At 38.6% G+C, this 288,358-nt stretch overlaps 2 protein-coding genes across 6 annotated transcripts; both read right to left on the bottom strand.

The window, feature by feature from the left end:
- Window positions 1–20,389: 20,389 nt before the first annotated feature.
- Window positions 20,390–31,790, bottom strand: SERTAD4 (SERTA domain containing 4). 3 transcript variants are annotated; one of them, XM_064594123.1, is made up of 6 exons: window positions 31,652–31,790; window positions 28,111–28,286; window positions 27,235–27,425; window positions 26,534–26,725; window positions 25,221–25,336; window positions 20,390–22,907 (listed from the first exon to the last, which is right to left on the bottom strand). In XM_064594123.1, the coding sequence occupies exons 4-6, from the start codon at window positions 26,706–26,708 to the stop codon at window positions 22,146–22,148; spliced, it is 1,053 nt and encodes a 350-aa protein (XP_064450193.1). In that variant the 5' UTR covers window positions 26,709–26,725; window positions 27,235–27,425; window positions 28,111–28,286; window positions 31,652–31,790; the 3' UTR covers window positions 20,390–22,145. The 3 variants fall into 3 exon arrangements, with proteins under 3 accessions (XP_064450193.1, XP_064450192.1, XP_045733117.1); XM_064594122.1 differs by having other exon boundaries at window positions 28,111–28,414; window positions 31,652–31,788; XM_045877161.3 differs by lacking the exons at window positions 27,235–27,425; window positions 28,111–28,286 and having other exon boundaries at window positions 31,652–31,786.
- A 61,712-nt stretch (window positions 31,791–93,502) lies between these two features.
- SYT14 (synaptotagmin 14) lies at window positions 93,503–226,221 on the bottom strand. Of its 3 annotated transcripts, XM_045876144.2 has the most exons (7): window positions 226,095–226,221; window positions 218,369–218,584; window positions 157,730–158,001; window positions 152,703–153,152; window positions 97,908–98,097; window positions 95,278–95,334; window positions 93,503–94,023 (listed from the first exon to the last, which is right to left on the bottom strand). In XM_045876144.2, the coding sequence occupies exons 1-7, from the start codon at window positions 226,204–226,206 to the stop codon at window positions 93,710–93,712; spliced, it is 1,611 nt and encodes a 536-aa protein (XP_045732100.1). In that variant the 5' UTR covers window positions 226,207–226,221; the 3' UTR covers window positions 93,503–93,709. The 3 variants fall into 3 exon arrangements, with proteins under 3 accessions (XP_045732100.1, XP_045732099.1, XP_045732098.1); XM_045876143.2 differs by lacking the exon at window positions 95,278–95,334; XM_045876142.2 differs by lacking the exons at window positions 95,278–95,334; window positions 226,095–226,221 and adding an exon at window positions 222,264–223,197.
- Between the last annotated feature and the right edge of the window lie 62,137 nt (window positions 226,222–288,358).

Genomic DNA, 288,358 nt, shown 5'->3' with positions numbered 1-288,358 from the left:
TGTTTTCTTTCTCAGTAAATGGCTCCACCTTCCTACCATTTTTACAATCCAGAATCATACAACCCATCCTTAACACTTTCATATCTCTCCTGATCCACAACAAATCCATCAACAAATTCTGTCTGTTTTATCGCTTCAGTGTCTCTCTAACCACCTGTCTTCATCCTCACTAGCATCCTGGTCCAAACTGCCATGACTTCTCACCTGCCTTCACCCCTGCAATGGTTCCCTGTCTTCCCAAATCTCACTTGATTCTCTAATTTGTTCTTCACACTGCAATCAATGTGTCCTTATGTAGAGCATTGGAATGACTTTTCCTTGCTCTGAAGATCAAGATAAAAATCCTTAGTATGAACTACAGGGCCCTAGGAGATCTAGCCCTTGCCTAACCTCTCAATATGCCACCTCCCCTAGACCTCTGCTTTGCACAATACTGACCTTTGTATTTCCTGGGTTGAGCCACGTTCCTCCCAACAGAGGCATGTGCATAGGTCATCCCCCTCCCAGAAAATCTCTGCCCTCATCCTTCATCTAGTTAATTTTTTTTCCATTCCTCAGATCTTAGCTCCACCAAGGACACCTCTCCTGACCCTCTTTCACTCCCCATGTCAGGTCCCCTGTTATATGCTGTCATAGCTCCAAGTACTTTTTAATCACGACATATTTCTGTCTATAACTGCATATCATCTGTGAGATTACTTGATTACTGTGTCCCCTACAAGACCACAAGCTCCAGGCCAACAGCCCCCATGGTTGTTTCGTCCCTAGCACAGTGAGAAGGCATTCTGTAACTGTGTACTGTTTGTGGAATAAATGATCGGGGGGCAGGATGCAAAGTGGATGACTGAGCTGTAAGCTCTAGCCTGGAGGGCCAGGAGCTCATTTCTTATGGACCTAGTAAGTCGGGGAGATTTTGACATGAACTACACAGCACCTTTCCCCTCTCCAGAAGACACATTTTCTTTTTAACAAAATATAAATTTTCTTCAGGTTTCGGACCCCAGCACGAGAATGGGGGTGGAGGTGAAGGGTTTTGATTAGCTTAAACCAATCAAGGTAATCCTCTTGCCCAGGACTGACTTAAGAGTAGGTATGAGACACGAGGCCAGTGAGAGGGAAAAGGAAGTTGAGTTCCAACCAGTGACAGGAGGATGCTCTTGAATGAAGATGTGATTCTTGGAGCCATTTTGTGTCTTGTGACCCTGACAGAACACAGGCCCCATAAATGGCAGAGGTAAGGCCTTCTGCTGGAGAGAACCCAGCGCTTCAATGAGTGGACAAAATAACTGCTTCGAAACTGTTTATGATATGGGACAATAAAATGTTCCAAATTGGCTTAAGCCAGGGTTGCTCAACAACATCACTGCTGACGTTGTGGGTGGCCTACTTCTTTGCTGTGGGTGCTGTTCTGTGCATTGTAGGACACTGAGCAGCCTCCCTGGCCTCTACCCTCTAGATATGAGTGGCACCCCAAAGCCCAGTTTTGACAACTAAAATTGTCTCCCCTTATTGCCAAATGTCCACTGGGGGATAAAGTCATCTCCACTTGAGAACCACTAGTATAAGCCAGCTGAACTAAACTTTCTATTACTTATAGCCAAAAGCATCTTAACTGATACAGTACCCCAGTGACCCTTGTTAACCACAGAGATTAGTCTCTCTGTACCTTGTCATACCCACACTGGCCTCTAACCCCAGACCTACTTGCACACCCATTCACACAATTATATCTGCACACCAGCTCTGTTCAGTCCTAGGCTTCCTAACCTCTGCTCTGCCGGAGCTCTCAATACTCACTCCCTGCCCCAGCCACATCCCCAACCACCTCTGCCTTCACCACCTTCTGCCACTTGCTGTGGGGGCTGACAACTGTGTTTTCAGTTACATGCTCTTGCTCTGATGTGTGTCTCTGCTACTCCTCCCACTCATCAGGGTGAGGCCAATAGAAATTTCCTTTAACTACCCCTACCAAGGTTCATTCCCCATCTGTCTACTCCTGTGTCACTCACATCATCAGTCTATCTCTCCATCCTTCCTTGCATCCATCTACTATTCAACTAGGTCGTGCACACTTACTATGTGCCAGGAATTACAACAGGCACTGGATAGCAAATCGATTAAGAGATGGAATGTGTCCTTAAAGAGCACACAGTCTGGCTAAGAACACAGTTTGTTAAGCCAATGAGAAGAGTTACTAATGTTGAAGATATCTGACCTATTAAGGAAAAATGTGTTTTCACACCCTGAATAGCCCTCACATTTAATTAGCTATTCAAAATGATGCTAATAACAATCTCCTTCTACACAAGAAGCAGGCCTGGCAGGACCATATCTGCAAATATGGTTAGTCCAGTTCCAGTGACTGGATGAACTTGGGAGAAAGAAGAAGGCCCAAGTTGAAGCCTATTCTGTTAAGTCAGACTTTTTTCCCTTCTGGACTTTTCTCCAACTGGTCTGAATTAGTGAGGTCCAACTGTTTCTATTTAAAGAAAAAGGCAACAAAATTTTCAGGGTGTGCCTCCAAAAATCATGCCAGAAGACACACACACATACACACACACATACACACACACCACCACCACCACCACCAACAACAACCCCATCATCCACACGCTCTGCCCTAGGGACAGGGACGCACAGACACACACTGTCAAGCAGTGAAGGGAAAAACAGAAATTGGGCATCAGTTCAAAGGGCTTGAAGCTAAGGAGGTGGAGGGACGGCGGCAGGGGGGCTGGGACAAGAGGGGAGCTGGTGAAGAAACGGTTCCAAGCACAACAGAAAAGCTCTCGGCCCGAAGATTCTGGATTTCCTCTTTGGTTCTTTCAAAGAATCAGTCTCTGGCTCTATTTGGCGAGGGTACCAGCACTTGTGGGGTGTGGCCTTGGGTTCGCTTCCCTTCACAGTAACTCTATTGTTCAGAAACTGCGGCCAATTTATGGAAAGAGGTGGAATGTTTATGTAACTGACTCTGCTTTAGACAAGACGTTTGAAAGGGGGGGAAAAAATGACAGATGGAAGGAGGCCAGTCCAAACAGGGTTTTTCTTCCTTTCTGGACACAGATGTTGGAAAAAGGAGGAGAGGGAAGGTGGGAGGGAGAGAAGAAAGTCAGGGACTGAGAAAGAATGCCAAAGTCCGAGCTGGTCAGAGACAGCCAGAGTCTGTCTTTGTGGCCAGGGGCAGAGCCTTGGAGCAGAGTCTCCATTTTTGGAAGCTGCTGTTTTAATTAAATAGGTCAAGCCAGTCAGAGCAGCTCGGGTGTGAGGTCTGGATCTCATTAGGCTAAAATGGGTGGGGTAGGGCTGGCCGAGGGGGGAGTGGATCCCCTGGTGTGTACGTGGGGGGTGGGAGCCGGGGATGAGGGAACTTCTTTACTGCTCTCCCCAAAGCCAGGCCCCAGGCAGCTGGAGCTGCCAGGAGGGCCAGACCACAGATGGAGAATGCGCTTCATTAAGCACAGAGTCTGCTCTGCAGCCTGGAGGCCCCGGCAGACTGGAAAAATCAGAACGGCTTTGGGGCGGGCGGGGTGGGGGTGGGGCGGTTTGCAGGGACAAATCTCATCGCTCCACCAGCCCAAGTGAGTGAGGAATTAGGAGAAAAAGTCTCATACCTATACCTTCCCTTGAGCCTTGGGAGCTGACTTTGGGCATAGAAGACAAAGGTGGGAGCAAAGAGGAGATGAAATCTTTGTCTTCCTGATTATAGGATTCCTGCTCTTGGGAGCCCCTATCCAGTAGGGGAGATGGTTCCCTGCCCTTAGGGCGCCCAGTTTGATGCAGGAGACTCAATCCTTGCTCTTGGGAATCCTGAGTAGATAGCCCTGACCCTGAGGTCTCTAGTCTGATGGGGGAGGCAGGACTGTAGTAAGGAAATGGATATCAAGCTCATACAAAATTAGCATGAAAACAGGCTCCAGCGAATTTCATGCCAAGTGAGGACAAGGTGTAGGAAAGGACTTGTATTTACAGTGGGAAGAGGTTAGGGATGGTTCCTGGAGGAGGGCAGTTCTGGGCAGCAGGACGGCCATGGCTTGGTGGGAACAATAGGACAACAACGTGCCTGTGAGAGCTGTATTACACGTTCTTCATTCGCAGGGAGCAGAACTTAGAAGCCCACATCTCCAGAGGTCTCAGTTTGACTGGTTGGAGTAGTGAGGCAGGGCCTGGATGTCCAACACCTGCTAGTAGAATAAAGACCAGTCAACTGACGGCCAAGCTTTCCCCAAGAGGTTCAAACCCGGCCACAGGGTTTGTTGGGTCAGGCAGCGGCGACTTCGCTGTCAGCGCATACTAGAGGCCAGACACCTGTCAGGTCAGGTGTCCCCCAAGAATAAGATGACCATATAACTTATCATCTAAATGGGGACACTTTGGAGGGGGATAGGAATGTTACTAATACTTATGCTGGGCCCACAGCCATAAACCAGGACATTTCACTAAAATCTTCCTAAAATCTTTAGGGGTCTAGGTATGTGTACAGCTGAGGTTTTGAGAAAAGTGAAGGATTATTTTCAAATATCCTCCTCTAGTGCCTCAGTTGTACTCCAAGATTTTTAAAGAAATATAACCATGCTAAATAAAACATGCATATTTGTAGCACGTGTGTACTTAGGAGTAATATGCATGTGCGTGTAGACGTACAGATCTGTCTATATACATAGCTAAGTAGAGAAATAGACACATATAAAATAGAAGTCTCATGAATTTTCAAAAATTATTTAAATTAAAATGAGAGGGGCGCCTGGGTGGCTCAATTGGTTGGGCCACTGCTTTCGGCTCAGGTCATGATCCTGGAGTCCCGGGATCGAGTCCCGCATCGGGCTCCCTGCTCGGCGGGGAGTCTGCTTCTCCCTCTGATCCTCCCGATCTCATGTGCTCTTTCTCTCAAATAAATAAATAAAATCTTAAAAAAAAAAATAAACTAAAATGAGAGACCTTGAAAATCTTAGTTCTTACAACAAACCTCTTGGGACTATGTCCCCAGCCTCCCAAGGGATGCTATCATAGATAGATGTTATTCCTGATTGCCCAAATCTTTTACACACTGTCTCGATATTTTAATAGTTCTTCAAGGTATACATACCACCTTCCCAAGGAAAAGTAAGACAAAATGAAATGGCCCACGTTTTCCAGTTTCCATCACTGTGAGGGGGATAGGTAAGTGATTTAAGGCAGATGCACTCTGGACTCAGAACGGAATTTCCTGGGGACAGGGACATGGTAGGGGTCGCCCTCTTTGCTGGCATCAGATCACCGAAGGCTCAGTGACAGGGAGCAGCTCCCGGGGCAGCCAGATCTGCAGTGTGGCTCTGGGAGCTGTCCTAGAAACTCAGCCAGGAGTCTCATTTTTCAGTCCTTCCAATATCCTTAATAAGTCACTTTATGCTTTAACCAGATGTAGAAGGTTCTAGCTTTTTGGTTGTGTTTTGTTTTATTTTTTTTAAGATTTTATTTATTTATTAGAGAGAGAGCACAAACAGGGGGAGTGGCAGGCAGAGGAAGAGGGAGAAGCAGGCTCCCCACAAAGCAGGGGAAGCCTGATGCAGGACTCGATCTCAGGACCCCGGGACCATGACCTGAGCTGAAGGCCGTTGCCCAACCAACTGAGCCACCAAGGCACCCTGTTGTGTTTTGTTTTATAAAGAAAGACTCTGATCAATTTAGATGATTCAGGGGCAAAGTTTGAGGAGTTTTTCGTTACACACTGTGTGAGGGAAGGGGCTCAACCCAGGGGAAAGTTAGCCACAGGGGGTGAAATGAGACTATCAAACAAACCATCTCATTTAGCCAGTGCCCAGCCCCTCTTTCAACCTGGGTCTCCATCCACTTGCTTCCCTCTGCCCTCCCCTCCTTCCCTGCCCCTGTCTCTGGAGCTCCATCCCATTTCCTGCCCATGTATCCTCACACTGTCCCTTAGAAGTAGGGAGTGAGGGAACATGTCTCTCTATCCTTCAGGAGGGTAAAATGGAGTCCAGAGAGGCGGGGTCTTAGCCATGGTTATGCAGCTGGCTAAGGGTAGATCTGGGATGACACCTTTGCTCTTAGCCTTCATCTCTATATTCAGGAGCCCAGTGCTTCCTAAGCCAGGAACCCTTGGAGTCATGAGGCCCTCAGGCATCTATCTGCGTTAGCTTGGTAAACCCTGAAAAGAGTGGTCTGACTCAGATTTGGAGTCCTACCTCTGACCTGGGGCAGAGCAATCCTGGATAAGTCTCCACCCTCTTTCGGCTTCAGTTCCCTGACCCGTTAAATGAAGGACTTGGAACAGCTTGCTAATTCTTCACCTTTTGGATGTCATAGATTCTGTTAAAAATCTGATCCTCTTTCTCCTGTCCCTCCCCTAACCCCCTTGAAAATGCACACAAGATATTTTCTGTAAAATTTCGAGGGGATTGTGCTCTCTGGCATAATACCTGCCTGGACAATCATATGGGATTGTTAAGAAAATCAGACCAAAATGGAGCTAACAGGGTTTTATAAGCTACAAAGTAGTTTATAATTTTGAAAGAGATCAATTAGCCAGCCGGCTTTTCCCCTTTCCTAAGCCCTGGGGGATGGTGGTGACATTAAGCCAGAGTTCCCAGATCCTGTCATGAGAACTCGCCCCCACCGGGGTCCTCTTAACAACAGGTGGCCCTCTTCCCACTGGTGGGGCCCCACTGAGGCTGCACTCTTCCACAGGTCAGGGCCCCGAACATCACTTCCCTCCAAGCTTTCTGCTCCTTGCAGCCGACCCCCTCCACTCAACACATGGACGGTGGCATCTCTCAGACCCTGTCCCTCTGAGGACAATCACGTAGTCATTCATCTGCTCCTATCCTACAAGATGGCACAGAGCAGTCAGGGAGTGTGGATGGACTTGGCAAGCACGGTGCCATCTGTCCCAGGCTTGTGGTCCTCTCTGTCACTCCTATTTCTCAGACCTCATGTCTAAATTTGGGGCTCAGAACATATGAACCCGGGACTCATTTCTCCTTGGGATACTCCCAGATGGGAGGGATAGAGAGACAGGCATGTGCAGCCTGATTAGAGACTAGGGCACATGCACGCATGCGTACACGCACACAGTCACACTCCCCTGGAGAGGGCCGTGCCTGTCACAGGCCTGACCTGTCCTGCATGGTACCAAGGTGGTACATCAAAGGAGAGGAGTGGTGGAGTTGGTGGTTACTCCGGCATGTGGCTCACCTTCCTGCCAGTATTTTCCCTGACAAGACTTTACTTGCCACCCACATCCTCCCTCTCTGGTGGCAGAGAGGATTAACAAGCACTCTGCTCCTCACAAAGGCCCCTGCCACCCTGGGAACGCTGCTGTCGGCCCCCTCCCACCACCTGCCCACCCAGTCCTGCTTCTAGTCCCTCTGGGATGGCCCCACATATCCTCTCCCAGGCAGCAGGGATGATGCGAGGAGGGAATGGCCCAGAGCCAGGGCGCCCCAGTATATTGACCCTTCAATGCCTGGACAATCGCTGGGTGTAGCAGCAGTGTCCAATGCCCTTCTGTGGTCCTTGAACTGGAGGGCTAGGCCTGAGGGTTCCTGAGAAGCAAGATCATGGTGCCCAGGCAGCAGGGAGGAGAAGGGATGTTGTTGTGAAGCTCACCATGAGCTTCAGCTGGGATCAGGAGCTTCTGAAGAGCTTGTCTGAGAATAAGCCAGAACTGGACCTAGAAACCAGAACTCCTGATGCCCATTCCCATGCTTGAATCCCTCAAGACAAGCCTCACTCATTCCCTCATTCTCAGGGCTGGGCTGTTGAACTAGCGGTTTGTGGCAGAGGCTAGGGAGAGGGTGCCCCCAGGACTCTGGGGCATCTGCCTAGTGGCCCTTCCCTACAGGCCCCACTGAAGTTTCAGAGACTGGGGGGGTGGTGGTGGTGGCCGTGGTACCGTTTTCTTCCTGCCAGGAGGCTTGTTACAGCCTCCAAGCTCAGGAAAGCAAGATACCCCTGCCATCGCTGGGCATGTTCTATTATTTATTGACCCCGAGGAGGGCTGCCCACGCCGGCCTTCCAGCTGGTTAATTGGATTTCATGACAACTTTTTTAAAGGGAATTTTCTGAGGAGCAGTGTTGTGTCCTGCCCCAGGGGTCCTGTGAGCTTCCCTCCATCTCCTTGAAAACACAGCTACTGCTGTCTACTGTGGAGCTTTAATCATACATGTCAGGTAGCCCCAGCCCCACCGGAAGCTGTGGTGGGCCTAACGATCCGCTGATGCTCACAGATGGGAAATAAGCCCCTTTCTTGGCAGAGATGAAGAAAAGCCACCCTGTATCTGATATGCGGGGGACTGCTGGTTAATTTGGGTGCCATTTCTGCTTCGATTACAGCCCCTGGTAGGTGAAAGTTTGCTGCTTATCAGAATCAGAACGTCGGAGGTTTGCGTTTCCTTCTGGTGGGGAGACTCATAAACATAAGGCCCGTGATAATAGTTATTATCAAGGCAGAAGCCTCTACTTAAACAATTACTTTGAGAATAGGCAGCTAAACGCTAGTACATCATGGATCTGCTTGTTGTCCTTTCTGGGCGGTCAGCTCTGCCAGGGGTAAGGCCTCATCCCGAGGACGCTCAGGGGTGGACAGCAGGAGAGTCCCCAGCCAATTCACGGCCATTCACTGTCCCATGGCCGGAGCAACAGATAAGGAGAGACAAAAACCCTGCTGTGCAAAATCTCTCTGTTTTTGCATAGAGATGCAAAACTCTATTTTTTTTAGAAATAATAGAGTTTTATTATTCTGCGCCTTCAAGGACAGGCTAGAATCCGCGGTGTTACGGTAGGATTTACTGGAGAGCTCCTTTAAACTGTTCCATTCCTGCCAGAATGAGTTCATGTATTGGGAGGGTCGCTGAGGATGGCGGCTGACAAGCGTAAAGCCAGAAGGCGAGGAGCTGAGCCCAGTGTCTTTGTTGTGCTGAGTTCCGATGCTGGACACTGAACGCAAGTATGTGCCCATAAACCAGTGTCCCGTGGATGGCCACAAAGAGTCCATCCTAGGGTTAGAAGGGATCCCCCCCAGAGAAGGAATGCAGGACAGGCACTCAGACTTGTAGACACTGAGCATGGCAGGAGTAGAGCCAGCAACCAGGGAAGCCCTCTGACTGTGGGCTCTCTTCCTCATGGACCTGCTCCCTGAACTGTGCCCGCAGCAACAAGGACGATGATCACAGAACTATTGGGATTATATGCCTATATTGTGTAAAGTGACTTCCATCCATTATCTAGTTACGTATCCCAATAACCTAGTGGGGTAGCTGTTATCACTGGCCTCACTCTTCTCATGAGGAAACCAGAGCTTAGGGAAGTCATTGGCTAGACAGAAGACATTTATAGAAAGTATGTGCCCATAAACCATTGTCCTGTGGTCACAAATTTACATGAAGCCAGGCCTGTAACAAAGGTCTCTGATTGTAAAACCCATGGTTATTTCCTACTTTTAATGCCTTTCAAAAAAACAGAACAAAACCCCCGAATCTAAGATTCTCATTGAAAACTCATTATAGAGAGGGAGGAATCTTACATCTTATACATCATGGAACAGCCTATAATAGCCTAGGAAGGCGTCATACAAAAAGTGGACCTTGAATTGGCCTTGAGGGGAAGTTACTCTTTATGGGACAGGGAGCAGTCATCCCAGGCTAAGGGAAAAACAGGGGTGAGGGCTGAGAGATGAGAAGGAGCAGGTGATCAGGAGAGGACATTGAAGAACCAGCGTGGCTGGAGCAGAAGGTGGGGTTGGGCAAAGTTTGGAGTGTATTAAAAGTCAGGCCTGAAAGGTTAATAATACCTGTTAGGCTGGTGACAATCAGCCACAGAATGGATGGGAGTGAAGGAGTGAGGTCTAGGATAGGTCAAGGCTTCAATGGTAGTACATTTTCAAGTTAGAGATAACTAGAGGGAGGGAAGTGACCAACTGGGGGAGCAGAGGGGAGAGAAGTTCTGGTGACTGAGAGTTCAAGGGTGTGAACAGAGGATGGCTCCCTGTAGCCGAGTGTGCCCCTCCCCCCCTCCCCCCCACCCCCTGCAGGCCTGGCTTGGGGGGAAGCTTTCCCTTCCCAGCTCCTCCCTGCCCCCTCTGGAGAAAGCCTGAGACATTCCTCATTTCTCCAGCTTCTTGTTTCTCTAATTTTATGATTGTATGAAAATAAGGTTCCCAAATTGCCTTTAATTAGCTTTAATAAGACAGCCTTTTTGCTAATTAAAATGATTATTAAAAAACCATTTATTGAGCATGAACACAGTTGTTAGAACCTAGGAGAATTCTGAACTCTTAATAATAATAACAGGAGCCATCGCCAGCCCTGCAGGTCACCAGTTCACCTGCCCCACTCCTGAATTCCAATGGGGTGGCCCTCTGGCCGGGGACCCAGGATTTCAGCCCTCTCCAGGTGCCGCCAGGACCGAATGCTGCCTGCGTTGCTAGGACTGCTATTTCCCCAGCACTGGGGTTCTCGCTGCAGAATATGGGCCGGGGAAATACGGGCTCTGCCTGTCAGAGCTCCCGGGGCCGCCTGAGCAAAGCTGGGCAGGCAGTCAGAGGCCTGTGAAACTTCAAGACTCACTTCATCTCCCTGGGCCTTGGCCTCCCAGCCTGTGAGAAGGGCGGGTGGAGGGCCCGGGTGGCCTCAGAGGTCCCTAGCCCTCTTGGAGCGTGGTGATGCTAAGTCACCTGATGGAGCCTGCACTCTTGGCAACCACACCTCTGGGTAACGCGGGAGCGTGGGACTGGCGGAGCCACGCAGCTCGGTGCAGTTCTCCTCCCCTCCCTCTGCGGGAGGGCAGTGCAGGCAGCCGAGGCAAGGGACCCCTGTCGCGAAACGCATCAGGAGCCTCGGAGACAACGCGGCTCCCGCAAGGAAGAAGCGGGGCGCGGGGGTAGCGAGGCGAGACCCAGGCGCTGGGCCCGAGGCGTGTAGGTGTAGCTCCCCGGCTCCCCCGATCTCCGGCTCCCTGGGTCCCCGGCCGAGGCCCGCTCCCCGGGCCCTCCCCCCACCCCCCACCCCCCACCCCGCGGCGGCACAGCTGCCGCCAGCTCCTGGGGGACGGCGAACGGCTCGTGCTGTCTTCTTCTCCTGTAGACAGCCCGGGAGCCAGAGTCTGGAGGGGCTGGACAGCGACCGACAGCAATACCCGGGGCGGGGGAGGGGAGGGGGGACAACTCGGATCGAAGGTGGTGCAGAAATCCGGGCGGGAGGAGAGGCCCCGGGCATTTTCTGCATTTTCTGGGGACGTCGTCTGGGCTGGGCTGTGTCTGCCTTCTCGGGGCCGTGGGTCCAGCTGTGTGCTGTTCCCTCCCCCCCCCCGCACCCTCCCCGCCCCCCCGCTTCCCCAATGTCTTCCCAGGGTCCTTCCAGGGACCCGGTCGGCAGCGTATTAAATAAATATGACAGTGGAAAGAACGTGGGCTTTGAGTCCCACAGACCTGGGCTCCAGTTGGGTCGGCTGTGTTACTAGCTTTGCGACCTTCTGTGACTCTTTCCTGAGCCTCAGTTTCTTTCCACCGAGCGAGGGTAAGGACTGTACGCAACAAGGGCGGTGAGGTGGCCCCGTCGGAAACTTGGGACAGAAGCGCTAGGGTCGGAGGGCTGGGCGCTCCCCAGTGCAGGCGAAGGGGAAGCTTCAGGGCCCTAACCCCAGGCTCGGCCGGCCCGCGCCTGCACCCGCGGCTCTCGCGCAGCCAGGTCAGCGCGCGAAGGCGCAACCGAGGCCTCAGCCGGGGCCAATTACCCGCGAGGCTCTGCGGTGGAGCCGGGGCCTGGGCGCTGCGTCAAAGCTCCCCAGGGCTTGCTCGGTGCAGCCAGAGTCGAGAACCCGTTTCACTGAAGGAATAAACAAAGAGGCCTTGCGGGGGGGGGGGGGGGGAGCAGGTGGGTCCCCTCCCGTCTGCAGGTGGCCCCTTCGCACCACACTCACATGCCCGCGGACACAGCCCCATGCACGCCCATGCACACACGCACGCTCACTCAGAGGGACCCACGCTCTCACACACACACACACGCCCATTCACGCCGTCACGGACACTCACACCCACACCGCCTGTCTTCTCCGGGCGAGCCCCGCGGCCGGGACCCCGGCAGGCCCCCGGCTGGCGTGGGCATCCGCGGTGGGGCCCGGCCCTGGCGCTCCGAGGGTCTCCGGCCCGGCGGCCCCGGGGGCTCTGCTGCGGGTGACGGCGCGGTTCCTCCGAGCCCGGGGCGCTCCGCAGAGCCCCCACCGGGCCGCGCCGCGCTCGCTCCGGCTCTTTGTTATGCTAATTCCCCTCCCCAGCTGGTGCCAGCTGCCTGCACAATGAGCGCCGGGAGCCCTCGCCAGCCCTCGCCAGCCAGGGAGTGGGGGCGGGGTGGGGGTGGGGGGCTCCGCGCCCTGCACCCGGGATCCTGGCTTGGCCCAGCCTGGCGAGGTGCTGAGCGGCCGAATAAGCATCCTTCCCTGCGTCCTCCCCTCCCCCACGCTTGCAGGGCCGCGCCCCTCTGGGCCTGTAGGGCATCCACTGATTCATTCCAGTCGCCCCGGCTGCCCGCCCTCCAGGTGCCAGGGCTTGATGAAAAGTAAAAGGCTCCTCCGCGGCTCGAGAGCAGTGCGGATGAAAGAGAAGCAGCCGCCTCCCAGACCACACAGCTAATCCTCCCATAAACCTCGAGCAAATAAGGGGAGAGGAAGAACAGGCCGGCTACAGATGTGGAGTGCAGCCTCCGGGGATCCCCAAATTAAAACTCGTGCACGGGAAGCACTTGGACCACCACCAAATGACACTAATTGGGTTATGGGACCGTAATCTTGGCTCGTATGAAAAAAAACCAACAACAGTTATAGTCACAGCTGCAAGGACTGTCTTCATAAAAAGAAGGGGGGAAAGTCCGCTATTTTATTACTCATAAACATGAGAAAGAAGAGGGTTCGCGGATCTCCTGCCTGCGTAGGGCAGGCAGGCTGGTTGCTTGAAGGAGAAGATAACTGTGCCAGGAGGAGCAGGGCTGGGGCTGGCTGGCTCGGGATGTGTGGAGCTAATGGGCTAATGGGGGTGGGGGGAGAGCACTGGGAGGGGGAGGTAGTGGGGGCTGTACTGAGACACCGCGGGGGAGCATGGCCTATCTGGAGGAATGTATTTCAGACAATGGGTTAGCAGCCATATGCAGAAAATCATTCTGGACAGGAAAACTAAGAGATTTATTCTTTTAAGAAACATCCAGAAGCAGTTTCTCAGTTTCACTGGGGGCAGGGGTGAGTGGGAGTGATGGGGAGGCATCCTGGGAGAGGAAATGATGGGGTGACAAGTGTAGAAAATGCAGGTGAATATCTTCTGAAAGATCCATTGGTTGTTAGAATCACAAATGTTAGGTCTGGAAGAGACCAATCTTAGATGCTGAGTCCAACCTCATCATTTGACAGATGGGATATTAAGACCCAGAGATGTTAAGGGGCTTGTCATGGTGAGACAGCTAGTGAGTGGTGGAGCTAGAGGGCGGTAGGAATGGGCAAGAACCTGTCTCCTAACTCCTACTCTAGTGCTCGAAACATTAACTCGGTAATAATTTTGTTGTTAAGAAACAGCCGTTGTTTTATCAGAAATCAATACAATAGACTGCAGGGAAATAAAAAGTTAGAAAATTTTATTTTATTTTATGTATTTTTTTAAAGATTTTATTTATTTGACAGAGAGAGAGATAGCGAGAGCAGGAACACAAGCAGGGGGAGTGGGAGAGGGAGAAGCAGGCTTCCCGTGGAGCAGGGAGCCCGATGCGGGGCTCGATCCCAGGACCCTGGGATCATGGCCTGAGCCAAAGGCAGTCGCTTAACAACTGAGCCACCCAGGTGACCCAAAAGTTAGAAAATTTTAGAATGATTGAGTTATTATAAACCGTTTTTGATCTGTAATGAGAGTTGGAAATCAATTAATTCTTACAGATTCCATCCCAGGGTTCTTCCTAGCATGTGTCTATTTATTCATCCATTACAACACCCAGGAGGACTGATGGCCCCAGGATTTCTTTACTGGTCCTTTCGGTGCAGGGGCCAATACTGTTTCCAGACAGAGAGAGGCCTCCACCCACCCTCCCCTCACTGCCCTTCTACACTAAGTCATCTTGGCTAAAACCACCTGGGTTAAGGCTGGACTGGTTGAGAATTTGAATCAATCATGTTTCCTGGTTGGTATTCTACCCACAGGAAAATAAAAGTGTCTACTCTAGCTGCTGAGTGTCCAAACACAGAGAGGACAAGGATCGGGAGATGGCCAGCCGAGATCTCTCTGGGCAGATTGAGGTGTCCTGGCTTCCCGGTGCCTCTGTCAGCTGAAATGGTCAATAGTGGTGCCACTCATGAGATCCTAGAGCCGGTTGGGGTAGGAAGAGAACCTGTTGCAGAGAAGTCTTGGAAGGGTCATGGCACAACACTGCATTTTCTTTCATTTTATTTAGGTGCCTGTTTCTCATTCTGGTTCAGTTTGGTTCTCATGTCAGACCTACCAGTCAGCAAGCATCACTACAAGTGTACCTCCCCCTATGGAAAAATATAAGCTCTTGAAAAGTTAGGAGGATGGAAATGTCATTTGTTAAAGGGAATCTTATTTTGAAGCCGTCAGTTGGTCTGAGTTTAAAGGCAACAAAAAAAGGATGAAATCTTGAAGTAGGAATAACCCTTCCCTAGCTGATCTGTTTTTTATTTTTTTTAATTTTTATTTATTATTATTTTTTAAAGATTTTATTTATTTATTTGACGGAGAGAGACACAGCAAGAGAGGGAACACAAGCAGGGGGAGTGGGAGAGGGAGAAGCAGGCTCCCTGCTGAGCAGGGAGCCTGATGTGGGGCTCAATCCCAGGACCCGGGGATCATGACCTGAGTCAAAGGCAGACGCTTAATCGACTGAGCCACCCAGGTGCCCCCTGAGTGAGGTTTTGAACTGGTGATGAGAGGTGAATTTTTAGCCTCCCATTTTGTTTTTTTAAAAATATTTATTTATTTATTTATTTGAGAGCAAAGAGTGCACAAGCAGGGGGAGGGGCAGAGGGAGAGGGAGAAGCAGGCTTCCCGCCAAGCAGGGAGCCCGATGGGGGGCTCGATCCCAGGACCCTGGGATCGTGTCCTGAGCTGAAGGCAGACGCTTAACGACTGAGCCACCCAGGCGACCCTTTTTAAATTTTTTAAAGATTTTATTTATTTGTTAGAGAGAGATCACAAGTAGGCAGAGGGATAAACAGGCTCCCCACTGAGCAGAGAGCTCTATCCAGGGCTCAGGGCTCCATCCCAGGACCCAGGGATCATGACCTGAGCCAAAGACAGATGCCTAAATGACTGAGCCACCCAGGAGCCCCAGCTAATCTGCTTTTTAAACTTAGATCTTATAGGTGAAAACTGTGTCCTAGTTATTTTATGATAGGCCATGTCCTCAAAGTTATGATTATCCAGAAAATAATTCTTTGATCTCCATTACCAGATGTAGGAACACTGGAAATCATTAAGCTTGAACTTCAACAAATCCTAGGGATGAGTCAGAGGTTAATGGTTTTTCACCTTTTCATTTATAAGAGATACCTCTATGTTCTGAGAGATCCTATCTATGAAACCACTTGTATTTACTAACGATAATACCTTCATTTTCCCAGAGTTTCTTCTTGATTTGTGCTGTGTTAACTCAGAGCTGGTTCAATTCCAAGCAACAGTAAAGAAATCTGCCATGGGTTAGCCTATGCAACTATTCTCAGGAAATTTTATAATTGCTAGTAAACCTTTTTTTTTTTTTAAGATTTTATTTATTTATTTGAGAGAGAGAATGAGAGAGAGCGAGCACATGAGAGGGGGGAGGGTCAGAGGGAGAAGTAGGCTCCCTGCCGAGCAGGGAGCCTGATGCGGGATTCGATCCCGGGACTCCAGGATCATGATCTGAGCCAAAGGCGGTCGCCTAACCAACTGAGCCACCCAGGCGCCCTCTAGTAAACCTTTTGAAATGTTAAAAATATCTCAAGAACACCAATGACTATTTTCATAGCTGTCTGAGGGTCCTAGATCCCCAGGTTTGACATCATCTCCATATTTGTTTCAGGCTTGTACAGAACCCAAAAGGCTGAATGCTTTCCACAAAAAGGAGAATCTGGTACTGTCAAGGTCCCACCCTCAGGGCATCCAGGGACATTAGTGGAGATGTTATGGAGGTTCACGGTTACTGCATACCCATCACGTGCCTCCGGGCAAGGGCCAGTCACTCCCTGATATTAAAGTCTTTAATCCTGGCAACCTTGCCAGGTGCGTACATTATGCCACCCATTTTACAGACAAGGAAATCAAGGTACCAGGAAGTCAAGAGGCTGTGGGCCAAGGTCAAGACTGCACAGCTACAGTGGCAGAGCTGGGATTTGCATGTAGGCAGTGATTCCAAATCCTACTCTTAACCCTCTGCTATATTCCAGTCTCACAAGAAACCTACAGCTGCTATGCAGTTGAACGGAACAGGAGAGAGGTACCTTGGGCTAATAACTATACCCTTGTCACAAAGATTGTTTGGTGGATTAATTGAAAAGCACAGCATCTAAGGGCTTGGAAAACAAGGAGAAACACTCCCAGCTCCCAGAAAGGGCAATTAAGCCATTTCTCTCTTCTTGCAAAAGCATAAAGGAAATCCATTAGTCCCTGAAATGGTTTTCCTGTCTTCCTAAAGAAGTTGGCCAAAAAAAGAGTCTTCTTTCCTTTTTCATCTTTAGACTTTTCCTTAAAGAAAGTGCGTTCACTCTGCGATGCATGCGGGGCACAGTCTATCACAGACTTCCTGTACTCCACTCCGTCAGAGAGCAACTCCCAATCCTTTGCTGAAATCCCATGCCTGATAGCCTGTCATTCTCCATCTTTTCCCTCTCATGCACACAGGTGTTTTGTGACTTTTGGGGAAACTGTAGATGCCTGAGTGCTGGGCCAGGTGCACTGAGAAAGCTCCGCTTCTTGATTGCCAGGATACAGTTATGTCACAACGGATTGTAGCTCATTGCACTCGCCTCAGAAAACATCCGCAGTAGGAGTACTCAGGCTAGTATCAGTGGGGGCAAGGAGCATCACATGCCTGATGCTTGGACCCAGCTGCTGCCATGGAATGACCTGGATGAGGGCAATGCCTGTTGAAAGCCAAGCCAGTCTGGGCAGTATAGGCCTTGGGGCAGATTGGGTCTCTCCCAAATTTCGCTATTTGTCCATTGTCTTGGGATCTGGGCAGGAAGCAAGAACACAACTTACATCCCTGCAAGTTTTCTATGTGTGTTCTATCCCCAAGATATGGCATTTTATAAGATTTTATAATTTTAAATCAAGGGAACCGTTATAAAAATGGGGTTGAAAAAAACGTGGGTACTTTCATGAGCAATGACTAATTCATCTCCATACGTTCTATCAGTTTCACTGCGGTCAAAAGCAGGTGTTTCCAGGCTATGAATAAGTAGTTTGCATTTTCAAAATTAACAAATTGGACCAACACCAAGGAAAAAAACAACCACCATAGACAGCCCACCAGAGAATTGTTTACAAAAGAAGATGAAGCTCACAGCAATGGTTTGCAAACACCACCAGACGAGGTTGTGTAAATGCCCTTCGTGTAGTCATGGTTCTTCAGCCTGTCACAGCTACTAAAGAGAAACGCAGAAACAGGAAATTACAGACTATTTTAAACAGCGTGTTTTATGAAACTCACTTGCTGATGCACTTTATGGCAGGATGCGAGATTCAAGTGTTCATAACTTCCATCTTTTCAAGTGCCTTTCCTAAGTGAATTCTCCCAGTTGAAATACGGCATGTACACAGGGCTGGAAACAATCCCTCAAGTAGTTAACTGTTTCACCCTTGGTCATGTAGCTCTCACATCCAATGGAGTAGTGTCAGCCATGTGCAGATAATCTACCTCGCTTGCACACTAACTGTAGGGAAGCAATGGAGGCCTTGAGGAGTAACTTAAAAGATCCTAAATGCATTTTACGTTAAACCACAATCAAAACACAGCGATCTTAAAATGAATGACTAGAAACCGCATGTTGTCTCCCATCACTGAAATACTGATGCCATTCCTCTCTTCACGGACGGCTCTGCATCTCATTTAAACCATCATTGTGCAGGGCCTGCTGCACCGTCTTTCTTGAAACGGTCTGGCAGAACTGGCAGGGATAACCTTAACTACGGATGAAATGGCTTCAAATGTAAGGGGCTGTCATAAAAATGGATTTGAACAACTAATTATTCTCAAAAACGTTTTCTGGGGCGCCTGGGTGGCTCCGATGGTTAAGCGTCTGCCTTCGGCTCAGGTCATGATCCCGGGGTCCTGGGATCAAGTCCCGCATCGGGCTCCCTGCTCCTTGGGAGCCTGTTTCTCTCTCTCTCTCTCTCTCTGTCTCTCATGAATAAATAAATAAAATCTTTAAAAAAAAAAAAAAAAAACGTTTTCTGCTCACAACTTGTTTGAGGAATATAAAAGCCTAGCTGCGCCGCACGGGAATCCTTATATCCTTGTCTGATGTTTATTGTGAAGTTGACATCTCTTAACGCCCATGTCTGTTGCAAGTTGTTTTCAGCTCTCCTCTAGATACACCGAAAGGAAGTCATTAAGTGGAGCTGTAGAATACAAGTTCATGATCGGAGGAGTGGGTAACCCTGCTTTGATGGCGTTAACTATGATCTCTGAAAATAAAGGTTCATTCGCTTGCTTCTGCCCTTATTAAACAGAATGTTCTGAATCTCTTTTGTCTTAAAAGATCATGCCGAAGATGCTTTATCCTAGTGACTGGTCATCAGATAGTCACTTCCATCAGTTTTGAGTTGTTGTTGTTTTTTGTTTTTTTTAAAGATTTTATTTATTTGAGAGAGAGAATGAGAGACAGCACAAGAGGGAAGAGGGTCAGAGGGAGAAGCAGACCCCGCGCTGAGCAGGGAGCCCGATGCGGGACTCCAGGATCATGACCTGAGCCGAAGGCAGTCGCTTAACCAACTGAGCCACCCAGGCGCCCAGTTTTGAGGTTTTCTACCTTCCACCCAAGTCCTGGCTGCTGTAGTCCTGTCCTTGGGACCCCTTCAAGGTGAAGGACAGAATAATAGGATTTTAAGAGTTGGAAGCGTACGACGGTATCTGTGCTCTTTTAAAGTGCCTCTGCCAAACAATCTTCTACAATCACCACTTTCAGAGAGGAAGGGCCAGAGGCAAAGGTTAATGATTTGGTTAACGAGGTGCACCTAGATGCCTCAGGGAGTAGCAATTAAAGGCATTCTTGGGGGAGCTGGGCCATTTTCTTAAATGAAGATTTCCCCTCATTTAACTTTTAAAAGTCTGGAATCTGCCCTATCAGGTTCTCCTTAAAGCAAAGCACAGCAATGAGAAAAGGTGCCACTTCCAGGAGTGTGGGGTGGAGTGTCTTGGCTTTACCAGTCTCTGAGACAGAACTATAGAACCCAGTTAGTAGATTATTATCTGTGCCTTGGCCACCTGGAAAAATCAAACTGAGTATCTTCTGAATAGAAATAGTGATACACGCCCCTAAAGGGGCCCTAATGCTCATACCAACAAAAGGAACATTCTTATTTGGATGGGTGTTTAGGGGTTTTTCAGGGAAGGGGGGGCATGTCTTTTGGTATGCTTAGAAATGTCTTAGAGACAAAAACTTGATGACTAAAACTAACAAATTTTAATGCTGCTGAATTCAAAGGCCCCTAATCATCCAGCAGAGAAGCTCCAGTGGGTTCTGTTGAGCAGATGCCTGAGCCTGCAGCTCAGGTGAGTGCTATGGAAAATCATCAACTCTGTCATTTTACAGCTTTGGCCATCAAGAGGAACATTGTCTGATAATGCTGGGGGCTTCTAAAAAGCAAAAGGATGTCATTTCTTTCATATTTAAATCTCTAGGATGTATTACATTCATAATAAGGATGTTACATTTGACAATTAAGCTTCCAACTAGCTTTCTCCCTTTATCAAATAAAATATTAGCCTCTAGGAAGAACCTTAATACAGAGTTGTATGGAATACCAACAGCAATAATCTACAGCTATTTCGACTGCTGACATATGGGTCATCTTTTTGACAATGTGACATTTCATAAGGCAATCAGCAGGATTCATTCAGTATTTATGGTATGCTATTTTTTTGTCAGAAACTTTGCAAAAATAAAAATCTTTAGATTCTTTAAGGTAAAACCTTCTTGATAACCAACCACATCACTTATTAACATTGGTCTCTTAATCCACAGAAATCTAAATTCACAACGTAGGATTCTTCTAAAACACCAGTCAGGCTGACCTCTTAAAGTAGTCTTTCATTTTGAAAACTCCCGTGTGGCCACTACCTACACTAAGATATTTTGAGTTTTTTTAAAGGAGAAACAGCAACAGAAAAGAGAAACATTGCCGATGATCATTAAAATAAGAAAATCTGAATGAATTTTGATCATTTTAATAAATATATATCAAGAAAACCTCACTTTATTACAACACATTCATATACAAGCATCTATCATCTAAGTTTTCAACATCAAATGTTTATCAAATATTGAAAATAAAGGACAAAACATTACTAGACTATTTAGCCATAACACAAGAACATGTTTTAAAAATTGGTCCTTGTGGACATTGTCCAAATGATGATCCTACTCATACACTGTATGAATGAGACCTATATTTAATATTAATAGCATAATAAAAAAGCTTTATCTTGGAGAAACTGGGAAGACTTACTTCCTCTGTGTGGCATTTGGTTCCTGTGAAGTATTGTTTAAGGAGGCCCAAGTTCAATTAGCAACCTTGGAAACTGGAATACAGTTTAGCAGGAGGAGTTGGCTGGAGTAGGACAATGGACGGTCAGAGGGGCACTCTGAACACTCTTGCAAATGTACAAATTAAAGAAATCATGGAGAAAACTGTTGACCAAATACATGGTAGCTATTGCCAACTGGGTCCCATTTCTCCAAAATAACTTTCCAAAAACTAAAGTCTTTACATTCTTTAAGATAAAACCTTATTGATCACCACATCATTTATTAACATTGTGCTTCTTAATCAACAGCAAAAGTCATATATAAAAAACCACATGCTTTTATAATCTAAACGAGTGAAATGATGCAAAACAGATTAAAGTATAACGCATGCCACTGGTTCATGAACTTCATTGGACAAGAAAACAAAACAAAACAAAACAACCCAAAACCCAAAAAACCCAAACCCCAGCAACAGACCCGTTGCCATAGAAAAGCTCAAGCAGCTTAGTGCTGGTTTCTAACAGCTCTATTGTTTCCCCCATCCCTTTCTAAAAATGCCAAATCCAAAAGCAATTGGGCATCAAAAACAAAGGAAGAATAGAGATGTTGAATCAAAAGTTGAACACAATAGTTTCGAAGTTAACGGTTTCCAAACAATATTGATCCACCCTGTGTATTTTTTTTTTCCTGTTTGTTAAATCCCTGCTGTAACTCTGATTTATCCTTAATTTTCACATTGGCAAAAATTAAGATAAAGTAAGGCACCAAAAATCGCCCTGTATAACACCTCTCTAACTGCCTAATCACGCATCGCAGGCAAGCCAGGAACTCGCAGGGATTACCCTTCTACACATATTGTTGATTGCCGCACCTAGACAGGTGTTTCATTATGTTACATCCCATTTTCATCTGTCATGCAAGACTGTTAAAGACAAGTCCTTAACGGCATGGTGAAGCCACTTCATCTAGCTCCCTGTCTTCAGTCTTTTACTCAGAAAAAAAATACTGTATCATATAGAAGAAGCAGACATCCTTTGCTGGTTACGTTGGTTTGCTGACCAAATAACTACCTAATTAAATTGGCAAACACGCTGCCGTTTCTTAGCTAGTGACAGGCTCCTTGGGGGCACTGAAAAGATCACAAGGGCACATTGTCCCCCAGTCTAATCTACTGACCTTTTCGGTGAGAAAACTAAGGTATACTTTGAAGCATTTAAGTCAACTGTTTTCTCGGTAACATCACCACATTTCTAAGTAGCTTGCTGAGATCTACTATACAGATGTTTTATGCAATCTGCTCTCCAGGCATTAAAACGACACGGCGTGTTCATGGCATAATTTCATCAGTTGTACAAAACTATAAAATCCATTCAAAATAAAATTTATGAGAGCTAATTGATCATGCTGTGCATGCTTCAGAGGCTCGATGAAGAGATGGCTCATAGTTTACTCCCTTTGCCACAGCACGCTTTGTTACTTGGTGAAGGCTCCTTTTTCCTTAGGGACTTTTTCCAAGACTCACTCACATTGCTTTTGTCATTATATCCAGTCTCAAAATAATCATAAAACTGGCCTTTGCCCTCAAAAGCAAGGTCATTTCCCACAGGTTCATGGCTCGGGGGGCCACCATCCCTGTTGGTGTCATTATTTGCCTTCTCATCACTTAATGTGGCCTTTTCCTGAACACCTAGTGACCTGACATGAGTGACAAAGATTTCACTGGCAGGTCCCTGGCCATCACCCTTGTAAACAGGTGCACTGCCTACATCGAAATCCGCCTGGTGGGAACAGCTCGGTAAAGGCAGAGGGGGAGAGGAAGAGGAAGACGAGGGGGAGGGGGGGACAGTGCTGGAGGCACTTCCAACACTAGCATGGACAGAAAGGGGCAGATTTAGGTAGTGACCACCACATTCTTGGTAAAAGCAGCAGGCATGAAACTTTTCACACTCCTCTTTGGCCATCCGCGGTCGCTTCCGATAAGGACAGTCTTGAGCCATAAACCACTCTTGGGCAGAGGTGCCATTGAAAGAGCAGGCAGGAAAGCACCAGTTATTCTGCATGATAATCTCACCATGGAGCCGTTTCATCAAATTGTTGATAAGGACAGATCTTCGGAGGTACACTTCAGGATCATCGATAAACTTGAGCTTTTCTAATGACATATACAGGATGTGGGCTCGTTCCTCAAAAATCGAGATGGTCTAAAAGTCAAAAAAGGAAGAGAAAACTTAGAGGACATGGGCGGTGTAAACATGCCATTCCCAGTATATTGCTTTCGGGGCAGTCTCTGGAGCTGGGCCTGCTGGGGTCCTGTTTCTCCCAGGTTCATTTAGGGATGCTGGCCCCCATGTTGCTCACGTCCTCCCCCGACCTTCCCGCCTCGATGGTGTGGTCAAGCATCTGGGAATCCCATCCCAGTGCAGACCTCAGCAGCGACAAGTCAGGTTGTTTGAGATTTCAATGGCCCAGGGAGGGAGATGCCGAAACACACAACACTCATCTACCCTGCTAGAATTCAGGGGAGCAGCTTCTCCGGAGGGCAGCGAGGTAGTAACAACGGGCACAAGGAGGGGTTCTCAGTGGCTGTTTATATTGTTTCTCGATCTGGATGCTAGTTACATGGATATGTTCACTCTGTGAAATCCATCACGCTGTACTCTTAGGATACTTGTGCTTTTATGTATGTGTATAGAAGCCCATGCACGCACGCACACAGACACACACACACACACTCATGTATTATACGTCAGTTAAGTGTCCTTTGAAAGATGTCAAAATGCAGGTCATAATAAGTCTACTTCAAACCCTGGCCAGAAGCATGACACCTATGTTCAGTACTGTCCCTCTGGCTTTCACACTCGCAATTATCCTTACTTGATCGAGGGACAACAATAATTGAGGCTCAGCCCCTGAAAGGATCAGTCCATGGAAGGGCCCAGGCAGGAGGAGAGATGCAGGGAGGAAATGAGAAGACTCACTTCTGAGCAGTGTAATACTATCACTGGGTGATGACTGGTACAAATCCAGTAGCCACTGGGAACCAGCTACAACCATAACACAGAAATGAAAGAGGAAATAAACTGCTGTGTCCTGGTGGCCAGCTTTTCCAGGTCATAAAAAAAAAAAGCCACCTGGTAGCATGACCTGAGGAACTGCGAACGAAGCCAGCCCAGGTTAACCAAAGGCAGGAACCATACGTTCAGAGAAAAGCCCAGCACCTGCCAACCCATGCTGACGTCTTTATGAGCAAGGTCAAGGCAACACTGAAGGACAAGCATGTGGGGTGGTGAGGAGAGGGGTAAGAGGAGACACAGAGGAAGATCAATCGAAAAATTAAAAACCCTCTCCGCATCTCAGACAACTATGGTCTGGGTTATACCCTCCCTGATTAAATCCGTAGATAGTTTTTAAAGGAAGAGAACCGTAAGGAAAAATAAGTGGTATTTGAAAAGCTTAGGTGGTCAGTTTCTTATTTCTAGGCACTTCCTGGATCCCAGTATTTTTTTTTTCTTCTTATGTTAATCCCCATACATTACATTATTAGTTTTAGATGAAGTGTTCCATGATTCATTGTTTGTGCATAACACCCAGTGCTCCATGCAGAATGTGCCCTCCTCAATACCCACCACCAGGCTAACCCATCCTCCCATCCCCTTCCCCTCTAGAACCCTCAGTTTGTTTTTCAGAGTCCATCGTCTCTCATGGTTCATCTACCCCTCCGATTTCCCCCGCTTCATTCTTCCCCTCCCGCTACCTTCTTCTTCTTCTTTTTTTTTTTTCCTTAACATATATTGCATTATTTGTTTCAGAGGTACAGATCTGAGATTCAACAGTCTTGCACAATTCACAGCGCTTACCAGAGCACATACCCTCCCCAGTGTCTATCACCCAGTCACCCCATCCCTCCCACCCCACCCCCCTCCAGTATTTTCTTCTTAGGCATGCAAAAGAGTTAGCTGTGGCCTTTTCTAGGGAATGAATTACATATTTTAACAAACTAAACCTATGTCATGAGTGTGCAATGAAGTGCGTGTTTCTACTTGCACGCACACATTCAAGGGATAGTGAGTCCACCTCTAAGAGGTCAAGAGAAGCCCCGGGGAACTGTTCCCAGGTGGGCACACACAGAAGGGGCTTTGGCCATGGGACCTAGAGTGTGGGCAGTGGGGAGATGTCAGGAAAGAACAGTGCGTTTCTGCACACACGTGAAAACATGGGCTGCTCACAACCACGAACGCAACCTGGGAACAGTCAAGGCATTTGTAAAAAAGATGTTCCTTGGATTATATAATTTTGTTATTTCTGGGTAGAGGAGCTCCTGCTGGCTCTTTCTTCGACTGCTTGTGAAAATAACAGAGGACCCAAAAAAGTGACAACGATTAATATGGCTCTACTGAGAAGTGGCTCCTTTTCATTGCTTGGGTGGAACAATTTAATTTCTGGAAATGGATCAAGCAACTGTTACTAAGTATCTTAAACTCTTAATAAGAATAATGACTATTAAAAAAACATACTTTATGGCTACAGCTGCTGAGCGGTGGGTGAAAATCCTCTTCTTCCACATACTTTCTCTTAAAGTATGTGATCTTGGATGTTGTTAAAGGATTTGAAATTCCCCTGTAATGTGATCCTGTGGTAATAAATCAGACACGACAAATGACATGTGGTTTGCCAGAGGTTCTCCAAACAAAATACTTTCCTTTAATTTCCTTATAGAAGATAACTTGGCTATATATTTGTCTGTACATGTGGTGATTAAAAATAAACATTTGTCTTAATATTTGCTATCATACAGAATTCTGTGACCCAAGCTAGGTAAGGATTTCTAGGTAATTATAAAGGAAAATTACCTACGTCAGCATTTACAAAATACTCAGAATCTTAATTTTATGTACAAACAGCAAAATTCATAAAGGGGAGGATAGTATTTATTCAAATTGTTTAATTAACTCCATGATAATAGGACACCACTGCTCAAATGTATACATCTTTAACCGTAAGCATGAATAACCAAATAACTTCAAAATGTTATTGGCTGTAGATAAGGAAGCAAATGACTATCTGCACACTGGAGTTATAATATTCTTTCTTTCAAAATATGAAATTCAAAAAAATTTTAACTTAAAATTTGGGCTAACCAAAGTCTTTTTTTCTCCTCAAAAATGTAACACGTCAACCATGAATCAAAGTAGGGTCCAATTTTGAAAGAACAGAGCTTTTAATCCCAAATGAACTTCAAGGGAGTACTTAGTTTATAGTTTAGGGTTTTTTTTTTTTTCTTTTTGAAGTAGTAGCACACAAAAATCCAAGGAACTTACCTTAGAATGTAAGAATAAAAAATCAGGAAGAACATACTTCTGTATTTAAAAAAATTTCCCCCTGAACACGAAAGCCAATTGTGTGCTTAATAAAAAAAGGAGACACATAGCTTCTGGCCCAAAGTGCAGATTCCTTTATGTCTCAGGGGATAAAGATTTCATTGTCAAAAGCTCACCAGGGCTTGTGTAGCTCTGAGAGAACTGTGTAGTTCCACAGGGTGAAAAACCAAAACCCAAACTCAGGGTTTCAAAATCTGGTTTGGTTCTTTTAAAAATATAGGGGGCACAACTTACACATGAAGTAGCAGCACGTGTAGACTCAGGTTTGAACGCAATTTAAGTATCACCTGTGATCCTCTCCCTGGAGCCCTGGGCTCACTTAGGAGAGAGGCACAGACAGCCTGGGAAGTCCCTGGAACAGCTCTCTCAGCTCAGAAGGGCGCCCCAGACACCACCGCCACCCACGAGTCTGGCTGCCGAGGGCAGCGGGGGAAGGTCAAGGGCAGTACCTGCCAGTGGGGGACCGGCTCCCCGGTCTCCCTGCAGAGGGGCCTGTGCTGGCCCAGGGGGGCTCGGGCCTCCGTAGCTGTCAGCCTCCCATAGTGTCTGGTACCCAGCAATTTCAGCAGCTCCTTCCGAGACAATGGGCTCGCAGAATCTATTCATGGACAGAACCAGAGTCATCTCTGACAGCCTCAGATCTAAAAAAAAAAAAAAGAAAGAAAAGAAAAGAAAGAAAGAAAGAAAACAGCCCTAATCAAGAGTAAGCCAAGGGATGGCCTTGGCATTTTCATTCCTTTGCTTTGGGAAACTTTTACTTCTCGGTCCTCCCCTTCACCCTGAAACATTTGATTATTTTTTCAAAGAAAACCTCAGCAAACTCTCTTGCTGCTATTAGCTCAGCCTCTGTGTTCAGCAATCTGCATTTCATGGGCGGATCTTTAAAATCCCATTTCTTATTGTTCTCAGATTCCCCTCAGCCCTCTTTGAGACAGCTGCTTTGCCTCCTCAACACATTTTCCCCCTGACCTTCCTGCGGAAAATGGACTGCTAAGAGGCAAGTCCAAAACCCTTGCGCTTCCTTTCTATTAATAAGGCAAAAATCAATTTTCTAGTCAATCCCCCCCCCCCCCAGAGTCTCCTTTGATGAAATCCGCTAATCAATCAAAAGGAAAGGGTGGGGAGGCCGAAATCTCCCCGTAATCCCTACTGATGCTCTCCGTCGGGTTCGGGCTGGGCAGCTGCCCCCTCCTTCTCTCCTTTCCGCAGGGCCAGTTCCTCTACAACATTCTGGGGCTCCCTCCACTTTCTTCTCCCAAAACGAAGCAGACAGAGACACACTTGGTAGTTGTTTCCACCAGCCCTGATCGGCCTGAACTGGATCTGCCTCCAGTCAAAACACTGTAAGATGAAGACAGAAAATTGGCTCCGGTTTCAAGCCGGGAGTTGCAGCCCCACAGGAGCCAAGCACAACATCAACGGAGCAGGCAGAATATTAAACAGGAGCCAGGGCTTCAGGGCCAGAGGCAGCCGACAACTTTCCTCGGCAAGGCCCAGACACAAGGCAGGAACTTTCCAAGAGGCACCGCGCTGCGGCCCTCCTCTTCAGCCCCCACCGCTGCCTGGGGCCTGTGGGGAGACTGGGAGCCTCTCTGCTCCATGATGCCCGCTGGGCTCCTGCACGGCTCACGTGGTGTGGGCCATTCCCCCCCCGCCGCCCTGGGCGCAGGGGCTTCACTTGGTCCCAACTAAGGCTCAAGGCAGGGTCAAGGGTGAGTTCAAGGGGGAAGAGAGTTTTGATACTCGGGCAAAAAGACTGATGGGCCAGAGATCAGTGGTGACAGCACAGAAGCTTTGGCGCCTTATTAATGGCCAGTTCCTTTTACAAGACCCGAACCTCCACTATCCCACTTTGCCATTTAAAGAACTGTCACAAAGAGTGATGTCAGGCCTGCTTTCTGAAGATTGATTGTCTTTCAAATATACACTAAGGGTCTAGTTCATGCTTTCTTCTCCAAATTACACAGCTCCTAAGGTTTTGGGGAAAGGGCGAATTTACCGCTGTCCAGCAGGAGAGTATAATTACCTAGGTGTTCTAACAAGGGTCCACTTCCAGGTACAAGAAGGAAAACCACCAGGGGAAGGGGAGATAGCTTCACTGAAGTGATGAAGTCCTTATGGCTAACAGAGCAGCTCTTCCAGGAATGACTCCATCCTTTATCCAGGCTTCTTCTTGAGATCCTAAATTCTGTCCCAACCTCACTGAAGGATGAACAGGGTAAGTGTCCGTGTCAGTGGCCAGAATGAGGACCCAGCTGATCTGGGCTGCCAAACCACCTACCCCTTTTCTTTTTAAAATGCAGCAGCCGAAGACTTACTGCGAGTAAAACCTTATTACAAAAAAAAAAAAAAAAAAGAGCGGTTCGATTATTCTCTAAAAGCAAACGGTGGGACATGCCATTTATTTTGCTCTTGACTCATCAAAAAATTTACACTACACTGATTTGATAAACTAAGCTATTCTATCACCCCTCAAACTCAGCATCCAAACAAGATATCAAGCCTCATGATAATTTATTCCCTGGGAGACTCTCATAAATGGTCTAATTTCTTAACCTATTATAAAAGACAGTTGTATCAGCGAGTGCTATTGCCAGGAGCACATGAATTATAGCTTTCTCTCAGTAGCCCTCTCTCACTGACTGCAACACTATTTTCCAGCTTGAAATTCATACTCACTTTTGTGCGGGATTCTGGGAATAAGACCCAAGCTTTTTGTCTATGTTGAACTTTTATGACATAAAACTAGAGAAGGTTGACAAATTCACGCCCCTTAAGAAAGTGAAGCATTTGTAGGCCCCCTAGAAGCAATTACCTTTGTTTAATAGGATATTATATGGGCCTGTGCTATTTTATGTTCCTAAGAGTTTGTTTCCATTTTAATGGCTTATTGTTGTAGCTGTTTTGGTGGTTAAGGATTTCAGTGTTTCTATTTGTTAGTATTGATTCCAGCATATGAAATCCTATCAGAATGCATCTGAACTGGAAACACAGCATAGTCCTTTTATCTTGGCTCTTTCTTTCCATTATGACACCTGATTTCTCTAAGGTTTTCTTTTTTGAACTGGAAACTTTTACACACAAAATCCTAAACCGGAGAAGCTCAGTGCCACAAACGATATTTCTAAGTCTGAATAAAATATGAATGACTTCAGATTATTTGGGAGCGGGGAGGAGATTTTGCAGTTGAGTCTTCCTGGCCTATTTAGAATTTATGCCGGGATGTTAACAAATTAAGAAGGCAAGTTCCACACGCATGAAGCATCGGGAGTGTGTGGTGCTATGCACCAATGCTTCACATGACTCTTTATTTGTATTACATGTGCAGATCCAAACTGTCATTATTCTCTGTATGATGAGATTTACATTATAATTCTATTACCGAGTTCAGAAGTTTAAATCCACAAATTCATGCGCTGTTAATATCAGATAGAACCACGAAGATGTACAATTACGGTAAAATTTGTTTTTTTAACATCAGAGGTGAGTGGATTCAAAAGAAGGCTGTTAAAAGTGTGTTTGGTCCATACATGGGTTTAAAAAGTAAAAAATAAGAAGGTCCTTAACCTCTTATCTCCAGGCTCCTGCATGTCTGTTCTGTCACCCAACTGATGTAGTGGCATGACTCCTCAAGCATTCCCAGAAGGCTGAGGGCTAAAATGTCATGCTTTTCCAGCAAATGTTCATCGTAAAGTTACCAGGCGTTGCTCTACAATTTGGTTTTTCCAGATGGGTTAGGCTTGTTCTTTCCTGAGAGCCATTCTAATGCTAATAGGAGTGGCTGGCCCACAGAACAGGCTAGCTAGATTCAGTGGCCCCTTGAATCTAACGGGGGCTCCAGATCATTCTTTGCCCAGCCCTGCCCCCATCTCTCATTGGAAATTAGAGAACATTAAGAGCATTCTAGCAGTTAGAGATCGGATTCCCACACTGAAAAGCCGAGAAGTAAAGGGCTGATATTGTCAAGGCACCTCTGGGGCTGCCCAGGTGGAATCAAGCCCCTGACCTCGACGTTGTGCTTAGCAAGATCCCAACAGCTCGTCCAGCTGCTGCTGCTGCTGGTGGTGGTGGTGATGGAAGGGGCTGAATGGGTGGAAGAAAATCCTTCGACCCTTCTAAATAGATGTCGTTTTTCTGCCAGTCCCTGCAATACACCTGTCTACCCTGGGAAATGCATTTCTCAGCTGTAGCTTCGAGAGGCCAGGAACTTTAGGTCAGGTCCTGGGGCTAAGAACGCGGGTGCTGGGCCTGAAGGAGAAGATGGGGTGTCCAGGTGTCCGAGCCCTGGCGCCAGGTCTCCCCATCCCAGGCCCAAGACTGGGGTGGTGAGGTTTGGAGAACCGACCCCCTGCAGGCACCGCGTCCGGGCTCCCGCATAGACACACCCCCAGGGGTCGGTGCCGCGGCCCCGGAGCCCCTTCCCGGGTAGCGAGCCGAGCCCTGCCGGCCGCAGGAGAAAGTAAACAACACCCCAAGTGTCTGGGAACAAAGGCAAGTTGTCTTTCCACGGTGCCGGAGCCGTGCGCCTCTCCTGAAGAATAAGAGCTATTATTACTCTTTCTTTTCTTCTTCTTCTTTTTTTTTTTTTTTTTTTTAAAAAACAAGTTTCCTTCTAAGGGAAATAAACACCAAAGGTAGGATTCCAAGGAAATGACTCACGGCGGCTGGCAGGGCTCTGGCGAGGCTGGCCCGGGCCCCGCGCTCCAGCCCGCAGCAGATGCCTGCCCGGCCCTCCCTCCCTCGCCGGCCAAGCCCACTCGGAGCCCGCGGCTGCGGGAGCGCCGTGCGCGGCCGTGGGACCCGGGCGGAGGGGGACAGCGCCCGCACCGTCCGCGCCTCCTGGGGCCGGGGGGCCGCCTGCCCCCCGCCTCCGCGGCCCCAGCCGGGCACTCCGGAAAGTTGCTAGGGCCCAGGAGGCGGGAGGGGAGGAAGGGAGGAGAGAGGCGGAGGCGTGGACCAGGCGGGCAGCAGCCGAGCCCGCCGGGGAGGTGAGCTGAGGATAGAGGAGCCGCCGCCGCCCGCAGCGCGCCTCGGCTGCCGGGGAGGAGAGTGCGGGGGCGGAGGTGGCGGAGGACAGAAGGTGTCAGCTCCTGCAGCTATTCCTTTTTCTCGCAGACGCGCGCTCCTGACATCCACAATCCCTCCCTCTCCACCTGCCCAGCGCCGCGGCGCCCAGACCCCGGGGGCATCCCTCCTACTGACCCCCCCGTCCCCTAGGGGAAGGGAGGGAGCGGCCGCCGAGGACCCTGGGGGGGCTCACCCGGGCTGCCATCCCCACCCGCCCCCGGAGTCGGCTCGGTGCGCGCAGGCGGCAGCGGTTCCCGCCCCGGTAAAGGCCCCGCGGCGCACGCCAGCCCCGGGAAAAGCCCGCGCCGCTCCGGCGCCCGGGTGGTTGTCCTGGCCCCCGCGCCGGCCGGGTCCCGCGCCGGCCGGTGCGCGTCCACTCGGCAGCCCCGGCGCGCGCGAGGCCGCGGGGGTGCCAGTGGGCGCGCGCAAACGCCCGCGGGGACCGGCCCTCGCCCTCCACCCGCCCTGGCCTCGCCGCCCGCGCCCGGCCCGACTCTTACCGCGGGGTCAGCCGGGAGGCGGCGGCCGGAGCGCTCGCGCTGCCGCTGGTCCGCTCTGGGCTCGGCGCCAGCCCGGCCGCCGGTGCACAGTGGCGCGGGGCCCGGCCCGGCGGCCCGGTCGGCGGTGGACGCTGGTGCGCGGCGGGCGAGGGTCCCGGCAGGTCCCGCCGCCGCGACTGGGGCGCCGCGCCGCCGTCGCTGCAGACGGTTATGGTAATGAGCGGCTCTGTCTAGCGAGGAGCGTGTGAAACCCGTCAATCCTGTTTGCCATTTCCCCGTGGATTTCCGAGGAGAGGTTCTGCAGGATGCCCCCAGGGTGAGAGAGGGAACATGACAAGCGCGCCCGCTCTCCCGCCCTCCCTCTGCTCCCGCCGCCGCCGCCGCTCCTCAGGCAGCACACGGGGCGCCTTCCCCTCACCCCCACCCCAGCCCGCCCCCTGCCTCCTTCCCTCCTTCCCGCCCTCCCTCCTCCCTCTCCTCCCCGCTCTCCCCTCCCCTCCGCTCCCGGTGCCCGGGGACACGCGGGCCCAGCTCCAGCCCGCAGCCCAGACCCCACGCGCTCCCCGGCTCCCGCCCCAGCCCTGGGGGCTCGGCTCCAGCCGGATAACGTATTCACTCTGCAACCTTCTGAGATGTCTTCTTCTTTATTATTTGGTTTAGTTCTGTTGTTGTTGTGTGTGTGCGTGTGATTAAAAAAAAAAAAAAATCTGTGCCTTTCCCACCCTTTGCAAAAGACTTTCTTCTCCTTTGCCACAGCAAACGGAGATGAGAAACAGATGTCTTTGCAGGACCAAGCAGTTATTCTCCCCTCGCCGCCCGCCCCCGCCCGTTCCCCTCCGGAGCTGCATATGTATAAAAAAGCAACATTGGTCCTCCTGCAACTTGAATTGGCAACTCTTTCTGGGTGGGGAGCCTCCAGGGAAAACCTCCAGGAAATAAAAAAGTAATAAAGGAGGTTGTCCTTGGTCAAGGGAATGTAATTTAAGCCCCGGAATCACATTATTTTGCAAATAATAATTTTCCCCTATTTTAGGCTCAATTGGAGTTTGTTTTTTCAAACATTAATTCATAACTTCTGTCTAGGGACTCCTCCATAGTCGAGATGGGTCATTTCAGGTGTAATGAACACAGAGGCTTGGAAGGCATAGACCTAATAAAATCGGGGGGGGGGGGGGAAGGCACCTGCACAAAAGTGTTACAAAGACTATAATGTTTGTTTACTGATACTATGCCAGATGTGCTAAATATAACACTTGTTTAAAACAGTGATCCTCCGACTGTGAAAAACCAAACCTCTTGCTGCCTGGCTCCCTAGGAATCAAGGAGAGGCACAGACTGAAAATCAGGGAGGAAGGGAATAAGATCAAGGATGAGGATTAGCATGTGCAAATTGAACTCTATCTAATTTGCATGTTTATTTCTTAGAATTGTAATTAAATTTGTGTAATAAATGTTTTCCATTTCATTTGTACACTTAAAATTTGGGTGACTGACGTGCAGTTAAGTGAATTTCTTTTCTTTTTTAAACAAATGTAGTTTATTCAATAAAGCAGCAAACAAATATTAGACATAATTAGAACTAATCTACTTTGAAGGTATTTTTGTTGAACTTTGTACATTTAAAGACTCTCAGAGGTTTTAAGGGTATTAGGAAGCTGAGAGAAGGCAATTATGCTGAAAACAGACTAACTCAACAGACTTCCAGGAGCATTATTTCATTTTTTCCAAAAAGACATTTCAGAGTTGCATGCCTAAAATTGGGAATTGGGCATCCATCTTGACTTTATTCTGAACCATATTAAAACCATATTAAATTGCATTGGCTCCTGTACGACATAGGCCATTATGATAATAACTTAAGAACTGTAAAGATGCCATTTTGTGCAATCAATGGGTGTTGCATGCCTGGCTTATGGGCAGAACATCATTTTCATTTGGGTGGGGGGAAGAGGCTAAGGAATCGCACAAGGGCATTTAAAGCGGTGCAAGTGCTTGAAAGTCTAAATCAGTACCTAAAACTGGTTAGTGTCTAACTCAAATGAAGAACTAAATGTGAGGGCTTGGAGGCATGGCTTGTTATTGTTTTTATCTCCCTATATTAAAGTTTTATGGCATTTAAAGGACTATGGGGAAATCCCCACATACACTTGGCTGTGTCAAAATACATAAAACCAAAAGGAGCAAATTAAGCATAAAATTGAGAAATAACATGAGACTAAGTATCAGCCTGGGTTGCTTTGGCATCTTTTGAAGCTTTGGCTCTGAGAAACGAGCCTTCTGGGAAATTGGCATTGCCCTTGAGTGGGGAGGACTCTTGGCTTTAATGTTAGAACAAAATGACATCACAAGTATGAAATCATTGTACTTCACAGCACCCTTGTGGTTTTGAGTGTGAACTTGACCCTGTCCTGTTCAGATATGTTAGGTTAGTCTGTTGTCCTAACAGCTTTCTCTGCCCTACTTTTAAATCTCAAGCTCAGTGTTTTCTGAGATTCAGTGCCCAACTGTTGACAACATGAACTAATGTTGACAAGTAGAAAAGTCAGTCAAACCTCCATGGAAGAAGAAATATCATTTAAAAGTTTAAAGTGAGTTTCCGGTTGAAGATGGCAAATATGGGAAGATCCTGATCTCACCACCTCCCACAGACACAAGGGATCTACAGCTCCATGTGGAACAATTTCCTCTGAAAAGAAATCTAAAAACTGGGGGAGCAATCCCTTCACATGGGGCAAAGAAGAGGGAAACCCCATCGAAATGAGTAGGAAGGGCTGAGATCCAGTCTCACCATAAACCTCACCCCAGTATAGTGACCCCCAATCAGGAGGGAACTCAACCCTGAGCTTCTCCCGGAGGATTGAAGGGTTTGTACCATACATCAGGCATCCCAACTTTTAAGACTGGCCTCTGAGAGATGAGCCCCAAAACATCTGGCTTTGAACACCAATGGGGCTCATCTTCATCAGACCTGCAGGTCAGGTCCATGGTGAACTGAGAAACAGCTCTTAAAGGGCCCTTGCACAGACTCACTCACCCTAGGGCCCAATGCAGAAGCAGCCCTTGGAAAAGTGTCCAGACTTTATGTGAATGGGACACATTTCCTAATTTTATTTTATTTTTTAAGATTTATTTATTTATTGGAGAGAGAATATGGGGGGGACAGAGAGACGGGGTGAAAGAGAGAGAAGCAGACTCCCAGCTGAGCGCGGAGTCCAACGCGGGGCTCAATCTGACGATCCTGAGATCATGACCTAAGCTGAAATCAAGAGTCAGAGGCTTAACCCGCTGAGCCATCCAGGCGCCCTCACATTTCCTAGTTTTAAAGCATTGGTGGTGGGGGAAGGAGCCTGCTGAGATATTCTCCAGGGTTGGAAGCTGGTGGGTGCCACCTTCTTGCTCTCCCTCTGCCTTGCTAAAGCCAGCAGCCGCTGTTTGTTTCTCCCTTTCCCACAGGGCCATCTTTATGCCCCAGCCAGTGGGTGCCATTTTGCATGATCACTTGGTAAAGCTGGCGAGCACCATCATTTTTCCCCCTTTCTTTCCTTTTTTAAATTTTTCTTTTTTTTTTTCCTTTCATTTTTTGCCTTTTTTCTTTTCTTTTTCTCTAGCAGGTGCCATCTCTGCCCTCCCTGTATGCTTCACTCCAGCCAGTGGGCACCATCTTCACACTCTCCCTCTGCTGCACTACAGGGAGCCAGTATCTCCCAGAGGGGAGCTTCTAAGCACATCTGGTGCTCCAGTTTTATACTTGGTAGCTCAGTTTTTGTGTCTACCACCCAGAGGACGGCCCTTGATCACCTGGCCCTGGAGACCCCCCAGGGGCTTGCATTCTTGGGTCCCACGGGGCTGGAACAATTGGAGAGATAGCGCGGGCCGACTACCATTCCCAGCACACTGCACAGATCGCGGACCGGAGTGCTCTCCCAGTCCTTCTGAGCCAGATGTCTGTTTGTCCAAGAGCTGTGGCCTGAGGGGCAGGCTTCTGGTTTGCATACTTGCTGGAACTGATGGAGGTGCCCTCAGGGAACAGAGGCCAGGGGATGCAAACCTTGCCCTCTCCCTCTGCCTCATTCCAGCCTGCTGGTATCATCCAGAAAGGAGTTTATACCCTTGTCCAGTGCCCTGATTTTTGTGGCTGCTGCCAGGGGATACCTCTACAGTGCCTGGCTCTAGTGACCAGTGGAGCTTATACTTGCTTCAGGTCCTGCAGGACTGTCAACTACCAAGAGTTCTCAAACAGCCACCACCCCCACAGCAGAGCAAGAGGCAACAGACCCAGGAGTTACATCTTTCTGTAAAAGAGGCTGATTCGCTTATCATAGCTGCAGCATGAGGGGCAGGCTTCAAATTAAACACCTCTAAGGGCTGACTATAAACCTTTCCAGAGACTCAGAGATGTGAGCACCAGCTTTGCCCTCTCCCTCTGCTGTGCTCCAGAGCACTAGCATCTCTTGGAGGGGAGTTTTACATGTGTCTGGTAACCCAGTTTTTATTACTAGTGCCCTGGTTCTTGGGACTACTGCTCAGGGGATACCCCTTGTTTGCCTAGCTCTGGTGGGCAGGGGATTTGCATTCCTGGGTCCCCGGGGAGTGTAACAACCAGAGAGACAGTTCTTGGCAGACTCCCACCTCCGGGACACTGCACAGACAGCAGACCGAACCATACACCCTGGCTTTCTGTCAAAGAAGACGAGTTGCTAGTCCTGGAGCTTTGGCCTTCGGGGCAGACTGCAGGTTTGGCACACATCTAGAGGCTTTGGAGGTGTTCTCAGGGCACACAGGCCATGGGATGTCATCTTAGTAATTCCCTACTCCCTCACCTCAGCTCACTGGTATCTCTCAGAAAGGGGCTTGTACACTTGTTTAGAGCCCTGATTTTTGCAACTGCTGACCAGGGGACACCTTCAGACTGCCTGGTTCTGGGGGCCAGTGGGGCTTATGGTTGGGGTTCCACAGGTCTGCATATATTAACATTCTTTAGAAGCTGCTGCCTGAGGAGAGTCTAGCTTCCAATCAGCCTGAATCTAGGTGCTCACAAAGAGGCTCCACTTTGGGATACTGTCTAGTCTTGGCACCCCCTCAACTATAGGGAGCTATTAAAAATAAAATAGGCTGCTGGGAAAATCACAAAGGTTTGAGAGACAACCAAGAGTTAGGGTAGGGTTGAACAATGTTTCATCTTCTATACAAGGTGGATCCTTCAAGACCAGGAGAAGTGACTATTTCATATAGTGCATAGAAACCAACACAGTCAAACAAAATGAAAAAACAGGAAAAGATGTTCCAAAAGAAAGAACAAGATAAAACCTCAGAAACCAACCTTAATGATAAGGAGAGAAGTAATTTACCTGATAAGAAGTTCAAAGTCAAGGTTGTAAAGATGTTCACTGAACACAAGAGAAGAATATAGGAACACAGTGAGAACTTCAACAAAGAGATTGAAAATATATGAAAGTTCGAAACAGAAGTCACAGAACTGAAAATATAATAACTGAACTAAAAAATACACTTGAGGGATTCAACAGCAGGCTAGATGAAGCAGAAGAAAGGATCAGTGAACTCAAAGATGGCAGAAAAACAAATAGTGCAACAAAAACAAAAAGTGAAAAATAGTGAAGAAAGCTTAAGGACCTATGGGACAACATTAAGGGGACTAATATTCACATTATACGGGTCCCAGAAGAAGAGAGAGAAAACTTACTGAAGAACTAATGGCTAGGGGCACCTGGGTGGCTCAGTTAAGCGTCTGACTTCGGCTCAGGTCATGGTCCCAGGGTCCTGGGATCGAGCCACGAATCGGGCTCCCTGCTCCACAGGAAGCCTGCTTCTTCCTCTCCCACTCCCCCTGCTTGTATTCCCTCTCTCACTGTGTCTCTCTCTGTCAAATAAATAAAATATTTAAAAAAAAAAAAAAAAGAACTAATGGCTGAAAATTTTTCTAACCTGGATAAGGAAACAGATATCAAGATCCCAGGAAGCCTGTGGAGTTCAAAAAAAGATGAAACCAAAAAGACCTGCACCAAGACCCATTATACTTAAAATGTCAAAATTAAAGACAAGGGAGATTCTTAAAAGCAGCAAGAGAAAAACATCTTGTTACACACAAGGAAACCCCCAAGGGACTATCAGCAGGTTTTTTAGCTATAGCTTTATAGGCCAAAAGGGAGTGAGTGGCACTATATATTTAAAGTGCTGAAAGAAAAATGTTTCCAACGAAAAATACATTACCCAGAAAAGTTATTATTTAGAATTGAAGGAGGGATAAAGAGTTTTCCAGACAAATAAAAGCTAAGGGAGTTCATCACCACTAAATCGGACAAGAAATGTTACGGGACTTCTTTAACCTGAAGTAGAGGGGGCTGCTATTTAGTAACAAGAAAACATATGAAAGTATGAATATCATTGGTAAAGGTGAATACATAGGAAAGGTAGTGGATTAAATGCTTATAAACCTAGTTAAAGGTTAAAATAAAAGACAAAAGTAGCAATAACCATAGCTACAATAATTAAGGATATACAAGATAAAAAGATGTAAGATATGGGTAATAAAAATGTAGAGCTTTAGGATGCATCTGGGCTAGTGATACACAATAGGATCTTCTCTCATGATGCTGGACAGCAAGCTGCAGCTCCCAATCAGCCACATGATCACGAGGGTAAACAACTGATATACTTACAACCATCTGTACCCACACAACCATGCTACTTTTTTGCTTTCAGTTCAGTGTTCAATCAATTACATGAGATATTTAACATAAAATCGCCTTTGTGTTAGATGATTTTGCCTAACTGTAGGCTAATGGAAGTGTTCTGAACATGTTTATGGTAGGCTCAGCTAAGCTATGGTATTTGGTAGGTTAGGTGTATGAAATGCATTTTCAATTAATGATATTTTCAACTGAATATTGAGATGTTAACCACCAAGCCTATAGTAGATACACAAAAGACAATGAGAAAGGAATCTAAGCATAACACTAAAGAAAATCATCAAACCACAAAGGAAGAGAACAAGAGAAGAAGAAAGGAATAGAGAAACCCCAAAACAACCAGAAAACAACAAAATGGCAATAAGTACCTACCTTTCAAAAAGTACTTTAAATGTAAGTGGACTAAATTCTCCCATCAAAAGACATGGAGTGGCTGAACGGATAAAAAACAAAACTCATCTGTATGATGCCTATAAGGGACTCACTTCAGATCTAAGGACACACACAGACTGAAAATGAATGGATAGAAAATTATATTCCATACAATGAAAACCAAAAGAAAGCTGGGGTAGCCATACTTTTATCAAACAAAATAGACTTTAAAACAAAGACAACAAGAGATAAATAAGTACATTACATAATGATAAAGGGATCAATCCAACAAAAAGATGTAATGATTTTAAATACCTATGCACCCAACATAGGAGCACCTAAATATATAAAACAAATCTTAACAGACCTAAAGGGAGAAGTAGACAGCAATACAATAATAGTAGGAGAATTTACTATCCCACTTACATCAATGGATAGATCATCCACACAGAAAATCAATATGGTAACATTGGCTTTAAAAGACAGATTAAACCAGATGTGCTTAACAGATATATACAGAATATTCTATCCAAAAGTAACAAAATACACAATCTTCTCAAGGACACATGGAACATTGTCCATGACAGATCATATGTTAGGCCCAAAACAAGTCTGACAAATTTAGGAAGATTAAAATCATATCAAGTATCTTTCCTGACCACAACGGTTTGAAACTAGGAAATCAGTTATAAGAAGTAAACCAGAAAATTCACAAATGTGCAAAGATTAAACAACATGCTACTGAAAAACCAGTGCATCAATAAAGAAATCAAAAGCAAAATAAAAAAAAATTCCTCGAGGCTAATGAAAATGGAAATATAACATCCTAAAATGTATAGGATGAAACAAAAGCAGTTCTGAGAGGCAATTTCACAGTGATAAATGTCTACTCAAAAAATAAGAAAAATATCAAACAACCTAACTTTACACCTCATGGAACTAGAAAAAGAAGAATAAATAAAGCCCAAAGAGGGTAGAAGAAAAGAAATAACAAAGATCAGAGCAAAAATAAATAGAGAAAAAGAAAATTAAAAAGATCAATGAAGCCAAGAGCTGGTTCTTTGAAAAGATAAGCAAAAATGACAAACCTTTAGCTAGACTCACCAGGAAAAAAAAGAGAGAGGGCCCAAATAAATAAAATCAGAAATGAAAAAGGAGATGTTACAATAGATACCACAGAAATACCAAGGATCATGAGACTACTATGAAAATGTATGCCAACAAATTGGACAACCTAGAAGAAATGAATGAATTCCTAAAAACGTACAATCTTCCAAGACTAAACCATGAAGAATTAGAAAATATGGACATACCAATTACTAGTAAGGAGTTTGAATCAGTAATTTTAAAACTCCCTACAAACAAAAAAGTCCTGGACCAGATGGTTTCACTAGTGAATTGTACCAAACTTTCAAAGAATTAACATGAATCTTTCTCCAACTGTACTGAAAAATAAGAGGAGGGAACACTTACAAACTCATTTTACAAGGCCAACATTACCCTGAAACCAAAACCAGACAAGGACACCACAAGAAAGAAAAATTACAAGTCACTATTCCTGATGAACATAGATGAAAAAAATCCTCAACAAAATATTAGCAAACCAAATTCAACAATACATTAAGAGGATCATACATCATGATCAAATGGGATTTATTCCACCAATGCAAGGATGGTTCAACATCCACACATCAATCAACATGATATACCACATTAACAAAATTAAGGATGAAATCATATGATCATCTCAATAGATGCAGAAAAGCATTTGACAAAATTCAATATCCATTTATGACAAAAACTCTTAACAAAGTGGGTATAGAGTGAATGTAGCTCAATAAGATGAAGACCATATATGAGAAACCCATAGCTAACATCATCCTCTAAGATCAGGAACAAGACAAGAATGCTTACTCTCACCAATTTTATTCAACACAGAATTGGAGATCCTACCCACAGCACTTAGGTAAGTAAAAGAAATAAAAGGCATCCAAATTGGAAAGGAAGAGGTAAACTATTTGCCAATGACATAACATTATATATAGAAAACCCTAAAGATGCCATCAAAAATTGTTGGAATTAATAAATGAATTCAGTAAAGTTGCAGGATAAAAAAATCAATATTCAGAAATTGGTTGCATTTCTATACACCAATAACAAACTATCAGAAACAGAAATTAAGAAAATAATCTGATTTATAATTGCATCAAAAAGAATAAAATACCTAGGAATAAATTTAATCAAAGAGGTGAAAGACCACTGAAAACTATAAGACACTGATAAACTGAAGAAGATACAAATAATTGGAAAGATATTTTGTGCTCATGTATTGAAAGAATTAACATTGTTAAAATGTCCATAGTACCCAAAGGAATCTACAGATTCAATGCAATCTTTATGAAAATTTAGTGACATTTTTTTTACTAGAACTGAAACAAACAATTCTAAAACTTGTATGGAACCACAAAAGAACTCAAATAGCCAAAGCAATCTTGACAAAGAACAAAGCTGGAGGCACCATGCTCCTTGATTTCAAACTATATTACAAAGCTATAGTAATCAAAACTGTATGGTAGTGGCATAAAAACAGACACATGGGTCTATGGAACAGAATAGAAGGCCTTGAAATAAATCCATGCATATATAGTCAATTAATTTACAACAAAAGAGCCAAGAATAGAGGATGTAGAAAGGACAGTCTCTTCAATAAATGATATTGGGGAAACAGGACAGCAACATGCAAAAGAATGAAACTGGATCACTATCTTACACCGTACACAAAAATTAATTAAAAATGGATTAAAGACTTGAATGTAAGACCTGAAACCATAAAATTCCCAGAAGAAAACATAGGTGGTAATTTCCTTGACATTGGTCTTGGCAATGATTTTTTTGGATTTGACACCAAAAACAAAGGCAACAAAAGCAAAACTCAACAAGTGGCTCTACATCAAACTAAAAAGCTTCTGCAAAGCATAAAAAATCCTCAACAAAATGAAAAGGCAACCTACTGAACGGAAGACATTCTTTGCAAATCCTATACCTGATAAGGGATTAATATCCAAAATATATAAAGAACTCATACAACTCAACAGCAAAAAACCCCCACAAAAACACAAAAAACAAAACAATTTGATTAAAATATGGGCAGAGAGTCTGAATAGACATTTTTCCAAAGAAAACATACAAATGGCCAAGAGGTACATGAAACACTGCTCATCATTACTAATCATCAGGGAAATGCAAATCAAAACCACAGTGAGATATCACCTCACACTTGTTAGAATGGCTATTATCAAAAAGATAAGAAATAAGTGTTGGCAAGAATGTGAAGAAAATGGAACCCTTGTGCTCTGTTGGTGTGAATGTAAATTGGTGTAGTCACTGTGGAAAATAGTATGTGATTCCTAAAAAAAAAAAAGTAGGACTACCATATGATCCAGCAATTCTACTTCTGGGCATTTATCCAAAGAGAATGGAAACACTAACTAGAAAAGTTATATTCGCACCCATGTTCATTGCAGAATTATTTACAATAGCCAAGATGTGGAAACAACTTAAGTGCACATGAATGGATAAATGGATCAAAAAAATTGTGATGTAGGGGTGCCTAGCTGGATCAGGGGGTAGAGCATATGACTCTTGATCTTAGGGACATGAGTTCAAGACTCATGTTGCATGTAGAGATTACTTAAAATAAATAAATAAATCTGCTATAAATCTCTACATCTATCTAGAAAAAAAACTGTGATACACAAACACAATGGAATATTATTCAGCCATAAAAATGAAATCTTGCCATTTGCAACAATATGGATGGATCTTGATGATTTTATGCTAAGTGAAAGAAATCAGAGCAAGAAAGACAAATACTGTGTGATCTCATTTATATGTGGAATAAGGAAAAAAAAACCCAACAAGCTCATAGAACTGACTGGTGGTTGCCAGAGGTGGGGGTTGGGTGTGGGTGAAATGGGTAAAGGGAGTCCAAGTGTGCAAATTTCCAGTTATGAAATAAAAAGTCACGGGGAAGAAATGTACAGCATGGCAACAATAGTTAATGATAATGTATTGCATATTTGAAAGTTGCTAAGAGTAAATCTTATAAGTTCTCATCTACAAGAAAAAATTTCTGTAATTATGTATGGTGACAGATATTAACTAGATTTATTGTGGTGATCATTTCCCAATATATACAAATATCAGACCATTATGTTGTATACCTGAAAGTAATGTAATGTTGTATGTCAATAATACCTCAATAAAGATAAAAATGAAAATTTTAAGTGAGTAAGTGGTGGCTATGACACAAGAAAAGAACTAACTATAAATCAATAATGAAATATTTGGAATGAGTGAGTGTAATTTATGAGTTGCAATATACAACCCCAAAACTATGATGTCATAATTTTTAGATATGTGTGTAGAAGTTCCAAGACAGAAATTTGACTATAAAGCTTAAGATATCTTGAGTTGCAAATTCACTGAAGACAGTGATGTTTCCCTCAGTCAACCAAGTGCCAGACTTAAAACTACTGAAACCCATTTCACTAAAACTTTTTGTCATTTGAAAGGGGCGGCTTTTCAAGTAAAAATGGATTCATTCAGGTTGCTGTTGACATTGCCCATTTGGAATAAAAAGTCAAAATAACTGGCTTTTAAAAACAAGTGTAACCTTTTTACAACAAAAAAGAGGTCTATATTCAATGTCTCCAATTCCCCTCCTCCTATTGTCAAACCTCTAATTATGCTTTTTCATCCCATCACTCCATGGAAACTGTTATTGTCAATGTCACTAATGACTTCCATGTTGCTAAATCCAAAACTCTTTTCTTGGCTCTCATTTTCCTTGACCTGTGTGCAGCATTTGACCAAGTCGATCCTTCTCTCTTCCTTGAAACACCTTCTGTCCTGCTTTGGGGAGGATTCTGCGTATCCTCATACGCACCTGGTTTGCCTCTCACCTTACTGGTTCCTCCCTTTCTCTATGACCTCTGAATGTTAGAGTAACTCAAGCTCAGTCCATGGAAACTTGTCGCTTCCTTTTAGCCACTCTCTTCTGGATCTCAGTCAGTCTCATGGCTTCGATACCAGCTCCAAATACTGTCTGTATTCTGATGACTCCCAAATTTAGATCTCCAGTCCTAACCTCTCTCTTGATCTCCAGACTCCACTTAGATGTTTAATGGACATTATAGGATTTACAGATCCAAAACAGAACCCCTGATTGTCTCTGCTCCTTCAACTCTGCCACCCTGAATATTTTCCATTCCAGTTAATAAACCACACTATTTTGTTAGTTGCTCATGCAAAAAAATGTTGGAGCCATTCTTGACTCTTTTTTTTCCCTTTATACCCTATGTCTAATACATCAAAAAAATCCTTAAAGCTCTATCTTTATTTTTTTATTATTTTTATTTTTTTATGGAGCAGCAGTTTGAGCTCTTTGAAGATTTATTTATTTTTTTAAAGTTTTTATTTAGATTCCAGTTAGTTAACATACAGTGTAATATTAGTTTCAGGTGTACAATATAGTGATTCAACACTTCATACAACACCTGGTGCTCATCACAGCAAGTGCACTCCTTAATCCCCATTACCAATTTTACATATCCCCCACCCACCTCCCCTCTGGTAACCTTAACGTTTTTCTAGAATATGATAATTTTTTATCATCTCTACTGCCACCACCCCGGGCTGATCCACCATTATCATCTCTTACCTGGGTTATTGCAATAGCCTCCTAATTTGTCTTGGTCTTCCTGCCTCAGTCTTTGGCTCTTTCTACAGTTCAGTCTTAGTTCAACAGGCCAAGATGTCAATTTTGCTAAGATTTTTCCTAAGACCTTCCATTACACTCAATGTAAAAGCCAAATCCTTACAATGGCCTCCATAGGCTGGAAGTCTCCCTTTACTTTTCTAACCTCACTCTGTCTCCAGCTACTCTGGAGTGTGTCAGGCCTGTGCTTACCACAGGATATTTGCACTGGCTCTTCCCTCTGCCTGGAATGCTCTTTCTCCAGATAGTTGCACAAATTAGTATTCCACCTTTTCCAAGTCTTTGCTCAAATATCACCTTCTTAAGAAAGCCTTAAAATTTTTGTTTAAAATTCTAACACTTCATCTCCATATCTTATTTTATTTTTGTCCAGAAGATTTATCACCTTCTAATAGGCTCTATATTTTATACATTTATTCTATTTATCACTATCCCCTCCAGTAGAAATTAAGGCCCACATAGGTAGGGGTTTTGTCTTTTTTTTTTTTTTAAAGATTTGATTTATTTATTTGAGAGAGAGAGAATGAGAGAGAGAGAGAGAGCACATGAAAGGGGGGAGGGTGAGAGGGAGAAGCAGACTCCCTGCCAAGCAGGGAGTCTGATGCGGGACTCGATCCAGGGACTCCAGGATCATGACCTGAGCCGAAGGCAGTCGCCTAACCAACTGAGCCACCCAGGCGCCCCCGGGTTTTGTCATTTTTATTCAGCCCTATGTCTCCAGCACAAAGCCTGGCACACTGAAAGCATTCAATAATTATGTGTTGATTGACGGAGCAATTATTGACTGACAAGTTAGTTTCACATATGTATAGAAACTCAAACAAGGCTAAAATAGAGCTATTCTAGTCTACAATATATAGAATGGTGAAGCAAGTTTGTTTTATCACCAACTCATTTGTGTCTTCTGGAATTCTCTGGTCCAGTGCTCTTATCTACCCTGCAGCACTCCAGGACCTGCAGATATTCCAAGATCTTCAAGCACCCAAATGATTTTGCATTGACTTGCCTGCCTGACGGTCCCCAATACCATATCTCATCCAAACGGATGCTGGTGCTCTGGACCAGCCCTCCTTTCCCCCCAATGCGGATTTTCATTCATTGCCAAGATGCTTGTTCTAAGCTATAGTCTTAAAATTACAAATTGTGTAAATAATTGCTCTCCAGGATTCTGTAATGTCACCTCTTGGCAAAGCCACCCTTTCAGAAGCCAGGAACTCCTCCACTGTCTTTCTAATCCTACTTTATTTATTTATTTTTTTAAGATTTTATGTATTTATTTGACAGAGAGAGACACAGCGAGAGAGGGAACACAAGCAGGGGGAGTGGGAGAGGGAGAAGCAGGCTTCCCGCGGAGCAGGGAGCCCAATGCGGGGCTTGATCCCAGGACCCTGGGATCATGGCCTGAGCCAAAGGCAGACGCTTAACGACTGAGCCACGCAGGTGCCCCTCTAATCCTACTTTAAAACTCGCGCAGAAACACTTCAATAATTATATGCATTTTATATACAAGCATTGAGCTAGGCACTGCAGGAGAAGTAGAAATGAATAAGACACTGTTCCTAAACTTATAAAGTCGTCAATATAGTGAGTAGCAAAAGACAAGCAGAGAGGGCGCCTGGGTGGCTCAGTTGGTTAAGCGACTGCCTTCGGCTCAGGTCATGATCCTGGAGTCCTGGGATCGAGTCCCGCATCGGGCTCCCTGCTCGGCAGGGAGTCTGCTTCTCCCTCTGACCCTCCTCCCTCTCATGCTCTCTGTCTCTCATTCTCTCTGTCTCAAATAATAAATAAAATCTTTAAAAAAAAAAAAAAAAGACAAGCAGAGAAATTATGGTACTATTTAGTAATTCAGGAAATGGTAGAATGGGAGTTCAGTGGTGGGACAAACCACATCCAGCTTAGGAGAGCCAAAAGACTTATTTAAGAAATTAAAATCTGAAGTTGACCTTTAAGGATAAGTAGGCTCTCAATGGGTGGACATGGGGAATAGATGAAAAGTATTTCAAGTAGAGGAAACCATTTGAGACACATAGGTTGAAAAGAAAAGGGCATCTTTAGCCAATGGTAAGTTTTCCAGTTTTACTAGAGTGATAAAGTATGTGAAAGTTGAAGGTAGATGAAGCCGTATGATAAAAAAATGTTGAAAAACAAGATGAGTTTGATTTTAATTTAATAAGCAATGGGGAGCATTTTAGGTTTTTGAGCTGGAGAATGACAAGATCAAAGCCAAGCTTTAGGAAGTGTAATTCACAGTGGAGAGCAGTGTTGGGAAGCTCTTCCAAGCAGGCTAGGTGAGGGAAAATGCCCGTTTGTGTTAGAGTAGTGACCCCTGATGGAAAGGAGTCAGGTGAGAGTTATTACAGAGTTGGAATCTTTAGGATAAAATCATTGATTGGTTGTGGGAAGGGAAGAGTGAAATTTCAGTCTGGGGTTCCTCCTTGAGTCACCCTGTGGCTAAGTGAACCCATAACAAATGAGAAGAGGCAAGTTCGAAGGGAATATAATATGGTGGTTCTGGGTATGCTGAGAATGAGATGTTCATGGAATAGACAGATGGAGGTGTCTGGTAGCCAGCTGAATGTTCTGGTCGAAATGAAGACAGAATTTAAGAGCAAATTATAAAAATTTAGGATTATTTCAATAACTACTGAAGTTGAAGTCTTAGAACTTAATGAAATAATTGAAGACTTTACAGAGCATTAAGAGTGAGGGACTTAGGTCAGCACCTTGAAGAATATGATAGATGCATTATTCAGAGTTGAAAATAATATTTTGGCTTAGTGTGTGGGATATTTGTATTAATGATGTCAAATATCCTTTTGGCTTAAATTTGAAAGAAGAAATTTGGGATGGAATAGTAGATTTGCGGTAACAAGCAGTCTCTCCTAAGTTTCCTGACATCACAATATGGTCATGGCTGTGTGCTGTGCTTCCTGGTATGGCTGAATCTACGGATTCACCATCACAGGTGGAAAGGGATTTGATAATTTATCAGAAAAATCCTGAAATAACTCCTGAAAATATGTAACTCATTGATAATGAGCTTGGAGTCTTATATCTCTCAGGAATATTTGTATTTTAATAGGAGTCTCCTAAATGCCACACAAACTTTAATCAAAGTAATCAATAATTAATGACATGATTTCAGATATAATACAAGCCAATAAACATTATTTCTGAATGGAAATCACACAACATATATGGTCCCTTACTTGGGGTACTATTTTGGGGGAACCTATATTAGTGAATAGTTGGAACAGGTTACAGTATACATACCGATTATTTGTAAAGATATATTTTTCTAGCATACTTGGTAAATTTTGCAATTAAAAAAATTTCTATTGAGGGCGCCTGGGTGGCTCAGTTGGTTAAGCAACTGCCTTCGGCTCAGGTCATGATCCTGGAGTCCCGGGATCGAGTCCCACATCGGTCTCCCTGCTCGGCAGGGAGTCTGCTTCTCCCTCTGACCTTCCTCCCTCTCATGCTCTCTGTCTCTCATTCTCTCTCTCTCAAATAAATAAATAAAATCTTAAAAAAAAAATTATAAAAAAAAAATTTCTATTGAAATACATTTAACACTATTAATATTGTCTTAGCTAAAAGAATGTGGTACTTGGGTGTATATCAACCCCAACATTCACCGCAAGTCTTCAGAGAAAAGATGGTCCATAAGTTCGGTATAAAAGTTGGGTGGGAGGGGCACCTGGGTAGCTCACTCGTTAAGCGTCTGCCTTCGGCTCAGGTCATGATCCCAGGGTCCTGGGATCGAGCCCTGCGTCGGGCTCCCTGCTCAGCAGGAAGCCTGCTCCTCCCTCTCCCGCTCCCCCTGCTTGTGTTCCCTCTCTCGCTGTCTCTCTCTCTGTCAAATAAATAAACAAAATCTTTAAAAAAATGTTGGGTGGGACTTTGACCATCTCTTGCTCAGATGGAGGGCTCCCCCCCTCCTCCTCTCTGGTTATCCAAGTGTGTGTGTGTGTTGGGGTGAGGGTTTAAACTTTTTACAAAACAAACTGAGATAATAAAGAAAGAAGAAAAATGATGATGTGAATATTTTCTAGGGATAATATCACCTGTTTTTGTTGTATTTTCCTTTTCTTCCAAAGAGATTTTCCCACCCATTTCTTTTCTTTGGGAAAAAGGGCCTGTCCAGTTTTTCTTGACCCCTAATCTAAACACATAGGTCCACACGGTGCCAGAGCACTAGATCAGAAGTATGACTTACTGCATAAGGAGATGTAGGGTTTCACGTAAAACCTGAAGACAGATTTTGGTGAAGCCACAGAGAAGCTATGCAGGGCTGTGTAAGAGATTGCAGACCCAGACAGCAGAGTGTATCCCAGCTAATCTTAAGCGTATTTGGTTTTGTTTTATTTTTTAAAAGTGTTTTTAAGTAATCTCTATGCCCAACGTGGGGCTTGAACTCATGACCCCCAAATCAAGAGTCACATGCTCTACCAACTGAGCCTATTTAAAACTGAGCCTATCGCACTGTATAACAAGGGTAGGCTCCAAAGTTCATAATTTTGTCATCCTGTTAAAAGACATAAGCCAAGGAGAATGAGACCCCAAAGAGGGGAAGTTTGTGAAGAAACTATAACTACTTGTAATTTGATTTCAAAGTCTCTTTCCTTCCCTATTTGTCTTACTTGTACATTGTTATAAAACAGGTAAGCTGAACATTTTATTAGATTTAATGTTAGGATAGCAGGATATATTTATGATACTATGTCATCATCCCAAGAAGCATTTATTGAGTGACTAATAGTTGCATTGACACATGGACAATTAATCTAACATGGTTGTTTCAGGAGCTGGAAGATTTGTAGGTATTGGTAGTATTTTCTTGGGTTCATCCTTTGCCTTATATATGTGTAATTTCAAGAATTCTTTTCATCTTGGTGTATAAACATTCTTTTTGCTTTTTTTTTTGCATTTTTAAAAGATTAAAGCCTCAAAGAAGAGTTTTGATAGCTGACAAAGGCAAGAATATAATCTAAGTAAGTAAAAACTTAAGGTATATAAAATTATAGAGATTTAAGTGTGATCCTAATTATATTTATTAAATACTGTTCAATTTAAGTAGTATGTTGTCTCTTTACCATCTGTAAATCAATACTGGGTTTAAGTAAAATATGTGTACTTTTCATAAGCATGTTTGATTTTCATAGGTCAAACATTTTATAAATCGAGAGCTAGGATAAGTAAGTCAGTGTTATGGAGACATAAAGCTCTAATTAGGAGGAAGATATGAGGGAAACATAGCATGTGGTGATCAACCTTCCCATCTGTAGGCATTAGCCTTGATTTGATCTAGAGCTATTTCATATCATGTCCATGTAGACAATGCTAATAGAATAAACAGACTGTATCAGTAACCTGTCTCAGGAAAGGGGAATAAGGAATCATGTTCTGGCAGGGGAATACTGGAAGACAAATGCATCTTTGAGCATTCCAGTTTGTATTTCTATCTTCTGAGTGGTATAAAATGTGTAGGTATATCAAAGTTCATAACAAAAATTGCTTAGGCCATTAGGAAGACGTATGTATTTTCAACAATGTAAGGGGAAAAGCATACAACTGGGGTGGGGAGAGAGGGAGACAGAGAGAGAGAGACAGAGAGAGAGACCTGCTGCAGACATCACCTGAGTGGGAAATTACTCATCCTGCACACACACGCACGCTCTGCACACACATGCACAGAATTCATCTCTGACAATTTAATTGTTTAATGGTAGGACTAACAAGGAATCCTTTCTAAAGTAATGGCATATAAAGGCTTCCTAGTGAAGTTAATATTCCTGCTGCATTTGATGGGTGCTTCCCATTTGTGCAGTTCTGCCCTAACAGACTCCTGGTGTTTGATGAGGGGAGGCAGGAGGGGCGGTGGTGTCTGTGTTCAATAGCAGAATCTGGTGGGTGCCTTAGCCTGGGACCTGAGCCATTAGTCATGCATCCGAGGCGACAATAGGCACCAGAGCAATTGCTCACATTGGTTGTAATGTCTTGGCTTGCAGGCCAAGGATCTGGTCTTCTTGGACCGGTGGCTGGGTGTTTTGAGCACAGAGCCCTTGCTTGCACAGTTGTCTGGTTTCTCTTAGTTCACCAGAACCAGGGTTTGGCCGCTGTTTGTGCTGAGGTTTTAGGACTTTAGTTTGACCAGTCTTCTAGATAATGAGTGATACCTCAGATGCTAGGATTCGAATTTTCATCTGGAGCCACAGCCTCTTCTCATATTTCCTTATGGTTCAGCCTTTGCTCATTTCTGTGCCTTAACTGGATCCCTGGGTGGCCTGTCTGTGACAGCCACGTACATAACAATGGATGTTCTGTGGAAGAATAACTGTGTCTCAAGAAATATAAAATTCCCAAAGCAGACCCTCATCTGGTAGTTTCCATTCTTTTTTTTTTTTTAAAGATTTTATTTATTTATTTGACAGACAGAGACACAGCGAGAGAGGGAACACAAGCCGGGGGAGTGGGAGAGGGAGAAGCAGGCTCCCCGCGGAGCAGGGAGCCTGATGCGGGGCTCGATCCCAGGACCATGACCCGAGACGAAGGCAGATGCTTAATGACTGAGCCGCCCAGGCGCCCCAGTAGTTTCCATTCTTAAATCAATACATTTTACATTCATTACTCTGGTTACTTGGCTTTGAAAAAAAAGTTTTGTTGCCTGTATCAGAGAATCCCAGTGGTGGTGGTGGAGATAGAGTTTGGCCACAACAGAGAAGGCGGTTTGCTCTGGAGCGTGGTTTCCCGTTGGTTGTGGAACAGCTCCCAGGCTGTCTGCGCCTCTCGCTGGAGCTCTCTCTGTGTCTTTCAGTCTAGGAAAAGGCTTAGTAGGCAGAACTGAAAATGACAGACTATTTTTAACACAAGCTTTATATCCCACAGTTCTGGTTCTTACTTCTATTATCATTACTTATTCATAGACTTTTATTCCCAAATATCATTACCCTTTACAGTAATAGGATCAGCAAAGCAACCACTTAAAACAAAACAAACAAATGCAGGAATCCAAGTCCCAATCACAGAAACGTTTCCCCCCCTCTTGCCAGTTCTCTGTCTCTCTGACTACCTGGGGGAAAAGGAGTACTTATCAGTCACTAAGAAGCTCTGCTACTTCAAAAATACCAGCAGAACAGAGGGGCTTGGCAGTGGGTAATGATATGAAGGCACCGACAGTCTAAGGAAACAGAAAGGAGGTAATGAAATCTAGAAAAAAAACAAAAAAAACAAAAAAACCAAGGGAAGGAAAAAGGAGTGGAGGAAGGTGGGAAGTGGAAAGAAAACTAAGAATACACTGTGAGTGTTGCTTAAATTCAGTTTCAGCAGAGGCAAACCCCCATCTAAAGCAGATCTTATTTAATTTACAGTGACTCTGAAGCAGGATTGTGTAATTATTCCCTATCTAGCAACAATAGCCACATGTCCTGAGGGCCTACTATATGCCAGAGGCTTTCTGCAGGTTATTTGATTTACACAACTTGTAATAGTGGGCATGACTATCTCCATTTTACAGTTAAGGGGACTGAGGCTTAGAAAGGCTAACTGGCTTGTCTAAAGTTGTATGCCTCGGGGTGCCTGGGTGCCCCAGTCTTTGGCCTTCGGCTCAGGTCACTATCTCGGGGTCCTGGGATCGAGCCCCTCATGGGGCTCCCTGCTCCACGGGAAGCCTGCTTCTCCCTCTCCCACTCCCCCTGCTTGTGTTCCCTCTCTCGCTGTGTCTCTCTGTCAAATAAATAAATAAAATCTTAAAAAAAAAGTAAAGTTGTATGCCTCATTTGGGGAGACCTGGAACATCAACTCAGATCGTTTGAATTCAAATCCTATGCTCATAATCACTATAATTTTTTCAGACTGACTTCCACAGTGTCATATGCTTTGCATTTTATTTGGTCATTTGTCTCTCCACTCATATATTTATTTATTTATGTATACACCACATTGTTCCAGAAATGATTTAAGATGGTGTAAATGGCTTGGAGCTATGCACATATCTAAGCAGCTTGCACATGGTTAGGACATCCTATGTATTTGTTGATTGAGCCACAGAACTTCAATTGTCAAGAGTTTAGAATGCTTTCACTGTGGAGTCCTCTTCCTTTTTTATCTTTAAAAGTAGGCCAGCCAGAAACCCATCTGTGCAGGAAGGCTTGGATACAGGAACCAGAGTCTGGACTAACTAATCTTCCCAAACCTCTTCTAGACCTTTGCTTCTCTCTTGCCATGCTTTATGGAATTATTTCTCTTCAGTAATTAATTACAGAAATGTGAAAAGTGAATTGGCAGGAGAAAGAAAGGATAACTTTACCATGGAGTAACCTGGCAAACACTACTTCAGTCAGCTGTTCAAGGTCAACATCAATAGTAATAAGTCATGCTGACAGCATGTACTCTTTTTTTTTTTAAAGATTTATTTACTTATTTGACAGAGAGAGACACAGCAAGAGAGGGACACAAGCAGGGGGAGTGGGAGAGGGAGAAGCAGGCTTCCTGCTGAGCGGGGAGCCCAATGCGGGGCTCGATCCCAGGACGCGGAGATCATGACCTGAGCCGAAGGCAGATGCTTAAAGACTGAGCCACCCAGGTGGCCTGATAGCATGTACTCTTGATCCAATGTTATTCAAAAAAATATTTACACACACACACACACACACACACACACACACACACGAATTGACCAATATTTGAGAGAACCAATGGCATGACTAGAAGTAGAATGTATGTCCCTGTCTTGAAAACCTAGCCTAACAATTGAGATGGATAGCTTTTCCTTGAATTAATGCAATTTTGCTTCCTGTCGCTCTCTGGATTTTTATTCCCAGCTTTTGAATATCTGAAGATAGGATGAAGCTGCTGAGGAAGAGTCTACTGAGTTTCTGATGACATTGAGTAAACAAATGTCACTGCAGCATATACTTATGGAGCTTTTTTGGCTCTAGGATGCACATAATTCAACTCGTGTTCCAGACCTTTCAATGATGTCATCCTGTACCCAGTTCACTATCGAGCTATTCCAAGGCCTTAGTTTAGTTCTTTTTTTTTTCCTTTTTTAAATTTTTTATTGTGATGTTAATCACCATACATTACATCATTAGTTTTTGATGTAGTGTTCCATGATTCATTGTTTGTGCATAACACCCAGTGCTCCATGCAGAACGTGCCCTCCTCAATACCCACCACCAGGCTAACCCATCCTCCCACCCCCCTCCCCTCTAGAACCCTCAGTTTGTTTTTCAGAGTCCATCGTCTCTCATGGCTCGTCTCCCCCTCCGATTCCCCCCCTTCATTCTTCCCCTCCTGCTATCTTCTTTTTTTTTTTCTTAACATATATTGCACTATTTGTTCCAGAGGTACAGATCTGTGTCCACAGTCTTGCACAATTCACAGCACTCACCATAGCACATGCCCTCCCCAGTGTCTATCACCCATTCACCCCATCCCTCCCACCCCACCCCCCACTCCAGCAACCCTCAGTTTGTTTCCTGAGATTAAGAATTCCTCATATCAGTGAGGTAATATGATACATGTCTTTCTCTGATTGACTTTTTTCGCTCAGCATAACACCCTCCAGTTCCATCCACGTCGTTGCAAATGGCAAGATCTCATTCCTTCTGATGGCTGCATAATATTCCATTGTCCTTAGTTTAGTTCTTCAGAACCCAGCAAGAGTTTCTGAATCACGCCAAAAATTGATCAAATAATTATTTCAATTCAAAACTCTAACACCACGTCCTGTTTGGCTTACTGTTTATGGAAACTCCCAATGTCTTATGTGTAGCTTTTACCAATGATGACAATATCACCAATAGAAATCACAGATATTTGCATATCACATTACAGTTGCTGTAGATATCACAAAATGTCATTTACACTCATCACTACTTTGAAATTATGGTAGTTATTAGATTTGCTACTGTATCTTGATATTTATTGCATTAATAAAGAAGTACATGTGTTACTATAGCAAACATTTAAAATATTTTGATAATTGTATTTTAACATAACTGGTTTCCTCTGTAATCCAATGGAGCTTTTAAAATACAATTGAAAACATTTTTTTCTGAGAAGGGGTCCAAAAGCTTCCGCAGATTCCCAAAGAGGTTCATGGCATAAAAAAGATTAAGAATCTTTGATGTAGTGGAAAGAACACTGAACTGGGACTCATGAATCCTGAATTGTGTAATCTCCATAGAATCCCTTGACCTCTAGTTCCTCATTTTTCTCACCATTGTGCACCTTAAAAAAAAAAAAAGTCTGAGCAGATCAAATCAGATAATGCGTAGGGGAATGCCTGCAAATTGCAAAACCATGTAACTGTAAGGAATCACTGTTATTGTTATGTTTGGCCATTAGATAAAAATGACTTTTTACCAAGGTTTTAAATGTAGTTAATTGCTAGGAATATTTCTCACTCATTGATTTAGACCATGCTTACATGAGCAAAATGAAATGGAAAATTGAGTCAATTCTCTGGATGATAATTCATGTTAATAGGTTCCTACATTTGCTTGCAACATCCAGATAATCAAAGAAAACGTGTTTTAACTTGAATTATCAGCATAGCTATATCACAGTTCTCAACGTTACTTTGAATGTATGGATTCAAATGTCAAAATTGAAGTTCTTAATACTAAGAGGAGTAGAATTACTTTCAGACCCCTATTCTAGTGATATTACTCCAAATGTGCACACTGAAATAACTCATGTGTTCTAGGACATGGATCGTTGTTTGTACATCAGGACACGTGCATATCACTGATTAGAGATTTCTTCTGTGCTAGGTAAACATTTTCAATTCCATTTGTATTTACAGACCCTAAACCACTTGGACTTCTATATAATACATAAGTCTTGGGACAGTGTTGTCTAGTTAGACCCTCAGCAGTTTGCAAGTGGGGAATATTTTCAATGAAAAGGCAGGCTTACCCTTGTTTTATGGTGTCTAGATCCTAAGCAATCTATACATAACTATATGCAGTCATGCTTTAAGGAACTTACAACTTACAAACCAAACTGTAAACTGAAAGGACTCGAATTAGTTAGAAGATCAAATAAGGAATTCAACCGGAAAATCTTAGTGAGTCTGTTCATTTCCACCCTCTGATATAAAAGTAAGTTCCTTCATTCAGTCTAACGAAATCAGTAATTGTATTTTCTTTCTCTGCTATCTCTTCCCACAACTTTTCATACCAGTACAAATATATGGGTTTAATTTGATTGATGATGCAATTATGTTGAGAAGATCGACTATAACTATATTGACTCGCTGGAAAATACTTTCAACGAAAAGACAATCATCTGGGCAATATACCATTACTTAATAGAGAAAGCACATTACACACTTTGATAGTTTGCCAGGGCTGCCATAATGAAGTTCCACCAACTGGGGGGCTTAAACAACAGAAATTAATTTTTTCGCAGTTCTGGAGGCCAGAAGTCTGAGATCAAGGTGTTGGCAGGCTTTGTTTCTTCTGAGGGCCGGGACAGAGAATCTGCTCCATACCAAGCCTTTAGCTTCTGGTGGTTGGCTAGTAATCATTAGCCTTTCTTGGCTTGATTTTCACAAAACATTCTGCCTGTGTGGGTGTCTCTATGTCCATATTTCCCCTTTTTGTAAGGACATTCGTTATACTGAATTACAGCCCACCCTAGTGATTTCATCTTAACTAATTATATCTGTAACGACACTATTTCCAAATTAGGTCACATTCTGAGATACTGGGGTTAGCGATTTAACATATGAATTGGTGGGGGGGACACGATTCAACTCATAACACCCGCACTAAGTATTCAATATATATTTGACACCCTGAATGGAAAGGTTATATATTTGTGAAGAGCTAGAAGGGCATGTGAGGAGACACAGGCAAAGCTCTAATGACAGTGTAACCATGTATATAACTCAGCAGCTAAATTAATACAGACCTCTATCCATCCCTAAAGTAACTTCTGGCAGCAATTTTTAATTTTTATTCTGAAGTCTCTCCAACAGTCTCCTGGGGTTTTATCTAGGAAAGAAGCTTTACGTGAGTTATCCTGGGCTAAAATTGACTTTCTACTGTAAAGATGGGTCATGCTTATAGTATAGTTTCTCGTTCCCTCTGGAACACATTGGTTTTGTTTATCACACAGTTTGAAGAAGGTGTCCCTACTGCCTAAGGACTTAATGTTTCTGAGAGTATGTCCAAAGCAGGGAGATCGACATTGGGACCAGTCTTTAACTGAAATAAATTGAGGGAGTATGTTTAAACCAAGACCGAGGGTCCAAATCAAACTTAAGAAAGAACTTTCCCTTTACTAACTTACTTTCCTGAGATCAAGACCTGAGCTGAGATCAAGAGTCAGATGCTTAACGGACTGAGCAACTCGGTGCCCCTTCCTCCACGTTTTATTGAAGATACCAATATACATAGTTTAAAATGTCACCGTTCTGTAAGACTCATAACTAAAATCAATGATTTCCATTCCCTTTCTACCCATCTCCAATTATGACTACCTAGAAACAACCACTTGTGACACTTTTAGGTCTTTTTTTTTTTTTTTTTTGGTACTTACCTTCATATTTCTAAATAACATTTTTTAATGTTCCTTCCTTATATTTTTCATTTTAGTTCTATCTGTTCTTGACTTCCTACCATGTAAGGTGAGGCTTTGGTTCTCTCACAGCTCTTCTTATTCTTCCCTCTTCTCACCTCATCTTCTTAATATATTGTGATTTTTAGCTAGTTGAATATTCATTCAGATTCTTAAGTGTGTATATACTTTGCACATGGGCACCATGTAGTGAACTATAATTGCATTTCCTTTTTTGTAAAGCTTTTTTTTTTCCTGTCTTGGATTAATAATTGCCTTTTATTTTTTCTTCTTACTTTTCTATGTATCTATCATTTTTTTTTTTAAAGATTTTATTTATTTGACAGAGAGAGACACAGCGAGAGAGGGAACACAAGCAGGGGGAGTGGGAGAGGGAGGAGCAGGCCTTCCGCAGAGCAGGGAGCCCGATGCGGGGCTCGATCCCAGGACCCTGGGATCATGACCTGAGCCGAAGGCAGACGCTTAACGACTGAGCCACCCAGGCGCCCCTCTATGTATCTATCATTAATGCACTTGCAAACTCACCACCTGCGTATACATCTCCTTTCACTATTTCTTCCTTCTCCTCCTCACGCCCCCTGCCCCCACCTCCCACTTAAGCTCTCTCGCACACTTTCTCTCTCCAGGCATCCTTCCTGGAGCCCGTCATTTTTCTGATCCAATCAGAGACCCTGGTTGTTCCCTAGGCCTGCTGCTTCCAGCTGTCATCCTAGATCTCCCATTATCATCATCTTGGAGTTCCCTTTGCCTCATTCCTGTGATCAATCCCTTACCCCTTGTTTCTTAGATCCCATATATTCTTCTTTCAAACTTCCTTTTGGTGGATTACATTTTTAAGTAGCTTCCCAAGAAAAGGCACATAGGAGGGACATTTTCTGAGACGCTGTGCACCATTTATCAATTATGGCCTGTCAGCTCAATTGTCCCTCTTTGAGGGTACTGGAGCTGGGCACTGCAAACACTTCTCCTTTGCCAGCTGGAGCAGGGTTAGTTTTCATCAATAGAGGGTTCTGGAAAGACATTGCAAGGTATGGCAGAGTAAAGGGCTTCTCTTCCTAGCTCCCATGGGTAGCTGCCAACAAGTGTGCAGGGAACTCAGGGGCCCTCGCCCTTCAGCAAGTTTCTCCTCTCACTTCCAGCACGTATCTCCAGTTCTCCTGCCCGTGACTTTTACTAAGCCAGTTCCACCTCACTCCCGTGGGTGGCCTCCTACACACTGGTTTCAGTGTGCTGTACCCCAGTGGGCAGTTTCGACGGGCCAGCTTTGGCCCACGGTACCCCAGTAAACCTCTCCACCATCCCACGGGCTGTGGGATGCCCTCTCTGAGGTGCCCCCTATGAGGTGCGCTCTCTGAGGTGTGCTCTATGAGGTGGTCTGGACTTCAGCCTTTGGGAGAGGAGACTCTTCCAAGTTTATTCCTCCCTTGTTTTGGGGTACTCTGCTTCAGAAGCAACTGCTCACTACACTTAGTATTCCTGTATCCTTTAGGGTTCTCGTTTACCACGTTAATCATCTTCTACTAATTAATAATTCTTTATATTAAATTTTCCCTGCATCTGACTGATACACTCTACACATCTGAAAATGTATTTATCCTTTTATTTGATTGAACTTGGTTAGGCAGAGAATTCTGGGTTGAAAATAATTTCCTTCAGAATTTTGACGCTGTTGGATTTATTTCTAGTTTCCATTGTCTTATTGAGAAGTTTGATGCGGTGCTGGTTCCCGTTCTGTTGTATATGACATTTAAACAAAATTGGAAGCTTTCAGGATCTTCTCTTTATTACCAGGGTTCTGAAATTTCATGATGTGTCTCAGAATAGGTGAGGTGTTGGGAATATTCTGGAAACTCATGTCACTGAGTTCTAGGATGTTCTTGGATTTATTTCTATAATGGCACCCTCCTCTTCATTTTCTCTACTTATTCCTTCTGTAATTCCTATTGCATGGATATTGGACATTCTACACTGGTCTTCTAGTTTTCTACATTTTCACTCCTATTTTCCAACTTTTTTTTTTTTTGAAGATTAAGTCAACTCTATCTCGCAGTCTTTCTCTGCTATTGTGTATTTAAGAGCGAGGCTTAAGAAACTGTATGGAAGCCTTGGTGTGAGTGGTCGGGTGGGGATGGTGCTTCTGGAATGGTGGCTTTCATTACAGGATGACAGAGCTGGACAGTGTCATAAGTGCCCTAGCAGTCAGTAGCTGTGAGGCTCTTGGGAGGGTCAGTTTTCCTAGAGAAGAATTGTTCAGTCTTCTGTTTGGGGTTATCAGCCCAGATACCAGGATTCTAGGGAGCCAAATTAAAGAAGAGCAACGAAATTCTCACCTTTTGTATGTAGAATTTGATCATCAGGCCATATCCCTGCCCTTGGCTTCCTGATGTTCTACGTCCTGAGCCATTTGATGGAGCTTTTTCCCAGAGCAAACCAGTCTTCCCCTGGGATGGGAAAAGGTGGTTACTAGGGAGGGTGGAGGAGGGGATCTGAGAATCCTAACTGCTTCCTATACAGACTTACCCTACCCTTCCATTTTAAGCCCCACCTGACCAACTCTTTGAGGCATATAATACCTCTAATTTCTAGGCCATCCTGGGGTTCTGTACAGTTCATGGTCTTGCTTCTGGGTTACCCTACTTTGCCCTGTGCTGATTTAAAAGTTTCTGCTTCTCTTAGCTAATAAGTAATTTACACTCATCTTTTTGCTTTCTAAATTCTAACAGGTTACACTGCCCTCTCTTTTCTCCTCCTTGCGTTTACTGATTTCTGTCTTTCAGGAACTCTATTTCATGTTGTGAGGCCCTGGAAGGAAGTAGAGGTAAACATATGTGTTCACTGTGTCGTGTTTGATCAGAAACCTCTTTTGCTTCTTACAGTTTCATTCTAAGAGATATGGGATAGGAAATCATTTCTCCCATTAGGCTTATAGGGTTGAACTGGATGGAAGTGCTACATTTTCCAAAAGCAAAGCTTACTACTGAGAGAATAGAAGACTTGAATCAAAATATGAATATAGAATATATATGAATGAATATAGAATATAGAAACTTAAGACCTCAAGCAAAACATTCATGGCAAATTAGAAATTCACTGAATTAGTAGATGAAAAATACAATCAAAATGTTCAAAATTAAAAGGAATTTATATATTTCACAATAACATGCTTCTTGATATGGATGGACAAGCTAATCTCTCCCAAATCTTGGAAGATAATAGTTGGAAACAGAAAGTTACACCCTTGATGTATCTAAATAAGTTAGTAATCTAAATTATTTATAAAAGAGGAAATTGGCTCATTAATTTCTTTCTTTCTCAATATTTCCCATGTTTAGAGATTTCTATTTATTGTCACTTCTCTCACATTTCAGAGAGAAGGCGGTCAGACAGAGATGAGCAGAGGGGAACAGGTTACACACAGTAGCAGGTGTCCACTTGGACCCTGAGTCACTCACCAGTAAATGTAGAGTCATGAGCAACATGTGAAAACAGTGTATAGAAAGGTCTGCTTCTCCTCACTCTCACAAATAATCTGAAATAATTTTAAATTCCTTAATTCTTTTTTATTTAAAATGGCTTTTTCTTTGTGCATTTGTAACAGATAAAACAATTTTGAAAAATTTAAACCAACGGACTTTTAAATTTCTCTTAAAAATGTGAAGCTTATTGAGTGATATCTTTATTCTCTGAGTCAATATTTCATTGCTTTTGAGAAAAAGCAGATACCAGCTAGAAAAACAAACTTATTGCTCAGGGCTGACTGTTAGGCTGACTGTGACCCCAACCAGGCACTTACAAATTTTTTAACTTCATTAAGATATAATCTACATATTGTAAAATTCACCCATTTTAAGTGTCCAGTTCAATTTTCATAAGTTTCCTGAGCTGTGCAACCATACCTGTAATCCAGTTTTAGAACATTTTCATCACCCCTAAAATTCTCTCATATCTATCTATAGACACCCTCAACCCTAGACAACCAGTAATCTATTGTCTGTCTCTATAGATTTGCCTTTTCATGATATTTCATAGAAATGGAAGCATACATGATGTGATCTTCTGTGTCTAGCTTTTTTTCGCTTAGCATAACACTTTTGAGATGTATCAATTTATTCTTTTTTATTGCTGAATAGTATTTCATTGTGTAGATATACTCCATTTTGTTTGTCCACTCACTGGTTGGTGCACATTGGAATTGTGTCACTTTTTGGCTCTTGTGATTAATGCTGTTGTGAACATTCACATGCTCATCATCATGTGGACGTAGCTTTCATTTCTCTTGAGTAGGTCTCTGGGAGTGGAATTACTGGCTCATACAGTAAGTTTATGTTTAACTTATTAAGAAACAGCAACTTGTATTTTATTTGCATCTCTGAATGAATTTAAAGACTTTTCCCTCAATTAAAGGCATTTCAATCATCAGTAAGCGACAGAGAGATTTAGAAAGTTGGAGAGATCGTAGGTTCTCACTGTAGGGAACTCTGATTTCATTCTTTAGGGATGTTTGTAGAGTGCGTGAGGCCCTCACTGAAAGTGGGCCATGTGCTCTCCATGCCACACATTTCCTTTCTGTTTTGGATAAGTGGGCATATGATGCTGAGATCAAGTCTTGCTTGCTGTGAAGGCTGAAGTGCTCCACGAGACACCCACTAGCAAGTCTTCTCCCTCTAGAAACACGGGCAGTCTACAGATCAAATTCAGCCTGCAGGCATGGATTAGTGGCCTACACAAAGTTTTAAAATTTAAATTTGAATGTTTATAGATTGCTCATGTGTTCCCCATTGTACTCATACTTCTCATTACTCTCTATTGCCTAACATAAGAACAACGTTGGCGGACTCATGTTACTTGATTGCAAAACTTACTATGAAGTTATAGTGAGGCAGATTAAGGAGGGCACTTGTGACGAACACCGGGTGATGTATGGAAGTGTTGAATCACTCAATTCTACACCTGAAATTAATATTACACTGTATGTTAACCAACTGGAATTTAAATAAAATTTTGAAAAAGGAAAAGTTTATAGCAACTGAGACCGTGTGTTACTTGTTGAAAGAAAGGACATATAGATCAATGGAACCGAACAGAGTCCAAAAGTACACCTGCTCTTACGTGGTCAATTGATATTTGACGAAGGTGGAAAGGCAATTCAGTGGAGAAAAGAGAGTCTTTTTAAGAAATGGTGTTAGAACAGTTGGACACCCAGATGCAAGAAACCCACAAAACCCAAACCAAACAAACACTGAATACCTCTTCTCTTCAAAAAACAAAGCCAGGGACTAGAAGAAAATATTTACAAAACACATTTCTCCTAAAGGACTGGTGACCACATGATGTATATAAAGAACTAAAAAACCCAAAAAACAAACAAACAAAAAAACCCCAAAAAACCAACCCTCAGTAATAAAGAAACAAATAACCTAAAAAGAAAATGGGCAAAAAATTTGAACAGACATCAAGCTATTACACCAAAAAAGATATGCAGATGGCAAATAAACATATTAAAAGATGCTCAACATTATTAGTCCCTAGGGAAATGCAAATTAGAATCACAATACATTACCACCATGTACCTATTAGAATGGCTAGCATTAACAAACAAAACAAAAACATCTTTTTCCTTTTTCAGTGAGTGGGGAAGGGCAGAGGGAGAGGGAGAGAGATAATTTTAAGCAGGCTCCACACCCAGCATTGAGCCCAAAGTGGGGCCCAATTTCAGGACCCTGTGATCATGACCTGAGCCAAAATCAAGAGTCACTTAACTGAGTGAGCCACCAAGGCGTCCCCAAAACACCTTTGGATATCAAGTGCTGGCAAGAACACAAAGCAACTTGACCACCCTGGTGAGAAAGCAAAATATGACAGACCCTTTGAAAAACATTTTGGCAGTTTCTAATAAAGTTAAACATATACTTATCATAAATGATCTAGAAATCCCACTCTGAGTTATTTACCCAGAAGAAGGAAAAACTGGGGTGCCTGGGTGGCTCAGTTTGTTAAGTGTCTGCCTTTGGCTCAGGTCATGATCCTGGGGTCCTGGGATCAAGCCCCACACTGGGCTCCCTGCTCGGCGGGAAGCCTGCTTCTCCCTCTCCCACTCTCCCTGCTTGTGTTCCCTCTCTCACTGTCTTTCTCTCTGTCAAATAAATAAATAAAATCTTAAAAAAAAAAAAAGAAGGAAAAACTAATGTTCACATACAAGAAATTATAAATGCTTACAGTTATCTTATTTACAATTAATCAAAACCTGCGGGGGGATGTCCATCAACTGGTCAGTGGATACAAAACCTGGTACACACACACTATGGAATACTACCCAGCAATAAAAAGGAACAGACTACTGGTAGACACAACAGTATGGATGAATCTCAAATGCGTTACACTAAACCAAAGAAACCAGACTCAGAAGGTTATATACTGTACAATTCCGCTTATATGACAGTCTGGAAAAGGCAAAACCACAGAAAACAGATTGATGGCACACGGGGGTTTGAAAGTGGGGGAGAGAGGGCGCCTGGGTGGTTCAGTCATTGGGCGTCTGGCTTCGGCTCAGGTCATGAACCCAGGGAGCTGGGATCGAGCCCCGAGTTGGGCTCCCTGCTCTGCGGGAAGCCTGCTTCTCCCTCTCCCACTCCCCCTGCTTGTGTTCCTGCTCTCGCTATCTCTCTCTCTGTCAAATAAATAAATAAAAATCTTTAAAAAAAAAAAAAAAGGAAGTGGGGGAGAGATTGAATATAAAGAAACATGAGGGCACTTTTGGGGAGAAGGAGATGGTCTGTGTCTTGATTATAGTGGTGCTTATGTGACTGGTCATAACTCATAGGACTCTTCACTGTACACTAAAAATGACGAATTCCATTGTATATATTCTTAAATTATTCTTTAATGAACCTGGAAGAAAAGCCCCTAGGACTACTTTCAAGTCTAACATTTAGAAGAGAGTAACCTACCAGTTCCAGGTAACCATGCAATATGGAGACAGTATCTCTTTTTTCACTGTTATTAAGTACTCCTCATGAGACAAGGAAGGTTACCAAACTGAGCCTGTAAAGAAGACGTTTGCAATTGCTGAGTATTTCCTTAGCATAAATCTCAATCAAGCTTTCCTGGTCATATTTATAGGCATGCTCACATTTTTACCTCCCTAATACAGCTGTTAAGAATACGAAATCTCACCAGTTTCCACTTCAACAGCGAGCATTTTTCATTCAAGTTTTCCGGTGTGCATGCAGTGCACTCTCTTGTGTCACTTAAATCATGTTTAATTTTGTTTGCCCGGAACATAACAATGAAATACTAATCTATATACAATATATATATATATATGGACATATATTCTATTCACACTTCACACTCTTACAGTAACAGAAGAGACTTAATGCACTTCTGTCCTCTGAGGAAGCTTGTGGTAAAACAAGAGAAACATTATGAATAATTAAAAATATGATATTTACTCCAGGAGAAAGATAAATCTTTGAGAAATCTCTGCCAGCAGAAAGCTTCACAATCAGGTTCCATATCCTTATAAATAAATTGCTAGTCTTTTCAGGTGTCAAGGGATTTTACAGTCAGCTATTAATGACATAAAGATGCTCAGCGTGGTCATTAAGGGGGAGGAGAATGAGGATTGAGTTACTTCTTGTTAATTCTTATCATGCTTCAGTGTCAGCTAACAAGTAGGTTCCGGATGCTTGGTTTTGGGCCCAAGCTAGAGTTATAAAAAGATAAGGAGGACCTTAGGCTGAAGAATTAATTCTGAGAGATTCCATTTCAAAATATTCAGACCTTAGGAAATTAGTTTTTCTTAATCATAGAGATCTGATCTCTTTTATGTGTTTGGCCATTTGGCCTATCATTCTTTTACATATTATTACAGAAAAGTCTCTTCTCCAGCTAAGGAATTATGGTCAGTTGAAGAAATAAGTAGACAATCTGGCCAATCAATGGATATAGTAATGGCTGGGGTTCAGTAGATTTGGGATCCAGCTAGCTGGCATTAACTGGCTGTGCAGCCTTGGACAAGTGACTTCACCTACCTGAGCCCTCAGCTTTCTCATGTGTATAATGATGCAGTTGAATTTGGTAATCTCTAAAATCAACTATAGTTCTAAAATCGTTGCTGATTCTGCATGCAACATCAATTTTTTTATTTTTATTTTTTTTAATTTACTTAGTTGAGAGAGACAGAGTTAGCAAGAGAGAGCAGGAGCAGGGAGGAAAGGGAGAAGTAGGCCCCTGTCGAGCTGGGAGCCTGATGTGGGACTCGATCCCAGGGCCCTGGGATCATGACCTGAGCAGAAGGCAGATGCTTAATCGACTGAGCCACCCAGGCGCCTGCAACATCAATTTTCAAATTATTTGAACATGATGTATAAACCTATATTAAATATAATTAAGTCCCTGATAATTCAGAATGCATTTCAAAACCAAGCATACCTTAGAGTCATCGCTATTAATGCCTAGCAAAGTTCTGGTTAAACAGAAGTTTCAGATTAATGGAATCCTCATTAGACTAGCTTTCACAAGTGTCTTACACAAATATAAAATTTTGATTGTAATAAAAAAATTTACCCTCATTTTTATAAAACAAAATCTAATTCTGCAATTAACCATGAGAGAAGGGGATGTAAATCCCTTATTCATGGATTGAGGAAATTCACATATAACATTCTGACAATTGCCAACCAGTTCAGACCCTTTTACTAGTGTGAACTGCAGATTATCAGCTGGTGTTCATAAAAAATTTAGACAAGAGAGAATATTCTGATGGGCTCTAGAATGCAATACATTCCATGTAGATTTTCTGTAACTGACTGATTTAGGAGCCAGCAAATTAATAATAAAAAAGAATACAGTTAACTTCTTTTAATGGGGTTAAGCTAATTGAAATTTGTGATACTTGGATAAGGACCAAGCTGAAATTTCCATGTCCTTCCCTCATTTTTTCCTTCATTCTAGTCTTCCTTCACCAAACACTTATTAAGTGGTTACTATCCCAGACTCTAATTTCAAGATAACTCAAAAACACAAAAAAACAAAATCCCTGACCTTAAGGAGAGTCTCAAACTATCAAGCAAAGCATATAATTTGATAATTACAAAATGATGTGGCAATTTATACATAAACTATGAGGGCAGAATTCACTTACCTTGGTATTGTCACACACACACATACACACACGTTTATTTGTAATGACCATTTCATATCACACTTGATTTTAGTCAAAAGGCCAAGAAGTGATGACCATTTCATACCAAATTTTAAAGAGTAATTCTGAGCCACTGGAGCTTTTCTGAAGCACTAGGGTCACCTATAAATAACATCATTCTCATTGTTTTTGAAAGCAGATACAAGAATCTTTACTTTTGGGGTGCCTGGGTGGCTCAGTCAGTAGGAGTCTGCCTTTGGCTCAGGTCATGGTCCTGGGGTCCTGGGATCGAGCCCTGCATTGGGCTCCCTGCTCTGCGGGAGGCCTGCTTCTCCTTCTCCCACTCCCGCTGCTTGTGTTCGTTCTCTCGCTGTGTCTCTCTGTCAAATAAGTAAATAAAATCTTAAAAAAAAAAAGAATCCTTACTTTTTTGAAAATCTATATGCTTTTGTAGTTGGTATTAGTAGGAGAAATTGAAAGTAATAAAAACATATTTAAAACCTATTTTAGATGAAATGGTCATCTGTTTTTGGTGAAAATAGAGAGACGCAGGCATTTTTCATATATTTCTGGCTAAGAGTAAAAATTGGTACATTTCTGAAGGGCGATATAACATGATTTATCAGAAGGTTTAAAAATGTACATACTGTGATCTAGCAAGTTCCTTCTAATAACTGAGGATGAATGGAAAGATTCAGCTATTAGTGCATATACATTTAGGACTGTTACATCTTTTTGTTGAATTGGCCCTTTTATCAGTAGGTAATTGTCCTGCTTTATTCCTAAGCATTCTGGGTGGGGTAAGATTACATCAGTCAATGGAGGGATACTCACAAACTCCTGTTATAAAAAATGGAAATCTAGAAGAATATATTCTTTAACTTACTCTTGGAAACAGTGGCTCGGATTCTGCTTGAGCCTGAGCAGGTACGTGTTGGCAATAACATATATTTGTAGAAATAGCTTTCTATTATTAATAGGCTGAGATACATGACTTCTCATTAGGCACAAGACAAACAACAGTAAACTTTACACATTGTTTATAATAATATTAGGGATTTACTACCACATAAATTGTTTCTGTAAAATATATATGATTATGCTATCCTATTGGATAAATTTTATTGCTTTCCTGTGGTTCTGTGCTTTATCTTAATATTATTTTTGAGCACCCCATTGAGTTTATATTACAGCATTTGAAAATCATCGGTACTAAATAACTAAGCAGAATGCCTAACACAAAATAGAGGAACTAAGCTACGTTGCTATCTTTAGACCAAATTTTCCCTCCCCAATTGTCTGGATATTTTGATGAGAATTAATTGAGCTCAAGGCTGTGCTGACACCTTGTGTCTAAATATATTTGAGGGAAGTTTTGCAAAGTTAAAAGAAATCCAAATATGAAATAGCCACATCTGCTGCACCCACATCTGCTTCACCAATCCTATGGTTTGAGTTTCTTCTTAATTATTTTCAATCACCTATTTCACTTTCCCTTTGCGCCCACACTATGTCCTGTTGTTTGGTGTTGCAAGATAGAAACATGTTCATGTTCCAAGTAACAAAACCATATTGTAAAAGTAGATCTTTTTAAAAAAAAGGTGGTTGCAAAGTCTTGCTCTGCCTGCTGTTGAGAGATGGAGTCTAATTTCAGTCCCCTTGAATCTGGGCTGGCCATAGTGACTTACCCGGTAATACTTTTTAGGCCTCCAAAGACCACACATTGGTTCAAAGCCTGAAGATGCTTGAGAGTAGATTCTGCACCTGAAGTTTTTATGGGTTAGGTCAGGATTTAGCCCCTGGTACTGGCTACTTCAGAAGAAACATCTAACGTGTTTTCAGAGGAGAACCAGAAAGGGTGATTCTACCAAGTTGAGAGGGACTGATGCATGGATCCCATCAAGAGTTACTCAGTTGGCCCTAGAGATAAATCTAATTCATCTTTGGCGGTCCTCAGAATGCATTCATGAGGATGAGGCCTGAAAATCTGTATTTTTAACACTCTTCCTTCCCCAGGTGATTCTTAAGCATGTGAACATTTGAGAACCATTGGTATTAGAATTGAAAAGCCTGGTCTTTTCCCTGTCTCTCCTTCTTCTACTTAACTTCCCAAACGCCCATCAAGACATTTCACTCTGCTGCTGTCGAAGAGAGACCCATTGAGAACAGAATCAAAATGAAGGAGAGAATTAGAAATAATTTTATTGGGAGCAAAGTGATTGTGTTTGTAGAGGCCGTGAGAAGGCAAGGACAACCATCCACTAATGATTTTCAAGAAATAAAGACTAAAAAATCTTGAGTAATATGAATAACCAAATTCATTTTAGCCTTTTAAGATTTCCTATTGCCAACTGACCATCTGTACAGTGTTAAAGAAGGCTTATTATTTAGAAATGTTCTCAATAACAAAGGAGGGTGAAATGAAGAATCAATAAAAAGAGAAGACCATATGACTGAAAAAAGAGGTTAATGATTAAAGCTCAGGGAGAAAGCTGAGGAGCTGTAGCAATCCTCCTAATGATGGCTCACACGATGCAAACAGGAGCAGAATCTTCTGTCCATTTTTCTCTAAAATCATACTTAAACTCTTTTCTGAAACAATAAACCCATGAAATTTCGGTGATTATTTTGCAAGTCTGATACTCAAAAGGTCATGTGTTTCCTTCCTTTGGCAGTGAAGGTAGAACAACAGTAAGTGGCAGGGAGGTCTTAGAAATAGTTATATGGTTCCAACTGAATGGATACAGTCCCATTCTAGGCATGCTTATCTAACATGAAAATATGAAACTTTCTCTTAAAATATGTCTTAAAGTTGAACTTAGAACTATTACCAACATGACTTAAAATCCCTATATAGCAAGTACATGCAGAAAAACACTTGGGTAGAACCTCCTAATTTTTCACGAATATGTAACTTATCTTTTATTAATCAACTTTGAGTTGTCACTCTTTTAGCAAGTGATATTATTCTTCTCCAACTAATAAGACTAAACAATCACAACTGATATTTCCATATGTTCATTTGTTCTTGGCTTTCTCCCTTATATAAATGGCAGAAGGGTGACAAGAATGTATATACTCAGAATTGATGGGTCATTTATAGTTAGAAGTTTCCAAGAGAGGAGGCATCTTCCCTAGACCTATAGACTATTGTCCATGCAGTTGGGTGTCTCAAGTATAGCAGAAAGTTTTATATATAAAATACTTCCTGGGGATTTCCTTAAAAGTCTGTGTCAGTATATCCTCCTTTGGATACAGAGTTTAACAAAAGAGATCCTACAACCAACTTTTAAAAGGCTACCTCTTGGGGCGCCTGGGTGGCTCAGTTGGTTAAGCGACTGCCTTCGGCTCAGGTCATGATCCTGGACTCCCTGGATCGAGTCCCGCATTGGGCTCCCTACTTGGCAGGGAGTCTGCTTCTCCCTCTGACCCTCCCCCCACTCATGAGCTTGCTCTCTCTCATTCTCTCTCTCTCAAATAAATAAATAAAATCTTAAAAAAAAAAAAAGGCTACCTCTTAGAAGAATTAAGCATATAATGAGATTGTTATATGCTCAGGTTATATTCACAGAAAGTATACAGTAGTTGATATTTTTTCACAGAAATGTGCTAGTGGGAAAGAAAAGTCAAGCATGCTAATAATTAAGAATACTGAAGTTATCATAAAGTATTGGCTGATGTTTGGACATTCGTCTGAAATTAGCAGAAATTCTTCTGCCCCTTGCTAGCAAACTTTAATTTTCTCCTTGATAGTGACAATCTAACCTCTGTAACTGATAGTCAACATAGACAATGCATTCAATTACACATATAAACAATGTATTTTAAAAGGTTGTGTTAGAATTACATATAGGTCCAAACAGTCTTTCCAATATGATGCTTTTGTTCAAAATATTTAAAAAATTTTTGGATTTTGAGGGGCGCCTGGGTGGCTCAGTCATTAAGCATCTGCCTTCGGCTCAGGTCATGATCCCAGGGTCCTGGGATCGAGCCCTGCATCGGGCTCCCTGCTCGGCGGGAAGCCTGCTTCTCCCTCTCCCACTCCCCCTGCTGCGTTCCATCTCTCACTGTCTCTCTCTCTGTCAAATAAATAAATGAAATCTTAAAAAAAACCAAAACTTTTGGATTTTGAAAGCCTTCACTGCATTCTTCAAAATATGCCAATTATAATTCCTTGAAAATGGTCTCGATCTTAGGGAAATCCCTGAAGATATCATTTGGTATCTAGAATTGTGAAGAAGATACAAGCTCCAAAGTAGGTTAAAGCTAAGTCCTGTCCTCCAACAGTAGGGAGCAGATTTTATTTCCTAGAGATGGCTGCCACCTTTTATCACAGCTGCCACATTCCATTTATACCTGGGTAGACCTTTATCACTGTGTCAACCAATAGGGAATGGGGGAAATGACACTCTGTGACTTCCAAGGTTAGGTCATACAAAGGCCACACACTTCCGCCTTGTTCTTTTGGGACACTCGTTCTTGGAACCCAGCCACCATGCCGCTGAAAACCAACGTGGAGAGTTCATGCATAGCTGACAGCCCAGTATTCACCACCAGGCATGTGAATGAGCCTTCGGATGATTTCAGCCCCCACCCATTGAACCATTTCCAGCTGGTGAGTTATCCCAGCTGACATTGTGTGGAGCAGAGATGAGGTGTCTCCGCTAAGCTGTGCCCAAATAGCATATTCATGAGCAAAATAAATGATTGTTGTTCTTTTAAGCCACTAAGTGTGGGGTGGTTTGTTACTCAGCAAGAGATCTGGAGCAGATTTTGGCACCTGGGGGCAGAGAGCTGCTGAAACAAAACCTAAAATGTGTGGCACTGGTTTGGGGACTGGGAAGCGAGCAGAACCCGGAAGAGCCTCGAGGAGGGGATTTGCAGGGACTTAAGGACCCTGAGGCTGTCAGCAAGACCTAAAAAGAAATCAAGGAACATGCTCTTGGAAGCGGGGGCGGGCGTGGGGAGAGAAAGACCTTTATTTTACAGTGGTGAAGTCAGTCACCTGCCGTAAGATGGAAATTGGGAAATGTACCTAATGCGGTCAATAACCTAGTTAAGGAGATTTGCAGGCCAAGTACTGGCAGTCAGATGACTTCTCACTGGCTACGCATTAGAAAAGAAATGAGAAAGAACAGTAAATCTATAAGGGAACTAGGAATTGCTGGGTACGAAAATTAAACCGTTTCTCATTTTCAGCCTCTCCAGATGGTGAATGATGCTCAAATTAAGAAATAGCTTCTGGGCAAATTAATGGTGCTGCAAAAAAATGTGGTCTAAATATGAGGCCAAGGGCATGACATATTGGCAATCTTTGTTAAGACCTCAGGCATACTGGGCGCCTGGGTGGTTCAGTCGGTTAAACGTCTGTCTCATGATTTCGGCTCAGGTCATGATCTCCAGGGTGGTGAGACTGAGCCTCGTGTTGGGCTCTGTGCTCAGCGGGGAGTCTGCTTGAGAGTCTCTCCCTGCCCCATCCCCTTCACATTTTCCGTCTCTCTTAAATAAATAAATAAATAAAATCTTAAAGAAAAACGCCTCAGACATACTTAAGATGGCGTTTTATTAATCATTAAAAAAAATATTTTATTTATTTATTTGTCAGAGAGAGAGAGAGTGAGCACAAGCAGGGGGAGTGGCAGGCAGAGGGAGAAGCAGGCTCCCCGCCGAGCTGGGAGACCGACGTGCGGCTCGATCCCAGGACCCTGGGATCATGACCTGAGCCTAAGGCAGACACTTAACTGATTGACCCACCCAGGTGCCCCTATAAATCTTTTCAAATAGATAAAAGCCTTCTCACGATCCTTGGGTGTTGTCTCCCCACAGAGATTCCTAAATAGAGAAGGGCTTTTCTTTTTTTTTTTTTTTTAAAGATTTTATTTACCTATTCATGAGAGACAAAGAGAGAGAGAGAGAGGCAGAGGGAGAAGCAGGCTCCTAAGGAGCAGGGAGCCCGATGCGGGACTCGATCCCAGGACGCTGGGATCATGACCTGAGCCGAAGGCAGATGCTCAACCATCTGAGCCACCCAGGCGCCCGAGAAGGGCTTTTCTTAAAGAGACTTGTGGTGTGGTTTTTATCTAATGGAGTGGATTGGAAATTAATACATAAAGAGCCCACAAAGTTTAAAAAAAATGACACTGTCTGGACTGAAAGGAAGAAAGATGGTACAAAATCAAAAGAGGCCATTGGACCCATGACCTTGGATGGGCAGCAAGTAGTCTGATAAGACCCCTCAGCTGCAAGCCTGGGCTACATCTAAAGAACAAAAAGAAACCTAAATAGAACTCTAGGACCGATGGCCAAGAGTAGGAAAAAAAGTGATGCTCCGTGACTGCTGAGGCCAGCTCATGAAAATGCCATACGCCTCTGCCTTGTTCTCTTGCAATGCTCGTTTCGGGGCCCACAGCTGCCAGGCTGCATGGAAGCCCAGGTCCCAGCTGACCGTCAGCACCAACCACCAGCCACGGGGATGAGCCTTCGGATGATTCTGGCCCCTAGCCATCAAGTGACCGCCAGCCTTTGAGTCACCCCACTTGATGCCGTGTAGAACAGGAAGCAGCTGTCCCTTCTATGCCACCCACAAAATGCAGATTCGTGAGCGAATTCAGGCAGCTTTGAAGCCATTTAGTTTCTAGTGCTTGGTTATACAGCAGTAGGAAACCGGAACGAGGAGAATGGATACGCAAATTGTGGTATATCCACATTATGGGATATTATCCAGCCATAAAAAGGAATAAAGCACTGAGACATGCAACCACTCAGAGGAATCTCAGAGATCTCATGCCGAGCAAAAGAAGCTGGACATGCAGAGTATGTACTGGATGATTCCATTTATTTGAAATTCTAGAAAAGGAAAACTTAATGTAAGGTGAATACATTGAGCAGTGGTTGCTTTGGGGTGCAACTCAGAAGTGATACGGGACAATATTCTCAGGGGGTGGAAATGGTCTACGTTGTGATAGAGGTGCAAGTTATAAGGCCGCATCCATTCGTCAAAATCATACAGCTAATGTTTATGGATTTCAATGTATGTAAAACTTACCTTAAAAACTGAAAAATAGGGGTGGCTGGGTGGCTCAGTCAAACATCTGCCTTTGGCTCAGGTCATGATCCCAGGGTTCTGAGATTGAGTCCTGCATCAGACTCCCTGCTGAGTAGGGAGCCTGCTTCTCCCTCTCCCTCTGCTTGCCTCCCCCCCTGCTGTGCACTCTCTCTCTCTGTCAAATAAATAAATAAAAATCTTTAAAAATATATTTAAAAAAACTAAAAAATAATACAAATTAAGTGGGAGTGGGGAACATGTGAAGATATAGATGATGTAAGAATGATAAAATATTGTTAACTCTTTTTTTTTTTTTTGGCAGAGAGAGACACAGCAAGAGAGGGAACACAAGCAGGGGGAGTGGGAGAGGGAGAAGCAGGCTTCCCGCTGAGCAGGGAGCCCGATGTGGGGCTCGATCCCAGGACTCTGGGATCATGACCTGAGCTGAAGGCAGACGCTTGATGACTGAGCCACCCAGGCGCCCCTAAAATATTGTTAACTCTTAAATCTGGTTGAGCAGTACATAGAATTCTTTTTCTTTTTCTTTTTTTAAAAGATTTTATTTATTTATTTGACCGAGAGAGACACAGCAAGAGAGGGAACACAAGCAGGGGGAGTGGGAGAGGGAGAAGCAGGCTTCCCGCCGAGCAGGGAGCCCGATGTGGGACTCGATCCCAGGACCCCGGGATCATGACCTGAGCTGCAGGCAGACGCTCAATGACTGAGCCACCCAGGTGCCCCCAAAACTTTATTTTTCTATTCTGTTTATTTTTTGTATGTTTTAAATTTGCTGCTAGTGTTCAATTGGCTACCTCTACATCCCAATTCCCTAGAAAATGTGTACTTCCTTTTCTAGATTGCATTCATGTATAGATCCTTGTTGAATCCCTTCTGATGTGCCCTCATCCCAAACAAGAACCAACCGCCACAGCATTTGTGAGTCCTTGGCACCATTTATCGACTTCTATCATTGCATCTTTAACAACTATTTACCTTATTTTGTTTTCAGGTCTGTTTCTCTCTATCAGACCACACGCTTCATTTGGGAAAGAACCACATATTATTTGTATGTATGTGTATATATATATATATATATTTATTTATTTATCTTATAGATTTTATTTATTCATGAGAGAAAGAGAGCATCCGAGCAAGTGGGGGGAGGGGCAGAAGGAGAAGGAGAGAATCTCAAGCATACTCTGTGCTGAGTATGGAGCCCAAAATAGGGCTTGATCCCAGGACTCTGAGATCATGACCTGAGCTGAAATCAAGAGTTAGATGCTCAACTTACTGAGCCACCCAGGCGCCCCTTTATTTATATTTATACCCCTGAAATGAATACAGTTTTAAACTCATGGAAGGTTTTCAACAATTATTTGTTGGGGCATCTGAGAGGCACAGTAGGTTAAGCCTCTGACTCTTGTTTTTGGCTCAGGTCATGAGATCTGGCCTATGTGGGACCCCGCATCAGGCTCCGTGGTCAGTCTGGAGTCTGCTTGAGATTCTCTCTCCCTTTCCCTGCCCCTCCTGCTTGTGTTCTCTCTCTAGAATAAACAAATAAATCTTTTGAAAAATAAGTATTTGTTAAATGAATCAAAGCCCAAGTAAAAATAGTTGTGATATTTTACTTTTATCAAATAATAAGAAAAAACTGGGGCACCTGGGTGGCTCAGTGGGCTAAGTGTCTGCCTTCGGCTCAGGTCATGATCCCAGGATTCTGGGATCGAGTCCCACATCGGGATCCCTGCTTAGCCTGCTTCTCCCTCTTCTCCCTGCTTGTGGTCTCTCTCGCTATCTCTGTTGGTATCTCTCTCTGCCTCAAAGAAATAAAATCTTTTTTTTTTTAAAGATTTTATTTATTTATTTGACAGAGAGAGACACAGCGAGAGAGGGAACACAAGCAGGGGGAGTGGGAGAGGGAGAAGCAGGCTCCCCGCAGAGCAGGGAGCCCGATGCGGGACTCGATCCCAGGACCCTGGGATCATGACCTGAGCCGAAGGCAGTCGCTTAACCAACTGAGCCACCCAGGCGCCCCTCAGATTTCCTTTCATTAAGCATTAAAAGATGGATAAAGAAATAAAACAACATAAACATTAAGTAAGTTCTAGATAATTCGAGTCATATCACTTAAAACCTGTAACTGTGCTGAGTAAGTCGTATCTCCAAGGTGAGAAAATAAGTGCAGGTGATTAAAAATCTTTCTGAGGACTTCTGCTTCCAGTCTGACATGCAGTGCTTGGACACTGTTACTCATATTCTTAAAAAAAAAAAAAAGCTGAACAAACTGAAAATTAATTACTTTTCTTGCTTGGAAATTAAACATGCTGCTAAATAACACCTGGGTGAAAGAAATGTCTCGAGAGAAAAAAGATTTTAAAACTAAGTGAAAATGAAAAATACAACTTATAAAAATTTGTGGGATACATAAAAGCAGTACTTAAAGGGAAACTTACAGATTTAAATGCATATACTAGAAAATAAGGAAGATCTAAAACCAGTCATTTAAGTTTCCACCTTTGCATACTAGAGAAAGAAGACCAATGTAAACCTAAAGCAAGCAGAATAGAAGAAATAATAAAAATTGAACTGAAACCAATGGACTTGAAAATAGGAAATGAATACAGAGAATCAAAAAGCTAACAGATGGTCTCAGAAAGTCTCAGTAAAATTGACAGACTTCTAGTTAGGCTAGCATAGGAACCAAAGAGGGAGAGAGAGAGAAAGAAAAAGGAGAAAGGGAGAGAGGGAGCGAGAGGCAGGAGGGAGAGAGGGAGGGAGAGAAGGGGGAGGGAAGGAGGGAGGAAGAGAAAAGAAGGGAAGGAAGGAGGTAGGGGCAGGGAGACATAAATCACTAACAAAGGTATATCACTACAGTTCCCACACACATGAAACAGATAATAATGGAATATTATTAACAGCTCTGAGCCCACAAATTGGATAACTTAGATGAAATGGACAAATTCTTTGAAAGACACACTACCAAAACTCACATATAAAGAAATAGATCATCTAAATAGGCCTTAGTTTATTAAAAAATGGAATCAGTAATTAATAACCTTCAAAAAGAGAAAGTGCCAGGCCCAGATAGTTTCACAGATAAATTTTACCAAACATTTATGAGACCAGCATTACCCCCATCCAAAACCTGATAAAGATATTATAAAGAAGGAAACTACGAACCAGTATTTCTCACAACAGATTAAAAATCCCCAACAAAATATTAGCAAATTGAATATAACAATATATTACAAGAATTATACACAGTGACCAATTGAAATTTGTTCCAGGTATGCAAGGCTGGATCAACATTAGAAAATCAATCAATGTAATCTACTATTTCAACAGGCTAAAGAAGAAAAACCATATGATCATATCAATTAATGCAGAAAAAACATTTGACAAAATTCAACACCTATTCATGATAAAGACTCTTGGCAAACTAAGAACAAAGGAAAATTTCCTCAACTTGATAAAGAACATCAACAAAAACCGACAGCTAACACAATGGTGAGAGCCATTAGATACCGTCCCCCTAAGATTAGGACGAGGCAATGATTTTCTCCATCACCATTCCTATTCAGTGTTGTACTGGTAGTTCTAGCTCGTCCAATAAGTAAAGGAAATAAAATATACACATTGGGAAGGAAGAAATAAAACAGATGTTTTGTTTGCAGATGATGTAATTGTCTATGTAGAAAATTCCAAAGAAGTAACAACAACAAAAAACTCTCGAAATTAATAAGTGAGTACAGCTAGGTCATAGGACACAAGATTAAAATACAAGTAAATTGCTTTCCGACAAACCAGTAATGAACAACTAAAATTTGAAATTTAAAAAAGTACTATTACCATTTATAATAGCACTAAGAGAAAAGAAATATTAGGTATAAACCTAGCAAAGTATGTATAGGATCTATATATAGAAAGCTACAAAACTCAGATGAAGAAATCATCTAGAAGTCTAAATAAATGAAGAGATATTTTGTTTCCTGGGTTGAAGACTCAATATTATTAAGACATCAATTCTTTCCCAGTTGATCCCAGCCAAAATTGCAACAAACAAAGGGCACCTGGGTGGCTCAGTCAGTTAAGCTCCTACTCTTGATTTTGGCTCAGGTTGTAATCTCAGGGTTGTGAGATTGAGCCCTGCATAGAGAGTGGAGCCTGTGTAAGATACTCCCTCCCTCTCTCCCTCTCCCTCTGCCCCTCGCACTCTCTCTCTCTCAAAAAAATAAAATAAAATAAAAAATAGGCCCATATACTATAGTCATCTTTGACAAAGGGGCAAAGGCAATTCAATGGACCAAGGATAGTCTTTTCAACAAATGGTGGTGGAATAATTGGACACCCACATGCAAAAATTAAGCCTTGACACAGACCTTATCTTTCCATTTTTCCTCTCAAAATGGATTATAGACATAAATATAAAATGCAAAACTATAAAACTTCTAGAAGAAAGAAAAGAAAAGCAAATAATCCACCCACAATGATGGAGATATGTTAAAAAGACACAGGAGCCAAAGGAAAGGGTTCCTAATTTCCAGAGCTCGAACAATTTGAACAATGAAATAAATATAGTAGTATATACCCACAGCATAAAATATCTGTGAAGGGCACCTGGGTGGCTCAGTCAGTTAAACGGCCGACTCTTGATTTTGGTTCAGTTCAGGATCTCAGGGTTGTGAGATCAAGCCTGGGGCTTCATGCTCAATTGGGGAGTCTGCTTCTCTCTCTCCCTGTGCCTCTCCCCCTGCTTCTGTTCGCACTCTAAAATCAATCAATCAATCTTTAAAAAAATCTGTGATATCAGATTTTTTAATCAATAGTCCCTATTAATATTAAATAATTGAATAAATAGGGGCGCCTGGGTGGGTCAGTCGGTTAAGCGGCTGCCTTCGGCTCAGGTCATGATCCCAGGGTCCTGGGATCGAGTCCCACGTCGGGCTCCCTGCTCGGTAGGGAGCCTGCTTCTCCCTCTCCCTCTGCCTGCCTCTCTGCCTACTTGTACTCTCTCTCTCTAATAAATAAATAAAAATCTTTAAAAAAAAATAAAATAATTGAATAAATAAATGGGAGAGGAGACAAATCTTCTGTGCAGAATTCCAAATAATATATCCATAGGGATGCCTGGGTGGCTCAGTCGGTTGAGCGTCTGCCAGAGTACTGGGGTTGAGTCCTGCATCAGGCTCCTTGCTCAGCGGGGAGCCGGCTTCTCCCTCTCCCTCTGCCGCTCCCCCCATGCTTGTGCTCTCTCTCTCTGACAAATAAATAACGTCTTAAAAACAAAAAAAGAAAGTAGAGCATAACTCCTTAAGTGTGGGCACACAGAGACTTCCTTCAGAAGAGTACAGAATACAAAAGGGAAAAGGAATAAATATGCGGTGGAGAAAGCTGACAAATACTGCCTCAGCCAGGTGATCAAAGGTCAACATCAACAGTGATAGCTGATGCTGGAAGCATATGCTTGATATGACAATTTCTCTCTGTGATCTTCCACACTAAAACCCATAACCTCAGTCCGATCATGAGACAAACATCAGACAGATTCCAATGGAGGGACATTCTACAAAATACCTCACCAAATACTCACCAAAATACTCCTCAAAACTGTCGAGGCCATCAGAAACAAGGAAAAGTGAGAAACTGTCAGTCAAGAGGAGTCGAAGGAGATAGGCTAAGTGTAATGTGATGTCCTGAAACAGAAAAAAAAGGACATGAAGTAAAAACTAAGGAAATCTGATTAAACAATGGATTTAGTTAATAACATATCAGTATTGGTTTGTTAATTTTAACAAATGTGCCCGACTAATGTAAGATGTTAGTAATGGAGGAAACTGGGTGCAGGGTGGATGGGAACGCTGAGATTATCATCTCATTTTTTCCTGTAAATCTAAACTTGTTCTAAAATAAAGTTTATTTAAAATTAATAAGTGTAGGGGTACCTGGCTGGCTTAGTTGGTACAGCATGCAACTCTTGATCTCAGAGTTGTGAGTTCAAGCCTCACACTGGGATGGAGCCTACTTAAAAAAAAGATAGGATAAAATAAATTTAGTATTAGTTTAATATTGTTTTCCTATTAAAAATTATAACTATGTCAGAAATGGAGTTTTTATCAATGAATGAACCAGAAGTTACAGATGCTATGGAGTTTCATGTCACATTTCATGATTAAACAAGAAATCTTTTCATTTCAGGTGTTACGAAAATGTTTCAAAAATGTATGTTTTTCTTGCCTTGGTAAATAATGCACATTACACATAAGCTTTCTTGGACAATTCTATGCAATTAAAATAAATGACTACAAAAAAAAAAGACAAAGAGCAAAACACCAAAAATCCCCCCTTGCCCAAACTTCCCAAGGTCTCAGACTCAATTGGAAACAGACTCATTACTGTCTGTTATGGCCTAAATACTGTGCCATGCAGGTGTGAATAACACAGGTCAATACACTGTACCGTCAGAGAACTCACACATAGTCCAGTGAGAGGTGGTGTCAGCTGTCAGGTCCTGCGACAGTCATTCTGGTGCTTTGTGTGAAACCCCAAACCCATTCTAGTCTTTACCTCTCTCCTAAATTCCAACCTTTTGTTTCCAAATCATGGACATTTTCTGCAAAATGTCTTTTGAGTTTTGTTAACAACCCTGCTCCTCAAAACCACTCTATTTCATTCCACCCTCTCACATGAACCATGCCCCACCCCCCGCCAGGGTTCAATCAATCATCACATCCCAAAAAATCTTCCTTTACAGTGTCACAAATCTCACTTTTTAAGATTTTAGTTTTCTTAAGTAATCTCTACACACAACGTGGGGCTCGAACTCCCAACCCTAAGATCAAGAGTAACACGACTGAACCAGCCAGGTACCCCTCACAAGTCTCACTTTTAAAAAAATTCTCTGCCCATCTAATGTAAAGCTGCTGGTATTATACTTCATATCTAGTTACTTAACACTTTTAAAACACATGGATTTAAAGAAAATAGTTTCCCAATAGACCCATTAGACTACCCTTCTTAAACTCACTCATTTATGGGGTTAAGTCCAAAAGTCTCTGGACTGGATTCAAGGTTATTTATTTTAAAACAATCTGGCTGTCACCCTGCTCCTCATAAAGTTCCTGGTGTCCTTGCCTTAATTCTGCTGAGTGATTTGCTTGCTGCTTGATTTCCTCCTCCCCTTGCTCTGGATTTTTCTAATGTTCTTGCTGCTTCACTTCTCTCTCTAGGTTTGATGCCTAGGTTTTGGTCGCTTCTCTGGCTTTCAACCCATCACCTTATCTCTTGGCTCACACTTAACTCACTTCTCTTAGTTTGGTCAAGTTGGGGAGACAAGTATTTTGAATGACTCTAATGGCCTTAGAGCCGCTCCTAAAAATAACTTCAGGAAGTGGTGGCAGACCATGTTCCTGGGACCTACCCCATTCTTTGGTTTTGGTTCCTCCCAGAATCAGGTGTCAGACCTTGTCCTTCCTCATACTGTGTGGCAGTTTTGTCCTTTTGGCTGTAACGCCACCATGTTTGTCTCAGATGTGAGCTTGGAGCCATGAACTTACCTCTCGGTGTTAAGGTTGGTGCTGCAAGCACAAAATAGACCCGAAATCTGTAATAGCTCAAGTACAGTTTGTGGACATTCCATGTAACAATTCTTCTGCAGAAGAAACTATTGGCTGGTGGGAAGGTGATGTCCAAGCACTGACTCCAGGACGTTGGTTCCTTTTGTCTTGTGGCTCCACCGTCCCCTTGGACACGGTCATCATCTGTAACCAGCTAATTAATGGATGGGGAAAGAGACCCTGAAGGAGGCATTTGGCCTAGAAATGAAGAGTATCCCTTCCACTCACGTTCCAGTTGGTCACATAGCTACAGATACCTGCAGGAAAGGCTGGGAAATGTGGTCTAGCGTGTGTCCAGGAAGAGGAGAACAGAGATTTTGTTAAATAGCTTACATTCTCCCTAAAGAAGACAACTTCAAGTCCCATCCAGTTATTGCAATGTTTTCCAAGTCCCATTTCTCTGGTGATGCTCCCTCCTTTTCATCATGTTCAGTGACCTGGGAATGTAAAGACAAGTTAGCTGCTCCCCAACCTCCACCAAATATACAATGTAGAGCAGGAAGTGGTTAACTGCAATTAAAGTTCTCATTTGAAAAGGGGAAGAATGAAAAACGTAACAGCAGTCAGGGATTCATAGCAGGGAAAACCCTTACTTCCCTCTTAGCAGAAAGATGGAGGAGGGGCAGAGGGAGAGAGAGAGAATCCCAAGCAGGCTCCACACCCAGCGCAGAGCCCAACACGGGGCTTGATCTTACAACCCTGAGATCATGACCTTAGCTGAAATGGAGAGTCAGTCACTTAACCGACTGAGCCACCCAGGAACCCAGCAGAGTTCGGGTTTACTCTGGATCTATTCTCTGAGAGAAGCTCCCGCATCCGTTATTCTCTGTGTCCTTCTGCTCTGACTTCCGGGAAGGGTTACCTGTGATGGTTTCATCTGAAGCAGGCATTGAGAACGGTTTCCTTCCTGAGGGTTATACAACTTTCATAGATGCTTCATAAGCATGCAGGTTTCCCTGAGGTTGCTCTGAAATAAGAGATGACACTTTATTTTTAAAGATTTTATTTTGGAGAGAGAGGGTGAGTGGGAGAGGGAGAGAGAAGTTGAAGTAGACTCCGCATGAGTGCAGAGACTGACGCTCGATCCCACGACCCCAAGACCATGACCTGAGCCGACACCAAGAGTCGGCCACTTAACCCACTGCTCTACCCAGGCGTCCCAAGAGGCAACACTTTAAATATAAATTCTGATCTTTGCCATATGGTGAGTCCCTTTGTTTAGCTGAGCAGTCTTGATAGGCCTTTCTTACTGAAGACCCCTTTTAATATGTGGGGTTCAGAAGCAGGAGACTTATCAAGCCCCTACGGCACGTAACCTCTGGGCTCTCTCCATTCCCTTCAATCTCTGCAGGAAAGCCATTTATTTCCTGCCCGAGTTTACTTGTATACTTGTAGTTATTTTTCAGCAGGAAAAATATTGAATACACTGTTGCTCTGGCTCTTTCCATTCATTTCCCCTGAACTATAGGTTCGTAGTCTTACCGACCACCTTCCACGTACAACAGGCAACTGTTTTATCAAATGTTTTGCCCCTGCGTGATATGGGTTATAGTTTTCAGCCTGCTCTTAGCTATTCCCCCACTGCTGGGTGCTTGGCTGCTAAGCCAATGTCACATACTTGTAAACATTCATTCTCGAAGAACCCCCTGCAAGGTCCCAATATTTGTTTTGGTTTCGATTGTTTGTAGTTAACAAGTGGGCTCTAAAATGTGTAAAGGCTCAAGTACAATAGAAGTTTTTCTTCTCATTTATGTTAACATCCCAAGGCAAAAACATCTGGTTGTCTCTTTCCTGTGAAGTGACTCAGTGACCCAGAATCTTTCCAACTGGTGGCTCTGCCATGTCCTTGGCTTTCATTTTCCTCTGTATCCAGCCAGTGGTAAGTGAAAGGAGGCATGGAAACAGCACATTTATTCCTTAAAAAGCCTCTTCGAAATTGGTGTGCATCATGTCTGTTCATATTCCACTGGCTAGAACTCAGTCGTATGGCCATTCCTAATTTCAAGGGAGGCCAAGAAATGTAGTCTTATGACACCAGAAAGGAAAACATGGATTTTGGTAAAGAGTGGGTAGTTTCTATCACATGTTAAAAGGATTGCTTGGAAAGTTTTCCCTTAGATATGTTTTCCTTATGTCAACTTAGTATATGCCTTCAGTTTTCCCCTCTAGCTAATACAAGTTTCTGAGATTCTTATATAATTTGTCCCCATTTATTTGGCATTTAATTACATAGAAGCATTAAGTGTATTATTTTAATTGATTGAAAAGCACTAATTAAACAAAATTTTTCACATATTTACTGAGACCTTTTATTTTTAAATTGAGAATTACTTTATTTTCAAATGGGAAACATCATGGAATATTTTGATAATCTACGGAAAGAAAAAGTTGACTTAAGTATTTTGCATACTGGAGATCAAAAGAGTTACAATCAATTTGCAATTAAAACATAATCTTGAGTATTTATTATATATATAGAGAGAGAGAGAGAGAGAGAGAGAATATGGTATGATGAATAACTACCTAAATCCCTCTGCAACAATAAAAACATGGTAATTTAATGATTTTCTAGTTATAGTGCAGATGTGCCTATTTTCTGCTGGAAATTTCACTTTATATCAATTGTAATTCTGTGGAAGACAATAAGCCATGACCCAAATAAATACCACTTTTTGGGGGGTAAGCGCATAAGCAAGTCTATTATTTTTGCTTCTTTAACCTTAAATGTCTTAATAGTGAAAACCCAGCCTGTTTTTTGTTTTTGGGGGTAGGGGGATGAATTCAGCAACGAGTACTGGGAAGGGGTATAATTTCCTTAAACTTAGCTGGAGATTAAATTATGAACCCATTTATTTTAAGCAGAAGTGTTTCACATTTTGTGTTTCAGTAGACGCAACTCTATTGAAATTTAATTTTAATTAAAAAAAAAATTAAACCAGAGAAATCGAGCATCGGTGTTCTAGTCTTAAAAAAAGTTAACTGAAAAAGACTTCTGGTTAATTTATGGAACCAAAGATTCAAAGACAGAGATTAGAGAGTATTGTAGCAACTTTAATTTCTGTCAGTTTTAGAGCACCAAAAGTTTAAATTCTTTTCAATATGGAAAACAGTACTTGCACAGTCTGTTCTTATAAATCTTTGTTGCTGGACATGGGAATAAAATATGAAAAAATATATCTAAACTCAAGGTCTTTGGGAAATAATACAATAAATGCCTAATAAAAAAGGACTGGGAATCAACAAACTGCTATTGCCAAATACAAAATGATTTTCTTAAATAGAATGATGATACCAATGAATTATGACACGTTCACAGTAAGCTAGGTAACAGTGTACGTGTATACCTATTCCAGCTGAAGATGCTGAGATCACTTTGAAGCTAGTTTCATTCTTGACTTATTTGTGAACTTCAAAGGAGATGATTTTAAAATGTTTAAATTTGCTGTAGTCTGTTTTCTTTGGAGGTCACATTTGACTTAGAATTAAAATAAAATGACCCAAACATTGTGACAGCAATATTTTATAGCATGTTGAAATGAGATTCCTTTCAAAATCGACATCTTAATAACATTTACATGTCTCCATCCGATATTTGCTTATGCAATTGACATTATTCTGGGCAATCATCATATTGACGCTTGTCAATGATAAGAATTTGGGCTGGTTTTTGTGTATGCTCATCCGAGAAGACGACTGCTTACCCATTCCAAGTGAATGCTAACACGTGAAGAGATTTCTGACAGAAAGGTGAAGAAGAAAAGGTAACTTTTAACCCACACAAAAATTTATTCTCTGGAAAATCAAACTGCCATTAAAATTTCCTTGGATTAATAATTTTAACAGTTCTTATATTGTTTACAGAGAGGTCAGCGATTTTTTTTTACGTAATACAATTATACAAAAGGAAAAAGGCACCGAGACAATCGGTGTATAGATAGTAGAAAAGTAGACAGGAGAATAAAATACCACATATAGCACATTTTCAATTACATGAAAGTGATTAGATATATGCTCATTCTATAAAATGGGTTGTTTCACACACACATCTGTTTATATTTTCGACCCCAAATGCAAATGAATATGTGACGATAGTACAACACTGTTGATAACCATAAAGACACTTATATATATTAACAAGATCCATTAATGGTGTAGAGTCACTAGAAAATATGGAGACAATTGAAGACCAAGGGAAATGTTAATCAGCAGTGCATTTCTTCAGATTGTTTAATAGTTTTGCTCACAGAGCATTTAAACTTCACCACACTGTTATATCCATTTTTAGAAAAATAAGTAAGAAAGCTCTGTAGAAACTATACTATTAAGGAAGTCTCTTTGCCTCCAAAAAAAAAAAAAAAAAAAAAACAAGGAAAGAAAGAAACAAAAAGAAAGGAAAAAAGAAGCAAAGTAAGGGGATATTCAATGTAACATTCCACTAATGGAGTTTTCCGTAAAAATTATGTTCCTTTGAGAAATAAAACACAATGCAAGAATACTGAGCAGTTGTGAACATCGTGAGTTTTAGAAAAAGAATAGATCCTAACGTTTATCGAGAACCTTAAAGCTCATATAATAATTGGTTCTTCATAAAGACTAACTGAGCTGAAAAGGAACATTGATAACACTTTATTTCAAAATTCTAATAAAAATCCAGCCAAAGTTTGGCTGTCCTCTCTAGGACAGTTTTAAAGATTCCTCAAAATTGTTGCCACTGTATTTTCACCACAAAAACAGAAATCATCTAATTAAAATTAGGCAGAAACATTATAAATTAATTTTGTAGTGCAAGCTACTACTGGAAACTTTCTCTGACGTAAATTTAAAGTGATATTTATAACTGCAAGATACTGTTAGAAGTGTCACCATTATTTTCTAGCTGTGATTCAAGTAATTGTTTAGATATATTTAAGTACTAAGCCAGCCGATTTATATGCAAAAGCTACCCTGGTTTCCCCTCGCAAAACAAACGTGACATAATCACAGAATGTTGTAAATGTTCTCAGTATTTGTCCAGAAGCACTGCCCCAAGCAAAAACAAACGCCCCCTCCCTCCCAACACAAGCCTTCCTATGACTCTATGGTCTTTACTTCAGTTTCCCTTTTTTGAAATTCTGCCCAGTGAAGTCAACACTTGACATTTTTAAAACCATGGCTTTTTGAGGCTTTCTCACAAAATTAAAAAAAAAAAAAAAAAAAAAAAGAATGTACGAGCGAGAGGGAGAAGATAGAAGACCGAAAGGAGGGAATTTAGGCTAGGACGTAATGCCCTAAAGTCTCACTTCTGAGAAGTGGGCTTCTATTCTGTTATGACTAGAATCAAGTGTAGGTATTCAGGTTACCATCCTGTGCTGGGGGCTCTAAGATATTGTTCCTTTATGCTTTTGGGGTCCTTTTTGCCTATTGGTGCTCATGTGGTACTTCCATCCACATTAGTGAGGTTAGGAACAGGAATCACTGCGGAGGACCTACCCCCGGGGTAGAAAAGGTTTGTTACTGGAAACAATACCACGCGGAGGAGGTGAGCACATTCAGAAACTGACAGATGAAGGGCTGGTAAGAGGCTCACAACCATCCCCCTTCGACCAGATGTGAGGCAAGACAAGCAATAAATCTCAGAGAAATGGGAAAATTCCTACTTTCTCATTAAGCAAAATAGTCACATTTAATATTAACTGCACTGGATGTTAAATAGCTAGAATTTAAATAAAAATTTGAAGAAAAAATATTAACTGCTTAGATTTATGGAAATAAGCATTCCAGCGATATCTGAATATATAAATGAATACCAGAAAATTATTTTTTTCGGTGCATAATGGAGTACTATATTTCATCTATTGGGTATTCATTTTAAAAACAATGTGTCAGGTGAGAGATCACATGTTAAAGGAATGAACAGAAAAGTAGTAAGGGTGTTCTTTTTAAAGTAGTCTTGAATATTTAAAAAGACAAGCTCAAACATCAAATACTGATCAGAATAATAAAGGGTGAAGAAGGAAAGTAAACTAATAGGACAATGGAAGATACAGACTGTCAAACTGACATGGAAATCACATCAAAAATCTTGCACGACGACTGCCATAGCAGTGACTTTGCAGTTATTTAGAGATTTTTATGTGCTAAGGGTTGAGATTCTGTAATAAAATATGCCAAACTTCTGTTGGATTAATGCTCAAGTTTCCTTCTCCGCTCCTGACCCGGACAATGTTTTAGGGTACTTCCCACTAGTGGAGGGGAGTACAATCATCTCCAGAGCAAACCTAACCTCCAGTGAGTAACAGGAAACGTGCTTTGCTCCCTCACGTCATCAGGAAAACCCAACTGGTCCTCCCACTGTCAGGTCCATGTGATTAACAAAAAAAAGGCTATGAACTCCGGTATTTGGTGTGAATGTATGTGAATGCAAATGGGCAAAAAGGCAGGGAGGAAGAAAGAAGGACTGTAAAGAGAAACATACCTGTCTAAACAGGGAGAGAAAAGAGCAAGACTCATTTTTGATAATGGGCTAATTCCCGTCTATCACACACTTTCACATTAAATTTGCATTAACCGGGTCTCAGGTTATTTATAACCAGACCAAACACAATGATACAGCAGCAGTTACAAAACAGCCCAATTCCCTACCAGATCATCTGAAACATTCAAATAACAGCATTTTTCAGTGCGTTAATCACAGATCTTTCTTGGGGGGAAAACATTTCCAAATGTAAATTTTATTCATGTGAAATACTACACGAGAGAAGAAGGTATGTCTACATTTTGAATGAGGGAAGAGAGAAACTCAGATGAACTGCATGCACAGTATTTATTTTTACAGAAAGGGGAAGGCAGATCCTAAGAAAGAGCAGAAAGAAGCAAGGAAATAGAGATTGGAGAAGAGGTGATAGAAACATTGGTGTTGCTAGTGAAGAATCCAGAAATGAGGTTCATGTGATGAGTGTGAGGACAGGGAAGCCACTGATGAGAATGCTAAAAGTTAATGAAGCTGACTACCCACAGGAATAAAAAATGCCACCATTTACAGCTGTTACCATAAACTTACCTACAGGTCAGCCTAATTTCGTTGAGAATACTGACAGAGAGATACTCGGCAAATAGCTCCTCAGACTCTCTCTTTGCCTTATATTTATCACTGTAAAGACTGCTTACAGGGGAGTATGTGAACCATAAATTAAGTAATTTTCAGGAATCATAAAACATAATAGAATTTATTATACCAAGGAACACTTTGAAAAAGTTATGTTGAATGTGAATGTACAGGAACTCATAATTAAACATCACTTTTAATGTTTTTGTTAAATATTTTTCTTTTTAAGGAAGCACAAATAAAAGATCAATAATAGCACTAGCCCCAGTCATAATCTCACTCTTAATTATCACTATTATAAATTTAATCTATGGACACTGAAACACTGCTATCAGTAATTCTGTATCATGAGCTCAATATTCTAAATCAAGGTATCTCACACAGAATTTCCTGGAAAGCTTAATAAAATGTAGATTTGTGGGCTCCACTCCAGACCAAATGAAACAAACATCTCTGGAGGTGGGGCTTTGGAATACAAATTAAGCTCTCGAAATAGTTCTTAAACACCATTGTTTGGGGACATACTACAGTTGTTTCAGATTTTGCCCTTGGAGAGAATATATTCCTTGTGTTTGTTCTTTAAGATCCACCTCAGGGGTAAACTTCCCCAGGAAGATTGTTCTGATCCCACATTGTACTCTACTAAATGCATATCATTCTTTGGCTATCTTCCTACCTTAGAATGCAAGCTCCATGAGAGCAAAAAGACTTTGTCTCTCTAATATACGATCTCTGCATCTGTAGTACTTAGAACAATACATGACACATAGTAGGTCCCCTTACAAATATATATATAAAATAAAAGAATAAATAAATCCATGCATTACATAAGATTCATAAAACTGAGACCTATATAACAGTATTATTGATTTCTTTATAGGAAATTTAGTTCGATTCAGTATTTATTATATGCCTACTATGAGCAAGGGGCACATTAAAGATAGTAAGACAAGGCATTTACTACTATTAAGGAAGAAAGAAAGACATGTAATAAAATTAGCTGTAATGCAGTTATACCTTAATAAAGGGTATGTAAGAAACAAATAAATTACAATGACAGCACAGAGGAAGAAAGGGTCATTTCTCTCAGCACTGATATGGGCAAGATACCTGCTAAAGGATACAGGATATCTACTTCATAGAAAGGCGATCATATACAATTAAAACATCTTGGATTCCCAAAAGTAGATAAGGAGCAGAACCAATTGATTAACATATTTTCAGAATATAAGTATAGGTTAAATTTGTAGAGTAAATTAGTTTCCAAGTCTCTGGAAATCAAAAGTCATCTACACAATATTACACAGAAGTACCATTTGTATCCTGAGGGAAAAAAAATCTCTGATCTTCTTTGTCTTGTGTTTCTCTTTCCCAAGCTCTCATTTTTCCTTCTTTTTTTCTAGTTCTGCCATTCCATTAGGTGGATGGGATTACTGATGAATACAATGTTGTCCTAACTGTTTTTCTTGCAACTGGTAAAGAGGGAATGCAATTGCAGTGAGTGTAGTATAAGTCTTAGAGTAATTTACACCTGGGTTCTAATCTCATTTCTACTACTTACTTACTGGATGACCTTGGGCTTAAAAGTCTGCTTAACCCCTATGCTGTAGTTTCTTCATCTATAAAATCTGAAAATATTCTTTACTTCATAGCATTGTTGTGAGAATCAAAAGAAATAATAAATTATAATGCTAGACCTTAATAAATTATAGCAGTTACCATCATCATCATTATACATTTTGGTGGGCACAGATGATGTGTTAAAAGTTAATTAAAAAAATGTTTCATCGCATATTTAGCTTTCTGCTCAATATTGAGTTTGGTTGGTGGGGATGATGATGGCTACCTCCAGTGCAGGCCATGGGTGAGCTGGGGGGGGGGGGGGTGAATGGAAGAAGACAAGAAATAAAAACTGATGGATGAGAACTATCAGTGTGAAATAATGTAATGACCATCGATGAGAAAAATCTCTATGAATTGTCCATCTAGTCCATCTAGGCGAATGGCAATTTTAGGCCAGTGGATTTGTGTCATTTCTATTCATATCAGGATAAAATTTGTTGGTGACTACTGTTCTTATTTCATCTGAGATTTATACCTTCAAATAGCCTCTCAGTTCACTTGAAAAGCTGTGATCTCATTTGGTCTCCATCTTCATCTTAACACCCTCAATTCTATGACCTCTTACCCTATGGATGCTGTCTTACCTTGCGATCAGTGATTATACTTCTGACTCACCTGAGAAGTAAATGAAAATAATGAGGGTATCAAGAAAATGATTTAACATGTAGCCCTGGGCATCTATCTGCACTAGGCTGGATGAAACCACCCTACCAGGCCCTACACTTAAACTTATGTGTATACTAATCAAGGTAGCTTCGATACTTTCTTACTGGCTTTTCTTTAAATTTAAAATTGTGGTCCAATTTATTATTTCTGACACTAAATACATTATGGAGAATTCACTGAATGCATAGTAAGAAGACAAACAAATAAATGGATTTCACACAAAATGTGGACAGTACAGAAGACACGAGAGTATAGAAGAACGCTTCTGAAAGGTAAGAGGATATTCTACTAAACAAATTCTTTACTGATTTGAAATACCCTCTGTTTCCTGGGCAGTAATAAGCAACTACATTTTGCAGCTCATTTGGGAGACAGATAAAGCCCGTAATTCCAGGCTCAGGAGCTCTCATGAATGCCAGTCAATTGCCATATTTGGACTATCTCATTTTTTATAAAACTTAGGGGACTTTAAGAGAATAATAAGAAAGTGCGTTGTCTTGCTCAAGTTTCTGAGACAGCACCTGCTGCCCACCGGTGGGCCCCTATTTGCTGCAAACTGCTGAGATATAAGATTTTGCCTTTACGCTTTCATGCAAATTTAAGCACACAAAAGAGCAATAGCACTGTCTTGTACATTAGATTCAGTAGAGTGAAGTGGGTCTCTCGAGACCTATTTAATCTTTTTCTAAAAGAATAGATAAATTTGGGGGAGTAATTACGCTAAGTTGTGTCAACCCACAAGATAAAAATATACATATTTTGCTGTGTGTGGAGGAGAATGGTAGCAAATAGCACCCAAAACCAAATATAATTTCTAGTAAATAGACAGAGGAGAAAAATAATCCATAAACTTGATAAACGTTTCTCTAATTAGTTATTGGAAAAAGCCAGGGCACCTTCACCTTTACAAGTGTGTGTGTGTGTGTGTGTGTGTACGTATAGGCATGTGTGTGTATACAGATACACATACACATAAATTCATAATCTTTGAGGACTTGGCAGCTGGGGTGGAGGTAGGGTCCTTCTTGAAAAACCTTTAATATTGTTGATTAATTTTTAAGCCATATTGGATTTGATATCTATACCAGATAACCCCGTAATGACAGACCAAAGCGCACACACAGTTCTGGGCAGAGTCTGAAGAAAGCCAGATTTAGCAAATAACAGCTAGTTAGGTCTTTTCATCACTGAAGGAGAAAGCACCACACTGGTCTCATAATGTGTTCAATTACTGATTAGGCTTTGTTACAGCTATGACTAAGACTAACTCTTTCCATTAGGAAGATCCCAGTTCTTAGCAATGCAGTCAGTTGTTTCAAAGCCAGAAAAGATCCTCGTTGTGTGAAATGCTTAAATCCAATTTCTCACTAAGGTCTACAACCCCCCTTCAAATCTCTTCCCATACTGTTGCTGAAAATATGTACATGAGATATTTCACCATTTGATACAGATTCTAACTTTGTAACTTAACTCATTTATTAAAAAAACCCTGGAAAAAGCTCGTTAGTGTAACAATAGAAGAATGGGTTTTCTCTTTAATGCAACTCTGTAACATACATTCTTAAACCTCAGGTCACCCAATGTAACATCTGTATTTTATCTTATAATTCGTGTATATGGGTGCATAGAGCTGCCATTTTTTAAACTAAAAAATATTAGGAGTTCACTGTCTTTTTGGATTTCTTTTAAGGCCTTTCAGTAGAGCCAAGCTGAAATAATAATGTCTATGCACGGTTTTGTTATTGTGGTAATAACAAGTCCTCGTGTAATAACAAGCACTAATATATAGTGCTTAGTTGGGACTAGGAACAATGGTATGCTGCTTTTTAGTAACTGGTAAATAGTATGTTTTTGTCTAGTTTAATTAGAAATTAGAAAGAGAAGAAAGTATTTTTCATATATACAAAACATATTCTATTTTAATAAAGTATATGCATAAATTATATACTGGGCAAGAAGCAAAATTAAAAAGAAAACAGCTTATGATATTCCTGATTAATAAGAGTTCCTAAATATAAAAACAACAAATGAAAATGCCTTGCCATTTAAAAAAATTAGCACATTATACAACTTTTACATACTTCAGAGGAAATAAAGATCTTGTGACACTGTTCTGAGGAATCTTTACATTTATAAAAATTGAAGGCCTAATTTTGCAAATACAACTTTCAAGCTGTATGAGCAAATGTAACTTACATGAAAGGCACAGAATGACGTCACGTTGAAGAACGTATCTGTAAGTTCCATAAAATCTAGTCACAGGTCACTAGAAATTTCATAAGGAATCTCAGAACTGTTTTTAACATGATGTTCTGATTCAAACTGAGAACTGGAGAGTCTTTAGATCACAAGTACAAATCGAAGTAAGACTGAAGAAGATTTAGAGAGAGAACAGTTTCTTATTGGAACTATCCCTGCTTTATGCAGTGTTGGTCATTCCATTCTCAGAGCAGACAATTAACATTTTCTTTAACTTGAACGGTTTTCAATTTTCAACAGCTTATCTACTCTATTTTTTTTTTAGTTTGTAAAAAAAAACGTATCTTCACATTACTACAATTTTAAAGAGTCAATTGTTGAAAGGATTTGAAAGGAAAGTCCTGCTCTATTAGCTTCCTACATTGGAATACAAGAATACAGGAAGTGCTTTCAACAGAAAGTTACGTAGTTCTACAGTACAACCTGTCTAAGAGACTCTTGCAAAGGACCAGCCCAGGGACTGGGTCTCTTTGGATCAGGCAAAAGCAGAGGCAAATGAAGAAATGAGTTGTTGGGCTTTTCTAAATAACATACAGAAAAATTCCTTTATGAAAATGAATACTTGCTTGCACTTGAGATTGAGTGCTATTGAGAAGAACTGAGGCACAATGAAACTAAGTGCACAAAGGGAAAATTTCTGAAATAAGACAATTTTCTATGTAATTGAAATCCTTCACCATTAGATATGCCTCATGATAGAGCTGGAGACCTACTTTTTCAGCTTAAAGAACATTGCCAACACCAGGGATGGGCCAGTCAAAATACGTGTTTCCTGGTTAACATGTAGGGTGATCCTAAAACAGTGTTGCAACTAAAAATTCTGATTTAAAAAAATCACTTATAGTTTTGATTTTTTTTTTCATGAAATTACTGGCTCTTTTGCCAAAGTAAACTTAACTTCAAACCAAAAGTATGTTCTTAAAGCTCTGGAGGACTGTTAACAATGATGATGCAAGTGTCTCATTTCCCAAACAAGCTCTACCAGAGACACATCTTTTCTTCATTTGTGTCAGTATTAGACGCTCTTTCCGCAGACCTTAACGCATTCTGGTAGAATGTTGAGGATGATGCTTCGAAGAACAGCTCTTCTAATGGTGACTAGGTAAAAACAGTGATGCTGCAATCAGAGATAATGCTGCCTTGGATTGTAATTGCTTGGTGACCCTATTCATCATGACTCTAGTAACGCATGCCATCTGCACACTTGCTGTCCTTTCGACTCTTTCATTTCAGTCCAGTGATTGAGCTCCTCTTCTCCAGAGCTGTTCAGACCTAAAGAAATCCAGCCTATCATCTCTTTTCTTTTCATGCTGCGTTTGTTATACACAGACAGTATGAGTGTCACATCAGAAAGTTGAAATAGGGCCACTTGAAAAACAAAAGTTTCCTTGTATACTGGATTAGGCTGCCCTCTGCGGATGGATGTCTTGCATTTGGACATCTCTTGACCCATGGAATTCAGGAGAGTTAATTTAACATACGTATCTACAGAAAAAAAAAAACAAAACATACCACAAATATCATTTGAAACAAACTCAAAACACCTTTCTTGTGATGTTTGCTGAGAACGTGAAGTCTTTATACTTTATAAGGATATGGTGTATACCATGTTTAATGGAAATTCAACGAATTCCATTTTGATGCTGATGCTTATAGAATGTGACAAGTACAGAGAATGCAAATCTTTTGTGGGTCATAATATCTCAACCTCACTACTTCTACGTCATAGTTAGAATTTAAAGGTATACCTCATAATCCTTCCTCCACCCTCCCACCCCCAATCCTTGACCTCCCACTACCACCCCTACCCAACCCCATCCCCATTTAGCTTCACTAAGCAGGACATCATAGCATTAATAAACACTTAGCAAGCTCAATTAGCCACAACACTGTAAAGCATTCCACTGTGTTTTCAGAGAATAAGAATAAACAAACAAATAGAAATGAAGGCAAATGGTAAAGAGAAAAAGAAGACAAGAATGCAAAGATGACATCAAAACAGCTTAGGATGAAATGTCAAAAAAATCTCTGCATGGATGTGGTTTTTAAATATATTTTAAAAACATTTAAAAGGGCCAAAATGAAGCCAAATGCATTAAGGGCTCAAAGTTTAGCAAATCAAGGAAAACTTTCTCCTGGTTTCATGCAAGAGTACATTTAATGTGCTTTTTGGATAGTTAAAATAAATACTACAGGATTCTTTTTTTTTTTTGGCAGAATTTAATGTAAAATTTAAAGTATGGTATTCTTAATTGTTTTCATGAATTACAAAAAAAATGGATGTGATGTTTAGTGTACAAAGTGAAACATAACAGTTCATTGCCTGATTATTTGGGAGATAAACCCTCTCTTCAAACAACTGTGTTTTCAGGTTCTTTAGACTCATGCAAATGATCTTCAGCATGGTGATCCATCATGTGTACTTCATATCAAAATTTCAATTAATTTTAATGAAAATTGCAATATTTCTCATGAGATATCTATTGTATGAATCAAAATACAATACATGAAAAATAAAACCTTTAATTTAAAAAGTTTTGCTTATTTTATACATACTCTGAATACCATCATCCATAATCAGAGATAAATTCTAAGTTAGTTTTATTTAAAGTACCACAGATAATAAATGTGCATTTTTTTGGAAACCAACATGGTGGACAGCTTCCCTGCTGGCAAGTTTTAGGGTATTTTGTTTTTGCATGAAAAGACAACATCCAATTAGCCTCTACAGGAACTCACCTCGGATTATATAAACCTGTCCACCTATCAAGTGTTTTAGACAACAGAACAGTCCATCTGACAACAGGGGGTGGAAAGCAGTAAAAGAAATAATGACCAGATGTCAATTGTTGGGTGAAAGAGGGTCAAAGGTTAGAATTAAAGAGGAAACACTGTTCACTGGAGTTGGAAGAACACAAAACTTTAGCATTTTAATTCAGGTAGAGGGGTTGAACAAAAGGGTTGTTGGGTAAATTTCATGGAATGAGAATTTTTAAGGTCCTTGTGTAATCTTAAACAAAAAGTACACTGTTTTAAAGGGGGAACATCTTTATAATGATATCCTCTTGGTCTAAAGCACATTGAACATAGAATCATGCAAATTATCAGACTATATAAAAGACTGAATAAAAGTCATTGTAAGACTACTATTATGCTAAGTTTTGAAGTCTATCCATGCAATAGTAAATATTTCAAATACTTCTATTACTTTCAATGTAATACAAAAAAATTAAGTTTAAACAAAATAAAATAGGACTATTAAAAGTTTTGCTCTTGAATGTTCCGATTGTTTCTCTGGATTATTCAGTTGATAACACAGTTCAAGGCCTAGAACTAGGTATATACGAAGAGTCACAATCTTCTATAACATAGACAGTATAAGACAGACCGATAAAACTGTATTATATTTTACTTTATAAATACTCCGTACAATTTTTTTAAAGATTTTATTTACATACAATTAATTTTAATGTTGACTTATATTTACCTACTAGCTGCCTCCCAGCTAACACCCTTAACCACCCTGATATTGAAGATCTAATTCTAAAATAATGGAAATTGCTCTAACTTACTCTTTAACCTGAAAACACCTACTCTAAGTTGTGGATGCTAATCTCTCAACCTGTTTATTATCCACCCTGCCTCCATTCCCCCTCCTCTTCATTTTAGTTCTGGTTTCTCTGTTTCTATCAGAGTGGGTACAAGCAAGGACAGAAAGGCAAGCATATCATTCCATTCTGCTAGCTTCTAGCATCTCAAGATAAATATACGTCAAAAAATCAAACTGTTAGCTAAAGCAGGAATGGCAAGCTGAGAGCTGCTGGCTGGATGTAACCCCACATAATATTTTGTTTATCTGTTACAGTGTTCAGAAGTTTTGACTCTGAATGTCTCGAGGCAGGGTATGCATGCTTGCATTTGTCACTGCCTCCCAATGCTCCTTATCTTTCACCTGCCAAGTTTGTTCATTTAAGTTACTTCCCAGACCATTTGAGTTTGCATTTTAAGTATGTATCAAAAAAGAGAACCCAGGTCACACTTCCAAAGCTGTTTATTCTAGTAATTGCTTCTTTCCTCCCTCTGAACTCTTCCTTCTGAAAGGAGAAAGGGGACAATAATAATTCCATCCTTCTTTTATGCACCTTTATCTGATTTGAGTCTCACAGTTACCCTGTGACAGACACAACCTCAATTTTACATATGAGGAAACAGACTTAGGGGAGTTAGGTTACTCATCCAAGGGTAGAAGAATACACATAATTTTGGCCTTCTGACTTTTAATTCAGGAATAGATACATTCCATGATATCTGTAAGAAGCAAGGTTTCCAATATTACTTAGGGAAAACCAAATATATTTTTGTGACTTTTCACTTGAATTAAAAAGACAATGTTGAAGACATCTGGAGGTAAATGAATTAATTTAATTCAAGGGAGGAAAAAGTTTCCCCTCCAATAATTATTTGAGACTCTGAGTAAAAGATGGCTTTAAGCAAGTCTGTGAGAAATCTTTAAGTAAATTTAAGGTGGCCATTACTATTCAAGATTTCCTTTCAACTTTTTTAGCTTAGGAGACTAACAGCTTTGATTTCAGAGAAGTATAAAGAAGCTGTTACGTTCTCAACTCATTCCTACAGATATCGACAAACGGTTTTGGAGGTCTAGTGAGCGACGATCTCTCTGCACTCCCATAATCTGCCTCCACCCCCATGAGCAGGAAGAGAGATAAGGAGGGAGGTGTGACAGGCATATAGAGCAGGGCACAGTACCCCATCTTGCTTTCCTCTCCTCGCATCTAGGGGAAATATCAAACTATTCCTTATTCTACTTGTCCTGGGAAAGGCAAAGCCAAGCCATTTAAGAAAAGACTCGCTGGCAGTACTAATTTATAATATTAAAGGAGGAAAAATGTGAGGAAACAGTTTCTTCTTAAATAATCTTAACAGAGAAAAGAGAAAAAATACAGAATTATTAACATTAGTTCATAGTACTGCATGCAGACAGAAAACACCACATCATTCTTCCGTTGACACCAACAGCCATATATATTCTTGACCATATCTGTGGAATATTACTAACTTTAAAAAACTCTGTAACTTTTTCTAGCATTGGAAGATAATGGCTATAATAGGGATAATTTATTCGGCAGACACTATGAAAAATTAAAAGTCTTGTCACCTTACAATATTTTGAATTTCAAATTTTTCTACTTCCCAAATGACTGGAAATAGAAAACATGAAACAGATTGGCTGATGATTATACCATTTCATTTTGATCGGTTAAGACTAAATGATAGGATTGAGGCCCCTAACACTGAGAGTCCCGTAAGCGCAGAAAACATAAGCATTAAAAAAATTTTTTTTCACTCACTGGGTGGTCTGTTTGCTGCCAAGTTTTTGAAGTGGCTGCCTTTTATCACTTCTGCTGATAGTCTTCCAGTTGTGGCATTATAAAGCAGGCCAATGAGAATTTCTGGAACCGAGCCATGTTCAAGAGACTGACATGAGGATGTACTTTCACTACAGGACATTTCTGACACACTCATTTGGGAGTCACAGCCCTGTAATCAAGAATGAAATCTTTATAGTATTTTGTGAAAAAGATATATTAAGAGATACATCGTTAATGTTGTGTTATTGGAATTAGGTAAATCACAATAAAGACAAGAGCTGCCGGCAAAATTCCCAAAACACTAAATCAGAAACGTTGTTCTTAGTGTATTTTAGTCCCTGGATCTCTTTTCATTACATAGCAGTCAAAGAAATAATAGGACATGAGAAGGTTTCATAAATCCCTACACATTTATATACAAATCAGAGAGGATAAATTTCTTACACTCACAGGTGTTAATGAACTATTTTCGGAACGTGAAAAATTGTTGTTTAAAGACTAACACAGACTCAGACTCAATTACAGTAAGTGTAAATGTCTTCACTGTGTCTTTAATGACAAAGATTGGTAAACTCTGATTAAATAAATAAAACTATCTGCTATTTATAAGTCAATAATGTAAAACACTGAGAAACAGAAAGTTGAAAAGGATGGGAAATTATTTATCGTGCAAATAATAACTAAAAGAAAATTGTAGCTACATTAATATCAGTCAAGGTTAGCCATTAATAGTAATAACCATTACTAGAGATGAAGAGATAAACTCAGTTTGAACTTTCAATTTACCAGGAAGACAAAATAGGTCCAAATTTGCATGTATTTAGTAACATGGGCTCAGAATATAGAAAGCAGAAATTGCCAGAACTAGAAAGAGAAATAGGCGAATCTACAACCAGTGGGGATGACTTTAGCATACTTTCTTTTAGTAACAGACCAAACAGACAAACACAGTAAATATGTAGAAGATTTGAATATCACAATAAGCAAAACTGACCTAATGGTAATATGCAGAACAGCATACCCCACAACTATGAAATACACATCTTCTTAAGCACGTAGTGGTATTTTTACAAAACTATTTATAAAAATGAAGCAAATAGCAAAGATTTTCAAATGGCAGAAATCATTCAGAATAGGTCTTTTAATCAGCTAGAAATCAAAACTATCTCCTAGTAAAGAAAACAATACCTATATGCTTGGAAATAACCCATGGTAACTAAATGATAATGAAAACAAATTATCTGAAAAGAGTACTAAAAATAGGTAAATGTTAGAGAGTCCAATTTAAGAAGAAAGAGAAGGCATGACTAGCAAATATCAGGAATCAGGAATGAAAAAGGAGACATCACCACATATGCTATAGACCACAAAAACATAAAAGGATAGTAAAAACAACTTTTTTCCCAATAAATTTGAAATTCTGATGAAATGGACAGATTCCTAGAAAACCACAGCTAACGAAGATGCACACAAGAAGAAATAGAATATCTGAACAGTGTTACTGAAGAGATTGAATTTATAATTAAAAACCTTTCCAAAACAAGCAAAAAACAAAACTAAAAACCTTTAGCTAGAAGGCTTCACTGGTGAATTCTTTTTTTTTTTTTTTTTCAAAGATTTTATTTATTTATTTGACAGAGAGAGATAGCGAGAGCAGGAACACAAGCAGGGGGAGTGGGAGAGGGAGAAGCAGGCTTCTTGCCGAGCAGGGAGCCCGATGTGGGACTCGATCCCAGGACCCTGGGATCATGACCTGAGCCGAAGGCAGACGCTTAACGACTGAGCCACCCAGGTGCCCTCACTGGTGAATTCTAATGAATACTGCTAGTCTTAGGAAAACCCTTCCAGATAGGAGGGAAAGAGGAAACTCTCCAGTTGACTTTCAGAATCTAGCAAAACCTTAAAGTGAAAGCCTGACCAGGACATTATGAGAAAAATTACAGAATTTTCTCTTTCATGAACTTAGATTTAAAAATCTAAATTAAATGATTAGCAAACCAAATCTAGCAATGTGTAACATCATACTTAAGAGAAAAGTTTTTGAATGTTTCCCCTTTGAAACTGGGGATGTGACAATGGTACCAACTATTACCACTTCTAGTCAACACTGTAGTGGAGATTCCAGCCAGTGTAAGTCCTAGCCTTACTAAACGCAACGCAACGCAACGCACGCAATGCCAACGCAACGCAATAAAAGGTATAATGATTTGGGAGGGGAGGAGATAAAACCGTCCTCAGGTGCAGATTATGTAATTAGGTACAAAAGAAATCTAAAGTCCACAGATGAATTACAATTGTATACAAAGGTAAAAATTTTAAGTCCATACATTGCTATACACCAGCGACAAATCTAAAAATAAAATTTATTCAAAAATAGCATTTAGGGGCGCCTGGCTGTCTTAGTTGATAGAGTGAGCGACTCCTTGGTCTCAGGGTCATGAGTTCAAGCCCCACATTGGGTGTGGAGCCCACTTAAAATAAAAATTGAAAAGAAAATTTTTAATTAGCATTTATATTAGAGCATAAGATATCAAGTATCTACGAATAAACGTACAAGTGATACATGAGGCCTCTACACAGAAAACTATGAATAGAAGCAAACTGAGAAGCGCTACACAGATATACTATTGTAATGTATCAGAAAGCCCAATTTTGTAATATTATCTCTAAACTGATCTACAGATGAAATGCAGTAACAGTTGAAATCTCAACAGGTTTCTTTATGGAGCCTGACAAGCTAATCCCGAAGTGCTCACGGTCTATACATACAACGCAGTATTATTCAGCCTTATAAAAGAAGGAAATGTGACAACATGGATGAACCTGGGGACCTGATGCTGAGTGAAATAAGCCAGACACAGACAAATACTGCATGATTCCACTTATATGAAATATGTAAAATAGTCACAACCACAGAAGCAGAGAGCAGAACGTCGGTAGCCAAAGGGTGGGGGTAGGGAAAATGGGGAGTTGCTGTTCAACGAGTATATAGTTACAGTTATCCAAGATAAATAAGTTCTAGAAATCTGCTGTACAATGTAGTGCCTATAATTAACAATATTGTATTGTACGCTTAGACATTTGTTAAAGGGTAGACATCATGTTAAATGTTCTTACCACAATAAAATAAAATAATAAAAAATTAACACAGTAGAATGCCCTGTTCTACGAGTATCAGAATTTATCATAAAGCTACATTATTTAAGATAATGTGACAAAAACAACGTAAAATACACTAAGAGAATAGAAAGCCCACAAATTAACCTAGGCATAACAGACAATTTACAACAAGGGTGGAACTACAAAGCAGTGGGGAAAGGATCATCTTTTTAATGAATAGTGCTAAGACAATTGATTATCCATCCAGAAATAAATGAAAATTAACCCCTACCTCAAAACATACCAAAAAGTCCATTCTGAATTTAAATATGAAAAGCAAAATGATAAATCCATATGTTAACATATGGGATTATATTCATGATCTCAGGGTAGGGAAAGACTTCCTAAAGAGGACAGAATCATAAAGGAAATCTTGGGTGAATCTGAAAATGTTAAAATTAAGCATTTCTGAGCTTCAGCAGAATCTTTCAGGATGGTGAAAAGGCAAACAACCGGGTGTGAGAGAGGTCTAGAACACATACACTGCACGATCAGCTCAAATCCAGAATACGTAAAGAACACTTATAAATCAACACAGTATAAAAAGAGCCAGACACTTGAACAGCAACTTTACAGAATAGCCAATAAATATATGAAATGTTGTTCAACTTTATTAGTAATGAGGGAAATGGAAATGAAAACCATGTGGTATCCCTATACAGAGAGGCTGAAATAATAGTGTGGCTAGGACACAGAGCAATGGGAGCTTGCAAGAGCCCTCTGGTGGTAAAGAAATATGGCTTTTAAAAATGTTAAAAACACATATACCTTATGACCTGCCAATATACACCCATCAGAGGTAGACGAACCATGAGAGACGATGGACTCTGAAAAACAAACAGGGTTCTAGAGGGGAGGGGGGTGGGAGGATGGGTTAGCCTGGTGGTGGGTATTGAGGAGGGCACATTCTGCATGGAGCACTGGGTGTTACGCACAAACAATGAATCATGGAACACTTCATCTAAAATTAATGATGTAATGTATGGGGATTAACATAAGAATAAAAAAAAACAAAAAAAGAAAAACAAAACAAACAAACAAAAAAAATATACACCCATCAGAAATATGTGATATGTCGTATCAAAAGACATATGAAAGAATGTCCATAGCAGCATTGTTCCCAAGGGCCCCAAACAGCAGAATGGATAAATAACTTGTGGTGAGTTCATATCATACAGCAACGATACCGTACACGCTCCACAGCAATGAAAACTAATTATAACTACATTTACAAACATGACTTCCAGTGAAAAATGTTGAACCTAAAAAGATACTTGGCTGTATTAACTCCATTTATGTAAATTTCAAAGACAGCAACCACCACCACAACAAAAAAAAACAAAACCAAAAACCAAAGACCAGATAAAACTAAACCATAGTATTTCAAATGCATGAATAGGAGCAAGTAAGAAAGTGATCAATGTAAAAGTTAAAATTGTGGTTAACTCTAGGGGTGAGGAGAGAAGGTACAGTGATTGGGAAGGGCATGATGGGGGTATCTGGGGGTACTGGTAACGTTTACTTCTTGACCTGGATTGCAGTTTACATGGGTTGTACATTTTTGTTTTTCATACTTTAAAAAAAAAAAATACTTTATTGATTTATTTGAGAGAGAGCGCACGTACAAGCAGGGGAAATGGCAAAGGGAGAGGGAGAAGCAGACTCCCTGCTAAGCAGGGAGCTTGATCCCAGGACCCTGAGATCATGACCTGAGCTGAAGGCAGATCCTTAACCGACTGAGCCACCCAGGCGCCCCTGTTTTTCATATTTTTCTAATGTGTGTTAGATTTCAAAAGATAAAAGGCTTAATGAAAGAATTACATAATACAAGGACACAATATATACACAAATTAATGTATGGTGATAAAAATAAATATTTAGAACTTTCTCTTAAGATTCCTAAGGGAATTAACTGCACAAGTTCAAAAAAAGATAACACTATTTTCTATAATGGGTTTTTAGATTTAAAACATTTTAGATGTAGATTTTTCAAATTTAAAAAAAATCTAAAAATGTTTTATACAAATCTTCGAGTCTACAGTTGGCTTTATATGTGGTTAAGGATAATTAATGCATACCTGGGAACCGAAATAACTCACTGGGCTAGTATTCGGAGGGATAAAATCTCATATTTTCAAATCTAACTCTAAATCACAGAGGAGAAAGCCAAAAGGAATATATATCTTATATTCCTAAATCATGGGTACACAAAACACATAGTTTGGTATGTTTTCATGACAGTTGGAGGAGAAAACATAATTTTAGTAAGTTTCAATTAGGATATATCATCACTTATGAAAACAGTGTCAAAAACATGCTCAAGCACATTTGGTGCATTTGCTACATTAGGCTATTATACTAGCAGCATCTGTTAGAATATTGTGAAATACATTTTTTCATAATACAGTATTTTTCACATTAACCTACTGTCAGGTAATAACATGTGAATCTAATATTTTCTTATTAACGCAGAGGTCATATTGCCAATTTTGAGCAACAAAGTGATGTACCAAGAAAGTCCTGGGAAAGGCCTTTCTTGGGCTTCTGAGGAAAACAGCCAACTCCTGTCCTCACTTTACTGCCGCAAAAAATGTCCTTGTCTCCAAGCTCGACAAAAAAGCAAGAGTGATAAGATCCTTGGTGATCACATTCTATTTCAGGAAGCCCTGCTGAAATATAGTAGTGTTAAAGAGAAAAACAAAACACAAAAAACACAAAACACAAAAACACTATCGTCTAAAGGAATCCATTCTGAATTTATTTGGCCCCTTAGAAAAATGCCCATCTCATGGCCTTCCCACCACCATCGGTGTAAGGCCCCTCCGAGGCTGGCATGGGCGTGGCAGTCCAAGGAGATCGTGGAACACAACAGAAACAGTGTGGAATAACTATATAAATAGACCAACAGCAGGAAAGGCAAATTAAATACAGATCCTTTATACTCCAGTGGCATCTTTCCTCCATTCCTCAGGGCATGCTGCTCCATTCGATGTATACTCAGGAATTTCTCCTCTCTCTGCAGACCCCTTCATTAATTTATAACTGGGGCTTGCCTAGGTTGCAGTAACTGCAGGTGATTAACCCGAAGTCAAACAAATCCCAATCATAATTAGGTTACTTAAAGGAATAGTCCCACAGGCTCCCCAAAGTAAAAGTGTATCTTCTTTCCATCTAACATAGTTTTTTTTTTCTTTTTAATACTTCCTCTCCTCCCCCCTGAGTCCTCTGCCCTAGGGTGGAGGATTATAAGCAATTCTGTGCAAGTAGGAAGAAGTCTATTGAATTTTTCAGAGAAATGAGTAAACTCTATATAATGTTTACAAGCAGAATTAGTGGTTATGACACCCACTACATGTCCTTAATGGAGTTAATAGGTTAAAATTAGGTGGGAACTTGCAAATACAGAGGAAAAAACCCGTAAGATTAAAAATACAACATAATTCCTATTAAGGAAATGTACTGGGCTTTTTATTAATACTAAATTGATTCTACCTTACTTGTAACCACTTAGACTCAGTATTTTTAAGGTAAAACTGCTGAGCTGTGCAATGGTAATTACTATAACTTTGAATAGTTTGTTGAATTTATTTTCACTGTGGCTGGAAGATATTCTCTGGTTTTTAATGTAATTTACACATGAAACGCTTCCATTACACTTTTCTGGAAATGGGCGACGAGGATGCGGAGGGTGCTGCAGTGTGACAAGAGGGAAGTCACCTGCTGCAGCACCTTCCCTCTTCAGGGCCCCTTCCCAAACCCAAGGTGCTCAACTTCTCTCAGGCTAGGGAAGGAGGCGATAACAGAGGCAATTTCAGGGAAGAGAAAGCAAGAACAGCGTAACGGCTCCGGATCTTGCCGCACTCCCTCCCCAATCCAGTGTGAAGGAGAAGCATTCTGTATTTGAGTCGGGGCAGAGCTGCCGAGCAACCCCAGAGGATAATGTACGAGTGAGCTAGGGATGGGTGGAGAGCTTAAATTTCAGAGTAGTGTTGGACTCAGGATCCTTTCAGTTGCCAGGGCCAGGATCTCCAGCTTTAACTAGCTGAAGCAGCCCAAGGGAATGTATTGGCTTCTGTAATCCAACAGTTAATAAGGAGGCAGCCTCAGGTACTCACCGATCCACACTTAACCCAGGTCAGGAGGAACGAGTTGTCCTTGTCCATTTTTGTGGGTGTGTTCCCCAAGTTTGGCTTTATTCTCAGGGAGACTCTTCCCTCCTAGTTGCCAGATCGTTTCCAGCAGTTCTGAGTGTTGTAGGAAAGAGGGAGACAGCACCCTGACTGCTGCAAGCCAAACCCCGGAACTTATGAGTTAGGGCCCACGAGATTGGATTCCGGGGCTTTGGGATAAAGTCACTTCAGCAGAAGCACAGGGGCAACCTGGTCTCCCAAGCAAAATCTGGGACTGTGGCTACAAGGGGAAGGTGTGGGTGCTAGGTCGTTTGCCCTCTGTGCGGACCATCACCCACATTACGGAGGAGCTGCTCCTGCGCTGTGACTACTTCCCTCATGCTCTTTGCTGGGTTGGCTCTGCAGTCGTCAGCCTTGCAAGAGCCACGGAGGAGGAAAAAATGGCTCAGCGGAAGGGACGGTTACTCTACTCTTGGCGCACAGCTCTGACATTCACGTTGGGTAACGGAGAGTGAAAGAAGACGTAGTAAACTCTCGCTTTCTCTTTCACAAAGTTTTTCTCATATTAACACTGAAAACTTAATGCACTGATAAGTTTAAGATATAAGGAAAATTGTAAAACAAACAGAAACAAAATATTTTATATTATCAATACTTGACTACAGTACCATGTAGAAATGGTCATGCAAAATTCCTGCTTTGATTAAGATGTATATGTAAGTATATACGTGTATGCACACAAGTGCACGTTATTTTTCTTGCTGTGTTCAATAGGAACATATTTAATTTGACACTCCTGTATATATGCTTGTAAGATTGGTTTATAAAGTTCATAGATTTTTCTCCTATGCCATATAAACTATATCAGAGGATGCAAAGGAAAAGTACCCAGCTTCTCTTTTGAGACTTGTTATAATTTTGACACCGACAAGAACAACATAAGAAAATTATAAGCCAATCTCATTTATAAACATATATGCAGAAATCCCAAATGAGACACTGTTAAGTTGAATTGTGCAAAATATATATACACTTATGCACATATACATATGTAATCATATACATATATACATACACATATATGTTTTTCATCAAAGAGGCATTATCCTGGGAGAGTTATTTGTTCCCTGAAGTTGGGTAAAACTTGCCTCTGAAGTTCAACCATCTTCTTTTTTCTTTCTTTTATGAGAATCTTTCTACTGATTGAATTTCTTAATGGTAATAAGTCTTTTCATATTTTCTATGATCCCTAAATCACTTTTTAGAAATTTGTATTTTTCAAGAAAATTGCTCATTGCAAAAAGTTTTCAAGTTTGTTTTCCTAGAGTTATTCTCCTTATGGTCTTAAAATTTCCACTGAGGGGCACCTGGGTGGCTCAGTCAGTTAAGCACCCGACTCTTGATTTTGGCTCAGGCCGTGATCTCAGGGTCGTGGGATCGAGCCCCACATGGGGCTCTGGGCTCAGCACAGAGTCTGCTTGAGATTCTCTCCCTGCCCCTCTGCCCCTCCCCCCACTTATGTGTGTGCTTTCTCTCTCTCTCAAATAAAGTCTTCTAAAAAAAATAATAAAATTTCCACTGAATTAATGATTATGTCCTCCTTTTCATTTAACATACTGTTTCTTTTTCCTTCCTGATAAACATTTCCAGGGGTTTATCTATTATACTATTAATTTCAAAAAAACTTTTTTGTTAAACCTCTTTACTATTCTTCTTACGATAATTTTTTATTTCAAACTTCTTTAGGTGGAAGAATTTGCACTCTTTCTTATCTTCTTACAAATACATTCAAGGCTATACATTTCCCTCTACTACTGTTATAGCTGCACCATACAAATTTAATAGTGTTTTCATTTGTTTGATTCTAACTATTTCTAATTTCCATTATGTTTTTTCTTCTGACTCAGAGTTAATTTAGAAAGTTTTTTTGTTTGTTCACTTGAGTATCCAAATATACAGATTTAGGGGATGGGAGTGGTAGGAGATTGCCCTTTTACCTCACCTTCTAATATGGTACTCCTTAATCATGAAGTTCTAGCTGAAGAGGCCTCCTTGCTATTCCTTTTAACAACACACATACTCTGAGCTCTCAGAATTGGCTGTTCCATCTGTTTGCAATGTTCCTTCCCCAGATATGCACATGGCTAACTACTCCTTGCTTCCAAGTCTTTTGCTCACATGTTACACTCCCAGTGAGCTTTATCCTACCTCTTATTTAAAATTATACCTCCTTGAAACCAAAAGTGACAGTATAAAGGCAGGAGACACAAAAGCAGTAAAAATGAGTATTTCTGTAAAAATCAGTCGAGGAACTCACACACAAAAAAGCATATAAAATATAATAACATACACCTAAAACATGGGGGGAAGAGGAGGAAAAATGGGTTCAAACTTGAATGACCATCAACTTAATATAGACTGCTATTTGCAGGAGAGGTTATATCCAAACCTAAAGGTAACCATTTATCAAAAACCACTAATAAATATGTAAAGAATAAAGAAAAAGAAATCCAAATATATCACTAAAGAAAATCAACAAAACATGAAAGATAAGAAAGGATCAGAGAAAATCTCCAGAAACGACAAAACAGATAATAAAATTTCAATAAATATGTGTATCTATCGATGATTACTCTGAATGTAGATGGACTAAATGCTCCGATCGAAAGACAAAGGGTGTCAGAATGGATAAAAAATCAAGATCCATCTATATGCTGCCTACAAGAGACTCATTTTAGACCTAAAGACACCTACAGATTGAAAGTGAGGGGATGGAGAAACATCTACCATGCAAATGGATGTCAAAAGAAAGCCACAGCAGAAATACTCATATTGGACAAACCAGACTTTAAAACAAAGACTGTAAGAAGAGACAAAGATACCATTTTATAAAGGGGACAATCCAACAAGAAAATATGACAATTGTAAATCTTTATGTACCCAATGCATGGGAGCACCCAAATATATAAAACAATTAATAACAAACATAAAGGAACTAATTGATAATAATGCAGTAACAGTAGGGGACTTTAATACCCCACTTACATCAATGAACAGATCAATCAAATAGAAAATTAACAAGAAAACAATGGACACACTGGACCAGATGGACTTAAAAAGATACATTCAGAACATTTCATCTTAAAACTGCAGAATACACATTTTTTTCAAGTGCAAATGGAACATTCTCCAGAATACATCATATATTAGGTCACAGAACAGGCCTCTGCAAATACAAAAAGTCTGAAGTCACACCATGCACCTTTTCTGACCACAACGTTATGAAACTAGAAGGCAACCACAAAAATAATCTGGAAAGACCACAAATACATGGAGGTTAAACATGCTACTAAGCAATGAATGGGTCAACCGGGAAATCAAAGAAGAAATTTAAAAAGTACATGGAAACAAATGAAAATGAAAACACAATGGTCCAAAACTTCTGGAATGCAGCAAAAGCGGTCTTAAGAGGGAAGTATATAGCAATAGAGGGCTACCTCAAGAAGAAAAATCTCAAATAAACAACCTTACCTTATACCTAAAGGAGCCAGAAAAAGAACAACAAACAAAGCCTAAAGCCAGCTGAAGGAGGGAAATAATAAAGATTAAAGCAGAAATAAATGATATAGAAACTAAAAATAGAACAGATCTTTGAGGGGCGCCTGGGTGGCTCAGTCGTTTAGCGTCTGCCTTCAGCTCGGGTCATGATCCCAGGGTGCTGGGATCGAGCCCCACATTGGGCTCCTTGCTCAGCAGGGAGCCTGCCTCTCCCTCTGCCTGCCACTCCCCCTGCCTGTGTTCCCTCTCTCGCTGTCTGTCAAAAAATAAATAAAAATCTTAAAAAAAAAAAAAAAGAACAGATCTTTGAAACCAAGAGCTGGTTCTTTGAAAAAATGAATAAAATTGATAAACCTTTAGCCAGACTTATCAAGAAGAAAAGAGAAAGAACCCAAATAAATAAAATCACAAACAGCAGAGGAGAAATAACAGCCAACATCATGGAAACACAATTATGAGAATATTGTGAAAAACTATATGCCAACAAATTGGACAGCCTAGAAGAAATGGATAAGTTCTTAGAAACAAAAACTGAAACAGGAAGAAATAGAAAACTTGAAGAGACTGATAACGAGCAAAGGGATGAATCAGTAATCAAAAAACTCCCAACAAACAAAAGCCCAGGACCAGATGGCCTCACAGGCAAATTCTACCAAACATTTAAAGAAGAGTTAATACCTATTCTTCTCAAACTATTCCAAAAAAAAAAAAAAAACAGAAAAGGAAGGAAAACTTCCAAATTCATTCTCTGAGGCCAGCATTATCCTGATACCAAAAGCAGATAAAGACACTACTAAAAAAGAGCACTACAGGCCAAAGTCCCTGATGAAGAGAGGAGCAAAAATTCTCAAGAAAATATTAGCAAACTGAATGCAACAATACATTAAAAAATTTATTCACCACAATCAAGTGAGATTTCTGGGTTGCAAGAGTGGTTCAATATTTACAAATCAATCAACATGATACATCAAATTAATAAAAGAAAGGGTAAGAACCATATGATCATTTCAATATGTTCAGAAAAAGCACTTGACAAAGTACAACATCCATTCATGATAAAAACCCTCAACAAAGGAGCTTTACAGGGACCATACTTCAACATAATAAAATCCATCTATGAAAAACCCACAGCTAATATCACCCTCAATGGGGAAAAACTGAGAGCTTCTCCTCTATGGTCAGAAACAGGATAGGATGTCCATTCTCACCACTTTTATTCAACACAGTACTGGAAGTCCTACCCAGGGCAATCAGACAACAAAAAGAAATAAAAGGCATCCAAATCAGTAAGGAAGAAATAAAACTTTCACTACCTGCAGATGACTTGATACTATATATAGAAAACCTGAAAGACTCTACAAAAAAACTGCTAGAACTGATACACGAATTCAGTAAAGTTGCAGGATACAAAATCAATGTACAGAAATTTGTTGCATTTCTATACATCAATAATGAAGCAGCAGAAAGAGAAATTAAGATATCAATCCCATTTATGATTACAACAAGAACAGTAAGATACCTAGGAATAAACCTAACCAAAGCTGTACTCTGTACTCTGAAAACTATAAAACACTGATGAAAGAAATTGAAGATGACACAAAGAAATGGAAAGACATTCCTTGCTCATGGATCGGAGAAACAAATATTGTTAAAATGTCTATACTACCAAAGGAAATGAACATACTTAACTCAATTCCTATCAAAATACCAACAGCATTTTCCACAGAGCTAGAACCAACTATCCTAAAATTTGTATGGACCCACAAAGGACCCCGAATAGCCAAAGCAATCTTGAAAAAGAAAAAATAAAGCTGGAGGCATCACAATTCTAGACTTCAAGTTATATTACAAAGTTGTAGTAATCAAAACACTATGGTACTGGCACAAAAATAGACACATCGATCAACAGAATAGAAAACCCAGAAATGAACCCACAATTATATATGGTCAATTAATCTATGATAAAACAGAAAAGAATACCCAATGGGGAAAAGAATGTCTCTTCAACAAATGGTGTTGGGAACCTGGAAGCAACATGCAAAAGAATGAAACTGGACCACTTTCTTACACCATACATAAAAATCAGTTCAAAATGGATGAAAGACCTAAATGTGAAGCCATCAAAATCCTAGAAGAGAACACAGGCAGCAACTTCTTTCTAGACAGGTCTCCTGAGGCAAGGGAAACAAAATACAAAATAAATTATTGGGACTACGTTAAAATAAAAGCTTCTGCACAGCAAAGGAAACAACAAAACTAAAAAGGCAACCTATGGAATGGGAGAAGATATTTGCAAATGACATATCTGATAAAGGGTTAGTATCCAAAACATATAAAGAACTTAAACAAATCAACATCAAAAATCCCAAATAACTCAATTAAAAGTAGGCAGAAGACATGAACAGACATTTTTCCAGAGAGGACATACAGATGGCCAACAGACACATGAAAAGATGCTCATCGTCACTTACCATCAGGGAAATGCAAATCAAAACTACAATGAGATATCACTTCACACCTGTCAGAATGGTTAAAACCAACAATACAAGAAACAACAGGTGTTGGCAAGGATGTGGAGAAAGGGGAACCCTCTTGCACTGTTGGTGGGAATGCAAGCTGGTGCAGCCACTCTGGATAACAGTATGGAGGTGCCCCAAAAAAGTTAAAAATAGAACTAACCTATGATCCAGCAATTGCACTACTATGTATTTAACAAATAAATACAAGAATTCTAATTCAAAGGGATACAGGTATCCCTATGTTTGTAACAGCATTATCTACAATAGCCAAATTATGGAAAGAGCCCAAGTGTCCATTGATTGATGAATGGATAAAGAAGATGTGGTGTGTATGTACGTGTGTGTGTGTGTACGTTATATATAATATATATGTATAATGGAATATTACTCAGCCATAAAAAAGAATGAAATGTTACCATTTGCAAGGACATGGATGGAGATAGAGAATTATGCTAAGCAAAATAAGTCAGTCAGAGAAAGACAAATATATGACTTCACTCATGTGTGGAATGTGAGAGACAAAACAAATGAGTAAAAGGGAAAAAGAGAGAGAGAGGCAAATAAAGAAACAGACCCTTAACTATAGAGAACTGATGGGTTACCGGAAGGGAGATGGGTTGGGGGATGGGCAGGTGATGGGAATTCAGGGGGGCACTTGTGATGAGCACCAGATGTTGTATGTAATATTACCTGAAAGTAGTATTACACTGTATGTTAACTAACTGGAATCTAAAGAAAAACTTAAAATATATATATAAAATCACACCTATCCTTTCCCACTAGCATTCTTGATTCTGCTCATCCTGTTTCTTTTTCCCCCCCATAATACTCATAACCTTGTATGCTGTACACTTATTATATTTATTTATTATGTTTATTGTCTCTCTCCCCCCACACACAATTAATTAAGTTCCACGCAGGTCAAAATTTATTCCTGTTTTTCATTAATGTACACCAAATAACTAGAACAATGTCTGGCAAAGTATGTGTGCAATAGATATATGTTGAATGAATTTCTAATTTCATTGCAATGTGGTCAAAGAAGTTTATTTATATGATATTGATTCTTTTGATATTTGTGGAGACTTCCTTTGTGGCTTAGCATATGGTTGACATTTGTAACTGTTCTACATATGCTTACATTTATTAAGTAGAGGTCTCATATATAAATCAGACTTGTTAAGTGTTACTCAAATCTGCCATATCCTTACTTGTATTTTTCTGCTTGATCTCTCTCTGCTTATTTCAATTCTCTAAGTGTTTAACATTCTCTTGGCTCACCATCAGTTCTTCCATCTTACTTTTTCCTTTGAATTCAACGTTTTTTAAAAATTTTTTTATTAAAAAATTTTTTTTATGTTAATCACCATACATCATTAGTTTTTAATGTAGTGTTCCATGATTCATTGTTTGCGTATAACACCCAGTGCTCCATGCAGAACGTGTCCTCTTTAATACCTATCACCAGGCTAACCCATCCCCCCAGCCCTCTCACCTCTAGAACCCTCAGTTTGTTTCTCAGAGTCCATAGTCTCTCATGGTTCATCTCCCCCTCTGATTTCCCCCCCTTCATTCTTCCCCTCTGCTATCTTTTTTCATTTTTTAAAAATATATAATGTATTACTTGTTTCAGAGGTACAGGTCTGTGATTCAACAGTCTAACCTCAATGAGATACCACCTCACACCAGTCAGAATGGCTAAAATTAACAAGTCAGGAAACGACAGATGTTGGCAGGGATGCGGAGAAAGGGGAACCCTCCTACACTGTTGGTGGGAATGCAAGCTGGTGCAGCCACTCTGGAAAACAGTATGGAGGTTCCTCAAAAAGTTGAAAATAGAGCTACCATACAATCCAGCAATTGCACTACTGGGCATTTGCCCAAAAGATACAAATGTAGGAATCTGAAGGGGTACATGCACCCCAATGTTTACAGCAGTAATGTCCACAATAGTCAACGTTCTTAAAAAAGTATATGCTTTAGTGATTATTCCAGCAACAATCTATGAGTGGTAAACTCTCTTGGTCTTTGCCTGAAAATATCTGGAGTTTGCCCTCTCCCCTAAGTGATAATTTAGGTGGTGATAATATTCTAAGTTGGTAGTTCATTTACCTTGGCACCTTAAAGATACTATACCACTGCCTTCTGGCCTTTAGCACTGTTGAGAAGCCTTCTGTTAGATAAATTGTTGTTCCCTTATATTTTCTCTGTGGTTACATCCATCATTTGGTCTTTGGGATTTTGTCCTCTCACTGTAACTCTTATAGGTGTGCATTCATTTTGATAATCCAGCATAGGACATGTGTTTTCTCAATCTGATGATCTAAGTATTTCAAACATTGCCTCTCATTTTCTGTAGTCTTTCATTCTGCAGTTCTTTTAAGAAAATATATTTAACGTTTTCATTCCACCCTCCATTTTCCTTACCCTCTTATTCATATTTTTCATTGACTCTATTTTTAATGACTCTATTTTTCATTCTGGAAGTTCCATATGGTCATTATTTAAATCTACCTCCTTTTCCATATTGTCTTGTTCTTTCCTCATGATTTCTATTACTTCTTTTAGCTCTTTACTCATTTAAGGCATATTTATTTTATAATCTCCTTCACCGTGTTCTATCAGTTTATGTCCTAGAGATGACAATATACCTACCTCTGGGGTCTACTGACTATCATTCATGGTGGATCATTTCTTTCTGCTTACATTTTTAAAAATGTGAGTTAATCTTCAGGGGGGGATTATTTTTTTCTGTAGGAATTCTGTATGGCCTGGGTTTGGCTACCTGAACAAAACAGGATGTCATTTAAGGAAAGAAGTAAGAAGTAATAGGGATAGCATATTGGCAGAAAACCAACAGTGTCCATAACTTTTAATGTTTAATGTTTAATGATTTTTAGAATCACTCATATTCATCTCACAACCCTGATTTGTGACCAGACTTCAGGCTAGTTGCAAAAAGTAATTATATACAGTGTATATTGTTTCTGTCTTCCTAAAGGAAACAGAACAGAGGCAAAAGAGGTATTTGGGAACCCAGCAGTATAAATGTTTATTGACTGCTTGTTCTGTTCAAGGTACTGTACTAGGAAAGAGATTAATTAATTTCAAGGCAGACTATAAAAAAATGCCTTGAGAGGCTTTATGGGAGAATATAGGTGGATATGATTAACTTGGGGAAATCAGAAACTGTATTCCTGAGAAGATATATTTGAAGTTGGCCCTGAAGGGATTTCAATAGGCATGGGGAATGGCATTTCAGACAGAGTTTGAGCTAAGGCCCAAATGTAGATAGCATGTTTGGTAAATGTCAGCTGATCTGGTATGGCTGGTATATGTGGGGAAAGGAGTAAAAATGTAGCTAGAAAGGAGGGCTGAAGCCAATTTTACTCACTGAGCACTGTTTCTATCAGAGACTTGTCATACTGCACTGTAACCTTTGCTTTGTCTGTCTTTCCTACCAGACCGTAAGTCCCTTGAGGGCAGAACCTTCGTTTTATTTATCTTTGTATGTCCCCAAATATCACTCAGCAGGCATTTAATAAATACTTTTGAATGAAAAGAACTGTGAAAGATATGAAACGTGGTGGCAAGAAAAACCGGACCTGCCTCTAAGCAGTGGGAAGCAGGAGAGGCATTTGAAGTGGGGAGTTAACAGGCTCAGACCTGTGTCTTAGAAAAATAACCTAAGGCCAAACACGTGGCAGGACTGAGAGCCTGGGCAGAGGGCACAATTTACTTTGTTGTGCTAGTGATAGCCAAGTCTCTCCTTGAGACAGGACTCATGGTCTGTGTACATTTTACATCTTCAGCAAAAAACTGCAATTTTTCACCTTGTAGCAAAACATGAGACTTTAAAAAATCTGATTTATAATAACTGATCTTAGAGATCTAGAAACATGTCATAGTGGCAGTAATCACTTAAGATTTTTGTACCCTAACAGATTCAGCACATATTAAGAACTATGACTTTTATTTCAAAATTAATGTAGCCAACTTCCCTGTCTTCTTAGGGTCTATCACTTTCTGAAAATTGTAAAAGCTTTTCTATTTTTTTTTAAGATTTTATTATTTATTTCAGAGAGAGAGCGAGCGTACATGCACGCAAGTCGGGGGGAGGGACAGGAGGAGAGGGGGAGGGGGAGAAGGAGAGAGAATCAGACTCTCCGCTGAGCACAGAGCCCAAAGCAGGGCTCAATCTCACGACCCTGAGGTCCTGACCTGAGCCGAAATCAAGAGTTGGACGCTTATCTGACTGGGGCACCTAGGCGCTCCATGCAAAAGCTTTCTTTCTCTGAGATGTTTGAGTCACTGGCAACAAATATTGGGTTGTAAGTTAGTAAAGACTGTACCCCAGAAACGCCCTCACGTATACATCTGGGGGAGGTGTGAGCTCTTTAAAACTGGTCACTAAGCTTAAAGAGCGCTAGAATCACAGTTACTCCTGTGCAAAATTAGTGTATCCCACATGTGTTAAATGTTCCCTTTAATTACTGTTTGAAATGAGATGATTCAAATCTATGTTTTTAATAGAAATATATATATTTTTGAACTACTGGAAAACGAAATAGAATGACAATTAGAAAATAACAACCCCAAATTATTTCTAAATGTCTTCTAAGTTTGGAATTATATTCTATTATCCATAGGCTCCTAGTTTTCCAACTGTGGTTAGTGCAAACTCTTGAATTTCACTTTTAAAATATAGTTTTATCTATTTAAAGAAGAAAACAACAGGGGCGCCTGGGTGGCTCAGTCGGTTGAGGTCCGACTCTGGATTTCAGCTCAGGTCATGATCTCAGGATCCTGAGATCGAGCCCTGAGGCGGGCTCTCCGCTGGGAGTGGAGCCTGCTTAAGATTTTCTCTCTCTCCCTCTGCCCCTCCCCACCCCAAGAAAAGAAATAATAGCAGTATATGCACATAAATGAGTATTAACATAAGGAGGCAGCACAATGTGCTGGTGAGGAAAGGAAACTAAGAGTCAAGCAGGGTCAGTAAGTTATGGGAATGTGACTTTCGGATGCAGTCTTTAGCATCTCCGAGCTTTAGTTCATTTATCTAAAAGACATGGAGTAACTGCTTCCTTAGTAGCTCTCCCACTTGTTAACATGGAGGGGAACGGTGTTTGTATCTATACCGCAGGTTTCACTCAACATTGCTTGTGTTTGGGACTGAACATGTCTGTTTAATTGAGAATTATTTGGAGATTGCGGAGTAAGCTGTTTAGAGAGATACCATTTCCAACTTCTTATCTGTGTGAATCACTCTTCTCTATATGGTGTAATTTGAAAAGAGAACTGAATTGGACTTAGAGCCGAAGTAAGACTAAGACGTATCATCAGCAATTGTATAATTGTAGGTATGGGTGCTCTGGAATAAGACAGTTGGGCTTCTCTCTGACATTTTGCCATCTGTGTGACTTTGGGCATGTTTTAAAATTTGCTTGAGACCCAATTTCTTCATCTGTAAAAGGAAAACAAAACTAGTGCTACCTTAAAAATTTTAGTCTAAATTTTTTGCTTATTAAAACAGCTCCATGATTTTTAGCATTTGATGTTGTAAGTAAATAGTACAAAATAAGACTTCTGTTAGTAAAGTATCACTATTATCTGCTTTATATATTTGGGTTACAAATAATATTTCATTTGAAATAAAGGGTGTGAGTGCTTAAAAAACCTGAAAACCATGTACCACACTATCTTTACATCTTTCTGTTCATGAATGGTCCATTCAGATGACCAAATTTTAAACACTGTAAGATGGTGCTGCCCCCTGCTGACTTCGTTTCTCCAACGTATTTTGAGTCTGAGGAAGTCAAAACTTAAGTGTAATAGTTAAGTAACCCTAAGGTAGGCTAAAAGACTATAATAATGCAGATGGTAAAATATTAAATGTAGGTTTAAATAATATATGAAGTTTGTCAAGATACTGAAGTACAAACAATCTCATGGTGGGAACAAATAAATACATTAAATACTCCTAACTGTAATCTTTAACAAATTTAGATATCCCATTCCAAATAACCATTACAATTGCTATTGTTTTAAGTGCTGCTGACACCTTGTGGAAAATGAGCAAAATATATACATTTTGGCCTAATTTAAATCTTCAATAATTATTTTCCTGATTCTTTCACTGAATTAACAGCAACTTGATCTTTATTTCCTCCTATTAGAATAGCATTTGTCTTTTGACTAGTTCCAACGTACTAAATTTATACTTTCTGTGCTAGAAATCTTGGGCATCTTCTTTCTTTCTTTCTTTTTTTTTTTTTTAAAGATTATTTATTTATTTATTTGAGAGAGAGAATGAGATAGAGAGAGAGAGCATGAGAGGGGTGAGGGTCAGAGGGAGAAGCAGACTCCCTGCTGAGCAGGGAGCCCGATGCGGGACTCGATCCCGGGACTCCAGGATCATGACCTGAGCTGAAGGCAGTCGCTTAACCAACTGACCCACCCAGGCGCCCCATCTTCTTTCTTTTAATCTCACATATCCAACCAGACATATCCTGGTGATTTTTCCTGCAGAAATCATCTCAAAATTGGCTCATCCTTACTAGTAACAAAAACTCCTCTAACAGAGGCTTATCACCTAGTAGTGCAAAGAGTACTTGACAAGAAATCAAAAGAGCTAAGAGTAATGCTACCTGTTGTTAGCCCTAAGATGTTTGGTAACTTACTTATTGAGATTTTCATTTTTCCTCATTATAAAATAGACTCTTTTTCATATCCTGTCCAGTAATAAGATTACATGAGCTAACATATAGTAAGTGCTATGAAAACAGATCACTATGACAACTTTATTTCTATAATGCAATAGCATCTAAGTTAGCTTTTCCCCATTTTAATGTTTTCTATACACCATGATCTATGTACTCTGCCATGGATGTATGGAGTGTGAAGTGGGGGATGGGAAGGATGGGGAGAAAGTAGGCAGAGAAGAAATTTTCTACATTCAGTTAGATCAACCACCTTGTCCACTCAATCTGTTACTTATACTTTTGATTCTTTGAACTTTGGCCTTATAACTCTCCTCTGTAATGTTCTTAGGTCTTAATTGGATGACCATTTTGAGTCAGCTTACCACACTCTGTGTCACCAATCTCCATATGCCAGAGGAAAAGACATCAGACACTAGTAAACCAGACTTCCATAAAATTGGCTTTGATGGTGATGCACCTCTTCTCAAATACAGTCAAAGGCAGAATGATGAAGTAAGGACCTCTGACAATCTGCTCCTTTATAAAAGCGAAAAGAATACTGGCAAAAATGGTCAAAATCAACTTTTTCAGGACTCCTAGTTACCCAAAGGCTTGCAATAATCCAAGGACTGTTTGTGCAAGAGAAATGGCTGAATACCAGTAAGAACAATAAGCTTTGTGGCATTTTAAATTTACCCTATTCCCATCTTCCACTCCCCAGTTCCATGGTGGCCTTGAAAACCGAATCTCACAACCCTATGGTAGCTGTGAAAAACAGCAGCTGAGCAGACCGTGGAGGGATAAGAAAAGGTTTGGAACTTCCCCAAAGCCTGATTCCCAGAGAACTATTATTATTTTTTTTAAATATTTTATTTATTTATTTATTCATGACAGAGAGAGAGAGAGAGAGAGAGAGAGGGGCAGAGGGAGAAGCAGGCTCCCAAGGAGCAGGGAGCCTGATGCAGGACTCGATCCCAGGACCCTGAGATCATGACCTGAGCCGAAGGCAGACGCTTAACCATCTGAGCCACCCAGGCGCCCTCCCAGAGAACTATTATTACTTGACTTGTCTGATAGGTCCCTGATAAGCTCCATTCTCAAGCTTTGTTTTGATTTCACCTTACCCAGAGCTTGATATATGTGTACAGCATGACTGTATCCTAAGGAAATTTGTGGAAACAATTAGTGGCAACTGCTTAAAATCACAGTCACCTGCGAAAGCAGTACTAGTTGGGGCTAACAAGAGATTGATGAAGAAACTGAAACAATCTTGGGAATGAGAAGTTCACAGGGGGCTTTGATAAGCTCCAAAACATTCCTAGGACTCAAAACTCCATGCACATATGTAAGGCTATGCACACACCCAGGAAAGACCTGGGAAGGTCCTAAACTCACCTCTAGCAGAACTTGAGGCTCAATGCATGCATGAAGTAAAAGATAAGGCGCAGTTGTAAACTTGCTGCCGGAGCACTGAAGGCATGCCAAACACACAAATGCTAGGAGATATTATAAGGCATTTAAGAAAATCTTGACAATGGCTGGGAGATTTATACAACATATTTAAGGAAATCTTGGTCCAGTCATTAGCTGACAACTAATCTTTTCTTAATTTTTTATCGTTATGTTAATCACCATACATTACATCATTAGTTTTAGATGTAGTGTTCCATGATTCATTGTTTGTGCATAACACCCAGTGCTCCATGCAGAATGTGCCCTCTTTAATACCCATCACCAGGCTAACCCATCCTCCCATCCCCCTCCCCTCTAGAACCCTTAGTTTGTTTTTCAGAGTCCATCGTCTCTCATGGTTCGTCTCCCCCTCCGATTTCCCCCCCTTCATTCTTCCCCTCCTACTATCTTCTTTTTTTTTTTTCCCTTCACATATATTGCATTATTTGTTTCGGAGGTACAGATCTGAGATTCAACAGTCTTGCACAATTCACAGCGCTTACCAGAGCACATACCCTCCCCAGTGTCTATCACCCAGTCACCCCATCCCTCCCACCCTACCCCCCACTCCAGCAACCCTCAGTTTGTTTCCTGAGATTAAGAATTCCTCATATCAGTGAGGTCATATGATACATGTCTTTCTCTGTTTGACTTATTTCGCTCAGCATAATACCCTCTAGTTCCATCCACGTCATAGCAAATGGCAAGATCTCATTCCTTTTGATGGCTGCATAATATTCCATTGTGTATATACACCACTTCTTTTTTATCCATTCATCTGTCGACGGACATCTTGGCTCTTTCCACAGTTTGGCTATTGTGGGCATTGCTGTTATAAACATCGGGGTGCACGTACCCCTTCAGATCCCTACATTTGTATCTTTGGGGTAAATACCCAGTAGTACAATTGCTGGATCGTAGGGTAGCTCTATTTTCAACTTTTTGAGGAACCTCCACACTGTTTTGCAGAGTGGCTGCACCAGCTTGCATTCCCACCAACAATGTAGGAGGGTTCCCCTTTCTCCGCATCCCCGCCAACATCTGTCGTTTCCTGACTTGCTAATTTTAGCCATTCTGACTGGTGTGAGGTGGTATCTCATTGAGGTTTTGATTTGGATTTCCCTGATGCCGAGCGATGTTGAGCACTTTTTCATGTGGCTGACAACTAATCTAACTGAATAAACTCCAGTGGCCCTCCCTCTTTCTTTATCCTTCCCCCACCCCCTACATGTACGCATGCACACACTCTCTAAAAAACAGTAACTCAAACCACACAAAGAAACAAAGAGAATTAGTAAAGGTAACCACATAGGTAAATAGAGAAGACAGTATAAATGTATTTTAGTTTGTAAAGTTGTGGTAGGGTGAATAATGCCCCCAACAAAGAGGTCCATATCCTAATCTCCAGAACCTATGAACATTTTACCTTATACGACAAAGGAGACTTTAGATTCTGGATTATCTGAATAGGCCCAGTGTAATCACAAGGTCCTTAGAGGGAGGCAGGAGAGGAAGAGACCAAGAGAGAGGGAGGAATGTGAAGACACTAGGCTGCTGGCTTTGAAAATGGAGGAAGAAACCCATGAATAAATGCAGATGGCCTCTAAAAGCTAGAAAAATGAATGAATGGGGCGCCTGGGTGGCTCAGTTGGTTAAGCGACTGCCTTCGGCTCAGGTCATGATCCTGGAGTCCCTGGATCGAGTCCCGCATCGGGCTCCCTGCTCGGCAGGGAGTCTGCTTCGCCCTCTGACCCTCCCCCCTCTCATGTGCTCTCTCTCATTCTCTCTCAAATAAATAAATAAAATCTTAAAAAAAAAAATGAGGGAGCCTGGGTGGCTCAGTTGGTTAAGCGACTGCCTTCGGCTCAGGTCATGATCCTGGAGTCCCGGGATCGAGTCCTGCATCGGGCTCCCTGCTCGGCAGGGAGTCTACTTCTCCCTCTGACCCTCCCCCCTCTCATGTGCTCTCTCTCTCATTCTCTCTGTCTCAAATAAATAAATAAAATCTTTAAAAAAAAAATGAATGAATGAATGAAGGAATGAAGAAAGAAAGAAAAATACTTCTTTGGTACTTCCAGAAAAAACAGCCCTTCTGATATATTTTGGACTTCTGACCTCTGGAACTGTAGGATAATAAATTTTTGTTGTTTTTAAGTTTGTGGCAATTTGTTACAGCAGCAATAGTAATATAATACATAACTCTTTTCTTCACTATCTTATTTAAAAGACATGAAATAAAGAATAAGTATAATCTAGTTCAGATTAATACCAACTTAATTTCAATAGTATATAAAAACTTTAATAGTTCCATTCCCTTCCTCCCTTATGCTATTACTGTCATATAAATTATATCTTTGTACATTATAAATTCATCAACAAATTTTATACTTATTTTAAAATAGGATGTTAATTTTTATCCCCAGGCAAACCACTAAGAACTTAAAAAATAGAGTCAAAGAAACAAAGCAATTAAAATGGTATATTTGAAAATAACTATTTAACATGAAAGAAGGCAATAATGGAGAAATAGAAAAACAAAAAAAGGCATAAGACACAGAAAATAAATAGTACAATGGCTGTTTTATTAATCAGCAATTATACTGAGACTAAACAGTCCAATGAAAAGGGAGGGGTTGGCAGAATGGTTTAAAAAAACATGACCCAATTATACGCTGTCTACAAGAGTCACATGTTAGATTCAAAGATCCAAACAGACTGAAAATAAAATGACTAAAAAAGACCTACCATGCAAACAGAAACCAAAAGGGAGCTGGCGTGGCTATACCAATGTTAGACAGACTGTAAGACAAAAATTAATACTAGAGACAAAAAGCATTTTATAGTAATAAAAGAGTCAATCTATCAAGAAGATATAAATCATATATGCACCCAATAACAAAACCCCAAAATACATGAAGCAAAACCGGATAGGATTAAGAAGAAAAATAGACAATTCAACGATAGTAGTTGGAGACTTCAATACCTTGTTTTCAATACTGGATAGAACAACTAGACAGAAAATCAAAAATGAAATATAAGAGGGGCGCCTGAGTGGCTCAGTCGTTAAGTGTCTGCCTTCCGCTCAGGTCATGATCCCAGGGTCCTGGGATCGAGCCCCGCATCAGGCTCCCTGCTCCACGGGAAGCCTGCTTCTCCCTCTCCCACTCCCCCTGCTTGTGTTCCCTCTCTCGCTGTGTCTCTCTCTGTCAAATAAATAAATAAAATCTTTAAAAAAAAAAAAAAAGAAATATAAGACTTGAACAATTTTAAAGCAACAACATCCGAAAGATATCTGTGGGATACTCTAACCAAAAGGAACAGAATGAACATTTTTTTCAAGTGCACATGGAACAATTCTTTATGGAAAGAACAGATGTTAGACTAAAAACAAGTCTCAATAAATTTTAAAAAAGCCCTAAAATCATATAAATTATATTCTTGAACCACAAAGGAATTAAATTAGAATTCATTAACATAAACAAAAGTTGCAAATTCACAAATATGTGTGATTTAAACAACACAATCCTAATAACCAATAGGCCAAAGATGCAATCACAAGGGAAATTAGAAAAAAATTTGCATAAAAACAAAAACACACCATTTCAAATCATATGGGATGAAGTGAAAGCTAGCGTAGAGGGCAATTTATATCAGTAAATGTCTATACTTAAAAAGGAGAAATAACTGAAATCAATAACCTAACTTTCTACCTTAAGAAACTAGAAAAGAGTGAACTAAACTCAAAGCAAGGAAAAGGAAGGGAATTATAAAGATGGCATTTTAGAAAGACTAGAAAAAATAATAGAGAAAATCAACAAAATCAAAAAGTTATTCTTCGAAAAGATCAACAAAATTGACAAGCCCCTACCTGGCCCCTACCTAGGAAAAAGAGACAGCACTCAGATTACTAAAAAAAAAGGCATAAAAGAGGGGTCATCACTACTGAATTTCCAGAAGTAAAAAAGATTTTAAGAGAGTATTACCTACAATTAAACAAGTTAGATAATCTAAATGAAATGGAAAAATTCCTAGACAGACATAAACTACTAACATGGACTCAAGAGGAAATAGAAAATATGAATACACCTATAACAAGTAAAGACTTCTTAAAGTAAAGTAACTTCCTACAAAGGAAAGCCCAGGCCTAGATGCCTTCACTGGTACGTTCTATCTGCTGCCGATTGAATGTGCCCCCTACAGATATGGGCAAACCTTAACGCCTGTTACTTACAAATGTAAAGTTATCTGGAAACAGGGTCTCTGAAGACTTACTAAGATGTAAGTTAAGATGAGGTCATACTGCTGTAAGGTGGATCCCTAATCCAATATGACTGGTGTCCTTATAAGAAGAGAAACAGACACAAAGACACACCGGGAGAACACCGTGTCAAGATGGAGGTGGAGACTGGATTGAAGCAATTATTTCAGGGCCAGGGATGCTAAGGACAGCAGCCATCACCAGAAGCCAGGAGAGAAGCATGGCACAAATTATCCCTCAGAGCCTTCAGAAGGAACCGATCTGCCAACATCTTGGACTTGAACTTCTGGCCTCCAGAACGATGAGAGAATAAAGTTCTGTTGTTTCATGGCTCCATGTTTGTGGTACTTTGGGATAGCAGCCTTAGTAAACTATATTGCCAAATGTTTAAAAATACTGTCAAATAACAGAAGAAGAGGTAACACTCTCCAGTTCATTCCTTGAGACCAGTAATACCAGAGCCAGGAATAGGTATCACAAGAAAACTACAGATCTGTGTCTCCTACGATATCACAAGAGTCCTCAATAAAATACTAGCAAACCAAATCTAGCAACATATAAAAAGGATTATACATTATAATTAAGTGAGATTTATTCTAGGAATGTAAAGTTGGCTTAACATAGGAAAATCAGCCAATGTAAAATGTCATAATATAAAGGACAAAAACCCCATGATCATCTCAATAAATGCAGAACAAGCATGTGAAAAACCCAATACCCTTTCATGATAAAAACACTCAACAAACTAGGAATACAGGGAACTTTCTCATTTGATAAAGGGCATATATGAAAAACCTATAGCTGACTCACATCATACCTAGTGGTCAAAGATTGAATGCTTTCCCCAAGATAAAAATCTCTGTTCTTACCACTTCAATTCAGTAATGTACTGGAGTATCTAGTCAGGACAATTAGTAAGAAAAAGAAACAAAATGCTATTAAAAATTATTCTGACACTTGTTAATACAGCAAGGAAGTCTTTACAAGTACACCTTGGAGATATTATGGGTTAGGTTCCAGATTACTGCAATAAAGCTAAGATCACAATAAAGCAAGTCAAACGAATGTTTTGGCTTCCCAATGCATGTAGAAGTTATTTTTACCCTATACTGTAGCCCATTAAGTGTGCTATAGAGCATTATTTCTAAGAAAACAATGTACATACCTTAACTAAAAAAATACTTTATTGCTAAAATATACTAACCATCATCTGAGCTTTCAAAGAGTGATAATCTTTTTGCTGGTGGAGGGTCTTGCCTTAATGTTGATGGCTGCTGAGTGACCGGATGGTGGTTGCCAAAGGCTGGGGTGGCTCTGGCAATTTCTTAAAATAAGACAATGAAGTTTGCAGCATAACTGACTCTTCCTTTCGCAACCGCTTTCTCGGTAGCATGTGATGCTGTTTGACAGCATTTTACCCATAGTAGAACTGCTTTCAAAATTGGATGGCAATCCTCGGAAACTCGGTTGCTGTTTTATCAACTACATTTATGTGATATTCTCAACCCTTGGTTGTCATTTCAACAATCTTCACAGCATCTTCACCAGGAGTAGATTCCAAGAAACCACTTTCTTTGCTCCTCCATAAGAAGCAGCTCCTCATCCATTCAAGTTTTACTGTGAGATCGCAGCCATTCACTAACAGCTTCTGGCTCTACTCCTAACTCTAGTTTTCTTGCTATTTCCAACTGTAGTTACTTCCTCCACTGAGGTCTTGAACCCCTCATAGTCATCCATAGGGTTGGAATCAACTTTTTCCAAACTCCCCTTAATGCTGATATTGTGACCTATTCCCATGAATCACAAGTGTTCTTAATGGCGTCCAGAATGATGACTGCTTTTCCAGGTTTTCAATTTACTTCGCCCAGGTCTATCAGAGGACTCACTCTCTATGACAGCCGTAGTCTGATGAACTGTATTTCTGAAATAATAAGGCCTGAAGTTAAAATTGCTCCTTGATCCATGGCTGCAGAATGGATGCTGTGTTTGCAGGCACGAAAACAACATTAATCTCACTGGACATCTCCATCAGAGCTCTCGAGTAACCTGGTGCACTATGAACAAACAGTAATATTTTGAAAGGAATCTTTTTTCCTGAGCAGTAGGTCTCAACAGTGGGCTTAAAATATTCAGTAAACCGTAGCAAACAGATGTGCTGTCATCCAGGCTTTGTTGTTCCAGTCATACGGCACAGGCAGAGTAGATTTAGCATCACTCTGAAGGGCCCTAGGGTTTCCAGAATGGTGAATGAGCAATGGTTTCAGCTGCATTAGCTCTTAACAGGAGAGTCAGCCTGTCGTTTGAAGCTTTGAAGTCAGGCACTGACTTCTCCTTTCTAGCTATAAAAGTCCAAACGACATCTTCTGGTACAAGGCTGTTTCATCTACATTAAAAATCTGTTGTCTAGTGTGGCTAACGTCATTAATCATCTTAGCTAGATCTGGACAACTTGCTGCAGCTTCTAGATCAGCACTTGCTCCTTCACCTTGCACCTTTGTTATGGAGGCAACTTCTTTCCTTAAACCTCATGCATCAATCTCTTCTTCTGCAGCTTCCTTACCTCTCTCGGCCTCCACAGAATTAAAGAGAGTTAGGGTGTAGCTGTGGATTAGGCTTTGGCTTATGTTGTGGCTGATTTGATCTATCCGGGCCACTAAAACTTTCTCCCTAACAGCAATGAGGCTGTTTGCCTTTCTTACTATTCATGTGTTCACTGGAGCAGAGCTTTTAATTTCAAAAACCTTTCCTTTGAATTCACAACTTGGCTGTTTAGTGCAAGAGGACTAGCTCTCAGCCTCTGACATGCCTTCCTCACTGAGTTTGCTCATTTCTAGCTTTTGATTTAAAATGAGAGACAAGGAACCAATATTGCACTCTATGTTAACCACATAAAACTTAAATTAAAAAAACGAGAGATGTGCAACTCTTCCTTTCACTTGAACACTGAGAGGCCACTGCAGGGTCATTAACTGGCCTAATTTCAATACTGTTGTGTCTCAGGGAATAGGAAGGTTGAGGACAGGGAGAGATGGGGGAACAGCCGGGTGATGATGCAGTCAGAACACACACAAAATTTATCAGTTAGGTTTGCGGCCTTCTATGGGTCTGGCTGGTAGCACTCCAAAATAATTACAGTAGTAACATCAAAGGTCGATCGTCACAGATCACCGTAACAAATACAATAATAATGAAAAAGTTTGAAATACTGTGAAAATTATCAAAATTTGACGCAGAGCCATAAAGTGAGCAAACAGCTGTTGAAAAAATGGTGCCAACAGACTTGCTTAATGCAGGGTTGCCACAAGTCTTCGATTTGTAAGAAATGCAGTATCTGCAAACCACAATTAAGTGCAGGGCAATAAAATGAAGTATACCTATATTCGAGTCTACCACAATAGGTGTCAAGACTATGGCAACCGGGGAGAAAGTTCAGGCTCAACTCCAAATACAGCAGAGACAAGTGGAGATTTATAGCCAATGAATACAGCGAGGGGGTCAGTGAATGAAAATTTCCAGAGACTGCAAGGATGGGAAAATTCTTGCTGATCTGACTTAACAGCATTTCTACTGAAGGCAGGTCAAGGACTATTACACCAAGGTGGGGATGAGAAATTTGATCTATGAAAGGTGGGGGGATTCACACTAAACTGACTAAGCAGCATTCTCTGCTAAGACTGGGCTGTGCTGGGCTGGTCAAAGACAGGACCACCGTCAAGTTGAGGGCTAGTCAAAAAGAGGGCTCAGGGAAGCCTGATTAAAATTGGTTCAAGGAGAGAGTCTTTGCCAAGGCATTCATATTGGGGAAAAAAAAAAGTAGAATTATCTCTATTCATAGATGACATGGTCTTGAATATAGTAAATCCTAACATACACCAAAAAACAAGCAACAAACCCTATTAGAACTAATGAATGCATTAAGCAAGGTTGCAGATATGTGATCAATATACAAAAATCAATTGTATTTTTATACACTAGCAATGAACAATCTGAAAACAAAATTAAGTAAAACAATTCCATTCACAACAGCGTCAGCAAGAATAAAATTCTTAGGAATAAATTTAACAAAAGAAGTGTAAGACTTATACACTGAAAGCGACAAAACATTTTTTGAAAGAAATTAAAGACAACCTAAATAAATGAAAAGTCTTTTCCTATTAATGTACTGGAAGGTTTATTTTTGTATTATTATTTTTTAAATTATGAATTCCACCATTCATTCTTAAAGTATACATCCAGCACGGGACTTGAACTCACAACTCCAAGAACAAGAATCACATGCTTTACTGACTGAGCCACCCAGGCACCCCCTAGAAGGTTTGTTTGTTTGTTTATTTATTTATTTATTTATTTATTAAAAGATTTTATCCATTTATTTGAGAGAGAGAATGAGAGACAGATAGCAAGAGAGGGAAGAGGGTCAGAGGGAAAAGCAGACCCCCCACTGAGCAGGGAGCCCGATGTGGGACTCGATCCCAGGACTCCAGGATCATGACCCGAGCCGAAGGCAGTCGCCCAACCAACTGAGCCACCCAGGCGCCCCCCCCAGAAGGTTTATTAACATTACAAGATGGTAATACTTCCCAGAGCAATCAACAGATTCAGTGCAATCCCTATCAAAATTCCAATGGTATTTTTTGCATAAATGGAGATGCCAATTCTAAAACTCATGTGTAGCAAGGGACTCATAGCTACAACAACCTTGAAAAAGAAGAGCAAAGTTGGAAGGACTCACATTTCCAATTTTAAACTTAGTACAAAGCTACAGCAATCAGGACAGTGTGGTACTGGCACAGTATAGACATATAGATCAGTGGAATATAAATGAGAATTCAGAAATAAAAATTTAAATTTGGGGTAAATTTTTTTTTTTTTAAGAGTGCCAACACAATTAAATGGAAAAACGGTAATCTTTGCAACAAATGGTACTGGGACAACTGGATATCTCACAGGCAAAAGAATTAATTAGAACTCCTACCTTACACCATATAAAATAATGAACTAAAAATGGATCATAGACCAAAATTTAAAAGCTAAAAGTATAAAATCCTTAAAAGAAAACATAGGAGTAAATCTTTGTGACCTTGGATTATGCAAGGGTTTCACAGATATGACACTAAAAGCACATATAACAAACGGACAAATAAATTGAACTTTTTGAAAATTAAAAACTTTATGCTTCACAGGACATCATCAACAAAGTAAAAGGACAGCACACAGAATGGGAGAAAATATTTTCAAATAATTTTTCTGATAAACGGCTTGTTTCTCAGGATATATAAAGAATGCTTTCATCTCAATAATAAAGAGACAAATAAGCTAATTTAAAAATGGACAAAGGATTTTAATAAAATTTCTCCAAAGAAGATATACGAGTGGCCAGTAAGCACATGAAAAGATGCTCAACACCATCAGTTACTAGGGACATAAATACCCAAACCACAATGAGATACTGCTTTACACTCACTAGGATGGCTGTATATATATTATTGTATAAACACACACACACACACACAAAGAAGTGTTGGAGAGGATGTGGAGAAATGGGAACTCTTATACATTATTGGTGGGATAGTATATGTGCTGCCGAAGCGAGCACATTATTGGTGGGATAGTAAAAGAGTGCAGCCACTTTGGAAAACTGGCCGTTTCTAAAAATGTTAAGCATAGAATTGCCAGCAATTCCAGAACTAGGTTGTCTACTCAAGAAAAATGAAAACGTATGTTCACACAACTTGTACACAATTGTTCACAGCACTATTATTCATAATAGTCAAGAATGCAAACAATCCAAATGTCTATCGACTGATGAATGGATAAACAAAATGCTGTATATTCATAAAATGCAATAATATTATTAATCCTAAAAAAGCAAGGAAGTGTGGATAGATGCTGAAACATGAATGGACTTTGAAAACATCACATTAAGTGGAAGAAGCCAGACACAAAAGACCATATATTATATGATTCCATTCATATAAAATGTCCAGAAGAGGCAAAACATCATAAAGACAGAAAGCAGATTAGAGGTTGCCAAGGGCTGTGATTGTTAATGGGTATAGGGTTTTCTTTCTAGCTGATAAAAATGGTTTGGAATTAGATGGTGGTGATGTTGCACATCTCCATGAATATTCTAAACACATGATTTGTATACTTTAAAAGGGGGAATTTCATGGTAAATGAATTATATTTCAATATAGTTATGAAAAATTATTTAAGGGCTCCATATATCAGCATGAAATAATTTTAGAAAGAACCTCAAAGAAATTGAATCCAGTGGTTTTCAAAAATCTTACTAACAGTACCCTTTGAAAAAAATAAAATCTTACTCCAAGTTCAAACACATGAAACAGACAGGTGTAGCGGTTTGTTGGAATGCACTTATTATCGAGTTCTAATTTACAACAGGCCATTTGGATAAAAAAATTTGACAGTAATGTTGTGGACAACAGTGCAGTCATGGATTAGGTTGGCATCCAGTGTTTGTGTTTCATTTTATGTACAATATTAATAAAGGCCTGATAAATTGTGAATTACTGTGCCTTGCAATGTCAGAATATTAATCCATCTAACTGACCGAGAAAATGGAAAGATAAAGTTATGGGAAATTAAAGAAACTTCTGAAGTTTCGTCACTAATGGTATCTAACAATTACTTACATCTTAAAGAATGTATTACCCTAAATTCAGACAAATCACTAAAACTACCTGACTACTAGGTCATAGCAAAAACACTGACTAGTATTGACTGTAATACACCAACTTAGTAAAATTGTATGGGCAGACATGGATTGGAGCAAATTAAAGAATATATCAATACCAAGCTATAATATTCCTAAGCAAGGACATAATTACAAGAATTTCAAATACAGAGAAATACGGCAGCTTTATTAGTAAATCTATAGGGAAGAAAAAGTACATAGTGTGGGTTAACATGTTAATAGCTTCCACTGGATTAAAACTGAGTACAAATCAGTATATGTACTGATTTTTACAATCTTATATTCTCATTTTAAAAAGAAATTTGTTTTTAAAAGATTTATTTATTTTAGAGAGAGAGCGAGCATGTGTGCGCACATGAACAGGGGGAGGGAGGGGAGAGGGAGAGGATCTCAAGCAGACACCCCACTGAACACAGAGCCTGACTGGAGGCTCGATTTCAGGACTCTGAGATCATGACCTGAGTCAAAACCGAAAGTTGGATGCTCAACCGACTGAGCCATCCAGGTGGCCCCACTTTCAAAAAGAAATCTGAAGCAAATATTTCCAGGATCCAGAAAGTATTTCTGTAGAACATGGTTCAAATCCACCTATTTACCTAATTATGCTTATCTTAAAGATTGGAAAAGTCAGGCTAAATATTTAATTCCCCAAAGTTTTATATCCAGTTATCCTACAGAAAATGAACTAAGGTTCAGGATTCTCAACTCAGGATTCTTAGTACCATAGTCACCTCTTACTACCAAGTTGAAATTCCTCATTTTCAAGGGTCTCTCTATCTGGCTTCATTCTAATACTTCTTTCCTCCACAATTCGTAAGAGCAGTGAAGTCCCAACAATTCTACTGGAGAAGATGGGGAGCAATTGTTGGACAAGCACTGGTGAGATGGGGATGGAGATGTTGGTAGGGGGAGTACCAACAGCTCAACAAGAAAGCAAATACAGGGGCTGGAGGCTGTGTCTTGTCCGTTCCCCTCTCAAACGTGGGGCCCGCAGCCTCGTCCTGAGAGTTCCTGTTATTATTTGAGAGGCTTTCAGTGGGGGCTGGTAAAAATTAAGGAATAGGATAAAGTCCCCTCAAGCCTGCTCATAACACTGACACAAATTTATTTTATTTATTTTTAAAGATTTATTTTAGAGAAAGAGGGAACATGATTGAGCTGGGGGCAGGGGGAGAGGCTGAGGGGGAGAGAGAATCCCAAGTGGACTCCCTGCTGAGCACTGATGTAGGGCTCGATCCCAGGACCGAGATCACCACCTGAGCCAAAACCAAGAGTTGGACACTCAACCAACTGAGCCCCCCAGGCACCTTGACACAAATTTATTTTTATACCATTTTGAAGTAGTTCTAGAATCCCTGAGCCACTTCTGTACAACATGTTTCAGTCTGAAGCTCCTGCCATCTGACTGCACCATCCTTCCTCCTCAGCAGTGTTTTCAACTGGCACATTGACTGAAGATTTTCACCTGGCTCACAGACTGCCCTTTTACCCAACCTCCGACTTCAGGGGCATTCAGTTTCTACATGAATAACCCCTGGGCACTAAGTTATTTGATTTTTTTTCATTCCTACTGATTTCTTCCTTCCAGTCTCATTACTTCTTAGATCTCAGCATCATCAGAGGCTGCTGGTAGGTCCTCACCAAAATCAGGAAGTAAAAATTCCAGGTGCTTAATTAAGCACAAGCTCTTATCCATGTGATCTGATCATTCAGTTCTCTCACAACATCACTGACTGGACCTCCAGTCTCTTGACACCGTATTTTTTATTCATTGGCTCCTTTCTGTCCTCACTTCCTCCTCCATCAACTTATAGCCCAACATTCATCATTTCAATCATTCTCTTGCCTTAAACTTCCTTGCTTCTCTGTCTATTCAACATACCTAACTGGCTAGCAAAATGCTAACCTTGGATGAACTTGACAACTCCTTCACTGTACTGGGGGGATGATCACACAATGGAGTGGACTGTAACCTTGTCTGGGCCACCATCTGGTTATATATATAATTTTGTTATACTTCTCTAATAAATTTATTTTTCCAGTTTCTCAATGATTATAAACCTTCAGTTCTAAAATCACCTGACCCCATTTCTTTTCTCCTTCCTTATTTTTGCCTCCTTCTATACACACATACATCTGTGTAATCTTCCTCAGTTTTCCTCCAAAGTATCTACAAACTTTCTTACATCTAAATCCTCTGCTTCTTTCTTGCCATTGTTGTAAGAGAAAGTATCTCTATTTCAGACCAATTTCTCCATGTCTGGATTCTATGTCCTCAAACTTTCTTAAAAAGATATTGCGTGTCTCTATTTCTCTCATATCCTAAATCTCTCTCTTCACTGGATTCTTCTCATCCATATTTAAACATGCCTAAGTCTCACTCATATTTTTAAAAAACTTTTTTTAGATCCCAAACCTTGTTCCAGATACTCTATTCTCTTTCCCCTTTCTCTTCTATCTTTTCCCCATTCAGTGTCAGACTTGGTTAAAGAGTTTTGACTATATTAGCATCATATACTCAGTTCCCACTCATTCCTGAGCTCATTATGCTCCCACTGCTCCACCAATACGACTCTTATTAAGATCAACTGGTGAGACCTTCATATTCAATCTAATCGGTGTTGAGTGTCATCTTAGTTAACCATGTAGTAACATTCAATACAGTCAATCACTTTCTGTTTGAGACCCAATCCTTGGCTTTGGTGATACCACCCTTTTTTTTTTCTTTCTTCTTCTTCTTCTTCTTCTTCTTCTTCTTTTTTTTTGCTATTCCTCTGCTAACTGTCCACAAAAATCTATTTTCCACTTCCTTCTGGGCTCAAGGCTTCCATATTTTCCAGCTTCTTTTGGGGTCAGGTATGGACATGTGACTGAACGTGTAATGTAAGCAGAAAAGACACAGGCCTGAACCTTCAGTCACTGGGTAAGCCCCCTCTCTATCCTCCTTCCCCCTTTCTTATCACCTGGAATCCAGAAGCAATGGAGATCCAGCTTTGAACAGTCGCATGACCATGCCCTAGAGTAAGAGCCGGTAAAGTACAGCTTGTGGGCCAAATCTGGTCTGTGGCCTGTTTTTCTATGGCTTGGAAGCTAAGGATAGACTTCACATTTTTTAAAGTTGTAAAAAAAAAAAAAAAGAAGATGATGAAGAATATGATAGAGATCCTACGTCACTGGCTAAGCCTAAAATACTTACTTTTTAGCCCTTTACAGAAAAAAATCATGGACCACTGTGCTAGGGGACAGGTGGCAGAGCAACACCAGGAGACAAAAATGGACTCCCGGATGTGTGTGCGGAACAGAGGTTCCCCTTATCTTACCCCACGGGCGAGCGACCATCTGGGCCCATCTGCACGGCCAGGTGCGACCGGGGCACAGGGGAACTGATGTAGACCTCCTGATGCTAACGCTGCTGCTACGTCAAGGCTAATTCAATCCTTACTGCCAGCAGGTGTTACGTTGCGGCAGGCGGATCCGTCAGCTAGAAGTAGGTCAAATTCTCTGCCCCTTCACAGTTAACAGTCAACTTCGGTGTTAACTATCTTTCTTTGAAATAACATACAGTTTTTAAGGGGCACTTGGGTGGCTCTGTTGGTTGAGCACCGCCTTCGGCTCAGGTCATGATCTCAGGGTCCTGGGATCGAGTCCTGCACTGGGCTCCTTGCTCTGTGGGGAGCCTGCTTCTCCCTCTGCCCCTCCCCTTGCTCATGCTTTCTCTCTCAAATAAATAAAATCTTTTAAAAAAATTTAAAAAAGAAATAACATATAGTTTTAAAAACTGAGAATTTTTAGAGCATTTAGTCCATTTACATGTAATGTTATTACGGAGACATAGTCTTTTGTGCTTTTTTCTTTCTTTTTTTTTTTTAGAGAGAGAGAGAGAGAATCTTAAGCAGGCTCCATGCCCAGTGCAGAGCCCAATGCAGGTCTCGATCTCACAACTCTGAGATCATGACCTGAGCCAAAATCAAGAGTTGGATGCTTACGAATCGGCAAAGAAGAAGTCAAACTCTCACTTTTTGCAGATGATATGATACTTTATGTGGAAAACCCAAAAGACTCCACCCCAAAACTGCTAGAACTCATACAGGAATTCAATAAAGTGGCAGGATATAAAATCAATGCACAGAAATCAGTGGCATTCCTATACATCAACAACAAGACAGAAGAAAGAGAAATTAAGGAGTTGATCCCATTTACAATTGCACCCAAAACCATAAGATACCTAGGAATAAATCTAACCAAAGAGGCAAAGAATCTGTACTCAGAAAACTATAAAATACTCATGAAAGAAACTGAGGAAGACACAAAGAAATGGAAAAACGTTCCATGCTCATGGATGGGAAGAACCAATATTGTGAAGATGTCAATGCTACCTAGAGCTATCTACACATTCAATGCAATCCCCATCAAAATACCACCCACTTTTTTCAAAGAAATGGAACAAATAATCCAAAAATTTGTATGGAACCAGAAAAGACCCCGAATAGCCAGAGAAATATTGAAAATGAAAAGCAAAGCTGGTGGCATCACAATTCCGGACGTCCAGCTCTATTACAAAGCTGTCATCATCAAGACAGTATGGTAACGGCACAAAAACAGACACATAGATCACTGGAACAGAATAGAGAGCCCAGAAATGGACCTTCAACTCTATGATCAACTAATTTATAACAAAGCAGGAAAGAATGTCCAATGGAAAAAAGACAATCTCTTCAACAAATGGTGTTGGGAAAATTGGCCAGCCACATGCAGAAGAATGAAACTGGACCATTTCCTTATACCACACACAAAAATAGACTCCCAAATGGTTGAAAGACCTAAATGTGAAACAGGAGTCCATCAAAATCCTAAAGGAGAACACAGGCAGCAACCTCTTTGACCTCAGCCACAGCAACTTCTTCCTAGAAACATCGCCAAAGGCAAGGGAAGCAAGGGCAAAAATGAACTATTGGGACTTCATCAAGATAAAAAGCTTTTGCACAGCAAAAGAAACAGTCAACAAAACCAAGAGACAACCAACAGAATGGGAGAAGATATTTGCAAATGATGTATCAGATAAAGGGCTAGTATCCAAAATCTATAAAGAACTTATCAAACTCAGCACCCAAAGAACAAACGATTCAGTCAAGAAACAGGCAGAAGACATGAACAGACATTTTTCCAAAGACATCCAAATGGCCAACAGACACATGAAAAAGTGCTCAACAGTGCTCGGCATCAGAAAAATCCAAATCAAAACCTCAATGAGATACCACCTCACACCAGTCAGAATGGCTAAAATTAACAAGTCAGGAAATGACAGATGTTGGCGGGGATGCGGAGAAAGGGGAATCCTCCCACACTGTTGGTGGGAATGCAAGCTGGTGCAACCACTCTGGAAAACAGTATGGAGGTTCCTCAAAAAGTTGAAAATAGAGCTACCCTATGACCCAGCAATTGTACTACTGGGTATTTACCCCAAAGATACAAATGTAGGGATCTGAAGGGGTACGTGCACCTCAATGTTTATAGCAGCAATGTCCACAATAGCCAAACTGTGGAAAGAGCCAAGATGTCCATCGACAGATGAATGGATAAAGAAGAGGTGGTATATATATACAATGGAATATTATGCAGCCATCAAAAGGAATGAAATCTTGCCATTTGCAATGATGTGGATGGAACTGGAGGGTATTATGCTGAGCGAAATAAGTCAAACAGAGAAAGACATGTATCATATGACCTCACTGATATGAGGAATTTTTTTTTATTATGTTATGTTAATCACCATACATCATTAGTTTTTGATGTTGATATGAGGAATTCTTTTTTTTTTTTAAGGTTTTATTTATTTATTTGAGACAGAGAGAATGAGAGAGAGAGAGCACATGAGAGGGGGTAGGGTCAGAGGCAGAAGCAGGCTCCCTGCTGAGCCAGGGAGCTCGATCCAGGGACTCCAGGATCATGACCTGAGCCAAAGGCAGTCACTTAACCAACTGAGCCACCCAGGCCCCAGATATGAGGAATTCTTAATCTCAGGAAACAAACTGAGGGTTGCTGGAGTGGTGGGGGGTGGGAGGGATGGGGTGGCTGGGTGATAGACACTGGGGAGGGTATGTGCTATGGTGAGCGTTGTGAATTGTGTAAGACTGTTGAATCACAGACCTATACCTCTGAAACAAATAATACATTATATGTTAAAAAAAAAAAAAAAAGAAGATAGCAGGAAGGGAAAAAGGAAGGGGGGGAAATCAGAGGGGGAGACAAACCATGAGAGACTATGGACTCTGAGAAACAAACTGAGGGTTCTAGAGGGGAGGGAGTGGGGGGATGGGTTCGCCTGGTGATGGGTATTAAAGAGGGCACGTTCTGCATGGAGCACTGGGTGTTACACACAAATAATGAATCACGGAACACTACATCAAAAATTAATGATGTAATGTATGGTGATTAACATAAAAAAAAAATCCTAAAAAAAAAAAAAAGAGTCGGATGCTTAACCAACTGAGCCACCCAGGTGCCCCTCTTGTGCTTGTTATTTTTTTTTTTTTCCTTCCTACTTACATATTTGATTTTTAAAAATCAACTTTTTAAAGAATAATTTACATAGAATGAAATCAGCATAGCAATTTTAAGAGCACAAGCTCAATAAATTTTTATAAATGTACACATTTTGTGTGTAACCACCTCCCAACCAATATAGAGAACACTTAAATCATCAGAAAGTGTTCCACTGTGCCTCTTCCCAATTAATTCTCCCACCCACAACAGGCAACCACTGATCTGATTTCTATCACTATCACTTTTAACTTCATCTAATTGTAATCATATGGTATATACACTTGGGTATCTGCCTTCTTTTGTTCATAGCATATTTTTGCTATCCAACTGTATTATTAGTGCTTATTAATTTTTATTATTGATTTGCATTTCATGGTCTGACTATTCAACATTTTCTTTATTCATCTGTTGATGGGTACCTGGAATGTTTTTAATTCTTGGTTAATAAGTTTCTATGAAAATTCAGGTACCAATCTTTGATGAAATTTTTTAATTTCTCTTACATAAGTACCTAGGAACTTCTGGGGTACATGATAAGGGTTAATTTAAAAAGAAATAAAGTGATTGTACTATTTTACATTCCCATCAACAGTGTATGAATGTTCCAGGCATTCCATAGTCCCAGCAACACAGTCTTTTTGTTGTTAGTATTTTTGTTAGTCTTTTAAATTTTAGACATTCCAGGGATTGTATTAATAATATCTCCTTGTGGTTTTAATTTACATTTTCCAAAGACAATCTTGTTCATGTGCTTATTAGTCACGTGCATACTTTCTTTAGGGAATTATGAGTTCAAATGTTATGCCTATGAATTATCATATTGTTTATCATTCTATTATTGTGTTTTAAGAGTTTCTTATATATTCGTTTTTTAAAAAATTTTTGAGAGACAGAAAGAGAGAAAGAGAATATCCCAAGGAGGCTCCATGCCCAGTGTAGAGCCCAATGCAGGGCTTGATCTCACAACCCTGAGATCATGACCTGAGTTGAAATCAGAGTCGGCCACTTAACTGACTCAGCCATCCAGGCACCTAAAGAGTTCCTTACATATTTGATACAAGTCTTCTGTCAGATTTACGTGTTGGGAATTATTTTCTTTTACTCTGTGAATTGACTTTGTTTTTCTATACATAACAATACATTTTCTGAAAAAGAAATTAATCAATCCTACTTACAATATCATCAAAAACAATAAAATACTTAGGAGTAAATTTAACCAAGGAGGTAAAAGATCTCTAATCTGAAAACTACACGACATGGATGAAAGAAATCAAAGAAGACACAAATAAATGGAAATGTATCCTGTATTCATGAATGGGAAGAATTAATATTGTTAGAATGCTGATACTACCAAAAGCCATCTATGGATTCAATGTAACCCTATAAGATTCCAATGTCATTTTAAACATTCCTAAAATTTATATGGAACCATAAAAACCCCAAATAGTCAGAGAAATCCTGAAAAAAACAGAAGGCTTCACACTTCCTGATTTCAAGCTATACTATAAAATTATAATAATTAAAACAGTATGGTAGTGGCATAAAAACAGACCAGACGAACAGAACTGAGAACCCAGAAATACACCCAAACATATATAGCTAGCTAATATTTGACAAGGGAGCCAAGAATACTCAATGAAGGAAAGACAGTCTCTTTAATAAATGGTGATGGGAAAATTGGATACAGGCATACCTCATATACACATGTATTTGTATGATCTCACATGTAAAGCCTAAAAACATTGAACTCACAGAAACAAGACAGTAGAATGGTGGTTGCCAGGGGTTGAGGGGTGTAGGGAATGATGAAATGTTGGTCAAAGAGTACAAACTTTCAGGTATAAAATGAATACGTTCCAGGGACCTAATGTACAGCATGGTAACTACAGCTTACAACACTGTATATTGTGTACTTGAAAGCTGCTATAGGAGTAGAGCTTTAATGAGCTCACAATAGCATGAACAAGATTGTAAGTACATGAGATAAAAAAAAAAAAAAGTGCTAACTTTATTGCGGTAAGCATCTTGCCCTGTATGTGTATCATATCATCACAATGTATGCCTTACACTTACACATTATGTCAATTACATACCAACAAAGCTGGAAAAAAAGACAAAAATCTCAGAAACAGGTAACAGGCATAGTTAGACCTGTAACCTGTAAGATTCAAGCCAGCTAACAAGAATTCAAGAGAGAGACTAGGAATTTGTTGGTACCATGGATAGTTCCATGGTCTTTAAGGTCAGAAATTATACCTAGTTGCAATACTCTGAATTTTATACTTGGTGGCCATTTTATATACACTTGGAAAAGATAAATATCTCAATTATTTGTGACAGAGAATGGCCATATGTGATGTAATATTGGCCAATATAAGTTAGTTGCTAACATCATCATCATCACCGACCTCACTCACTAAAGGACAGTCAAGTGATCATTAATTTACAAAAATCTATTATATCCAAGCAAGATGAGGAGGGCATCCTCATGGATGAGTGGCATATCAGCCTTGACAAGATGAGGACTGTGTACTTGCTGGGGGTGGGGCAGAATATATGAAGTGGTAAGAGGGAACCCGGATGGGCAGCCTGGTGGTGGCTACCAGATCCAGCACAGAATGAAGAGGCTATTTCCAAAGAGGGGTGGCCTAGGCTGGCGTGTAAGAGCCCTCCCCCCACATGGGTAAGGAGGACATCCCGCAGAGGGTATTGATGGGTAACACAGAATGGGCTCTCAGAGCCTCAGCAAGGTGAGGGCATCCATTCAGAGACGTGAGTCAGTATGAGATACTAGATCCTAAATAGGGTGAGGATACTTCCACAGAAAGGTGGTCCAGTTTGGGGTGTCGTAGCACTAGCAGAATAAGCCAGGTGTCCCTGCATCAGGGTGGGGGTTGGGCGGACTGGGTGTCAGAGGTCAAGCACAGGTGAGGACTTCTTTGCAGGAGGAGCAAACGGACACAAGGATTTGGAGTCTGAGTTTGGGAAGAAGGGTATGAGAATGGAGTAGGAGATGGCTGCAGTGGAACCCGAGTTACCTACAAAGGGACTGATCAAATAGTTTAATGCATTGAGAAAAGGAGCCAGGCTTCTATCAAAGAAGGTAGTTACAGATCAGAATGAACCCTGGGGTGCTGAACTGGAACTGGTGATCTCAGTATGAACGCACAGCTTTCAATAAACAGAGAAATAAATATAGATGTAAATACGAATGTGTATGGATATATATACACACATACATATTAATAGAATAATAATACTTGAAGAGAGAATAGGATAAATATTTCATATGTCTTGCCTCGATGAAAAAGTGGTGCAGACCATGAAAGATATCTTGGATGGTTCATATGGTACTAATGTAAAATGAAAACTTAAAAAATTTACATTTCTTTCATATTTTATAAAAAGTTTTACTTCTGTATTAGTACAACTATCCATGTCAAAGGGAGAATTTAAAAAAAATCATCCATGTATAATGTTAACGGGGACAAAATGGATTATGGCAGTAATTAACTGTGGCTTCTCACCAACAGGAAACTGAATTAAACTACCCTATTCTTATGGAAAAAACAAGTAAAAGGTGGAAGTAGAAGTGGTGATTTCATGGCAAGGGAAATGTTACCCTTAACATTTCATGGTAAGGGAGTGATGATGCCTATGATATTAGTACAACTAATATTTACTGAGTGCGCACTAAGTCCCAGGTACCATGTAACTGCTTTATACAAATTAAAATCTTAGAGACACTGGCACCAAGGCATTAGGAAACGATGATTTCAGTTTAAGTTTATGAACACCTTCAAGTTTCAAATTTCCTCTCTTAAACTTTAAAATGGTAGTAACAATTCTCTTATGCCACAAAGCAGACTATTTGAAGATTAGTTCTGATTCAAATGTTGAATGTTACAAATAATTTAGTGACAAATGAAACAGCAAGGTATGATTTCTATGTTCAATATAATGTGAATACAGAAGGATATTTCTGAGAGTCCTTAATGCAACTTCATAATGAATTCTCCAGTTACCTGAATTATTTCACATAATGTTACTACTGTTTGTTCATATCCTCACAGAGCATTCAGAGCAGTTCCCAGGAAATGAAATGTTAAGAGCTATAGAAATAGCAGTGCTAAAATTTATTTCACTTTATCACGATGCATACCACTTTAGAACAATTTTTTATACTATTTCCATTTTACAGTGTGATTTCAGATGACACTATAAAGATGGCCTTGAGGACTGTTAATAGGCCACCTGGCATATTTTCCCAAATTCAGGTTCCTAAAAGACCAATGAGGCCCAGGAAGTGTTGAATTTGCCAACTTCTAAAAATTTACTTCTAATGTCTTCAGTGCCATGATAAACTTTGTTTAAATAAAACCGAATTCAAAGACAATCTAATCTATAATATTCTAATGTTACATATAATGAATGTTTTTTGACAAAATAGTTTTTTCTTATGGCCATAATGACTTTAATCCCTTTTAAGATGTTTTTCATCTTTTTCTGTTCTGAAAATATGTCAAGCTTCTGATGAATCAAGGAGATAAATAATTTTAATCTTATAATAGATCTGAAATATAGAGTTTTGAAAGAAGCCAAAGGCAATGAAAGTTAACACTTACTAGTGTGCATAACCATTTCTTCCTATTCAGGCCTATTTCAAAATAATTTATAAAAATCCAATTCTCATTACAAGTATTTTAAACAAAACCATCTGTATTAAAGGTGAATTTTAGTAGTTTAGTTGGTTGCAATTTGAGCAGATAGTTTGGGGAAAAATTTTTATACTATTAACAAGTCTTACAGTAGAGTTTTCTTAACGATATGGTTAGTTTCGTGTTACATCTTATCAGATGTCAAAACTTGGCAAGGACTCATTTTAGTCCTATGGCTACCCAGGAACTAACAGGAGAGTGTAAGATGTGGACATAAGATAGATTCTATAGGGCAATGATAACCAATGCTACTCAGGCACTAGTGTCTATCTTTTTAAGGGTATGAAGAACCTGGCCCTATTCCTTTAATATTTTGATTCAACAAGTGGAAGCCTATTCACCTTTATTTTAAAAACTTAAGTCATACTAATGTAATCAGGATTGAGAATCATAATTTTCAGAATTTAGCTCACAGCCAATTAAGCATATCAGAAAGACACTGTTTAACACAGAACTCAAGATTCCTAAAACAGTACACAGAGAAGTATGCCTAATTCTAAGGTATTATCACATTGATTAAAATAGGATTTCATCCATGGTATGTCCAATCACTAAAGTTTTAGGGCATATGGAGAGGGAGAGAAAACTTCAGCAGGCTGCACGTCCAGTGTGGGCCCAACATAGGGCTCAATCTCACAACCCTGAGATCATGACCTGAGCTGAAATTAAGAGTCAGATGCTTAACCGACTGAACCACCCAGGCGCCCCTAGTGAATTTTATTTTTAAGAAATTTAAATAAACATTATACTGGACTTTAGTTATCTCCATAGTATTTATTCATCACTTCTTCCTAATAGTGAATATACTCCTTTCCATCCCTTACCTAATGTAGTTTGGGAGGTGATCCACTGCCCAGCTCTAGGGCTTAAGCTAAACAGTAGAGCCCATCCCTGTGATTGGTTCTGGGATAGGCAGGTAACCTAATGAGACACAAGAAGTTTCAAGAGGGCAATTATGTGAAACCTCATTATGATATTGACACACGGAAGACAGGGTGGGGGGTTGGGGGGGCAGTGGAAGGAGTAGAAAGAGAGAGAAACCAGGACTTTAGTGGTACTATTTGAGTCACTGGATCAAGCCACGCCTGAAGACAGGATTACTCTCTGGATGGTCCGTTACTGCTCAAGCCCCTTCCCAGTTCCCCCCATGCTTACACACTCTCAAAAAAAAAAAAAAAAAAAAGACTTTTACTTTCCTCTTTTCCAGACTGTTAATGTTCCTTCTTATTCTGAAACTTGAAAAACACAATGCAGTAGTTTTTATTATGGACTAGCACCTAATGAAGATTACTACTGTAATTAGAACACTAAATTTATCTGCACATGAGTAACACCAAATTAGTTAACAGTGTCAAGTTCCTATATGTGCCAGATGATGTTTTAAGTTCTTTACATGGATTATCTCCTTTAAGTGTCACTAACATTTCTGAGGCAGCTATTGTTGTTACTATCCCCTTTTATGAATGAATACACAAGGCACAGAGCGGGTGAGTATTCACCGAAGAACACAAGTCAGGAAGAGGTGGGGAACTAAGATGTGAAACCAGGGACTGCAGAGCCCTCTATGCTCCCAACCTCAAAGCCACACCGACCCACCCAAATGCAAATATAAACTTGGTCTTGGATGCCTAACAAGTTAGACATTAAGACTGTAGATTTCCACTATCTGGTAATTAATCTTTTATGAAAAATCACAAACGAGTTAGTATAAAGAAACATTTTTTATAACATGAATACAGCTTAAGGGACAATGCCAGCGTTCATTTCAAAGTAAAATATAACCCCCCAAATTAAGCTAATATGAAAAATCTACTTATAATACATGCTATTTTCCATGAACTAGATATCTTATTCCTTGAAAAATGAACTAAATTAAAGTTTAATTAGTTCACTTTATTTTTAATTGTAGAATAATATTAAGAGATATATAATTTTGATTATATAAATTATATACTTTGACGATACAACATGAGAATTTAAAAACTGTGTGTACCAAACTTACTCAGTTTTCAGTTCCTATCAGCTCTATCAGCTTTTTCTGCTAGAAAAAATGTAATCAGTACCATTCTAGTAATCAGCTGCCCAAAGTGACAGATTATAAAAAGACCACTATAAACCAGTAAGATATAGCCTATATAAACAATTGCAGGTCTAAGATTAGATAAAGGAAGGATAAGACATTATTTTTTGTTAGATAAGAGAGTACTTTTTTTTTTTGAGAGAGAGAGAGAGAGAAAGAGAGAGAGAGCATGAATGGGAGGGGCAGAGGGAGAAGCAAACTCCCCAGATCGCGGAGCCCACGGGGGCTCCATCTCATGACCCTGAGATCACCACCTGAGCTGAAATCAACAGTCGGGCGCTCAACCGACCGAGCTACCCAGGCACCACGAGAGTATCTTTAAAAAACAGTAAATGATGGCAGAATGATTCAAATTAAGGATAACCTATTTCATTTCAAGTTAACAACTAATATTTCTAGTCTATGAAGGTTTTCCTGTGGCTCATTCATTTACTCATCCCAACCTTGTGAAGTAGTCAGGTCACATACTCCCGTCGTATCCCTGGTGCTAATATATACACTAGGGAGAATTAGGCTTTTGCCAAGAATACCTCTGCATGCTCAACACTTAGAAACATGCATTTCATTTGAACAGGAGCTTCCAGTAATGAGTAAGCACACACGGCATATGCAGGACGACCATGCTCATTTTTGGTGATAGAAATCACTTAAATATATCTGCCTAATAGAAACAGCATCGGGAAGTGATATTCAGGCTTATCGTGTACTATCATTTTTTTGACCAGAATTATTCTTTGCTCTGAATAGAATTAAGTAAAATGTAACTGTCAAATGGAGATATTTTCTGGCTCCTTACAGGTCCCTATAGAGTCCATAGACCAAATGTGATGATCAGACTGAAAACTCACTAGTAATAGATTTCCTTTAACTTTAATTTTTAAAAATTCAGTTCCCTTGTCCTAGGCCTGATCAGTATTTAAACTCGTATTCCATTCCAAGAACATTTATGTGTCGAATGCAAAACTGCTTTTCTAAATTAAATTTCAAATTTTCTAATGAGAAAAACATTTTTGTAATTAGTATTTATCAGCTCTCTTTAAATTTGCACTGTATGCCTAAATAGGCATTACTCTAGAAAAGTAGCATTAAACCCTGTCAAGTTCAAAATAAATGTCCCAGCAGATAAAACCACAACTCTTTTGGGAGATGCATCCTCAATACTATTAATTCAGATGAGAAGACTATAAGCAATATTATTGTTACGGGTCGGTTTAAAAAATGTATTCTGATAAAATACATTTTCGTATCTACCATGCTGCAAAATTAGTACCACTTTAATAATTTTTCCAGTGAAGAACTTACTGTTTTAAATTATCTGTCAAGACTTTAAACATGAAAATCCTAAAATTGAGGATTTGGGTTTTGAAACACATCTGCCCACTGGATACTGCCCTGCTATTTAATACGAACATGATGGGGGGAAATGACTAAGAAAAAATTAAACGTTGCTTCTGTTTGCTACTTCTTTTATCTGTAAAAGGCAGGCCTCAAGGACAACCTCACTCAGTGTTATTGTTCATTAATTATCAGCCACCGCACCACATAAACAACACGCACAGTGGCTATAACTCTTCCACTATTGTTCAACAACCCAGAAGAAAGGGAATTGCTCATGATAATGTACTAAAGCGCACCTTTTAAGGGAAGTGCAAATAACTCCTGGTTGGTATTAACGAAGAAGGTATGTATTCAGGATGTCCACCATCTAGACCCTCCAAAAGAATACTTTTTAAAAATAGCAGTCAATATTTATAATTTGAACGTTGAATATCTTTCCATGATGTTTCTATAAAGTACATTACATTATCCCCTCTTGCTAATGCACTTTAGAGTGTTCTTAATTATAGAAATATGCTGCCCTCTGGAACCTAAATTTAACTGTCATAATCCTTATTCCACTCTAAATTGATCAAATAGTACTGTCTTCCCATAAAGCGTTTGTTAATTTCTCTCATTAGTATTACAAATAATTGAAATCAGTATCTTGGAAAAGTTAATTGCATAAAATAAAATATAGGAGAAAAGGAACACAATACCTGTACTTTAAGCTTATTCTTTAATTTCCTGGCTTTAGGAAAAAAAAAAACCACGAAACAAGAAGGAAGTATAGGTTGATCCTCAGTAATTTATAGTTTAGCACTTGGATGGTTCAACGGAATGAATCCCAGTTGAGCTGATGTTCTTTATTCCCTATACTCCATATACAAAATAGTAACCACTGAAATTTCAGTTTTTCCCACTCAATTTTTCTGCATGTTCAAAATTTCTTGAGACATAGGGTTTAAACTTGATTTCTTTTTGTCTTGTAAAGTAAGATCTGATTTAAACGAAAAGCTTCCTTTTATGCTCTAATTTAGCTTCTTTCACTGAGAGATTTATCTGATAACAATTCTTCATGTGAGACTAGAGTTATTCCTCTCCACTGATAATATATGCTCACCTACTTTGAATAACTGTCTCTAAATAGGTCTGTAACTATTTAGTTTTATACTAAAGTGAGCCATGAGTCATATTAGTGTTATCATCTAGGGACCTAAATTGCACACATGCAGCTTTCCCCTTCATGTAGTAACTGTTAACTGTGATCATCAGTTTATCGTGAAGTATCTACTTTAAATTGCTTTAGGATGAAGGAGTGTAATCTACATTTAGAAAATGTAAATTTCTGACAAGGTAGTATGTGAATGTAGTGAATATGAAAAAGGGAGAAGCCAAGTTTTAAAAGACATTTGCTAATAGTACAGACTAAGGTATGATTCTTAGAGGGACACACATTTCAATTACAGAGTGTGAGCAATAATTTACCTGTCTTAATAATAAAAGTCACAGTATAAATATCAAACTAAATTAATTCAGTCTATTAACAAAAAAGATAGGCTATTTTTGAGATATAGGAATTTTAGGAATTAAAGGTTGAAACAGCAAGTATCTAAAAGAAGATCATCATTTCAGTAAGTCATGAGGAAGACTGATCACTCTAAAAGACTGTGGCATTAAACTCTTGAATAGGAAATAATATAAACATATATGTCCCTCATTGATTATTATTTAGGAGTAATACTTCATGATGTGTTCCTACTTAATTGCTCTAAGATCATGCTTATTGGATTCTAGGTCATAGAAGATTCCTAACAGGGCTATTTTAAGGATACTGGTACCTGTCAGGGAATAATGTTATTTGGACCTTAGTAAGAATTTCAGAACTATCGGGTTTACCTGAACATGTTAATAAATCAATTTAACATGTATTCATTGAACACCTATATTCTAGTTCTATGAAAAGTGAAGTATAACTAAAACCATGTAAGTCAAACACACAGACTCTATTTTCAAAGTATTTAAAATCCAGAAGGAAGACACTGAACAAGTTCAATAACAAGAAAACATATGACTAGCTGCAGAAACAAGCATCAGAGGCAATAACTCAGAAATAATATGGACCACACCTACCCACTCACCCATCCTCCCAACCAACATTCACACAGCAATAACCAGGATTCCATACTTGGTATACAAAGACAGAGAAGATCAACTAATTTAAATTTGTATCAGAAACAATCTAACAAATTTCTATAAAGATGGGATTTAAATTAGACTTTAACATCTGAGATTTAAATAGATTCAAATTATAATCAGGACTGACATTTTAGAACAATCTAAATGAAGGTGAATCCCTGATGATATTGGCCAGGTCTCTTGCTTTAACATTCATTCCGTTATTCTCTGTACTTCTTCACTACCACAAACTTCCATCACGCTCCTCCTTTTCTAACTCTTCACTATGCCTCTGGTCCTTCTGATCTATGATAAACTCCTCCAGAACTTTAGTTTCTTCTCTGAACCCCAATATCTTACTTCAACCAAAACCCAATTCTTCCCTGAGGATACATCATCCTCTGCAGACTTCTCATCTTGGCTATTCCCTCACACCTAAAGTGCCTTAGGGTCAAAAAGCAAAGTTCTCTGCTGCTTTCTCAAACATTCCTCCTCTGAATTTATAGGGCAGAATAACTTATTTTTCTTTAAGGTTTATGTCATCCTGTCCTCCTAGACAGTCCGTCCTGGACATTTCCTCTTCATTCCTTGAGAGCAATAATCTTTAATTCAATCTTCTTTTACACTTCAATTTCTGCCAGTATCTTTTGTGACTTCAATGTCCATGTGGATAACCTAACCACCAAGAACCTGGCCTCTCCTGACCAACTTACCCATCTCCAATGATTCTGCCTCCTATTCCTCTCAGATGCCCACTCTGGACCCTTGCCATCCACCGCATTAACTGAAAGCAGTCTTCTCTCTAGTCACATTCCCCTGTCATGCTGTACTTCTTCAACTCCTCCTCTCACATCTGTCCCTTGATATCCCTGGGATTTTCAGTCCACCAACCTTTCCTTTCCCTGCCTATCAGTCCCTTTCTCTCTTCTTCACTTCTCTCTTCAACTGAGATTTCATGATCCAAAATATAAATACATGTCTTAAAAATACTCAACATTTTTGCCTCTCTCTTCATCCCAGACATATCAAATAATGCCCATCTTCAATTAGCAACCCCATATTGTACCCTCCACCAATGATGACATCAATGGTGTCAGTATTTAAGCATGTTCATGTCTCTCCTAACCTCAAAAAATCTTTCCTAAAGCCCTACTTTCCAAAAACTGTCTCTTCTTCCTTCCTATTTTCATAGCCAAACTTGGTGTAAAGGTTGTCCACATGATTGCCACTCTAGTTTGGATTTTGCCCTCACTACCCCACCCAAATCTGTCCCTCTAAGGCTACCCATTACTGGCATATCCTGAATTCAATGAACAGTTTTCAATACTTAGATTATTGGTTCCATTAGAAGCATTTGACAAAGTTGATCAGTCCTTCCTTTATAACTGATTCTTGGCTTCTGTGATATTTTGCTATCTCTTTCTTCCTACCTTACCCTTCCTTTCTCCAGCCTTTAAGTCTTAGAGTTCCTGAGGATCTTCCTCACCCGAGACAAGCCCACCCACTCCCATGTCTACTTACTACAGATGCTATGCATTCACACAGAAATATAACATGGAACCAGACTTAATGGAACACAAACATCTGGGTGCCTGTTAAGTACATTTAGCATTCAATTTCATCACGTTTTCTGTAGGTCAGAAGGCCATATGGGCTCAGCTGGGTTCTCTGCTTAGGGTCTCTCAAGACTAAAATCAAAGTTTCAACTGGGCTGGGCTATTACCTGAAGGCTCTGGCCGAGAATCTACTTCTACGCTCCTTCAAGATGTTAGCTGAATGCAGTCCTTTGCAGTTGTAGGACCAAAGCCCGCATTTTCTAGCTAGTCACACTGTGTACACATCATGCTAACTAAATACTGTCTGTATAAGGAAGGGTTGTGTATGTTCGTGAGAGACAGAATGAAGTCTCATTATTAACGAATCATAAGAAAAAAATCTACATTACTATTAAGAAATCTAGTAAGTTGACTAAGAAATACAACTGGACTGAGGAAAGGAGGAAAGGCTATTCCAGGCAGCTGTTACACACAGGAATGCAGAGCCAAAAATGCAGGTGAAGAAGGTAACTGGAGTTCTACACTAGGGAAGAGTGCCATATGAATGCAGCCGAGTATATGATAAAAATAGCAATTGTAAGAGGGCTGTACCACGGTAGGAAGGGTAACTGATAACACTCTAGCTGTTGAGTATGGCTTAAGAGATCACTAAAACAAGTAACTAATAAACCCTACGGCTATTTCAACATTTATCAGTCAGGGTCCTATTTGAAAACCCTGGAAGCTAACTCGAAGTGGAATAGTAATTTACTAAAGGAATCGGGATGACTGGAGAACGGGCTTATGGGTAAACTTCTCAAAGGCAAAACCTAAAGCCGTCCTGCAGAACTGGCCTGGTGAGGAAATTTTGCTGCTGCCCCCACTGGACACTTCTGTGCCAAGGTCTCTCCTCTCCTACAGCTGTCACTGTCTAGCACCACCAATGCTGTTCCTGCACCAGCAAAGCTATTTCAGAATTTTTACTGACTCTGAGGATCCGATTCCTCCACCATCAGCCTCATGCAGACATGAGGTGAGCGCAGCACCCTCTTCTCTGTTCAGTCCGCACTGAGGTTTCCAGGAAGATAGTTCGTATTTTCTCAGTTAATAACGAGACTGCCCTAGCTATTGGTCAGACTGGGAAGTGAACTTTAGAGCTTACCCCGGTGGGGGCGGGGGGGGGGGGGGGAGGACTAGTAGCTGGGGCTTTCTCAGACATTAGGAGATGGTTGAAAAGACAGGGAAGAGTGAGAAAACATAATCAGTGTCCGAACAAAATGTCATATATTTAGCACACAAAACTCATCTAAAATCCACCCATTTCTGTTCTTACCTAACGCCTTTCCCAATATAAACTAGTAGAATTGGAATATCAGAGAGAGATGGACATTTGGTTTAATTCCCTCATTTTACTAATGAGAAACCTGATGCCTAAAGTGATTAGATCATTTATCCAAGGTTATAACCACAACTAGTGGAAAAAACTCATGTTTTTTTCAACCCTTTGTATATTTTCTATCATTCAGTGATCAAACTGTATCTTTATCTTAAAGTTCAACTTAAATCCTACCCTACGGAAAATTCAGGATTTAATTCTCAAAAAGTCTTTGGGTGATAGTGGTCACTTTTCTCTCAATGTACTGATTTGATCAGTTCCTGAAAAACTAGCTATAGAGCTAAATGTTACATTGTAGAATTCTATTTTTCTATTATTAGCCATGAAGGTAAACTATAACTAGGCTTCAAATATGTTTTGTTCCGAGTATATAAAATTTTTGGCTGGATTAAAACTGTCCCTTGCCAAAGGCTAATATTCTTGCAACAACAACAAGTAATTATTTAAAAGCTACAAGAATAAAGGTCTCATTATGAAAGAACTTCTCACTCATACATTACATTTTACAGAATTAAAGCTAAAATCACCCATGTAATCTATAATCACATGATTTCTCCTTATCAAAACTTAAGCAAAGGGAACATTAATACTGTAGCATACACAGAACACACACATTCTAGTAGTATTTTATTATGATAAGACAAGTGATAGACAAAATTATGAATCTTGACCTCACAAAACTGCGGTGTGAATTGTTTCTGGCACAGAATCTAAAAACAAGCAATGAGATTTTGAGAAGATAGAACAGGAAAGAAGGTAAGAGAGAAGAACAATTAAACACAGGCATTAAATTTGGAGAGCGTGGCAATGTAGAGAAGAAATTCTCCAAGAGCAGAAGATGGTTTTATTCAGATTTAAATGTTATGTCTTAGAAGCTGTTTGTCCAGCACTGTCTTCTTTTTGTGAACATGCCTCAGAAATTTATTGTACTGGTTGCCAGAAATACAGAATCTATGACCATAAGCTAATACATGTACTGTAGGTGTGTACAGAAATAATTAAGTTTGACCAGACATAAAACCATATCATTTTTTATAGCTTCATTTTCATTGTGAAATGAATATAATTAATACAGAACTGGGAATGGATAATTTGAAGTAAATAAACACAAAATACATACCTCGTGATGACACAGCCATTCTCTTTTAATTTAAATCAGGTACTTCTCTAAAAGAATGTATTTTCCACAGATTAACTAGTCATCACTCAGACCAAATCATGAAAATGTTTAAAATCCTATTAAGAATTGCAGACTATTCAAATTTTATTAAAAATATCTTTTTCCCTCTGAAGTATTGCCTGGACTTTCTTTTCTCTCTCCTCTGATAAACTGATAACTGTATTTTTAAAAAGGACACTTCCCCAAAATGGTAATTCTGCAATTTAAAATTATAACAAGTTATCAATAAAGGCTATTATCCTACAAACCAATAGGGATATACTATATTTACTATCACCATTTGGTTTTAAAAATGTTGAAATCATGTAGCTAAAATGGTATGGTGAAAAAAAAAAAAACCCATCTATTGTAAATGACTGTCCTGTAAGATCAAATGTTATCTGGTATAAATTCAGTGAGGCTCTGATCTTGGATTTGTGCTTACACCTTTAAAAGCTTAAAAACAACTCTAAAATATTATACTTTTACTTAAAAATATACATCCATTCTAAAATCTCCGTATTTGTATTATAAAAATGCTTTTAATTCAGTATAACCCAGAGAGGAATAAATGTAATTCATAATTTACATTTATAGCATATCACAGATTTTCTCATAATCTAAATAACTATGTGGCATAATGTATTTCCCCAGTTTAAAGAAGTTGTTCAGCTCTCCTGTGCTTTGCAATGTGGGAATTTAGTTAAAAATATGGAGAGAGAGAAAGAGACTTGTATGTGATCAGAACATGGAGGAAAAAAGAGAAAAGGGAGAGCAGCTCACAGACCAAACTTAAGTATTCTCCCAGATATACTGTAAAATCTTTGCTTAAAAAGGGTGCAGAGTATAACAAGGCCAGGTTTTCTTTTGAACCTTTAAAAATAAGTTCACAGGAGTTCTGGAAAGATAATCAGTCATGAGCTGGGCAGCGGTATATATTCTATAAAAGTAAATAATTTCTGCACTATATTAAGTAAGATACAGGGCTCGGTCTTGCTAGAGCCCTTCGTTTTAACCTGGAAAGAAAACAATAAATTCTACAAGGAGTTCACTTGATGTCATAGTTAATCATCTAATAAATATATAACCAAGGAACAAACGTGTAAGACACAGCACCAGACCCTGTGAAGGATAAAATACATAAAATGAATCACATATAATCTTCAAGGGCAACTTTTCCAGAAGGAGGAAAAACTATACCTACCTAGCCAGGGCTTAGAAATTTTGTAAAGGTATGACTATCACATGCAAAAAACTGAGAAAGTTGTTGGGTTGATCATGGCTTTTAAAAATTATATATATGTTACATAGCATGACGTAAACCGTCTTCAGGCTTTTTGATCAGATACTCACAGAATGATTGTAAGAAGGCTCCAATATCACAGGTAATGACATTTTCCCTTGAAGATTCAATTTTGTTAAATAAAAAATCTTTTCCCCCACAATCTTTTCTTTTTTCATGCGATGCACACCGTATAGTCTAAACCGAACTGCATAATTTCCAATCATCTCAGATTCAACGTGATTAAATTTGAATGTTTCTGTGAAGACAGGGCATGGTCCTCTCTGGATGCTGGTTTTTGCTCTCTGTTTCTTTATAGGTAGAAGAACAAGGTGTACTTGCCATGAGTTGCCACCTGTCCTGTTATGTGTTGGGATATCTGTGACAGCCGTCACTGTTACCAGAAGCTTCTGTTCTTGGGAGTCATAGTCAAAAGTCACATCCAGTGTGCCGTATTTAGCTTCTGGCTCAGGATCAAAAGGTTTAGGAAGCTGTGACGATGATCCTTGAGCTGACATATCCTGAGAAAAGCAAATTTAAATGTTTTCAGTTTTTAGCTCTATCATTTAATCTAGCATGTAAATAAACACCTGATATTTCTTTAGGGAGATGATGTGAAAACTGTCTTGATTTGCTGTCAGAAAGAAAGAGTAATTAACGGTCAACTACCATCAAAAGCGCCTCTACAGGGCCAGGGTGGGAAAAGTGGTAGGTTAAACTCACAAACTTACTGTAACAAAGACAAAGAATTTAGTATCCCCCATCACAATTTTGAGAAAGTTGGATATATGTCTTCATGATGAGAACTGAAAATATATACTTCAATGTGTATCTCTTTTTGTAGGAAACTACTATATTTTACTTCCGACATTATAAACAACACAACTGACAGCTCAGTATTAGGCTGGCGAGAGAGATAACATAAATACGAGTGTAATGCCATCGAAAAATTTGGTCCCATTTAAGTCTGTTCTAAAACGCCTCTATCTGTAATAGAATGTAAACACATACAGGCTTGGAAATCAATGGAAATGTGAAATATGAAAGGATAAATCCAAAGGCCTCAAAAATATTTGCAGCTGAACACTTATTTTCCGTAACACACACACACACACACACACTTTTTTACACTTTAACTTTTAATCTGAGTTTAAAACTATGTATGATTTCTTAATGTTAATTACTGCTGAAAATTGATGACTACACATTTCAAAAGTTCAAGAAAGACTGAAACTATACATTTTGATTATAAGTTTGAAAGAAATTATACCCAATTTACCCGGAGCTGTCTCAAATTCCTGCCAGTCTAACTCCCTGGAAGGTAACAGGAGTGTCGGCTAGTTACCAACAGCGCCAAACCCAGGTCTCTGACCTTTCAACTATAACCACTTTGCCCCTTCAGGTATTTTAATAAATCTTAAATGTTTTTTATTTTGAAATGTGGACAGATTTTGCAATTTTCTAACTGTTGCTGAGCTTGTTCTTAGTGCCTATGGTAGCAGTCACTAAACTATTAGTCCCAGTCTTCCCTTTTTGCATTTCTCATTAGACCTACCTGAGTTTTAGGCAGAAAAATACTGCCTGGCAAGAGCCTGTACTTCCATACTTGCCTTATGGCTGATACGCTCATGAGACTCAGCCTTGGTCAATGGGAGGCAAACAGAAGTTACGTCTGAAATGTCCAGATCAGGTTTACACAAGGCATTACTAGCCCTTCACTCTTTCTCAGTCTTCCCACAAGCAGACACGCGGGTAGGATGTGGCTCTGCCTGGACCAGGTGGACTAGGACAGTACTCTAGGGGACGGCAGAGTGACAAAACCCAACAATGGCATCAAAACCCTGGGTCCCTGAATGATGTTGTAGAGCAAAGCCACCTACTCACACTGAACCCTGGACTGTCGTTAAATGAAAGGCAATCTTTGGTGGTTTTTAGCCACCGTATTGGTCTCTTCTTAAAGCAGTTTAACACGTACCTATTATACTGTGTGCCAGGCCATAGTTTAGGTGGGGGGGGCGGTACAGTAGAGAACCAAAAATATTCAGGTCTTTTACCTTATAAATCTTACACGTCTACTTATGGTGACCGGCTTGGTACCATGTATGAAAAGAAAGATAACAAATGAAGAATACTTGGGGAGAGGCAACAAACTCTTAAAGAAGAATTCAGGTTTTTTTTAAATGGAATATGATGAAATCAGGGTAACGTATTCTTATTCTGTCAAAAAAACTGACAGCCTAGAGAAAAATGGTTTAATGTATGCCACTTCATAACTGGCAATCAAAGATGATTAATTACATGGCTTTGATTTTTCAATGAAATGTTTTCTAAAATAGTATCATAATAGCTAGGATTTTCAAGGAAGTAAAAAATTTCATAAGGTCCTAGAGAGGGTTAAAAGGGGGGAGCCTTACAGATAAAAACTACTATTTGTGTTCTGTAACAGACAACTAGAAAATAATTCTTCCTTTCAAGGTGTCTGAAATAAAGTTTTGAATCATTGTTAGCTAGCAACAGGTAGTCGACAGTCTGTGACCTCCTTACCAGGGAACTTTCCGGAACCCTCACTCCTATTTCAGTTCAGTCATTTATGTGGATGGGCTCTAACATAGCTATATCCTGGATAAACCAAGAAGAAAGTAAGAATTTTCTATTTGATAAATAATATCTATTAAAGGAACAGTAGGAAGCAAAATAAACTTGAAAAAACACAAGACTGGGCTTTGTACTAACAGGCTATAAAAGCACCTAGTTATTGATATAATCTGCATTTGCTGTACTGTTTGAATATATTCAATTCTGCTGTAGAGACACAAAACAAGCAGCATACAAGAGACTCATCAGTGTTAACAGAGAGCAAGCTGGCAACTTCTGAAATATGGGCAAAACTCAAAGGTTGTATTAACTATAAATAATGAATAAGGAAGTAACTTGAGAGACAGGCAAAATTCAGAAGATACAGTAACTACAGATATTAACTAAGTTAATAACTTGGAATATATGCCAAAGATAGACATAATAAACATATTATAGAACAAATGAGCACTACCTTGAGAAAGGGGTGTGAAGCCCACGCCATGATCACATCACCTCTAAGCTAACAGCTGTGTCACCCATGTGTTCCTTAAGCAGAAACGCAAATAAAAAGGCTAACTGGCAAGTTTCACTGATGACCAGGAGTACCTGTCCCTGCATCTCTCTCAGAAAACAAAGTTTTTGGCCCTTGGCACCCCTGTTCAAATCTTGACTCTTGGGGCACCTGGCTGGCTCAGCCAGTGGGGCATGTGACTCCCAATCTGGGTGGGGGTCGTGAGTACAAGCTCCGCGCTGGGTGTACAGATTTACCTAACAAAATCTCAACTCTTGCCCTTGTCATCACACCGTATAAAGGGAACACTGATGGGGCAGAAAGAATGACAGGGACATATGGGCAATACTTAAATCAAGGCTCACACGGTGTGTTCCTGCCACCTGTACCTCCTGGCTTCCTATTCTAAGTGTGTTAACACCTAGCTCATCTTGCTCCTCTTACTTCTTTATATTTGAAACAGATTAAAACACACACACGTACATGCACGCACACACACACACACACACACACGTAATCTAAGCATCTGAATTTGGTCCACAAGTCCTCCGAAATAGCTTGTCTGGTGGTGTACTGGGAGGGTACAGATGCATCGAAGTAATTTCCCACACAATGATTTAGGTCAAGAGGGGCAAAAGGATCTAGTCGGTAAGAGCCCTGTGTGCGGTCGGACCTGGGTTTGGATGATAGCGCCACCATCTGAGAGGCGCTTATGGGCGGGCAAACTGCTTCACTCTCTGAGTCTGAATGTTTTCGTTTGTAAAGTGGAAGTAACTTCCTGAAGATGAGATTACTAACATGGAATGTGCTGACTGTGAAGCTTATAGCAAAATCTCTGGCATAATCGTGGCCAGCCACTGTTGTTGTTAATTCCACGATCCAGGCTTGGCTGCCAGCTTGCCGGCCAGCTCTGGGGCAAGTAAGTCTATACAACAGTGGTCTCGACATGTTCAGGCACAGGGCACAGGGAAGGATTCTTGGGGAAGATCGTGGAATCCTGATGGATTAAACTTAAAATCCCAATGTGGAATTTTCTTCTAAGTTAGATACTATATTAGAACACTAGAAATAGTAGAAAAGTAGTAACAGATAAAATGTGTTTTTAGAAATTATATAAGAAAAACTTAAAATTAAGGGAATTCTGTTCATAGCTCTACTTCCATTATTTAGTTTTGGGTGGTAGATGAAAATTCACCCAGTAAGAACACTGACACACTATAGTATTGTGAAATGTTGTCTGGGACAAAAGTTGTAAAAACCTACAATCTGAAAGAAATAAATCCTAAAAGCACATACTACCTAATGGAAACCTTTAAATTACCTTTACCGTTTTCATCATAAAAGGAAGATTAAAACAAATCCTTTCTAGACATGGAGAGACTTCAAAAGTTCAACACACCTATTTTTATTGTTATATTCACATTTTTGCTTCAAAATAGGAAATAACTTAAAACACAAACGACTCTAAACACATGATGCCATGCATTCAAGTTTCATTAGTAAAGCTGAACATCACTTATCCCTTCCATATTCCACGATATGAAAATGCAAAATCATCATTTTTGAAAAACTATAAAACACGAATGAGCAATCTCCCCTATGTAAAAATATCCCAAATAAAATAATTTTAAAAATAAAAAGCACATAAATAGGAACCTCAAGATGAAAGAAACATTTAAGTAATTCCAGAATGTTTTGTATAAAATGTGAAAATAGAAAGACCTATCTTGAGGTTGAAACCTAGGGAAGATAATATGTTTCAGTATCTTGTGAACTGCTCTCATTTTTAGCTACCCATCTTCCTTTTGGAGAAAAGGGAGGGGGGTGGGTGGAGAAGGATTCGGACAGTCCTGGTAAGTCCGCCGGATAAAGAGGAGATCCAGGATAACACTGGTACGTAAGCCACAAAGGACAGGAGAGCGATAAAACCTTCTTACCGAGAGGAGAAGCACAGGGTTATCGTCCTCCAATAACATGCATGTAAAAAGCTCTAGGTGTTGTGTTACTTACTTCCGGGCTCAGGACTGCGGTGCTGTCGCTTGGAACATCTTCTTCATATCCTTTATTAGGAAAACTTTCTATTTCACGACCTATGCTTCCTTCACTTGGGCACTTGTTATATGAGCATCTTGGACTGTTGCTGCAGTGGGAAAATTCACATTTACTGTCCCCAATTTCTGAGGGCGTACATGAGAGATGGGGAGAACCACTGTCATCCTGATATGGTGGTGGCTGCAATTCATCCAGTGGGGGTGTTCTTCTCATTCTCTGAATGCAGTTTCCTGACAATGATTAAGAATCTGGTCACTGTTTCCAATTAGCCTCAACATGCAGTACAGTCCACAATTACTGTAAATAACTTTAAGAAAACTGGATCAAGAAATTTGTGGCAACATAACTAGTAGATTCACTTGCGAGTTTCCTTCTTCCCTAACGGAGAGACGCAGAAGTAAAATAGCCTGGTCTCCCACTCCTCTCCTCCTGCACAGTAAGATTAGGAAAAATAAAAGTCACATACGTGGAGAGATGCTGTTATAGACCACAAAGATGGGAGAGTGATAAATATTAGTGAACTAGCTTATTTATTTAGTTCTTTCTTTCACAACAATCCGGAAGCATACACATATTTTGCCTACTACCCTATGATGTGGGGCCTCTCTAGCCACACTAGGTACAAATACGGGAGGGACCACAAACATAAAAACCTCATTTATTTTCTTCAGCTAAGGGGATGGACTTAAACTAGCACTCAGCTCAGCCATGTCAGAAACTATTTCTCCACATCCACATGAGATCCAGAATCCTAAAATGAGGTGCACTGTGAACCCAGGCCTAATCCCCATTAACGAGCAGAAACCGAATGCTGCATTTCAGCCAGTCTCCATAATCACGTGGCTGCTCCCTGCCCCACTGTGGCTCTCCCTGCCCCACCCCTGCCGTGGCCCCCTGCCCCCAGTGCCGCTCCCTGCCCCCACTGTGTCTCTCTCCCCCTTCTAAAGTATATGGCTCCACCTTGTCTACAGCAGGCATCTCTACCTCCAGCAATGAATCTGAAACCACATTTTCTTGTAGTCTTAAATTATCCTTTTAATTTTTACCTCAATGATCTGTCTCAGGAGCTCAGAATAAATAGGTCTGTGAACAGGATAGAGGTGGGGGGAGGAGGGGGATGTAAAAAAATAGAGCTGAGTATACAATTTAAGAGTAGCTAAGTCTCTGTAGATAAATCCTGAATGCAATATCAGGTATTAAATTTAAATACTACTCGTTTTTTCTTTTAATGGACTGTGAATCTCCGTTCTTAAAAGGGGCCCTGAAAAAAGGTATTTTGTATTATAATTCTTATAATGGAGTTCAGTTCAAACGCTCAATAGGTCTTCTGTTCTTCCTAAGATAGTAAAACTTTACATAAGAAATACAAAGCTCATTTAAAAATTATCACAATGCCTGGTTCAATGAAAAATATTAATTTGCATGAACTTAGCACAAATTTACATATTTGCTCAGAAGCAAATTTTAGAAAAAGAAAACTAAACATCTTACCTAGTGAGTCTAACATACCAACTTTAGTTTATAAAACACAAGCAAAAAATAAAAAAGTTACGGAATTAACATACTTGAAGCTAAATTTGAGAAGGGAAGATAGATTAAATTGATACACTGCACTTAGCAGCAAATAAATATCCCAGATTTCAGAGAGGGGCTTCCAGGAAACCTTTGGTTTTCCTGATAAAAGCAGGCAGACTCAACTGGCAGGCACTTTTTGTCCCTTCTTTTTCTTCCTGCCTGGAGCTGCGGTAGCCATCTTATAACCATGAAGTATACAAGCATGACAATGAAAGCTAAGGAGAAGGAAGCAGAAAAACAGAGAGTATCTGGGTAACTGAAACATCACTAGGTAGCTATCGCCAAACTTTCTGAAGCCTAAGACAAATCCCTCTAGGTTAAAAAACATAACAAGAAAACAGTGACAGTTGGATTTTCTGTTTCCAAATATCTATTGATACTTCTAAAATTATTTAACCAATATCCCCCCTCATTAAAAATGTATATTTAATCAGCCATTGAATTATAAATTAAATGGTAATACCTAATATTTGCTGTAACAGGAAGTCAATTAAAAATTTCCCAATGTAGTGGTTTTAGGAGTCGGCATACATCTTTTCCTTTACCTTTATTTTTTTTAAAAGAGAGGTGATCTTTCCCAGATCTCAGACCTGATTGCCCAGCATATTATCTCACAGGTCACACTGGAGAGAACTGGGTACATATCTATTCCTCAAACCATCTCTTAAGGCGGGGAGGATGGGATCACCACAATTGACTTAGATTAATCAGTAGCCATCAAAGTGAAGCTGGGGATGGAGTCAGCTTCAATGTCCATATTTACATGAGAGAGAGTAGATGCCACTCACCAAGAAAAAAAGAGAAAGAACTTAAATGAATAAAATCAGGTATGAAGATAGAGACGTTACAACTGAAACCACAGATATAAAAGATCATACAAGATTATTATGAAAAAGTATATGACAACAAATTGGACAACCTAGAAGAAACATAAATTCCTAGAAACATACTAGCTACCAAGATTGAATCATGAAGAAATAGAAAATCTGAACAGACCAATAACTAGTAAGGAGATTAAACCAGTAATCAATAACCTCCCAACAAACAGATGTCCAGGGCCAGATGGCTTCACTGGTGAAGTCTACCAAAACTTAAAGAAGAATTAATACTAACTCATCTCAAACTCTTACAAAAAACAGGGCGCCTGGGTGGCTCAGTTGGTTAAGCGACTGCCTTCGGCTCAGGTCATGATCCTGGAGTCCCGGGATCAAGTCCCGCATCGGGCTCCCTGCTCGGCAGGGAGTCTGCTTCTCCCTCTGACCTTCCTCCCTCTCATGCTCTCTGTCTCTCATTCTCTCTGTCTCAAATAAATAAATAAAATCTTTAAAAAAAAAAAAAAAAACTCTTACAAAAAACAGAAGAGGAGGGAACACTTCCCAACTCATTTTACCACGTCAGCATTACCCTGATACCAAATCCAGACAAGGACACTACAAGAAAACTACAGGCCAATATTCCTAATAAATATAGATGCAAAAATTCTTAACAAAATATCAACAAAACAAATTCAACAATACATGAAAGGCATCACACAATATGATTAATTGGGATCTATTCCAGGGATTCAAGGGTGGTTAGACATCTGTAAATCAAGTGATGCAATACAACACATTAACAAAATAAAGGATAAACAACATATGATTATCACAATAGATGTAGAAAAAGCATTTGACAAAATTCAACATCCATTCGTGACAAAAACTCTCAAGAAACTGGGTAGAGAGAACGTTAATCAACATAATAAAGGCCATATACAACAAACCCACAGCTAACAGTATATTCAACAGTGAAAGCTTCTCCTCTAAGATAAAGAACAAGACAAGGATGCTGACTCTTACCACGTGGAAATCCTAGCCAGAGCAATTAAGCAAGAAAAGAAATAAAAGGCATCCAAATTGGAAAAGAAGTAAAACTGTCTCTATTTCCAGATGACATATTATATATAAAAAACCCTAAAGACTCCACTAAAAAACTGTTAGGACTAATAAATGAATTCAATGAAGTTGTAGGACACAAATCAATATAAAAAATCAGTTGCATTTCTATATACTAACAACAAACTATCAGGAAAGAAATTTTTTAAAATTCCATTTACAATTTGCATCAAAAAGAACAGAATACTTACGAATAAATTTAGTCAAGGAGATGAAAGATCTACCTGCACCATACACTAAGAACTGTAAGATATTGATGAAAGAAATTGTAAAAGACACAAAACAAATGCAAAGATATTTTATGCAAATGGATTGGCAGAAATACTATTGTTAAAATGTCCATATTACTCAAAGCACTCTACAGATTCAAAGTGAACTCCATAAAAATTCCACTGCCATTTATTCACAGAAAGAAAAAAACAGTTCTAAACTTTGTATGGAACCACAGAAGACTCCAAAAGCCAAAGCAATCTTGAAAAAGAAAAACAAAACTGGAGATATCATGCTTCCTGATTTCAAACTATATTAAAAACCTACAGTAGTCAAAAGAGTATGGCATTGGCATAAAAACAGATACACAGATCAACAGAATAGATAGCCCAGAAATAAACACATATATTGCCAATTAATTTATTACAAGAGCCAAGGATATACAATGGGGAGAGGAAAATCTCTTTAATAGATGGTGATGAGAAAATTGGACAGTCACATGCAAACTAATGAAACTGAATCACTTTCTTATAAACAAAAAACCAACTCAAAATGGAATAAAGACTTGACTATAAAGCTTGAAACTATAAATCTTAAGTGAAAACATAGGGAATAAGCTCCTTCACACTGGTCTTGATAATGCCAGAAGTAAAGGCAACAGAAGCAAAAATAAACAAGTGGGACTATATCAAAATAAAAAGCTTCTGCATAGAAAGCCATCAAAAAAATTATAGGCAATCTATGGAGTGGGAGAAAATATTTACAAATAATATATCCAATAAAGGGTTAATACTCAAAATATATAAATAACTCCTCCAACTTAACAGCAAAATAACAATCTGATTAAAAAATGGGCTGAGGAACTAAACACATTTTTTTCAAACAAGACATCCAAATGGCCAATAGGTATATGAAAAGGTGGTCAACATCACTAATCATCAGGGAAATGCAAATCAAAAGCATAATGAGATATTTCACACCTGTTAGAATGCCTAATATCAAAAAGACAATGGATAACAAATGCTGGCTAGGATGGGGAGAAAATGGAACCCTTGTACACTGTTGGTGGGAATGTAAACTGGTAAAACCAGTTTTAAAACAGTATGGAGATTCCTCAAAAAATTAAAAATAGAACTACCATATGATCGAGCAATTCTACTTCTGGGTATTTATCTGAAGAAAATGAAATCACTATCTCAAAAAGATACCTGCACCCCATGTTCACTGCAGTATTACTTACAATAGTCAAAACATGCAAACAACCTAAGTGTCCATCAATGGATGAATGGATAAAGAAAGACACACTGGACTGTTATTCATCCAAAAAAAGAAGAAAATCCTGAATCTGCGACAACACAGATGAACCCTGAGGGCAAGTGAAATAAGTCAGGAGAGAAAAATACTGTATGATGTTACTTATATGTAGAATCTACAAAATCTGAACTCACAGATACAGAGAACAGATCGGTCATTGCTAGAGGTGGGGATGGGGGGGTAGTGAATGAAATGTGTGAAGGGGCTTTCCAGTTATAAGATAAATAAGTCCTGGAAAGTAATGTACAGCATGGTGACAGCAATAATGTATTGTAGACTTGAAAGATGCTAAAGGAGAAGATCTTCAAAGTTCTTTTTTTTTTTTTTAAAGATTTTATTTATTTGACAGAGAGACAGCGAGAGCAGGAACACAAGCAGGGGGAGTGGGAGAGGGAGAAGCAGGCTTCCCGGCGAGCAGGGAGCCCGATGCGGGGCTCGATCCCAGGACCCTGGGATCATGACCTGAGCTGAAGGCAGACGCTTAACAACTGAGCCACTCAGGCGCCCCTAAAGTTCTTTTTTTTAAAAAGATTTATTTATTTATTTATTTGACAGAAAGAGATAGGAGAGAGAGAGCATACAATCAGGAGGAGCAGAGGCAGAGGGAGAAGGAGAAGCAGGCTCCCCGCAGAACAGGGAGCCCCGACGGGACTCGATCCCAGGACCATGGGATCATGACCTGAGCTGAAAGCAGACACTTAACAGACTGAGCCACTCAGGCGCCCCAAGATCTTCAAAGTTCTTATTAGAAGAAAAAAATGTCTAACTATGTGAGGTGACCGATGTTAACTAAACTTACTGGGGTAGTCATTTTGCAACATGTATATATATCACATCGTATGTTGTGCAAATACCTTGAACTAATATGTCATATATTGATTATATCTCAGTAAAACTGGAAAAAGAAAAGTAAAGAATGACTAAACACTTCCCTTTCAAAAGCTTATACACTAATTGGGAGTATAAAAATACATATACATGGGGATTAACATAAGAATAAAAATATATATATATAAAAAAATACATATACACATGAAACCAAAGCAAAGAAACAAACCAAAAGAATATATGCCTAAAGAATATAGGGTTCAGGAAGAAGGAAGATAAAGGACATTGGCTAGAACCAACACAATCAAGTCCTTGCCTTCCAAATCCTTCACTCTGATTCCAGTTTTCATCTTTATTAAAATACCCTCTCTCTCTGTGGCTCTTTCTTCTTTAATAGCAGTTTCACTGTATTAACCCTTCTCATGTAACCAACACAATCTAACTTCTGTCTGGTAATAATCTTATACCTTACCTCCTTTAGTTTGCTTTTTTTTACATCAGGTCCCTGTCTAGCTGCCAGCCAACTAGGATATATTTACACAGCTGAGCTCCTGTCATCTGGGTCTTGTTGAGATTCAGTGTAACCACACTCCAGAGACCAAGGCATAAGTTACCCAAAAGACATTTAGTAATATTTAAAGATACTAAGTAGGCTCCATGAGTAGACCTCACTAGTGTTTCTGGATTTGAGAGAAAAAATTTTAGAGCTGTGAATTTTGGAATATACATATCAGGACATATAAATTATATACATATAATTTATGATATATAAAATATACTAATAAGAATAAATAAATAAATATATATTAGGATACCTTATATTTATTATATATTTATATGACACTTCATAATTACATAAATATATAATATATAAATTTATAACATGTAAATTATATTATTTATATATTTATTATGTATTTATATAATTATAAGGTATTATATAAATCCTTAAAGTTTTAAAAATAATAATACCATACGTTTCACTTTTCACTTTACTTTTACATTTTACTTTACAAAGTGAAGAACACTCAAATGTATCCAGAACAGGAATTTCATTTAAAAAAACGCAGTTACGAAGATTTTTCCTTTTTCAATCTTTTGCAACAATATCTTCTTTCTCTAATTGGCAACTACTTCATATCATATTCACAGTATAATAACTAAGAGTTGGCTAAAATTTAATGAATATTGGAAAATTTTTAATACAACTGTTTTATAAAATAACAATTTATACTATAGTTGTTAAATTACACTGTAACCATCCAACCTTAAGGGGAAATTTCTAGTAGAACTATCAAACACCAAAATGATGATAAGCTACTATTACTTTTTCCCTCATTTTACAACCTAATTCCATACCCTATTTTGTGGAAATGATAGATCCATAAAAGGATTCATGCATGGAAATATTTTAAGCATGTTAGCTTACCACCTGCATATTGCAGAGCACCCACAAAAGAAGATTAAGTATGTTTCTACCTTACAAAAAACCAGGATGCATGCATATCCGGAATATGACCTGGAGTTTTTAACATATTTGAGAGTAGTTTTCTAAGCTTCAGAACTTCAGTTCTAAAAAATGGTGAACATTCTACATCTCCAGAATTCAGTTTTCAAGTGTCTGTAAAAATTTGCCAAAACTGATCACATACAAGTTAAGGCTCGACACATTTCACAAAACTGGAAGCATAAAGAAGATACTTTCTGACCACAGTGAAATTAAACTAGAAATCAGAAACAAAAATATAACTAAAAAAACTATAGAAATCTAGATAAAATAACCAGAAATTAAAATGTACTTCTAAATAATTCATGGGTCAAAGAAGAAATCACAATAGAAATTAGAAAATGTACTTAAATAATGATAATAAAAATAATCTGGGAGCACCTGGGTGGCTCAGTCAGTTAAGCCATCTGCCTTGGCTCAGGTTATGATTTCAGGGTCCTGGGATGGAGCTCCCCATCAGGCCCCTCACTCAGAGGGGAGTCTGCTTCTCCCTCTCCCTCTGCCCCTCCCCCTGCTTGTGCTCTCACTCTCAAATAAGTAAATAAAATCTTAAAAAAAATAATCTGTATAAAATCCTTATGGAATGTGGCTAAAGCCATACTTAGAAGGAAATTTACGGGCCGAAGTGCTTATGTTGGGGAAGGAAGGGGAGTGAGGAAGGCTGAAAACAAGGACCTATTTATTCACTTCAAGAAGTTAAAAACTTGAAAAACAAACAAGTTAACTCAAAGAAAGGAGAAAGAATGAAATAATAAAGAGCACAAATAAAATAGAAAACATACACACAAAAGAGAGCATTAGTAAACCAAAATAAAACTCACTGAGAACACTAATAAAATCGATGAATTGCTGGAAGAGACTAGTCAGGAAGAGAAAGAGAGATGGTATAAATTATTAATATCGGGAATAAGAAGGAGGACATCATTTCAAACCCTCCAGACATTAAAAGGAGAGCAAGCTTTTCTTTTGTCCTCTCCTTTTTTGGAAATTCCAGTCCTAAAGCTAATCAGTGGGGCTGAAGGAGGCAGCAGTCTGCACTGGTAGTAGCATCTGTCAGAGCCTGGGTGAGATGAGGATGTCTACCCATGGGAGAAGCCCAGCATACTATTTTGGAGCCCAAGAGAGACGAGAAGGGCATCCATGTCCATACAGGGACAGCCCAGCATGAGGTGTCAGAGCTCACATAGGGTAAAGAGGGCACCCATCCAGGGGGCATCCCCTAAACAGCATGCCGGAGCCCAAGCTGGGTGAGAAATGCCCAGCATGGAGAGCCAGAGCCTCACCAGGATGAGAAGGCTCCCCACAGTGGGGCAGCCTCACATGGGGCAACAAAGCCCAAACGGGGTGAGCAGTGTATCTCCAATGAGGGAAAGGGGAGTCAAAGCCCGAGGAGGATCAGAGCCATGGAGGGGGGACCGGCGTGGGTTGCTGAAGCCCAGGAATGCAGAAGAGGGAAGCCACACAGAGGCACACCTGTGGAAGTACATCAGCACAGTTGGCCTGACACAGGAAAACCAGACCCGAAGCAGGATGGGGAAGGTATCCATGTGTGGGGGTAACCTGGCGTGTAGTGTTAGAGCCCAGGTGGGGTGAGGAAGGCAACTGTGTGGGGAAAAGGGGAAGTCCTGGAACACAGTGTCCGAGCCCAAGCAGGAAGTCAGAGCTTTGGTAAGGTGGTGAGGACATCCAGTGTGGATGGTATGCTAGTCTGGAGTGTCAGAACCCACGTTCTGAGGGTCATGAGGACATCCACAAGTAGAAAAGGCTGCAGGGGATAGCAGAGCCCAAATAGGGTGAGGGGGCATGCATGCAGACAGAGGGTGCGATTAATTGAATAATAAATATGTTAAGTTTAATGGAAGCCAGGTCTATCTCTCCGTGTTGGAAAAGGAAGTTACAATATGGAAAGGGGAAAATCTAGAACTCTGGTCTTGGATTAGAATTGAGAATATCAGTGTGAACTTAATTTTTAAATATTAGGTAAATACAGCATAAATATGCATATAATATGCATACAAACCATTTCGAAGTATCCTAGCTCTGTCCACTGAGAGGGTTTAAGAACAACACCTCAACAGGGGCTCCTGGGTGGCTCAATTGGTTAAGTGTCCGACTCTTTATCTCAGCTCAGGTCTTGACCTCAGGGTTGTGATTTCAAACCTTGTGTTCAAGAAGCTTGTCCAGTAGCTGGCCAAGAAGTATGATGCTTTTTGGCTTCAGAATCTCTGATCAAGCAGATCCCACGAATCCTAGGCCCAGGCCTGAGTAAGACTGGCGAGTTCTCTTCCTTGATGATGCACAATGAGAACATGGTGGCCAAAGTGGATGAAGTGAAGTCCACCATCAAATTCCAGAGGAAGAAGGTGCTGCATCTGGCAGCAGCCACTGGCCATGTGAAGATGACAGATGATGAGCTTGTGTATAACATCCACTTAGCTGTCAATTTCCTGGAGTCACTGCCCAAGGAGAACTGGCAGAACATCTGGGCTTTATACACCGAGAACTCCATGGGCAAGCCCCAGTGCCTATACTAAGGCATGGTTTAATAAACTCTAGTGTGCTACCATTAAAAAAAGGAAGAAGAAGGAAGAAGAAGAAGAAGGAAGAAGAAGAAGGAAGAAAGAAGAAAGAAGGAAGAAGGAAGAAGGAAGAAGGAAGAAGAAAGAAGAAAGAAGAAGAAGAAAACACCACCTGAATAGCAGTGTACACATCTAGTATCCAGATCTTGGCTTCTAAATCTACTCTTCACTGAAAGGGACCAGGACTCCATGAAGAAACAGCAAATTTCAGGGCTAGGATAAGAAGTTGAGAATAAGAATGTATTCAGAGAATAAGGGGGACATATCAAAAAGACAAAGACGCCAGCTTGAAGTGATTTGCACTGAACAAATCCCACAATTCGAGCTTCAAAAAAAAAAAAAATAGTTGAAGTAACTGATTATAACACATTGAAGAAAAGAGGAAAATTTTAATCCATCTAGATTAAATATATGAATAAATTGAAAGAACTTTGAGGAACAGATTTATGCACATAGTTACAAAGTACTTAATTATCAAGAGTACATACTTCCTTAAGGAAGAGATCAAAGTGAATAATAGGAATAACATGACAAATCAAAGTGTGCATCACCTGATAGGATGCAATGAGAGGAATAAGCACCACCTCCTTGGCCTTCCAGTTAAAGGTGCATAACCTGAATCTAATCATGAGAAATCTCAGACAAATGCAGATATTCTAAAAAATAACTGCTCTGTAATCTTCAAAAAGGAATGACTGAAAAACTGATCTAGCCCAAAGGAGACTAAAGAGACATGACAAAACATAATTTTGAACTAGATCCTTTTGCTCTAAAGGACACTATCTGGACAACTGTTGACCATGAATGGATTCTGAAGACAAGATGGCTATATAAACCAATGTTAATGTCTTTATTTTGATGGTTGTATTGTGGTTATGCGAGAGAATATTCTTGTTTGTAGAAAATATACACTAAAGTATTTGGGGGTGATGAAGCATCAGGTCAGCGGGCGACTTACTCTGAAATAGCTCCAGGGGTAAAAAGGATTTTGTACTATTTTTTGTACTATTTTTTGGTACTATTTTTCCAACTTTTGTTAATGTTGTGAATGTTTAAAACATTCTCCATAAAAAGACACTGTTGTATCTCTTGAAAATTTGAAAATCATAGGATACAAATTCCTAAAGAAAAAAAACCTAAACAGATCCAAGAAACAGGAAAATTATATAATCTTACACCTATTACAGAAACTGAACTCATACTTTAAAACCTTCCTAACAAAGAAAAGTCCAGGCAAATTTACCATTTAAGGAAGAAAAATCGCCAATTTTATACAAAATATTTTAGATAATATTAAAAAGAGGGAACACTTGTGAAATTATCTTATGAAGCTAGTATAAACTAGCTACCAGAGCCTGATAAAATATCTTACAAGAAAAGAGTAGGCCAATTCCTCTTGTGAACACAGATACAAAAATTCTACACAAAATACTAGCAAATGAAACCCAGGGTCCTATAAACAGGGAACTACATTATAACCAAGTTGGGTTTATACCAGGAATATAAAGTTATTGTACAAATGCAAGGTGGATTTACTTTTACTGCATTAAAAGAATAAAGGTAAAAAGTCACGTGATAATTGAATCAATTTTTTAAAAGCATTTGAAAAAAAAAGCATCTGATAAAATTCATTATCCATTCATGATAAAATCTCTACTCTGCACAAATGAGGGATAGAAGGCAAATTCCTTTATCCCATAAAGAGTATCTTTGAAAGTCCTACAGCAAACATCGTATTTAATGGTGAAATGTTGAAAACGTTACGTCTGGTATCAGGAATAAGACAAGGATGCCTATTTATCACCACTTCTATTCAACAATGTACTGGAAGTTCTAGCCATTGCAATAAGGTGAGAAAAAGATGTAAAAGGATTGGAAAAAAAGAAGTAAAACTGTTTTTACTCTCAGATGACGACTGAGATATAGAAATCCCCAAATACTTTAGAGATAATCTATTACAGCTAGTAAGCAAATTTAGCAAAGTCACTGAATATGGTTATCAATGTAAAAAAGATCAATTGAATTTCTACACACACAAATGAAAAATTAAAAAATGAAGTTTAAAAACAATCCCACATAAAATGGCACCAGATAACACCAAATACCTAAGAATGAATCTAAGAAATCATTTTGCTGTTATCTCTCAGTTTAGGGGTTTATAATTAGAATTATTATTAGCAATTGGCAGAGTCCACACTTCGGCTTCCTAAGCAATGGCTATATGGTGTAGGAAGGGATTGCTAGAAACCACTGGACTTTCCTTTCTCTAGGAACAAGTCATCCCAAGAGAAAAGGAGAGATTAGTCTACCATCAGAGACTTGAGAATTCCAAGTTTGGTGAATGTCTTCACTAGTTTGGTCACTGTGAAAATTAGTAAGCTTGAAAAATGGTGGCAGATTATCATAAACTTCTAATTAGACGATGACTTTAACTGGAGTTGCCACTCCAGATGGAGTCTCCTTATTAAGCAAATTAAAACAGCCTTGGTATTTGATATGTAGCTTTTACATAGAAAATGCTTTTTCCTTTGTAACAATCCAGAGAGAACAAAAGTAACATGTTGTTTTCACCTGGCAAAGACAGCAATACTTCTACTTCCCAGGGAAACATAATAAAATATTCTTGTTCTATACCACAATCTGCTCTGCAGAGACCTTGGCTGCCTCAACATCCCATTCTACATGCCCTTGATCCTCCTCTGAATGACAGCCAACTATTAGGACCTGGAGAGTAGGAGACTTGAGGGATTGAAGTGCCTTGGTAAAATATACATGTGTGACAGAATTGAGAACTCAATCTTATGAAATTACAAGGACTTGCCTCCTCAGTAAAGTTCCTGAGAATACAGGAGTATGATGGAATATTCCTCCCAACGTCAAAGAGAATTTCCTACCCCTTGTCTGTGTCCCACTAAGAAGGAGACAAAAAGTTTCGTTGGCCTTTTTACACTCTGAAAACAGCACATTCCATAGCTGAGTATACAGCTTTGATCCATCTACTAGGTAAAATAAAAAGCTTTTAGCCTTGAGTAGCACCCAGAACAACAGAAGTCTCTTTAGATGATCCAGGGTACGGTGAAATGAGCTTTACACTTGACCTTTAAAGACCCAGCAAACCAAATGGTCTTCAAATGTCTGTAGTAGGTGATGATGCTTAAAAGTATTAAGAAGCTCTGATGGTAGAATTCATTGGAGGACTCAATATATATATATATTTTTTTGCCATATCTTTGCTGACATTCTTGCTTCTTTTAATTTAAAATACTTTATTTATTTTATTTGAGAGAGTGAGGCCGAGAGAGAGAGAGAGAGAGAGGCCAAGTGGGCAGAGGGAGAGGGATCAGCAGATTCCCCACTGAGTAGGGAGCCCAATGCGGGGCTTGATCTCACGACTTTGAGATCATGACCTGAACCAAAGGCAGACACTTAACTGACTGAGCTACCCAGGCGCCCCGACACTTTTGCTTCTAAGATTTTAAAGCTTATTGCCAATCTGATGGGTAAAAGTTAGTATCTTGTTTTAATTTGCATAGGGAGGAGGACATCTTTATCAACCACTTATATTTTCTCTATATTCCCCACTAGATATTTACCTCTTTGAAGTGCTATAGTATTCTGTATATATTAAACACAGTATTCATATATTATTGGTATTTGGTATATGCTACCCATAGCAATCTATATATTTAATGCAATCCCTATCAAAATACCAACATTTTTTCATAGAACTAGAATAAAACTAAAATTTGTATGAAACCATAAAAGACCCTGAATAGCCAAAGCAATCTCAAGAAAGAAGAACAAAGTTAAAGGTATCATAATCCTAGATTTCAAGATATACTACAAAGCTATAGTATGGTACTAGCATAAAAAACAGACATATAGATCAATGGAACAGAATAGAGAGCCCAGAAATAAGCCTACACTTACATAGTTGATTAATCTACAACAAAGGAAACAAGAATATACAACAGGGAAAAGACATTCTCTTCAACAAATGGTGTTGGGAAAACTGGACAGCTACATGCAAAAGAATAAAACTGGACCACTTCCTTGTACCATACACAAATAAACTCAAAATGGGTAAAAACAAACAAGCAAGCAAACAAAACAAAACAAAAAACCTAAATGTGAGACTTGAAACCATAAACTCCTAGAAGAAAACATAGGCAGCAATTTCTTTGAGATCGGTCATAGAAACAGTTTTCTAGATATGTCTCCTTAGGCAAAGGAAACAAAAGCAAAATTAAACTACTGGGATTACACAAAAATAAAAACCTTGTGTGCAGCGAAGGAAACCATCAACAAAACAAAAAGACAACCTACACTGAACGGGAGAAGATATTTGCAAATGACATATCCGATAAGGGGTTAATATCCAAAATATACAAAGAACTTACAAAACTCAGCATGAAAAAAACCACCAATCCAATTAAAAATGGGCAGAGGAACTGAACAGATTTTTTAAATTATGATTTTTTGCACCTCCAAACACATTTTATTACAAGACAGAGTTCAGATTATTTTTGTACCATGACTTAAAACCCTTAATCTTTCTCACCTTATTTTCCTGGTGGTTTGAAATAATTTCTGAATCAAACTATATTTCACATAGAACTACTGACTTTCTACCAGTACAATCTTGCTCAGTACATCTATTTTCTGAGTGAAAAATCAATTCACGGTCTCTCATTTCTTGACTTTTAGGTTTTGTTAAAGATCATAGTCAGTTCAAGTGAAATGAGAAGTGGTTTGTTTGTTTTGAGAAACAACTCCTGGCCTACTATTAATATGAAACAGAAACTAACTGGAGGATCAAGAGATGCCAGGTAGCTACTGTCCAGGAGGAAGTAGATAGCATGTGCTCATCTAGCTATAAAGTTGGGGATGTCAAGCTGCACTCCATCATCAAGGGAAACTAGCAGATACTGGATGAGGACCGAGTAAGCTCTGAAGGCACAGGCAGGTATTATGGGTACGCCTGCTGTATTTTGCTTAACCCGCATGCATTGCCTCGTGAGTACAGTATGACTAGTGAGGGCTAACTGAGGGTTAAAACATTATGTTTAGTGATATGCCAAAACCATCAGAAGTGAAATGTTCTAATATTATAATTCTTTCAGAGGAGGCCCTGAAAAACAATATGGAAGGAAAATCTCGGTGGACAGAATTCTTAATAGCCCATTTGGTTTTCAACTTTGCTTAGAGTAAGAGTTGATCTCAATGACTGGGTTGCCAATGGTCTGGCTGGATGTAAGGACTTGAGAGAGACTGGCAGACTGGTGTCACCTAGAATGGCTCTGGGGCCTGAAAACATTAAATCCCCAATACAAGTTAAAACACAAATATGCAGCAAATACCATGACTTCTAAAATTTAACTTTATATATTTTAAGTCTGATTCTTTTCCAAATTGAAAAAGGCAAGATTTTTGATAAATTAGACTCCTAGATGAATTTTGAAAGCATGCCCCCAAATTATGTCAATTTCATTCAATATTTTTGTTTCTCATTTTAGCTTTGTGTTCAATGTTATTCAATTTTATCTACAGACAATATTTAATATTAATGAATGATTAAAAATAATATCAAGCAATTTCTGTTTTCTTTTTTCTTTTTTTTTTTTTTAAAGATTTTATTCATTTACTTGAGACAGAGAATGAGAGACAGAGAGCATGAGAGGGAGGAGGGTCAGAGGGAGAAGCAGACTCCCTGCTGAGCAGGGAGCCCGATGCGGGACTCGATCCCGGGACTCCAGGATCATGACCTGAGCCGAAGGCAGTCGCTTAACCGACTGAGCCACCCAGGCGCCCCAAGCAATTTCTGTTTTCATGCACAAGGGAGTAACTGGTGTTGGGTCAGTCTTCCTGCTGTAAACAACTACCAAACTGGACAGAATACATGACACAACTGTTTTCAGATGGAGGACAGCATGCAGTGTGAAAAGGAACGCTCACAAGGTGATCCCCTCAACTGACCAACTCTCTGCTTGGGAACAGTATCCTAACGATAGCAGAGAGAATTAAGGTCTGCATAGGGCCAAACAGTCACCTGAGCTGAGGAGGCAGAGGTAAGGGTTTGAGGCAGCTACAGCAGCTGAACAGGAGGGAGGGAGCTCTACAGAGAAAATGGGACCTCAAAAGTCTGTGTGAAGGACCCCCACGAGTCCCCGGCCAAAGGCTGGCTATACCCGTGCAGAGACAGACTGCCCAGGGCGTACATGGAGATACTAGAGGCCCAGCAGTGCTGGGGGAAGAGCTGGGCTCTTTCAGAGTGACGTCGACTTTTAAAATCTATTTTATTGTGATATAATTTATAGACAATAAAATCTATCCATTTCAATGTTTCAACAAATGTATACAGCCCTGTAACCACCACACAAAAGAGATGGAGAAAGTTTCCATGCCTCTCAATTCTCTCCTGTTCCTTCATCTCCCATAAGTCCAGCCACAGGCCAACTACTGACCTGCTTTCTTTCACTAGTTATGCCTTTTATAGAATCTCATACAAATAGGGTCATAGAGTACATACTCTTTTGTGTCTGGCATTTTGTACTTCCTGTAAATGTTTCCCTGATTGTTGCATAACTTTTTGTCAAGTTGTATTCTACTGTACGGATACAATTTATCCTTTGAAACTGTTTTCCAGGAGGCTGTACAATTTGCAAAGTATGAGAGTTCCATTTATTCTACATTCTCACCAATATTTGGTATTGCTAGTCTTTTCAATTTTAACCACATCCCTGGCTGTGTAGAGCTATATCATGGTGGCTTTAGTTTGCATTCCCCAAATGACTGGAGATGTGAGCATATCTTCATGCATTTATTTGCCATTCATAAATCTCCAGTGATGCATCTGTCCAAAAATGTGCACATTTTTAGGTTGTAAATTTCTTGTAATTGACTCAGAGTTCTGTGTAATCTAGATACAGCCCTTTATAAAATGTACATTTTCCCTGTCTATGGCTTACCTTTTCATTTTCTTAATAGTGTCTTTTGAAGAGCAAGTGTTTTTTACTTTAATGTAGTCATAATCATTCCAGTTTTATTTTATGATTCATGCCTTTTGATTCCTATTGAGAAAATCTTTGCCTAACCCAAAGTCACAAAGATTTTCTTGGTCTTCTAGTAATTATATAGTTTTAGCTTTTACATTTAGGTTTATGATCCATTTGGGATTAATTTTTGTGTATGTTGTGAAGCAACACTTGTCACTTATTTTTCCATATGGATTTCCTGTTGTTCCAGCACCACTGATTGAAAGCTTTTTATCCTCACTAAATTCACTGGACACTTTGTTGAAAATAATTGTCATGGGGGCACCTGGGTTGCTCAGTTGGTTAAGCGTCTGCCTTTGGCTCAGGTCTGATCCCAGGGTCCTGGGATCGAGTCCCACATCGGGCTCCTTGCTCAGCGGGAGGCCTGCTTCTCCCTCTTCCCTTCCTTCTGCTTGTGTTCCCTCTCTTGCAGTGTCTCTCTCTGTCAAATAAATAAATAAAATCTTTACCAAAAAAAATTGTCATGTGTGTGGGTCTGCTCTACATACGGACTCTCTCTTCTTTCACTGACCTATACATTAAGACTTGTGCCAGGGGCGCCTGGGTGGCTCAGTTGGTTGAGCGACTGCCTTCGGCTCAGGTCATGATCCTGGAGTCCCGGGATCGAGTCCCGCATCAGGCTCCCTGCTCGGCAGGGAGTCTGCTTCTCCCTCTGACCCTCCTCCCTCTCATGCTCACTCTTATTCTCTCTCAAATAAATAAATAAAATCTTTAAAAAAAAAAAAAAAAGACTTGTGCCAACACCACACTTTCTTGATCACTGTAGCTTTACACTAAATCTTGAAACCAGATAGTGTTAAGTCCTTTTTTTTTGTTTATCTCTATAATACTTTATTCCTACATGTTTTGCCTTATACTTTTTAAAATTTAAATTCAATTAGTTAACACATAGTGTATTATTAGTTTTAGAGGTAGAGATCAGTGATTCATCAGTCTTATATAATACCCAGTGTTCATTACATCACATGCCCTCCTTAATGCCCATCACCCAATTACCCCATCCCCCCACACCCACCCCCAGTAACCTTCAATTTGTTTCCTATGATTAAGAGTCTCTTAGGTTTTTGTCTCCCTCTCTGATTTCGTCTTGCTTTGTTTTTTCCCTCTCTTCTCCTTTTATTTTGCTATTCTTTTCCACAGCTTTTTTGACCACTCGGTGCCCATTTCATTTCCATAAATATTTTAGTTTCCATAGTGTAGTGGTTATCACGTTCACCTGACATAAATATTTTAGCTTGTCATAGGATGCAAAAACAAAAAAGAAAAAAAAAAAGGCCTCCTGGAATTTTAACTGAGATCATATTCAATCTTTAGATCAATTTGGGAAGAAGAGACAACAATATTGAGTCTTCTAATCAATGAACAGGATATACTAACACATTTAAGTCTTCTTTAAGTTATCTCAAGTTTTGTAGTTTTCAGTGTAAAGATACTGCTTATTATTCTTATTCCTAAGAATTAATGATAGTTTAAGATGTATTTTTAAAATGTATTTTCCACAATTCACAGCACTCACCATAGCACATACCCTCCCCAAGTAGTGCTGTGAATTGTGCAAGACTGTTGAATCACAGATCTGTACCTCTGAAACAAATAATACATGTTAAAAAAAAAAAGAAGAAGATAGCAGGAGGGGAAGAATGAAGGGGGGGAAATCAGAGGGGGAGATGAACCACGACGATGGACTCTGAGAAACAAACTGAGGGTTCTAGAGGGGAGGGGGTGGGAGGATGGGTTAGCCTGGTGATGGGTATTAAAGAGGGCACGTTCTGCATGGAGCACTGGGTGTTATACCCAAACAATGAATCATGGAACACTACATCAAAAACTAATGATGTAATGTATGGTGAGTAACATAACAATAAAAAATTTAAAAAAATAAAATGTATTTTCAATTACTTTTGCTAGTAAACAGAAACTAGATATTTGTATATTGACCTGGTATCCTAAAAATTCTTTATAGATTTATTAGAAATTTCTACATAGTCATATCATCTGCAAAGATAGTTTGGTTTCTTCTTTTCCAATCTCTATGACATTTTTTTTCTTGCCTTATTGCACCAGCTAGACCCTGGATTAAAACACCATATAAAACAGTAATGAGAGAGGGAATGTTTACCATATAGTGAATTTTTTTTAAAAGCATTCAAAATTTCACCACTAAGTGTTAGCCTTACGGGGTTTTAAAAAAGCTTACTTTGTTTTGTTAAAGCCTGTAATCAGAGATTAAGAAAGTTTGTTGGAACTTTGTCATGAATGGAAATTGAATTTTGTCAAACACATTTCTCCTCAAGTGTAGTGAATGATTATGTGATCTTCTACTTTATTCTGTTATGTGGAGAAATGCAATCCTCCAATGTTAAACTAAATCTGTATTACTAAAATGAACCCTACTTGGTAATGATAAATTATTCTTTTTTTACTGCTAGATTTAACTTGTTATCTTTAAAGGATTCTGCACCTAGGCATAGAGCAACATTGACATTTTTCTCTTTGTAATACTCTTGCCTGTTTTTGCTATCGTGGTAATTCTGGACTCATACAAAAACTTGGGAAATGTTACCTCCCTTTCTTATTTTCTGGAAGAGTTTTGCTGAATTGGTAATACATTTCTTTTTAAAAATGTTTAGTAGAATTCATTGATGAAGCCAGCTGGGCCCACAGTTTTCTTTACAGGAGAGTTTTTAACTATAAATATAGGGCAACTGAAGTTATCTCTCTTCTTGAGGGAGATTTGGTTCTTTGTGTCTATTTGTCTATTAGGTCAAATTTATTGGCATAAAGTTGTTCATAATATTCTCTTATAATCCTCATAACATCTGAAGGATCTGCAATAATGTACCTATTTCATTCTTGATTATTTTTCTTTCCTTTTTTCCTGGTCAGCATGGGTTGAGACTTATAAATTTGAGTTTTTCAAAAACCAGCTTTTGGCTTCATTGGTTTTTTGTTTCTTCATTTACCTATTTGTTTTCCACTCTTACTTTTATTATTTCCTTTCTTATGCTCAGTTGTTTTTTAAAGTTCCTAATTTCTTATAGGAAAAGCTTACATGACTGATTTTCAACCTTTTTCCCTTTCTACTATTAGCAATTAATGTTATAAATTTCTGCCTAAGCACTGCTAGCTGGATCACAAAAATATTGATATACTATACTTTCATTTTCATTCAGTTCAAAATGCTAATTTTCCTTATGATTACTTATTTGACCCATACTTACAAGTTTTTTAAATGGCCATATTTAGAGATTTTCCAGATATCTTACTACAACTGATTTCTAACTTAATTCCATTGTGGAGAGAGAACATAGTCTACGGGATTTCAATACTTTTAAACTTATTGAAACTTTTTTTAAATGGCCCAGAATATGTGTTTCTTGGAAAATGTCTATGCACACTTAAAAAGAGTATATATTTTGGGGTGCCTGGGTGGCTCAGTTAAGCATCTGCCTTTACAGCTCAGGTCATGAGCCTGGGGTCCTGGGATCAAGCCCCGCATCAGGCTCCGTGCTCAGCAGAGAGCCTGCTTCTCCCTCTCCCTCTACCTGCAGCTCCCTCTGCTTGTCCTCTGTCAAATACATATATAAAATCTTAAAAAAAAAAAAAAGGAGTATATATTTTGCTACCACTGAGTGGAGTGCTCTATCAATCCAATTGGTAGATTCTGTTGTTCAAGTCTTCTGCATCCTTACTGATTTTCTTTCTACTTCTTTCTTTAGGATTATGTCATCTTTTTTTTCTTTTTTAAAAGGTTTTATTTATTTGACAGAGAGAGACACAGTGAGAGAGGGAACACAAGCAGGGGGAGTGGGAGAGGGAAAAGCAGGCTTCCTGCTGAGCAGGGAGCCCAATGTGGGGCTCGATCCCCTGGGATCATGACCTGAGCCAAAGGCAGATGCTTAATGACTGAGCCACCCAGGCACCCCAGACTGTTATGTCTTCTTGATGAACTGACTCATTATTATGAAAATGTTCTTCTTTATCCCTGGTAATAATTCTTGCTCAATAATCTTCTTTGTCTAATATAAATATAGCCATCTCAGCTTTCTCTGAATTCATGTTTGTATAGTATATCATTTCTGTCTATCCTTTTTTTTAAAAAGAAAATATTTTATTTATTTATTTTGGAGGCGGGGAAGGACAGAGGGAAAGGGGAGAATCTCAAGCCATCAATCCGCAATGTGGGGCTCAATCTCACAATCCTGAGATGATGACTTGAGCTGGAATCAAGAGTAAGATGCTCAACTGACTGAGGCACCCAGGTGCCCTTCTATCCTTTAATTTTTTTTTTTTTAAGATTTTATTTTATTTGACAGGGAGAGACACAGCGAGAGAGGGAACACAAGCAGGGGGAGTGGGAGAGGGAGAAGCAGGCTTCCCGCCGAGCAGGGAGCCCGATGTGGGGCTCGATCCTAGGACCCTGGAATCATGACCTGAGCCAAAGGCAGATGCTTAATGACTGAGCCACCCAGGTGCCCCTATCCTTTAACTTTTAAATGATCTATGCCTTTATATTTAAATTAGGTTTCCATACATATGGATCTTGCTTTTATATCTAGTCTTGCTTTAAAAAACAAAAAATTTCATCGGACAACCTATAACTTTTAATGGGCATATTTAAACCATTTACATTTAATGTAACTACCTGTATCAGTGACTGACAAACTTTCTGTAACAAATCATATGGTAAATATTTTAGACTTTGTAGGCCACATATAGTGTCTACCACATATTTATATGTGTGTGTGTGTGTGTGTCATATACTGCTTTAAACCATAAAAATCCATACAGGGGTACGTGGGTGGCTCAGTGGGTCAAGCAACTGCCTTTAGCTCAGGTCATGATCCCCGGGTCCTGGGATTGAGGCCTGTGTCAGGCTCTCTGCTCAGCAGGGAGTCTCCTTCTGCCCCTCTCCTGCATGCATGCGTGCTCTCTCAAATAAATAAAATCTTTAAAAAAATCTGGTAATACGTACAATATAATATTTTTCAGCCATAAAAACGAATGAAATTCTAGCATATACTACAACATGAACAGATCTTGAAGACATTATGCTAAGTGAAATAAACCAAACAAAAAACAAATACTGTATGATTCTATTTTTATGAGTTACCTAGAGTAGTCAATACAATAATCTATGGTCTATACAAAACTTAACATTACTTAATACTTAAGAATGTGGGTTTTGGTATTAGCCTGCCAGGTTCTAAATCTACTTCTGCCATTTACTAGATGTGTGACTACGGGAAATTTATTTATATCTCTGGTGCCTTTATTTCCTCATCTGTAAATTAGGAATAATTAGGTATAATAGCACCAATGTCACTGGGATTTTTGAAAATTAACTGAGATGTTTAAGTGCTTGATTAATACAAGAATCCAAGAGGGTAGGTGAGACTCAGAAAGGGAAAATGATTTAGATCTAGATATTTTTCATTTTTTTTTTAGTATTCTTAAGAAAAAGCAAAAGGACTTCTAAATCTGTTTGCAGATAAATTTTGCAGGAACTCTACTCTGGTAAATTGTACAGAACATTATGTCACCTTATTCCAACCTTATAAAAAAGAGGACATAACAAAAAGTAACCGAACAAGGATTTTTCAAAAAGCAAGATACAGGATTACTGCTCACCTCATGTCATTTAGCAATATATATACTCCATGCCATCTTTATTAGTATGAGCATTTTAATTTACAGCTTTTACTTCGGATAGACCTAGTAATCAATATTAATCGTGACCCTAAATTATCACTAAAGATTAAATTAAGCTAAGTATAAAACACAAATCGGAAAGGTTTCCATTTAAAAATTAAAGAATTCTCAGGCTTAAGAAATGAATTCCCCATTATTTTTGAGGGATATAGGTAGCTAGGGGTTTATGGTATTCAAATTACATCAGAGATGCAACAAATCTAATAAAATATAGCCAACTCCATTTTCACGTTCAAATTTTCGATATCTGGTACTTTCTCAAGTCTCCCACATTTATATACTCCTATAATTTTATATGCTCCTGTCAATCAGCACATAAAGTATGCACGTCAGTAAATGAGTAAAAAAAGTGGAAGTTAAAAAATACAACTATGTTATTAAATCATATCTGCTACATTTCCCCTTAGCAGCTTTTCACATGTCTGAGTTTTAATTTAAACCAATCAATAATCTGAAATAATATATTTTAGCTTTATTTGCCTTATCTGATGTACTGAATCAGGAAATATAATTCTGTAGGTGCTATATATGCAAATAATATACTGTAATTGATATTATAACACATACCAAAGATTTAATTTTAGAATCAGCTTAAGCCCTGTTGAGATTATATATTACATTTTTTGCTATGAATAATTTGGTGAGAAGTTTTTATATTTGTTTCATGAAATGGAAAAGAACCAATATTCTTAGAAAGACAAAAAATGTAATTCAGTTCTGGCCTGTAAAATATACAGATTTACACTGGATGATGTTAACAGTGTAGTTTGGTGGGGGTGGGGGTGGGGGGGTGGTTATATACTAATAAAGACAATAATGAGAACAACTAAGTAGCTTTTACTTATGACATGAACTGGGGATGTGATCTCAATTCTTTGAGGATAAAACAATAAGGCAGTTTTCATTCCCATTTTGTTTTAAAAGACTTCAGGCATTCTTAGGACTTTTTATTTTTTCATTTTTATCACACCAGTAACCAGACATTTCAAAAATAGATGGTTGAAATAGTAGCAATTTAGGATTATGAAGCTGTTAAGTGCTTCACAATGTTGATGTAATATAGCAATTATAGACCTTTGTAATTCAGCAAAAAGGCTTTGTTTTCTTGTTACTCATATTGAACCTATATAGTAAGAATACCTCTTTATTTTCACAGAAAAGGACTCAAATTTTAAAAATCTTTGCATTAATGTTTTGACCATTGTTATGAACTCACCATTGAAATTTATTATTTTGTAACTAAAAATGCAATGAAGCACTAAGGGGGAAAAGGTTGTATAATGTTAGAATTTTGATTAGCAATCACAGCTGCACCAGAATTAGTTTCTATAGCAACAGGAAGAAATAATGTGTTGAATTGCAATGCAATACAAGATTATTCTTCACAGATTGCAATTCAAAAGAAAATCTTTCAAGAATTTTGTCTTAAAAGTTATTAATCTTTTATCCATCATAATTCTCTTATAGAAAATACTTAATTATTCTAGTCTACTTTCCATGAATCCTGTTTTAACTCATTCAAATTAATATGTTCCAAAAAAGATTGAAAATTTAACATACCTGAACAGTAAGAATTTTGGCTACTGTCTTATTTGTGTTTTAAAATAAAAATGCATGGACTCATTCTTGCACATTGTATAGATAGAAAGTATGTTTCCTAGGCCCATTAGAATCTACAAAGAAAAGCCTAAAGGGTCTTGTTTTGAATAAACCATGTTGTTGGAATAAGAATTAAAAGCAATAAACAAACTCAACATTTTTATCAATATAAAACTAATCCTCCCTTTTATCAATGTGCACTCCCATTCCAAATTATGATTAAGAAACTACACCACTGTGAATATTCAGAGTGTACATCTCCCTTACTTTAGTAAGAGAAAAGACAAGCATTAAATTTCATATGCTGCCCATACCATTTCTAACAATGAAAAATATTATTTCATGGCATCCTTTCCACTCCTAGCTATTTCTGGAAACTAATTAAAAGCATATGCCTGAACCTTTTATGTATTTTGCCCTTATAATGAGACCCATTACTGTGGCTTACTCTATCCATCTGAGTTCCAAAGTATCTTTGGAGTTACCATGGATACCAGTGACAAGCATTCTCCCACAACTGCTTTCTGTGTCTCATCAAACACAAGAAAACTGACATGGCAGGAATCAAGCCATCTAGACACCATGAATTTCTAATTGTACTAGTATTTGTGCTTTTTTAGAAAATAGAAATATATATATACATATTAAATTAAACAAAGCAGCTGACCAGCAACTTATTTAAAAAATCTGAGTAGACATCAAATCACTTGGTAAAAAATAAGAGGTTATAAAAGAAAAGGTACAAACATTAAAACACATCAGTACAACAGTCATCAGTGATTCATAGGGTCCAAAGTGAAACCTGAAGCCCAAAATAAACTTGGGTTTTGAGATCTTCAGTAATGAAAACTCCTTATTAAAGACAATATATAATAGGGACACTTGTATCATATAACCCATAACAGAAAATGTCAGAAGTCATTTATGAGAACATACAGGATGTCCAGGGTTAACTGCTGGCTGTTAACAAAAACATCCTTGTAAAATTGAATAGAATGCTTTTTTTAATTATCAGGCAAAATTACCAGTAAAAATTATTTAGTCTATGTCAGGAATCATCTCATTCTATCTGTACTTTTTTCTTATCGTAGCAGTCTAATCTCTCTTAATAAATTAAAATCTTTTACTAAACAAAACATCTTTTTAAAAAATCAAGAACTGAGTATCAAACTTGACTTCTAACAAGAAATATTTTCAGCATCTCCTTTTGTGACTTACATTTTAAAAAACAGCATAAATATGTAAGGAGTGCGAGACAGATTTCCTATCAGAGCTATGTAATTTCATTTTTTAAAACAAATGTAGACACACAAGTCAAAGGTTTCATTCTCTTCATACAACATAAATCACAAGAATTATATTATTAAATGTAGAGAGAGATGTCCTTTTAACGAATGTTTAATTATTCTAACTTTAATGATTAAAAAACTTCAACCTAGTACTACGTATTATTCCATCTACAAGGACCTGTGACTTAAAGATCATATAGATTAGGCAAACACAATGTTTTTATTGCCTAATATGTGAATATATGATTTACTAAGGAAAAGCTCTGGAATTTATAAGCATTACATATAAGATACACATTCAGTCTGATACAGTGAATTCCACACAGAGGTTCCAAGTCAAACCTCATAACGCCTCAATTTCTCCATTGTAGAGGGGGAAAGAACCTATTATAGTTATTGAATGATTAGAAAAGGTTAATAGAAACCATAAGAACAGTTAAAGGAAATAGGACTATTTCGTTTAAATTAGAATTAGCTGAGGGAAAAATAATACATTTCTGAAATTCTTACAAGGACTCAAAGGAAATTTTTAGTACCTGTTTTCCTTATCACTAAGGATTGTGGAAAACATTATACTCTATTCTTGTTCAATTTAGTTGAACAGAGAAAATTTATCCACCTAAATCAGCTTCTCCCATGACTGGAGCAAGAGACCCAAAGCCATGTTCTGTTAAGACTGGTTTGGGGAAATAACATGTAGACCTCTATTGAAAACACCCATCTAATTTTAGTGTGCCTCATTTTTGCCCAAGTTAATGAAGTGCAAACCGCCTAAAACAGAGCAATTCCAAGTTTACCTGTTTTTCTCTCCCAGGAAAAGGTAAACAACATGCATTTATTTTAGTACCTATTTTGTGGTAGGCAATATGGAAGGTACTAAAATGCTACTAGCGCTCAGAAGAAAACCTAATTTGTGATGCTTTTATGTCAGGGATAAGGAGAATAACACCAAACGGGGAGGGAGAAACCCTGGGTACTCGTGAGTCTATGATCTTCTATGAAGAAGCTAAGTAAGCATTTAAACTCTAGGCCTATGTTCACAAAAGGAAGAGAATGAGCTAGATCACTAAGATCCCTGCAATAACAATAAAAAAAAGATCTCTGCAATTTTAACTACTATGAATCTGTAATATTTAACGGCTCCATTTTGGAACTGGAATAAAAGAAGGCATTACTTCTCTTAACTAATGATGCAATGGACTATGAAAGGGAACTAGAGGATCTCCTTTCTGGTTTTACATTTTGATATCTGAGACATAACTACTAGCTCTCAAGATCCTATCTGGTTTGTGATTCAACAACTAAATGCATGGTGACTGAACAATGCGAAAGGACTTGGAAAACAGGGCATAAAAGTTGTTGTAAAGATTAAAAGAGGAAAAAACAAAAACATTTTTTCCTCCCGAAAATAAGATGTTTATAGCAAGTAATCTTAGTGACCATTAAATTTTGTAAGCATTTTACATTAATACTATTCTAGATCTTATTAGTAATTTCAACTTTAATGTGAACAGTGTTTTCTTTGTGGCTAAATTCCTAAACATTTACAAATATACCCTTTTCTGAGGATATTTCTAGAGATATAGATGCCACCAAATGTAAAGACCACCAAAAATTTCTACACACTACATTACAGTCTTAAAAAGTCCATTAGAAGGAGGAGTTAAGATGGCAGAGGAATAGGGGACCCTAATTTCATCTGGGCCCTGGAATTCAGCTAGATAGTTATCAAATCATTCTGAACACCAGTGAAATCAATGGGAGATCTGAGAAAACAATTGCTGCAGTTCTACAAAAATCCCATCAGACAAAAGCAAAAAAGGAAGACAAAGCAGCATAGAAAAGTGGAGTGAATAGAAAAATAATAGGCAGAAATGAATTCAGACATATGAATAACTATAATAAGTACTGTAATAAATACATGGGAACTAAAGTTTAAGAAATAGAACTAAGAATGTAGGAAGGCTGAATATTAAAGCATAGAAAAAGACATATTTGACAAATATTAGAAAAAAGCTATATAGGTAAGTGTATTATATCAAATGAAATAGATTTGAGACTCTTCTCAAAAGGCATAAAAATAAAGGGAAAAAGAGGGTTAATACTATGTAATGGTAGAGGAGATGATTTATCAGAAATATATAAATTTGTGAACATGTAAGTCCCTTGAAACATAACTTTAAAATAATTAAAGAAAAATGGACAGAATCCCAAGAGGAAAAAACTGACAAATCCACAATCATAGTGACAGGCTTAACACATCACTCCTAATGAATAAAATGTGAAGCAGAAAAATATTTAGGAAGGATACAGCAGATTTGAACATAATAAGTTGACTAAAGGACATTCATAGAACCTTGCAACCAAGAATTTAAAAATACATATTCTTTTCATGGACACACTGAACACTGACAACCTTCCCCTTCCTCCTAAATAAATATATTAGTTACAAAAAAGCAAGTCTTGGGATGCCTGGGTGGCTCAGTCAGTTAAGCATCTGCCTTTGGCTCAGGTCATGATCCCAGAGTCCTGGGATCGAGCCCCGCATCGGGCTCCCTGCTCAGTGGGGAGCCTGCTTCTCCCTCTGCCTGCCGCTCCCCCTGCTTACGCTCCCTCTCTGACAAATAAATAAATAAAATCTTTAAAAAAAAAAAAAAGCAAGTCTTAACAAATGGCAAGAGTCAGTATCTGTTACCTGATCACAACACAATTACTTAGAACTCAGGAACAGGAAGAATTTTGTTTTGTTTTGTCTTAACTGAAAACATTGGGAAATTTTCTCTATGTTTGGATATTTTTTAAACTTCAGGGCATGATAACCAAAAATCACGACAGGAATTAGGAAAATTATAAAAACAAATGGAAATGGAAAAACTATATACTAAAATGTGTGATACAGTTAAAACAATAAAAAGAAATGTATATCCTTAAGTGCGTATGTTAGAAAACAAAAAAGATAATAAAGTATCTAATTCAAGATGTTAAAGAAAGGAAAAGTCGATGAGATTTAAAAATATATTCAACAAAGACGATTGATAAAAACCCAAGCCAGATTTCTTGAAAAAAACTAAGGAAAAAAGAGAAACCCTAACAAGATTAAGCAAAGATTATGATTAATAACTTCATTACCATGACTTGAAAACTTATAAAATAGAGAATTCCTGGGAAAATATAATTTACCAAAACTGACTCAAGAAGAAATAGAGAACCCAATTACTCCTACAACATTTAAGTACTGAATAAAAATCTACCCACAAAAAAAATCCTAAGGTACAGGTAGATTTTACAAATTAACTATGCCAAGCATTTAGAGAACAAATAACTCTCAATTTCATATAATGTTTTTAGGGAAATGAGAAAGAGGAAATAATTTAAAACTCATTTGATAATTTTAGTAAAACCTTGATTCTAGGAACCAAACAAGGTCAATATGAGAAGGGACATTTTTATAGTAAACTCCTTCAGGAACATAATTGTAAAAATCCTAAGGGAAACAAAAGAATGAGCCAAATACAGCATGACAACTTTGATTCAATAGCCGGAATGCAAGGTTGGTTTAACATAGGCATTTCTTTTAATATAAGTTACAAAAGCAGCAGATCAAAACTTAAAAGCCATGTGATCTCGTAAGATCAGAAAGAGCAACCGGTACCATTAAACATCGATTGATGACTAAAAAATAGTCTTAAAAAACTAGGAACTGAAGAAAATTTCCTTAACTCAATAAGGGATATCTTCCAAATACCCACAGCAAACATCACAAAAGGAAAACATGAGAAGCATTCCCTTTACAACCAGAACAAGAAGCGGTCACTAGCATTCAACACGGTACAGGTGTTCCTAGCCAGAGCTAGAGGCAAATTATTAGAAATAATGACCAAAGCTGCTGGATGATAATTTGCCTATATAGTCTCTTTCCTTTTCTAAGCAATCCTATCATTTCTCAACAATGTCTATTTTTATTTCTTCCTTTCAGAGCTCTACAAATTTCATTTCTTTTCCCATCTTAACTGTTATTCCTAGGGACTCCACTACAATGCTGAGTATCATCCACTAGATTGCCAAAAATGCCTAAATCTGGCAACTACAAGTATTGATAAATATATATAAGACCAGTAACAATGGTTACAACTGTTACTGGAGGGTAGATTTTTTTAAATGTAAAAAATGCATGAGAATGATAAACACCAAATTATAGGCACTAAAGATGCCTATAGAGAGATCTTTAAATCTACCTAATGTCTCATGTCTTTAAAAAAAGGTTTTGGAATATAGTAAAATGTTAGAATCTAAAAAAGCTAGAGAAGCATGCATCATGATGAAATTACATTGCTTAAAACATTTAATTTAAAAACAAAATAGGAGACCAACCCACAGCATGGCATTATAAGGAGCTCCACTGATCCATACCCAGTGAAACTGGTAAAACCTGTATGTTTTTAAAAAGGCCATATAAAGTCATTGGAAGTGAACAGGAAATGAAGAAACATCTGTTCAAGAACATCTGAAAATACACCAAGGAAGACAAGGGTCTACGGTACTTGAACCAAGACTGCTCCCTCCCTCACCCCTCCTAGCTTAGCAAGGCAAGGACTTTACTCCAGATTGATGCAGCCAAGAACAGAGAGCTCACCTCCCCTCAACACCCGGATGGAGGGCTTTTTCCTGGAGGAGCAAAATGCCAGCACTTTATGCTGTTCCCAGCTACTGGTTACTGAGGCTAAGTCTCAGACAAGTGCAACTGAGAGGTGGGCTTCCTTCTTCTGCTCAGTCCTCAGTCATGCAATGAGGGCTCTAACCTTGGGAATGGTGTCCTGAGAATATTGCAGCTCTGATCAGCTTTGCCCCGCTTGTGAGGCATAGTTTCACACTGGGAAAAGCACCTCAGGCTGCTTCTCCCCCCACAGTGAATACTCAGCTCCTAGAGCAGGAGTGTCAGAGAAAAGTTTGCCATTGTGTCCACCCCATCTCCAAAGCCCTGGCTCAGAGATGTTGCCTCAGGGGGAGAAACATGCCATAAAACACACACACACACACACACACACAGTGGAGCATCAAGAGGAATGAAATTCTGATATATGATGCAACATGGAAGAAACTTAAATTATGCTAAAGTGAAATAAACCAACACAAAAGACTAAAATTGTATGATTCCATGATTCTGCTGATATGAAGTTCCACTTCTGTGCAGTAAATTTTCTGCTGTGTTTATCATAATAACAAAATTACATTTAAAAAATTTCACTAGAGTGAGAGAGTTGAAATCCAGCCCCAAGTGACTGGAAGTAACACCTAGTGAAGATATGTAGGTATTGTTAACTAGCCTCCAGGAGAACTTGAAAGGCAAGGAAAGAGTGTTAGTACAAGGTAACTCCAAAGATTAGGATGTTACCTCAAATACTAAAAACAAAACAAAACAGGGCGCCTGGGTGGCTCAGTTGGTTAAGTGACTGCCTTCGGCTCAGGTCATGATCCTGGAGTCCTGGGATCGAGTCCCACATTGGGCTCCCTGCTCAGCAGGGGGTCTACTTCTCCCTCTGCCCTCTTCCCTCTCGTGCTCTCTGTCTCTCATTCTCTCTCTCTCAAATAAATAAATAAAATCTTTAAAAAAAAAAAAGTAAAAACAAAACAAAACAAAACACCCACACAGACGAAGATTAGAAGGATGGACATTGTTCATGTAGGGAGACCTAGAAATGTTTAAGAATGGAAGAAAGGGAGAGGCGCCTGAGTGGCTTAGTCAGTTGGGCATTCGACTCTTGATTTCAGTTCAGATCATGGTCTTGGGGTCAAAGGATCAAGCCCTGTGTCGTCAGGCTCCGCACTGGGTGTGGAGCCTGCTTGAGATTCTCTCTCTCCCTTTCCCTCTGCCCCCTCCCTCCCTCACATGTGTGTGTGCACTCTCTCAAAAAAAAAAAAAAAAGAAGAAGGAAGGGAATCATGGAAAGAATTAACTTGCACAATAAAAAAAGATAAGTGATTGCTGATAACATCCCAGCTAAGGCCAAATGGAGAAAGTAGCAAAGGCATATAAAAATGATTTGACCCCTAAAATATAAAGTGGAGAGGACGGATAAAAATAAAAAGGTATCTTTATATGTAAAGGAGGGGCACTGAAAAACTTCACATTGGTAATTAAAGTCAATGTTAAAAAGAAATCAAGAAACACCCTTGATTAAAGGTCAGTGTGACCCCTTGTCAAACTAGCATGAAAACTGTTCTAGAGTTCATCTAGAAGAATTAATGTAAAGGAATAACCAGAAAAAAATTGACCAAAAAATAATATAATGTTACAGTATTATCATTAGACACTGTAACAGAGAAAGTAACTGAAACAGAATAAAGACACGAATCCAAAAAGAAACTCAGCATCTGAAAAAGTAGTATTTCAAATTGGTGGTTAAAATATTACATTTTTCAGGAAATAACAGTGATAAATTTGGAAAAGAAATTTAGTAATTTGAAAGAAGAAAGCTAAATCACCACTTCAGTCCTTGCATCAAAATAAATCCCAGCTGGATCAAAGATTTACATGTTAAAAAAAAAATGAAACCACAAAAATACTAGAAGAAAACATGACAAAATTTTGCAAACCTTAAAATATGAAAGGTCTTTCTAAGCCTAACATAAAATCCAGAAGCCATAAATTAAAAGACTTAAAAATCGCAATCAACATAAAATTAAAAATCTGGGTTGGAAAATCACTATCAATAATACAGAAAAACCAACTACAAAAACATTTATTAACATACAAGAAAGGCTAATTTTCTTTTTTTTTTAGATTTTATTTATTTGTGAGAGAGAGCAAGAGAGAGAGCGCGCGCACATGAGAAGGGTGGAGGGGCAGAGAGAGAAGGAGCAGACTCCCCGCTGAGCAGGGAGCCTGACTCGGAGCTTGATTCCGGAACCCTGGGATCATGACCTGAGCCGAAGGCAGACACTTAACTGACTGAGCCATCCAGGTGTCTCGAAAGGCTAATTTTCTTAATATCCACGATCTCTTATGAATTAGTAAGAAAAATACTATCAGTGCAAAAGAAAAATGAGTCAAATTTGCCAACAGTCACAAACGCAGATACACATAAACATACATGTAACATAAGCACGTAAGCTTTAGAAACCAAACACTGAATATCAAATTCCAGAACTATTCTTTTCACAATTTAAAAGCTATTACAGCTTCATAGAAAATTTATATTTAGAGATATAATATAAAATATAGGTGTCAAGGATATGCATTGTCCTTAGAATTGACTGATTCCCCCCCCCAATTTCCATGACAGCGAAAGGTACAGGATTTTATGAGACTACAATGTCAAATGTCATTTGTAAACTACAATGTTTAGTTGTACCCACTGTAATTTTAGAATTCAAAATGGACATGCTGATGGTAGGGTGCTCTAACTAGCAACAAAAAGCTTGCCGCCTATTTATTTAAAAAAAGAAATGGCATGCCTGAGCCATCAACTCATAATCTGTGAAAGGTAATCTTTATTCACTTGCACATTACAGTGTTTTTGTTTTCTACTGTCAAAAGTTCAACAAATTAGAAAAAATATCACTGACCTAGTAAACCTATCAGATAGCATCTTTTGCATTTGTAATATACAAAGCAAGTTATGGGCAGTCAACCATTTGCAGAGATCATCCCTGTACAGTTTTGCACTGTAAAAATCAAATTTCCAAATATGCACTTGGTTATTAGTTCTATTTTTAACCTGCCACTCATACACTGTCATGTACTTAAAATTCAGAACATGTTTACATTATCCATCCAGCAGGCTAATGCAACTGCACACCAGACAGTCATGCATAATTCAAATCAATATCCTCAGGCTTGCAAATCTAAGTCAAGGCTGCCTTTAAAAAAGCTAGGGTGTGACTTTAACATGAATAAAGTATATCTAATTTTTCTTTTTATGTGACAAATTGATACTTGCTGCAACAGAATGCCAAAAATGCAAAGCCACTGTATAATAGATCTTTATGCTATTGAAAAAAGAGATAATTGAAAAATAAATAAGGCAACTACAGTAGTCTTAGGAAATTAATTCTAAATAGTAAAAGAGATCAAGCTCAACAAGATTCAAATAGCAAAGCTCACAATATAACAATCGATTATATGAAGTTTTGCCAACAATCAGAATGTACATAAAATTACAAAACCAAGGATCTAAGTTACACTGTGAAATGGAAGTTCTTTTTACACTTAAATTCAGATTACAGTTTTAATATCTGTAAAGTTAGTTTCATTTAAATTCCTTAAATAAAAACTCCACTACTGAATTTCTATAACTAGTCATATGTCAAGAAATGGTTTAGGTCTAGAAAAGCTTGAGTCTATCAAATATAAATTGAGGTTCATTGGCTAAGTATGTCGAGATAGAGCCCTGAATATCTACTATACCAGACTCTAGTCTCTGTTACCTTTACAGCAGAGATATGATTTTTTTTTTTTAAATAAGAAAAGAAAGATACTGGGTCTTATCTACAAAGGTCTCCTTTTAAGGCTTCTAAAAACATAAGTATTTACCAATAACTTGAAATGTGACACATAACTGATCTAGATTAAAATTCTCATAATAAATGTATATATTTTGGTAATTATTCCTCTTGGAAGCTTCAGATTTGACTCATTTAAAGAAACCCTCCAGATATGAATGACATCATTGCTCGGGCACCTCAACTCAATTATGAAAATTTTATATTAGTCCTATTCAATATTACAGACATACCAAACATAATATCCTTTACAATGACAGTCCATTAATGTCAAGGTGCAGTAATATAAAGGATGAAATTAATGGGATAGAGAGAAAGGATTCAACAGTATCTGAGATAATGAAAAAGAAGATTAAATGGCAGACCTTTGGGAAATTCAGTAAAGGCATGGAAGTCCTCCCAATGAAGACAGAATCTAGTTCAGGTACACAGAATATATCTTTTCAGTTTTCTTGTAGAGATGGAAAATTTAAACAAAAGTTCAGATGACAGAATGGATAAATCAAAGATGTCTTCATTGATTAAGACTTGAATTTAATTAGGAGCTTATAGATAACACTTGTTAGCCACATCAGTCCAATAACTATTCTTCAAGAAAGTAGCAGAAAAAAAGTTTGATAGCAATTCAACTACCAATTAATGCTAAAGAAACGATTCACAGAAATTCAGAATTATAATAGCAACAGCTAATGAAAAACTGCCCTAAAAAAGAAAGTTCAATCTCACCTAGCAATAATAGTGGCATGAACCATGGACTGAATTTTTCCCCTTCTTCTGGGGATACGTTCCTTTAAATTTCCATAGTTCTTGCCCACAATTACCACCATGTAACAGTTTTAAGGCTCTCCAAAGATAAATCAATTTTTAGATCAGAGTTGTCTTCCTTTGTTTACAAACCTACTTTGGAGAATATTTGTGGTATAGTATAATAGTTCAAAGAGCACAAAGATTCAAAGAGCATTTTCATATTAATTTTGACATGGAGACTAATGATAGGTTTTAGGAAAGTAGCCAACAAAAAGAACCATAAGAATGATTACAGACTATAAACTGCATACATAAATTATTTTTCATAACTTATTATACTAAAAATTACGAAGGCAATAAAATGAAATTTTAACAGTTCTACTTAGGAACATATGAACTCAGAATGTGAGATCTGGAATGAACCTTAGATCATTCTGCCCAAGTCTATCATTTCTGCAAAGGGAAGCACAGAGAGCCTGTGACATGCCCAAAGTAAGAGCCTATAGGAAGGATAAGATTAGAAGCCATGTTTACCACTTACGGGGCTGCTGGGTACAGACCTGTTCGACCCTACATGGTGGTGGCTCTAACCACTTATATGAAGTAGGTTTAGGCAAAAAGAAAAAAATAATGAAGTTGCCAGTAAAGTTTTAATGATAATACAGATATAACAGGGGCCAAAGTTAGACTAGAGCTTAGATTCAGGTATAGCTCATAGATGAAATTAGATGACACCCTTTATCACCCAAGTTCCTCAACTCTCACTCTCCACACCCCCACGGATCTACCTACATCTCTTGATTTATGTAGTGATTTATACACAGGCTGAGAAGCCTCCCAGGAAAACATCTTAAGTTAGACTACATGGAAACATGTCTGGTATATAAGAGGATAAAGCACATGAGACAATCACAATTTCTGAAAGGAGCAAGAAGACTCCTGCCCCTCATGATAAGGGAAGGAGACATCTGCCCTAGAAAGCCATTCTAAGCTATAGGGCCTGAAGTCAGAGAAAGGAGAAGCTCCCGTGCAGGTGACGGATGGTAAATGCATCCATCCTGCCAAGTTACTGTGACCATGCGTTCCCATTCTGGGAAGACAACATGCTGTGCATGAGCTGAAAGCAAGCCTCTTAGACTCTGGGACCACTTTAGAGCCCAGAACTCTGGCACAGGATTCGCCAAATAAAGCCTAAAGCAGAGGAGAATTCTTTTTCTCGCCTGCAAAAGAATGCTGAGCCATCGTGTCTCAGCGATAACCTAGTGCCATGCTGCTAGAGGCCAACTGGTAAGTTCTTCAGAGCAGCGCTGACAATGTGTCCTAGGTGACAGGACTGGTGAATGAAGAACAGTTTAGAGCAACACGGGTCAAGAAAGGGAGTAGCTAGCTGGCCTAATCTGTGAGTTGATGAACGGCACCCCTTGAGAGCTCCCTAAAATCGTTGAAGGAATGGGATATATGAGAGATTAGAGTCTCCATGAATAGGTAAAGCTGACACTATTACGATTGGAACATTGATATTAATGTTCAGGTTCACATGATGAAGGAACTTGTCAATGTTTGGGTTATCTATGTACGTGCAGACACAGACACACGCACAGTTTCTCTCATCAGGTTAAGCAAGGGTGAATTTATCAACTCTGAAACTACCAGTTTCATTCACAAATTAGGAATATGATATGCTCTATATAACCCGAATGCCGTACTTCACTAATTATAGATTAATACAGCTGGTTTTCATGATATACTATGTATGTTTATATTTATGACATATTTTAAATATACTAAAGCTGAGTCCAATTGACTTTAAATATGAATATAAATAAGCAGTTTATTAAACAGTCTCAGTTCAGTGGATTAGGACACAAAGCAGCTTCATTTTCATGCTAATCTCTATCTTTCAATTGTATGAAACTGAATTTCCCCACTGTCCCCCTGATTTGACCTTAGGGCAGAATTCAGACACTCTCACTTTCCGTTAGTAAAGAATCTCAAGCTAGTAGAATTTAAAATTCTATCCCCCAGAGGTCAAACTCAAATCTCAACTCTATACCCTAAGTTTTGTAAAAGGGAGTTGATAACAATCCATAGCTGACTGACCTGTTACAAGATTAAATGAATTAGCCGAAGAGCTTAAAACAGTGCCTGTTACATAGTGAGCACTATAATTCCCTCCCAAGGATGCCAACTACGCTTTTGCTCACAGAACTTTGAGTGGGAGACACAATGTGAGGTGCACTTATTCTCTTTTTTTCTTCTTAATTCCCTTCATCTACCTCACACATCACCTCACCTACCTCCCCTCTGGCGACCATCAGTTTGTTGTCTGTAGTGAAGAGTCTGTTTGGTTTGTTTGTTTTTTAGACTCCACATCAAAGTCATTACTTTAACAGGAAGAAAAAGAAAAGAAAAGAAAGAAAGAAAGAGAAAGAGATCCAGCTCTCGATTCTCCTCATTTTATTTCTCACACCTTATTTTGTCTTATTCCTGGGGAAACTACTACCAAGAATCTACAGGACCCATTCATGGAGCACAGGTTTAAAACTATTATATATTTTGGGTCTCAACTAGCTTTCAGTTGTTCCAAGTCTCATCTAGTATCATACCCTATGGACTCCTTTACTCAGGGTTTCACTGCAAGCTCCTCTGACACATCAGCCCCAAAAGGCTAAATGTTGGAAATGTTTGTTAGTACAACTTTTGTAACACAAAGATGTCATCAAATATACTTTAAAGAACATAAACTTCATGACAGTTATGGGTATAACATGTCAATATTTTAAATGATTTTAAAATAAGCAAACTTTGCTTCTACCTGTATAACTACAGAGCTTTTACCAACACCCAGGTTACTCTTAGGCAAAAGAGCAAATACTTTTTAAATACAGCATCGAAAATCTTATTTATATGGTGTTTTTAAATATTCTATAAGAAGAGAGACATCATTTTTAGAAGTGGTTTCTGAAAGGTTTGTCAGAGGTGACATGGCAACGGTCTCTGGGAGCTCAATTTAAATTTTAACTGGTATCTAACCAACAGCTGTGACTGGAAGTAACTTTCTGGGCAGAAGACAATTCTGTTCTTAAGAGGAACATTCTGACAGGGAAAAATGAGATACTCTGCCCTTCTGACTAATAAAATACCAATAAGGGACGCCTGGGTGGCTCAGTCGGTTAAGCGTCTGCCTTCGGCTCAGGTCATGATCCCAGGGTCCTGGGATCGAGTCCCGCATCGGGCTCCCTGCTCCGCAGGGAGCCTGCTTCTCCCTCTGCCTCTGTCTCTCTCTCTCTCATGAATAAAAAAAAAAAAAAAAAATCTTAAAAAAAAAAAAAATAAAATAAAATACCAATAAAAGCCAGCCGTTACAATGCTTTTCGGTAGTTTGAAGTTTACGAACTCTATTTTTCCAACAAATTAGCAATGTATAACTATGTGATTTAATTTTATACATGTAAAGACCTTTCATATGTACAGGTATGTTAATAGCTAACATTTACTCAGAACCGCTATATCCAAAGATATGCAGAGTTTCTAGTCCTTACAGTAAGTCTTTAAGGTAAGTTTTATTAGCTATGGTTTACATTTACAAAAAGGAGCTCGGAACAGTTAATTATGTCACATGGATGATAATAATCAAGGATAGATTTGAATTCAGTTTTTCCACAGGGTATTCATTTCCTGACTATGTGACTAAGTCAGAATATGATAACAAACAAACCAATTCACTCCACAGAGCTCCAGAAAGGCTCAGGTACTATGGAAGGTGGTGGGTGAGGTGTGTCTGCTAAAAACAAGAAAAGGTGGATGAAAGGCTGCATAATAAGCAACTAACAACACTCCGGACCCCAAATTGCATCCTCCATACTAAGCATCCAAGCATCCAAAGGGAGCTCAGGCTTAGGAAAAAGAGGAGAGGCATCATACCGAAAATGGAGAATTAAGTGGAAATCTATATGGTGAATGGTGAGATGCCTAAACTGCATTTTCTCCCTTAGTTCCAAGAGTGCTGGCAGTCAAATAATACCACACACTACCAAAAAAAGGATGATGGAGGCTTCTTCTGAAAAACTGAATGGTCTCAGAGACTGTAACTTACAATAAATTTGTGCCCAAAGTATATTGTTACAAAAAGAAGGAGAATATCCATACATTTCCAGAGAAAATAAATCATCTAAGAATGACTGAGAACCAAAGTGCCACAGGCTTCTTACAACAACCGTAGGAAGACAACAGAGCAATGTCTTCAAAATTCTAAGGGAAATTATTTTCAAGCTAGCATCCTGTACCTGGCCAAATCAACAATTAGGAGGTTGGCCTAAAAATATTTTCCAAGTAGAGTACTTCAAAAAGCTTGCCTTCAATGTAACAATTCTCTGGAAGCTACTGGAAGATATGTCCTACACCAAAATGAGAAAATAAACCAAAAAAGAAGACTGCAGATTTTTTATACACTTATCTACATGAATTATTTTCATACAACCTAAAAGATAAGATCAGGGTTAGAATAATGATTAATGGCTTTAGATTTTAGCAAGATTGGTACCAGAAGTTGAACATTTAAGCACTCATTCTATAGACATAATCCACAGAATTGCCTAAGGCATGCTAGGAATTATTACAATTAGCTCCTTGATAAAATTTTCTATTACTGCCGAACTAAACATAAACATCTCTTGCCTAAACAGTTAACTTAGCTTCCCACCTCCCATTTCTCACATGTCTAATCCATTCTTCATAGACTTTGTAGTGTTCTCTTCCTAGAACAAATGTCAGGTCATGTAATGCTCCCATTTAAAAAAATCTTCTAGGGCACCTGGGTGGCTCAGTTGGTTAAGCGACTGCCTTCGGCTCAGGTCATGATCCTGGAGTCCCTGGATCGAGTCCCGCATCGGGCTCCCTGCTTGGCGGGGAGCCTGCTTCTCCCTCTGACCCTCCCCCCTCTCATGTGCTCTCTCTCTCTCATTCTCTCTGTCTCAAATAAATAAATAAAATCTTAAAAAAAAAAAATCTTCTAGGGGCGCCTGGGTGGGCTCAGATGGTTAAGCATCTGCCTTCGGCTCAGGTCATGATCCCAGGGTCCTGGGATCGAGCCCCGCATCGGGCTCCCTGCTCGGCAGGAAGCCTGCTTCTCTCCCTCTCCTGCTCCTCCTGCTTGTGTTCCCTCTCTTCGCTGTGTCTCTCTTGGTCAAATAAATAAATAAAATAAAATAAAATAAAATATAAAAAAAGCTTCTAATTGCTCTTCAGTGCCAAAACAGAAGTCCAAACGGCTTCACCCAGCAGCTGAGACCTAAACAATCTGCATCAACTTAACTTTTCAGTCTATGTTCCTACTATTGCTCCTCCAGCCACACGTGACCACCTGCTGCTTCTCAGACTCAGCAGAAAGAAGTTCATTTTCTCTTAAAAAGCTATTTTTTTTTCCCATCTCTGTGCATAGCACAGTTGGCATTCCAAAAAATACTGTGGCATAAATTAGTGATTCATTGTAGTAAAAGAGCAAAAAAGAGTCTGCTACGATATAACCATATCCTGTATGTATCAAAATAAAAAAAGTAAAAATGTTTTTTTCTTTTTTTTTCAAGAGTTTATTTATTTGAGAGAGAATGAAGGGGAGGAAGAGGGAGAGAGAATCTGAAGCAAACTCTGCACTGAGCGCAGAACCCAACACGGGGCTCGATCCATGACCCAGGAGATCCTAACCTGAGCCAAAACCAAGAATCAGACACTCAACTGACTGAGCCACCCAGACGCCCCCAAATTGTTTTTTTCTACAGTGTATGTATGGATATAAAATTTCCCCATTTTGGTGTAATTTGGCCTTTTTTGATCTGGGCTATGTATTTATATGAAAATAAATAAAGGAAGATTCACAGCCATGTAACAGACATTTTATAAAATTCTAATACTGGAAATTGTAAGAAAATGAGAAGAGAGAAGACTAGGGCATTTAATACTGCACCTAAAACAAAGGGTAACACATGGACTGAATTTTTTAAAAAGGGAAATATAGGGGGCGCCAGGGTGCTCAGTCAGTTAAGCGTCTGCCTTTGGCTCAGGTCATGATCTCAGGGTCCTGGGATGGAGCCCCGTATCGGGATCCCTGCTCGGCGGGGAGTCTGCTTCTCCCTCTCCCTCTGCTGCTCTCCCTGCTTGTGCTCTTTCTCATGCTCTGTCTCTTGCTCTGTCAAATAAATACATAATCTAAAAATAAATAAATAAAAATAAAAAGACAAATATGTAAACTTTAAATAGGCAAGTGGAACTATTTTTAATTAATTAATACATCTCATTAATTTCCTGTTAAGAACCTGTTGAATGGATCTCTAACCATTCATAATGCTCCCTGCCTGTCAACATTTTAATATTTCTTAAATTGCCTAAGAACACCATTGTTTCTGGGCTTGGAGAGTTTTTAATAACCAATTACTGGTTCCAAATAGTTTACCAAGAAGGGGACCCCAAGAGCCTAAATATACTGAAAACTCTATATTAGAATTCAAATAAATTGCTCCTAAAGAGTAACCTAACATGCAAGAGCTTGAAAAGAATTCAGTAAATCAGGGCGCCTGGGTGGCTCAATTGGTTAGGCGACTGCCTTCGGCTCAGGTCATGATCCTGGAGTCCCTGGATCGAGTCCCACATCGGGCTTCCTGCTTGGCGGGGAGTCTGCTTCTCCCTCTGACCCTCCCCCCTCTCATGTGCTCTCTCTCATTCTCTCTCTCTCAAATAAATAAATAAAATCTTTAAAAAAAAAAAGAATTCAGTAAATCATTGTTAGCAATTTCTCTGAAACAATGCTCCTAATGAATTTCAGTTCAGAATACAAACCAAGAAATTTGACTGTATAAACTCAAAAGGATCCAAAAGTTAACATACATAGCAGACAACAAGAAAGTTAAATAATCTGCTAAAAACAACTAAGATATAGTTAGTAGTCTCAATCCTATTAAGCATAAAGAAAACAAAGTAACAGATACAAAGCTAGTCTTTTAAAGAAATTTGATATTAATATTCTACAGAAAGTAGTCTGAAAAGTATTTTCTCCTTTCAAGAGTGTACCTTGGGGCACCTGGGTGGCACTTGCGATTCTCACTGCCTCTCCCTCTGCCCCTCACCCCCCCAATGCGTGCTCTCTCTCTCTCTCTAAAATAAATAAATAAATCTTAAAAAAACGCGTACTTTACCTGCAGATACAAAACAGAAGGAAGATCTCTATGACCTCACATGGGGTGACTTCCACGATAATTAAGTGGCAAAAGGAAGGTGCAAAAGAAAAAACACACACATACACACATAATACATACACACATACATATATATAGTATACTACCTTTTATATAACACCAAAGGGGAAATAACAAAACACACAGTTATTTTTGTAAAACAAAACACAGAAACAAAAAAATACAAACTGAACTACACTTATTCCAAATAGGTAAATAACCACAATGAAGAAAATAAAAAGAATTAATCCAGGTGACTTTTGCTCAGTTATATACCCTTAGTGGGATATACTCTATGAATAATTAGAATGCGAAAACGGAATTTTCTTTAATAGGTTTACTGTCAGAAGCTGTGTGTAGCAATGCCTAAGCTATTCTGTATCGCAGGACTGAGCAAGTGAATAAATGCATGAACGGTGCTGGGAACCACAGTTCCTACTATGGGTGAGAGTAGATACACAGAATGGGGAAAGGAGAGGAAGAACTCTGTGGTGTTGGGATTCTAAACTGTGGTATCAGAATGAACTCTACCCACTGAAGAGCCCAGAAGCAATGACACCTGATAGTAACAAGCAATCTAGATCTTAAACTGAATATAAAAACAAAACAAAAACAAAAACAAAGCAAAAACACATTTAAGACATGATACCTTTTGTGGAAGTTCAAGTAAATTTTAAAATACATGCTAAAAAAAAATACCACTCCTCATAAAAAAGAGCAAGGGATAATCAAAAAACATGACTGATTCTTAGGCTGGTCAAGGAAAATACAACAGAAAAATAGAACTTCTTCTGCCAAAAAATATTTAAAGTTAGAAAGTGCTCAAGGTCTGATGGGGAAATGTTGGAAAGATACAGGGGTCATGGTGAGTGCATCTTTTCATGTGTCTGTTGGCCACCTGTAGGTTTTCTTTGAAAAAATGTCTATTCAGGTCTAAAAAGATATATGCACCCCTATGTTTGCTGCAGCATTACTTACAATAGCCAATATAAGAAAACAGTGTTGTGTAGTGACGGATAGCACCTCAATTGTGGTAAGCATAGCATGAAGTATAGAGAAGCTGAATCACTTTGTTGCACACTTGAAACTAAAGTAATGTTGTGTGTCAACTATATTCAAATAAAAAAGAATTTTAAAGAGAGGAAAACCAAGAAACAGACTCTTAACTATAGAGGACTGATGGCTAGAGGGCAGGGGCAAGGGGATGGGTTAAACAGTGGATGGGGATGTATGTAAGTGTTGAATCACTAAATTCTACACCTGAAACTAATATTACACTGTATGTTAACTAACTAGAATCAAAATAAAAACTTGAAAAAAAAAAAAAAAGACAAAGGAGTCAAGAGCAAGAGCCAAAGTTGGGACATTTTGAGCATCCAAATGAAAAATAACAGGAATGGATTATAATAGTGAATACAAAAATAACCTATGAGTGCTAATAAAAAATATTTAATAATTGATTTAGGCAAGAATCATCAAAGAATGCTAAAACCACTAGGTGTTGGTGAACAGGATATTCATATGCTATCAATGTACAACCAAGAAATTACTCATTAGAAGGTGGAAAAGGATCCTTTAAAATGAAGCAATCTAATGGACACCACAGTATTGAAATCAAACAAAGTTAGTAGCACCAATGAGACCAACCGATCATGTGGCCCCTAATGTAACACACTGAGGATCCTTCATCCAGGTAGTAGTCCTACAGAAACAGTGTTACCCTGAAGACGGTGGGCATTTTATTATTCATGTTTTGTATAATATGTAACTAGCATTTCCAATTCTTTCATTCTTTCATTCTAATGAAATTATCATCCACATTAAATTTTTCAAGTTAGGATACATAGGAAAAAAGGTGAACAACAATAAAGGCAGAAAAATTATACCTAAACCTAAAGAAAAATCCAAACAATTTAAAATTTTTATTTGGCTACATTAATTCCAAACACATTCATAGGATACCTTTCTATGTACTATACTCACAGTGCTAAGCAAACAAGGATGATTATGGCAAAGTACTTTTTTCACAAAAATTTCAAATCATAATAAATCCAATGAAAAAGAATATTTACCTTAATTCTGGTTTAAAAAGACTATATAATGGTGGATCTAAATTAGTCAGAATCATCATTTAACTATATCAATATAGTGAGGGCAGAGTAATATAAAATAAATATCATATTGATTAAATACAGAGGTAGATCTGTGATTCAACAGTCTTGCACAATTCATAGCAGGAGGGGAAGAATGAAGGGGGGGAAATCGGAGGGGGAGACGAACCATGAGAGACGATGGACTCTGAAAAACAAACTGAGGGTTCTAGAGGGGAGGAGGGTGGGAGGATGGGTTAGCCTGGTGATGGGTATTGGGGAGGGCACATTCTGCATGGAGCACTGGGTGTTATGCACAAACAATGAATCATGGAACACTACATCAAAAACTAATGATGCAATGTATGGTGATTAACATAACATAATAATAAAAAAATTTAAAAAAAATACAGAGGTAGAAAATATAGTGATTAGAAACAGGGAATCTACCTGGCTGAATCTGGGGCCCAAAGTAAAATGGGGAAGGGGGGCCTGTGTGGCTCAATCGGTTAAGCATCTGACTCTTGATTTTGCTTCAAGTCATGATCTCAGGGTCCTGGGATCGAGCCCCACCTTGGGCACCACGCTCAGCGCAGAATCTGCTTGAGATACTCTCTCCCTCTCCCACTACCCTCCCCCCGTTTGTGCACTCGCTCTCTCTCTAAAATAAATTAATAATAAAATCTTTTAAGAAAAGTAAAACGGGGATGATATAACTAACTTACAGAGATGTTGTAAAGATTAAATGTATAATGTACATGAAAGGATCTTACCATACTTACTGGCAACCACAAAGATTTGCATGAGAATGTTCACAGCAGCACTGTCTGTAATAGTTAAGAACTAGAAATGTGCTAATGTTCATCCATGGATGAATGGATAGGGAATATATGGTATATCTATACAATGAAACACAATTCAGTAATAAGAAGGAACTACAAATGCTATTCCACTATTTTAATCTTAATGTTTTTAAACAGTTTGGAAGTATAACTGATATATAAAAAACTGCACATATTAATGGATACAATTTGGTGAGTAATAAACATATCCACCACCTCGGAAAGTTTCCTTTTGCCCCCATAGAAGATGCACTATTAGTAAGAGAATCACTTTCAGGAAATTCCAAGGAAGGGGAAAACTTTTAAGGTACTTTTATCCTTCCTTAGAATGAACATGTCTGAACAGTAAGATATCTTTAATATCAACACCATTCGATCTAGAAAGAGTAAATCTATCATATTTGATAGAAGCAGCATAAGTGGATATGTTTTGTGGTTAAGACCATAACAGGAGATCTTAAAGAAATTTTTATTAAGAGGGTAGATCTCATCCAAATGCTATTCTAAACCAAAGATCAGAAGATGAGAAATCATGTTTCATTTGGTAAAAATCCCTTCTTGTTTATTAATGTAACTTTCACTATTACACTTCAGAGATGTGAAATGGCCAGAGGAAGCTTTTTTCAAAGGCTTCACCTCAGAGGGAGGAGTATTCCTTCAAAAATGCTTGTAGCATTATTCTGTTTTTAAAGTATATTTTATCTGAATTAAAAAAAGAAGAAAAAAACCCACACAGAATGTGTCCTCCCTTAAAGTATACTAAACTTACAAATTTTAAAATGTGTTAATTTGAAATGTAAGGTTCTGAAGTAAATGAACTTCAAATTAAATGCATTCGAAGCATCTCATATATTTTTTATAGAAATCTAATTAATTTGGGAAAAGCATTTACTTTGTATTTAGCCCTATTTTGAATAAACAGATCTTCGTTTGACAAGGTTTTATAATACATTAGGAAAATATTTTGTAGACTAATTTACACTGATGAAATTAACTTCTATAATTTTTACTGTTTTAGAAGCTTTCAGCTGAATGTGTGTAGCACTGAATGCTATTATTTTAAAATCTAAATACATAAAAATTATAAATATTCAATAAGAAGATGCACTATTAGTAAGAGAATCACTTTCAGGAAATTCCAAGGAAGGGGAAAACTTTTAAGGTACTTTTATCCTTCCTTAGAATGAACATGTCTGAACAGTAAGATATCTTTAATATCAACACTATTCGATCTAGAAAGAGTAAATCTATCATATTTGATAGAAGCAGCACCCTGGTAAGTTCTAAAACTGAAACAAAAGAATCCTAAGGCCTTGATTGACTAATATGATAGAAGCAGCACCCTGGTAAGTTCTAAAACTGAAACAAAAGAATCCTAAGGCCTTGATTGACTAAAAGACCACCTCAAGCAACAGATTTCCACAAAAGGATAGAGGCCAGCAATGGCTTAAATGGGGAAAAAAATTGAGGTACACTTTCTAAAGGATCTAAAACATATAATTTATCCTTACAGAATTTATCCTTACAGAGATTCATAGAGTAAAACACAAAGACTGCTACAAATATTTCTGTATTAGTTAGCAACAGGAACCAACTAGAGCTACCATAAGCCAAAGAAAATAAATGTATAAGAAAATGCAAGGATATATGGAACATGATCCCCGAAATCATTACAAAACTAAGCCTTATAAAAGGCATTAAGCAGGACCCTTCCGGGGACCCAAAAGTAGAAGTTTATGTACTTCCTCTTCAGAACATTGCATCAACAAGCACAGCAGCAAGGGTAAGGTGGTGAAATACAGACAAAGCTGCTGGGGGTCCAGCCTTAGACCTTCGAGATAGTTCCCAGAGGAGGGAGAAGTGCTTTAAACTGAGAAGCCGAAACAAAAAGAGTATAAAATTAAAAAAAAACAAAAACAAAAAAAAACTACATGTCCACATTCCTGAAATTTACCTTGTCAATATTATCCTAACAAATGATCTGGAATAGTCTGTTAGACAGATCTGATTGCAGTGTAATGTATAATAAACAAGTATAACTAAAAGAGTCCCTGGTTTTAAATACCATACTGTCTATAGACAGTAATGATTCCCCAAATCATATTTCTAGCTTGGACCTTTTCCCTAAGTAATCAGACTTATCCAGTGAACCATCAGTGTGTTACGTTAAGTGGATATTTTGAAGTTGTCTGAACATGTCCACAAAATCCTTATTCGTGTCCTATTCTTTCTCATACTATCCTCATTTATCATACAAAGCCCCAGGAATCTATCCTAGATTCCTCACTTTTTTACCTACATACTGAACCCAAAACTTGTTGATGCTCCTTCCAAAATATGCTTCAAATCTCCCTACTTCTCTCCCCAGTGCTACTCCTGCAGCTGAGAAAAGTATGATGTGCCACTTGGATTACAGTAACAGCATCTTCCTATCAACACAACTTCCCCTTTTGGGAAAAAAAAAAAAATCAAACATTTCTTTTTCTGGGTAGGGTAACAACACATAGTCTCCTCTGTTTCTCTGTGCTTTTGGTTTTTAGAGAGTATGTTTCCAAATTTAATTTCCTTATATTTATGTAAAACAAGGTTTGTCTGAGAAGTTGCTTCCATCCTTTCCTTGCAGATAACTATTTTTAGAAGTTCTTGTTTTCCCTTCCATTTTTTTAAATATAAGCAAAGACAAACCTATGTCCCCTTTCTTAGATAAAACATAATATAGTGCACAAAATTTTCTGCGCCTTGCCTTTTTTTTTTCACTTAATATAAGCCAGACATCTCTCAATAGAAGAGTAAATGTTAAGCACTCATATACTGCATGCCACCCCCACCCCCCCCGCCGCCACACACACACATCCAGAAACACACACTCTTCCTCTAGGAAATAATTTTTTGGTAAATTCTAGGGCTTCACCTATTTCACCAATTATCAAACCATAATCAGTGATCAGCTCAGGGCTGACATTCAGCCATATGGTACCAGTAAAGTTTTTGTTTCCTCATTTAGAAACTTCTTTGAGGCTGGTTGGTGCCTCAGCAAGGAGCCACCACAACAAGTCCCACCTCCTGGACATGCAAGGACTCAAGAGGGTTGACTGAAGGCCTCCTATCTGGCTCCTTCCAGAGCCTTGGGTAAAGGCTGCCCTAGCATGCACCAGTGCTCAGGCCCTCTCCTTACCTGTGCCTACACACACCACAGAAGGAGACAGCCTTGGCAGCCCAGCAGACAAATGCTCCATGTCCATCTGGTCTACCTGCTGCCTATCTACATCCCTTCATGCTGCTCCTTCTAGTAACCGCAGCCTCTATAGGACTGGCTCTGAAAGATCTAAGGACTGCAGAGGAGTGGGTGGTAATGGAAGTCACCAAAGGCACTGTCTTGGTGCCATACCACAAGCACTCCCATAACAGCATGGACTTCATGATTTGAGACGTGGAAGATGCCCTGGACAGGGAACCCCTGTCCAGAGTTTCACAAACTGACTGTCCAGCTAACGTCAACATAGTATTATCAACAAAAATGACAGCTAACCTTATCCATCATTTGTTCAGTGAATGGCACTGTTATAAATAAATATTACCTTATTTTGGTATTATATTTATTATCATCATGTCCATTTACCAGATAAGAAAACATGAGCACAGAGAGTCAGGAATCAAACCTAGGCAGCTCAACAACAGAGCCCAGGTTCACCACTTTTTTTCTTTCTCTTTCTCTCATCTATCCTGAAGGATTAAGTCTAAACTTATTAAATATGAAATTCCAATAAATTATTTTTTTTGCATTTGATGTTACTAGAGATAGTGAATATATAAAAACAACTGTCAGTATGGCAAACATTTTCATGTAATTGTTCAGTTCAGCAGGAGCTGATAAAGGATTCTCTACTGTAAACAATATCATTCTATTTGAGAAAGTTTCTAGTTATTGTCACTACAAGTCAACTAATGACTACAAATTGAATGGAAAAATAACTGGATGAGTTTGAAATAGTTCCCAACGTCAAATCATGGCTTAGAAAAGCATATCATTTAGCTAACAGTAGCAGCAAATTAAAGATCACAGCATTGATTTCTAAAAATAATTAAACGATTTTGAAATCACTAGAATAATTTGATAGTTTTTCCTACAACCTATACCCTTTGGTAACTAGTTTTTTTTTTTAAAGATTTTTTATTTATTTATTTGAGAGAGAGAGACTGAGAGAGAGAGCACATGAGAGGGGGGAGGGTCGGGAGGGTCAGAGGAAGCAGCAGACTCCCTGCCGAGCAGGGAGCCCGATGCGGGACTCGATCCTGGGACTCCAGGATCATGACCTGAGCCGAAGGCAGTCGCTTAACCAACCGAGCCACCCAGGCGCCCCGGTAACTAGTTTTATTATAAATAACCTTTAATGTAGTGAGAGAATAAATATATCCAATTTATTTACTCTTTATTCATGTTAGTTTATATTAACCAGTTGTTAAATATTTTTAATATCACCTGAGTCCATATAATGCCCTCACAAATGTACAGCACCTTGAATTATTTACAGAATACAAAACACAACATGCACAAATCACATCCAGACCTCTTATTAAAAACAGAAGCACAACTGAGGGTTTTAGAGAGGAGTGGGGTGGGGGGATGGGTTAGCCCGGTGATGGGTATTAAGGAGGGCACATATTGCATGGAGCACTGGGTGTTACACACAAACAATGAATCATGGAACACTACATCAAAAAGTAATGATGTACTTTATGGTGACTAACATAATAAACTAACTAAATAAAAACAGAAGCAAAGAATGAAAAGAACTCCTTTGACCAGTGACATTCAAGTCAGAATCTTGAATCAGAAAACAGAAAATGCCAGAGAACATGGTAGAAAAGAAGTCATTTTAAGATATTAAGAACAACCTTATCCACAGGAAAAATCAGAAACAGACTAAAGATCAGTAACTAAAAACTGCTGAATAAGCATGGCACACCCATGTAATAATATATTGTACAATTTGTATATGTGATGTTGTGAAGTATTTATGTTGGCAAGAAAAGATGTATTTTTGAGTGGAACAAAAGCAGATCACAACGCTGTGTAAGAAACCCATTTTAATTTTAAAAATATGTATGCAAATAAAAATGTCCATAAAAGGATACAACAAAATAGAAGCAATGGTATTCTCATGATGGGAATATGAGTAATTATTCTTTTCGTCATCAATAATTTCTGATTTTTCTATAATGAATATACATTACTTACATATTAAAAACAGCAATAAAGAATTTATTTCGGGAGTATGGGTGGCTCAGTCAGTTAAGCATCTGCCTTCAGCTCGGGTCATGATCCGAGGGTCCTGGGATCGAGTCCCACATCGGGCTCCCTGCTTACTGGGGACCCTGCTTCTCTCTCTGCCCCTCCCCCATGCTCATGCCTGTTCTCTCTCTCAAAAATAAATAAATAAAAATACTTAAAAAAAAAGAATTTATTTAGGTGTAAAAGTTACATAAAAAGACAGATTCTTCTCACAGGACATCATCCAAGGTATTTCAGTGGAGAGGCTCAGTGCGTTAGCTCTGAGGACCAAGGACTGGTACTTGAACCCTGGCTCTCTCGCATACTTGCTATATAACCCTAGACAAGTTACTTACCCTTACTGTGCTTCAGTGTCCTCTCTGGAAAATACGGACACCAACAAAACCTGTGTCTTAGGGTAATTGTGAAGGTTAAAAGACTTAATTTATATAAAGTGCTTAGAATAGTGTTTATAATCATTCATTATATTACAGCTTATCTTATTTATGGAACTGTAATTAACCTGTTATCAATGTACTCAAAATACAGATTTTCAAACTTCAAAAATATTTTAATCCATCATCTTGAAAAAGCTATTCATTAAAAAATTTTTAAAAGATTATAAAAATTTATAAATACTTTCCTCTGGATTGCTAATGCTTAAACTTGTACTTAAAGCATTTCCGGAGTTACCAGTGACCAAATTCCCTTACTATGTTTTTCCCTTAACTACTAAAACAAGGCACAAAGAGTAAAAGATTGTGTAAACTGTAAAATGCAAAGGACTTCATAACTATCTAGACCTTAAATAACTACCATACTAATTCTCAAAATCTATTTAAATTATCTTAGTTTCAGTTGATGGCATTACTCAAAACCTCAAAGACTTAAATATAACCAAATTTTCTAAGAAAATGTTTATCTTTTTGAGTGCATATTAAGCAAAAGGAAAAAGATATGCCAAGGCATCAAAATACCTCTCAGCTTATGAAGGTAATTTTTGACTCATTCATCAGAGATTTTAATGTAATTTATTTTCTCAGAGGAAGGAAGTCTCAAAACGAGAGCCCCACATCAAGATTGCTTACAGGAGAGATTTTTCAGAATTTTAAAATTAAAATAGAACCTCAATTTCATTTCACCAAAAGCTGTTAATTAAGTTGTTACCTCTTTGAAACAGCTCAGTAATTATTTAACATGAATGAAGCAGGAGGAGTAACTACATACCATGATGTGTAACTTGTATCACTGTATCTCTAATTCAACTTTCATTGTCTCTCCCCATTGCCCAATAAAAGTTTGCATCCATTCAGGCCTTCTCTCCTTTTACTTCTCAAAATTCAAACTGTGATTCGCAAACTGATTCTCAAACATAGGGCAGACAGGATATGGTCTTCTGATACTGTTATGTAAACAATTTAGCTCATGCTTTCATGGTCATAACTGTTTTTTCTCCCTCTCTTAACTCTTACACTAGTTTGTGTTATAGCAGAAACTGGAAAGAAAATATTTGAGTGACCTTACCCCATACTGAGGTTTAGTTTCAAGGCAAACTCCTTTTTTTTTTTTTAAACAAAAAAGTGTTAAAATTTCACGAGTGTTGTGAACCAGTTTAGAGAATATGTAAATAAACTTAGTGCAAATGCTTAGTTAAGTCTGTATCACATAAAATGTGCAGAGTGGGAAACATGGAAGAACAAACTGGAAAAACAGCACAGGGAAATCAATCAATTTCTAATTATCATCTTCACAATAAGAAACCAACAGCATCAATACATTCTTCAGTTCCAGTAACCACTGATATGTATTTATGTTCTCTTTCTCAGTGATAGATTTTTTACTGAGCAGTAGAGGCAGTATTACTTATTAAAATAAAATAAAAGGATATATGAGGAGTTAACATCATAAAGAATTATGATTTCATGTTTTAACACTTACTATATTTTCCTTTCCAACTTTTTTTTTTTTTTTTTTTTTAGAAAGACAAGTGATAATTTAGAAACTTCTAAACGTAAAGAATTTTCCTACTGGTCCGTGAACTATACATTAATTGAGAATAATTATCTCTTCAAGATAAAAATCTACCCAAGAAAACTATTTGATGGCTTTAACCAGATTATGTTCTACACGAGGGGATGGGAGGAAAGGGGTATTAAGAGTTGAAGACAGTCCCTGGTCTTCTTCACTTCCTTTCACTCACCATGGACTTCACTCCCTTTTTCCCAAGGAAAAAGCAACATTATACCTTCAATGAGCCTATGATAAAACCATTTGTGTGAGTTTAAAAACACACAAAAGTATACTTTCTATTAGCAGCTATGTGTTTATAAAGTATGAAGACAAAGACTGGAAGGATATATGCCAAACTTGTAACAAAGGTGGCCTCTGGGAAGGGGGTGGGGGGAAGGATCAAGAGAAGGAAACATTTATTAATTTCCTAACAGGTTGAATTTTTGAAGGAAAATGTATTCATACATTGCTATATAAACTGTTTTAAGTTACAGCCATAAAAAATTCTGGAAAAAAGAATCCTGAAGTACGAATGGTGGCTGATTCTGAGTGGTATGAACATGAGTGAATTTACTACTGAAGTTGATACCAGTCCATCACAGGGTAAGGTGCGGCTTTTTATCGGCTGACTAGTTCATGCTACCAGAGATGTTTACAACAGCTCCTTCATACTGCACCTGGAACTACACTGGAGCCTCATACTGGTGGTGGTATCTTTAGTTACTGCTGAGACTGTTACAAAGACTTAAAATATTAGATGTGGCTTCCGAAGTCTCCTATAATGGATTCTAAAGCAAAGGTCTACAGGAATATTTCTGCCACGACATGAAAAAATAACAATAAAACTAAGGTGTGACACTGCAGGGTTGGGCAGCAAGCTGCCGGAGTGGGCCCTCTCGCTCTTGCTGTGGTATCCTTAATCCAATCATACCTCAAGGGGACGGGGTGCTACTTCTGGATTCCTGTATCCAGATGGAATACTTCCCATGCGAACCAACTGCTAAAATCTCTCCTCTTTAAGTGAACGCTAACAAGAGCCCACCATGGACAAGTTCTGTAGTATCTCAATAAACCCCTGCTGCGTTTCTTGGAATTAAGGCTAGAGGTCAAGTGACAAGTCACTGGTTTTCCCCCCAACTTTCTGTATTGGGTTTTGAGGATAAGAAGTCTGCACATAAACCCTGGGGTCTTACTAGCCTGCACAGCCTGCAGAGGGCTGCCCAAGGTATGGGTTACATACGGCTGGCGTGAGTCCTGCTTCGTCTCTGAGTCCGAGACCAAAACCCTGGGTCCTTCCCAGTGGTATGGTTCTTCCTTTTCCTGGAGGCCACAGTCGTCACAGAATTCTCTTACAACAATGAGACATCATTTTTGGAAGAAAAAAAAATGGTTTCTTTATCCTTGTGCTAGGTAGGAGAGTAGCTGACGCGGTAGAGGAGAACGCTCAGGTGCCTGAGCTCTGGAAGCAGCTGACCCTGCGTTTGCACCCCAGCTGTCAGAGCTGCTGGAAACTGGAAACATGGGCATGCTAACGTACCTCTCTAAGCTACTGTGTTTTCAAAACCGGAATACTCATTAATTAATGAGACAGAAAAATAAGAAAATAAAGATTGCTGTGAGGATAAAATTAAATATTCTACACAAAGACTTGAGCAGTGCCTGAAGGACCGTAAAAATGAATGTTACAACAGCCACATTCATCAGCATCCCGCTGGCTAGAGGGTTCCTTCCTCTTCAGGCCTCCCCACTGTACCGTCCTCCCGAACTCCACTCCCCGCTGAAGCAGTGAGGGTCTTCCCCAGGCGCTAGACTTGACAGGCATGTGAGGCCGTTCTTAGAAGTAGCTTCAAATTTCTATTATACCACCTTGAGGAGATTATCGCACGTGCTGGAGTACAAATGGACTTGCGCCTCCCTCATTAGGGACAGTTTCCTACGAGATCTACTTCATTGGTAAGCTTGAACTGACAGTGAATACAGATATTCTCATCACTGCTTCAGGTAATAAGATTACTGTCAGTCCATTTGTGACTCTATGTCATGCTCCCCAAAAATATCTGAGACTGAGCTCCTATAGGCTTTGCTAACAGAAACCTGTAGAGAATGTGTTAGGTCTCCATAATTGCCAATTTGCTGTTAGCATTATTCCTCTACTTAGCAGACATGCCTCTTCCCCCTAGCAAGGGACACAGCCTGTGTTCAATTTATAGTGCATCTCTTATCTATTCACTTGGTTACTGAATAGTCCTCTTTTAAAAATTTATTTTTAATTGAAGTATAGTTGGCATATTTTATACACGCACACATTTTTTTTTTTAGAGAAAAAGAGAGCGAGAGCATGACATGAGCGGGGTGAGAGAGGGGCAGAGGGAGAGGGAGAAAGAGAATCCTAAGCAGGCTCCACGCTCAGTGTGGAGCCCCGTGTGGGGCTGATCTTATGACCCTGAGATCATGACCTGAGCCAAAATCAAGAGTCAGATGCTCAACCAACTGAGCCACCCAGACACCCCGGTGTACAATATTGTATTGTTTCAGGTGTACAACATAGTGAGTCAACAAGTACACTCATTACAAAGTGCTTACCACAGTAAGTATGGTTATCATGTGTCACCATACAAAGTTATTACAACATTACTGACTATATTCCCTATGCTGTACTTTTCATCCCCGTGACTTATTTATTTTATAACTGGAAGTCTGTACTTAATCCCCTTCACCTATTTCATCCATCCCCCTACCCACCTCCCATTTTAATCACTAGTTTGTTTTTTATATTGATGAATCTGTTCTTCTTTTTTGTTGTTGTCGGTTTTCTGTTTGTCTGAATAATTTTTTTAATGCATTGACCTCTCTGGTTACAATCACTTACAGCTTCAGTTTTGCCATTCATGAATTTTATGATCTTAGTAAAATCACATGACTCTGGGTTTCAGTTTTGTATTCAAAGATATCTTTAATTAACTCTCATTTAGTTTCTATCATTCTAGCTACCTACTACAAGTATCTCAGACAAAAAAAGAAATGTGAAGGATCAATATAGATTCACCATGGAAAACACAAATTCTACTAACTCATTTTAAGATTAGAAATGTAACACAGGTGCTCAGGGCCCTGTGTAGAGTTGTGCAGTTTGTGCACTGCGAAAAGTTACCTGAGGGTTTGCCAAATCTTACAACTGGAGGAAGGGATGCCTTTTCTTCTTATATAGGTGCTATCTGCTCATGACGCAGCGTCTGCTCAAAGGTGATACCTTTTTCTAACTTGTCCACAAAGCAGACTGGACCTTTACCTGAACTGCACAAAGATATCTCACCTTACAGGTCACAGGCAGCCCGCAAAGATTCTACTCGACTGCGAGTGACTGATCTCATCACATAAAAAGATCTCCAGAACACAAAGATGCAGAAGTCTTTAAGATTAATTTCTCTTCCAACTAGCCATATATAAAGCTATATACCCAAATTCTTCAGAGAAAGAAGAAAAAAAAAAAAAAAACATAAAGACCTGAAATCAAAGAAAAAGTTTACCAAGAATCTGAACAAACCAACCTTTCACTGTTCTAAGACACTAAACATTTTTGTGACAAAGGCATCTGGAAAATACAGAATTTTTCTGTACTTGCCTTCTTCGCAAATTGTGAAAATTAAGAGAATAATCTTTATAAAGCAGTCAAAATGCACTTGAAGTATACATAATACGTATATACATACGTATTACATAATTTTTTAGTATACATAATTTATTTAAAAAGTATAATTAGTTATTCTTAAGCACTAAATTATTTTAGAAGTAACATTTAAATAAAATGCACAAGTCAATATGTTTTAATGCCCCTAATCTTAAGATAACATCAAAATTAATAGCCTGAAGCTTGTGAAGTAGCCATAAGAAAGAGAATGACAGGTGTGTGTATATGTCTGGGCCACATAACCCTAAGAAATAAGTGGTGCTGGAAATTATTTTAAATAGCATTTTCAATTAACTCACCCTGAAATAACAACATATGATTTTAGTTATATAGCTATGCCACAATATGTAAATATAGCTTGGTAATCCCTATGGTGAACTAAGAATGGAAAGCTATAAGTAATAGACATCCTAATAATTTTACACTAAATTTGTTCTTTATATATAAAATCATCTTTAATAGGCTTCTCCTATCTAATATAGAAATGGAAAGTACTAATTTGCATGAATGGAATTTCAGAGGTTCTATCTTACCAAATACAAAATATCTGCAGCCTACTACTTAACTCTGAAACCTTTTAAAAATACAATAGGATTATCAGAAAATGCCTTCAATTTTAAGAACACCACAGTAAAAATAAAATTAAAACTGTGAACAAAGGAAACTGGATATATTATTTTAATGTTTATTTTTCCTGGAAAAATTTCTTATAGATATCATTCCCTTTTGTAATTCAAAAAAATGGAAGATTAATATGGCCACCTAGAGGAGAAAACATGATAACAAATATGCCATCACATTTTCTTACTTTTTCTAGAGTATCTGTATTTCAAATTTATATATATAAACTGTTCTAAAGAACTCAACTGAAGAGGTTAATCATGTATGAAAGAGACCTTGGTTGGATACCAGAGTAGTAGTGATGACCCAACAGAAGCTAAAACCATATTTGTTTTGGAGTGGACCTGACAAATAGTTTTTATAACTTACCGTGTCACCTTAGGTTAAAAATTACCTACTTGATCTAAAATCTCTTCTCACTTCTATAAAATGGGGATAATCTTACCTACCACAATGATTTGCAGTGAAGATTAAATAGTAATGGTGTGTACAGAAAGTAATAGTCAGGTACACAGTAGGAGCTCAATATGGTAGTTCGTACTACCTGGTCAGAGAGTTCTGTACTATTCTCTCCTAGCCCTATCCAGGCCCTCCCTGACCCTCCCTAATCTCACAGATACTTCCAGTATTGGCTGTTCCAAAGCTTCTCTACTAGAATTATTCAGTGTTGAGAAATGAACTAATGGTTCCTTACCAGCACTAATGAGGTAACAGATGGTCATGTAAAAAATGGACATTTAAGAATATTTTTCCTCTACCTTGTAATTCCCTTTAGTTACCTCAACCTACACCTTTCAGTTAACTTTGATCCCTATAAACTTGCAGAATAATATGCAGAATAAAAGGTCAGAGCAGTAGAGAAACATAACCTACTATATCCATCCCTTTACTTGTACCTCAGGAAAATGAACCAAATTCTACCAAGAGAACTATACTCAGCAGTCCTCTTAGGTGACCAGCCACCAAGTATTTCTGCTGAGTTAGCTACTCAGAGGAATGACCACCTGGTGGAGACTCAAATGTGTATTTGAACCAAATCCCTTTCCTTCCCAAATATATGCCAGAAGAGGGTTACCACTGCTGGGTTGGAGGGAGAAGGTGAACACTATGGTTAGAATCTCATATGTACTTCTGTATCTTTCTGAGGGGGCATGTTAAGAATTTACTATCACTTGAAATTGCTTTTACTTAAGACCTTGGGCTCTGAAATCTCCCCCTCCAATCAAATTCTTTCTTCCCCCACTCCACTGAATCTTATTTTGGGCTCAAAGCGACTTTGACTTTTCAATAAGCAATAACCTATGATACAAAACTATTCTCCTAGTCTATTGTTTTCTTACATTATCACTTGGTCATCTCTCCATCCTAAATCCCAGTGACAGCATTTTAACAATAAGGATATCCATCTCCACCCCAATGTTTCAGACATTAAATTACCTCCTCCCACATAAACTTACTTCTCTAATACCTCTCTAAACTAATTAAAAATACTGATTCTTCACTCACTGCACATATTCAATCATTCAAGATATACTGAGATCATCCTTAAATCTACAAACTCTGTGTCCCCAAACTCACTGCAAATGAAGGTCTCATCACTGTTTGTCCAACTGGTCCTTTCTACCTCCAATAGTCCCACCTCCAATTCATTTTCTGTTACAATAGTTAAATAATCTTTCTTAAATACATTTCTAAAAGTGCCACACTGTCCAGCTTAAAAAAAAATCTTCCAGTACTCTATATTTCCTATAAGACAATGAAGTCCTGAACATGGCATTCAAACCTATTACCTACTTATTCTCCAAACACAGATCCTAAGCTAAAGACACTAAAATACACTCTCATTTGCTTTCACGCCATCAAGATTCCATGGCTGTTGAAACAGATCTTACTCAAGTCCAGTTCACCTAGTCTGTGAGGACTACATTAGACCTCCCCATAACCCCACCTCCCCAACAATTGAGTCACCTCCTTCTTTGAATGTCTATAGCACTTTGTTCATGAAACTATAGTCAATGGTCTTCCTCCTCTAGTCTGTGGGCTCTTCGAAACAAGCTTGTTTTATTCATCTTTACATCCACAGTATATAGTATGGCACATAAAAAGCTTTCGACAAATGTTTATGAAATAAATCTAATTTCAGAACACCTAAAGTCAATCTACCCTCGGTGTTTTATCAATTATTGTAGAGTAGAAATGGTAAGAAAGTAGAGGTGGGTCCCAAAGATATACGTAAAATGAAAAGAGAAGGTGACTCCAGGACATTGGCCCCAGTTCCAGAGCTTAGGGCAAGAACAGAAGAGCCACTGAGGTTATGCTTCTCTCCTCACTGCTCTTCTCCCAGACTACAGAGCCGTGCTAGAATAACAGAACTGTGGGGAAGCAATCAAGACAGCACGGAAGTGTAGGGAGTGAGAGGGACGAAGCAGTGAGGAGGAAAAAATCAAAACCCTCAACTGGAGCTACAAAAAGGGAAGTGTCCCGGGTCACAGATGACAAATGCAGCCCATGCTCAGGACTGCTCGCTCTCATCACCAGTACTGTTTGCACCACCTGCAACCACAATGACCATTTACTGGTCACCTACCCACAGGGGCCAGAACTATGCTACAAACTACCACATATACCATGTAATGTTCATGACAACCCTGTCAGGAAGGTATTATCCACGTTTTAGAGACAATGAAACAAACCTAAAAACCATTAGCTATACTGCCCGAAGTTTGTAGCTAATATGTTAAGTCGCCCAGCCAGAATGTAAACAAGGATCAGGTTCAAAACCCATTCTCTTGAGGCTCTACTATTCACGTGCCAGGGGTGGATGGGGTGGATATATGCTGGGGACAGGCTTCACCGCTTCGCGTCACTCAGTTCTCTTTGTAAGCACGGGCTTTCTTTCCTCTAGTACTAGAAAGGTATTTTTGAGGGTAGAGTCTGATATTTTTTATTTCTTCCCTACCATCTCATAATGAACTTTCTCTATAGTAATTTGATTAATTTATTATAAATTGTGTACTAGTAGAAAGAAAAAGGAGGTACATCAGTCATTAGCTAGTATTAAGCCGAATAAAAAAAAGGATGATTTAGCTCCTTTGACAACTCTATGTGCTGGGGTAAGACTTTATGTAATCAATAGTTATAGGCCCTTAAACACAAACCACAGCTACAAAATGAAGGATAGCTTGTGTTTAATGTAATAAAAAATTGTTGTCTAAGATATACTGCTCTCTTCTTCATAAATGAGTATAAAGATAATAATTACTAGGAATACTCATACATTCTATCAAGCATGTGAACAACGTACCTAAAATGTAGAAATAAATATGCTTCAATTAATGGCAATTAATTTCCCTTATAGAAAGATGTAAAAACATGTTAGAGTGGACATGTATCTTCTATATAAGTTGAGTTTTAAGCCAATGTCAGTACATGAAGCAAAGATCAATTAGAGACAAAATAATCCTTGAAAATTCCTAAAGTCATCCTTACAGCAAAGTATAACACAGTACGAGCTCTCAATCCATCCTGGACACTTTTTCCCCCTACGCAGAACAGATCACCATTTCTTCGGCTGTGTGCCACATGAAGTATTTGGCTTCTGTTTAGGGGCCACACAGAATGAAAAAGCATACATTTACACACTAGGATCAAGTTCAACACTATAAGAGACTTAGACTCTCCATCAGTTCCTATACCAGGCATTTAGAGACCGATTCCACGTCAGAGAACAGCAGACTCACATCTTCTACCTCATGCTTGCATTGTGGAAAGAGAAGCAGAATTACTACGGTATTTAAATTATTTGGTGTTTTGCTTTTATTTAGGTGTTTTAGGTTGGGGCTTCAGTCCAAAGATCTGAATTTTGATAAATTATATTCACAGAAATGTGACTCTGTTTATCTCTTGTTTATTGTGCAGCCACAGATGCCTAGAGTTTTAGGTACAAATAATCTAACACTATAGTGTGTGATCTAAAAAAATAAGTAACCTGTGTTACCTTCATCTATCGATGCTTCGCTACTGTAGCCATCATACTCCGCAGACAGAGGGCTGTATTTTTGTCTCGTTTCCCAAGCATAGTTCTTTTGTCTCGAATCTGCCAATGGTAGTCTGGAATTGTGGGTTCTGGACAAGGCCTCGTGATATTTACCCAGTGCTTCATCTTCACTTTCAGAAGATGAACCATGCTCATCTTTATCCATGTAGGAATTATCTATTTGGAATGACAGGGAGAACAAATCAAAATTTTAATACAATAAAGTATGATGAATTTGATAAACACAAAGAGATATATGTCACATATATCCATATGCACATGAATATACATATACATACACAATGTGAATTTCCAGCTTTAAATAAGTATAATTTTTTCATTCAAGAAACCCAAAGCTTTAGATTTTCATATTTTTAATAGAAAAAAAGATCAATTTGTATATTTTAATTATAAAAAAATATTAGTTGCAGGGATTTTCCAAACCATGTTACAGATAAAGGAAATAACGGAACTTGCCACCTTACACAATTTTTTAAAGGATCAGTAGCACACAAAGAGACTTAGAAATATCACCAGTACATATGGACCTGATTCAAACTAGAATGTGACTAGAGGCATTTTAGTTATCATCTGGGTCCAAATTTTGAAAAATGATAAGGCTTAGTTCTAGGAGAACAGAGAAATGGGCAGACATACACTACTGGTGGAATTATCACTGGTACAACTCTTCTAGACAGCAATTTGGCAATACATATCAAATTTTAAATCTGCACCGTCTGTGATTCATTTCTAGGAATTTACCAATTCCATTTCCAAGAATTCGGCCTAAGAAAATAATTAACAGGTGAGCAAAGATATGTATTTCAGACAATTCACTGCACTGTGTTAAACAGCAACAGAAAACAAAAATAAAATATAATCTAAACGTCCATCACTGGGCCTTGGTTAAGTACGTTGTGATATATTTATGCAATGATACAGTATGCAGTTACTACAAATGAGAAGGTGAACTCACAGGTACTCACAGGGAATAACTACTACAACATCATGTTAAGAGAAAAGAGAAGGTTATAAAACAGAAGGCATACCTATGTTCTTATTTAAACACACACACATATGCAGTGTATGTTCATATACACATACAAAAATATGTGGAAGGATACACTTATTTTCTGTGAAAAGGAGAATTACTAAGAAAATTTTACTAAAGTATAACTAAATTTCAAATAAAATTTTTAGGACATATAAAACTTGCATTATTCTTAAAATAAGAGCAAACTAGTATAATAATAACTAGCTGTTACCACTTTTTTAAAAGTAAAAATTTTGAAACTGCACTAATGTTGAGGTTCATTTAACCTAAGATGAGCCTTCTCAGAAAAATAAAACAACTCTGGAAAGATAAAGAGACCACAGCCGGTAGAATTTATTAGGTCAGTCGAGATATTTTTCTCTTTATAAACATTTGAGATCATCTGCACAAAAGGAATCAAGGTTTGACATTCAGGAGGGGAGACACAGAAAAAGTAATTTAAAAATATGGTAGAGGAATGGTACGTTTAGAGTCAGACGGAAGGGAGCTTGGATGTCACTAGTCTAAGTCCTCCCTTTTAATTCAGTAAGAGAAAGCCATGAAAGGGTAAAACTATGACCTGTATCATATTCTGCACGGCCCAATACGTAGTCACTAGCCACATGCAGCTATTTGATTCAAAATAAAATAATTTATGAAAGTTCTTCTGAAAATCTCCTTTTCCTTACCTCCCCCAACTCCCAAGTATATAATCAGCAGCTCTTTCTGCACACGGGTCCTGTCGCGTGCTTTAATAAAACCACCTTTTTGCACCAATAAACAAATAATAAAATAATTTAAAACCCAGTTTCCCCGGTGCTACTGGCCACATTTCAAGTGCTTAATACGTGCGTGTGGCTAGTGGTTACTACATGGAATTTTTCCATCATTGCAGAAAGTCCCGTTACACAGTGCTGAGGTGATAGCGGATCTGGTCTAGAACCTGGGCCTTCTGACACCCAGTTGAGAGCTGTAGCATTTTGTGGGCTACCATGGTGATGGTCTCTAAGGCAGCAGGAGAGCTCTGAGAAATTCTGCCGTCATACTTCACCTATCACAAAATATTACCTACAGCAGTCCTGCATTCAGAAATATAGAAGGAAACTCTTCCTTCTCTTTCTAAATCCTATAAGGTCTATGAACGAACCTAGAACACAGGTACTAGTAATACTGATATTACTATTAATGAATAATATTAGAATTCAGCTATAAGAAGAAGTAGTCTATGGGTCAAATGATTTTCAAACGATTTTTAGAACATAATATGTTTACGTTTAGTACTGACTATAATCTAGAATATCTGAGAGATACTTGGGTTTTCCAGCGACCAGCATGATTCTGAATGAAAACAAATCAAAACAAAATTAACTCTATACTGCTATGTGTGCAGCTTTTATTACTACTGCCTATTCTGTTATTTTCTGAATAACATAAGTATTCTATTTTGTTTATTTTTGCTACTTCAAATAATAAGGCTAACAAAACTAAACTATGGCTACCCAAAACTACTGATTTGGATAATTAAAAAACTCCTAGCAGAACAGACTCCAAAATGGCCATATTTCCAAAAACTGGCTTTCCTTTTTAATTAGTCTATCCATCCTGGATCAGCCTCTATGATATCACTTAAAAATCATTCATATAATTGATAAATAGCAGATCTTGATTATGTATGAATTCACGAAGAACTGAAAGTCTTCCTCATTTCTGCCGCCACTCAGATTTTTGTTATTTTTATGAGAATCTAAATTTAGAGAAAAATGTCAGATATATATATGTATATATATATATTTTTTTTTTTTTTTTTTTTTAAATAAAAGCCAGTGTACTTTTGGCCTTGTGATCAGATCAGCAACAAATGGAAATGACTAAGGGATTAACAGAAGTAATCACTAGCCATACAAAGCAATTCTGCAACCAACCCAAATAACTGTCGGCTCATTGTTTTGAAAATTGTCACAAATACTGTAGTTAAAAACTATAAATGATTAGTTGGAATCTTAATTCTACATAGAGAACTCATAAAAAATAATAGATTGTTCACGTATACTCATTGTAAACACAGAACTCATATAAAATTCTTAATATGTGGCTAAGTGAATAGGCACATATCCTGAAGCATGCTATTCAATAAAATAAACTCTAGGGGCACCTGGGTGGCTCAGTGAGTTCAGCATCTGACTCTTGATTTCAGTTCAGATCATGATCTCAGGGTCAGGGGATGGAGCCCCTCATCGGGCTCTGAGCTCAGCACAGAGTCTGCTTGGTCCTCTCCCTCTGCTCCTCCCCCTGCTCACACTCTCACACTCTCTCAAGTGAATAAATAAAATTTTTAAAAATAAATAAAATTAAAAAAACTCTATTGCTCTAAAGGAAAAATATAAAACACTTGATACAGATTCTTATTGGGATAGACTCGAAGGGCAACATAGTATAAAGGTCTCAGGAGTTAGTTACAAAAATATAAAATTTTAAAATTCAACTTTAGCACACTAAATATACTCCAACTAGAGAATGCACACTACTTAAAGCTATGGAGTCTCTGGTTGTCTAATAAACAATCATTAAGAAAAATTAGCCAAATAATGCAGGGACCAGGGACAATACTTAATTTAGCAGTGTACAAAGAACATGAATGCTTTCAAAATGATGGTCAGAAAAAAAAATGAATGACCTTAAAATTGTCTCCCAGTAAGAGGATTCAAGAAAATCTTAAATTAGACATATAGACATGTATAGGAAAGTTTGGAAATTTGGATGTTTTCTTAATTTAAAAAATCAAGAGAAAAGTTTATCACTCAAACCCACAGTAGGAGACCTCACCTTTTCCTGGTATTATCTTAGAATATTTTTCATCTTTACTCTTTGCTGTTCCTTTCTGGGCAGAAATGGCTTCAGTTTTCTTTGTTTTTATGTCTCCTTTCACTTTGTAGGATGTTGTTGGATTTTTCTGTTCTTTGATTTTTCCATGTAATTTATCCTTAGAATTAGCTGTTGGTGCTGGATGATTGTCTTCTTTCATAATGGGTTTCTGTATCATATGTCTGTTGCTTGCCAAAATATCTTTTGGAGAACACTCATTTCCTGACCACTCATTCCCTCTGGATCCTTTACTTTTAATATGTTTTTCAGCTTTCTTTAAATGATTTTCTTTCATTTCTTGATATCTTACCTCCTTTAAATCATTCTTACCATTATCGGGCATTCCTAATCCAACTTTTTTACATCTGTCAGTATGTTCAAGTTCTTGACAAGCAGATCCAGCCCTTGCATTCTGCTTGATAAATGATATCTCACCGTCACTCAGGTGAGCTTTCAAAGAAGAATCACCACCGACATTACTGCTTTCTTGATATTTTGATAGAGTCCGTTGCCTATCATTAATATGTTTGAATACTCTTTCTTCATTCATTCCGTGATCTTGCTTTTGTGAAACTGAAGTATTGTGACAACTGATTCGATTTGCTCTGTGCTCTACACTGGACTGTGTTTTCTGACAAGTAGTGTCTTTGGAGACTTCTGGTGACACGGCGTTTGTTTGTTTAGAAGTAGCTACTACAGCTTCTGCTACTGCACAGCTTTCTTCTTCTGGGCGAAAGCCATTTATCATACTTGTTACCTGTTCAGCAACTGAGTCAGTGAAAGCGTAGCTGACTTCCCCCACAGCAGTGGTTAAATCTTCTACAGCATTACTGATTGTGTCCACCAGAGAAGACACTGAAGGCAGATTCTGCTGGAAAGTTTTGAAAAATGCCATTTTCTAATTCCTTATTCCTAACAGATGCAATAATGGAATTTTCTCTTCTCAAAATATCAACCACTTAGGAATTTGAATTTAAAATGTACTTAAATGTTGTTACTCATGAGCCTGGTATTATTATTTTGCATTGTGGCTTTTAATCTTTCTGTAAATGCATTATGCATTGAAAGAAATACGTCGAAGCAAAGACTCTTCCAAAAAAAAAAAAAAAAATCAAACCACTTGGTTTAAATGTAATGACATTTTTTCCCACTCCATAGCTATCATAACAGCAGCAAGACAATATTTTCCCCTCAAATACTATTGGTTTTTTATTCTATACCTGCAAGAAGAAGTATAAAAAGGATTTTTATTATGAACTTCTGGTTTATTTACTAACAGTCTATGTAGGGTAACTACCCTATATTATTAACAAACTACCAATATCATTTCAAATTAAGACACCTACTAAGGGGAAAATAAGCAATTTGCACAGAGGTCAGGATAGAAAAAAGAGCAGAGGGTGAACACCTGCAGAGTGGCTACTAGATGCAAGGCATCGTGATTTACAAGTTTTATCATACCCGATCTCACAATAACTCTAGGAGGAAAATATTATTATTCCTATTTAATAAGTGAAAAAAAAAAAAAAAAAAAACAAGGCTCAGAAAAAGTAAGACGGTTCCCAAAACCTTTCCAAAGGATCCTCAAGGTCAAAACTATTTTCATAATAACAGTGAGGGGATATTTAACTTTTTCACTTTCATTTGCTCATAAATGAACACTGGAGTTTTCCAGAGGCGACATGGCAGATTGAATGCAGAAGGAGACATGAGAATAACAGCTGGTTCTTCTTCGCCAGTTATTAAAGGGATTTGCAAAAAATATAAAACAATGGCACTTCTCTCACCATTTTGCGGGGGGGAGTAAAAAAATACATAGTTTTTTAAGTTAAAAAATGTTACTTATATTTAACATGTATGTAATAGGCTTATTGGGTTTTTTGTGGGGTTTTTTCATTCTAAGTTCTTATTTAAATTCTAGTTAGTTAACATATAGGGTACTATTGGTTTCAGGAGTAGAATTTTAGTGATTCATCACTTACAAATAACACCCAGTGCTCATCACAACAAGTTATTGGTTTTTTTTTTTTTTTTAAAACAAATAAGTTGATAGGAATATTTTTAAATTCTCTCAGTTTTAACTTCTAATATGGTACATATCAATAGATACAACTCACATAAAAAAAGCTCTTTGGGGGGGCGCCTGGGTGGCTCAGTTGGTTAAGCGGCTGCTTTCGGCTCAGGTCATGATCCTGGAGTCCCAGGATCGAGTCCCGCATCGGGCTCCCTGCTCGGCAGGGAGTCTGCTTCTCCCTCTGACCCTCCTCCCTCTCATGCTCTCTGTCTCTCATTCTCTCTCTCTCAAATAAAAAAAAAAAAAAAAAAAAAAAAAAGCTCTTTGGGGTCTTCAATAACTTTTAAGAGTGTAAAGGGGTCATTAGACCAGAGAAAAACCAGAAATGCTGAACCAGGGGATTCCTGGAGGCTGCCCAGAGAGATATCTTTAACCAGTTCAACTCTACACAAATGATCAAGAAGCAAGACTGAAGTATGAGAAACGTTAAACTTAAATCAGGGGGCGCCTGGGTGGCTCAGATGGTTAAGCGTCTGCCTTCGGCTCAGGTCATGATCTCAGGGTCCTGGGATCGAGTCCCGCATCAGGCTCCCTGCTCCTTGGGAGTCTGCTTCTCCCTCTGCCTTTCTCTCTCGTTCTGTCTCTCATGAATAAACTTAAATCAAACTCACAAAAGTACTACACTTTCCTGATGCAGAAGTCACAGATGTAATTCAATAACCAATAGATTTTTTATAAACAATAATGCTATCACTTTTTAAGTTACCAAGGGTAAGAGAAAAATCTCTCTCCAACACAGTACACAGACAAGAAGAGCAAGGTTTTGGGCGCCTGGGTGGCTCAGATAGTTAAGCATCTGCCTTCGGCTCAGGTCATGATCTCAGGGTCCTGGGATCAAGTCCCGCATCGGGCTCCCTGCTCCTTGGGAGCCTGCTTCTCCCTCTGCCTCTCTCTCTCTCTGTCTCTCATGAATAAATAAATAAAATCTTTAAAAAAAAAAAAAAAGAGCAAGGTTTTTCTGCTAATGCTCTGCAATACTGTTCTAAATTAACACCTTGCTTTTATAATTCTCAACTCGCTTCTGCTATCACTTATACAAGCCAGTCTTTGGAAACAGCAAATAAAAAACTCTTATAATAATATAAAAAAAAAAAAACCTCCACAGAATACTTTTCATGAAAGAAAGAACAAGATTACAGTCCTCATCTCTCTTAATACGTAGTAGTAGTAAGTGATATAAAGTGATATCATGCCTATGGTACCAAGGGAGGGAGAGGAACACTAATTTTTATAAGCAGACTTTATCTATACACTAAGTTAATAGAGAAAACTACTTTCTCCAAACAATAAAATTATCCATCAGCTGAGAATTCAACAGCAGGTAAAGAAAAAGGGTGAATACTTTCAAAAAGCCTTCTATGGGAATATGGGAAAAAAAGACAGTATGATTTAAGCTATATAGAGAAGAAAGATACTTCCTTCTTAAAGCATATCTACTCATATTACAGGCTCAGAAGCACACCTTATATATGAAAAATAAAAATGGCATTTTCTGATAGTATGCAATTCATCTTTATGCGATATATTTGCAATTTGTGAACAGAAAGATAATTGAACATAATTTACTTAATAGATTTTTTTTTTTACTCTCACAGAAAAGTGGCTCGAATGTTAGTTTACAGTATGTCAAAACCAACCTTACCATATTATGTTTAAAAAAATAAAATAACAGAACGGTATAGATACAAAGAACAAATAAAAGCAGTGATGATACTTACAAATTTTATCTTGTGAGTTCTTCCTTGTACTGTATCCTGAACCAAGATCTGGAAACCCGCCAACATTTTCAAAACAGAACTTCTTATTAATATAGAGAAAAAGGAGCAGCATCAAGATAATAAACACCCCAACAGCTGACAAAAATCCAACTGCCTCTGGAGAGACTAGAGAAAAAAAAGTCACATCTGTAAGCATTTATTCTCCTTTAAGCTACAAGTAAGAAGGAAACCCCTACACATATGTTAGATTACTGCCTTAGTTGAATTATACTTTTTAATTGTCATAGTTTACATAGGTTTATAAGAAAAACAAACTGCACAGTTTAATGAGCTGTTCAATTCATTCAACAGTACTTATTCAAATCTAAAAGTGTCTGTATAAATTATGTTGGAGCAATCTTAAAAGACAGTTTATAAAATAGGCAGTTACATATTTAGTCCATTTAAGAGTATTACAAAAATTTTAGCACAAGAATTAGAAAAAATTATTTCCCATGCACAGGTATCTTACTTAGCCAAATTTATAAGAACATTTATTATTATTCTTATCTCTAAAAGCTTCAATGGCCATTTTATTTAATAAACTCTGGACTTCTTAACGTGGCATTCAAAGCTCCAGCCTCTCTTTTCAATATTACACTCTAATCAAATGGTTCCACCCACTGCCTCCGAATTGGCTATATGCATTACCACACACCTTGTCTTTGTTCATCTTCTTCTCCTCACCTGTAATGATCAAGTCTGCTCTCTACCATATCCCACTCATTCATTCAATCAACAAATATCCTGGACCAGCAGGCATTACCACATACACAGTCCCTGTCTTCCATGAACGGTCTGGTGAAGGCACTTACAACATGGCGTAACAAAGGCTAGGAGTAGGAAGAACAGGGACTATGAGTTACAGAAACACTTAAGCCAGTGTTGAAGGATCCAGTAGGCTTTTCTGAAAGTTATGGACCCCATGATTATATTCTAAGAATTATTAAGAATTAGCAAGTTAACACTATCCCAGCCAGAAGAAATGGCAAGTGCAAAGGTCCAGAGACAGGAAATCACCGTATATTCCAGAAACTCAATGAAACTTTGTTATGATAAACCAGATTCTCAAGAGAATCTGATCTCAAGAGAATACATGAAGACTTTGTACAGTGAGAACAGCAACAACCAAAATCTACAACTCCTTCAATCCTCAGCAATCTCTCTTTCAACGTTTGCATTATTTGTCACTATACCAGTCATTTGGAGTTAAACAGGAACTAAATTTTTTATCCCCCATGCCTCAAGGGATATCCATAGATGAGAATGAATCCTAAGCCTCAAATATCCTCTACAACCTACAATCTACTCTTCCTTCTTCCACTGCTCAAGCAGCAACTAAGATGTCATCTCCTCCAAGATTCTTGCTTTAATCAGAAGAGCCACAGCAATTAGCATCTAAACTCATTTGTTTAAAATGAAGTCACCAACCAGTCCGATGATGACTGTTTTTATCTCCTAGCTTTTCATTATTTGTGAAAGTCAGCCATTCCAGGTGTAGAACTGCTAAGACGTTACAGTCTATTCAAAGCTGGATCAACAATATTATGGTAGAGGATGGAGCAGAGTGACACTGTGAAGGAAAAGGGGAGAGACTGAACAGAAATGCAGTCTAAATATCAGGCCGAGGAACAGATCCTGCTACTAGAAACAAGAAGTCATGCCCAGACATTAACCCTGCCTCATTTTTCAGGTTGGAGAATAGTCAGGAAAGAGAACAGTACTTTAACTTAAAAATCTAAGCTACATTACCAAAAACAGTGGTTTGCATCAAGCCTGAAGGAGGAGGTAAAAATAAAAACAGAAGAATTATCTTCAGCAATTCTTTTTTTTTTTAAACTTTTTTTTTTAAGATTTTATTTATTTATTTGAGAGAGAGAGAATGAGAGACAGAGAGCATGAGAGAGAGGAGGGTCAGAGGGAGAAGCAGACTCCCCGCTGAGCGGGGAGCCCGATGCGGGACTCGATCCCAGGACTCCAGGATCATGACCTGAGCCGAAGGCAGTCGCTTAACCAACTGAGCCACCCAGGCGCCCCTATCTTCAGCAATTCTTATAGCTAGGAAAGTCAGAAGCAGGCCAGGACCTGGTATAAAAGGCAAAATGCTCAGTAAACTTATATTCAATATTACACTGTAAGCACATATGTATAGGAGCTCCCCCTTTAGCCCAGGTCCCAAATACACTTGAAAATTTGATGCATTTAAGTGAACACACAGGGTTAGATAATATGCAACCTGAAAATCTCCCATCTCTTAGAAGACTAATAAATGAGAGAAAACATAGCTCACCTCACTTAAAAAAGCTAATTATTGCTAACAAAAGTAGCAAAAAATACATATACCATATATTACGTACTAAGGACTGTTTTAAGTACTTTACATATATTAACTTTTTAAATCTTCACAATCAGACTACTATCCTCATTATAAATTGTGATATGGAGACATTAAACTATGTGCCCAGCTTACAAGTGGAAGAGTCAGGATTCAAACCGTGTCTGGTTACAGGGTCTGTGCTTTCAACTACTGTTCATACTTCTCCTCCTGTATTCCTTCTCTCCTCTCCTTGCCTCTTCCTATGTCATGTCTCAGTCCTTATTTCTGTGTTTCTCTTTTCATCTCCCTCCTTTGCATTTGAAAATTTAACCTGGGGTGGGGGGAGGGAATCAACTATAAACAAATACGACACAGTAAGTGCTATAATAGAGGCAGGAATAGAAAGTATTACTGGAACACAAAGAAATGCCACCTGGGGACGTTACAAATGCTACAGAAAGGAGGTAACACTTGAGTAGGGTATGAAAGATTAATAAACTATCAAATAGTGAAGGGACAGATGAAATAGCATAGTAAAAGACACAAAATGTGCCTGGCATTCTAGAAACACTAATGGGTCGTGGTCATGTCGGTCTTATTCGCCTCCACGTTCTCAAAGCACCTAGCACAATGCCACAGAGCTGACGTTACGTAAACATCTGTAAATGAATGAATGAATGTGTGCTCAGGGAAGATCTAGAATATACCAGAGGAGCTGAGACTGGAGATAAAAGCAAGATCCAAAATATCAAAGAAACTTGAATACCATCCTAAAGATTTTGTATTTGCAGAACTATATTGCTTAAAACATTTAGAAAACTGAAATATGGTAGGGAGTGATTGGTGGCAACGCAGGAGTTTTTCTTTTTTTTAATTTAAATTCAATTAATTTTAACATATATTATTAGTTTCAGAGGTAGAGTTCAGTGATCCATCAGTTATATATAATACCCAGTGCTCATTATATCACCTGCCTTCCTTAATGCCCGTCACCCAGTTACCCCATCCCTCCACCTCCTTCCTCTCCAGCAACACTGTTTGTTTTTCCTGATTAAGAGTAGGAGTTCTTAAATAAAGAAGTAACAGTGGTGACAGAGAAGAGGGGTGAACTCTAGTTTTTGTTCAAGGAAAACAGATAATAACCTAATCGATTAGAAGATGAAGAGAAGCTGAAGATAATTCTAAAGTTTCTAGTTTGTGTGAATGAGTTAATGGTTATGCCATGAACCAAAATGAAAAAATATAAAGGGTAAGAGATATAGTTTAGGGCATGAGGGCTAAGAGGGAATTGGAAAGAGAGAGGTAGATAATGAGTTTAGTTTTTGACATATTACATTAGAAATGTCAGACTATTTCAGTGTGGATGCCTAGTAAAGAAAGGGAAGTATGAGTATAGTGCTCTCGTGAAGGTTGGGTTAATTATACAAGATTTGAGAGTTTTCCTCCTTTTGTTCATCCTACTCCACATGAAAGATTTCACGGACTAAATACACACCAAACTGGCACATGATGGGTAAATCTTATTTTACAAGTTTTTAGACAAATATACTGTGACTTTGGACAAATTTTTTTAAAAAAATCTTTCCCCATCAGAAAAAGGAGAAAGACGCTTAACATAAATATATTAGTCACACAACTCCTTTCTTATCCATCACCTAAATGTTCATTTTCTACATTCTTTGAAAATATTTTATGTATTTAAATTTTAAAACAGTAATATGGTTGTAGACAAGAAAAAAACATTTTCTAAAAGAAAACATTAAAAATCTTCAGACTTCTATTTTTCATCCTTATCTCAGAATTAAAATAAGAAATGACATGATACCTAAGTTGGCCAGAAACAGTTCTAGGCATGAAAACATTTGACAAAGCCTACTTATGCATAAAACTGCAATAGGAAATACACTGAAATTAAAGACATGAATGCTATACACCATCAAAAAAAAAATAAAATAAAATTACACTAACTTAGATCTCACTATAGAAAAAATATATATATATATATTTTTAAAGATTTTATTTATTTACTGGACAGAGAGAGAGATAGCGAGAGCAGGAACACAAGCAGGGGGAGTGGGAGAGGGAGAAGCAGGCTTCCCGCCGAGCAGGGAGCCCGATGTGGGACTCAATCCCAGGACCCTGGGATCATGACCTGAGCTGAAGGCAGACGCTTAACGACTGAGCCACCCAGGCGCCCGAAAATATATTTTCATTCAGTATAAGAAGTTATGCCTAAAATCTTATTTATATTATGAACCTGCTTATAAAGCCAGTCTGCATAGGTATTTCTAGGATTATGATTAAATTATCTGTACATAAACCTACTCTTTCCCAAAATTCTAGATTAGCCACTGCAAGCAAGTAAACGCTATTGTAAAATGCCTATTACCTTTTAAGGAGAAGCTTCAAAATCTATTTAATAGCAAACAGATAATTAGTTTAGGTTAATATTATGCATTTGAAGAATTTAATTTGCTGAATCCGAATTTGAGTTAATCAATAACTCAAAATTCACTAATGCATTATTTTCCCATAATCCAAACTTGTAAAATTTACATGTGATAAACAATAAAACCAAGACCAAATAATAATAATATTAGCAACATCAAATATTTAAGAGTGCTTATTATTTGCCGAGGGCTGTTTTTTTTTTTAATTTAAATTCCATTTAGTTAACATACACTATAATATTAGTTTCAGGTGTACAATACAGTGATTCAACATTTCCATACAACACCCGGGACTCATCACAACAAATGTTCTCCTTGATGCCCATTACCTATTTCACCCATCCCCCACCCACCTCCCTTTCTGGTAACCATTAGTTTGTTCTCTATAGTTAAGAGTCTGTTTCTTGGTTCGCCTCTCTCTCTCTCTCTTTTCTCCCCTTTGCTCGTTTTAAGCATTACATTTAGGAGTTACAAGCATTATCCAGCTGATTCTTCACTAATTTTACAAATTTTACAAATATGGGAATTGAGGCTCAGGAAGAGTCAAGCAGAACTTCCAAGATCTTAAAATTATTATTCAGTGATAGAGTCTTGGTTTGAAGGCAGGCACAATGACTCTTGAGCCAAAATGTCAAACACTAATCCCTATGGCTTCCCATTTGCCAGGCATTGTTATAATCTCTCTCATTTTAAAAGTTAATGGTCAAAACAACTTTATGATAGGTAAGTACTATACATCATCTTAATCTTTAGATTAGTAAACTGAGGCCCAGAGACTAATTAACTTGTCTAAGGTCACAAATATAGGAAATGGTAGAACCTGGATTTGAATCCAGACATTCTGACTCCAGAGCCCATGTTCTTAAACATCAAGCAATACTGCTTCCTTACATGCCAACCTGCAACATGAAATATAAGGGAAAGCTATGTGATCAAAGTAATAGAGCTTACTATATACATTAAGAGAAAATATTTTTAGATTTAGATTCTATATAGGTTAAAAAATAGCAACTGATTCAAGCTTTCTCAAAGTAAATATATAAATTATAAAACTGGAAAAAAACTGGAATAATTTTCTCTATTCAAGATTCCTTCCTAAATATGCTAAAATTATAGAAGTATGCTTAGAAACCAAAATGAATGGTACATCCTTTTATTAAATGCGATGTCTGAAAAGTTAAAAACTAAATGTATCCTATAGAATAATAAGCCTGATATTCATTAGTAATGCTCATTAAAAATATATACAGTCTGTATATAGTCCTATCAGGTCTCTGTGAGCTACATGATCCCCTATATGAAGTATATGAAGATTATACTGCAAAATAAAAAGGTGTAATATCTCACCAGGAAATACAAGAAGTTCAGTTTTTCCAAGATTAAGGATTACTTACTTATGTTACATATAGTTAACTGGCTTTATAGTTATCTTTACTATACATTTAGAAAGGAATATATATATATATATTTACAAAGATGAAAAACCTACTTTTTGTCAAAATTCAAGTTTCAATAACAGTAATACAATTCATTTTAATTTCTACAGATAAATTGTTCATAGGAAGAAAATGATGAAATGATAGTCTTAAAAAGTAAAAGCAGGAGCAAATCCATCTTGACTCTGAATGTATTGCACAATTCACTTAAATTCTACTTCCCATTTTGTCACAGAGAAAACATTTTCTACTTAAGTTTTATGAGAAAAATACTAGGATAAACACAAAAATAAGTATAAGGGAGATATTTATATATTGAGCTTTTGTATTTTCAGTATTATTTGTGCTCTTCTCAAAAGTTTATTTGTATCAAAACAAATTAATTACAAATGCTAGATTTACATCTGTAAATTATAATAAATTTTACAAAACTATTCTTTTAATTATATTGTAAATGCAAAATTAAATTAAAAAGTACCCATGCTTCTTATAATTCTTTAAAAAAGAACAATTAAAGAGAACCACTTACAATTTGTATTATAAGGTCTGTATTGCTGATCTGTCTTTAAGAACTTGGCATGAAACACTAGTCCTCTAACTACATGTCATGGAGACTTTAATAATTCATTTAATAGATGTAATTCTATCTCTTGAACAAAACGTGAACTATACAAGAAGTCAACTTTCATTTTAAAAGAAATACTTGCTTACTATTTAATAAGTCCTGAATAATTTTTTTCTGATATTCTAACCAGAAAAATTCCACAATTTGTGTTGCTCTGGTTTGGACATAAAATAGAGAATTATCAGTATTTCTAAGAAACAATGTAGGAAAATAAAATATTAATTTGATATACTTAATCTCCTTGTATAATATCTCAGTTGCTTCCACAAATAAAACCTTCCTTGAAATTTTTATATTAGGATATAAATAACACAAAACTGGAAAGGTGACATATATAAATCAAGAAAGGAATATAATAATATACAACTATTAACTTTAGATTTCATTAAAAAAATCAGTAAAAAACGAAAAAAGCATTTAGTCATAAGTGACATAATTCCCTGCTGAGTAACTTCAAGGGACAATGAGAGGGGAAGGCACAGACGGCAGCGATGTGGGACAGCGCCTAAAATCTTACAAACAAAACTGCCCTCTGGGAGAAAGTCACGTGACAAGGTTGAGACAACCGATGATACCCAACTTGTTTCAAATGTCAAACCATCAATAGATTGAACCAATATTTCCTATAAGTACCATGTAATAAATTGAAATTTCATTCGAATATCAAAACAGTGAAAAATCCTAAATCAGTCTTTAAGAAAACTGGAAAAAAAATCCCAAACATTTATTAAGTATGGAAACCAAATGCATAATATATTTAAACCATATGCCTCATACTTAGACGTGATAATAATATACTTAGCACGCACTTAACAAACATAATATATTTAAACCAAATACTTAACATAAAAACTGTCAAACATTCTCTGGAAGTTATTTTTCTTCAAGGATGCTCTTGATTGAGGCTTCAAATTCCAATTCCAATGAAGCTTAGATTAAGACAAACCTAATTTTCCTGGCAAATCTGCATAGAGCAAAGCAGAGTCATTCTTTTGAACAACAAATGAGGGTTAACTGCCTCAAAATTTCCATTCAATGTGTATGAATTCCTCCAAAATTATCTGAGTGATAAATGGTACAAGCAAATAGAGGGTCACTTCTTTCTGTCCTTTACTTTGCCAAAGATTCTCTGCTCTTCCTTTTCAGTAAGATCTTCATTGCTGAGCTACTATCAGTAAGATTTTGAAAAGTCAACACCAACTGCAGAAGAATCTTCTAGTTAAAGCCGATTTATGATGTCAAACGAGTTTCAGATATACTTATTTCAGGCTTTAATTCTAGGCCATCAAATTCTGATAAATGCAAATTGGTTTCTTTCTAGTATCTTAGAGAGACACCACCTTCCTCCTATATTCTAATGTTATGTCAGTCCTAGTTCTTTAAAATTTTTTTTGTTCTTATACATTTTTTTCAAACTTTACTGAGGTAAAATGACTGAAAATTACATATGTGTAAGGTACAACTTGATGATCTGATATACATGTAGATTGTAAAATAATTACAATCAAGGTAATTAATATATCTATCACCTCACATATTTATCTTTTTTTTTCTTTTTGTGGTGAGAATGCTTAAAACTTATTCTCTTAGCAACGTCAAGATACCTTGTACAGTTAATTTTAGTAACATTGTTGTACATTAGATCTCCAGAACTGATTAATCTATTTTAACTGAAACTTTATACCAACATCTTCCCACCTCCCCCTACCCGCCAGCCCCTGACAACCACCATTGTATTCTCTGCTTCTACAAGTTTGACTATTTTAGATTCACATATAGGTGACATCATGCAGTATTTGTCCTTCTGTTTGGCTTATTTCACTTAGCATAATGTCCTTCAGGTTTATCCATATTGTCACAAATAGCAGGAATTTTTTTCTTTCTTAAGGTTGAGTAATATTCCATTGTATATATACACCAGCATTTTATTTATCAATTCATCTGCTGATAGATGTTTAGGTTGTTTCCATACCTTGGCTATTATGAATAAGGCTGAAACGAACACCGAAGTGCAGATGATTTGGGTTTGTTTCCTTTGGATATATACCCAGAATTGGGTTTGCTGGATCATGAGGTAGTTTTTTCATTTTTTAAAGAAAATTCACACTGTTTTCCATAATGGCTGTACCAATTCACATACCTGCTAACAATACACAAGTGTGTGTATGATTATTTCTTTCTGTTGAATTGGCTCTTTTATCATTATATAATGAAACTTGGGTTGAGAGGCAGTTTTAGAGTCTATTTTGTCTGATATAAGTATAGTCATTCCTGCTTTTTTTTTGCTTACCATTTGCACGAAACTCACTTTTCCATCTCTTCACTTTCAGCCTGTTTTCAAAGTGATCTCTTTCTACCTTTACACATACACACACACACACATATATATCAGATATAATGATAGCAAAGATATTTGAAATTTTAAAGAAAATTACCCTAAAAGCTTTGCAAAAGAGCTCTAACACATTCCTCTACTTTCGGCTGCAGTGTTACTCAAAAGCCACTGAATAAGCATGGCAGTGCTGGGGCAGAATCAAGTAGGAAGCAGTTGGAATCTTGGTCTTCAGAAATTTTATTTATTTTTTTTATTTTATTATGTTAATCACCATACATTACATCATTAGTTTTTGGTGTAGTGTTCCATGATTCATCGTTTGCGTCTAACACCCAGTGCTCCATGCAGAACGTGCCCTCCTTAATACCCATCACCAGGCCAACCCATCCCCCCACCTCCCTCCCCTCCAGAACCCCCAGTTTGTTTCTCAGAGTCCATAAATGCAAATTTCGAGTCATTAAAGGACATAATAACCTCAACCTAAAATATTCTATAAAATAAGGGGTGGTGCTGCAAAAACAAAATCAGCGTTAATCATACAGCTGAAGAAAGAAACTGCCAACCAGAAAGAGAAAAGATAAGCAATGGAATGATGAAACTGAAAAATAAAATGTGTAGATCGACACATCTTTCAATAGTGTCTATTTTAGTTGGAGATTTAGGGAAATATATAATTGATAATAAAGCAAAATAAAATTTTCTGAAATTTAAAAAATAAACGCAGAGCTTTAAGAAACCTTCCTGCTTTTAGCAAGGATCTTTGTGTATTCACAAGAGACAGATGTTCTCTATGCTGTCAGTGGAAAAGTCTGAGAAGTACTAACTATACATGAATTTATTCAGTAAATACGAAGCAGTAAGAATGAAGCCTGAATAAGACAAATGTGTTTCCTGAACTCAGAGGCTTAATAAAGTATAAAGGGGCACCTAATGTTGACTTGGGAGATAAGAGAAGACTTCCTGGAATAAGTGACTGCTAAACTGAAATATGAAGAATCTAGAATAAGAAAGAGGAAGGGGTTAAAGTGGGGGGTGGGGGGAGAAGAAGAACAGTATTTACAGTGAAAAGACCCAGAGGCAAGAGATAATGACACAATTAAGGGAACAGAATAAAAGGTGTAAAGTGGTTAAGAGATAAAGCAGGAGAGTAAGCAAGGGCAAAATCAGGCAAGATCTTGTAAAAACCGTTCAGGAGTTTTAACTTTATCCTGAAGGCAATGGGGACTCAGTAAAATATTTCAAGCACAGAAATGATAAAATCATTCTGGTGTACAAGTAAGGATAGGAATGAAGGACTAGTAAGAGGCAGTTTATAAAGTAACTGCAGTAATCCAAGCAGGAAATGATAATAGCCTGAGATGCTAGGTGCCTCAAATGAACAGGCTGGAAGAAAGAGGCTCTTCTTAGAGCCTACATTTTAGGCTGTCTCACTATGCAAATTAGTAAATATAAAAACACACATATAATGTCCTATATTAACTTTTAAAAAGCTTTCTCTGTACTTGCTCCATTAATGCTTCTATTTCAAGTGACAAAAAACAAACTTCCAATTCAAGGCATTGTATGACAATCATCTAACATAATAAATTACTTACTGATCTTATGAATATATTAAAAAGGTAGTAGTTCATTCACATGCTTTAGCAAACAATCTCCCTTCTATAAAAATCAGATTGATATTCAAGCAAGTGAAATATAGACTGTGGGTTAAATGCCAAATGCTATTGTTTTCTAAGAGCAACCATGAAAGTTATATAAGAAAATATTAACACAAGTTATCAAAATACTTTTAATAATCTAGAAAAACATGGGATACTAAGGAGCAATCTGTATGTCTCAACGAAATATGTCAGATAACTTGTTAATTTCCTTCTGCGAAAGAATGACTCATGTAGACAAGGAAAACACATTATGACGTCTGGCTTCCTTAAATAAATCCACATTTTGTCTAAAATGAAATTTCAGTTTAATCAACAAACTGACAGGTAGGATCTAGGTTCTAGATGAAAGATTTCAAAGTCCAAGGCCATACCACGTAGGCTCTCTCTCAGTCAAGCACTGGCATTAGACCTGCTTTTGTTTTTTTTTTTTGTTTTTTTTTGCCTTGTGCCAACCTTTCTGGGTTATCACATTTGCCTTTTTGATAACTAGGTCTAATGTCACAGAGGCCATTCGAGTCACTCCCTCCCTATTTTTCTGGCACAGCAACTTGAAGTCAGGGAAGAACCAACAGCTGTATATGTGAATGTTTAGATAGATAGAAAGAATGAATATACACAAAAGGATGCAAGATTACATTCCAAACTCAGGGACTCATGATCAGCTTAAAGAGAATCACTCTATAAAACTGTGTTACTTAATACCTTTGCCTAACCTGAATGAAGGAATTGAGAATACATGCATTAATTTTGTAGAAGGTCCTACAATCTAGGTTGGGCACGGTTGCTAATTCACTCAAACAAACATACACCAGGGACCTCAAAATATTAATGAAGTAATACAGCAAAACAAAATGAAGATCAATATGGATAATTGCACGTTACTACCCCACTAGGGGCCAGATTATCATTAATCTGATAAAGATTAATGAAAATACTGGCTCAATAAAATGTGTCAGGAACAAATGTTTCTAACAGGTGAAAATTAAGCCTTCTATTATGCTATCAGATTCCTATTAAAGCAGTATGGTCTCCAATTTCAAAATATAACTGAGAACACTAAAAAGGTTCAGAGAGGAACAATAAAATCACTACACATATATTAAAAGCCTTATGCCAAAGGCGAAATTACTTTATACTGAAGAAATGGCAAAAAGGTGTTTATCAAAGGATATAGTATACACAGATCAGTTGGACCACATAATGCAGAACTCCAACATTATAAAAAAAAAGAAACTGACCTCTAATGATAATCTAAAAAGTTGATTACAGAAATACTATATTTAACTGTGAGCACTAAAAATTGAAACAGGCTATCAAGAAAGACTAGAGGAGTATAAAATTTACAGGACTGAGATTAACAATTTGCTTGAGAAAAAAGCTAATAAGATCCTATTTTAAATAAATCTCAAATGGCTAAGGTTACTGTGATGAAGATATTAAGAAAGTGCATAAAGGAATTTTGAGAATTTTCAAAACTGAGAAATAAGTTAGTGGTGATAGATGATAATTATAATTGTATAAAAACACTAAAGTGGATCTAGTAACTCAGAAAAGTTGAAAAGAAAAAAGTACACAATGGATTTGGAGACTATTTCAAATGAGGAATAAATCAAAAGGCAGAAGAAAACAAACAGGAATAACATTTGTCAATGAAACTGAGTTAACAAAAGAAAATATATTAATAAAGAAAACTGGTATTTGTAAGGATATGGCAATATTTACTGAATTTTAGGGGGCAACCGGTTTAAATGTCATAGAACACAAATAGCATATAGATACAATATGGTTCCCTTTACAGAAACTTTTAGAAGACTACTAAACACCGTTTGTTTTGCAATTTTGAATACCTGCTGCTGGGAGTCTAACCTAAATAAAGTTCTAGGTCTTTGCTAGTGCAAACAAAGCCCAGAAAGCCAGGTCAGGTCTATTAACAACTCTGACCATTAGGTTAAAGGGAGGGAATCGACTCCTCCTGTCTCCTATTCTTTCCTCTTTTATTTAAGCCTCTCCCCTTCATTCTTCTCCAAATTCAGGTGAATGACAGTCAAACCTCATAAAATCATTTGAAAATTATTTTCTATCTTTGTTGCTCCTCTCAACACATAAAGACTATATATTCTTCTAGTCTTTAGCTTCAAAGCAGTGAAACATTCCTAAAGGAAGGAGAATGTTTCTGAGAACTAGAATTAACTTTGATATTTTTTAGAATACTACTTTGGACAAGTCACTACCTTTTAGTTAAATGGATGACTGAGGTTAATTATTAATGAAGTTTGCCACATTATCCCCCTAGATCTTTAGAGTGAAAAGATCAAGAGATGAAAGGGACTGGGGTATAAAATAGTATAGTAATTCCTTTGTATGTTTAATATGCAAATAGTCTGTACAGTTAAGAGAATCAGAGACCCCTGAAAAAGCATTGTTAAAAACTAAAAATAGCTTTTACTAATTGTCCAAGATAAACTGCTGATTACTCCCTACAAATCAGGAATGGTAGTTCCTTAAAAAAAAAAAAAAAATTTATCCTTTATATTTACTTTATCAAAAATTTTTTTAAAAGTTTTTTGACTCCAGTATGGTTAACATATAGCGTTATATTAATTTCAGGTGTATAATATAGTGATTCAACACTTCCATACATCACCCACTGCTTATCATAAGTGCAACTTTAATCCCCATCACCTATTTAACCCATCCCCCTGCCCACCTCCCCTCCTGTAACCATCAGTTTGTTCTCTAGAGTGAAGAGTCTGTTTTTTGGTTTGCCTCTCTTTTTTTTCCCCTCTGGTTCATTTGTTTTATTTCTTAAATGACACATATGAGTGAAATCCTATGGTATTTGTCTGCCTCTGATTGGTGTATTTCTCTTAGCATTACTCTCTAGTTTCATCCATGTTGTTGCAAATGGCAAGATTTCATTTTTATGGCTGAATAATATTCCAATATATATTTATACACATCTTCTTTATCCATTCATCTATTGGTGGACACTTGGGCTGCTTCCATAACTTGGCTATTGTAAATAATGTTGTAATAAACACAGGGGTGCATTTATTCCTTTGAATTAGTGTTTTGTAGTTTTGGGGTAAACACCCAGTAGTGGTATTGCTGGATTGTAGGGTAGCTCTATTTTTAACTTTTTGAGGAACCTCCATACTGTCTTTCACAGCGGCTGCACCAGCTCCTACCAAGAGTGCAAGAGGGTTCCTTTCTCTCCACATCCTCGCCAACACTTCTCTCTTGTGTTTTTGATATCAGCCATTCTGACGGGTGAGGTGATATCTCATTGTAGTTTTGATTTGCATTTCCCTGATGATGAGTGATGTTGAACATCTTTTCACGTGTCTGTGGCCATCTGGATGTCTTCTTTGGAGAAATGTCTGTTCATGTTTTCTGCCCATTTTTAAAAAGATTTATTTATTTATTTATTTGAGAGAGAGAGTTGGGGAGAAGGGCAGAGGGAGAGAATCTTCAAGCAGACTCTCCACTGAGCACAGAGCCTGATGTGGAGCTTGATCCCACAACCCATGAGATCATGACCTGAGCCGAAACCAAGAGTTGGAAACTCAACTGACTGAGCTACCCAAGCACCTCTGCTCATTTTTTCATTGGATTATTTGTTTCTGGGGTGTTGATTTATATAAGTTCTCTATGTATTTTGGATACTAACCCTTAATTGGATATGTCGTTTGCAAATATCTTCTCCCAAGGATTGGTAATTTCTAAGACAGTATTACCGGTTTATACAAAGTGTTATAATACTTCCAATATATACCCAGGCTCTTCTTTCACTCCCAAGTTTCCCCACATACTTGATAGAACTGCCCTTCTCTGCCTCCCTTCTCTCTTCACTTGACCTTGCTAATTTGAATCTCATACTTTTCAGGATCCTGCTCATATGTGGACTCGCCCAGAAATCCCTCTCAGACTTTAAAGATGGGCAAGATGGCCTAACTATACACTCCCACGGTGTGCTGCTCTTTCACAGCACATATCACAATGGATCAAATTCCAGGATTACCTGTCAGCCTCCTCTAAGCTCCATGAAGGCAGGGATTTTCAAAAACATCACTGGTTCCCTTCTGAATGCCTAGTACAGTACCCAGAATGTGGTAGTACTCAGTATTTGTTTTAGGAAAGAGGCACAAATTTGTTTCATAAAAAATTATAATCTATGCTCAAAAAAATTCACATTCCCACATTTTACTTACAAATTCTGACACTGATAAGTATAATGTAATGGCTTAAAGGAAGCAAGTTAAGGAGCATTGCCAGTAAGTGATTGGCCAGCAAGTAGCTTTCCGGGATAGCATTATCTCTGATGAGTTCATCACTGTCTAAAATCTTGTCCTCATTTTTAGAAGTCAAAAGCCTGTCTTTCATCAGGGCCTAGAGGTCCTGTATGAGGAAAAAAAGTAGGCATAGAGGTGATCATATCTGTCTTTTAGATTCTGGTACACAGCAGTCAAATTCAAATGGGGGTAGGTTGTATGAACAACTTTTAAAACTTACACTGGTGAAAACTCTTTTAGAATAACAGGAATGTTTACAGAATGTCAAATCAGGACACTCATCTTCTTGGTATCAGAGTACCTAAAAAAGCTGAAACTAAAAAGTTGCGAGGTGAGCAGAGAATAAAGACCTATCTGGTGATGCTTTATCAGACATCAAGAATTTGAAACTAGAATTAAAATGAAGTGGTAGTGGTACAGGATAGACAACAGACCTATAGTACAGAAGAGATGGGCCAGAAACAGACACATGCACAGAGATTCTGATGTATGATGAAGATGGCTGCACAGCAGTGGAGACAAATCATCTTTTCAATACACTGAGCTGGAAATATGAGGGGAGAAAATGAATTTACATACAAATCAACTCCAGATAGATTAGAGATCTAAATGCAAAAAGCTTTTGCCAATAAGTCTTTTAGAAAAATGTACAAAGACTCGTCTTCATGATCCCCAGGGAAAGAAGGATTTCTTACTAAACAAGATACAAAAAGAACTACAAAGGAAAATATTGATAAACGTGACCACATTAAAATTTAGAATCTCTGGTCATCAACAGATATCATATAATGAAAAGGCAAGTCGAAGAATGGGATAATATGCTTGCTATATATATATATATATATACACACACACACACACACACATATATATATATGGGGAAAAAGGTTCATGTCTAAAATAGACAAAGAATGCCTACAAATTTATACATATATGTAAATATGTAAGCATAAATATATAATCAATAAAAAGTGACTAAATCTTGACCAGGCTTATCACAAGGGATAAAATAAAAATGGCAATAAACCTATGCAAAGTTGTTCAGCTGTTATTAATCAGTAAAATGCAAATTAAACCACGATGAAACACCACTATTCCAAAAAGATCAAAATTTAAAAGTCTGTCAATACCAGGGATTCACAGGGAAGTGGAGCAACTGGAAACTTTACAAACTGGTAAAGGGCTGATGATTAGTATAACACATTAAAAAAAATCATGGTACAGATGGTTCCTGACTTACAATGGTTCAACTTCTGATTTTTCAACTTTATGATGGTATGAAGGTGAGAGGCATTCAGTAGAAACTGCACTTTGAATTTTGAATTTGGATCTTTTCCTGGTCTAGTGATAAATGGTACAACGCTCTCATGATGCTGGGCAGTGGCATATGACCATAAGCATAAACGACTGTTACACTTACAACCATTTTGTACCCACACAACCATGCTGTTTTTGACTTTCAGTACAGTATCCAATAAGTTGTGTGAGATACTCAGCACTTTACTATAAAACATCCTTTGTGTTAGATGATTCTGTAGGCCAATCTAAGTGTTCTGAGCACATTTAAGGTAGGTTAGGGTGAGCTATGTTTGGTAGGTTAAGTGTATTAAATGCATTTTGGCTTGCAGTATTTTCAGCTTATGATGGGTTTATTGGGATGTAATGCCACTGTAGGTTGAAGAAGATCCATATATTCATACACAAGAAGATAATGTAGCCATAAAATGAATGAACCGGTTACATGCAACAAAATGAATCATATAAACGTGAGGTTGAGAAAAAGCAAGGCTGAAGAGTACATACCGCAAGATTCCAACATAAAGTTCAAAATAGGAAAAATTAAGTAGACTTTTCAAGGATGCACACTTAGGCAGTAAAACCATCAAGAAAAAAAGGAAGTGATTTCCATAAGAGTAGGCAGGGAGGGGGTGGTAACCAGGAAGAGTACATGGGACTTCTAGAGGAATAGCAGCATTCTACTTCTTTACATAGGTGTTTACTATTTTTTATGTCCCTTATGTCTCAAATAAAAAGAGAACATAATGTTTAAGTTTACAGAGGTTATGGTGATACCTGATGAATCTTTTCAGTTCTGCAAGAGCTCCCAACTGGACTACCTTCTTCCAATCCTGTCCTTCTTTGTCTGTTCTCACACAGGATCTGAAAAAGCCCTTCAAAACTCAGAATTAACTGTCTTCTGCTCATAACTTTGGGATGGCTCCCCATTTCCTACATGACCTGGCTCTCTATTACTCTTCTAACCTCATTTCCTTCCACCTCCCCCCTGCCAGCTCATTCTGCTTGTCATGCAGGACCCTTTAATAGTCCTCATATACTAGCCAGCTTCTTTTTCCCTGGTTGCTACCTCTGCCTGCATGGCATTTTCCAAGCTATTCACACAGATAACTCTTTCATCTCCAAATCTTTGCTTAAATGTTACCTTCTCAATGAGAGCAACTTTGTCCGTCTTATTTAAAAATGCAATACCACCCACTCACCTCCCTTTCCTTGATCTGTTTCCGAATCTATCTTCAAAAGTACCAAGTAATTTAATTTTGCTCTTGTTTATTGTCTCTTCCCCAACTAAAATATAAGCTCCAAAAAAGATAAGATGACAGAGGACTCTCATATCTGAAAATAAATGCTTATTTTTATATGAGATTTGGGATGGATTGTTATGTAGCATGACTGGATCAAGAGTTGATCTCTAGGTTTATGAACATAAATATAAAAAATTAATATTAAAACCAAATCCATGAATGCAGGGAGAAACACATCAAAAAAAAGTTGACACAGAGACTCTACCAAAAATATATGGCAAACAAAACGAATGTAATACATTACAACCCAAAAGTATTCACTTTAAAATTAGGAACACAGCAAAGCTGCTGGCTATCATTGCATATTTTCAGAATTGAAGTAGAGATCTTAGGAGGTCTCAGATTCAAAACATTAATTTCTAGTCTCCCTGAGTTTCAGTGAAAAGAACAATCATTGATCTTCTATGATATCCCATCTCCTTTATTTCACAAATACCCAAGACAATAAAACTTCATTTTTGCAGGCTAATGAAAACATAATCCAGGCTTAAATGCTGTGTTTTTAATCACAAAAGGATGAAAATGATGAAGCATTCAAAGAAGTTTTGAAAAGATGACATAAAATAGCCCTAAAGAGGAGGAAATAATGAAGATAAAAGCATCAATTAATTAAATTAGATAAAAGCAATAGAAGAATCTAAGAACATTTTTTTTTTGGTTTTTGTTGTGTATAGGGGAAAGGGGACTAAAAGAAAACGTACAAACCTTTAGCAAATCTAATCAAACTAACATTAATTCACAGCTCTGATCATGCACTATGCCAAGTATTTTACAGGTAGCATTTCACTCAACTTTCACAACAACCCTACTCTTGCAGAAAAAGAAACTGAAACTTGATGAACTGCATAATTTGCCCAAGTTCACTGAGTTGTAAGTAGCACAGTCAGGATTCAAGCAAAGCCTTATTTAACTCAGATCTCATTGCCTGAACCAATATATTGTTTAAAAATACAGAATACTTAAAAAAAATAACAACCCAAAAGCAAAAAGCCCAGGATATATACACGAGAACAAGGGTATAATCACAGAGATGAGATATTTAAAATTTTAAAGACTAATACTTTCTACACCTCAGCAGATAGTTTTCCAAATGTCTATGAAATAGGCATAAAATACAAATACTAAGTATCAAAGAACTACCTTAAATAAAAATAATAGTCCTAAAAGGATTTACAAAGAAGTTTTCTAATATGTTCTAGGACACAAGATAAAAAGCTTCCTCATTTTTCAAAGCTAGCATGATTCTGGTAAGAAACTTGGACAGGAAAAAACCCTACACAACATTATAAATTAGGGGGTGAAAACTCGAATACATTCAGAGTCAAGTGGGTAAAATAAATGTGTAATTCTAATAGGATAAAAGAGTATGATTAGCAAGACTGTCAAAGAAAATGAGAGAAGGCTCAAATTACCATTATCAGGACTGAAAAGGGTTATCACTATATACCCTGCAGACATCAAAAGGACAATAAAAGGCAAGCTACAGACAACCTTATAAACAAATTTCACAACATGGTGAAATGGACCAATTCCTCAAAAAGTATACACTACATGCTATTATAAAATAAATAATTTGAATAGCTCTACAACTACTAAAGAAATCGATTCATAATTTAAAAAGCTATTGAAAAAGACATCTTCAGGTCCAGAAAGATTTCACTGGAGAACACCAAACATTTAAAGGATTAACACCAATTCTACACAAGCTTTTCCAGGAAACAGAAGAGGAGAAAATATTTCTCAATTTATTTTATACCAGTATTGCCCTAATACCAAACCAAAGTCCGTAAAAAAAAGAAAACTATAGGCCAATAACCCTCATGAATAGAAGCACAAAAATCTTTGACAAAACATTAGCAAATAGAACTTAGCAATACATATTGGAAAGGAAAAAATAAAACTGTCCCTATTTGTGGATGACATGATTTTTCTACATAGAATATCCAAAACAAAATGAAAACCAAAACAAAACCAAAAAAAACCCCAACAAACCCTAAAAACAAAACAAAACACAAAATAAAACCTACTACAACTATAGGTGAGTTTGACAAAGTCACAGGATACAAGACTAACACTGAAAAATCAATTACAGGGGCGCCTGGGTGGCTCAGTCATTAAGTGTCTGCCTTCAGCTCAGGTCATGGTCCCAGGGTCCTGGGATTGAACCCCACATTGGGCTCCCTGCTCAGTGGAAGCCTGCTTCTCCCTCTCCCACTCCCCCTGCTTGTGTTCTCTCTGTTGCATTCTCTCTGTCAAATAAATAAAATAAAATCTTAAAAAAAAAAAAAAAAAGAACTAAAAAATCAGATTAGGAAACCAACTGGAGAAACCCCAGAACAAATTCAGAAAAATCATTCTTAAGACTCTATTCCTCTAGAACCACTCTTAGTAACAAAATCTGTATTAGTCAGGGTTCTCCAGAGAAACAGAACCAACAGGATGTATTTATTGGGAGAGCTTTATTTTGAGGAACTGGACCACATGATTACAGGGCTGACAAATATGAGATCTTCCGGACAAGCCAGCAGGCTAGAAACCCAGGAAAGTGTTGACGCTGTAGTCTTGAGTCAGAAGATGCCTGCAGGCACAGTTCCTTCCTTCTCGGCTGGGTCTCAATCTTTTCTCTTAAGGCCATCAGCTGATTAGATGATGCCCATCCATATTATGAAGGGTAATTTGCTTGGCTTAAAAGACTAGACTTAAACACGAATCACATTTTTAAAATACCTCCCAACAACATTTAAACTGGTATTTGACAAAACAACTGGGCACCACAGACTAGCCACACTGACACATAAAATTAACCATCATGATGTCCACACAAAAACCTGTACAAGAATTTTCATAGCAGCTTTACATGTGATACCACTGAACTAGAAAGCATACAAACGTCCTTCAACAAGTGAATGGTTAAACAGACTGTGGTACATCTCTACCATGGAATATTCTCAGCAATAAAAAGGAACAAATGACTGATACATGCAACAACCTGGGTGGATATCAAGGGCATTATGCTAAGTGAAAAAATCCAGTCTAAAAAGATCACATACTATATAATTCTCTTTATATAATATGTTGAAATTATAAAATTATAGAGCTAGAAAACAGATTAGTGGCTACTAGGGATTAAGAATGTTCATTCAGGGGACACCTGGGTGGCTCAATCGGTTAAGCGTCTGCCTTCGGCTCAGGTCATGATCCCAGGGTCCTGGGATCGAGTCCCGCATCCGGCTCCCTGCTCCGCGGGGAGCCTGCTTCTCCCTCCACCTCTGTCTCTCTCTCTGTCTCTCATGAATAAATAAATAAAATCTTTAAAAAAAAAAAAAGGATGTTCATTCAGGGGTGCCTGGGTGGCTCAGTCATTAAGCATCTGCCTTCGGCTCAGGTCATGATCCCAGGGTCTTGGGATCCAGCCCCACATCAGGCTCCTTGCTCAGCAGGGAGCCTGCTTCTCCCTCTCCCACTCCCCCTGCTTGTGTTCCCCCTCTCGCTCTCTCTCTGCAAATAAATTTACAAATAAAATCTTTAAAAAAAAAAAAAGAATGTTCATTCAGGTCACTGTGAAGGTGTATTTATCAATATAAGAGATTTTTTTTTAAATTTATTTATTTGAGAGAGAGGGCACACACACAGGCTTGAGCAGGGGTAGGAGCAGAAGGAGAGGGACAAGCAGGCTCTGCACTCAATACAAGGCTCAAACCCAAGGCCCTGAGATCGTGACCTGAACCAAAATCAAGTGTTGGCCACTTAACCAACTGAAATACCCAGGTGTCCCAATATAAAAGGTTTATTTATAAGAATTCATAGTAAGGCCCAGAAAGAAAATGTTTAAAACATATGGAGGCTTCGCTGAACCAGTTACTAAAATATATTACCAAACTGTAATTAAATAATATGATATTAACAAAATAGACTAGATAAAAAGTATAATCCAGTATACACAGCAAGTATGTATATGATAAGGAAGGAATTTCAAATCAGTACAGAAAACATCAATTTACTGGTTATTTATTAATAGTGCTGTCATCTCTCAGTATAGAGATTATGTGTGATTTTTAATTTTTTCTTAATCTCTGTTACCCAAATGTTTAATAGTGAATATATAGTTGTTTTATAACCAGAAAAATATGTATTAACTATTTGAAAAAAGTTAAATGGAATTCTATTTTAGGTAAAATTTATAAACATAAAGAAACCGTAAATAAAAATGATTAATAGTTTTTTCCTACATACAAATATGAAAATTCTGTGTATCAAAAGATAACACAAAATTAAAAGTTAAACAATAAAGAAGGGCTAAAATTAATATATGGGCAGTAAAAGTTATCCCTCTTGGGCACCTGGGTGGCTCAGTTGGTAAAGCGTCTGCCTTCAGCTCAGGTCATGATCCCAGGGTCCTGGGATCGAGCCCCACATTGGGCTCCCTGCTCAGCAGGGAGTCTGCTTCTCCCTCTCCCTCTGCTGCTCCCCCCCGCTCATGCCCACACGCTCTCTCTCTCCCTCAAAAATAAATAAAAATACTTAAAGTTATCACTCTTAACATATCTTTAATATTTTTAAATAAAGAAAATAAAACTACAAGAGTAATTTCCAAAGGACACTCACCAAAGAATTCTAAGTCACCATTAAACATGAATAATATCCAACCTCACAGTAATCAGAGAAATGCAATATACAATAATATACCAATTTCACAACTTTTTTTTTTTTAAAGATTTTATTTATTTATTCATGAGGGACAGAGAGAGAGAGAGAGGCAGAGGGAGAAGCAGGCTCCCAAGGAGCAGGGAGCCCGATGTGGGACTCGATCCCAGGACCCTGAGATCATGAACTGAGCCGAAGGCAGACGCTTTACCGACTGAGCCACCCAGGCGCCCCGCACAACTTTTTTTTTAACTAAGTGATAAAAAGAGTTTTGTATCTGATTATTATCAATGTAAACTGCTACAAATTTTAAAAAAGACCTTAAAAATGAGGATATTCTTTGACTCAGATAGGCCATTTCAACACATTTTTTTGTACATATAAAAGACTTTTATCCCCTAAGGAAATAATCAGAGCTATTACAAACATCATAAATTTTTTGTACTCACTGAAGCACTATTAGTAATAGTACAAGAATTTATACATTTAAAACTCCAGAAATAGCAGATTGGCTAATAAAAAATAGTGTGTCCATACAATGGAAAACCATGCCATCATTAAAAATCAGATAAACAATAAAACAAAATGACAAATGGTCGATAATAATGGTCATATATAATATTAGGTAGGTGTAAATTCTAGATAGAAAACAATCAACAGAATGTGAATCCTATTTTGTTTATATATGTATATAAAAAGGCTATATGTTACTATTCTTAATATTAATATTTGTCACTTGTGGGAGGTACAATTATGTGTCCTATACACTTCCCAAATATTCTCTGCATTTTCTAAATTTTTGATAATGAACAAGTGTTTTTATATGACCAGAAAAACCAAAAAATTTTATTTTGTTAAAAGAAAAAGAATCTATATACATACGTGTGTGTGTATATATATATATACATATATATATATGAAAGGTCTCTATTATTAAAAAGAGAATATAGAACAATTCTCAAATAAGGTTAAAGAGCACTAGATCAAAAGGATTTTAACATGTGTTGTGTTTTTTTTTTTTAAAGATTTTATTTATTTGACAGAGAGAGACACAGCGAGAGAGGGAACACAAGAAGAGGGGGTGGGAGAGAGAGAAGCAGGCTTCCCACCGAGCAGGGAGCCCGATGCAGGGCTCGATCCCAGGACCCCGGGATCATGACCTGAGCCGAAGGCAGACGCTTAACAACTGAGCCACCCAGGTACCCCAAACATGTGGTTTTTTTTAAAGGAAAACAAGGGGTCCATTATGAAATATATTTAGGAAATACTGGGTTCAACAGAGTTGAGCAGTCTTCTTCAGTGCAGAACTTCCTGAGGCTTCAAACTGCGAATTTTTCTAGCCTTAGCCACCTCCATGACAGCCTCTAGAGAGCTCCACAGAAATCTAAGAATCTGGAGAACGACTTAAAGACTGACAATCTAGGGCGCCTGGGTGGCTCAGTCATTGGGTGTCTGCCTTCAGCTCAGGTCATGATCCCAGGGTCCTGGGATCAAGTCCCACATCGGGCTCCCTGCTCGGGGGAGGCCTGCTTCTCCCTCTCCCACTCCCCCTGCTTGTGTTCCTGCTCTCGCTCTCTCTCTGTCAAATAAATAAATAAAATCTTTAAAAAAAAAAAAAAGACTGACAATCTAATCAATCATTCTCCTGTTCTGAATATATTTTATAAAGTATACCAAAAAAAGGAGAGAAGGAGGGCGCCTGGGTGGCTCAGTTGGTTGAGCGACTGCCTTCGGCTCAGGTCATGATCCTGGAGTCCCGGGATCGAGTCCCGCATCGGGCTCCCTGCTCGGCAGGGGGTCTGCTTCTTCCTCTGACCCTCCCCCCTCTCATGTGCTCTCTCTCATTCTCTCTCTCTCAAATAAATAAATAAAATCTTTAAAAAAAAAAAAAAGGAGAGAAGGAGGAAGAATGAATTCTGTCTACAATAGAAGTGAGGTTCTGTAACGCATTAATTAGTAAGTACATACTGGAACTAGGAAGAGGGAACAAGAATTTAAAAAGATAGCAGATGGGAAGGTTTGTAAACTTGACTTGCTTGTTATAATTGGTTTTACATGTATAAGTTTAATTTATATTGAATATAACTTAAAATATGCTAATTTTATACATAGGCCTTCATATGGGAGGAAAATCAGACACTGATGTAGTTGAATTTTAAAAATACTATAAATTGAAATGAAACTATACATATATCTTAGTGTTTAAATAGAACTGTACCTTGGACATTTAAAGCACGAAAGACTTCAGTGTTAAATTTAATCAGCATATAAACAAACTGCTAAGCATTATGCTATTTACTAAACAGATTTTCATATTAGCCATTAGATGGCACCATATATCTACTAGTTAACGTAGTTTAGTATACTAATTTCTCCCCACATGCTTAAAAAGTATTATAAAATATATTTAATTTTTAAGTACGTAAGATACACATTACCTTTTATTGTGGTTAAAATTTAAGCTTTAAAATGAAAAAAAAAGATATAAACAACTACATTTTTATCACCATTTCTGGAAAATTACTATTTAAAGTAAATAATCCCATCCCAGAAATCAAACTAGAATGGTCTAAGACAACTACTCAAAAGTGAAATGTCAGATGGCTACAGAATGTCTTCCTCTAGGCTAAATCTAAGATAAAGCTAATTTTTCTACCTTAATAAATATTTTACCTTTCATTCATAAACTACATTGTCCAGTTTCTAATTCTTTTTTTTTTTTTTAATATTTTATTTATTTATTTGAGAGAGAGAGAATGAGAGACAGAGAGCACGAGAAGGAAGAGGGCAGAGGGAGAAGCAGACCCCCTCCTGAGCAGAGAGCCCGATATGGGACTCGATCCCGGGACTCCAGGATCATGACCTGAGCCGAAGGCAGTCTCTTAACCAACTGAGCCACCCAGGCGCCCAGCTTCTAATTCTTAATAATCAAATTTCTGTCCACTCTTGTTAGCTAGATTTCATCATATCTTGTTCTCTAATCCAGAATCTCTCAATTCTTCTCAATTTAAAGTGCAGTTTCCTGGTTTCTATCTTAAAATCCTCTGCTCCAGATTTCTGTATCATCATCTATTTACATATCAAAAATGACCCCATTCTGATTATTGCTGTTTCCATTTCCAGTTAAAACAGAATAACAGGGTAAGATTTACCCTACCACCCCAAAACACTAAGCATCAGACAAAATATATGAAACAATGGCACCAAGATACTGGACACAGGCAAGAAAGAGAGTGATCACTGATGAAGAAAAAAAAATTTTCCAAGCTTACTGCCTAGACAAAGTTTCCAGGCTGCAGCAAAGGGAGGAGGAACCCAAGCAGAACCCAGGGGTCTCCCTGAGCTGAGGAGCTGAACCTAGGAGTACAAAGAAGCTAAGGGGGCTAAAGTTTGCATGGATGAAATCCAGAGAATAAAAAGCTGAGCAGAGAGAGAACTCGATCTCTGCACTGAGTCACCTATTGGGTATACAGCTAAGGATTACTCAGGACATTCATGTGAGGAAACTATCAGAGGTTGGGCAAAGAATCCTCCCCTCTCCCCCGCCCCAGCCCCGAAAATCAGAGGGAAGAGTGATCTAATCTCACATAGGATAAGAAACAGTGCTTATTCTCAATAACCAAAATTTAAAATCTCAAAGTGATGGGGCCACTGACGGAATACTATGAAGGATCTTCCTCAGAAGAAAGGAAAAATTAACCCTACGGTAAATGCAGGTAGGGTCCCACCTAAACACATTTCAGAAAAAGACCAAAATGAACAATATTTTCCTAAGTCACAACTTACTTCAGAACAAAGCTCAAGAAACAAACAAAAATATCCAAAACACAGTAAAGGAAACCTCACGATGTCTGGCATTCAATAAAATATTACCAGGCATGCAAAGAAGGGCGGGGGGGAGGAGAAAAATAAGTCAAAACTGACTAAGAGGATAGAATTAGTAGGTAAGAATACGAACAATTTTTATGATATATTCCATGGGTTCAAGAAGCTAGAAAGACGGCATACGTTAAGAAGAGACATGGAAACACATTTTTAAAAACCTAATTCAAGGGGTGCCTGGGTGGCTCAGTTGGTTGAGCATCCAACTCTTGATTTCAGCTCAAGTTATGATCTCAGGGTCATGAGATAGAGCCCTGAGTCGGGCTCCATGCTCAGCATTGAGTCTGCTTGAGATTCTCCCTCTCCCTCTGCTCCTTCCCCGCTCTCTCTCTCTCTCTCAAAAATAAAAATTAATAAAAAACCTAATTCAAATTTCCAAAATAAAAATATACCAGAAGAGGTCAACAGCAGATTAAATACAGCAAAAGAAAATGTTAGTCAATATTAAAGACATACCAATAAAAAGCAGGTGAATTAAAACAGAAAGATAAAAAAAAAGAAAGAACAGAAAATCAATAGAGTCCATGAAAAATGAAGCCAGAGAAAGAGGAATCAAGAAAATATATGAAGGGGCGCCTGGGTGGCTCAGTCGGTTAAGCAACTGCCTTCGGCTCAGGTCATGATCTCAGGGTCCTGGGATCAAGCCCCGCATCGGGCTCCCTGCTTGGCAGGAAGCCTGCTTCTCCCTCTCCCACTCTCCCTGCTTGTGTTCCTGCTCTCGCTGTATGTCTCTCTGTCAAATAAATAAACAAAATCTAAAAAAAAAAAAAAAGAAAGAAAATATATGAAGAGGGGCGCCTGGGTGGCTCAGTCAGTTAAACACCTGCCTTCGGCTCAGGTCATGATCCCAGGGTCCTGGGACAGAGCCCGACATCGGGCTCCCTGCTCAGCGTAGAGCCTGCATCTCCCTCTCCCTCTGCTGCTCCCCCTGCTTGTGCTCTCCTTCTCTCTCTGTCAAATAAATAAAATGTTTTTTAAAATTTTTTTAAAAAGAAAATATATGAAGATATATGGTCAAAATGTTTACAAATTAAAACTACCAACAAAGGGCGCCTGGGTGGCTCAGTTGGTTAAGCGACTGCCTTCGGCTCAGGTCATGATCCTGGAGTCCCGGGATCAAGTCCCGCATCGGGCTCCCTGCTCGGCGGGGAGTCTGCTTCTCCCTCTCCCACTCCCCGTTTGTGTTCCCTCTCTCGCTGTGTCTTTCTCTGTCAAATAAATAAATAAAATCTTAAAAAAAATAAATAAATAAAACTACCAACAAAAAGAAGCTTAATGAACACCAAGTACAAAAACAAGAAGAGAACTACTAAAAGGACATCATACTCAAATTGCTTAAAAACCAGTTATAAAGATAAAATCTTTAAAGCAAACAGGAAAAAAAAAAAGTACAAAGGAAAAAAGGTAAGGTTAACAACAACAAATTATTCTTCAGAAACAATACAACCTAGGAAAAAAATGGAGCACCATCTGGAGAGTATTGAAAGAAGGAAAAAAAAACTGTTAACTAGGATCATTTACCAGTAAAAATATCTTTGAAAAACAAGGATAAAACAAAACAAAACAAAAAAGTGAGACATACAAAAGCTGAAAAAATTTGTCACCAGCAAACCTGCTATGAGATATGTTGAAGTCTTTCAAGCAGAAAGAAAATGATACCAGATGGAAACCTAGATGTACAAAAAAGGAATACGGAGCACTGGAAATTGTAAATGTGTGGGTAAATATAGTTTTTGTCTTGTTATTTAAATTTTTTTAGAATATAATCAAGAGTAATCTCACAAAAGATAATGGAGTTAGGAAGCTTCAAGGGTTGGTTCCTCCACTCAAACTTCACGTGGCAAAAATGATCAGAATCAACTATTTCTGTGTTCTGAAACCTGAACGGACACTTACAGCAACCAGAGACCCAGCTGATGAAGGAAAAGGCTAACTTCACTATGAGAGCAGTGCGCACGAACCAGCGATCATCCCCCATCTTCAGCCCTGCTGTGGCAGTGGGGAGAGAAGCTGGTTGGTACTCAGGCTAGCAGGAAGGACTGAGTCCTCCAAAATGTTGGGGTTATGCATTTTGGTCACTTTAGCAATTCCCTGAAGGACCAGCATAGAGGCTTATCTTTGTTTTGGCCTCCTCAGTCTACAGCAACTTCCCTGACAACAGTTATTGGAAGATTTGAAGACACACACATCTGTTTTGCTTGGTATTTCGGGTACAGACATATAAGGAAAACTCTGTAAGGTCACTGGCTGACTACAGATTACACATATAATGGAAAAGAAATGTCAGTAACCACACATAAAAAGGAATACAGACTTTAAAAATAGTCTGGAAAAGGCACGACATTGACAACTGCAGCCCCCCACCAAGCAAAAATCAGCAATCCCTCAAAAGCAGGAGAATTTGATTTCACTACCACATTACAGTATTCAAAATGTGCAGTTCTCAACAAAAAATTAGAAAATATATATAAAAAAAATATATGGTCCATTCACAGGAAAAAAATATTTTTGACAGAAATTATCTCTAAGGAAGCCCAGAGATAAGAATTACTAGTCAAAGATGATAAATCAACAGTTTTAAATATGCTCAATGAGCTAAGGGAAACAATGGGGGAAGAACTAAAAACAATCAGAACAATGTATGAACACATACAGAATGTCAATTAAGAGATTAAAACTATTAAAAGAAAACAAATAGTAATTTTGAAGATGAAGACAATGGGAAGATAAAACAATTGGAATTATTCATTTTGCGGCGCAAGAAAAAAAAGAATGAAAATGAACAAAGCCTAAGGGACCTTTGGGATACTATCAAGTGTGCCAACGTATGTATCACAGGAGTCCCCAAAGAAGAGAGAAAGGGACAGAAAAAATATTTGAAGAAATAATGGCCCAAAACTTCCCAAAACACAAGGCGAAGATATCTGTTCCCAAATTTGTTGAAAGAAATGAATGCAACATTCAAGAAGGTCAAGAAATTCCAAGCTGGATAATCACAAACACCCGTTCTTACTACTTCTACTCAATACTGTACTAGAGGTTCCACTCATTACAGTAAGGCAAGAAAAATAAATAAAAGGCATCCAGATTGGAAAGGAAGAAGTAAAATGATTTTTATTCACCGTCATGATCATCTACACAGAAATTCCTTTGGAATCTACAAAAATCTACCACAAGTAATAAACAAGCTAACAAGGTTGTCGGATATAAGATCAATATGCAAAAATCAACTGTATTCTTATATATTCCCAATGAACAGCTAAAAACTTAAATTTAAAAACTACTTAGAAGGATTAAAAATTATGGTATACTTAGGGATAAATCCAATAAAATATATATAAGATGTACACATAAGAAACTATAAAATTATCTGAAAAAATTAAAGGAGAGCTAAATATATGCAATATATACTATGTTCACAGATCAGACAACTCAATATTATCAAGATATCGATTTCTCCCATATTTACAAGTTAAATACCACCCTGTTCAAAAACGCACGAGACTTTTCTGTACAAACTGAAAATCTAATAATAAAATGCAAAGGACCTAGGATAACCAAAAGAATTTTAAATGGAACAAAAATGGAGGACTTATCCTACCTGATCAATAATAGACACAACTAAATGGAAAGATATTTCACACTAATGTAATATAAGAATTATATTGTTAAAATGCCTACACTGCTCAATCTACAGATTCAATGCAATCCCTATTAAAATTCCAATGGCATTTTTCACAGAGATAGAAGAAATAATCCTAAAATTTGTATGGAATCACAAAAGAGCCCAAATAGCCAAAGCAATCTTGAGAAAGAACAACGAAGCTTGAAGCACTACACTTCCTGATTTCAAATTATATTATAAACCTATAGTAATCATAACAGTATGGTACCGGCATAAAAATGGACACATAAATGAGTGGAACAGAATAGAGAACCCAGAAATAAAGCCATCTGTATATGGTCAGTTAATTTATGACCACAAAGCCAAGAACATATAATGGGGAAAGGACAGTCTCTTCAATAGTGTTGGAAAAATTTGGCAGCTACATGCAAAAGAATAAAACTGGACCAATATCTCACACCATACATGAAAATTAACTCAAAATGGATTAAAGACTTGAACATAAAATCTGAAACCAAAAAACTCCTAGAAGAAAACATAAGTGGTAAGCTCCTTGACAACAGTCTTGGCAATGATTTTTTGGATCTGACACCAAAAGCAAAGGCAAAAAAAGTGAAAACAAGTAAATGGGACTACATCAAACTAAAAAGCTTCTGCATAGCAAAGGAAACCATCAATAAAATGAAAAGGCAACCTACCAAATGGGAAAAAATATTTGCAAATTATATATCTGATAAACGGTTAATATCCTATATCTATATAGAACACATACAACTCAATAGCCCCCCCGCAAAAAAAATTACAATCCAATTTAAAAAAATGGGCAGAAGACCCGAATAGACATGTCTTCAAAGAAGACATACAGATGGCCAACTGGTACATAAAAAGGTACTCAACATCACTAATCATTAGGGAAATACAAATCAAAACCACAATGAGATATCACTTCACACTTGTTTAAATGACTATTAACAAAAAGACAAGAAGGAACAAGTGCTGGCAAAGATGTGGAGAAAACAAAACTCTGGTGTGCTGTTGGTGGGCATGTAAATTGGTGTAGCCACTATGGGAAAGAGTACGGAGGTTCCACAAAAACTTAAAAATAGAACTACCATATAATCCAACAATTCCACCTCCGGGTATTTATCTCAAGGAAATGAAAACACTAACTTGAAAAGATATGTGCACACCCATGTTCACTACAGCATTATTTACAACAGCTAAGATATGGAAACAGCCTCAGTATCCATCGACAGATGGATGGAGAAAGAAAATGTGGTGTATGTGTGCATATATGTGTATATATGTGTTTACATACATATATACCACCTCCCCACACACATAATGGAATACTATTCAGCCATAAAAAAAGAAGAAAATCCTGCCTTTTGCAATGTGGATGTACCTTGAGGGCATTATAGTAGGTGAAACAGAGGAAGACAATACCATATAATCTTACTCATGTGGAATCTAAAAAAGCCAAACTCATAGAGAATAGAATGGTGGTTGCCAGAGGTTGGGGGATGGGAAGATGAGGAAATGTTAGTCAAAGAGTACAAACTTCCATCTATAAGATGAGTAAGTTCTGGAGGTCTAATGCACAGCATGGTGACTATATGTGGAATCTAAGAACTAAAACAAAACAGAAAGCAACAGAAACTTACAGATACAAAGGATAGATTAGTGGTTGCCAAAGGCAGGATAGGGGATAAGCAAAATGGGTCCAAAGGTACAAACTTCCAGTTGTAAAATAAGTGAGTCCTGGGGATATAATGTGCAGCATGGGGACTACAGTTAATAATACTATATTGTATATTTGAAAGTTGCTAAGGGAGTAAATCTTAAAAGTTCTCATCACAAGAATAAAATTTTGTAGCTATGTGTTGAGATGTTTAGACTTACTGTGGTGATCACTTCACAATATATACATTTATCAAATCATTAAATTGTACAACTGAAACTATGTTATATATTAATTACATAACCATTTTTAAAAAGGGTGATAATAAACTACAATAATCAAGACGGTTTGGTATCAGCAACAAGACAGACAAATAGATCAACAGAGCAAGACAGAGTATACAGAAACAGACCCATAAATATATGATCTATTGATTTTTTTTTTTAAAGGGACAAAGGAATTTTCAATGGAGACAGGAAAGTCTTTTCAACAAATGATGCTGAGACAACTGGATATCCATTTGCAAAAAGTGATCTTTGATCTGCATAGTACATCATATACAAAAATTAACTCAAAATGGCTTTCTTCAAAATATGCCCTTCTTTGGCACTGACTTTCTGTATAGAAAAGAGCTAACATAGCAGGTGTAAGACTGCTATCCTTAAAAAGATCTGTTTGCAAGGCTGGCCCTTGGTTAGCATTTGGGAACCTGGCTCTCGGAGTGCTCCCAATCCACAATTAACAGATAAGATTGGTTTCCTGTGGGCGCCTGGGTGGCTCAGATGGTTAAGCGTCTGCCTTCGGCTCAGGTCATGATCCCAGGGTCCTGGGATCGAGTCCCGCATCGGGCTCTCTGCTCCTTGGGAGCCTGCTTCTCCCTCTGCCTCTCTCTCTCTCTCTCATGAATAAATAAATAAAATCTTTAAAAAAAAAAAAAAAAGAATGGTTTCCTGTGCCAAGACTATTTGTGTAGACACTCTGTTTTATGCTGAACCTCTGCTTTCCTTCTGGGAGTCTGGCATTTTGCTACAAGCTACGCAGAAGGTGCCTATGTGACCAGTCCCATATAAAAACCTTGAGCTCCGAATATTTACTGGAGTTTTTAACAGACAAAAAGAAGCATCGCACTGATGTTGCCCCACATTCTCTGCTGTGCAAAGAATGTCCTCCATAAGGAAGGCTGCATGTACATTCCCCCAAATTCTATCCATGTCCTTTTTTTCCTTACGATCCGACTGTGCATCTTTGTTACATTGCTGTAATAAATCTTAGCCATGAGTACAACTACATGCTAAGTCTACAAGTCCTAGCAAATCTTCAAATACAGAGGTGGGTCTTGCGGACCCTCAATATCTTATAACACAAAAAAATATTAAATCAACACTATAGCATGCTGTTTGATTTCCTTAACCAAACCCTGCATTCATTCATAGTCATCATCAGTTACAAAATAAATATACATATCATTAACTTTTTCATATGCAAAAAAGGACTAGATAGAAATAAAAGGTCCCATTCACAAAAAAAAAAGCATATAAAACGCAATAAAAGTATGTGCTATGGTGAGTGCTGTGAATTGTGTAAGACTTATGAATCACAGACCTGTACCCCTGAAACAAATAACACACTATATGTTAATTTAAAAAAATAAAATAAAGGCATAGTCACAATATAAGAAAAATGCAATAAGAATAACTCAGTAAGAAATGTGCATGCCTATAAAACTGAACTGGAAGATACAAGATAATGGAAAGATAAATGTATTTCTTAAATTTATTTAAATTCAATTAGCCAACATATAGTAAGATAAATGTATTTAAGAATTAACCGAATCCCATTAGGATTAATTTAGGGGAAGGGAGTGGGACATAAGTTATAGGAGGGGAAACCTGACAAGGTGATTCCAAAATTCATCTGGAAAAATAAACATAGGAGAATCAGCAAAAATTTTAAATAAACATTAATGCAAGAAGCCCTTTCTCCCAGATAATAAAAGCCACAATAATAAAAGCAGTGTACTAGTTGTTCCAGAAAAGACAGATCAGTGAAAGAAAAAAATCTAAATACAGAAACTGACCCACATATGTACAATATAGTATATAACAGTGGTACTTCAAATTAGTAAGAAAAGGATGAATTATACAATAACTGCTATTTGTATAACTGATTAATCAGTTATAGATAAATGTAAAGCTGGATCCTTCCTTCACACTTTAGACTGAAATAAATTCCAAGTGGACCAAAGATGCCCACTCACATTTTACACTAAGCTGAAACAACTGAGCTGAACAACTGATTCTTTAGGGAAATCATCTCCAAACCAAAGCCATATCACCAGATACATTAACTTTGTGGATACATTTCTTAAAAAGTTCCTCTATGGTTATCTATCTTCTGTGATTGAAAGGTGGAAAAGATGAAGCATATTTTAGCTGATTATGGAACTGTCCTCTGTGGATATTTTCCCTCCTCTTGAAAATGGTCATAGGCCAGAATAAATAACCAGAAAATTTAATTTATTGACCGAAAGAACCCAGCCATAACATATTATATGCATGAAATTTACTAACTAAAATAAGTACTTAAACCAACATTAAATTAATTAGTATATATTCAACCTCCACCATGTAAGACATCAATTCTGTCAGGATGGTATCAGGAATCCATCCCTAATCCTCTTCTCTCAAGGGTTAAAAAAAAAAGCATAGGTATATAGACTCTGGACATCTCAGTTTCAGATCAGTGAGTCATCTACCCTGTGCAAAAGTATGAATAGACCACCTCCCTTGCACCAAGGACTGGGCAGTGAAAAACATTCCAGTCCTTCTATTCTGGCACCAAATAAATGAATTTCTTTTCCTTCCTGAGTGTTAGTTATTAAAGAGTATAGAACACAGCTGAATAATGCTTATGGGCTAGGAAAAACTAAAATAGGCTTTGGCTTTCAGAAGTTGGTCCACAGATGTCATTCTTTAAAATGCTTTAGTTTTATATATACTCACAGGACTCCAACTAATACGGGCTTTAGAAAAAGGAATAAGGGGAGAAGAGAGAAAATGTAGACATAAGTATTTCAGAGGAAGGTAGGACTTGCTGAGGTATAGGACTGGCTCTCGCATGGTCTTCATCAGGGCTTTGCTCTCCATTTTTATGATGATTACTCCAGATTCTTGTACTCCTGTGACCTTAAAATATTCTCTGCCTTTATCTCCTGAAATTCGGGCCCCCCTTCAAATACTGAGGGTCTGCCTTACTTACTTAATGCAGCAGCCTCAATTTGGATATAAAACTAAAAATAACGAGTATGAGTCAATGCAGTCAATGCGGTAGGCTCTTTTCCCTCTGGGTGCACATAAACCTCTCATTAAGAAGTTCAAGGAAGCTGAGAATGAATCAAAGAAAATATAGTGCCATGATTTCCACCTTCTATTAAACTGTAAATGAAAGTGTCATTGTAATTATAGTAGCAAACGCCCTATTCTTTGTTACCATCAAGGCTCTGTAAATTCACAACCTAATTGAAAATTCTTGAGCCAGAAAAAAAAAGCTTAAAAACAGAGCAGCTACAAAAATCTATTGTCCCCTCAATTCAAGACTATCTCTTATTAGCACTTTCTAGAAGTCACTGAGCTATATGTCAAAGGGAAAGAGAGCTATCCTAAGAGCAAGAAAAACTGAAAACAGTATTGTTAGAGCAGGCAGTTAAGTTATGTTCTAACGGGATATAACTGGAAGCTAGCGAAGAGGAAGTCATGGCCAGCTACTGGGGAAAGTCTGAGAGGCCTGTCCTGGCAGCACTTCCCAAGAAGCCATATCAAACCAGACAGGCCGAAGATGGCAAGTGCCAGGACAGGAAACCCCTCACCAAATAAGGAAGAGAAGGCAAGGAAACCTTGCTTCCAAGAAAACCCCACCTCGAGTAATGAATATTCCACCCCCTAATTAAAAACTGTCAATAAAAGATAGAAACCCAAACCCCAGGGCGCACAGCATGTGTTCTCTCTCTCTTGAGTTCACCCATTCTCACATCTCAAGAGTGTACTTTCACTTTAATAAACTTTCCCCACTGTGTCTCTCCTTTGCTGTGCTGTGTCTGTCCTTGAATTCTTCTCATGACTAGACCAAGGACCTTTGGTGACATCTTTGGGATGGGCTGGATTGTGGCCCCAAGGTCCAGGGTCTCCTCAGTTCACCCCACACAGTATAAACGGGAAGAACTATTACAATTCTAGATATTTTTAAAAAATAAATTCAAATTAAATTGAATACTTAGAAAAAGAGCACATTATTTATAACATACTATGTAATCACAACAAAGAAGTAAATTAGAGGAATAAAACAGATTTATGGTTTTTACATGATTTTTAGTTATTTTATATTTGAGTGTTGATCTAACAATAAAAGAATAATAATTGTACTGGATTTGCATAGAAATTGAATACAGAGGTCTGCTTATATGCCAACATTCATTAACATGAATTAACATCAATTCATTAACATCAGTAACATGAATTATTGGAACACTTTGGAAGACTCATGTTACCAACTCACTAGTAATTCTCACACAATCAAAATCCTAAAAAACAGAAACAAAGACAAAAAAAACAAAATCCTAAATGTCATACCACTGAATGAACGAGCAATAGAACAATGAGAACATACTTTCAAGATTTGTACAGAATCCATCTGGCCCATCTCTACAAGTTCCAAGAGTGTCCCTACCTCCATCAGTAGGATAATAATATGTATATATACCAGTTTACTTGCTACAAAGGCTTTCATATACTTTTATCTCATTCAGTCTTCATAATTCTTGTGAGATTAGTATAGATAGCATTAATTCTATCTCTACTTTATATATAAGGCAATTGAGACTCCCAAGAATTTAGTGACTTATTCAGTTGCCCCACCTAGATGGAGCAAACTGGGAAACTTAGGCCAAATTTCCTGATTCTAAATCCTATAATCTTTCTACTAAATACTAGCTCTACCAAATACCAGAAATAAGAAAAAGTACTTTATTATTTTTCTACTCTGGATCATTAGAGCCAGAAAAGGTTTGAAAGCCAAGTTTGGTCACTAACCAAAAAATTCCTACCCTACACCAGCCCCCCAAAAGTCAAAATATAGTTCACTCCCTTATATGTATCATGGTTTGGGGGGAGCGCAGATTCTATATTCAAAATTATCATTTACATTATCAGATACTTATCTCATGTTCCCCCAAAAAGAGATAGCTAAAAACACCACCAAAAGAGGGGAAAAGCCCAGGATGCACTATTGAAGGGAGAAGAGAAAGAAAGAGAATAAATCTGTCTTCCCAGCTGAAAGGGAGAATCTGAGGCCATAGGCAAAAAAAAAAAAAAAAAAAAAAAGAGGGCGCCTGGGTGGCTCAGTTGGTTAAGTGACTGCCTTCGGCTCAGGTCATGATCCTGGAGTCCCGGGATCGAGTCCCACATCGGGCTCCCAGCTCAGCGGGGAGCCTGCTTCTCCCTCTGACCCTCTCCCCTCTCATGCTGTTTCTCTGTCTCTCTGTCTTTCTCTCAAATAACTAAGTAAAAAATCTTTAAAAAAAAAAAAGATGAAAAGTTAAGTGGATTATCATTCATCACGCACAAAGCAATGGCAGCCACCCACCTAAAGCAAGAAAAGTAATGCATACAGAAACGCTCCTTTAACTGTCATCAGCTGGGAAAAGTAGCACCAAGTTCAGCTTCCCCAGCTAGCTCCATTAAACTATAAGCATTCTAGCTATCATCTCCAAATTCTCCTCATCTCTTACGGCTTTTACTCTCTTTACAACTGTATTAGGATAAGAAACTATCAGAATTGAATAGATTCAAGATACTTTGTAAGCCAGGCCCATAATATGTAAACCTACCACTAATAAGCACAATCCTCTGTCAACAATCATATAAGATAGGTGGTAACTACTCCCCCTAAGATGCTAATTGACAAAGTTTAAATTATTATTTAAGGTTATACTTGTAAGAAATCATAAGGCCTCCTAGACCGGTAATGAGCAGGACACAGTGAACCACAGGTGACCACTTAGCTTCAAGACAGTCTGGTTCAAATGAGATAAAAGATGATCAGTCTCCCTCCTCTAGAAGGTAAGCTCCACGCGATAAAAGATGATCAGTCTCCCTCCTCTAGAAGGTAAGCTCCACGCGATAAATGATGATCAGTCTCCCTCCTCTAGAAGGTAAGCTCCACGCGGGCAGCCATTTCTACATGTTCTACTCCCAGCACCATGAACAGGGCCGTGCACATACAGGTCAGGAAACTTTAAGAATACACCAGGGGTCATCATGTACTATGAACCCTAACTCTCACTGACCGTATGCAGTGCAAACAGCACCTCCCATTTTGTGACTTGTCTTGTGTACCTGCTTATAGTAGCTCTTATTGAACAAAAGTTTTAAATTTAAAAATGGTAAAATGTATCAATCTTTTCCTTCAGAGCTTGTGCTTTGTGACTTCAAAACTTGTTTCCCACACTGAAATCACAGTGATTTCAAATATTCTCTTAAAACTTTTAAAGTTAATCCAAATAGTATTTCAGTTTACAGCATGAAACACAGACCTACTTTTATTTTTTTTATATGGATAACCAATTTTCTCAGCATCATTTAATAAGTAGTCCATCTTTATTCCACTGAATTGTGGTATCACCTTTCACGTAAACTAAGCTTCCTTGTGTAAGAGTATCTGCTTCTGTTCTCTTTTTCATGTCTCATTAGACTATCTGCCTATATCTGGCCCAATTCCATACTATCTTAATCAGTGTAACTTTACAAGAAGCTCTGGATTATCAGTAGGGCAAATCCCTGAAGCAGAGATGGCTAACTGCCACCCAAGGTCATTCTTTCTCTCTCTTGTTTAGTTATGGAATCAACCTCCCGGATTCAGTGTGAAGGGCCACCTGGCAGAACTAGTCTCAGCTTCCCTTGTAGCTATGTATGGCCATGTGACTAAATTCTGGCCAATGACATGTGAGTAGAAGTCACGTGTTTGCAACTCTGGATCACAGCCTTAAAAAGAGCTGCTTTCGGGGTGCCTGGGTGGCCCAGTCGTTAAGCGTCTGCCTTCAGCTCAGGTCATGATCCCGGGGTCCTGGGATAGAGCCCCGCATCGGGCTCCCTGCTCCGCGGGAAGCCTGCTTCTCCCTCTCCCACTCCCCCTGCTTGTTCCCTCTCTCGCTGTCTCTCTCTCTGTTGAAAAATAAATAAAAATCTTAAAAAAAAAAAAAAAAGAGCTGCTTTCTCCCTTTCCCTTTCTGGCAACTGGAATGTGGACACGGTAACTTCAAACATGCCAAGGAAGACAACATCCTAGAGCACATCAGAGCAAGACAGAAGAAACTCACTAAGTAGAATCAGCTAACTCCATTCTGCCTATCAGCTTAGACTTCTACATTGAGAAATAAACCTTTCTTGTTCAGTCATTTAATCTCTCATAAAGCAACCAAATGAATATTTTAATTAATACATACCCCCTACTACATTCCTTTACTTCAAAGCTATTTTAGTTATTCTTGGCTATTTGTTCTGCCATATACATTTAAGAAATAACTTGTACATTCCCTGAAAATTCTTGTTGGGGTTTAGATTAGAATTCCATTAAATCTATAAATTAATTTGGGGAGTACTGCCAATTTACACATACTGCATATTTCCACTCGGAAAAATTATTTCTCTCTTCATTTACATGTTTTCTTTTACGTCTATATATAAAGCTTTTTCATTTTCTTCATAAAAGTCATACAAGTTTTATTCAGTTTGTCCCTGGGTATATTAAAGATATCACAATACTCTAAAAGAGATCTTTTATTGCATTTTCTAATTGTTTGTTGCTTATTACATATAAAAATGTTACTTTATTTTTATATAGTGATCTTGCATTAATCAAATTTACTGAACTCTCTTATTCTATTAATTTGTTTATAAAGTCTCTTGGATTTTCTGTGTAGATAATCAACATCACCTATGAATAATATTAGCATTATCCTTTCATCTTTAAACTGATATTTTCTATTTCTCTGTCCTGGCTTACTACTGCCTAAACTGTCCAGTATGATGTTAAATAGCAACATTCATGCCTCTAATATTCCATCATTAAGTATTTAGTTGCTTATTTATTTTTGACAGATACCCTTTATTAGGTTTAAGAAGTTTCTTTATAGTCTTAGGGTAAGAGCTTTTATTATAAGTGAATGATAAATTTATCAAATGCTTCTATTGGGATGCTCACATGATCAACATGGTAAACCTTATGAACAGATTCCCATACAACATTCTTGGAATGATTCAACTTGTCATATGTTTATATGTTTTTCTCAAATCACTGCAGGATTTGTTTTGCTAATTCTTACATTCATATTTCTAAGTAAGATCAACATGTATTTCCTTCTCTCATACTGTACTACTCTGGATTAGTATCAAGGTTATATTCTAGTCTCATGAAGTAATTTGGGGTAATGTTCCATTTCTTTTAGTCAGTGGAACAGTTTTCACAAGATTGGGTCCTTTTTTCTTTGAAGACTGAATGGCTGTTCCCTGAAAGAAAAAAAAACCCACTTATGATTAATTTAACTTTACTATCAGTTTAAATTATATTTTTCTTGGGCGCCTGGGTGGCTCAGTCAGTTAAGCAGCTGCCTTCGGCTCAGGTCATGATCCCAGGGGTCTGGGATCCAGTCCCACATCAGGCCCCCTGCTCAGCATGGAGTTGCTTCTCCCTCTGTCCCTCACCCCGCTCGTGCTCGCTTGCTCTTTCTCTAATAAATAAAATCTTTAAAAAATAATAAATTAATTATATTTTTCTCTGAAATTGTCCATTTCATCTACAACTTCAAATTTACTATCAAGAAGTCATTAATGCTTTTAGGATATTTGAAAGCTTACTTGTAGGTGCAATTATACCCCTTTACAAGCCTAACATTATTTACTTGTGGCTTCTGTATTATGTTCTTAATTAGCCATACTAGAGATCTATTTCATAAACCTTTCCAAAGTACTGGCATTTTCGTTCTGTTTATCTTTATTGTATCTCTGCTTCTATTTGATTAATTTGGTGTTATCTTTACTCTTTTCTTCTTTCGACATTCTCATAGCTTATGAGGAGAGAGCTCTAACTTCTTACACTGAATGCCTGTCTCATAAATTTCATTCTTTTCTTTTCTAACATAAGCATATAGGATATTGATTTTTTTTTTTAACGGCTACAAATTCTCTGGCACTGCTCACATGAAGAATCTCCTCCCCTTGAACCCAGGCAGGCCTGAGAATGCTTGTGCCAAAACAGTCCAGCAGAAGTGATACCATGTGCCTCCTTCTAAGGGTAGATTAAAAAGTCACACGGTATCTACATCATCTGTTAGATATTGGCCTATTGGCCACCATATAAGAAGTCTATGGCTGTGAATCTATAGCTCTAGTTTTCAGTTCCTGGGTTTAAAAAAAAAAAAAAACCAGCTTTATTGACATATAAGTCATTATAAATTCCATCCTTTAAAGTGTGCAATTCCATGGATTTCAGTATATTCACAGAGCTGTGAGACCATTACCACTGTTTCATTTCAGAGCATTTTCATCACCCCAGAAAGAAACTGTACCCATCAGCAGTCGCTCCCCATTCCCTCTCTCTCCCAGCCCCGGGAAACCACTATCTACTTTCTGTCTCTATGGATTTGCTTATTCTGGACATTTCATACAAACAGAATCATAAAATATGTGGCCTTTTATGTCTGCCTTCTTTCACTTAGGATAATGTTTTCAAGGTTTGTCCATACAGTAGCATGTATCAATACCTCATTCCTTTTTATTGAATAATACCCCTTTATATGAATAGACCCCATTTTGTTTAGTCAACAAAATTCATCCAACACCTCATGGGCATTTAGGTTTTGTTCTACTTTGGTTATTATGAATGATGATGTTATGACTATTACAATACAGGCTTTTGTGTGAACACGGTTTTCAATTTTCTTGGTTATATACTTAGGAATAAAATTTCTGGGTCACCTGGTAACTCTATGTTTAACTTTCTGAGGAAATGCCGAACTGTTTTCCAAAGTGGCTGTAGCACTTTATAATCCTACCAGTAACGTGTGAGGTTCCAATTTCTCTACATCTTCATCAACACTGGTTATTGTCTTTTTGATTTTAGCCATCCCTAGTGGGGGTGGAATGGTATCTCAACATGGTTTTGATTTGTATTTCCCTGATGAGCCTCCATATTTTTTTTTTTTTAACTCTGATGGTTCCCTAACTTTTCTCTGGGCTTAAAAATACATTTAAAGGTATATATGCTAATATTTTCTCCAGTGTTTTTAGGTGTTTTACTGCAGAAAATTTTATATTATCTAGTTTAAAATATTACTGAAAAAAGAAATCTTCATCATCATTACATTTAGGATTGTACTTGCACAGAGAAAGTGTTCAATAAATGCCTCCTAACTGGTAAGCATCGTGCTAAATCCAATTCAATCACTCATTCATTAACTCCACAAACATTTATTAAGTATCTACCATATGTTCTATGTAATTCTCAGCACTGGGGAGACAGCAGTGAACAAATCAATCAAAGCTCCTACCCAATTAGAGCTTATATTTGATGGAGGGACACAGAGTTCCTCTGCAAAAAAGTAAGTAGCTAAGTGATAAGCGCCAATTAAGATAGACGTTACTAAATGGATAGGATGGTATCATTAAGATTAAAGAATAGAAAGGGCTACTTTAGATATGGTCAGTAGGAAGTGTGTAATTGAGAAAGTAACACTTGGAATGAGACCTCAAGGATTAGAGGAGTCAGTCACTCAAAGAGCTGGTGGGGGAGAGTATTACAGGCAGAGAAAATAACCTGTAATAAAATCTTTAGCCAGAAACAAGCCTGGACATTTAATGAAGAAAAATAAAACCAACGTTGCTGAAGCACAATGGGTAAGAGACAGTATACATAGATACAAAAAACATGAAGTGGGCAGGGCTCAGACTATGTAAGTGTATCAGGCTGAGCAAAAGCCTCTCAAAGATGTCCATGTCCCAATCCCCAGAACCAGTAAATATTACCCAAAATGGCAAAAGGATTTTGCATATTTTGTTGTGTTAAGGATCTTGAGATGGCAAGATTAGAGTGGATTATCCTACTAGGCCTGATGTAATCACAAGAGTCCTTAGATGAGGGAGGTAGGCAATCTGAATGAGTAGGAGAAAAAAGAAATAGAACATCAGAAGCAGCCTTCGGGGAGTGGCAGGCTTTGAAGATGGAAGGGACCACAAGCCACGGAACACAGGTGGCCTCTAGATGGAAAAGATAAGGAAACAGAGCCTCCCTTTGAGCCTCCCAAAGAAAAGCTTGACCTTAGCCCAGTGAAACTGACTTTGGACTTCTGGTCCCCTGAACTGTAAGAGGATAAGCTTGTGCTGTTTTAAGCCACCAAAGCTGTGGTCATTTGTTACAGCAGCCGTAGGAAACGAATACAGATTTCAGTACCTCAAAGTGGGGTGCTGCTGTAACAAATACCTCACATATGGAAGTGGCTTTGGAATTAGGCAATGGGGAGAGGTCTGAAGAATTTTGAGGACCATGACAGAAAAAGCCTAAATTGCCTTGAGAAATATTTATTGCCTTTTAGTAGAAACACAGGTGTTAATGATTCTGCTAGTGAGGACTGAGGGGGGGGAAAATGAGGTGCATGGTAGAAAAAAACCTACACGGTCTTAGATCTAGAAGACCTAAACAGTCATAAAGGGACCACTATGGAAACATAAATGTTAAAGGTGCTGCTGGTGAGAAGTCAGAAAGAAAGGAAGAGCAGGTTACTGGAATCCGGAGAAAGGAGATCCTTATGACCCAGTGGCAGAGGGCCTGGCTAAATTGTGTCCTTCAGTTATATGGAAATTACAGTGAACTTGGGTATTTAACTAAGGAGATTTCCAAGCAATGTGCTGAAAGGATGGCCAGGTTTCTTCATGCTATTTTTAGTAAACCTTGGGAGGAAACGGATAAATTGAGGGAAAAACTTTTAAGTAAAAAGGCACCAGGACTTCATGATTTGGAAAATCCTCAGCCTATCCAGATTGTGAATTATGTTAAAATTAGGGATTCAACGTCAAGAAAGCACACTCTGGAACCAAGGGTGCAGCTAGACATTCTTTTGCCAGTGTCTCAAAAAAACAAATATTCAGTGACACAGAGGGCTCTCTGAAGAGATTAAACATTACTACTCCTGGATTTCCCCTGAGCCCCAATCTGAGCAAAAGCCAAAGAAAGAGATTGAGTAATCCAAGAAAGACTTGTGGAGGAGCACTTTGTCTAACAGAATGAATCCCGATGACATACTGAGAAGACTCACGAGGTTTTTGAGAATATTATATATAAATCCTGCCAGCTTGAACTGAAAGGGTCAAGAGGACAAAAGACAAGACTGATGGCCTAACATAATTCTACAGGCAGAAAACCAGTGCAAACATATACTAGCTTTCAGGAAAAAGGACGGACGACTCCAAGGGTAGAGTCTTAAACCCAGAGGGTGGAGCCTCACACCTCAGGGTCAAGAGCTAGACTGTGATTGCCAGGCCTTGAAACCTAAAGCTTTTTCCCAGTTTCAAGTTTCAAAATTGCTAAGTACCAGTGACTCCTTTCCTCCTTCCATTTTCTCACTTTCGGGATGGAAATGTCTGTAACTGTTATCCTATGCCTGTTCCATCGTATTTGGAGAGCAGGTAACTTGTTTGCTAGTTTCACAGGTCTGCAGATAGGAAAGGAATTTTGAGCCAGGACAAATCATACCCAGAGTTTCACCCACACCTGATATAAATGATTTTAGATGAGGAGCTGATGCTATTTAGATGACGTTTTGGACTTTGAGTTGATGCTACAATGTAAGGCTTTATAGATCAGGGTAAGGCTCTTTGATTTTATGTCAGGTATAATGGGAATCCACAGAAGAGGACATATATTTATTTATTTATTTATTTATTTATTTTTTTTTTTAAAGATTTTATTTATTTATTTGAGAGAGAGAGAATGAGAGACAGAGAGCATGAGAGGGAGGAGGGTCAGAGGGAGAAGCAGACGCCCTGCCGAGCAGGGAGCCCGATGCGGGACTCGATCCTGGGACTCCAGGATCATGACCTGGGCCAAAGGCAGTCGCTTAACCAACTGAGCCACCCAGGCGCCCCGAGGACATATATTTAAAGCCCGATATACATTTAATACACATAACCCTCATTTATATTTAAAAAGATCATTGGGTTGAAAAAAAAAAGGCTCATTGGTATGTACTAAAGGAGAGAAGAGTGGTAGTAGGGAAACCAGTTAGAAAATTATTACAGTTGTTTAGGCAAGAGAAGAGAGAAATGCAGGCTACAAGGATAACAGCAGCATGGAAAAAAGAGGACAGCTTCAAAATCTATTTTGAAGGTAGAACTGGCAGAACCAGCTAATATATTAAATAAGAAAGACAGAATGAGTGAAATAACAGTTATTCTTAAGTTCGCACTTAAGCAACTGGATAGACTGGGCTTTCTATTACCAGAGATGAGGAAGACTGAGGAAAGCACAGGCTCGTGTCAGACAATCAAGACTTGCATTTTAGACACGCCGAGTTTTTGTTTCTGGCAGACATCCAGATAGAAAGATCAAGTAAATACAGGATGGAAGAACAGGGAGCTTGAAGACAGCTCAGAGCTGGATTTATAAATTTGTGTGGCATTTAAGAGAGAACTAAATTAAAGCAAACAGAGGGAAAAGACGGAAAAGTGAAGCAAGCCCAGCACCAAACTTGGATGCATTACAGTATTTGAAGGTCTGACGGGAGAGAGAAGCTAGCAAAGGAGACAGAGAAGGAACGGCCAAACAGGTAAAAAGAAGCCGAATATGTCATCAGAGATGCCATTTTACCATAATCTCTGATACTAATTACAATTACTCAACTTTATATAACCTTCTTATGCTCTACTCTGTCAAAAGTCCAGCTTAAAATGTAAAAGCTTTAGCTCTGAGCATTCATTTTGAAATATTTAAATACTTACGGAACATCCATCCACTATAACAGGACACTGTACTGAATGCTGAGGGCATACATAGAGATTCAGAAATTTTCCATGACATGGCTACAGTATGATTATTTTTTATAAATTTTAATCACAGATTTAAAATTCTATGAAAAGCGGAAGGAAGTGAAAAAGCTGGACTGAGAGAGAGAAAACCAGGCAAGGTATTATCTGCGAACTACCTGGATAGGAATTAAGACATCAATACAGAATAATAAGAAGAGCCATAATAAAAAGGTATGTTCGGATCATCATCTATCCCTATCTATACTATTTTCTCTGCTGTGGCTTTATGTTCCCACTTTAGCCACAAAAGACCCTCTCCTCTGCACATTGATTCTCCTACCTTCTAGCTGCCTCTGTTCTTGTCTTCTCATTTCGCCTAACCACAGCCTTAACAACTTTTGATTCCAAGTGATGTGTACAGGGTCTTCTGCTATCCCACCAAATAAATTCTGTGTTTTTTTTTTTTTTTTTTTTTTTTTTTAAAGATTTTATTTATTTATTTGAGACAGAGAGAATGAGAGACAGAGAGCATGAGAGGGAGGAGGGTCAGAGGGAGAAGCAGACTCCCCGCCGAGCAGGGGGAGCCCGATGCGGGACTCGATCCCAGGACTCCAGGATCATGACCTGAGCCGAAGGCAGTTGCCCAACCAACTGAGCCACCCAGGCGCCCTAAATTCTGTGTTTTAAAAAGTTTTGGCGGGACAAGTTAATAACTGTAAAATTATTTAAAACATTTTTTGTAATTCCAGATTAATATACTACAGAAGATGTTTTAAAAATATTTACATAGCGGAAGAAAACAATGTATACATTTGCCCCCTCTCTCACCTGTTTTAGATAAGAAGGACAAATCAACAATGGTTATAGCATGAAAATCATATAAAAAATTGGAGATTTTAGGAAATGGACTTCAATTTTCTCCTTTACGGTACCACAGGAAAGGTAGATTATAAACGACACTTTAATCAAGGAGGGAGATTGTTTTCAAATGTACAGCAATCATAGGTAGTGAAACATAAACTATAGTATGACCATGTTAATAATGGTCTCACAAATTCACCTAAGAAGGATTAGAAATTTTTTTCAACTCTAAAGAAGCTGAGGCTTTTCAGACCTGTTGGAGACTTACTGAAAATACGCTGGCATTTCCCTGGCATGCCAATCAGGTATCACAAATACTGAGGCCGCCTCAAACCTCCTTAAGGTGACATATTAGGGAGAAAAGTGCTGCTCACTGGCCAGACTCAGGAGGGCCAAGTCAGTTTTCAAGAGAGATGCAAGAAAAATAAAGTCTCCCAAGTTTAAAAATAGAAAAGAGTACTAAATTTATGAGGACTTCCTCCCCTGGCCTCCCCAGGTGTCTCTTTTCCTTTCTTCACACCATTTCACTGTTTTCTCATTACTCGTGAATGTGGGGACTCCCAAGGTTCTCCTGATTCTTCCAAATCTAGAGAATACCTGATTCCTTACCTCCCACCTAATAACTGAATTACCTTTCCTGGGGCCACCTTGTTGAACCACCCAGTTGTCAGGTGGCTCCTTCTAAGGAAGCATAGACAGTTGTTGGTGTCAAAGGATGTTGTGGTCTTTGGACATGATCCCGATTTGAATTTCAACCAACTCCTCACATCTCTCTGATGGGGTACAGTAATAGAACAGAAGTCAATGGGAGATCAGCATGCACTCAGATTCCAGATTCTGAAAGGGAACAAAAATCAAACCCTCCATTCTTTGCCTCTTCACCATGTCTAATAACCAATATGCTAGAAACCAGGCTTTATCAGCCCAACAAAACTAAATATAAAGTAACAACTCTCAGTAACCACATAATAAACAATATGCACTTTGTGGACTTAAGTCTATAATACAAATAAGAAATATTAGTATTTATTAAATTTTATTCTTCCTAAGTCCAAATTATCTGCCGTCTTACTAAAATTTAACATATGCTGTGAAGTGTTCATTTTGTATCTAAATATCCATGCATAGCATTGACTTACCTTTTCTAATACAAATAAGTTCATGTACTCCACAGGTTCTTTCTCCACCTGTTAAAAAAATTTTGTTAGACGTTAAAAAGAGGAAATAATGTGAGTCTGACTATTACAAAGAACTGTTTTAAATTAGCTTTTACCAATGACCTCAGGAAAAAGAGTTTCCTAATTTTCCTTAAACTCAACTATATAACTTGATATCCAGAATTTTCCTGAACCCATAAACTAAGATCTTATAAAGTCTTGGAATGAAGATGCTTCATTTGAGCATGTTATTTTTAAACGGCAATCTTCTCAAGAGCTGATATATCACCATTTCCTAAGTACCTCTTCACATCATCTAGAAGGAAACATTGTAGGAGAGAAGCCTCTTTTGTATCTGAGGTTAAATATATACAGGTAAGTTACTATGGAAGGGTCAACCCTGTAAAGGCCCTATTTATATTTTATCACATATATACTCATATGGTATAAAATGAAATGCAATCTTTTCCCTGTTCTTCAGCTACCCACTCTTATAAATCTGTAAAAAGACAAATTTTATAAATAGATAGTATGACAAAAACAAATTTAACCAAAAGCTTACTTTGATCATAAAAATTACTCTATCATAAAATATTTAAAAAGTAAAGTAATATTACTAGTCTCTACAGAAATAGGGATTTCCTTCACTCTGAAACATAATGCCAATGCTTTATATGAATGTAAGCTAAATGAAACTTTGTAGTGTTTTATATATGCATGACCTTATAATTATGCTGTGAATTATGTTTAAACTCTGCATAACAGAAATATTAAATAATTTAACCTTAGCTCATTACAGAAGATTATGAAGTTATGAATAGTTAAGTGTATTTCTTATAACAGTTACAAAAAATAGAAATACCTTACAGCAGTAACATGAGAGGTAAAAACCATGATATCCACTAAAAAAAGTAGGTCATCTGAGAAGTAAGCTAAAAAACTATAAAACAGTATTTCTATCGCTAAAGTAGGTTAGAGCTATATTCCAACTTGGTTGTAACAGTGCCAGGTTTATGATTATTATCAACACTACAGACTAATCACTGGTTATCAGGAAGACAGACTTAGCAAGAAGAAATACCTAACTTAAAGCGATGATTATGAAACAACCATTATTCAGCAAATCTCAGTGTAAATACAGTGAGACCTTACTAACTGGAATATTACCAGTGGGCTACCACTGATCACTTGCTGAAGGGCAAGAATGAGCTACAACTATATACTACATAGCTTTAATACTGAGAAGACCCTATGCAAAAACTAGAAAGAGAAAATTTACCAAATCACAGAAGAAACTATTTTCAAGAAATTTGGAAGAATCATATAATTAACAATAACGTAACTATAACATACACTAATGCCATCACTGATGTTTTCACATAAAAATATTTCTTATATGGTCATTAAGGCCTATTCTCCAGAAGAAAATACTTGTAATGTAGCGTAGTTTGCCTTATGTATTTAATTCATGTTAATAAGACAGTACTTTTTAAAGCCCGTAATTAAAACTAGACTTCCCCCTTATTTAATGTAAATTGGTTAGGTTTTGGTATACACAACTAAGCTTAAATATAAATGCATAGTTTAGGGCGCCTGGGTGGCTCAGTTGGTTAAGCGACTGCCTTCGGCTCAGGTCATGATCCTGGAGTCCCGGGATCGAGTCCCGCATCGGGCTCCCTGCTCGGCAGGGAGTCTGCTTCTCTCTCTGACCCTCCTCCCTCTCATGCTCTCTGTCTCTCATTCTCTCTGTCTCAAATAAATAAATAAAATCTTAAAAAAAAAAAATAAATAAATAAATGCATAGTTTGTACAGGCTCAGTATTAACTATTATATAAGACTATTATATATATTGTATAATATATATAAACTTATATAAAAACTATTACATAAGACTTTTCTCAAAACTACAAAATGACCATGAAAGCTAACTCCCACTTTTAAAAGTATTTGATTTATCTATATCAAATGAAAGAACTTCATAAATAAAAAGCTAAGTCAAATAATTACTGTATTTTAAATTTATAGAGTCAATTGATAATTGTCAAATTTGTCAAAGTACGCACAAAAATCACATAACTAGGAAAAAAAATATATATATTTTTATATTAATTTACAAATAATATACAAATAATAATTAACAAAATATTAATTTTGTTACCAAAATTCTAACCAAGTGAGATTTCAATGATGTACATGTAGAAATCAAGAACAATCACTATTATTACTGAAATGGAAAGGAATATTAAGGATAAACAAATGTCAGTCAATAAAGTAAAATTTAGAAAAAAAAAAACCTTCCTTTTAAAAGTACAAAAGAAACACAGAAAGTTAAATAAACTTTATTATATTATTGGACAATGAAATCAATATTCCTTTTGTCCCCAATCCTTTCAGAGACCAGTAAGAGTGTCTGGAAAGGAAAAAAAATATGCATTCTATACGTTAAATGTATAGGTTTTTAATGAATACGTTTGGGAGTCAAAAGGCTTAAATACTTTTTCAATCAGAGATACAGTGAACTTTGTATAAACTTCATGCCTTGTTTTAAAATCTCTAAAAATAAATCTGAAAAGTTTCCAAATGAATCAAATTTGTAAGCAAAAGGCAAGTCACTGAAGGCATATCTTGACTTAGATATGGTGGCAATTCAAAAAATGGTTTACTGATTTTAAGAGCATAATGCAGAAGAGGAATGATTTTTTTTAATTTCAGCTTTACTGAGGTATAGCTGAACATATAAATTATAAGATACTTAAAGTGAACATCGTGATGGTTTGATATATGTATATAACAAATATGCATATCAAATGCATAGAAGAATGATTTTTTTTTAAAGATTTTATTTATTTATTTGAGAGAGAGAGAGAGAGAGAATGAGAGAGAGTACATGAGAGGGGGGAGGGTCAGAGGGAGAAGCAGACTCCCCGCCGAGCAGGGAGCCCGATGCGGGACTCGATCCCGGGACTCCAGGATCATGACCTGAGCCGAAAGCAGTCGCTTAACCAACTGAGCCACCCAGGCGCCCTAGAAGAATGATTTTTGATTACTTTTATTGAGCTATAACTGACATAGAACACTGTGTAAGTTTAAGGTGTACATGTTGATTTGATATTTATATATCACGATACAATTACCACCATAGCCTTAGCTAACACCTCTACCACATCACATAATTATCACTTCCTGTCTGTGGTAGTCACAATTAAGATCCAGTCTCTTAGCAACTTTTAAGTTTATAACATAGAATTGCTGTCTATAACCACTATACTCTGCATTAGATCTCCAGGACTTATTTATCTATTGGTTGCAAGTTTTTACCCTTAAACAACATCTCCCCAATTCCCCCACATCCCCCCCACCCTGGTAATCACCATTCCACTGTTTTTACAAGTTCAGCTTTTTTTTAGATTCCACATTTAAGTGATACCATACACTATTTGTCACTCGTGTCTGACTTATTTCACTTAGCATAATGCCCTCAAGGTTCATCCATGTTGTCACAAATGGCAGGACTTCCTTCTTTTTAGGGCTGAATAATATTCCATTGTATATACATATGCCACCTTTCTATCCATTCTTCCGCTGATGGACACTTAGGTTGTTTCCATATCTTGGCTATTGTGAATAACGCTGCAATAAACATGGAAACACAGATATCTCTTCAATATATTATTTTCATTTCCTTTAGATATATACCCAGCTGTGGGATTGCTGGATCTTAGGACAGTTCTATTTTTAGAAACCACCATACTGTTTTAGAGACTACCATACTGTTTTAGAAACCACCATACTGTTTTCCACAGCTGAGCCAATTTGGGGGAATGATTATTTAAAGTAATAAATTAGTCAATCTCTTTAGAAAGAAAGAAGTCTTCTACTAAAATGAATAATCATCCCCAAAATGAACTTATACAATTTTTCACACATCAAATTTACTGCAAATACATTAACAATAATGAAGACTTAGAGACCAGAAGAGAATGACAGAATATAAAAAGTGACCAGAAGTCAGAAATAAAATTGTCTAGCTCATTACAAATAAACAAACTGAGGCACTAAACATTAAGTTGCCCAGGGTCACTAGTTTATTGTCAGAAAAAATAATTGGGACCCTAGGGTTAATATAGTAAGAAATTTAAAAATGGACTGTTCTTCATTTTTATGAAAAAAATAAAAATTATGAAATTGTTTTCTAATCCTTTAAGGTAATTTAAATAAAAGTCAGTATCTCAAAACTATTCTTAGAGATAATACCAGCATTGCTCTTGAAATAATCATCTCAGCAACATGAAAATGAGAAATAGACAGAAAATGACAAGTTTAGTCAAAGTTACCATCTTTCCCCTCAGGCAAACCCATGTAGAAGCATAATGTAAACTGGCAGAATCCTCTACAATTGGTGTAAGTACATAGTTTAAGAGGAAATAGATGTGTGTGGGCACACACAAACATGCTATGAATGTGTGTATTTGTGTATGGATGCACATGACTGAGAGTGTACCTGGGAAATGGGAATTTCTTTTTAAGCAGGGGTGGGAGGGGTAGGGGAATGGTAGGGATTTATAAAGTATGTACTTTTCCATACGCCTACAGAAGGAAAATGCGCAGTGACGTCATATTCCCATCAAAATATGCCCAGGTATACAAAAATGGAATTAAACCTAAAGATTTAGTTCATTTAAAATGGATCTAGGAGTCCTTTTCAAAATTGGACTTTATTTTTTCTACCATGTTAATTTTGACCAATAAACTAAGTCACTACAATTTACAGGATCTATTAATTTCTTCTCAAACACCACAAGGCTACTTTAAAAATACCTTAAATTTGCGGCACCTGGGTGGCTCAGTGGGTTAAGCATCCGACTCTTGATTTCGGCTCAGGTCATGATCTCAGGGCTGTGGGATCAAGTCCTGCTTCAGGCTCCTAGCTCAGTGGGGAGTCTGTTTCCCTCAGTCTGTCTGTCTCTCTCTTTCTCCCCCCCACCCTCCTCCCCACTCACACTCTCTCTTTAAAAAAATAAATAAATCTTAAAAAAAAACCTTAAATTCTACCTTATCTAAAGATGTCACCAAAACATATGCATTAGTCAAAAATTAAATTGTGTCACTTAGCCTGATAAACTGTTACAGCTGATTCTTAAGCAGACACATATGCTATACATAATAAGCATGAAACATCAAATGTTTCCTATTAATGCTGCCAACTACCCCCACCCAACCAATTTAGCCCATTTAGACCAGTCACTAATCTCTAGATACCTTTCAGTTTTGACCCTAATTAAGTCATTCAAGGAATGATCCCAATTTTGGTGCCTAACTGAAAGCAGAGTGTTATGGAAAGATCATGGTTTCTGAACTGAGCCAGTCTTCAATTTTTTTAAAGATTTTATTTATTTATTTGAGAGAGAGAGCGTGCGCATCAGCGAGAGTAGGGGCAGAGGGAGAGGGACAAGCAGACTCCCTGCTGAGCAGGACCCTGAGGTCATGACCTGAGCCAAAGTCAGATGTCTAACCAACTGAGCCACCCAGGCGCCCCCAGGCTTCAATTTTAAAGACAGTATCACCTAGTATTATCTTTGTGAACCTTGTGCTTATAAGAAAAAGTAAAAATAACTAAATTCATTTGTAAAGTAGTAAATAATGGTAACCCCAGGATGAAAAATAACTTTCATTTTGTATACCAATTCTGGGGATCAAAAGTAGCTGCTGGAATGGGAGTGGAGGGCAATGTTGAGAAGGATACTGAAACCAAGTCCACACTTCATAGGGAAAAGATGTTGAAAAGATACTTTAACAAAACAGATGTCTGCTACAGTCAAGAGAAGAAGCTTTGCCATGCAATTGCTCTCCAAGACTGAGATAATGGACAGATGATGCCTGACCCATGGTGAGCACCCAAAAAATGTTAATTCCCTTTGCATTCCTCACAAGTAGAATACAAAATGCAAAGAAAACTTAGATTTATACCTGGAGACAGAAAAGATTCTGTATGTTTTCTTCTCTTCCACAGCAGTAGTTGTTAGTTAATTTCAAACACTCTCCTGTGTAAATATTCCCAAATAAGTTGAATCTTCTTATACTCAATTTGTCCTCTTTTTAGAATTTTTCTCCTTTTCTTAAAGATTTTTTTTTTTTTTAATGTATTTGAGAGGGAGAGAGAGCATGAGCAGGGGGAAAGGGGCAGAGGCAGAGGGAGGAGACTCCCTGCTGAGCATGAAGCCCAGTGTGGGGCTTGATCCCAGGACTCTGGGACCATGACTTGAGCCGAAAGCCCAACACTTAACTGACGGAGCCACCCAGGTGCCCCTTTTTAGAATTTTTCTTTATAAAAAAACAACAAAAAACAACTTTTAGGCCTCCAGTCCCCTGGGAGTTATCCTTCCAAATGAGAATTCCTTTATTTTTTTGTTGTTGTTACTGTGTAATTACTAGAGTTAAAATAATCTGAAGAAGTCCTTTCTCTATTTACTTTTACAAGCTCATTTTATGTATAATATTCCTATATAACAGCCTGAATTCTGAGACACATACTCGCCCACCACTCTGGCATCACACAGAATAACCAACCATATCTCTTTTTGTAACAGTATCTTAGAGTACTTTATAATCTGCAAACTATGCACTAAATACATTATCTTTTGAGCCATATAAATTCCTATGAATTTATTCAATAATTTTTTCCAAGAGGTGCAAATTTTATCTTATAAAAGTAAACTTATTGTTCATAAACATAATCCGTTTTTCCTACTTCTGAGCAACTTTTAATTCAGTTTTTGAGTTAATTATGTTTTAGACTGTTTAGAAGCTCATTAAGATAATACCATAAAACTCTGAAGAAGTATATGCTCATTAAAAAGGTATTCTACTTAATTTAATTTTCTAGTTAAATGAGAACACGTTTTGACTACTGCACCAGATCATTTGTTAAAGCTATTAATATGCATTATTACATTAGTAAGTTCAGAATACTGAAGATAATTTTTCATTAAAATCCTCTATCTCCTGATGATTCAGAATATTACTTTGATTATCAATTCTAATACAGCCCTAAAATGTGAAAGACAATGTTCTGAGTGCACATATGAATCCTGGAAGTTTGTTTTTAAATAAATCCCTGATGACAGTTTGCTGTATTGTTCCTATTTCCTCCCTCTTAAAAAAGATAAATCAAGGGTTCCAATTTGTGAGGTTTCAATTAAGATTTTACTGCATATACATACCAAGTATGCATATAATTATCTTACTCAGAAATTTAGAATGTTTTGATAGCAGTTTGTTCAATCCGAGGTCCTCCCTATATAGGCACTTTCACGTTAGGTATAAACTAGGCAGGATTTGGGAGGAAAGAATGAAGTCAGCTAAATGGAAATCAAATCCAGGAATACAATCTACTACGTTACTGCACATACGCTATGGAAAACATTACAATCACTTTAAAGAAAGCAATAATGCAAACAGTATTAGTCAACAAATAAGCCAACATGTGGTTCTCTTGCTTTCCACGCTGGATGCACTGTCAGAGTCTAGTATTACCTAGAACAACAAAAAATGAAATGTTTCTTAATACAACTATTTCTCTATTGTTCCCTAATTTTTCCTCATTTTGTTTGTGAATTAGGAGAGGAACCTTAAGTAGATAAAGTACTCCAAAGTACTCCCGGAGAGAGGTCTCTGAACAAATATACTGTATATCTAAACATGTCCTAAATCTCTGCAAAACGTTAGAAATTTTATTCCTGCTGAAAGTCAAAATATCCCTTTTAGGAATATCGTTGATTAAACTGAACTGTAAATCCTCCAAAAAAAAAAAAACTGTTCAATAAATTGCCTCACTCTGCCCCAGACTGTGGAGAGGTGTGCCTTTCTCATCATATCGCCCCCTCCCACCCTTACATCCTAATGATCTCTCTCTAACAGTAACACTGAAAGCAGGAAAGAAGTGTGATGTTCTCCCTCAGGACTCGTAATGTAACAGGTTTGTACTGGGTTTTTAAGTCAGTATTTCAAAAGCCCAAATTCTGCCTTGGAAATCTTAGAGTCACAACAAGCTTTCAAGAACACCTCAGAATTGTACTGATGATTTAAAAGATACATACGTACATACCACGTAAGTATGCGGTAAACTACAAAGTGCCTTTATAAATAAAAATATGTATACATACATATACACACACACAGATTCCTTCTAATATAGTCTTCTTTTACAACTTTAAAAAATACTACCCAGAAAGATTAAGTAGCTAAATACACAGCACAATAACAATAAAGATGAATATTTTTACTTCAGCAAAAAAGTTTTGCAAAGAGTGTTCTGATATTTTTTTAAGTTTTATTTTTTTTAATAATTGAGGTACTTCATTTTATTTTTTTACAATTTTTTTTATTATGTTATGTCAGTTCTTACGGACGAGTCAGAAAGATGTGGACTAAATAAAGGAGGAGCTTAGGTCAGATCGTTAAAGATCTCTATCCTGAGGTTTTAAATATTAGTTCTGCATTTTACAAAGAAAACTAGCAATAGTTCAGAAAATGAGTTGGAAGGAACCCTAAAACTAGTGCTAACAAAACAAGACTAGCTTAGGGCGCCTGGGTGGCTCAGTCGTTGAGCATCTGCCTTCGGCTCAGGTCATGATCCCAGGGTCCTGGGATGGAGCCCCGCATCAGGCTCCCTGCTCTGTAGGAAGCCTGCTTCTCCCTCTCCCACTCCCCCTGCTTGTGTTCCCTCTCTCGCTGTGTCTCTCTGTCAAATAAATAAATAAAATCTTTAAAAAAAAAAAAAAACAAGACTAGTTTAGAAAACTAATACAAGCCTCTTAATGAGGGGGAATAAACTTAAGTGTAAGCACTAAACATCGTAAATTGAGATGCAGACTTGGCAGGACTTACTGATCAACAAGGGGGAATGAGTTTAAGACAGGGCTGATTTCCAGATTTCTATCTCAGATACCTGGTTATTTAAAAATACCACTCAGAGTAAATCGGCATGGAGTGGGGAGTACAGAAACTGGATTTGGTGGCTGTAATGACAATTTTTGTTTGGGACATTTTGAATGTCCCAAATCTAAATATTTTAGATTGCAAGATATCTAACAACTATCTGAAAACATAAATTAGGAAAATTCTGTTTACTTTAGTCATAGTGCACTTTTATTTTTTTCAAGTTTTTATTTAAATTTCAGTTGGTTAACATATAGTGTAGTATTAGTTTCGGGTGTAAAATGTAGTGATTCAACACTTCCATACAACACTTGGTTCTCATCATGCGTTAATAGTGCACATTTAGGGGCTCCTGGAGTGGCTCAGTCAGTTGAGCGTCCAACTCTGGATTTTGGCTCAGGTCATGATCTCAGGGTTGTGAGACTGAGCCCCTGAGTCAGGCTCCGTGGCGGGGAGTCTGCTTGAGATTCTGTCTCTCCCTCTGCCCCTCCCTCATGTGCGCGCACACTCTCTCCCTCTCTCTAAAATAATAAATCTTTAAAAAAAAATAGTGCATTTTTAATTTACTACTCCAGAAAGCAGAACTAAGGTGAGCAGATAGATAGAAGTTACTGAATGGCAGGTTTTTGGTCAAATACATCTGGGAAATGGATGCAATCAATGTAGATAATGTATAAAATTCCATTATAACAATTCAAAAAACATTTGTTGAGTACATACTATATTTAGATACTGTGCAAAATTTAAGGAGTACAAAAATAAGACATTACTCTCTAGGAATTGACAAGGAAGACAAATTATAAACAAGTGATTATAAAATTACTCAATGTGTGCAATTATAGCAGTATGTAAAGAGGATGAGAACAGGGTTAAGAATGGAACCACAACATTAGGCAACGTAGATGAAAAGAAGACTGAGAAGTAAGTAATCAAGAGAGGAGGAGAAAATTTCAAAAAAACCCCCCAGAAAATGGTTAACAATGTGAGATTGACAGAGGCCAACATTATAAGAGTCAATACAGTGGACGGCAACTAAAGGTCTTGATAGGCTAGGGTAGAGCAATGATTCCCAACCTGGTTATCACCAGACCTCTAGGTAACAATAAGGCTCTGTGAACTACTCAGTATTTCAAAATGCTTTTTCAAAATTGTACCTTAACCTAAGATAGGACTAATTTCTTCACTAATTATATTAGATCAGTGTGGTAACACCACCATATCTGAAGTCCTGATTAGCAGTTACCTGTCTGATAAAAGGAGGAAATGATTACTTAGCATGTAAAATACAGGTTTTACACAGAGGAGGAAATAAAAGTAACCCTTACTACTTAAAAATCTAAACTCAAGGGCTAAAATGTTGGGCTACAGCTGATAAGAATATGCTGAACAGATACAAATGATTTGTTCTTTGATTCAAAACATTGGTTTGCTATGCAAGGGATTGAAGACACCTGATTTGAAAGTAGTCCAGGTGGAAGAGATTCTATGGTTTTGGTTGATTTCAACCTCATCTTGAGCTAACATGCAGTTCCAAAAAGGCCATGTTACTCAACAATACAACTGGAATGGAATGGCTATCATATTTCAAACTTTAAAACATACAACTACACACCATCCAGAGGAAAAACTGGGTGTTTTGTCTGCAAAAAAAAATGCTCAAAAGTTGTCTTCAAATGGTAGAAGGGATGTCATATACACTGGGAAGAGTGGACTTTTAATTTATTGCTCCAGAAGGCAGACCTAGGATAAGTAGATAGACAGAAGTTACTGAATGGCAGATTTTCATTGAACTCATGTGTCATTGAATGTTTTTATACAAAAGATGATTCATCTTTTGTTGTTCACACTATATTATAATTGCATGGCTAAAATTATCTGACTCCCCCACTAGAACGTGTGCTCCTTAAGGGAAGGAGTGTGGTCTTAGGCATCTTTATGGCCGCACAGAACACTGAGTACAGCTAGTGCTCATTAAGGCTGCTGAACTAACAGGTGAATGAAGGGACTGAATGCTTTATGACCCCCTTCACTGGGAAGAAGGTTGAATAAGATGCCCCCTTGGGCACCTAAAATTCTAAGACGTCCGTAGTACAAAGTCCTCATCCAAAGCTCATTTACTTCCTAACACAGCAAGGGAATGGTGTGTATAAATAATGGATTCTGGTATGTGAAAAACAGAACAGTGAGATTAACCTGACCCAACATCTTTATTTGAAATGCTAATACTAACTTTAGTGTCTTATCAAACTAGAAAACATATAATTCCCGATTTTTATATTATGAAAACTTCAATGAATGCTTAAGTATTTGAAAATTGATATGAATATCTGAAACACAGAAGAATCCCTAGGATATGAGAATTTCAAAAATCTTGTTCTTTGAATATACAAGTAGCAGTAGGCAGAGCAAAAAAGCCATCAGTTGACATAAAAAAAAAAGGAATCAATCACATTTAACTGCGAGGGGGTAGGGTGGGGGGAGAAGACTGAGAAAAAGAGAAAAAATTGTAAAATAGTCCAAGAAATTAGAAGTTACAGGGTTAGATCCAGATGCTATCTGGCTAATTTTTCCTCACCTTCTGCATAAACTTTTTAGCTTTACCATGTCATTAAGAAACACTTACAAATTGGTTATAGAAATAAAGTACAAAACATTAATCAGTGGATTTGGTTTCTGTATTTTTAACCTCTAGTTAAAAGCATAGTAAGGAAAAGAGTTTGAAAGTACCACTCTGGGTAACAGGAATATCAAAGATTATAAGCAGATCTTGTTCCCAAGAGCTTTCCATCACGTTAGCTAAAGCAGTTATCTGAAATGTGTCTGAATGTGTCTTGCATATAACAGGTAATCAATCCCTTAAACAAAATAAAAATAAACACAAAGCTCAAGTTATTTTGGAGACCACACGATCTGACAAAGAGATGTATGCTACTGGTGATTAGCCAGTCATCAAGATGGGAAGTCCTCTAAGTTTTACTTAGGAGGAAGACACACAAAATTTAAGCTAATGATTATATAGCTAGAGGTACCGTGAACATGTTACAGATGATGTGAATCTGTACACACGTGCGCCCATACAGGTAAATTTTACAAAGTACTTTCAACTGAGTTAAACTAAGAGTCTCACAGGGGCTGGAAGATGCTGCAGTCTTTCACATAAATATCCTAGACGTGTGATGTTAATTTTCACAATATCCTCCTTAAAAACAAAGCAAAATATAGACACTTCATTCCAGATAGATATTTTTGGAACAAGAGGAAAATACACTCTGATGCCAACCGCCTTCTCTGGCTGGGCAGTAAATACTAAGCTACTTTTTGAAAATACTGAGTACTGTTGACACTGTAACACTTAGTGGACTGATAATACAGGCAGGATTCTAAGAGGGTGCGTTTGTTATTTCAGATGTATTCTCTTAGGGAAAAAAAAAGCAGTTTTGAGTGCTAGGGGGGAAAAAAAACGCTTGAGGAAATTAACCTCACCCCAAATTTCCTGGCCCCCTACAACAGCAAACAGAAGGGTATGGATGGAGAGTGCAACCCAGCGTCAGTTCCGGAGAAGGGACTAAGAAGGGTTAGGACTGGGACAGCAAAACTGGACTCCCAGTTTGGTAGCAAGGCGGGTACCGCGGGAGGAGGGGTGCGGGGGGGAGCACAGTGCAGGGGGAACGCCCCGCAGTCCCACGCTCCCCCGACCCGCACCGGAGCCCCACTCGGCACCGCCAGGCACGGTACCTGTCAGGGGGAGCGGCTCCTCCCCGCGCCGGGCCACGGGCTGAGGCCGACAGGACCGCCAGGGCCGGAGCGAGCGAGCCGGCGGACCCGGGCGCCGCTCCGCCCACCCGGCTCCCGAGACGCGGTCGGGACCCCTACGCTTCGCCGGCCCGCTCCCCGCCCGCAGGCGAGTGCCCCACCCGCGCCACGGCCTCCCGGGCGCCTGGCAGCCCGGCTCCCTGGGCGTTCCCCCTCCTCCCACACCGCGGCCGGCCTCCACTTACCTTCAATCGCCATGATGTGCTCGCCATGGACCGCACCAACTGGATGGCGGGGGCGGCGGACGGGCGTGCGGGCGGAGGACGCGCCGAGTCCGCCAGCCAGAGGGGCGGGGCCGGCCCCGCAAACGCCCGGCTGCGCGGCCCGGAGGGGAGCCGCGGGCGGGGCAGGCTGGGGCGGGGCGGGGGAGGGGCCCCCTGTACGCCCGACTGCTGGCCGCGGAAGAAATGGAATCTTCCCCGGCCGTCGCCGCTGCCGCCAGCACGTGACGCCGCCCCGCCCCCGCCCCGCCACCCCCACAGAGCCTCGCGCCGGGATTCAAAACAGGTGCCCAGTCCGGGGATCCCCGGCACCCGCGCCCGAGACTGGCCCGAGGCGCACTGAGCATGTGCGGGCGGCTCTGACCCCCTCGGCCCGGGGCTTCTCCGGGCCCAGGACCACGGCGGAGGCATCCGCTCCTCAGGTGCTGGCGGCATCCGTAGTCGACGAAGGAAGGGAGTAGGGAAATGATGTGGTCAGGACCATGGACAGGTCTCCTCAATTGAAGACTGGGCTCAGGGATTCCCACCCAGTGACTACTTATTTTGGTAATCTGAAGGTCTGTTTTGGTTTTGTCTTGCTGTGCCTGAATCAGCCAAGTACTCGCCTAGATCTCTGCTGTGGGGTGAAGAGATAGCTAGTTGGCAAAAAGCAAACAGGAGAAAGGCATCCTAAGGACAGCAGCTTCGGTTTCTCTCTCTGTCTCCCTCTCCCTCCAACTCCCGCTCTCTCTCTCTCTCTCTCTGGAGAGACATATCTTTGGCACCATACATATTTTACCTTCATCTCATAGATATCTATGGTAAACACACACACACACACACAAATTCCTGATAAAACTTGCCACCACCCTGACCTTGGAAATACGAGTTGACATTTATCTACATATTATAAACACACATTTGAGGCCATACAAAAGTAGGGATCAGACACGTTTTGACAGATTTTAAAATTGCAAGCCTGTGGGTGTTATGAACAGTCACAGGCCAACCTGGAACACAGCAACAATTGGCCCCTTAATTTTTGCCTGAAGTGCGTGAAACACTCAACCATTTACCCAACTCACAACTTAATTTGGTTACTCTGAGGATCCGGACAATCAACAACATTGAGGAATAGGGAGTTACTGATTCCACCATGCAGACAAAATGCTAACTCCTAGTGCAAAAGAGCTATATTGGGGACGACACAAGACAAGATTTTGCACTTATGTAAGTGAGGTTGGACTGTAAATCTAGAGCAGAAACTGTCTTTCATTGCTTTTATATAATCTCTCCCTCAGTCACAGCTTATGTTCAATAGACATTCATTTTTTACCATTTTCATTAGTTCAGTGAATATGTATTGAACCAGGCACTGTGCTAAAAGCTGTTTACAAGCAAGTGTTGTTACTGAAGGAACAAATGAATTTGACCCAGAAAATATTTAAATGTCTATATTTCAGGAAAGCTCTGTGTGTGTGTGTTTACCATAGATATCTACATGATGCAGGCAAAATATGTATAGTGCCAAAGATATGTTCTCCAGGTAACTGCCTTTTAAAAAAGTCTTGAACTCGAGGATTGCCTGGGTGGCTCAGTCGGTTAAGCAGCTGCCTTCAGCTCAGGTCATGGTCCTGGGGTC

The sequence above is a fragment of the Mirounga angustirostris genome, unplaced genomic scaffold (genome assembly GCF_029215605.1).
Source record: "Mirounga angustirostris isolate CCGP_5_RB_7025 unplaced genomic scaffold, mMirAng1.0.hap1 SCAF_6, whole genome shotgun sequence".
Taxonomy (NCBI): domain Eukaryota; kingdom Metazoa; phylum Chordata; class Mammalia; order Carnivora; family Phocidae; genus Mirounga; species Mirounga angustirostris.
The sequence above is the reverse complement of the archived record's forward strand: the minus strand, read 5'-3'. Positions and strand labels throughout refer to the sequence as shown.

Bases quoted from the DNA above. Each gene is read 5' to 3' on its own strand.
- SYT14 (XM_045876142.2), bottom strand. From the start codon at position 223,197: ATGGCATTTTTCAAAACTTTCCAGCAGAATCTGCCTTCAGTGTCTTCT. The intron at 218,585-222,263 runs GTGAGGTCTCCT...CATTCCAAATAG, and splicing joins TAAGATAATACCAGGAAAAG to ATAATTCCTACATGGATAAA. The intron at 94,024-97,907 runs GTGAGTGAAAAA...TTTTTTCTGTAG, and splicing joins GGCAGCAAACAGACCACCCA to ATACGTATGTTAAATTAACT.
- SERTAD4 (XM_064594123.1), bottom strand. From the start codon at position 26,708: ATGACTCTGGTTCTGTCCATGAATAGATTCTGCGAGCCCATTGTCTCG. The intron at 25,337-26,533 runs GTACTGCCCTTG...TTATTACCACAG, and splicing joins AGCCGGTCCCCCACTGGCAG to GATCACATTACAGGGGAATT. The intron at 22,908-25,220 runs GTATGTTTTTTT...TTTGACTTTTAG, and splicing joins TCAGCAGCTGTAGCCATAAA to ACCATCTCGATTTTTGAGGA.